The sequence below is a fragment of the Lissotriton helveticus genome, chromosome 1_2, assembly GCF_964261635.1.
Source record: "Lissotriton helveticus chromosome 1_2, aLisHel1.1, whole genome shotgun sequence".
NCBI lineage: Eukaryota > Metazoa > Chordata > Amphibia > Caudata > Salamandridae > Lissotriton > Lissotriton helveticus.
The window spans coordinates 265,033,515-265,321,872 of NC_136058.1; positions in this window are offsets into that span (position 1 = coordinate 265,033,515).

A 288,358-nucleotide genomic window follows, 5' to 3' on the forward strand; every position below is an offset into this window, starting at 1 on the left:
TTATAAGAGAAACCACTACTCCTAAAAGTGTAACAGCTATACATTTTGCCCTGCGGTTCGGGTTGCCAGCCTCCATGTTCTCAAACAGTGTAGTTCTTGACTTTCTTCCAGCATTCACTTCTTCTCCTTTCTGAGCCAAAAGTCTTTCTTTCTCGCAATGTCTTTCTTTTGAACACTTGGAAGCTTGACAATTTATTCCCACAAAACAGTTCAAAGTCCAGTAGAGAATAGACAACCCTAGCCCTTCTCCATCCACTAAAAGGAATCCCCTATCACTTTTCTTCTTCCACTCGGCGCTAGGTTATCTTGCAACAAGTTTACAATTTCTTTTCAAAAGTCTTATTTTCGTCTGAAGTTATGTATGACTCAAGGAGTGACACTACGTCTTCATAAATGTCCATCCGAAGTATCATTCCCTCAGGTTCTGGGCAGTTCGTACCACAACATGGAAAGTCAACTTTTTCTAGGATTATTCTCCTTATTTCGCTCAAGACAAGTGGACGGACAAAATTGAGAGTTAACGTTTTTTCAATTTCTACTCCTGGTACTATCAGTTCTACATCCACAATTACAAAGGGGTCCGTTCTAATCAAGATCACTTTCTTCACCTTTCCAGTTCTGCGCCCCTTTGAAGACATTCGTAATATGGTATTAATCCACAACAATAAGCGCTCCTAGCATTTCTACTACTCGCTCAAGCATTTCCAAACGAAGAAGAGTTCCCTCCAATATTGGATATCGTGAACAACAAACTGGAAACTCAACTGTTTCTAAAATCAATTTTCTTATTCCACTCAGGAGAGCAGGATGAACGATGTTGAGTGTCAGCAACCTTTCGGTCTCCGCTCCTGGCAGTAGAAACCTTATTTGCACTGTGATGATCGGGTCAGTTCTGATCAGTTCCACTTCCCTGATCCTCCCTGTTCTGTGTCTCCCAGACATCTGCAACGAGGTAGGTCCAGTCGGGAGTAGAGTATCTTCTACTAGGCACTCGCACCCTCCTTGATCTTCTAAGACCCTCCTCGGCTTGATCCTGGATATCTTCTTCTGGATCTGAGTCTTCGGATATAGGAGTAAGCGTTTCTTCCTGGGCCGACCTCAAACTTAGCCTTCTTCTCCTTGTTGGCCAAGTGGCAGCTCCAAGCCTTATTCTCCTATTCCTTGTCCTCTCACTTGGTTCTTGGTCGCTCTGATACGGATCTGAGTCTGAGTCGTATTCACTTCTGCTCTCTCCTTCAGTTGCGTCTTCTGTCTCACTGCCGTCCTGCCTTCGCTCTTCTTCTGAATCCGTTGCGTTCCCAACTTCTTCTGACACCCCCTCAGCTGCCTCAATCCCTTCTTGCAACTCTTCTTCCACTTCCGGGCTTTCGTCTGGGATGGGAGCTGTTCCTTCTAGAGGTGCTGGAACTCTTCGAGTATGGGAAGCATGGATCCAATTTGGCAGCCCCCCGCACTTCACCGCGGTGTTCGTTATCAGGATTACCTGAAAGGGCCCACGCCAGCGAACATCTAGGCAGTTCTTCCGGACGTGTTTTTTAACTAAGACCCAGTCCCCTGGGTTCAGATCATGACACAGGTTCCTCGATGCTGGAACTTCAGCCGCATGCACCTGAAGGGACACAGAATGGATGTCGTCAGACAGTCCTTTACAATAATCCAAGATCAGATCATCTGTAATATTCAATAGGGCAGTAGTTGGAACTGTAGGAAGTCTCATGGCCCTCCCCATCAGGATCTCGTGTGGAGAAAGACCTGTCCTCCTGTCAGGGGTGCTGCGCATGCTCATGAGCACTAAAGGAAGAGCATCTGGCCAACTCAAAGATGTGGATGCCACTACTTTAGCCAATCTATTCTTCAAAGTGCCGTTCACTTGTTCCACAATTCCTGAAGCTTCTGGTCGATAACTACAATGCAGCTTTTGATCGATATTCAATGTGGAGCACAACATCTTCACTATTTCGCTGTTAAAATGTTTTCCTCTGTCAGATTCCAAAGAGGCAGGCACCCCGAAGCGCGGTATCAACTCCCTGAGCAACAATTTAGCCACTGTGAGTGTATCGCACCTACGTGTAGGGTACGCTTCAACCCATCTGGAAAATACGCATACAATCACCAACACATACCTAAGGCGATTGACTCTTGCCATTTCGATGAAATCTAATTGCATTCTATTGAAAGGCCCCCCAGACCTCCCAATATGACTCAGTGTGACTGGTGTTCGTTTGCCTACGTTCAGTTGTTGGCAGGTAACACATCGCTTACATACTGATTCTGCTGCTATCCTAAATTTAGGGCAATACCAGGTCTGCCTAAACACTCTCATCATAGCATCCCTTCCTAGATGTACTGGACCATGTATTTCTCTCGCCATGGGATTTGCTAATTCTTCAGGTAACACAGCTCTCCCATCTGCTGAAACCCAAAAATCCATTTCACTTCGCACACAACCTGCTGTTTCCCATGCCCTTTTCTCAGTTTCTGGTGCATTCTCCTGCATTATTCTTAAATCCTCCCAAGTGTCTACAGTTTCTAACATCATACTTAATTCAGTCTTTTCTTCTGCACCTTCTATTTCCACCTTTGAGAAAGAATAATTTTGTTCCGCACAATAGCGTGCGACTTCATCAGCGTATCTGTTGCCTTGTGACACAAAATCTGTATTCTTAGTATGAGCTACACATTTTACTATTGCGATGTCAACTGGACCTTGTAATGCTTCTAACAACAGCCGCACAAATTCTCCATTTCGAATGGGCGAACCAGAGGAGGTCATGTAACCCCTCTGAGACCACAACTGCCCGAAATCATGAACCACACCGAAACCATATTGGCTGTCCGTGTAGATGGTGACTCTCTTTCCGTTTCCTGCTATGCAGGCACGAGTTAGGGCAATAATTTCTGCTACCTGTGCGGAATGTACTCCTTCCAGGCAAGCGGCTTCCACAACTCCAGTAATGGTACAAACAGCATAAGCTGCTCTCAACCGACCAGTATCGTCTCTTAAACATGAGCCATCAACAAAATAAATTTCATCGGGGTCTGACAATGGCTCATCCACAATATCTGGTCTGGGTTTCGTGCATAGTTCAGTCACATCAAGGCAATCGTGGTCTTCACATCCTTCGCCTTCTATTACAGTAGGTAATGGCATCAAAGTAGCAGGATTCAAGACAGAGCATCTCCTGAGGGTCACGTTCTCCGCGGCAAAAATAACTTGCTCGTAGCGCGTGAGCCTACTATTGGTCAGATGCTGCGTCTTCGTCCTGGTCATTAGCAATTCAACTGAATGTGGTACATACACCACCACTGGATGTCCCATCACAATACTCTCGCTCCTTTCAATGCTGACACCCGTTGCAGCAACGGATTTGAGACATCCGGGCAACGCTGCGGCTACTGGATCTAATGTAGCCGAAAAATATGCAACTGGTCTACGGGCATTTCCGTGGGTCTGTGCCAAGACTGACAAAGCACATCCCTCTCTCTCACAGCAATAGAGTGAAAATGACTTTTCGTAATCTGGCATTCCCAGAGCCGGAGCACGACATAAATCGTCTCTCAGCTGTAAAAACGCCACCAGACATTCTTCATCCCATGGTACCGGATCACTCACCTCCTTGTGCGTCAGTTTCTGTAAGGGCTTTGCTTTCAGTGAGAAGTTAACTATCCACTGTCGGCAGTAACCCACCATTCCTAGGAACATTCTAACTTCTCTCTGTGTTGTAGGCGCATTCATTTTCATTATCGCCTCAATCCTCTCTGGGGACACCTTACGTTTCCCTTTTTCTAACCTGTGCCCTAGATACTGTACTTCTGTCAGACAATACTGCAACTTGCTCGGAGATACCTTATGTCCATTTTCAGCTAAATGGTTCAGTAAGGCAATTGAATCTGCTTTGCAAGCTTCCTCTGTCTCTGACGCAACAAGTAGGTCATCTATGTACTGTACCAGAACCGAGTTCTGCGGCAGTACTAGATTTTCGAGATTCTTCTTCAACAACTGGTTGAAGATGGATGGGCTGTCTGTGAATCCTTGTGGGATTCGACACCATGTTAAAACGCGATCTTCCATTTTAAAAGCAAAAAGATACCTGCTCTCTTCATCCAATGGGATTGAAAAGAAAGCCTGACAAAGATCTATCACTGTGAACCATTCTGCTTGACATGGTATTTGAAACAATATCACTGATGGATTCGGTACCACGGGACAACATGAAACGACTATGTTGTTAATTTTTCGTAAATCCTGAACTATCCTAAACTTCCCGCTAGGTTTCTGCAAACCCATAATCGGGGAGTTACAAGGACTACCCACGATTTCTTTCAGTATTCCCTGCTGTATCATTGACTCGATCACAGGTTTTATTCCCGCAATCGTTTCCTGGGACAATTTGTATTGAGGCGTTCTTGGAAACTCAACATTTGGTTTTACCAATATTTTTACCGGCTCTACCCCCTTAATCAATCCTATTTCTTCTCCTGTGAAATCCCATACCTCTGACGCCACTGCATCTCGTAGGTCTTGGGGAAGATCTTCTATTGTCAGAGTAGGATATAGTTCTACACAAGATTTCGAATTGGCCACCTTAAAAGTAGCATCTTCGTCGGTAGTCTGTACCTCCACTCCTTGCGGGGTGCAGTATATGGTGCAGTTCAATTTGCACAACAAATCCCTTCCTAACAGACATACCGGACTCGAGTCACAAACCACAAACTGATGTTCGTTCATGTGGTTTCCAATCTTCACAGACACTGGTTCTGTCAAAGGACTATTCATTCTTTTATTTGCGACTCCTACCACCTGAATTGTTTCCCCTGACATTGGCAAGTCTGGAACCACCGCTGATCTCAGAGTCGAACGAGTAGCCCCAGTGTCCACTAAGAACGTAGTGGGACACCCTGCCACTTCTGCCTCAACAAATGGCCCTCTCTGATCCACTTCTAGGACTGCCCCAAGGGTACAATCCTCTTCACTGCTCACCCGTTGTCCTGTCAATGGATCAATGTAATAACACTTTTCTTCCTCGATAAACAGAGGCATTTGTTTAAAGACCTTTCCCCCAGCTGCTATCTTCGGTGGCTGTGGGAATTGGGCCCGTGGAGCCGAAGTCCCCCCTTTGGCCACCTTGCCTCCTGGAACTGTCACCTTTTGCACTGGGACTTCTTGGACCTGCTCTTCTACTTCTAGCTCTCCATTTTCAGGGTTAAAGGGACACTCGCGTCGCCAATGCCCCACCTGGTGACACTGATGACACTTTGTCGTTTTCTTTAGAGTGGCAAAGTCTATCCTAGGTCTCTGCCCTTCCTCATTGTCCTTATTCTGACCATTTGGCTTTCGTCCCATCCCCTGTTTCTGCTGGCCACCCTTCCCAGCGGACTGCATTTGCACCACCATCAATTTCTCCTTTAGATTCTTGGCTTTAGAATCTATCTCGTCACTGCAGTACCTCGCATAACGTAAAATCTCATCTAGTGGTTTGTTCTGCCAACATATTAAATGTTGCTGTATCATCAAACAAATATCAGGTCTCAACCCCAAGACAAACTTTGACACAAACTGCCCTATATCTTTGGGATCCATTACATCTAGTCCACTGTATTGCTTGAATGTTTTCAATAACCTTTCATAAAACTCGTGAACTGTCTCCTTGGGTTCCTGCCTTGTTCGGTCTATTTTTACCCAATCTATGTCCTGTGGTGGTACCTTATCTTTCAGCCATGCTATTACCCTTTCATACTTTCGCATGACAATCTCAGACGGTCCATTAGTCCGAGCATCCCTCACTGGTTCAGTATTTGGCCATTCAACACTAGTCTTACAAGGGGTCCACAGATCAGATGGGACCACGATGTCAAACAACGTGTTCAAATCAATCCACAATACCTTCGAAATTTTAACAAACCTTTCTACCTGCTTATACCACTCTACTGGATTGTCCCGCAACTTCGGAAATGAGTTGGTAAATGCAGCTAAATCTCCTCTACTCCAGGGTACATGTACATAATTTCCGTTTGATATTTCTCGCAAAGGGAATGCCTCCATATGCATTACCCTTCCCTCGGGGGTCATCACATTTGCACTTCGTCTAACTGTGCCCTTTTTTGACCACCTTTCTTCCCATTTGTCCAATTCTCTCCACACTCTTATCCCTGATACCAGCTCTCTTATGTGTGTTTTTAATCCAGTAGTTCTCTTCTCATCTAGATCCTGGTCTGCGTACTGTAATCTGTGGTTACTCTGTAATGCCCTTGTCCTAGATAAATCCACAGCATACCTGTCTGCCAAATCAGTCAGTTTCTCATGAAACGCTCTAGCTTTCCTAGTAATATCCTTTGCCATGAACAATAACTCATCCTGTTCATACAATTCTATCCTTTCCAAAGGCAATGTTCCATCTATTATTTCATCAACATCTGATTTTAAACTGGTAACATCAAGCCTTTTTGCCTTAATTTCAGCTTTCAAGACACTCAATTTAGCTCCTCAATCCGCATCTCTCCCATCCCAGCTCCGAGATCTACGTTTAGGTATTGGTGAGTTATAGGGAGTCCTCCCCTGTTCCCATCTCTCTAGGTCCCATGCCTTTCCATCTTCTCGGGGTGGGTGGTGAAACACTCCTTCATGCCTCCTAGCCTCTCTCTCCCCATCCTGGCTAGTTTCACGGGATGCAGGGTAAGATGTTCCATTACTCCCTCTTTCCTCCCTACTTCCCTGTGATTCCTGATTATTCGAGGCGTGGCGGGACCTGTCGCTGTTCTCCTTTCTCCAATGTTGAACGTCTTCCCCGAGTGTATGATGAAGGCACCTAAACCTATTCTGAAAAGCCCGTACCGCCTCATCTCCTCCTTTCCCCCAGAGACGGGACATTTCCTCACATTCTACAATCCTAGTATTTTGTTCCGGCTGTTCTCCCTGATTTGTAGGACATGCATCCCCTCTATTCTCTTGACTTTGGCCTTCCCGGCCCTGACTGCTTTCGCTGGCCCCACAATGAGATACAGTCCCGTTACCCCTGCTTTCCCACTCTGGTTCTGTTCTTGTCCTGTTACTTGGAGATACTATGGACCCGTCCCATTCCCTCAAATCAGCTCTTAACTCTGAAAAAGATCTTGGCCGTGGTCCCCTTAGATCCATTGGTCCTCTCGGACCTCCCTGTTCTGAATTGGGACCGACAGTTGTGTCTAATGGGGTGTTCCATGTTACCGAACCTGGCAATTGTTTCCATGCATTTGTCACATTATTCCTCCTTTCCATCTCAATCCTTTCCCTATCCAATTGCCTTTGTTGTTCCCCTCTATCTCTCTCAGGGTTATAGATCGAAACTATGGGTCCTATGGTAACAGGCACTTGAAGAGCGTCTGGTAATCCCACAGACTCAGCCCTTTCGGTGGTTGGCGTTTTCTGCAGTACAAACCTTCCCACTACACTCTGTACAGTGTTGTTTGGAGGTGTTTCTCCGTCTTTGATAGGTGTCCATTCCGATATAGGGAGTGGTGTATATCCCTCTATGTCATTCCCATCTTCCCTTGCAAGCCCTCTATCTTCAATTTCCTCAACTCTCGGAGGTGGTCTATCCATTAACAATCTGTTTATCAGATTGTCCTCCGACTCGCTTTCCTCGTCTTCTTCCATGAGGTTTCCTCCTCCTGACACCTCCCTCATCGGATACATTTTCTCCACCTCAATAGTCTGTACCCTCCAACGCTTTTCGTCCTCATCCCATTTGGAATCTCGCACTGCCCTTACCGATCGCGTCAGCCTTTGTTGACGCCTGTTCAAATTTCGGTCGTGTGCAGCCTTAATCCATGCATTAAGGGCTTCAAACTGTGTTGGTCTGGGCGAGGGTTTCAATGAGGACATGGTTGCTTTTAGCCGATGTAACACCTCTAATTTAAACGTCCCGTACCTCGGGAACTGCATTTCCTCATTCCCTTCCGTAAGCTTATTCCAAGCCCCAATCCACAATATGGTATGCAGCCCCACATTCGTTGCCATATAATGAGCTGGCGTACCCTCCGGCGGAGCCTCCTCCCCGTAATAATGTTCACTTCGTTTACGTTTAAAAATCCCTTTCAAACACTTAAAACACTTCATGATTTCTCTTTTCTCCGCGTTTATTTACTTCCTGATGACAATCCACCAATCTCAGCGCCGTTCTCACTAACTGGCCTATCCGTACGCGACTTTCCTCCGACGTCACTCTAGCCGCCCAACCAGAGCGCGGCTCTAGCTAACGTCACACCAACCGCTCAATCACAGCGCGGCTCTAGCCGACGTCACCCGTCCCCCTTCGCAGCAGTTCCCCTCCTTTCTCAGCTCGTCTCCTCGGTCATGCACGCGTCCCATTCATACTCCGAAAAATGATTACTTCCGTCCAAGCGATCACCTTTCTTTGACTGTACGCCCACAGTCTTTCTGTAGTTGTCACCTTAACTTGGCGAAATGTCTTTCCGTTTCCAGACAATCGCCTTCTCCGATAGGGTACTCACACACAGTAACTTTCGACCAGCGTCCGTTACTCATACACTCACTCTTACACTCCCCCTATCTTGGATCCACGGCGGTCAATGGTACCTCGTGACCTCCGTACTATGGTCGACAACTACCCTGGATGTTCGATACACCCAAAACCACTTAAGCTCTGGCCTGAACTTAAGATTTCACCAGTTCACCCGTTTACCAGGTTACCAGCTTACCAGGTTGCGCGCGCTCACAACCTTCTCTCATTCACACTACAGGCATTCAACTCCGCAAGACATTACAATACAAATACAACACAAAACACCGCAATCTGTTCACGCATGACCCTTTTTATACTCACTCTCCGATACTGCTGCTTTTCTCGCACCGTCTGCACCTTTCGGCACACGATTCTTCCGCTGCTCGTCTCTCGGCGTCTCGGGCCTTGGGGTAAACTAACCTCTCTAGATTACCTTCCTCAAGAAGATAACCATCCTCTGCTACCAACTGCTAACGCGGGATTACTGGTTACTAATTATCTTACCAAATCCCAAACTATGTCGACTGAATCGTTGGTACCTGTCGTTGAGTAAAAGGTAATCTCGCAATAAGTCAATCAATTTAAGAACTTACACCACTCTAAATGACCACTGACCAAATTTAAGTTTTAAAGATTTAATATAAAGTCAAAGATAACTGAAGATACAAGCTTCTCAAAATGAGATTCAAAAGGTAAATTGGTATCACTATAAACATGAACTTCTTGAATATTCTAAGTCTGAAGAACAAAATAATAAGTACAAGCTCAAAAACCATAAGGGTTGTCAAAATAGATATAAGTTGCAATCTCAAAGTCATTACAGAAAAGAAAATTTAGGTTAGTCTGTCCCTACACTATATTAAGTGTCATCCCTACTTAGCAAGATCTTAACCCTCTAGGTGTCAGCCGTGGTGACTTCCTAAGAAGATCACGCACTTCTCTTTGTCTCTTCTCTGATAATGGGTCTCTCCTGATCAGCCTATCTGCCTACCCATCCGCTTCCTCAGGCTCCCAAAATCATCTGCTCTGCTCTCCTCCCGGGTCTCTTTCCCTAATACCAAATCACATTTTCAATAGAAACGCCCCTTGGGACGCCCCTCACGTGGTACATCTTTGCGCGGCAAACTCCATGATGGTACTCTTGAAGACCCTCGTTATAGTTGACCTTGGTTCCCAGGCTTCTTCTCCAGTGCGCTGATACCCCCTGAAATTCCTGGAAACTCCTACAGGCCTGCGCAAGGCGCCACTGAACAAAGTCCCTTTCATTCGAGCTGATTAGGACCCTCGCACCTGCATACAGCTCGTCCTGCAGTGGGCCTCAAATTCCAGACTCCACCATATCTTAAGTCGTAAAACACTCTCAAAGCTCTGTGCTGGACACCTCGCGACCTCTTCCCTAACGAGCACATGACGATTTAAACGACATGACATTATCTCCTCTGGCCTACTTGATTTACATGCAGCAGGTCCCTGCACTCTTAAAACGTTAACTTGATTTAAACAGCAAACATTCTTAACTAGCATACGTTTCTAAAATAACATATCTATAAAGCATATACTTTTAACCCTAAGTTCAATAGTACATTTGGAAGAACCATGTCAACCTTATCTCACATTAATTTAGCAGCACGTTCAGGTTTGCTGTGAATTGCCCTAAGGCCTACACATAATACTGGATTTTCAAAGTTACATTTAATTCGGACATGATTCTTTTAACATGAGAACATGAGGTTTTCACATATATTCCAACATTTCTACATTAATCTCACACCGTTATAATTATAGTTACTCCACTTAACATTCTATACATTTCACTACTGAATATAAAACACTCTGTATATTTTCACTCCTAGATATAAAACACTCGTGTGCAAAACATGTTTAAACTAACTACGTGCTTGTAAATATGGCGTACTTATAAATTTTTTCCAAACTTGTGCTCTCTCACTTCCCACTGTCTTTTTCTGCCGGTAAGCGGCTCCTTCATGCCTCAGCTTTAGATGTAACCAAACCCACACTTTCACATTTGAAACGCCACTACAACTTTGACATATATGTACAGGAGTTAGCAGGAGGGGGAGGAGAGAGCAGAGAGGGAGGGGGGAAGGGAGAAAAGAGGGGCAATGGGAGGAGGGAGACAAACAAGTATGAGTAAGCAGAATGGAGAGAGAACAAGTGAGGTGAAAAAGTGGTGCGAGGGACACAATGCAAGTAGGGCGTGGAAAGGAGGGAGATAAAAGGAGGAAGAAGAGTGAAATGAAAGCATTTTGAGGTGCTATAATAAGGCACTACTTAGCAGCCCCTGTCGCACCATCTCAGATACAGGATGCATCCGTTGGTGGTCTGGTGATGGTAAACAACAGCATTCCCTTATCAAAACAGAACCGTGGCTGACGTCACAGGGATTATTTGTTTATTTAGTGAGAATATTTATATAGCGCAGACCTACCTAGTTGCAAGGACAATGGAGCGCTTTACAAGTAACACATAACAGATTGCAGTGACACTGTTTCTGGATAGTGAGCAGACACAGCTATTATAATGATGGGCGTAACAGTGGCTTGATGGGTACATTTAATTTGAAAAGGTGAGTTTTTAAGGCCTTCTGAGATGGAAACAGATTAGGGGTCAGTTTTAAGATGATGATGTAAATTGAGGAGAACACAGGAACAGGCACCGGTGTGAGAGCGGCAAAGGCAGGAACCAGATAATGTTGGTGTTGACAGCGTTGAGCATTAGACATTGAAAAACCACCATTGCTGAGTGGTAGGGATGAATGGTTCTCTCGGAGAAAGCTCACAGCCCATGCTCCCTTGGCAGTTTCTTAAACAAGCATTTGCAACAAAACACAATGGTTCAGCACTCCCCACAGTGAATAATAATAAACAAATAAAGATTTGAAGAATCCGTTCAGTAGGGCTTAAAAAATTATTTTATTATTTTTCTTCATACAGAATGTAGCCAACGCGTTTCGTCCAGAGGACTTCTTCAGGGCTACAAAAGTGAATATACAAAGTACATATATTACAAATTACTATTTACAAAATAAAAACAAATATTTTAATACACCAAAACTACAATACGTGATCACTCTGTACAGATTAGAAATCACACTTCCACTATGTACACTGACTTGATACACCGACTAGACAAATTTTCTCACATATTCATCATATTTGCTTGGTCATTTACAATGCCAATAACTCAAACTCTTGTAAATGCAACACCTATTTCACTTCAAAGAAGCGGCCGCCATTGTCCCGGGCTGCTTGGAAAGTGAAAGCGCGAGTGGTGCGTTGAATGTTGCAGGAAAGCATGATGTGCCTGCAGTGGAAGAAGCTATCTAAAGGAAATAGAGCTTACAGACTATATAAGACGTACAGTGTAACAACAGAAGTAAAATGGCCAGTCCTCATGGGAGGTTACTAATGAAGACAAGGCATTTCTAAGGAGCGACTAACAAGCCTAAAAGAAATCAGAAGCAGCATTTAGGAAGGACGATGACACAATCCAATAACAAATATGGGCGGAGAGTGGGCGGAGCTATAAGTCCATACTAGAATACAGCATGCCTCGCAGAGCAACGCATGCACTGCACATGCTCGACCTAAAAAGGAGATATCCCATACACGATCAGTTGCATGTTCAATGTGTTAATTTCTTTGCTATCGTATATACAGAACACAGTGCGGACTCTCCTCACTTGCTGGTGCCAGGAAGTTGGCTCCCAGCATCGGGAATTGAGGAGAGACTGCGCTGCAGGCTCAAGGATAGTTTTGCCACCAAATATTTAATGGTGCAAATTGGTTTGGAGGGAATGTTTCTCCAACCGGTATTTACCTGATAATTACAGTAGGTGTTTAGAGTTGCTACCATTGTAGTTTTTTGTCCTGATGAAGCTCCTGTTGCAATGGCTATTAGAGGTCGAAACATTGACGAATTCCACTGTTGTCTGCCACGAAGTTGTTCTCTTGTACAGTCAAACTCAAGTATATGAGTTCCGTGCCTGCAGAAATGAAATAATTTGTCAACAGTGTTTTATCCTTTGTAAATATTCTTTGCGCACCAATATTCACATGTGGCACAAACCACTAGTACTGCATGTTTTTATTTATAGCATCTATAACGACATTTATGTATGTACGACAGCAAAGAAATCAACTAACTAACCATACAACTGATCATGTATGGTATATCCCTTATGTAAATAAATTTAAGTTGGAGCGTAGGCTCAAAGCTTTTTCAAGGGAGCTGTTTGCTTGTTCTGTTAATGTATTGTCCTGGTTCCGAGGGTTACGGAGTGACTCCTTATTTGTTTATGGTCTACAGAGTGTAAGGAATGGCCTGAAGGTGAGGGGTTAAGCGAAGGAAGGAAATAACAATGTGGGTGTCATTGCAAGAAGTGGTAGTCCAACACAGGCAAGAGATGTAATGTGAACAATACTACAAAACTCCTTTGAGGGCTAATGGCAATCCTCAGCCCAGCTTCTGAGTTCTAAAAACAGACCACAGCTGGCATGTCTTGGCTCTCTGGTTAGCAGTAACAGCAAAAATAAAATGGTGACTGAGTGGTTAGGTAGTATAAATTAGACTCTTTGGGCCCGATTCACAGAATGAACTTAAGACTCAATCCTAAACTTACTACTATTTTGGTATTCACAGAATGCACTTACTACTTTTGGCATTCACAGAATGAACTTACTACTTTTGGTATTCACAGAAGTTAGGATTTTGTCTTAAGTTTGTCTTAAGACAAACTTAAGACAGATTTAAGACAGACTTAAGACAGACTTAAGACAAAATCCGAACTTCTGTGAATACCAAAAGTAGTAAGTTCATTCTGTGAATGCCAAAAGTAGTAAGTGCATTCTGTGAATACCAAAATAGTAGTAAGTTTAGGATTGAGTCTTAAGTTCATTCTGTGAATCGGGCCCTTTATCTCTGCTGGTTGTGTCCCTAAAGCATAAATGTCTAATCTAGACTTAGGCAGGCCAGATCCATGTTAGATTTACAGGAAAACTTTGTAGAATAACATTACATACGGTGGATTTAAATGGAAATTCTTTACTTAGTCACGGATTATCTTGAATATATGGCATGAAATTGGCTATCCTGGAATGCATTAGACATCCTCACTCTAAACGAATGGTTGAGGTGTGTATGTGACATGACATGTGGAATCTGCACTGCTTCTGCCTTCTCTGTGCAACCGGGTTCTAGATAGAGAAAGATGTAAATTATGTTGTACTACCCCATGATATGTTATTTCATATTTTAATATGCCATGTTATACTATGTTATGAAATGTTATGTTCTACAATGCAACGTTATTACTTGCCATGTTACGTTATATCATGTTTTCTTTTGTCAGTTTTGTCAGCCTCAGGGTAATCTTTCCCTGAAGCTTTTTGCCTTCATTCCTCCTATTTTTGCAGAATTTGTTTTGTTGGCTTTAGGATTCTGTGCACTTTACAATTGCTAACTAGTGTTTGTGCTCATTCCCTTAAACATGGTAAAAATGGTTTAGACCTGATTGGCATATTTAACTTACTTATAAGTTCCTAGTAAAGTGGTTTACCAATTACCCATTGCTGCTAAATTAAATGCTACTAGTGGGCCTGCAGCACTTTTTGTGCCACCTATTTAAGTAGTTTCCTAAAATCTGTTCCAGGTCTGCTATTCGACTTGGCAAAATAGCCCTCTTTGCCAAGTCTAAAATTCTCTTTCTATTTCCTATATCACATGTTAGTCACCCCCAAAGGAAGGCCCTTATCAGCCCACAGGTCAGGGTGCATTGTAATTGAAACATTGGGCACATGCTCCTAGGTCACATGACTAGGTGTGAGTGGCAGTTAGCCTTTGTATATTCCTCCCAGAGAGCCATATAATGGAGCAATTAGATGTGCCTGGATGGGCCATCTTAAGCAGGATGAGGGATGAAGCTACGCACAAACCCACTTGCGAGTCAATAGGGTGTGCCTTGGTCTAGTGTGTTGAGGTCATGGCAGGAAGGCAACAAATTCCAAGCAATTTGAAAGGACATCTCCTACAAATGTCTCCTACTTCAAAGGAGGCACCGGGTATTAAAATAGAACCATCAAACCCACTCTTCAGATCACTTCTGGACGAGTAGAAGACTAAACAAAAAGACTGCTCTGCTGCCCAGCTGCTCTGCTAGTCTGCTGGACTGCTACCCTGCTGCCTGAGTATGAAGGACTAGACCTGCAGCTTGAACACAGGACCACCAGAGTGACTCCAAGGACTAGGGGGCTGCCCTCCTGATCAAAACTTCAGAGACATAAAAAGCTCCAACCATCTTGAATCCTGCACATGGACTTTGCCTGCTGTGATTCCTGACCCTACGTTTTACCACCGTAGTCCTGGACCCTAGGATGTGGGACTAAATGTACTCTGCCAGTCCAGCTGTGGTCCTCATCAGAAACAACGCAGTGCGGCATAACCCGATGCAGGACCTCACGTTGTGGCCCTTACAGCCCCTCATAGGAACAAACGAAGAGTGACACAACTTGACACGGACATCGCATTGCAGACCTCCCAGCTCCTCATCTGAACCAACACCAGGCGTGACACAACACCTCAGAACCATCGCTGCCCGGCTCAACGCCCCCATCAAAGTCATAAGGTACAATTCTCCATGGCCCTAACCTGGTCCCTGTGTCCAGTCCAGACTTCATCAAATTTGGCCTGAACTTGTGACTTGTCCCAGCCTGGTGTGACTAATCACAGTTGGTGATCTGTGCTTTTACGTACTACTTTTACCCAAATCTTTAAAATTGCATACCTCTGATTCTACTGATCTGATTCTTTTTTATTTTGGTGTCAAATAATTTATTAAAATGTACTTTATTTTTCTAAATTGGTGTGGGATTTCTCTTGTGTTGTGTTTTCACTTTATTACTTGTGTGCTGCATAAATACGTTACACATTGTCTCTAAGTTAAGCCTGACTGTTTTTGTGCCAAGCTACCAGATGGCATATGTTAATTTAGTGACCTTGGTATTTCTTCTTGATGGGGGACTGTGGCTGTTGCTTGAGAAGGGCTCACATCCTCTTCTTTCAACAACCCAAATTCTCACACATTATATATTATATTAAGCTACGTTATGTTAGGCAATGTTTTGTTTTGCCATGTTATAGTATGCCGCGCCATACAAAAGCATGCTATATCAACCAGCTTTGATAGCAGGCAATGAACTTAGTGCCTCTAAGCCTGCTTCAATTGAGGCCCCAGTTCTCTCTCAACCTAAAAAGTTTTTTACAGAAACTATGGCCCTCATTTACAGAATTTTGGCATATGGAGTGGTCAATGTGGGGGAGATCGTAGGGCCACAACGTGCCCATACTTTTTTAATTTACGAAAAGCCATTCCCCTACTGAAAAGACGAGATCCGAAATGCTTCAACTAAAGAGTACTCTGAATCTGTTGAGTACTCTGAATCTGTTGTTTTTCAAGCAACTTGACATCATTAGATTGAATTAGAACACACTTGTGGATCCTCTTTAAATGTGCTGATCTATTTGTTTGTTTATATGTTTTGATTTTTTAGTGTTGCCCCTGACGAAGGGACTACATCAATGTCCCGAAATGCATTGGGCCATCAACATCTACATTGATTGACGCTAATTAATATATTTTTTGCTTCACAATTCAAATCATGTATTGTATTCATGAATCTTTGTTTTATTTATATTTAAAAACACTTTGAAATTTAATACTTCAAACATTTAACATTGTCAATAATAAATTGATAAGAATGGAATTAGTGATTCAAATATGGTTTAGCTGTTTTTTTAATAATTTGTAAATCAATATTTGTAGTGCGTACCTGAGTCTAGCAGGCAGTTCAGCAAGCTAGCCCATCTTTGTAGTCAACTAAAGTGTAAGGCAGGGAGTCTCCTGTGCTGTGAAAACAAGGTCGAGCAGACAGATGAACAAGCCTTCTTGCCAGGGTGCCTGCTTCACTGAAAGAAATGTAAATGCGTACACCGGGTCAATCTGCAAATGTAAAGGGTGCTTGGAAGCCGGTCCTGGCTTTAATTGATGCTATCACTGGAAACGACCTGATGAGATATATTTATTCTTTTTGAGAGGTGTAGTGAGGGAGCTACTATCTAAGCTGTGAAGTGTGTGCTTTTAAAAGACAGTTATCAAACAGTCTGGGTATTACGAAATCTATATTTTGAAAGCATTTTTTTATCTTAAAACGTATTGCACATTTTGTACCAGCTTATTTTATACTGTTTGTGATCCAAGTTTAAAATAATGACTTACATATTCACAGTGCTATTCTGTCACAGACTGGTACCTCACTGCACTAAACATACACAAGTCACTCTTCTCCACTGAACCAACCAGGATTCAGTTCTATAGCTCTCTGGTGCAGTGCATTAACTAAAAGAAGTTTCATAATGTATGATACTGCATTTCCCATTGATTAACATAACTTGCATTTAATTATCATTTAAGCTCTGTGTTATTTTATTTGTAGTCACCTGAAGGTGAAAGACCGAAAAAAGTTACACTCTTTTGTTCTTTTAGCCATGGCTTTGACCTCGCCCCCTTGCTCAATCCGCCGCCATTGCGCATAGCATCACAGTTCCCATACTTTTCTTAATGCACTTCAACCACTAGAGGTAGGGCAGTGCAGCTAGGCACCTTGCTGCACTGCCCTACGCCAGAGTGAAAGGGCAAGAATGCACTGTATTTATGCAATACAGTGCATTTCTGTTGTTTCTCCCCACACTGGCACCGTTTTGGCAGCCTAGCGCCAACGTAGATACCCTGGTGCCATGGTGCAAGGGTGTCTTGTTGCATGCAGGATTGCTTTTGTGCAGGAAGGGGCCCCTTCCTGCACAGAAACAATTCTAACAGGCGTTTTCCTTATGTTTGCTGCAGAATGCTACACACATGGAAAGAGGAAAAAAACAAGAAGAAATACAGATATTTCTCCTCGTTACACCTCACCTCTGGAGGCATTGGGGTTTGGCGCTTTCCCAGGTTTACATGATTTTGTAAACCTGGGGCTGCATCAAAATCCATGGGTATTGCTTGGAAACACCCACCACTGCATCCATGGAACGCTCCCATGTGCAGAGTAAGGCAATGTAGAGATTAGCGCTGCGTCACCTTATTCAAGATTTATGAGGCCACTCAAAGCCACGCAGGGTGGCTTTGCGTGGCTTCATAAATCTGATTTAAGCAATGTGTCAGGCATGTACCACTTTATGTGGTTCAGAAGTGACGCGGGGCTCTCATAAATAACCCCCTACGTGCGTTAGATTAGAAACAGAATCTATGAGACTGGTTAAGGATGGGTACGATTTTTCTGACCCCTGCATAAAGTTATTTGGGAAGGTGTTGGAATTACAGGTGAATGAAGTTTATTGCATCCAGTGATTACCAGGTGTTCTAAATATCTCACGCCTTGTTAAATATCAGGTCATACCTGCCAAAAGATGACGGGAAAAGACTATGGTATTTACTCTACCACATGGATTTTGCTGCTTACGGTAAGCAAAAAAATCCACATGCTATTCCCCAGAAACTCGTAATAGTTTTCTCTTTATCACACTCAATGAATAACATATCTCAGGGTATCATTGTTTGCCTGGTAAGATAAAGGCAAGTGAATTCCGACAACCTCGATATCAGGGCCTATATATAGTACGAATTTCTGTGTTATGACCTTGTAGATATCCTGAAAATCTGGCATGGATCCGGCCCTGATCCTACGTAGCAGTGCTCCAACAGTGGCACAGTTTTGTGTTTACCAAATAACATGACATTTAGTGAGACCATATCAGAGTAAGGTTCCTACTCGGAAAAGATGTGGTTATTTTTCCAAAACAGTGCTTAAAGTTCATGGTTTGAGCATGTTTGTTAACCCAACATAGACTTGTTATAAGACAAGAAATGGGTCATTATAAAATGCCAAGAAAATAAGTTTTGATTATAATTTATTGAAGTGCCATGTTGTGAATTTATAGCATCTACAAGCAATAAACAAGTTCTTACATATTTATGTGGTATTAGTAAACCATAAGCTTTCTACAGCTGGCAACAGAGTAAAATAGAGATAACAACATTGCTTTGTAGTGATAACGATTCAGAGAAACTTTACAAAAGATTTGCAAAGTAACTACATATATGTCAAATGGACCTATCTCACACGTGATACAGCCAAGCCTTGCTTTTTACATACATGTATGTTGTATTCTGTTACTCTTAGTTTCATTAGGTCTCACCTACAGACATTTTAAGCTTTCTTTAGCCGAAACCCTCTTTTGGACCATACCAAAAACTTACAGTGGGATTAGAGTCCACCCATTGCTTAGCAGGTGGTTGGCATTGTTGTCACTCTCATTTGCTTGCTTCTCATTTGTTGGTCACCTTCTTCTTCTGTTTTTCCATCTTTTGGAACATATCCTCCTTACCGTCCTTTTGAGTGGATGAGGTGAATCCTTCCACTGCTCACAATTAGTGAACTATTTTTTTATTTTTGTTTAAGCACTCCCTGAGTGTTCATCTGTCTTTCAGCTCTCTATCTCTTGTGCGACTTACCCCCACCCATATAGCCACTTCCAGCCCTCTGTATTACTTCTCCTCGCCTCACTTGCTGTCTTATTTAATCCCCCTTATATCCCACCCCCTTTGCTTCCTCCACCCGCTACCCCCACGGCTCCTTCACTGGTCCCTCAACCCTAAAACAAGCATTTACAATGCAATGGTCTCGGCATTATTAAAGGTAGAGCTATTGGCATTGCTCATTACTTTTTTTTTATCATAAATAAATGGCATTGTCATTTTAATTGCCAATAGCTTAATCGTTAAATAAATGGCATTGTCATGTACAATGCCAATAGCTTAATAGCTCGCAAATGCATGACCTATTGCATTTACGCCCACACAGAGCCACACACACAGAGCCACCCACAGTCATTCACACAAAGCCACCTACCCAGAGCCACTCTCACACAGACAGTCACCCACACATAGAGCCACCTACAAAAAAAAGCTATCCACACAGAGCTACACACACACACACAGAGCGCTACGCGCTACACACACACACACACACAGAGCGCTACACACACACAGAGCGCTACACACACACACACAGACAGAGCGCCACACACACAGACAGAGCGCCACACACACACACACACAGAGCGCCACACAGACTACACATACACACAGACCGAGCGCCACACACAGACTATGCTAACACATATCCTGCCTACTGTCCCAACTCCTCCATGCTCTGTAAACCCCTTTAACCACTCTACACTCACCCCAAATCTTCTACACCACGAGAGAAAACCACTTCCAAACAATCACACGTTGGACCGCACTGCTATAATCCTCCTGCATTCAATTAATAAACCTGCTTATCACACAAATAAAAAAATCCTAAACTCTACATTAGCATTTAAAACTCGTCCCACAGCTTGATATATACATGTCTCCCTTCAGCCTCTCTCTAAAATCTAACATCACCCTCCCACTATTATGACCACCCTTGGTGTGAGACTCATAGGTTTCACCCCAAGAACCTACCGCTTACATTCTCAAACCCTACAAGATTCCCACACCCATTGCACGCACTCCAAACACTCAAGCTACATACACACACACACACACACCCCATCTATAACCACATCTACACCTTGATGTATATCATCCACCCACATCACACCTATAGGCTCCACTGAGTCATCTTCGACACCACAGAACCACATCAAATGTCCAAAAAGTAGATTACACAAACACATAAGGGGTTAGAAACGGCGGTGTTGGACCTTAAAGTTGTCAAACAGAAAACGAAAATAGACGAAGACTTTCATTCTTTGAACAGCATATCATTTTTCTACACTTGTTGAGCCCAGATGGATTCTCGGCTATTTCTTTAGAAATGTACCCAACTTCTTCTTGATCATTTTGACAATTTGACTAACCCTCTTCTGATTTAAGGAATATGGTTTCAACGGTTTATTTTCTGAGCGCTAGAGAATGATTAACATTCTGTATAAATGATAAGCATGCAGGCTTAAAGTGTTTTGAAAAATATTCACTTGGGTCAGGAGAGCAGTTACCTAAAGAGAGTACATCAGCTCCTTGACATAACCCTGATCGCCATACTGTTATTAGATTTTGAATTCGCAGGAGGAGCATGGCTGAAAAGACAGCATTATTGGCAGTCCAAGTATGTGTAGTTGGCTAAGGGAATTTTAATGCTCCTACAAGACGTCTCTGTAACTCGGATTCACACCCTCTATCAGCATGCACCCAGCTTCACCCTGCAACCTGATGAATCTGCAAATCAAGGACTGTGGTGCAGAAAGGTCCCATGAGAGATGCCATCCCCATCGAAAATAAAATTAGGGAGGGGGGCTGCTTGAGCCACATTTGAATCAATCATATCATTTATAAAGCACAACAGCGAACAGCTACTCCGAACAGAGTCCCAGCGCTAGGAAAGGCTGCCTAATATACCAACTACAGGATGAATGGCCCTTAAAAATCCAATTTAAAGAGACAGGTTTTAATGATTTTCCTAAATAATATCTCATAGCAAATCTCACGGACATGGTGCGGGGGCTGATTCCGGACACAAGTTGCCAAATAGGTGAAAGACCGCCCCATTCCTTACGGAATAACCAGCAGGTGTTTGATGAACGGGAGATCTACTAGGGTGGTGATCAGGGTCGGATTAGGATCACAATTCGGCCCGGGCACTGACGAAAAAAGTGGCCCACATTCAAGAGGCGTGACCCATATTTGAGGGGCGTGGCCCACATTCAAGGGGCGTGCCCTTTCATGAAACACTATTTGCACAGACAAGGAATGAAAGTGGGAGGATACTGTTCTTGCACAGGACACAGGGCCAAGGTGACAATGGCCTACATGCTGAGCAACTAAAAAAAATAGCAAGGCCCCTTTCTGTCACAAAATTATTCCAGCCCTCAAGCACAGGAGCACCTGAAAAGCCCCTGCTATTACTAACCTACTTAGCCCTCCCCAGACCTTCAGCTCAGGAGCACATGAACAGAGGTAAGGCCCCTGCAATTAGTAAATTAATCAGCCCTCCAGGCCTCGGGAAAATGTCCTGGCAGCGGAGCACAAACACAGCTTTCTGGGTCATCCAAGGTAGCCAGGTAGCCAGGGGAGGCTGAGGTGAAGCAGGAGCATGGGAAGTGCCTTCCCAGTGTGTTCTGGCAGTTTGCGTGTTTACCATTTACTGTAGTATTATCCTTGTACCTGTGTATTGTACCCTTTTGTAACTTGCACACGTCACTTTTCTCTGGTATCACACTGTATGCTACCTCTCACTTTTGTTTGCTTTAGATACTTGCACAATGCCACCATTGCCTACGTAACGTTTGTTCTTGTGTTGGAGTGTCTGCCATTTATTGCAGTATTATACCTCTACTTGTACTTTGTACGCTTTTGTAACCTGCACACATGTCACTTTTTCCTCCTGTAATGTACCGATTGCTAACTCATGTATTTTGGTTGCTCACTATTGTCACTTTTGATTCACGTAACTTAACGTTTGCTTTTGTAATTTGTCCACTTGTAATTTTTCTCCTCATATATTATTGCTGTTCCTAGTGTGAAGCGCTCTGACACCTTCGGGTAAAGTCCGCGCTATATAAAATCGCATAAATAAATAAAATAAAAACATTCCAAACATCACCTGGCCCCCACAGCAAGACCCATTCTTCCTCGCCCACTATGCCCTGAATGTGATGGGCTGTGGGCGAGGTGTTAAGACTAACACCGTTTCTGGGCTGCATGGGCCCCAGGGGGGCCGAGGTGAAAATGGCTCAAAGGCCTGAGAAACACCTGGCCCCCAGGGAGGCCGATTCTTGCAATCACCCCTCCCCAGCCCAGCCCAGCATCAGCTTGATTGCTTGGCAGGGAGGGGGTGAAGGAGAGGCCACACAGCTGACAATCGCTGTCCGGCCGCACAGCGAGGCTGCTTTAATTTTCTCTGTCTGTCTCCGTGCACTCTGTGGGCCGGTTTTTTTCTCCCCTTTTCCTTGTCCACTCTCTGTGGACTGGGACAGGGGCGAAAAAAACGGCCCACAGAGGGCACTGAGGCACCGGCCCTTCGGCCCATGCCCGAATGCCCGCCTTGGCAATCCGCCCCTGGTGATGATGCTGTAGTCTTGCTGTAGTCCTTGGATTTTCGGTGCCATTCGAATGTTTCACAATCGTGTGGCTGCAGTGATGTAACACTGATGGCAGCAGCCCCCTCTGAACGTTGTCCCAGCACCTCTGCACCCCTCGCTGCTTCCTCACCACTGCTCTCGCCTCAGCCAAAGTCTCTGTTTATCTCTCTTTGGCACCTCTGTTTGTTTCTCTGCATTTTTTTTCTCTATTTTCCGCTGCACATTCTTATTTTTTTAGCTTCATTCTCTGTGCTGCTGCTCCACTCTCCGGTCCTCATTGTTCTCCCATTCATTCCAAAATTCTTACGTGGCATCTTCCCAGAACCCCCAGACAATCACTGTATGCCCTCACACTTTATATATATTAATTTATTTTCAAGTTTTACGATGATTGTATTTCCTCCCCTGTTGCTGTTAGTAAACCTCGCTACTACCCCAATTCCGAGGATCATACTTTCTAAGTGTCCCTAATGAACTAGCAGCAAATATTGACTAAATCTGACCCGGGGGCCTGCTCCAGGGCATCCTCGCCGTCTGTCCTTCCATCCTATCTCACTCCGTATGGCCTTGAATGAGCTACAGTTACCTGAGGACTGAAGACCTCTCTGGACAGCTGTCAGTGCAGGGGCCAGGGGCCGCTGCACGGATTTCAATGCACAGAAATGCCGTGACTGGTCTGCCTGCTGGGGAACTGCTTGGATAAGAGTGTTTTTGAGGCATTCTTCACCTCGTCTGTTGGGACAGTGGACACTTCGTTACTGTCCTTAGTCAATAGTCTACCAAAGACAAGTAGTGTATGCGCCTGCGTGCCTTTGAACAGCAAGGACGTGCGAATAAACGCCTTATAGTTACATTTAACAGACCATTTAGAGCACCCCAAAAGCCTCTGGGATTTTTTTGTATGTTTCTGGGCTTCCGTTTCTTTACCTTGCCTGCTGTTGTATCGGCTTTGCCACTCAAACCCAGCATCTGCACCCAGCACATGCCCAAGAGAGAGTGCCCAGCTGCCTCCACGAATCCGCAGCGCCCGCAGCCATCTTCCATCTGTGCCGCAGCCTGTCCACCTCATTGGCCCATCTCTGGCCGCACGCGAGGGCTCTGCTCGCCGTATGCGAGGAATCGAACCTTTGACTATATTACTTTTTTCTTACCTTTGAAAGATTGCAAAAGGTCGTGCCGTAGCACCTCGAATTACTCTAATTGCGTCTTCATCTCCGCTGTGTGTCATGCAACTCCAGCTGCCTCAACGAATCCGCAGCGCCCGCAGCCATCTTCCATCTGTGCCGCAGCCTGTCCACCTCATTGGCCCATCTCTGGCTGCACGCGAGGGCTCTGCTCGCCGTATGCGAGGAATCGAACCTTTGACTATATTACTTTTTTCTTACCTTTGAAAGATTGCAAAAGGTCGTGCCGTAGCACCTCGAATTACTCTAATTGCGTCTTCATCTCCGCTGTGTGTCATGCAACAATAATCTCTTGGGTGGCCTAGCTCTATAATGTGATATCACCACATTACAAATGCAATACCACCGTATCAGAGTACGAAAAAAACATGCTTTTTACCATCAATGTGTTGGCGATAACGCTACACAAATAGATGTTGACTATCTTACTAAAACATTTCACTGTTTACGTCACCATAATCCTAAAAAAAATGGCTTAAAGAAAAGCGCCGCCGTTTTCCGATTCGGGGGCGTGTTTTTTGCGCTCTGAGTGACAGATGACGTCACAGGGCTAAACAACGCAAAAAATCACGCCCCCGAATCCGAAAAAGACGGAGCTTCTTTGGAGGGACGGCTCTCTCCTCCAATGGCTGGCCTCCGTTTAGGAAGCCGGCCAATGGAGGAGAGACAAAAAGAGAGGCGGGCTGAAGCAGCCACTCTAAGAAACATTAATTCTCGGACTTCCGGTCTGGCAGGCAGACCGGATATTACCGAGACCTAAAAACGTATTTATGAAGTGCCTCCCAATAGCTTCAGAGCATCTCCACTTTCACAAATGCAGACATGCCAACCCTCCCGATTCAGGCTTGAGACTACCGATTTCCAGGCTAGTCTCCCGCCTCCCGATTCCTGCAAGCAAAACCCCGATTGGTTTCAGCTGACAGGGCTTGGTATTTATTGTGTAACGTGCAGGGGCTCTAGAAGGGGTGAAAAACCAACAAAGCTCATTAACAAGGGAAAAGACCTGTGAAGTATAGGGGGGGGCGGCTGTGTGTGTGCCTGGGAAGTTGTTTCAGCCCGAGCTGGGAGGGCGGGGGTTCATGCAATGCCAGCAACCTGCCAGGCCAGTGCACAACCCTTGAATCACCCTCTCTCTGTCTGCCATTGCGCTCCATGCTTCTGAAAGGTAAGAAAAAAAACGTGCATTTGCGTTTCAAATGTCCGATCCTGCAGCAACACACTTCCAAAGGCCATACATGTCAGTAACCCGAGTCAAGGCCCCAGTCTCCCGATTTTTTTTTTTTTAATCTCCCACTCTGCTCTTCTGAAATGTTGGCATGCATGCAAATGTGCTTTTACACAAGTGAAAAGGTCTTTTTTTATTTACTGCACCATCTGGCGTCCGCCATCTTGGATTGATAAATAAAATAATAAATAAAATGGTGCCCACATCGTTCAGTAGGCACGTGAATGCGTGGTGCGCATGCATGCAGCTACTGAATGATGTAGCCACAGAACGTGTGCATGTGCCGGGTCGTAATGTCTTTTTTTAAAATCTTTTCGGGGTTGTTTGCTGATGCTTTTCAGCATTGGTAGAAATCATTTTGCTTACTTAAAAAGCATTGGCAAAGCCAATAGGCCACAAAGGCGCGACCCATTGGCTTTGACAATGTTTTCTTTTTTAACTGGACGCATGGACTCGCGCCTCCCAGCATGCAAAGCACTGTTGGCCAAAAAGCCATAACTGACTGACATGACACAGGCCTCCCTTGGCTGCTGCGAGGGAAGCTTTAAGTGGAGGGGGCAGTAGCTACTCCATAGCTCGCTTGAAACAATCCCAAGGCATCCAAGTCGCACAAAACCAAAAAAAAGACGATTTTTCTTCTAACACTGAAAAGCTCTTAGCGCCACCCATGAAGTCCACACACACGTGCCCTGTGACCTCATAAAGTGTTCCAAACCGAGTTTTCCCTTTAAATTGGACATTGACCAGAGGGGTCACCTCAGGCATCAGTGTGACTATAATTCAACTCAAATTAGGAGTGATTTACTTTTAATGAAACTTTTTTCATCCTCCGACCATAGGGTATTGATCTCATGAGCCATTTGGAAATGAAGTAATTGGCCACAGCGACCCTTCGGCAATTCGCCAATTGACCTCAGAGGTCGTTTGGGAATTCGTCACAGTGGGGGACAGAGGGAGGGACGGAGGGCAGGAGAGACAGAGAGAGCGAGAGAAAGAGGGGGAGGGAAGAAGAAAGAGAGGTGAGAGAAAGAGAGGGAGACACTATGGGGCATATTATCAAGAAAGGCGATAAAATGATCGCGGCTTTATCGGCAGAAAACTGCCGCTAAAGCGGCGATAATGGCCTTGATAATATGTCCTGGTGAATTCCCATAGCAGCCCAGGTTCTGGTGTTAACCTGGGCTTCTATGGGAATTCACAAGGGCACATTATCAAGGCCCTTATCGCCGCTTTAGCGGCAGTTTCCTGCCGCTAAAGCGGCGATAATTTTATCGCCTTTCTTGATATGCCCCTATGTTTCTTCTGCTCTTTAAGGCCACCCTGTCTCCTTGGAAGTTTATTGCAGTACGTTAGTGCGCTCAATAAAAAGGGTCCTTATTAGTCTTGTAAATCTAGCCCTTCGTATATGTCCTTAAAAAGTCCCCATAAATTCTGCCTTAAAAAACTCTCTCGTAGACTCGAGCGACGGGCCTTTAACTCGGTACCAGTCGTGCTCTGCAGCCTCCAGAGTCCTGCATGAAGAAATACCAACACGAGCAGAAACAAAACAAAAATACCAGCATCAACTGCAATGGAAGAGAAGAGCCAACATTTCTAAATAATCGGAACTTTTCCTGTTTACCTTAATGCATTTTCAGGATAATTATATCATGGAGAGATCAGGCAACGAGTGCTTCCCAATGTGGGCTTCTGAACAATTTGCTTCAGAGTCTGTGGTCACTGTTTCTTTGGAAGAGCATAATCACAGTTTCTGTCCTTATCACCCTCCCTGAGAATGACGCTGGATTGGCATCTCCAAGAAAGAGTTTGCAGAAGAGAAGGTTGCTGTTTACATCCCTTTATCAAGTGCAGCTGAACAGCTGACACATGTTTTGCTCTGGCTCATAATATGCCCAAGAGTTTTCTCAATGGAAAGGCGGTAGGGTAAATGTTAGGTGTGTAAGAGCCTGGGCTCCTTATCATGCCTGAAGTGGCTGATAGTGGTCCATGGCGTCTGATCTTTCTGTTTCCGGTCCTTTGATATCCTTATTTGGGATACACAGCCATTGCTTTGCACCCCACTGTTAGCATGTGATGCTCACTCAACATGAAAGTCATAAGGGGGTTCCATTATGGCTGCATTTCTGTGACCACTTTATCTTTTGAGAAAGCAGGTGCATTGGGATGTATGTTAGTACAACGCGATCTAAAAGATCGCGGTACTTGACAACGCGGGCATTACAATGCAAGTCGTTACAACGACTTGCGTAGGAGGGCACGGATTTTGGAATCTTATAATTTTATATTCCAACACCAGTCCACGTAACAGTAGGGAAGGTGTTGGAATATAAAATTACAACATTCCTTGCCCAACAGCGCCATCCAGCACAAGTCGTAGTAACGACTTGCGTTGTAATGGCAGCGTTATAAAGGCACTGCGGTGTAAACACCGTGTTCTAAACGATGTTTCCCGGTGCATTGTGCTTCAGGAATATAGGGGCCATATTATCAAGAACGGGCGATACATTATCGCCGCTTTTATCAGCAGGAAACTGCCGCTAATGCGGCGATAATGGGTTTGATAATATGCCCTTGTGAATTTCCATAGAAGCCCAGGTTCTGGCATATTATCAAGCCTATTATCGCCACTTTAGCGGTAGTTTCCTGCCGATAAAAGCGGCGATAATGTATCGCCCTTTATTGATAATATAGCCCATAGTTGCTTTTAATTTCTTGCTGCATGTACCTGGTGACTAAAACAGACAAAATTCACTGAAAGACTGCCAATTAACCGCATGCGTGCGGGCGGAATTCCGCCCGTACGCTGGGTTTTGCGGAATCGCACTTTACGTGACGAGCTGGGCTCGTCATGAGCGTGCGAGGAGGCTACGCCATGACGAGCCCAGCTCGTCATGAGCGTCGAAGGGGTTAAGGAGACAATAAAAAACAACAAATCGTGAAACGGAAATATGATAGTGTAACGCAGTCATAGCAACGCTGGCTCGATTCCGAAGGGGGAGTATGTTTTGTAATACATTAGTGCCTAGAAAAATATATATATATATTGCAGCAGTTGCACAAGGTAAATAGTATATTTTGCACTTGTGCAAATCCTGCATGCATGAAGCACTGTTAACCTTACCGTTTGCGTTTGTAAACTTAGCGTGCCCAAGCACGGGCAATACAGTTGTGTGCAAAAAACCTAAAAGGACACCACATCCACAGAAAGTTTGTTGTTTCAAAAATTTAGAGCAAAGGAATTTATCCAATTTTCCCACGTTGTAGCCATGGTCCAATCACAATCTTGACACTAGTACAACATAAAATATACTGAGGTAATAGTTTCACTATTATTTTCTCCAGTATGATTGGAACCATTGAAAGTGGTTGCTGGTTTGTTATTTGTTAGATATTTTGAGATTCTGTCAGGGTTGAGTTACTAAAGCATATTTGTTACAAATGAACTGTAATTTCAAGACAAGAGAAAAGGAGAACATTATTTGAAATAAACTGCAACTAAGAATAAATGTGGGAGGGATTTTTATTGCTTAACACTGCTGTTTTTATATGTATACATTTATTATACACATCAGTAGCTACTTTCTCGACAATTGATAAATCTCTTTAGGCCTCACAAGGGGCATGCCAAGTGTGATATAAACACCAAAACAATACTGCTAGGGCAGCTTGACAATTCTAAAGGAAACAGTTTGCTAGCACAAAAAAGATTAAGTCAAATAAGGTCACAGGCAGTAAAGAATTAACAATTACATGATCAATCCCATTAAAACATATACTGTAAGCAATTAAAACACGTACTGCTTACTGTTACTATACTGGCACCTTTTATGCAGAACACAGCTGGAGCATGTCAATAATAGGTCATTATATAGAGTACAGGCACAGTTTTATTGCAATGAAACCATCAAAATGAACCCTACAAGGGCAGAATGTAACGAATGGGTGGAACATGTATATTAAAACTAAATTAGATATGGATTGTGATAATGACACACATTCAACTACTAAAGAATATACAGATTAAAAGGCATAATTACAAAACTGTCTCCAGCTGAAGGAACCACTGGTAATAAAACAAAATTCTGAATAGAGAAGTGAGAGGCTTGCAGAAAGAACTGCACTCTTTATACAAAGACAGGTCACTTGATACAACTAAAGAAAGTATTGAAGGGAGATCTAGGCATAATACACATTAACAACGTGATGCACAATGTACACGGTATTAAGAGTGCAACACAATTTTAAGGACCGTGGGCAGGCAGCTGAGAAGATGCAAACATTTGAGGTAAATAAAAGTGAAATATGCTAAACTTACAAAGGCGAATCCAAAGATTGCAAGCACATGTTCTGATTGTTGCCTACGCTGAGATTTGCTTGGAAGATTTATGCCTGGGCAGCCTGTCCAAGAGTTAATCCTTGGACAGGCATTAAAAACACAAAAGTCTATAAATTGTCACATCCTTTGGAAGTGAAGAAGGGTGGAAAGAACTTCACAGAGAACCAGGAAATAAAAAATATGCATCGCATGGAGTAGCAGGAAAGGAGCCAACTGCAGTATTGCAAAACTAAAACCGAAGTTTGGTTAAGTGAGGTGAGGCAGTAAGTATCAGTAGAGAAAAACCCATTAACAAGTATTGGCAAAACCAATAGGACTGGCCTTCGGAAGCTTGCAATTTTGTAATTATTTTGTTATTGCAAAACTAGACAATAGGCATTACAGGTTTAAACATACATGTGCTCCCACCTAAAGATGAGATCTGCTTTACAGAAAACGGACTGCATTTAAAAAAAGTTTACGATATTGATCATATGATCGCAGCCCTGGTAGGCTGCTGATCCCAGCAGGCCACCATCCCTGTGATGGCATCAGTCGCGGCTGCTGACAATTTCCAGTGGGGGACGGAAGGACAACAGCAGCGGGGGAGGGTTGAATACGAAAATAAAATAAAAACTTTCCAGATTCTGCGGCCGCCTGGTGCTTTGGTGCTCCTTCTCGTCTGCTGCTCCCGACAGTCCCTGGGACAGACTCCCCAACCAATCCAGACTCTGCTCCCATACTATGAGAGAAGCTCGGGATTGGCCTGAGCGGGCTGCTTTGATGCTTCGCTCAGGCATAAGGAGTCTGTCCTGTTTCTCCTCCGGGCTATAAAGCCGGGGTAGAGAAACCTAACTGTGCATGTCTGTTTGACCGGCTGGCCAAACAGACATGTGCACCTAGAAGTGTAAAGCCACTCCTTCCTGTGACCCCTAGCTCTGCCCCGCCCTACACACGCTGGCTCGGCCATCAACTAAAAAATAAAACTAAATTAAAATATTGTTTTATTGTTCAGCTGCTGGCTGGCGGGGCAACACTCTTACGCCATTGCAGAGGAGCAGCAGCTAGATGGCATCCAACCATAGAGCTTTGCAATTTGCAACCTGCCTCATTATTATTCATGAAATAGGTCGGATTCCAGCTAACATTCGGATACTTAAGAACAAAGGAGTATTAGTACATAGGTTGGTTCTTAAGAATACTGATTGCTGTTTGTAACTGGCATTTTGCAACCAGATATTCATACCTCTGGCCCAGGGAGATTTGAGAATATGCACTGAGTATTACTCTACTAATGACACCAGGATGTATCCGCTAAGCTTAATCAATTTGCTACTGGTTTAGACAGAACATTGTCAGTTGTCCATGGATCCACACAGTCTGCACTGTGTCGGGTTTAGAAAGTAGACAATCAGAATATGTCTTTCTACCTGATGCATCTCATGACAGCTTCATTTGATACGATACATTTCATACTAGGGAGTGGGGACGGCTGACATGTAATAACATGCTGTATTTTCCTCCTGGTGTGTTATGCTGTGCAGTGCTATACATAAGATATTTGTATCTTGGGTATGCTTTGGAAGGCCTCATCACGCAATCAAAGTCACTACATTCAATGAGTAACACTGAAATTTGTGCGTATCCTACAGCCAGTTTCAGTCTTTCGGCACTGCTTGAGCGCCTCATCCTACTTACGCTTAACTTGCGTAAATGTGAGGTTTGCTATTTACTGTTCTACAATATGGAAAAAGTGTGATTGCAAGCGGTATACAGCGACACCCCATTTTGGCTTTATTATTATTAGTATTAGCAATATGAGTATAGGAGAGAGATACCTTGTTTGCGCCTGTGAGGAATGTAACATGTTGCCATGTTGCAAAGGCACATACAGGAGGAAAGAATGCCTTGAGACATTAGGTGGGAGGTTTATGGGTGCTAGTAACTAGTCTGGTGTGGTGGGTCGCATTGGCTGCAGACAGTTTGTTGACGTCCGTTGTTAATTTGTTTGTTTCGTATAGTGTTTTTATTAACTCGTGGTGCAACACTCTATAAGATGTCCTGCTCATAGAGCACTTGGGGCTACATATACAAAGCATTTTTGATGTTGCAAACTACCTGATTCACAGAATTGGGCTGCTTGCGACCACAAAAATGCTTTTTGGGATGTACAAAGGCCAAATTGTCATTCAGTAACTTATTACTGAATGACAATTTGGGTTTTAAGATTCAGTACTAGGAAGGGGCGTGTTGAGGAACCACTGCCTGCTCTTAAAAAATGAAACTTCAAAGTTGATGTGATGGCTGCGATTCCTAATGGGTCGCAAATTGGGACCTACCTCATTAATATTCATGAGGGAGGTCTATTTGCGACTCACTATGAATCGCTAATGAAAATAAAAAGAGTTTCCTACATTAAAATAGTGATTTCTTAATTGCGATTTGCAGGAAATCACAATTAGGAAATTGCTATTCACGACTTTTGTTCATCTAGCCCTTGGTCTCTAGCCCCTGTGAAGCAAATACCCTCCCTGGTTATGTGAGATACTTATTCCTGTTGGATTCTTATTCTGGGATTACTGGAGTGAGGGTGAGGGTGAAGGTCAGTGGCTCTAATTTGCATTTTGTTGCCTTACTCTCATTGTTACGATGGGCAGAAAATTGAATGAACCTTTGAGAATTGGCTTCCACCTGACCACCTGGACTTGCTTCAGAACGGTCGCTCCCTCACGCTCCTCCTCATCTGCAGCTGAAACGCTCCGTGATAACGCATCCCTGGTATCGTTTCTTGTGATTAGTACAGCACTGTTTGTTTACCGAGCTCCATAGCATTATAGCGCTTTTTCACGCATAGCGCCGCTGTTAGTATTTGGCTGAAACGCTCCGTGATAACGCATCCCTGGTATCGTTTCTTGTGATTACTACAGCACTGTTTGTTTACCGAGCTCCATAGCATTATAGCGCTTCTTCACGCATAGCGCCGCTGTTAGTCTTTGGCATAATTAGCGCGACCTCGCTCAAGCTGTTGTGCTCATTTTTCTTGTGTCTGTGCATTTGTTTTGATTGTACTGCTCACTCGACGCATTTGTAATTGCTGCCCCTGTCTGCCTTTCCCTTTGACCCTCCATTTTGTTGTTGGTATCCCCTGGCCCGCCCCTCATCCACACTACCGCCTCCCTGCTGCCCCTCCCACGCTCCGCCCCCTCCACTCTCCATTTATGGCAGATGGTCCCACGCGCAGCGTCCACGCGCTACGGCCACGCCGAAGGTGCGCCAAAGGTAAGCCCGTCTACGCCCGTCCGCGCCGAGACCGCGCCTAGCGCCAGACCCCCTGGTTCCCGCAATGCCCAGCACACTCGCATCACTTACGATGCCACCACCCGCCTAGCTCTTAACCCCGGCCGCTCTCCCAACTGCGCCCAAGCCGCTCCTGGACACACCCATGGACCCTTCTCTTGCAACTCCTGCAAGTTCGACGGCACCAAAACCAACTCCTCATCCACCAACACCAAACAGAGACCTGACACCATCCACCTAAAATGCATCCTGCTCAACACCCGCTCGGTCCACAGACACGCCATCGACCTCTGGAATCTACTAGACACCATCTCTCCGGACGTCGCCTTCCTAACAGAAACATGGATGAATGCCTCATCAGCTCCAGACATCACCATTGCCATCCCGGAAGGATACAAGATCATCCGTAAGGACCGCATCAAGCAAACAGGAGGAGGCATCGCTATCGTCCAGAAGAACTCCATCCGCATCTCAACCAGATCAGACGTCAACCTTGTCAGCGCCGAACACCTCCACTTCCAGATCCACACCGACCCCAAGACCACACTCAGAGGCACCCTCCTCTACCGGCCCCCAGGACCTCGTACACAATTCAGTGACGACATCATTGACTTTATCACCCCACACGCCCTCCCCTCCGAGGACTACATTCTATTGGGAGACCTCAATTTTCACCTGGAAAAGAGCAATGACAGCAGCGCCACCACCCTTTTGGACAATCTCGCCGACCTCGGACTCAAACAACTTGTCACTACCCCCACCCACATTGCAGGTCACACACTCGACCCTATCTTCACCTCCAGCAAACATGTCTCATTCAGTCACACCACAGCTCTTCATTGGACGGACCACAGCTGCGTTCACTTTATCTACAATAAGACCACAATCCACAACCATCCTCAACCCACCCTGCGAAGAAATTGGAACAAAATCACCATCGACCAGATTTCCTCATCGCTTCTTCTAAACCCCCCCGCCCACTCCTCTAACCCCGACCAAGCAGCCATTAACCTCACCCAATGGCTATCCAACAGCGCCGACATCCTAGCACCGTTGAAAAAAACGTCAAATCAAACTAGGCAGCAAAAACGCCTCCTGGTTCAACGATGATCTTAAGAAATCGAAGAAACTCTGTCGCTCCCTTGAGAAGACCTGGAAAAAAGACCCAAACACCAGCACCAGGGACGCCTTTAAAAACGCCACCCGCATACACCACCAACTAATCCGGTCTGCCAAGAAAGCCGCTTTCAAAGACCGACTAGACAACAACGCCCACAACAGCAAGGAATTATTCAACATCGTCAAAGAATTTACCAACCTATCAGCCAACTCCAACGACATCACCCCCTCCCAAGCCCTCTGCGACTCCCTAGCTTCCTTCTTCCACAACAAAATCGCAGACATCCACAACAGCTTCGACAACCGACCCGGAGACCAACCCACCCAACCTTCTGCAGGACCTTCACCCCCCTTGAACATCCTTAAAGACTGGAACACAATCTCCACTGAGGACACCATCCGCCTGATCAACTCCATCCACTCAGGATCCCCAACTGACCCATGCCCTCACCACATCTTCAACAAAGCCGACTCCATCATAGCACCACACCTCCGAGATGTCATCAACTGCTCCCTCAACTCCGCCACCTTCCCGGAAAGCTGGAAACATGCAGAACTCAGCGCCCTTCTGAAAAAACCCACAGCTGACCCCACCGAACTCAAAAACTACCGCCCCATCTCGCTTCTTCCATTCCCGGCCAAAGTCATCGAGAAAGCTGTCAACAACCAGCTCGCCGCCTTCCTCGAAACCAACAAATCCCTCGACTCCTCACAATCCGGATTCCGAGCCAAACACAGCCTGAGACCGCACTCATCGCTGCAACTGACGACATTCGAACTCTACTGGACAACGGAGACACAGCCGCCCTCATCCTCCTCGACCTCTCCGCTGCCTTCGACACAGTCTGTCATAGCACCCTTCTACAACGCCTCAGAAACGTCGGAATCCAAGGAAAAGCACTGGAATGGATCACCTCGTTCCTCACCGGAAGAACCCAGAGAGTCCGCCTCCCACCATTCAAGTCAGAGGCCACTGGAGTCATCTGTGGCGTGCCACAAGGATCTTCTCTCAGCCCCACTCTCTTCAACGTATACATGAGCCCCCTTGCGTCCATCGCTCGCCAACACAACCTCAACATCATCTCCTACGCTGACGACACTCAACTGATCCTCTCACTCACCAAAGACCCTAACACCGCCAAAACCAACTTACATGAAGGAATGAAAGAAGTAGCCGAGTGGATGAAGCACAGCCGTCTGAAACTGAACTCAGACAAAACAGAAGTCCTCATCTTAGGCACCTCCCCCTCCGCCTGGGATGACTCTAGGTGGCCAGAGGCCCTTGGAAAAGCACCCACCCCGACAGACCACGCACGGAACCTGGGCGTCATCCTGGACTCCTCACTCTCGATGAACAGACAAGTCAACGCCGTTTCATCATCTTGCTTCAACATTCTTCGCATGCTCAAAAAAACATTTCGCTGGATCCCCACCGAAACTCGTAAAACGGTCACCCACGCACTGGTCACGAGCCGCCTGGACTACGGAAACACCCTATACGCCGGTACCACCGCAAAACTCCAGAAAAAACTCCAACGCATCCAGAACGCTTCAGCCAGACTCATACTAGACATCCCGCGTAAAGAACACATCTCTGGTCACCTGAAAAACCTCCACTGGCTCCCCGTAAATAAGAGGATTACTTTCCGCCTCCTAACCCACGCACACAAAGCACTTTACGAACTCGGACCCGAATGCCTCAACACACGACTGTCCTTCTACACCCCCTCCCGTCAGCTACGATCCTCCAACCAAGCCCTTGCCACTGTACCTCGCATCAACAAAACCACCATGGGTGGTAGATCCTTCTCCTACCTGGCAGCTAAAACTTGGAACTCTCTTCCCACTCACCTTCGCCTTACTCAGAACCACCTAGCATTCAGAAAGCAACTTAAAACTTGGATATTCGACAAGTAATTCTCCACCCTTCCTCAAGCGCCTTGAGACCCTATGGGTATGTAGCGCGCTATATAAATCTCCTGACTTGACTTGACTTGACTTCCAAAGGTTCTTTGAATAACAGTTAGAGAACACGTAGTCAAGGGAAGCATATTTCTTGTGGGACTGCATTCAAACTGTATCAGTCTGAGCACTGACTATCTAGATGAGGTCCTCAGAGCTTTGTGAACTTCGCCCTTGCATGAAGATACTCCAAGGTCATACTGCTCTACTCTACTGTAGATACTGCAAATGAGTATATCAACTTAGAAGTATAAATGCATTGAACACATGAAGTAATAGTCATCAATCAAGCCAATAGCACCTCTATGTTGAATTTATGTGTACTCATGATTTTATGAATCATGCCCACATTGTGATCCTTCCATGTGTCCAGTTAATTATCCTCAGGCGAGAATTGTGAAGATACAAAAAGATGGTATAATCATGACCATCAGAGTGTGACGAATATACCCGTAAATCCCGCATTCTTTTACCCTGCAGGGAAATCACAAAACGGTCTTTACAACAACCGCATTGTGATTCCGCATACCATTACTCCGCAAGTTGGAACAACGACTTGCGGAGGGGGGCGCTGGAAGTTGGAATAGTATAATTGACTATTCCAACCCCAGTCAGTGCGGACACTAGGGAAGGTGTTGGACTTTAAACCCAACACCTCCCCCCTCCGCAAGTCGATGTTCCGACTTGCGGAGTAATGGTATTCGGAATCACAACGCGGTCGTTGTAACGACCGCGTTGTGATTCCCTGCGGGGTAAAAGATTAGTTGTAAACGCTGTTTTCCGGGTTTGACAAATGCCAGTCCATCCAGTAGGCATTGGTTATCTAGCATTCTTGATTTGGTTTATTGAGCTTTGCATGAGACACACTCGGGGCCCTATTCATGATTCACATCTTAGCCTCTTTGCTTAGGTGTACTTTTAGGCCTTTTACTATTTACAAATGTTCCCAAAAGTATGCTTTTTAAGCTGTACTACTGGATGATATGTGACATCTCGCTCGGGGTTCCTGGTGGAGCATTCTCCATAGTGTACAATTACATTCAGCGGGGGTGGAACCCTCTGAGCAAAATATTTTTTTTTTTTTTCTCAGCAGGGAACGGAACACATTTTCATTACTCTTGCCATCCGTCAAGAAGAGTTTCTATAGCTCTTGACTGGAGGAATCGTATGACAATTCCCATGGTGGGAAAGGGCTGGATCAGAATATGGAAATGCCCACAAACATACAAGGCAGCGTTCCCCTCTCCCCATGAGATGGATTTACCACTGCGGGTTTCTCTGCACTTATGATGCAGAAATCTAGGGGCATATCAGCAAGGGCTTTATCTCTGCTTTTTTGGCTTTAAAAGTCAGAAAAGCGGAGATAAAACCATCGCCCTAGAGGGTGCTAACATGCATATTCGCATGTTAGCACCCTTTTGCACTACGCCTACCTTTGCATCTCTAATGAGATGCAAAGTGGGCGTTCCTGACATACACTACATGTCAGGACATCAATAGCGCGGCTTCGCACTCTCAGCAAGGATGCCCTAGCATTTTAGCTGATGTTAGTTTTCAGAGAAAACGGCTGTTTTCTCCAAAAACTAACGTCTGCTAAATTCTTGACTTAGCCACCCCTAACATAGGGGGTGGATTCTGCTGATACGACCACAGGGTCGTATCAGCAAGGTTATCGCCGTTTTGCAGGGAACATCACTGGAAAACCAGCGATGTTCCCTGCAAAACGGCGATTTCCACGCTATTGCAGGAATTTTTATCGCCTTAGAGATACTCGTTGGTTATAACGCTATATCTCCACGATAAAAACCTGCGAAAGCGGGCTTTAGGGAAAGGAGCGCTAAGCACGCTTTGCGATAGTTATCGCAAAGCATTGCTGATATGCCCCCTGGTGTTATAAAGCCCTTACGCCAGCTAGGAATCTTTTTGTGAATTCTAAACAGGCTTTAATGGAGGTATTTTTGGCCATAAAGATACATTTAGGGCCAAGCATTCCTTTGTGAGTAGAGTCCTTTGTGTTTAATTTAGAAAAATATGTAAGCATGGGGTCCCTAAGCTTTCCTTTAGAGCCCATCGCCAATGATGGCAAAGGCCAGGGTTCCTGAATACCCATGCTCTTTTAAGTGACTCCTTGTTAGCCTCTGGATTGCTCGAGGGCCCAAATATTCATAGGTAAGGGTGAATCTTTTTACAATATACAAGGGCACAGATACACCAGGAAAATGTATTCACCTTTTTGTGAACCTGTTTTGTTATTGACAAGCTTCATGCAGATTCATCCTACCAGGGCAATGACATAAGCTATCCAAATATGCTTTTTCTGTTATTGCATGTAGTACCAATATGTACCAGTGCCAACTGCTGCTGGGAATAAAGGGCACAGCAGCAGAGTGCATTTAGCTTAAGTGCAGGATAAAGGGCCAGATGTACGACCATTTTTTGCAGTCACAAAGGGGTTTTAGGCCTGTTTGCAACCGCAAAAAACATGTGGCCCATGTACAACCCTATTTTGTGAGTCACAAACAATTTGCTACTAGCAAAATAGGGTTTAGGGACTGGCGTTACCGTCCTAATAATGACTACGAAGCCATGTAAGAATCTTTTGCGACCGCAATTGCGGTTGCAAAACACACGCAGTTTACCACCCTTCTCAAAAGGGTGGTAAAGCACTTGCAAACAGGAAGGGGTCCCCAATGGACCCCTTCCCTTTGGAAATGCATGCGCAAACATTTTATAAGGGCAGGCAGTGGTCCCAGGGACCACTGCCTGCCCTTAAAAAATAAAAAATTAAAGTTACATTTTTATTTTTTAAATGCATCCCGTTTTCCTTTAAGGAACACGGGCTGTATTTTTTTTAAAAACTGTTTTATTTAAAAGCAATCCCAGACATGGAGGTCTGCTGACCCCAGCAGGCCACCATCCCTGGGAGTGCTAGCCATTCCCAATGTGGAGCAAATTGCGACAACCCGCTTCATATTCATGAGGCATGCAATTTGCGACCCCATTGGGAATCACTAACAGTGTCTCAAACACTGTTGTACATAGCATACCTTCCAACTGCAGATGGCCAACCACACTGGGAATGAAAGAACCTGGAGAGTGCACGGGCATGGGTGGCATTGGTGGACCTGTTCAAACACCCGACTGACGATGCTGCAGATGACCTGGGGGGGGGGGGGGGGGGGAGGAGGTACACCTTTTAGCAGGAGAATGATCCCGGGACTGCCCTGTTGCTCCGCGAGTGCCTCTAAGTAAGGCTGACATGATCAGCATCATCCTAGCTGTTCCCTGTCCCTAGCTAGAAACATTGAACTGAACGATGTTCAAATATAGATGATTTGAAGTATCAGTGACATGCCTGGGGGTTGGGGAGGGAGGTGGTTTGGAGGGAGTTGGGGGGGCGGGAGGGGGTTTATTAGATGTACCTCGAGCAAGTCCCCCAGGTGGGCAGTGGGGCTCATGGAGTGTATGAATGTCCACTACAGGATCCCGAGCTGAGGGCGGCACGGGCCTGAAATGTGCATTCCTGTATTTCCCCAACAGGTGGACTGGCAATCGATTCTGAGGGGTCATTCTGTACTTTTATGTCCCACTGGGCTGAATCCTGAGATGGACATTGTGTTTTCCACAATGCCCTGCGGGCTGTTTTCACTGTCATGTTGCAAATTAATAAAATTTGTTTTAAAAAACGTTGTACAAAGGATTTTGCGACTTGCAAATTGTGACTCGCAATGTGTGAGTCGCAAAATGCTATGGTCGTACATCTGACCCTAAATGTACAAAGTGCGTACTAGTGACACAGTTGTGCCCCCCACTGTCAAGGCCATGCTAAGTGCATGGCCACTGATACACAGTTAACCACATCGCAACGCTGCAAACATAGACAAGTGATGTACTGCATCAGAGGTCAAATTGATACAGGTCCCTTTCTATGTCCAGAGTCCCCAATACCTTTATGTCCGACATGTTTCGGTTCGTATAGAAGATTGGTGTCAAGTAGCTACATCACTCTGCTTTTAGAACTTTTCTCCAAAAGGACAGAACAAAATTCAAGGCCAGTGTGTCCCAAACTCGGGGCCTCAACCCACTGGTGGTTCGTGAAATGGTTTTTGGTGAGTTATGAAAGCCCAATAGAAAGGATGCCTTTAAATTCTGAATTCATCTGGTGATATTTGCTGCGCTTTAAAGACAGAGGTCAAATGTCAGTCTATGTCTTCTGAGTAAATGCTGTTTGTTTTTATAAAATAGGGCTTAGGTTTTTTACAAGCTTGACTCACTTAGCACTCAGAGAAAGAAAAGTAAAGTGAATTATGTGAAAAGTAAAGTGAATTATGTGTCAATCTCGCTGGGATACAGAGAGTGTGAAAGGAAAGGCTGTAGGATGTAATTTTTTTGTAACTAACACCAAAATGTAAATACCTGTAAATGAACTGTACACATTCAGCAGTTCGAAAACCACAAATGAAGCGCATTTCTTTGTAATTCTGAAGTTTGATGGAAGCAAAGATTTTAAAAGGATCAACACAAATGAAGACACTTTACTTGGTGATACACAAATGATAAAAATTCCTTGAAACCCGATTTCCACACATCATTTGTTCACATTATAGTTTTATCTGTAAAACTGTATGGGCCTGATTCACAAAGATACATTTACACTTTTGTGTAAGTTTACGATTGTTTGCTATTCACAAAGGTATTTCAATAGTAGTATCTTTACAACTGCAGAGCCTCCACACATACAATGTAAGGAGATTCCACAGTAATGAGGATACTATTAGTAAAATTCCTATGTAAACAGCAACCAATCATAAACGTGCTCAAAAGTATAAGTTTACCATAGTGAATTAGGCTCTGTGTCTGTGCAAATTTAATGGCCATTCATTGGAAAATGTGTTTTCTGTAAATAACAGTGTTCTGCCACACAATGCTTTAGTTACATTAAAAAATAGTCCACCTCATGTACAATAAAGCTAGGTGGGTTGTGAAATGTTGTCATTCAAACAAGTGGGTTGGTGGTGCTAAAAGGTTTGGGAAGCACTGCTCTATGTTATTATGGCAACAACAATTATCAGTCGAATACACAAAGGCAATATGGTTTTATTGTTAGAACTGTGTGACAAAGAAGTGAGGATAGCAGGCCTCAAACTCACATATTTCAAAATCCTAATCAACTGATATTGGGTCCCATTCATTACACAAAGCTAGAATATTAGACAATGGCCTTTGTCAGAGATGCTAAGTGCCATCCTGTGACTTAATGTGGGCGCTATGTTCCTGCCATTGTTTATTGTACTATTGACATGAAGTGTGGGGTGCAGCGACTGCTTCTTACATCCATCAGCCAAATTAGCTATTCTGCACAATACTTCGGACTTAGAGGATACCAAATCTCAAAAGCCAATTGAGCGGCTTCCATACTGTCAGTGACTAAGAGATACATACTTAGGCACTAGAGAATAACTGTACTGCCCTCTTAGGACAAATTAATTTCAGAGTTCTTCTGCTTAGCAGAACACTAGATATTTGGAGACCTCAGACCAGGGGCTGTATTACATATGCTACGCACTTTGACCGTTGGCACTACGGCACACCTTTAAATAGGTACGGCATGCGCAAACATGGAAAGTGCTCCATATTACAGTGAATGTGCTGCCTCCGGGGCAGCTGCGAACTTGTACTGTCCTGGGGCAATGCATTCAAGTGAAATATAGATTCTGCTGCTCCAAAATCTTCTCTGTATTTCAATGTGCAGGCGGCAATATGCAGGCCGCAACATGCCTGCACTTTTAAGAGGGAAGAAAGATCCTCTTGCAGATGGGTACAATGAGTGACTGCACTGGCCTACAAGGGGATGCGTGGGGGGTCCGCGGAACACCCTTTCTCCCCTCCAGACAGTTGCGGCTTCTGGCATTCGTTAGTGGTGCGGAGGTGGGGGGAATACAAAGAAATGGAACATAGTTAAAATAAATTAAAGTGCACTTACCTGCCCCCCCAATGGATGCTGCGTCTCTCTTGTCTGACGATCGCTGACTCCAGCTGCATACTACGCAGCCTCCAAGAAGCCAATCCCAGCGCTTCTCTCAAGCTGGGAATACTATTCTCAGTATGAGAGAAGTGCTGGGGTTGGTCTGAGCGGCCTGGTTTGCCACTCAGGCAGTAACTGGGAGTCTGTGGCATTTCTCCAACACAGCTGTGCAACACAGCCAGATTGGAGAAACCTAAGTGCGCATGACAATTTGGCCAGCTAAGACGGCCATCCAAAATATAATGCACGCATAAAAGTGCTCACCAACAACCCCCCTGCCATGCCTGTCACAGGAGAATGCCTGGCCCCGTCCACTGAAGACTCATGTCTGCGGAGATCAGGCAGTCAAAAATAAAATGCTAATAAAATGCTTTTATTATCATTTTATTTTTCATTTTTAGCAGGGGTGGAGCTCCTATGTCATTTCAGAGGAGCCGCCCTTGCCTCTAGAGTGCTGCTTTTAGGAGGCGCACTAAGAATGCGCCATCTTTTTGTGGCACACTTTCAGTGCACGTCCTAAAGGCATGCTTGTGCTTGCCTCTGTGCCCACGTCCATAAATCGGCACGAGCGCAGGGGCAAAGATATTCCCTCTCCATGCAAATGACTGAATGCCCTCTTGCGATAGCCCTGGTGCTACATATGCGCCAGGGATATCTGTATTACAGAAGGAGCTGCACAAGCGTCTGGGGGCGCACAAAGAGTGTGCAAATGCCTGTTGCGTCCCCTTGGCACTTTCTATAATACGTCCCCAGATTGTATTATTTGAAAACATTTGGAGACCTTTTATAGGGCATTGAACAGCACACAAAATGTAAGTGGTGGATATGTCCTCACGGCTCCCTCACCCTAAATCCTCACCTCATCCATCTCCACAAATGTACTGCGTATCTTGATGTATCCAAACACACACAATTAGTCATACAGTGAACATCTACATGAGGCTCACCCTTCAGGCCAGGACAATGTGTCTCTCACAGTCATATATATATATATATATATATATATATATATATATATATATATATATATATATATATATATATATATATATATATATATATAAAAGAATATATATGTTTTATCCTCTATATTCTGGGAAACACCGTAATATATTTCCACACATAGTGATAGACAAACCCTTCCTTTCCTTCAGACGCAGTACAACGCACATGGACTGTACTTTATGTTTGTTGTCAATCGTTTTATTTTTGATCGTCTTTTGGATAGTTGGGTGTACAGGATAGGAATGCCCTTTTTTCATTCTTTTTATGACTTGATGCTGTTTGTCAACACTGTACAATATTTTCCTAAAATGATTCACCCACACTGATTCTATCCTGGGGGCTACTTGAATATATGTTAAGGGGGGCAAAAGTTGTAGGGAGTCTTACAGGCAGAACCGTATGTTAATCTTGGGTGTTTGGAAAAAAAGCCAAATTGTAGGGATCACACATAATTTATTGAGCCTCTATCTTAGATTTGCCCTGTCTATCCATCAGAAATGCAAAAATAAAGGGATTTGCTTGGACAAAGGAGTGTTTTTCATTGTTCCACGGTGGCTTTGCAGAACCACGGAGATCTGTTCCCAGGGATGTCTGCTTTAGTTGGGGATCTGTGCATCAGCGGCTGTGGACAAAGTTTCCCAGCCGTCGCCAATGTGTAGTTAGTATTCAAGCCCACAGCCTTGGCTGTTTGTCTGGGCTGTTTGTTAGCGTGCAGGCTGGAAAACAATGATGCCCATGAAAGAAGAGTTATGGCAGGGCCAGGCCAGGAGGCAGGAGTGGTGGCAGAGGTGAGGCCTAGGTCATGTCCTCAGCCTGCTGCATGGGGGGTGGGTAACGCCATTACAGCAGGGGGACTTTTCATGAGAGGGAGGAGGAAGGTGGCCCACATGCTGGGGACTCTTGGATTCTATGGGAGTTGCCACAAAAGGCAACTAATGTTGTCCCTCTACTATTAAATTGTGTGAGGCTTTTGACATTTAAAGGAAGCATTGTCATGATTTAGTGTACCTTAATGGAGTAACGAACCAGAGTTGTCGACTTTGGAACTGGGGAACCAGGTTTGAGTCTCAGCATCTGCTCAATATCCTGTGATTCTGGGCAAATCATGTAATCTCTCCGCGCCTACCAAAAATGTATGTGTCATTGTGCAGTGTAACTGGTGCTTATGTCCATGACCTTCAAGTCAAGTTCATGCTATGCTGCAAAAAAATAATATACCAGTGCATGGTAAAACATTTTATGAAGTGGAATAATACAGGAAAATGCTACTATCTTGAGGTGAGAGAGAAATGCTCTTCTGGGAGGTGCCCAAGCTGACTGTAGGCATTTTTAGGCTGAAAAGGAGGTGGGGACATTAATTCTCACAGGCGTATTGTATCGGCGCTAAACAATATAGCGTGATCAGTATAGAATTCACAAAGTAGACACGGTGAAGTAGGTGGGAGAAATATCCCTTAAACCCCCAGAGCGGAACCCGGAGGTCCGAAACAATGCAAAACAAACAAATCCTATGCACACGCAACAAAGTATAAGAAGTGGTAAGACACTATTCTTGTAGTTTACAAATGAGAAACGAGTTCTTGGACCGTTGTAGTTCGTTTTTAATACGGTGTTCTTGAGCAAAACCAGCCAACACATGTTTCGTCAGTGGGTGGCAAAACCCTTGACTTCTTCAGGGCTTGGGAGCAACACAGAAAGTAAAGTATGCCACCAATTGTATAAGACAACAATGGATTTACAGAAAAAAGACACGTTTTTACACACCTGTATTAAAGTTCCAGTTCCAAGGTGTGCTTTGAAATCCAGGATGTCAAATAGAGTTGGTCCAAATTGCTCATTAAAATCGAAAATCAAAACAGAATTGTAAATCAGACATGTGTTACTTAGGATTAGAGATCACACATTCTCTTATGGATAGACTGTATTGATATAAACGATGAAGAAAGGAAAAAGTAAGAAGTCTATCATGTACAAAGTGCACCCGGAACCAACGCTAGACCTAGAGACAATCAGGCGAGTTAACTGCATCCTGGGGCAAGTAACAGACGTGCACCACCGGTCACCTAGGTGCCAAACGTGATCAGACTACTATGCTTAGCCCAAAACAAGACTTGTTACAAAAGTAGAAACATGTTACAAAAGACCTTGGGGCATATTAGCAAGGAACCTTGTTGAAATTATCGGCAGGAAACTGCAGATGAAACGGCGATAATGGGCTTGCTAATACGCGTTATAGAATTCCTATAGAATCCCAGGTTAGATGTGCAGGACATCTAACCTGGGATTCTATAGGAATTCTATAACGCATATTAGCAAGCCCATTATTGCCGTTTTATCTGCAGTTTCCTGCCGATAAAACGGCGATGATTTTAACGAGGTTCCTTGCGAATATGCCCCCTTGTTGCCAAGAAAGGCCCAATAATCTCGTCACCCCGGTGTCGGTGACAGTCAAAGAGTGCTAAAAAGGAAAATTCTGTGATAACTTGCCCCTATTATGTGATAAAACAGCGTATCTTTCTGCAATAATAACCAATGTTTCCAAACTGAACAAAACCATAAAACACGTTCCAGTAAGGGAGAGGTAATCCAGAAAGTACGTGCCATATAAAATATATGCCTTTTACAACTAAATTCAGCCACAGTTTTTAGGACGCTCACCTCTCCACCGGTGATAATTCCGACCCTGTTGGTCATGTAACGAGCTATGTTGTCGGGTATTTAAAAATGATTCCAAATCTGAAAAATACGAAAGGAAAGGGAAAGGCACGCCCTGTCACAAATCTGTTTCGAGGGGGTAACCCTAGATAGTTAAGCTATTCACTGTATTGTTTAAAACAGATACTGTTCAAACGTCACTTCTGTCCAAATAATGGTTGTACAGCAAGTGAAGTCCTGTTTCCATCGCAATTGGTATCTTACCTCCGATCCAGATAATGTCTGTTCCGAGCCCTTTAACAGGTACGTTTTGTCCCCTGCTGTGGTGCTTTCAATGTGAGTGCCAAATGGACAAGATCACTTTCTCTTGCTGTCTCTATTTGACACCCTGGATTTCAATGCATACCTGGATCTGGAACTTTAATACAGGGGAGTAAAAACGTGTCTTTTTTCTGTAAATCCATTGTCTTATACAATTGGTGACATGTTTTACTTTCTGTGTTGCTCCCCAGCCCTGAAGAAGTCAAGGGGTTTACAACCTACTGACGAAACACGTGTTGGCTGGTTTTGCTCAAGAACACAGTATTGAACAAGAACTACCACGGTCCAAGAACTTGTTTCTTGTTTGTGAACTACAAGAAATGTGTCTTATCACTTCTTATACTTTGTTGCATGTGCATAGGATTTGTTTGTTTTGTAGGCATTTTTGAACAATAGGTAAGAATTGGGTCAGTGCTTAATTTGTAAATGAATAAGTGACGAGACCCAACGTTTTGATCAGAAGTCTACAGCTTGTGCCATTGAATATTGGGGTGCTGAATATCAAGGCTGCCTAGGTTTGATTTCACCTTGTGCCTCTTTAATCCACCACCAGACATTCCCTCCCGTTATATCATCACTCTTGCATATTTCTGTTTCTCCCTTTGTCACTATTTTTCCATCTTTCTTTTCCTCCTTCTTTCTCCCTTGTGTGTTTTCTATCCATACTTAAAAATAGCAACCATCACTCTTGAGGATGCCATCTTTAAACGTTAAGTCTAGTAAGCTCTCCTTTGCAGCGACTCTAGACAAGGATGACCCCTGTCTCCGCTTATTTTTTCCCTTACGATGGAGCCGCTGTCCACGGCCTCGAAAACAAGCCTCTTGGATCCGAGGGCTTGAGATGGGCGGAGAAATCTAAAAATTAGCACTGTTTGCAGAATTGTGCTTTATTATGTACCTGGATACGACTCTCCCATTGTTGTTGGACGAATAAAAACAATTTGAAGCTACTTCAAGCTACTGCATTAACTACATGAGGTCTACGAGCATTGAGATCTTGAACCCCACTCACAGCACCCGATCCTTTCTCTTGCCTTTTAGCCACGCGTGGGAGGCCATTTCTTTGCGCTATCTAGAGATCTCTTTGACTAGTTACACCCACACACTCATGGCTGGGTCGCATTAATGCAGTGAAAATGATCTATCTGCCCAGGTTACTTTGCGTGGCACACACTTTACCCCTGTGGATCCCTTGCGATATCGTTCAGCACACCCAAAAACAGTTGTTACAATTTGTGTGGTATAATTCCACTCGCCGAATACATTGAATAAGAGAAACTCAGACGGATGACTTGGGTTTCCTGATTTAGAACACTACATTCATGCCTTTCAATTATAGTCTGCTCTCAACTGGTATCACCTCTCCATACCGAACCTTGGGTGCTCCTACAACAGGGATGCTCCATCATCCCTCTATATCTTATTCTGTTAATGATTTTTGGCTTTCAGAGTCACCTGTAAGCAACCGCAACTCTTCTTCGAAATTGGGATAAAATTAACAGCCACCAGCCTGCTACTTCATATCCTTTCCCTCTCTCTCCTATTATCCAACAACCCGGGGTTTGTGCTGGGCACAGTGGGTGCGTGTTTTGCAGACTTGCGGGGAATGAATACCCCCACTTTTGGGGGAGTTGTACCAAGAAGGAGTTACATTGTATAGGCAGGCATGTAGACCGCACTTCCATCTGTCCACTGCAGATGTCTTCCGTCTTAACCAACTTCTGCTCTAGGTGAACATACCTTTCATGACAGATAACAGCAGTAGGGCCAAAAGGCTTCTGGATCAAATCTTCGCATAGGGGTCGCCTAGGAAAGGCATCACTCACCTTTGTGCAGCCTTGGGTAGAATTTTCCAACCGCAGTGACATCCTTATCAGTCGCAATGGGAGCAGGATCTAGGGATAACCATTGCTGATGACACTTGGCAGCAGCTCTGGACACACACGGCCAGGACCTCTGTCTCCACTATGGTGGTATAAGATATGGCATATACACGCCATGGAAAGCTTGACTGTGATAGTTACAGACAGGATGTACAAGTTTGAATGAATCTGGCTGCCTTACAAGACATATATTAAGACCGATAGGGTGGGAGTGAACCCATATACCACCATGCTCGACATCTTACAACGAGCCCGACTGGGATGACCTTTGTCATCAGATAGTGAGTCTGGAGGGGTGAAGATTAGTCTCTGTGATGAGTTTCTGATCAGGAGACCCTATATAATGATGATCTGCCTGCCTGATATTCACATGCTTATTCTTATGACTTTTCATTAGATGTTGTACGCTCCTCTGGTTGCTGCTGTGATACTGATGGAGCAAGGATTCGCACGTAACGCGACTTGCTTGTAATCAGTCCTCTCGACATAACGTTAATGTACTAATCAACATGTTTGTTTTATTAATATTGCATTTCACAAAATCATTGGGTATCTAGAAGAAGCTTGCATATGTGCTTTTACTAATGTTAATCCGCTTGCAATAATATGGCCGCTGCTACGCGGGATTTCTTACTGCACATGCGTCTGTCACACTCACGTGACATGACGTTTCTTTCACTTGGAGGGACACTTTTGCTTCTGCGCACTAGAACTAAAATGGCTGCTCTGTGTTACAGCTTGCATGAAGCTTGCACTGCTGCTTTTGCTAAGCTGTTTGTTCTGCTTAACTTTAACGTAATAGTTAAAAAAAAGTAATGAGAATAGAGTAGAGATAAGTGGTATACAGTGCATTCATTTATTCTGTGTTCTCAAACTGTTTCTTTTTTATTCTTACATGTAAAACAATTTGGGCCTGACGCTTACTGCTGAACTCTATCTTGGAGAAAATTGCGACTGCGCACGAATCACAAAGTCCATGAAGCAGAGTGACCTTTGAAACGCTGCCAAAGAGCCAACTTGCTAGAAGATGCTTGTGGGAACCTTACCTCTTGACCCTACAGAGGAAGTTAAAGTTCTCAAATGGACTAAAATGTAACAAATATTGGAACATTCATTGTCGGGTGGAATAAAATATACATGGGAAAATAAAAATTGATGGTCGGGAACGGTAATAGAATATTCAACAGTAAAGTGTCATTTTGGTATGGTGTGATGACCTCTCCTCATCTCTTACACTTGCAGCATTGGGGGGTGGCACACTGACCTGAAAATAGTATAACTAGGGTAGGCTTAGCTAGGTAATTTGTCCGACTTGTCCGAATAGCTGACCTGTCAATGACCCAACGCACTCAATAGGTAATCGGGAGCAGAGGTGCTGGCGGAGCACTCTGTCAGATGGTTCGAAACCCATATCAGGGTTTGCAAACTGAAGTGCTGGCGCAGCACTTTGTCGGAGAAATCGATAACTCTTTCCGGGTTCTGGCTGTTAGCTACAGAGAGAGAGTAACGCAATGTTGCAACTTTAACTGCGGGTGCTGGTCTTAGCCCTTGGTGGTCCTGTCCTGATCCAATTTGGCTTTACCCGTCCTGAATACTGATCTGCACCTGCCTGCCTTTATGGTGCCTGCACTTTCGGGGTTCTGTCCTTTAAACTCACCCATGACCAGGGTTAGTTCTTCACAACATTCTAGGTAAATATACTATGTGGGTATGTCATTGATCTGATTCCTTCTCTCTCCCCACCCTAATGGTAAATGATAATAGTTTTACATTTTGTCGTATATCATTGTTCTGATTCCTTCTCTCTCCCCACCCTTTTTTTTTACAAATGCGTAAGGACTGCTTTATGAGAACTCTGCACGTTTTCATTCTAATCATTATTTTCCTAATTGGGAATTTTCTATTATTCAATACTTGGATTAAGACAATTTAAAGATTTTAGATAACGAGTTTAAACCTTTCCCCAGTTTGTGGTTATTATAATGTTATTTTCCTATTATTCTAACACCCTTGATCCCTTAGGACTTTAGGTACCGACTACAAGGATTGGTAAGTCAATGGTATAGGTCCTAAAATGAAATTCATAAATCACTGATTAGAGGAAGGCGTACAGGTTAACTGATTAAACTCACATACTAGTATAAGTTGTGTTGTTTTATAGGCCCAGGTGAGTATGGTAAACTGAGTCGGGTGACCTTCGCGCTCTATCAATACAGTGATTCTTTTCTATGCCCTCCCTTCCTTTAGAGTATCTTTCTTGTACTGGGATCACCCTGGAACTTCCTTTAATTTATAAAAACTCAATCAATACATGTTTAAAAAACACATTAAAAAATTGGTAAGTTAGTTTAATTTTTTTGGGTACTTTGCAAATTTGCAAACTCCTATAAACATTGTGTCTGTCTCCAAACTCACTGTTCTAATAACATTTGCAGACCACTAAACCTATTGTGTCACAAGAACTACTCACTGATGTTAAAGAACCACTATACATAGTTTTCTGTTTGCTATTCGGATGTCTGCACTTTCATATTTATTGCAAGTGCGCAATCGTGCAATCTTTGATGATGACCTCTTCAGTTTAAGGTGTACATCATATCCACACACAGAATCAGTTTAGGCACTGTTGCCCTTCAATTCAAGCTCATTTTCACACTCTTGGATTAACTAACACATATGCAGAACAAGCAGGTTAGGCGGCAGTGTCTGGAACAGTCAACCTGATTTTCCGTGCCCACCATTATGAGTTAAATGCCACACCCTTTGCTCGGACCTCTCTGGGCTGGACTGGTGTTTGTGTTTCCATCCAGGCTCCTATTCCCGCCCTTGGCTCTGGGAGGGCGGAGGGATTTCCTGCCCCGCAGTGCATTTGATCTCTGCTGGCTTCACAAGCACCCGAGCACGAGGCAGCCTCGTTCTGGCGAGGTGTGACGCGGCTCTCTGCTGCCTGAAACAACACGCGCCTCACAGAGCCAGGCCCCAAAGCCGGCCTGCCCTGCTAAGGTAAACAGACTAAAAAGAGAAAAAAGAAAATAATTAAAATCTTTCATGGCACGCACTTCCGTACTCCTAAGCTAGGTGTGCTCTGTCGGCCTTGCTGACAGCGACAGATCCCAAAATAGAGCCTTAATGAGTAAGCCAGCCATGTGTGCCCAAGCAGTGTGCCCTAGCAGCAGTCTGAGTTTTGTTTAAAAGTTGGAGGACTAAAGAATCATCACCCGGCAAGGTGGACTTGGGAGTACTTTGGAGAGTGGACTGTAAACAAGCGGTACATAAAGGCCTCCCCAAACACAGCAACACCACCTGACGTACACTTAAAACCCCTGTTTCCGAACACCCCAAGCTTGGTCCACATCAAGAATGGTGCAAACCCCCATACATCACTGGACTGCAGAAACTCACAACACCCATTTGCAGTCTTCCCATACCCTTAATTCATTCATCGGCTGAGCTAAACTCTCTAATACATGTTTTGGCCTAATGAGAATGCTAAGAAAGATCCTTCCTCTGCTCCCTTTCCAGGCAAGGCGGATTATGGTGCAAGACCTCATACTGTACCGCCTGGATTACGGGAATGCGTTGTACCTGGGCGCCCCTCAGTCCACAATCCAGAAATTACAAGTGATCCAGAATTGTGCGGCTCGCCAACTTCTCTAGATTCCTCGGAGACAATCAGCAAAACCTGCACTGAGGAATCTTCTCTGGCTCCCAATTCGGGCTAGGATACATTTCAAGGCCATGTGCCTGGCCCATAGAGCTATGTGGAAATCAGGTCCAGCCATCATCCAGTCCCTGGTCACCCCCTATAAACCCCCCAGGTAGGAGTCTTTGTTCTAGCTCCGCTTTCTCGTTTCCCCAAGGAAAGTACGAAGATCCAGCTGGGTTGGACGCTCTTTCTCCCTGAATGCCTCCAATCTTTGGAATTCTCTCCCCCCTACCCTCCGAGGGGAACCAAACATACCGACTTTCCGTAAACTTCTCAAAACCCATCTTTTCAGAACTTCACATTAGCGTGACATGCCTATCTGTCTGTTCGCTCCACAAGCGCTAGGAGGCCTCAGGGTAGCTTCGCACTATAGAAATCTAATTTCATTCATTCAATTAATAAAAGTATTGAGAAATATGATCCTGCAAGTTTGCTACCTCTCATGGTGTCAGGTTTGCAAATTTGCAAATTTCCCAAAGGCTTCCTCAGAGTATGTCTGGAAATTGAGACTTGCGACTTTGCCATGTTTCCTGTTGTGTCTCTGAACATTTCTTTTGCATTTGTACTTGTGAAGAGGAGGAGGCAGTGCAGAAACTCTTCATGACAGCATAAACAATTTAGCAATTTCTCAAAGCTCATTCCCACCTTGGGAAGAGATTTACTCTTGCTTGTGTCAGGAGTAAATCTCCAACCATTTGCATTGTTGGGAAAGAACAGAAATGCACACATTCAAATTGATGGCAGTTGCCAAACTTTTCGTGGCAACCCCTTCCCAAGAGTCTTACGGCCACATGCATCATTGCACCCGTTTGCGATTCCTAAATTGCGAAAATTAAGAAATCGCAATTTAGAAATCGCAAACTGCAATGCATGAAAAATTTGCATTTTTTTGCGATTCGGTATTTTTCCTTAATTGCGATTCACAATTTGCGAATTGCAATTAAGGAAAACCCTTCCCATTGATTCCTATGGGCCAAAAGGCCCATAGGAATGAATGGGAAGGCATTCACATTTTGCGAATTTCAAATTGCGATTCGCAAAATGTGAATGCAATTTCAAGGGTGCAGGGGGGGGTCCAAAGAACCCCTCCCTGCACCCCTGAAATGTAACTTCAAATGCAATTTACACACACACATGCCCCAAGGGCATGTGTGTGTGTAAATTAATACTTTAAAAAATGCAATTTGTGCATATTTGAACGTTTTCGGTAAATTAGCATGAAGGTCAACTTCATGCTATTTTACCACTTCCAAATTTCGAATTCGCAATTAAAAAATGATCATGCATTTCATTTCAGAAATCTGAAATTGCGATTTCTTAAATGCAATCGCAATTTTAGAAATCGCAACATGGTTGCCATTGCCTAAAATTGCAAAATGCATTATCCATTCCAAATTAGTCAATTGCATTCGCAAACGGACGAAAATTGCGATTCGCACCGTTTGCGAATGCAATTGACTTTGATGCATGTGGGCATTACCGTCTTACGCCCTCCCTAGGTTTCTCTGCCCCAGTTGAAAGATTTATTAATGCGCAATATTATTTAATTTTGGGTGAATATTATGCATAAGTAAATAGATTGGTTTCATCTTCATGGAACAGGCACGAATTAAATGCAGCAAATTCAGGATTAGTTGTCTGTACTTTGGGATGTGGCTTGGAGACCCATGATGGCTAAAACATCTGTATTTTGTTGTTTTGTAGACTTTAAAGCAGCTTTTGATTTTGTTGATCACACCAAATTGTGGTCCAAACTAGAAAAATGGAAGATCCTATCAGGGCCTTTATCGATATTATGATTTTTATAATCTGATAACCGGGTAGAGCAGTGGTATCGATTAATGGTAGAATAATGGAACAAATACTCAACAGAAATTTCTTAAAGTACGGTTGATGTTGGCCCCAACATTGAGGTGCCTTTTCTTGGCTGTTCTGTACCCAATAGCAACATCTCCTTCTTCATCCCCTAAAGTTGGGAGTTTTCATGAATGGAATTCTCCTGTGTGCCAATGTTTAACCTTACTGGACCAAACTACAAAAGCCATTCAGAGGAAACTTAGGGGCATATAAGCAACGGACGGCGACAAATAACGCAATGTGCGGTTAGCGCTTTTGAATTTATCGCCGTCTGTCACTGGAATTTATCGCCCTGTTAGCGCGTTATTAAGAACGCGTTTCTCCAGGGCGATGTAAATTCCAGCGATATCGGGGAAATCGCCGTTTTGCAGGGAACATCGCTGGCTTTCCAACGATGTTACCTGAAAAACGGCGATATGCTTGATGATACGACCCTGTGGTTGTAACACAAGAATCCACCCCCCATGATAAACATACATGAGTCCGGATTTTAGCAGACGTTAGTTTTTGGCGATAACAGCGGTTTTCGCCCAAAACTAATGTCTGATAAAATGCGTGGGCCACCTTGTAAATATTGCAATGTGCACATCAGCGATATTTTACAGGTTGTACTGCCCAGTGATGCCCACTGTGCATCTCATTAGACATGCAAAGCGAGGCGTCGGGAAAAAGGGTGCTAACATGCACTACTGCATGTTAGCATCCCCTTGTAGATAGGGCGCTAATATTAGCTCTGCTTTTTGGGCTTTTAAAGCGAAAAAAGCGGAGATAAGGTCCTTGTAAATATGCCCCTTAATGCTTTAAACTCCTTATTGTGATACCAGCAGATTGAGAATAAATATTGACCAAGCAAAACCTTTGTGTTTGGCACAAACATATTGCATGATCATGTTTGTTAGGTGGAACAAATCTAGAGGTGGATAAGGAATACCTTTTTTGGGGTTGATATTCACTCCTAATTCATCCTGGAATTGTCATCGAAGGAAAACAAATGCAAAAGTATCCAACATGTTGGCAACCTTGGTTTCTTTTACCAATATGTATGGGGCTGTTCAATCAGGCCACTCTTAAAAGCTGGTTCAGATATAGTTATGTGAATGCTGCTACAGGGCTCAGAAATTGTAATGTTGGAGAGTCAATTAAAGTATTTGGTGTAGGCATAGTAATATAAAAAGCTGATAGTCTGCTGGGCTCAGAATGTGGCAGGAGTAAATCTCCAACCATTTCAATGGTTGAAGGGGTCAGAAAAATATATGTGAATGCACACAAACTCAAATTTGTGGCAATTCCCAAACCTTCCACAGCAACCTCTCCTTCACAGTCCCGCCAACCGCCCTCCCCTCAGGAATAATTTACGCGTACACATTATTATGCCATATATGGGTTCATATTACACATGAGTAAATAGGTTAGTGAGTGCAAGCTCACCTTGTGTAAATTCAGTCCACTCCTTAATCAGACTATTTTTGCACAGGTTGAACTCTCATGTACAAGTAGCTTTGAGAATTGAGCCCAGTAGGTCTTTTAGGGTCCAGTGGTTACTGGGGTGCATGCATGGTATGACGCCTGTTCCATGGGTTACACACACCTGGATGGTCCAGTGCTTTTGGAGCCATTGGCTTGATAGTCTGTTTTGAGGAGAATAGTACAGGTGAATTATTGAACTCAATAACTGTAAAAGTCCATCAGATGCCTTAGAACATTCTCGTAAACGGAGTATAGAATTTTCATTTACATATTGATCGGATTGCAAACACAAACTCATAGATGACGTATAAAAAGTTCTATAGCACCATTCCTGCCAGGCATGTAATAGCAGTTACAATATTGTGTGGCACATTGTGGCACCGTGTGAGTTTGTAAAGGTCTTCCAGACCGAAAGACGACACAGAAGCCGGAGTTTGGAAGTTGTTGCTAGGTGCGAGATAGGTCATTTCAGTTCAGGTGCTCAGATCATAACTGGACTTGATTCCCAGCATGGCCTGCTACTTACATCCTGCTTTAGTGTGGTATTTTACTCTGTCGTTGTGCGACGCACTTGCAGGGCAGATACTTGATGAAATGGCCACTGTGAGCACGGAATGTATGTTTGATACCAGGGCTTCAAGTGTGCCAGGTCCTCCCGGTGCTCAGCACCATTAATTCCAAAAGGCCTATCGGGCTCTCTATTTTTAGGTTTCGCCTGAGACAGCGCATGCGCTGTCTCTTCGAGACGTTTAGTAAGTGGCTTTTAAAAGTGCCACCAGAGGCTTTTGCCGGCCTCCAGCTTGCGTTCACGTGCTCGTGCACGTGCACAGCTGCCATCTGTGTTTTTATTGCTGTAATCAGGCTCCTCTGCTTGCACTACCCCCTCCCTTTTCCCCCTCCCTCCTGGTCAGCTTCATTTGTGTCTTCTATCACTGTGAATCATGCTTCCTGCTCCCACTCCCCTCTCCCTTCTCCCCCTCCCACTTCGTCATTTTCATTTGTGTCTTCTATGCTGTGAATGCTCCTCTGCTTGCACTCCCCCCTCCCTTCTCCCCCTCCCCTCCCTCTTCGTCAGTTTCATTTGTGTCTTCTAGCTGTGAATGCTCCTGCTTCCACCAGGCCCACACACCACCAGCTGTCAGTGCATGCTCCCACCAGGCACACACACCACCAGCCGTCAGTGCACGCTTCCACCAGGCACACACACCACCAGCCGTCAGTGCACGTTTCCACCAGGCACACACACCACCAGCCATCTGTGCACGCTTCCACCAGGCACACACACCACCAACCATCAGTGCACACTTCCACCAGGCACTCACCACCAGCCATCAGTGCACGCTTTCACCAGGCACACACTACCAGGCGTCCACCAGGCACACACACTACCAGTCGTCAGTGCACACTTCCTCCAGTCACACACACTACCAGCCGTCGGTGCACGCTTTCACCAGGCACACACCACCAGCCGTCAGTGCACGCTTTCACCAAGCACACACACACCACCAGCCGTCGGTGCACGCTTTCACCAGGCACACACACCACCAGCCGTCAGTGCACACTTTCACCAGGCACACACACCACCAGCCGTCAGTACACGCTTCCACCAGGCACACACACCACCAGCTGTCAGTGCACGCTTCAACCAGGCACACACACAACCAGCCGTCAGTGCACGCTTTCACCGGGCGCACACACCACCAGCCGTCAGTGCACGTTTTCACCAGGCACACACACCACCAGCCATCAGTGCACGCTTTCACCAGGCACACACACCACCAGCGGTCAGTGCAGCAGGCAGGCTCTTCTCAGAGTTTTTTGGTAAATATGTGTTCGATACCTGGGAGGGAGTGGGTCGAGTTTCCTTAAACCGTGCTGAGTAGGCAGGTGCAGTGCATGAACTCCTGTGTGAGTGAGTAATGCTGCCTGGGGCTCACTCACTCCACACTTGTAAATTGCGCCTGCACCAGGGTTTTTCTCATTTGCAAAGTTCGGCGCATGGGCACAGCTAGGCAGGCACCACACCCCCAGGAATGACTGCTTCCTACAACCAGAATGGAAACAACATTCAGAGCAATGAAAACAAGTTCATTTGATGCAAACAACTGTTAACAAAAACCATGCTATTGTAGATCTGGCAACTTAAACAAAACAGCAACAAAAACAAACAAGAATTGGCATCGCCAATAGGTCTCGCTTTTTGGAACCTATAAGTATTTAGATATGCAGCAGAATATCCTTGGTGCAACAACACCAACTATTGCATGGCTAAACACTTATAAGGTTCCAAATGCGAGACCTATTGGCTATGCCAATGCTTGTTTGCCCTTCTCCTCAGGCTGGAAAAAAATCTTATCTCTGCAGCAGTACCACCCTTCACTGGCTTTGATGTAACTTCAAAGAGACTCGTTATAGTTCTTTCACAGTCTCGTAATTTCAGAACTAAAGCTTTTTCAATATTATATACAATGAAACCTAAGTTGCTGCTTATTTATTGTACACAACTAACAAGCATTGACAAAGCCAATAGTCCTGGCATCTTCTAAGTGGAATGTTTCTTGTTTTATTATTTTTCTGGGTGCAATGACAGAAGCAGCAAATTTACCTGTCGGGAGGCACTCTATGCTAAGCACAGATTTGTTAGCTTACGCGTTTTCAAGCCGCCTCCTTAATTACATAGGTCACGCCCCTCTGAGAGAACCCCCATTTTTTCATCCCACTTAAAGCCCCGCTTGCGTCACATTTTCCTATAATATTTGGCTATAGAAGTTAGACTTCAGCTGGTTGTTTAATATGCCACTCACTTGACAAGCTTGTTCAAACTACACCTAAAACGGTTATACTCTGTTCAGAGCCCTCTTAGCACAAACCACATTCACACATCTCAGACCATTTACAGGATGGGAATGGGTTAGATAGAAATGTGTGAGTACCCACGAACTCCTGAGTTTGCAGTTTTCACAAACACTCCATGGCATCCCTGTCCTGCAGCACCTCCTCCCACCCAGATCTGTCTATGCTATAGGTTTTAAGCATACATATAGGTGTAGATTGACAGCTTTAGTAAACACCTCAAACCACCATACGTTGCAGTCTGAAAGTTGTAGTTTCGATTTTCCATGATAAGTATTAGCCTACCAGTTCAAGCCTACCAAGTGCTGTTTTTCTAAAAAGCAAGTAAAACCTTAATTTGTCACATAGTTTGCAGCAATAACTGGGAGATAAAAATGTATTTTAAACATATAGGGGCATATTAGCAAGAACCTCGTTAAAATTATCGCCGTTTTAGCAGCAGGAAACTGTTGCTGAAACGGCGATAATGGGCTTGATAATATGCGTTATAGAATTCCAATAGAAGCCCAGGTTAGATGTTCTGCACATCTAACCTGGGCTTTCTATTGGAATTCTATAACGCATATTAGCAAGCCCATTATCGCTGTTTTAGCGGCCGTTTCCTGCCGTTAAAACTGCGATAATTTTAACAAGGTTCTTGCTAATATACCCCTAAATCCGCTGCCCGTGGAATGATTGGCAGTGGGCCTGCATTTAATAGAAATGCAAATGAATCATGGATCTAATGCGAGGAAAATACTTCTGACAGTCTTGTACTCAGTCTCGCAGATAGAAGCTTAATTGGGCCTGGGATACACACTATCCTGAGTTTTTTCTTTAGCACCATGCTGATTCTCACAGCTCTCAGAATCTACGAGTGGCAGCACAGACAAAAGATTACTTGAAACTACGGAAATAGACATTTGCTTGTACCACAATCAAAGACTTACTGAAGCTATTTTGTCTAGGGAATGATGCTGTAACTATAGAACTGCTGGTATACCCCACTCAACAGAAAATGTAAGAGCAACTCGAATCGGTTCTCTAGTGGGGCCTAGCCTTAAGCTACAAGGTTATGTGTTTTTTGTTATTTGATGGTGTCTAAAACCAAAGATATAAGATGTTTTCCAATGCATTTAGAGTTAGCAGTTCACACACTTGCAGGCTGTTTCCAGTCTACTTTTGAGATTATGGTTTGTAAAATAATAGCATTGAGGCTCACAAGAACAAGGTCGAATTCCTAAAAACAAATAATGAACAACATTTAAGACATGCAAAATGATATAAATACTGTGCTCTGGGGGAAAACAGAGGTAAACGTAGTATTTTTAAAGTGAAAGTGTAATGTAAGAAATGGCTTAAAGAAACCAGTGCTTCATTGGAGTGGTGGACACGTCGCATCAACTTCAAGACCCCAATACCCTTTGCGCCTGGAGGCGCAAGAAGCTGGGGAGAGGTGGAGCCCAGCACCCCGACAGCACTTATTATGCCATCACTACTCCTGCTGTAAGGGAGGCGCACAGGCCGTGTCACGGCAAAGCCCTGGAAAAGGACAGGCCCATCCATGCCCATCAGAGCCCGGAGAAGGCTGGGCTGGGCACCCCCCATGGTTGTCATTTTCAAGATTCTGAGGTACTGTTGCTTTATTGTTTTGTTACCTCGTCTATTTTTGTGAGGGTACATCGCACAGCTCCTGTACCTATTAAGTCTAACTCTTATGCCCTGAATGGGTACATTAAACGTGTAGTGGGCGCCTTAAGTGGGGAAATAGAACACGCAGAGCGTTGCCCATCTGTCACCACGGCCGCAGGTCCTGGGCCACCTGTACCTGCAGAGACAGGTTTCCAGGCTATATGTGGGACTGTCCAAGTGCCTGCCCAGGAGCAAGTGTCTGGGTCGTACCCTCTCAGTGTAACCCTCCTCGCTGACCCTGGAAAAAGCACTAGTCTGGCCTTAACTTCCCCCCACAATAATGGCCCTCCATCCAAATGGATATGACGCCATGGGGTAAGGAAATCACCCCCCTCCTTATACTCTTAATCCAGCGTTCTCTATTCCAGCTCAGCAAGTTTTATTGTGCCTAGTACTGTGGACTTGGACCTTTTCCAAAGGAAATTACTGGACAGCGTGAGGCGGGTGGTCAAAAGTTTGCTGGAGAAGCGTGGCTCAATGGTTAGAGCGGCAGACCCTGATGCAGAGGTCTGGCCCGGGACCAGGCTTCAATTCCCACCTCGGCAGCTCTTGGACTCAATTTCCCCGGACTTGATAATTCTCGCCTCGGTGCCTAGTCTAATGGGTCCCACTCTGTGACTCTGGGAAATAGCTTGCTTAATCTCCACAACGGCCCCAGCAGTGCTTGGATGCCTGGCTTCACCTTGGGGGTGCCCAGGAGTGGACATTTCACAGGAAAGTCAGGATGGGTTCCACAGCGGTATGAATACAGCGCTACGAGGCCTCCGGGTAGAAGTGCGCTATATAAATGCAATACATTTACATTTACATTTGCTTGCTCCTATCTGCACCAGGTTGGAGGGTATTGAAGACCTTTTATGTAGTATTAAGGCAAGTCACCCCACCTCCTCTGCTAATCCAGTAGCCCAGTTCACTCACACAAAGGTGCCTGGGGCTTCGCATTTGCACCCCAAGTTGCCTCCAAATGATTATAACCTCCCCTCCAAGTGCCATCATGATGGATGGGTGTCCCTCTCTCTATCCTGCATCATCCTCCTCCACAACACTGCCAATCCCAAGTTGTTTCTGGGTCTTCCATTATGGGAGTACTCTATATTTCAGTGGGCGATCCAAGTCTTGCTAGGTCTTCCGGCCCTATGGTTGCCTTGCAACCCGCTCTGCCCCAAATGTCCCGTGTTAATAACCCATCTAGGATTATCGACAATTTAATGGCTCCAGAAGCCTTCTTGGGAGTTTACCCAAGGATATGATGTACATGAGGGCACAAACAAAGAGGATGGGTGTTCCAACAAGGTAACTATCTATTTACCACCCACCTACTGCCCTTCTGTTGCGATAATGATAAATGTTGCCCCTCTGCCCCAGGGCATTACTGAGTCGCCAGTCCAGTTAACCCCTTCGACGCTCATGACGAGCTCAGCTCGTCATGGAGTTTCCATTGATTTCAATGGAAATTGTTAATAAATCTTTCCAGGGCCTTAGCATCCAAGTGGTTAAGGAATAAAGTTGTTGTAGGAAACTAGTGAAGAACCGGGTCTTATTCAGAACCGGCGGTCCCAGGGACACACCCAAGGTCTTCGGATTCACCTGTCTTGGCAAACAGAGACACGGAATACTTCTAGGTGGCGTCAGAGATCAAATTTATTAGCTGCAGCTAGTAACAGTGAACCAAGCAATACAACACGGTGTATAACTCAGGAACCTGCTCAATTTAGTAGAGCAAGACACCTTCTTTTATAGATAGTTTCAACCCATTACAAATGAACACCCATTGCGGCAAATTCTGACCAATAGAAACACATTTCTATACATTATCACATTCCAAAGAGTTCACTTTGTAATTTGTAATTTGTAACTGGGTTTTGTATCGCGCCAACTCACCGACAGGTCTCAAAGCGCTACTAACCAAGTGCAGCAACAAGAAACAAGATGAATATATGAGAGATTCTGGAGCTAATAACCAAATACTAGGAAGTAAATGCGTCTTTGAAGAGTAGAGTCTTCAAGGACTTCCTGAAGTGGAGAAGGTTGGACTCTCTGCGAAGCGCCTCCGGTAGCTTATTCCAGATGATCGGAGCCTGAACTGAAAAGGATCTGCCTCCTTTAGTTGCCAGCTTAAAGCGTGGGCAGGACAGCAGGAAAGAACCGGATGATCGCAGGGCGCGCTTAGGTTCGTATATTTCAAGTCTCTCTTTTATATAAGCTGGCGCCTGTCCGTGGATTGCTTTGTGGCAGATGCACATGCTCTTAAATTCAACTCTTTGCACTATAGGCAACCAATGAAGCCTATAGAGCAAAGGGGAAGCATGAGTCCGCCTTGGCACTCCAAATATCAGGCGCGCTGCGTCATTCAGAGTGACCTGAAGACGGTTGGATAGGTTTTTTGGGAGGCCAAGGTATAGCGCATTGCCATAATCGATTCTAGACACTATTGTGGCTGAGACAATGGTTCGAAGCATATTCCGTGAGAGTAAGGGAACAAGCTTCCGCAGTTTCCTGATTAGATTGGTACAAGAACCAACTACAGCGGACACTTGGTTAGCCATCGAGAGTTCCTGATCGATTTTCATGCCGAGGCTCTTAACGCTAGGACACGGTTTTGGAGTGGGTCCGAGTTCTTGTGGCCAAAACAAATCATTCCAGGGGGAGGTCAAGGTTGAAACTACGAGAACCTCCGTTTTATCTGGGTTGATTTTCAATAAATTGGACGACATCCAGTTTACTGTAAATCGTAATATGTCTTGGGCCATGGACTGAGCCGATGGTGTATTGTCGATACTCAGCAGCAGCTGAGTATCATCGGCATAGTTAAAAACTTTACAGTTCATATTTGCCAGGGACTCTATCAATGGCTGTAAATACAAGTTGACCAACCCACAAGTTAATTATTAGGACTGTCCCAAATTCGATTACCAAAAGCCGGACAAACCCATAATTGAAAGCACTACCCATGTAATGAAAAGACATAAAGAAAAGAGCAATATAGTGTAGGATAAGATATGTGCAAGAAACTAGAGGGCTAACGATATCCTGAACAATGATTGGATTTCCAGATTACTATCAGCTAACGAAACTAGTTTCGTAGAAGGGTCAGCTACAGGTGAAGGGGTCAGCATCTTGCAGTTCACTCGCAAGTCGAAAAGGCCCACGTTAAATTGTACATGAACAATGAGGCCCATGCAACTTCGTTCGTTCGTTTACTACCACGGCCTACGTGAGGGCAACACAAAATGGCGTCTCAAACAACATAAAACAAAATGGAGTCCGGTCCCGAAAACCACAGAACCTCAGCCCCTCCTTTTGCCATTACGTAGGCAATAACATAAACTCATGTCAATCTGAATCCAGGTCTATATCTATTCTCATCAGATCATCAAGGTGTTGCTGTAACATCATCTTATTCTCTCTCGCTTCTCTCGTAATGGGTCTCCTCACACAGATCGTAGCACAAAGGCCACAAATGGCAGGACCACACTGGATGCATAAGCAACACGCGAAAAGGATCGCTAAAACCATACCAAGAAACGTTAGAATCTTCCATCCTCATTTGGACAGAAATTCCCAAAACCATCCCATCAACGCCCAGTTACCTTCGTCCACATGTATAGACTCAGCAGACTTACGCAACCTCTGGATAGCTTGGTACACCGTCGGGGCATTATCTGGTATGAAAACGCAACAACTAGATCCGATCAATTTGCATACCCCACCTCTATCTGCCAGTGTAATATCTAGAGCAAAGCGGTTCTGTAATGTCATAAGGCAATCCGCTTGAAGCTCAGCAGTAATATTACTAAGGGCACCTGCAGTCTCATTTATAGTGGCCTCAACCACTCTCGTAAGCTGACTAATATTCCTACTATTAGCCATAGGACCCCAAAAGGGCAGGAAACCCTTAAAGAAATCTCCAACTTCTTGTGCAGCAGTGTCTTCCACATCAATAACACCTCTACCATATCTTGTCTTATGGTAGTCAATAGCAGCTGTGTATGTAGGGGGGAGCAAAAACGCCACATAACATGTGCCCGAAAAATCAGGAGGCAACCATGTATAGGCTCTGTCATAACAGACAAAATACGTGCCTTTAGATGGCACGAACGGAGGAGACTTCTGGGACGTATAAACGTATGTGTGAACACACACACTCTTACCAAGATGGCCACGATGGGGTACAATCCAAATCAGAGGAGACCTTTTCTGTCTCTCTTTCTCAGTCAAACTAACACTATATGTCGTCTTATTCCAACCGACATATGCTCGTATCTCATCTTTGGGAATAGCATTATACGCGTCAATATCTCTAATCATATCGACTATTCCCCGTATCAAAGCATTCTTACTCACGTTATCCTTAACAGAACGCACTGGAGAGGCTTCATTCGCATAGATAAACATCGATTAGAGTGCCCAAACTGACCCATTAGGTGAAAAAGGCAAAACCAAATATGGCATTCCCTTATCTGTCGTATGTGGCATAAGACCACACACCCAACAATTCGTAGTATTTATGACTAGCTGATGCTGATGCAATATTTGTATAAACGAATTGTTCACAAATTCTGATCTTCGTGTCTGTTCATGTTCAGGCAACGTATGAAACTCATGTGGAGAAACAGTAGGGAAAGAAAGAGTAGGTTGGGAGGTAGATGTAAGCGGCTGTTGTGTGGCATAGAAAACCAAACCCACACAAGCTAACGCAATATTCAAAAGCATTAGAAAACACATTATTAAAAAACATTTGCTACAAACCAATATACATATTCGGACTTTAGAATCCACTTTCCTAACACTTTGGTCAGACTAAAAAAACTCCATCCTCTATCGTGCTGCTCACGGTCGTTACCTTCTTCACTTAAGTGTGCGCCAAGATCGTATTAACGACCCTGGACCACGGACCTTGTGTCACTGCGCGGTTCACCCCTTAAGAACTTCCTACCGTGTTCCTGCAGCGGAGTCCGGATGATGACTCGAAAAAGGAAAAAGCAAAAAAGTTTCTTGATCTGACAAGGTGTAAATTTAGCTATTTAAAAAATTCCAGATTCATATATTTATTTGTCCATATGTACAAGCTTTCTCGATCTGAAATCGTAGCGTTCTTTATCAGGCACAGTAGGATCCTTAAACAAAAGTTCCGGATTGGTGGTGTCAATCTTCAGATGAGAAGGCACAGCAGCTTGCAGAACATCATCATCCTCGCGTTCTGACCGAGTCCATGTCAAATGAGCATCACTAAATGGAACAAATCTGGGGACTCGTTCACACTCGGAATCAGCTATACCATCCCTCACCCACTGATCATATTGTAAAGGCAAAGGAACTTTTTTACAATGGGTGGCATGCACCCAGTTCTTTTTGCCAGCTACTCTAACAGCAGTTCTAGTGACCAAAAGAACTAAGTAGGGACCAGTCCATCTCGGTTCCAGATTCTTGGTGCGCTGGAAATTCTTCACCAAAACGTAGTGACCAGATTCAATGGAATGTCCGGGATCTGTAGTAGCTGTCGGCAGACTATCATAGACCTGTTGGTGGAGAACACGTAATTTAGCAGTCAAGTCATGTAAGTAATCCACCAACATAGGGTATTCAATACTGCTGTATTCTTTCGGACGAGGCACACCCCAAACATTCGCTGGACGACCAAACAAAATTTCATATGGACTAAGTCCCACTCGAGAATGCACAGTCGTCCTTGTTGACAAAAGAGCCAACGGCAAAGCATCCGGCCATGTAAGACCAGTGCTCACTTGTACCTTAGCTAATTTCAGCTTCAAGGTACCATTGTAACATTCAACAAGTCCAGCAGACTGGGGGTGATTCGCTGCATGAAACTTTTGATTGATTCCCAAACCAGCACACACTTTCTTCATGATTTGGCCCACAAATTCACTCCCATTGTCCGACCATACAATGTAAAGGATACACGATGATTCTGCAGGAGCGTCAGGAATCCGAAGTATAATCCACAGCCTTCCCCTGCAGCCTTCCGACTCTATCAAGCACTAGAGCACAGGAGGCAAGCCAGGGGAAAACAGGGAGACAAAACAAGGAAAGGTTGGGGGTAACAATTGGGTGTTGAGGGTCTTCAGACTGGTCGTCTCAACCTTCTTGTGGGCTTGGCAATCAAGAGAGACTGTAATGCAAAGAGTTATATTCTTAAATCTGAAGAGGACAATCACATTCCCAATTACACAACATAACCTTTCATACCTAGCTGGTTGTATGTTGATGTCCCTGAATGGATATGGGAAAACCTCTGGAAAGGGATATAACTGGAGCTGCAGTGAAGAAGACAATACCCTCATAAGTCTAATGACCCAATGTATACTTGTGTATTGAGTGACTAACAATATATCCTGCTCACTCTGATCGTCTGTCTTAACTGCCACGAAGCACACCCCAAAGGATTATTTGAATACAAGAATTCGGTTGCCAATATCCTTGATAGTGGGAACAACATCTACAATAAACAAAACAGGGAATCAAACACTTCAATACAGTATTACTGATACCAATTACAATGTGCAGCGCAAGAATGCGCTGTTACCGTGTTTCTGGAACATGTAGCTGTAGCCCAATCCTCACTGGTCCACGCAAGATATCAAGTCCAAAGAGGTGAAGTAATCACCAGAGCTGAATAACCCCAAGGAAATGGTGTAAGAAGGGATAAGGAAAGGCCCTAACTAACTAAGGTCAGAGCACCGGTAACAACCCGGCCGCCAGCGGAGCAGAACCCGGCTGGCAGCGGAGCAACCCGGTGTGGTAGGAAAAAAGGAAGGATGAAGGTTTGCCCGGCCCGTCAGCGGAGCAAAACCCGGCTGACAAGCGGAGCGGAAATGAGGCCAACAGTAGAGGGAGGATGCCCGGCTCGTCAGCGGAGCACAAGCCCGGCTGACCAACGGAGCAGTACTGAGGCAAAGGGTAGGGAGAGGAAATCCCGCCGGATGGCGGAGTCAAACCCGGCCGCCGGGCGGGACACCAGAACACTGCAAGGCAGCTAAATCGGGAAACGACACGGAACGTGTCAAATTGCACAAGCGCGGTGGAGAGGCACTTTGCAAACGAGAGGGACGGGCTGCAGAGGCTCACAAACGAACCAACAGAGCCGAAGACACTCTCAATTCGGAAGAACGCCAGGACGTAGAAAAACCGGAAGTCAGGCACAGGAAGTCAGGCACAGAAACGAACCCAACGGAGCTAGACGCTAGAACGTGAAGCGTCGCTCCCTGGGTCAAGGAAACCTATATAGTGCACAATTAAAGGGCTAGCGCACTGGGAGGGGGCTTGAGGCATGACAGTACACTCCCCCCACAACAACCCCCACCTGGTTTTGGCTTGTCAGGGTATCTTTTATGGAACGCCCTTAACAACCTGGGAGCATGGACATTGGAAAAGGGTTCCCATGTACGCTCTTCCACACCGTATCCCTTCCAATGAACCAAATACTGGACCGTACCCCTCACTCTACGGGAATCTAGGATAGTCTCGACCTCGTATTCCTCCGAGTCCTGCAGAGTTAACGGAGTAGGTTTTGCTGGCAGTGTAGTCCCTGGCTCAACCGGCTTTATTAGGGAAACATGGAATACCGGATGAATCCTGAATGAAGGCGGAAGCTGCAATCTTATGGCAACAGGATTGATTATTTTTTCCACCTTATAGGGACCTATGTATTTGGGATTGAACTTGCGTGGACCCCCAAGAGTAATGTATTTGGTGGAAAGCCAAACCTCATCTCCTGGTGTGTATATGGGTTCTAATCTTCTGTGTAGATTTGCCCCCTCTGTGTATCTCACCTTGGCCATCTCAAGACTCTCCAATGCCTTCCTCTGTATTTCAAGTAACATCTCTACTCTATCTGCAGCAGCAGGGGTTGGACAATCTAAGGAACAACCAGAGGGCAGCAACTTAGGGTGATAACCATACAAGCAAAAGAATGGAGAGACCTTGATAGAGGAGTGTGTGCTGTTGTTATATGAGATTTCTGCTACCCAAACCAATTCATCCCAGTCCACTGGAGACTGCAACACCTGATTCCTTATGTATTGCTCAAAACACTGATTGACTCTCTCCGTCTGTCCATCTGACTGTGGATGGTGACTTGAGGACAGACGGACGTCTATCTGGAGCAAAGAACACAAACTCTTCCAGAACCTTGACACAAATTGGGCTCCTCTGTCGGAGACCAAAGCAGAAGGGAAACCATGAAGTCGCACTATGTGTTGCATATATATGGAGGCTAATTCAACTGCTGTGGGTAGACGTTGTAACGGTACAAAATGAGCCATTTTGGTGAACATATCCACCACCACCAGCAACGTATTGTTCTTTGCCTTGGTGAGCGGTAGTTCCACTATAAAATCAAGGGACACCGTATGCCAGGGACCGGGAGGGGAAGGTAATGGCATGAGAAGGCCTACAGGGTTGAGGCGAGAAACCTTAGTTTGTGCACACACATAGCATGTCTTAACAAAGTGTTCTATGTCTGCCAACATAGTAGGCCACCAGTAACGGTCACGCACAGTGCTAATGGCTTTCTTAATCCCTGGATGACCCGCTATGGGATGTGTATGATACCACTGCATGACTTGTTCCTGGAGGTTCTTTGTCGGTATAACCACTCCCCCTTGTACACACACAAGGTCTCCCTTCTTGGACGTGTCTTGTGAACCCACTATAGCCTGCATGTCTGCTGACGCTTGACTACACTTGACCTGTGCCAGGAATTCATCCTCTGACCTAGTTCCTCCTACAATATTCATTCTAGGGATAATCGGTGTAGGCTCAATGGGATCTATAGGAGTATCGAATCCCAACCGTGAAAGTGCATCTGCCTTCCCATTACGTCTGCCTGGTCTGTACTGGACAGTGAAGTCGAACTCACTAAAGAACTGAGCCCAACGCAGTTGCCTCATGGAAAGTGCCTTTGCCGACTTGAGATATTGGAGGTTGCGATGATCGGTGTATACCACCGCGGGATGTCTAGCACCTAGGAGATACTGCCGCCACTCTTCGAATGCCTTCTTGATAGCCAGAAGTTCCTTGTCCCCTACCGCATAATTGTATTCAGCAGGGGAGAGTTTGTGAGAGTAATAGGCCACTGGATGACACTCACCGGACACTGCATCCGCCTGAGATAGAACACCTCCCACTGCCACTTGCGAGGCGTCTACCTCCACCACAAAGGGCAGAGCAGGGTCGGGATGATGTAGCACTGGGGCACTGGTGAAAGCATTCTTTAGCATCTGGAATGAACGCTCTGCCTCACCGGACCAGACGAAAGGAACCCCCTTTTTCAACAATGATGTAATGGGCGATACCAAGTCCGAGAAATTGCGAATGAATCTCCTATAGAAGTTGGCCAGCCCTATAAAACTCTGGACTTCTTTGATTGTACGCAGAGCCGGCCATGCCAAAACAGCCTCCACCTTGGAGGGATCCATGCGCAGGCCTCTAGGGGAAACGATGTATCCCAAGAAAGGAACCTCCTGCGTGTGAAAAGTACATTTTTCCAACTTGCAATACAATCGATTGTTAAGTAAACGTTCCAACACGTTACGGACATGCTGTTGGTGTATCTCCAAAGTAGAGGAAAATATCAGCAGGTCATCAATGTAGGCAATTACATAATCATCAAGAATGTCTTTCAAAACTTCATTTATGAAGAATTGAAATGCCGCCGGGGCATTACAGAGCCCAAAGGGCATTACAAGGTACTCGAAGAGACCATACTTGGTGCAGAACGCCGTCTTCCACTCGTCTCCCTCCTTGACTCGTACCAGATGATAAGCGCCCCGCAAGTCCAACTTGGTGAAGTATTGGGCATTGCGAATTCTGTCAAGGAGGGAGGCTATGAGAGGAAGAGGATAACGGTTCTTGATAGTCACTTCATTGAGCTTCCTGTAATCGATACAACATCGCAGGCCCCCCTCCCGTTTAGGAATAAAAAACAATGACGAAGAGGCTGGGGATCGCGATGGTCTGATGAATCCCTTCTCAAGCATAGAGTCGAGATATTCCCGTAAATATACATTCTCCTTTTCAGTGAGTGCATACACTCTACTACAGGGTATTCTGGCTCCTGCCTCAAGATCAATACGGCAGTCGTAGACGCGGTGTGGCGGAAGAACCTCCGCTTCCTGTACATCAAAGACTGCTTGCAATTCGTGGTAGCAGGGTGGTAGAACAGGACAGACCTCCGTACATTCCGCGGCTGTGTGTGCCTCTCTCTTAGTAACCCCTACCACAGGCCCCAGAACCACCGGAGGAAAGGATATAGTGGATGTTTCCCAATTGATGACAGGATTTTGCGTTCTTAACCATGGGATACCCAGAAGCACCGGGAACTGTGGAGAACTAATTAAATCAAACGTTAAGTCTTCATGATGATCAGGTGCTATAACCATGTGCATCGGGTTGGTGTGATGTGTAACTGGACCAGAAAGAAGGGGACTGCCATCGATGGTAGTGACATTACTGGCAATCTCCTTTTCAGTGTCGGTTATCATATTCTCCCTAGCCCATTCTCTGTCCATGTAGTTTCCAGAAGCCCCAGAGTCCACCATTATCAAAACGTGTAAACCAAGAGTGCCTTGTGTGAGATATGCTGATATGTACAAATGGTTAGTAGGAGCGTATGTATAATCGGAAGAAGAGACTGTTAGTCCAGACCTACCTGAGTTCCTCGTCTCACAAGAACTCAGGCTGATTAGTTTCCTGACACCTTGGACTGAGCGGGTTTAACTGGGCATTCTCTTAGGAAATGACCCGCTTTCCCACAATACAAACATAATCGAAGAGTTCTTCTTCTCTGTCTTTCCTCAGAAGTCAGAGGGCCTCGGACTATGCCTATCTGCATGGGTTCACTGTCTTCCGTGGCTTTTTCTGGGGCACTCTTTTTCTCCTTCAGAGCAACATACCGATACTCATGCTTCCCTTTCTCTTTCTTTCGTTCATGCAATCGATGGTCTATCTTCACTACCAGATCTATGAGAGCATTACAGGAGGTAGGAAGATCGACTATCTGGGACAAGGCGTCTTTCAGTTCCTCCCGCAACCCCCTGTAGAACACGGTACTTCGTTTTTCTTCCGGCCAGTCAGACTCAATCACCAACCGGCGGAATTTGGTAATATAGGCCACCAGATCCTGAGTACCCTGTCTCAATTCTAACAATTCTGTATCGGCAGAATGTGTATACATGTGTCGATCGAAGAGTTTACGGAATTCTCGTCGAAATGCTGCATAATTATGTAGCAGGGGGTCATCTCTGTCTACTAAGGGAATAGCCCAATCAGCCGCAGAACCACTGAGGTAAGATATTACAAAAGCAACCTTAGCCTGATCAGAGGGAAAACATTGAGCCTTGCAAGAGAAGTGTAGTTGGCATTGACTAAGGAAAGCCGCGCATCGCGCTGTTTCTCCTGCAAAACGCTCAGGGGGTGCCAGAGGTATCGAATGTGGAGTGGTCACCTGCACAACCGATGTCCCTCCTCCTGTAGCACCAGAAGCTTGTTGTCTCTGCAGGGTGTCCATTCTGGCCATCAATGTCTGAGTCTCAACCTGCAGATTACCTAACATACCTGCCACATCCGCCAGTGTGACCGCTTCGAGATCCATGACGCTCAGGCAGAACTAACCTCTTGGGCTTCACGTTCTGTAAAGGATACACGATGATTCTGCAGGAGCGTCAGGAATCCGAAGTATAATCCACAGCCTTCCCCTGCAGCCTTCCGACTCTATCAAGCACTAGAGCACAGGAGGCAAGCCAGGGGAAAACAGGGAGACAAAACAAGGAAAGGTTGGGGGTAACAATTGGGTGTTGAGGGTCTTCAGACTGGTCGTCTCAACCTTCTTGTGGGCTTGGCAATCAAGAGAGACTGTAATGCAAAGAGTTATATTCTTAAATCTGAAGAGGACAATCACATTCCCAATTACACAACATAACCTTTCATACCTAGCTGGTTGTATGTTGATGTCCCTGAATGGATATGGGAGAACCTCTGGAAAGGGATATAACTGGAGCTGCAGTGAAGAAGACAATACCCTCATAAGTCTAATGACCCAATGTATACTTGTGTATTGAGTGACTAACAATATATCCTGCTCACTCTGATCTTCTGTCTTAACTGCCACGAAGCACACCCCAAAGGATTATTTGAATACAAGAATTCGGTTGCCAATATCCTTGATAGTGGGAACAACATCTACAATAAACAAAACAGGGAATCAAACACTTCAATACAGTATTACTGATACCAATTACAATGTGCAGCGCAAGAATGCGCTGTTACCGTGTTTCTGGAACATGTAGCTGTAGCCCAATCCTCACTGGTCCACGCAAGATATCAAGTCCAAAGAGGTGAAGTAATCACCAGAGCTGAATAACCCCAAGGAAATGGTGTAAGAAGGGATAAGGAAAGGCCCTAACTAACTAAGGTCAGAGCACCGGTAACAACCCGGCCGCCAGCGGAGCAGAACCCGGCTGGCAGCGGAGCAACCCGGTGTGGTAGGAAAAAAGGAAGGGTGAAGGTTTGCCCGGCCCGTCAGCGGAGCAAAACCCGGCTGACAAGCGGAGCGGAAATGAGGCCAACAGTAGAGGGAGGATGCCCGGCTCGTCAGCGGAGCACAAGCCCGGCTGACCAACGGAGCAGTACTGAGGCAAAGGGTAGGGAGAGGAAATCCCGCCGGATGGCGGAGTCAAACCCGGCCGCCGGGCGGGACACCAGAACACTGCAAGGCAGCTAAATCGGGAAACGACACGGAACGTGTCAAATTGCACAAGCGCGGTGGAGAGGCACTTTGCAAACGAGAGGGACGGGCTGCAGAGGCTCACAAACGAACCAACAGAGCCGAAGACACTCTCAATTCGGAAGAACGCCAGGACGTAGAAAAACCGGAAGTCAGGCACAGGAAGTCAGGCACAGAAACGAACCCAACGGAGCTAGACGCTAGAACGTGAAGCGTCGCTCCCTGGGTCAAGGAAACCTATATAGTGCACAATTAAAGGGCTAGCGCACTGGGAGGGGGCTTGAGGCATGACATACAATTCTCGGCAATCCATACCTAGGGAAGTACTCTCTCAACAAAACCTTGGCTGTAGACAAGGCAGTATTATCTTTTAGGGGGTAAGCCTCTATCCATCTAGAAAAGGCGCAAACAACCACAAGAACGTATTTCAGATTGTTGCATCTCTCCATGTGAATATAGTCTAGCTGTATCACCTCAAACGGATACGTCGGAGGAGCAAAATTACCAGCTGGAGTTGGAGTTCCCTATCATGCAATGCTTCACAACATTCTCTGCACATTTTGGAATTCCAGCATTCTGCCATACTGGAACCAACAACTTACATATTCCCTTCGAACTGATATGAGCCATTCCATGCGCCATCGTAACCACTGGGAGCACATATGCATCTGGCAACAACCATCGCTGGTGCTCCGACAACTCAATCCAACAACCTGTAGAATCCAACATACCCGTACTTTCTCTCCACGTACTCACTTCTTTCTCTGTAGCTTCAGCCTGAATCATCTTCACACTTTCTATTGTGTCTTCACACATTCCACCAGCCATAACCCGATTAGCAGGGCCTGCAACATACATACGGCTCATCATGTCTTTCGGCGTTTCCTTCGCAACTTCATCCGCAAACGCATTCCCTCGACCAACATCGTCCACAACTTTCTTATTGGCACTACACTTCACAATTGCAATCTGCTTTGGGAGAGTGAGAGATTCCAAAAGTTAATTCACTAACTGCCCATGCTGAATTTTCGTACCATGGGAAGTAAGGAACCCTCGTTCTCTCCACAAACGCCCAAAACTGTGAGCAACACCAAACGCATACTGGCTATCGGTATAAACATTCACTCGTTTTCCTTCTGACAACCCCCACGCTCGTGTCAATGCAATCAACTCTGCTGCTTGCGCAGAATTCTGTGGTATGCGTGCTGTCTCAACAACTGTATGTAAAGTTGTGATAGCATATGCTGCAGTCGTCTCACCATTCGGAAGCTTGAAACACGAACCATCAACCCACAGCGTACCATCAACATCCGTAAGAGGAGTATCCTCAAGATCGATCCTAGCTTTCATTTCTTCCTCTGTACGAAGAAAACAATCATGCTGTTCTTGAGCATCCGTCTCTGTAGAGATCGGCAACAACGTAGCTGGATTCAATACATTGCATCTTTTGATGTGAACATGGCTAGCCAACAGTGTCAACTCGTAACCTGAAAGACGTGCACTAGTAAGGTGCTGTGTCTTAGTCCTGTTTAATAAAGTATCCACTGCATGCGGAACCATCACAATCAACGTATTATCCAATACCAAACCAGCAGACTGTCGGATAGAAACCACAGCTGCCGCTGTAGCTCTCAGACAACTTGGTAATGCTTTAGCAACTGGGTCTAACGTCGCTGAAAAATACGCACATGGACGCTGCTTGTCTCCAAAACACTGTGTCAACACCGACAACGCACAACCTTCTCTCTCGTGCACATACAATGTGAAAGGCTTGCTATAGTCTGGAGTACCCAACACAGGAGCCGAACACAATGCATCACGTAATTCAGAAAAACTCTTCTGACACTCATCAGACCAAGGGAGAGGATACGGAGTATCTTTCACCGTCAATGCTAACAGAGGTTTCGCCAACAGGGAAAAATTGGGGATCCACGGTCTACAATACGACGTGATACCCAAAAATGCACGAACTACTCTCTGTGTGGATGGCACACTCATTTGCGCAATCGCTTGAATTCGTTCTGGGGTCAATCGCCTTCCCTCCTTCAACAAGAGATGACCTAAGTAGGTTACTTCTTGTCGGCAATACTGTAACTTCGAAGGTGACACTTTATGGTGAAGGTCAGACAAATACTGTAACAATGAAAAAGTAGCCTCTTTACAAGTCTTTTCGTCATCAGCAATAATCAACAAATCATCGACGTACTGAATAAGAGTCGCACCAACAGGTAACACAAAACCATCAAGCTGAGTTTTCAACGCTTGACTATAGATTGAGGGACTTTCACAATAACCTTGGGGAGCTCTCTTAAACCGGAAGCTTCGTCCTCCTAAAGAGAATCCAAAAATATCTCTACTCTCCTCAGCAATCGGAATGCTAAAGAAAGCATTCTTTAGGTCAATGACAGAAAACCAAGCTGCCGAAGCAGGAATCAGAGTCAACAAAGCAGTGATATCAGGGACAACAGGAAACTGTGGCACAACAATCTTGTTGACCTCTCGAAGGTCAATCACAAACCTATACACAGGTGGCTTAGAAGCATCAGTACGCTTAACGACAGGCAAAACCGGGCTATTACACACGTTTCCTCTCGTTTCCTCAACCACACCCTTCTCAACCAAATCATAGACAATCGCTAAAAGAGCTCTCTCACCATCGCTCGAGATCCTATATTGTGGAATATGAGGCAGTCTAGCATTCGATTTGAGCGTAACAACATACGGTGGAATCTGCAAAAGGCCAACATCATTTGGACCCGTAGCCCAAAGCGTATCAGGAAGCGAACGCAATTCCAGTGGCAAGCAATCCTTAGACAAACACATAGGAGAAATCACTTTCTTACCAAGGGTAAGCTGTACTCCCGAAGGAGAACAATGAAATGTCGCATACAATCTTTTCAGCAAGTCCAAACCCAACATATTCTCACCACAACCAGTCGTTAGAATAAGTGGAGCTTCCAATTCACAAGGGCCAATGGAAAGGGACAAAGGACTAGAAACCGGATTACGAACTGGGGCGCCTGAAAATCCTACAGAAACATTGGTCAAGCCAGACAAAGGTGCGCCAGGGAGTTTAGAATGCATAATGGAACTCTTTGTTGCACCAGTATCCAAAAGAAAAGGTTCTGTCACACCTGATGTAGTCACTTCAACAGAAGGTCCACTCTGATCTACTGGAACTGACACTACTCCCTTACTTTGTCCATGGCTGTCCTAGCTATCATTATAACCAACACACTCACCTTCAACACGGTAATCCTCAACATAATACTGTGTAGACTGACCACTCGGAACATTCTGTCTGTCAAAATAATTCGCGGAATTCTGAAGAGAAGAAGAACGCTCATTCTGTGGAATCACACCACGTCCTCTACCTCTAGGAGCTTGCTGAAAACCACCACGACCTCTCTGACCAGACACACCATTCGCACGCTGTAACAAAGTCGGGCAACTATTCTTGAAATGACCTTCCTCTCTACAATAAGCACACTGTTTAGGGCAAGGAAAGAATAGCTGAGCATAGGGCTCAGGCTTTTGTAGCAATCTCTGAAACTGTGGAGGTTGCTGAAACTGAGGCTGATTCTGATGAGGCGGATAAGCTTGCTGCAAAAGAACTTTCGTCTTTAAATCTTTCATTTTCTTCTCCGCTTTATCCTTCTCATCTTTATCCCTATTCTCATAATATTGGGCAGTAGCCAATATCTGGGCCGACGAAGAAACAGCCCATGAACTCTCAGAGTCCTTCAACTTATTCGATAATTCGGGAAGCAAATTAAAGACAAATTTGTCCACAAATAATCTTTGCCCACCTTCCGTACTCATGTCCTGACCACTATGATCGATAAACGTTTCTTCAAACCTCGTGAAGAAATCAGACACACTCTCATCTTTCTTTTGCTTGCATGCTGCTAACTTTTCCCAATTCACTCGTAAAGCAGGCATCATCGTCTTCATTAAATTAATAATTCTACCTGGCAAGTCCGTAACCAAAGGTTCAGGTTTAGCACCTCCCTCTTGTCTACCGTCTGCAGCAATAATATTCGCCCAAGTATCTCCTAACTCTTGCGCATGATTCTCATGACGGATCTTCGCCCACAAAGGTTGTGGAACTACATTACCCATCAACATATCGATGTCGGCTAAATTCATAATACACGCATCTACTGTCTGAGACAATTCTTTGTAATAACCAGCAGGATTCTTACGAGGATCAGGTAAGGTCTGCTTAAGAGCCAAGACCTCTGCTCACTTCCATGGAACAGGTACCCATATTCGCTGAAAATGAGCCAGAGCGGCAACAATACCCTGATTTACATTAGCCTGAACTGCTTCCTTCCATACAGGAGGAACTTCTCTCATGGGATACTGTCTCGCTTTTCTTCTAACAGAGGAATCAGGTTCATACAATGTCTGAGGCGGAAGTCTAGATCTAAAAGCCAGTATCGTCTCTACGGCATCTGTAATATCAGATTCCACTATCATCCCTTTAGCAAAATCCAACTGAACATCAAGTAGTTCCTGCGGGATCAAACCCAAATCATTATCTTCCCATTCCTGATGCAGAAACATACACATCACATTAAAAACATACCTTTGCTTAGGCGGTTCCCACTGAAAGAAAACATCCATAAACGCTGGCAAACTATACCTTGAGGCATTTATAATCCATTTACGAGCCAACAAATCCAACACAGCCCGTTCCTCGGAACTAGGAAGCTGACTACGACTCTGCTTACGTTCGAAACAGGGGTCATATTTAGTGACCCAAACAATGGAGACATCAAATTAGAAACAGTCTCTGTCATTCGTTTTCGAACAGAAGGAGAAGAAGCAGACATAAGAACAGGAGAATAAGTATTTTGAGGCAAAGAAGGTGTAGGAATAAGAACAGTAGGAGTCTCAGATGTAGAAGTAGAAGGCAAAGGAGTTTGAGGCAAAGCTGGTAGCGAAGCTGGCGACCCTAGAGCGGGTTGCACAGGAGGAGGAAAAACCATCTGTGGGGTACCAGGTGGCTGAACAACAGCAGGAGGTTGAACAACAAAGGCTGGAACAACCGGGGGTAATGGAGGTGCAGTAGCACCCTGCACATAAGGAGGTGGCAATCTCAGTAAATGAGACATCAAAGGATAGTTTTCAAGGTTTTCCGTCACTTGCGGAAGAGGAGACGGCAAGGCCGGATAACATTTATCTATGGCCATACAATGCTGTCTATCTGACACTTCACTCACTCGATCTTCCTCGTCTGCTTTAAACTGCCTAGCAGCTTGTAGTACTGACATATTCTTATCTTTCCTATCTCTTTTTGCTTGCTTAATTTCTCTCTGTTTGGCTTCCTTTCGCCAAAGGCGGAAAGAGTCAAACATTGCCGGCCGGGCTTTCTTCTTAAATAGCGCAACTTCCAGATTGTCTAAAATATTTAATTCAAAGCTACCATGTTGGGGCCATCGTAAGACACCATCCTTTTTAGTATAGCGGACCCATACTTCATTATAAGTAATAGAACCCACTCCGTGTTTAGAATAGAGCTCATAAGTCGGAGTTCCAACCGGAGGTATCGGACACGAGTCCTCTAGTCGGGAATCCTTGTTGCAACCACAACGAAACCATTTTCTAAGTTTGCTAAGACCAGGCATCTTATAGCTCACTAATCTAGCTTCCAACTTCAAGGGGTAATCAACTACCGATACTCTCGCAAATATACGAGCCCCTCGGCTTTGGTTACTGCAGCGACCAAATCAAACCCTATACCAAGAACCAAACAAAGAACCAAACAATTTCGTGGGAGCGACCCACTTATACTTAACCAAGGTATCTGTCACGCCACCAGAAGACCGTCTATCGTCTCGCTCTACAAAGCATCTATCGAGGGTCCAAGACAGGGCGACAGTCAGGGCAGCAGTCCTTCGTAGCCGTCGGAAAGCGGGAAGCCTCGCAGAAAACACCTTCGGTCCACGTCGACATGCAGGGGTCGATGAAGTGGCGGCCTTCCTCCAGAATTTCCTCACGTGGCTCCTCACGATCCTTGGGCTTGGACCGGTACCGCTTGATGTCGCCCGACATTGGGCGCCAACTGAAGAACCGGGTCTTATTCAGAACCGGCAGTGCCAGGGACACACCCGATGTCTTCGGATTCACCTGTCTTGGCAAACAGAGACACGGAATACTTCTAGGTGGCGTCAGAGATCAACTTTATTAGCTGCAGCTAGTAACAGTGAACCAAGCAATACAACACGGTGTATAGCTTAGGAACCTGCTCAATTTAGTAGAGCAAGACACCTTCTTTTATGAATAGTTTCAACCCATTACAAATGCACACCCATTGCGGCAAATTCTGACCAATAGAAACACATTTCTATACATTATCACATTCCAAAAAGCTCACTTTACATTGTACCAACCCACAAGTTAATTATTAGGACTGTCCCAAATTCGATTACCAAAAGCCAGACAAACCCATAATTGAAAGCACTACCCATGTAATGAAAAGACATAAAGAAAAGAGCTATTCAGATATAGTGTAGGATAAGATATGTGCAAGAAACTAGAGGGCTAACGATATCCTGAACAATGATTGGATTTCCAGATTACTATCAGCTAACGAAACTAGTTTCGTAGAAGGGTCAGCTACAGGTGAAGGGGTCAGCATCTTGCAGTTCACTCGCAAGTCAAAAAGGCCCACGTTAAATTGTACATGAACAACGAGGCCCATGCAACTTCGTTCGTTCGTTTACTACCACGGCCTACGTGAGGGCAACACAAAATGGCGTCTCAAACAACGTAAAACAAAATGGAGTCCGGTCCCAAAAACCACGGAACCTCACTAGGGGGCATATTACCAAGGGCCTTATCGCCGCTTTAGCAGGAATTTTTCCCACTAAAGCGGCGATAATTTTATCTCCCTGTTACCTAGCTGTTGCTAACACCAGTTAGCGACAGCTAGTAGGAGATAGCGATCATCTTGGGGCCCACTTTGCATGTCAGCGATATTTATCGCTAATGACATGCAAAGTGGGCGTGCCAAGATGTTAGTGACTGTAAACAGTCGCTAACATCGCTATCTCCTATTACCTACAAAGGCGTACTTTTGGAAATATTCGCGCTAAGCGCGAATATCTCCAAAAGCTAACGCCTGCCCAGAGCAGTTCTTAGCCATGCTATCCAATAGTGGGTGGATAACATGGCTAAGAGCATTAGCTCGGTAATACATGAATATCGTTGACTTTTCAGCGATATTCATGCATTACGGCCGATTTTTATCGCTTTTGAGATAAACCTTGATAATAGCAAGGTTTATCTGCGATAAAAATCGGCAGAGCTCGGCGATAATAATTTAGCCGCTAACCGTGTTAAGCGATAAATATCGCTTAATCTTGGTAATATACCCCAAGGTCTTTATCTCCGCTGTTTTGGCTTTAAAAGCCAAAGAAGCAGAGATAAAAATATCGCCCTTCCAACAACGGAGTGCTAACATGTAAAATCGCATGTTAGCATGTTAGCACCCTTTTTCACTACGCTTTCCTTTTCATCTCTAATGAGATGCAAAGTGGGCGTTCCAGAGCAAAATATTAGGAGAAATGTTGCTAAGCGACATTTCTCCTATTATCAAGCTTCACGCTAACCATGTTAGAGATTTTAAAAAAAGCAGTGCTAACCACAGTTAACTCTGCTTTTTTACGTCTGCTAATTGCCTGATTTAGCCATGTAATCCAATGGGAGGTGGATTACATGGCTAAGTCCACCATGGGCTATTAACAAAGATATCCCTATCCTTGTAGTTTTATCGCTGCATTACCAGCGATAACCTCCCAAAATGACGCTATCGCTGGATTTTTTATCGCCTAGGCGGTTAGCGTTGTTAATAACGCGATAACCAGGCAATATTATCCAGCGATAGCTGGCGTTAAAAAAATTAACGCTAAGCGCCCTTAGCGTTAATTTTCCCTGTTCCTTGTTAATATGCCCCTAGGTTTTTGTTGCAGTAATTCCTCCACTTTGTGTCAGGTATTTGATGCAACTTTGGCTGAAGTGCACTGTGTTCCTGCTAACCAGGTCACCAGTGCTAGTGCTTTTCCCCCCAAAAAAGATAACTGGTCGCTTGATCCCCAAATGACCAGGCCTTTAGCACCTCTGTAAGTCCCTAGTAAGTGGTACCTCATGAACCTAGGGCATAGGTACTAAAGGGGGCCCCTAAAAGCCGAAGCATATCTTGTGCCACTCTAAGGGACCCAGCACCAAATTCATGCAGACTACCACTGCAGGCTGTATGACAAGCTGCTCCAAAAAGAGGAAAAACCACATTACACACACTTGTGTGCCATGCCCCCTAAACACAGCATGTAATATTTGTAAGCCACGCCCTCAGCAGGCCTTACAGCCCTAAGGCAGTGTGCACATTATATTACTTGCATGAGAAGATATGCCCATGTGCTGCCCAGTTACATTACTGACAGTACAAGTGACCAATATAGCCATCTTAACGTATGTATTGGGCACTGGTCAACATGAGTTCCCCAGCTAAATAATGGCTTCACTGAAACATATAGTGTTTGGTGTCAAACACCTTGTATTAATAAATCCACACAAATTCCAGTCGTGGATTTATTAATACATACATCCACAGGTTACCTTAAAGGTGCCCCCTGAAAACCTACCAACCAGTGGTGATGGCCTTTGCTCTCAGGAGTTCAGGAACAAAAGCCTGCTGTTTACACCCCCTCCCACAACATAACCTGAGAATGAGCATTCAAAGGCAGAGAGCTTAAAAGAGCCCACCACCTTGGTATTCAAATCTGGATTCCCTAAGAGGTGAGGGGATGATAACCTCTCCATCCAGGGCCCATTTCACACCCGGATACGCAGGATAATTAGATATGCAGGAGGAGTGTTGCACTGCCAGACTGGGGACACAACTAGGGTGACTAAGGCTGAAGTGAACACCAAATGTAGGATTCCGCCATCTTGTGTGTAGTGGAATTAGGAATTCTGGGACAGAGTGATGCCCATTCCCCAAAGGAAGTGGTCATCTGGGGGGTGCAGTGACCCAAAGGATAAGTAGCCCATTGGCTATAACCTCTCACTCCCCACACTCCCCCTAACATCCCTATATTGACCATTTAGGGAGCCCCTGATACCAGGATGGCAGATTTCAACAGACACAAACGGAGAAGTTGACTGAGTAGACTGCTGACTCGAGCAACGAGGAGCATGACTGACTGGGCGCCAACCCTGCCAACCTGCCTGATGCACCTGACCCTCGTGGAGCAACCGACTCGTCCTGCCACCGTGCGGACTACAAGAAACCTGGAGGGCTGCCAGTGCTAGGCAATTGCCAAAGAACTCCCTTGGAGTAGAGGGGCTATTCCCCTGCAGCCACAGGCACCAAAGCAGCAAGACCCGGTAAACAGACCTGCTGCCTACAGCATCTACCAATGCAGCAGGCACCCAGGAAGAGGTAGCCATGCTCCCACAAGTTAGATCCATCCTCCCTCCATGTGTGGGGATACCAGGACTGATCGGAGCTGTACAACACCAATACCTAGGGGTACTGGACCCCTTGCAGCAGCCAAGGCTAGAGGAAAACTGACCTGCACATTGAGGTCCCGTGCAGAGTGGTTCTGGGGCTAGTCTGGATCTGGAAGTGGAGAACCTCTGTGTTGGAGAGGGGGTCGCTCGTGCCTGAGGTGGAGAGTCAGAGGGGGCTCTTGTGTGCAATGGCAAGTCCTCCTCCTGGGTGGTGGGGGTGGTCATTTCTTTGGATTTTGTATCCGTCGGGGATGGCGGTGGCGATGTCGGGGGCAGAGGTGGCATTGGTCCATGTTTCCGTGAAAAAGGCGACATCTGGCGAGAGGGTGTGGACCAGGTCCCAGATTTCCGTGGCATGTCTGTGTAGCGAGCACACATTGAGAAGGATGCACATCAGGGCTTTGGTGGCGCGGGCGTCCGGCGTGGGTTCAGCGGTCTTGGGGGGGCTGTTAGCATGTTTGGAGTGAGCATTAGGGATGTCTTTTGTGCCTCTGTAATTCTTTTGGGGTTTGCGTAGACTCTTTACACAGTGTACCACTTTTTGGTCCACTATATAAAGAACCAGCTCCATACAGTCTTCCACTGGTTGCAGGCCAAATCCATTTTTTGGCTTCCAAAGCTGACCAGATTTTGTTGGCATGTAGGGTTGGGTGGATTGGCCCATCTAAAAAAACCTTTGAGGGGGACTGTGTAATTATTAACTTGAAGCATCTCGGATTTGCTTGTGTGACTTTGCACAGGTCTTCATTTCACTTTCCCCATTCTGGAAATATTGTGCTCCTCCCCCCAGACTTTTTCTATCCCCATCCGATTCAAGCACACTATAGGTCTGATCGTCCATCTTTTGATTAGTTCATTTGTGTTAATCGTCGTATTTTTGTCTTCCCCTTTCAAATAGGTTTGAGGCACTGAGAGGCATGCAGGTGGTTGATTGACACTCTGATTTTGAGGGCATTCTTCAACCAGCTTGTTTGGACTGCCCTATTGGCCATAGCCTTAATTGTGATCTAGTGATAATCAATTTTTAAAATAATGTGTTTGACTCCTCCCGCAGTGATGTCGTATTTGCCCCTTGATGTGGACCTAGATACATGGTTGGACAAGAATGTGCGCCATGTTTTGGGCCAGTGATTTTAATACACATAAATGTTCCCTCCCGGCAAGATGTGTGTGTGGCATTACTAACTCAGCGGAAGTGGGTGTTTCACATTTCCCACACAACGCACATGGAAAGGCTCTAAATTATAAACACAATTTCTTGCTGTTGGAGAATTGTAATATTTTGAATAATGAGCAGATCTATTTATTTATTGGTAGAGGTGCAAGCACTACAATTGATCACATTTTAATTGCTTCTTCTGTTAGTCACCTCATTTATAATTTCAGGGTAATACAAACCACAGTGAGCGAACAAATCCAATCGTTTTATCTGTGTCTTTTTGTGCTGATAGCCCTACAGTCATAATTCGTGTAGTAAACGTTGATCCTGTAAGTCCAAACGGGGTCTGCATTAGAAGGTATTGGGTTGATCCTATGTGTGTAAAAAGGAGGCTGTTATCGACGAATGCAATGGAGTTCAACTATTGTTGTGGCATGAGGTGGACCATGGATTGATTTGCACTTTTGAAACAATCTCTAGGGCATTTAATAGCTTATTGGCACGTTACTTTAGAACAAGGGGGCATATTAGCAACAAATAACAATAATTATCGCTAAATGTGCTTAGCGCATTTTTTTTATCGCCGCCTATCACCGGATATTATCGCAGAGATAATGTGCTATTAGCAACGTTTATCTCTAAAGCGATAAAATATCCGGCGATAGTGGCTCAATGCGTGAATATCGCTGGAAATCCAGCGATATTCAGGCATTAACGCTAATGGGGACATAACCTGAAAATCCACCTCCCATTGGATATACAGGTTAAGTCATGGTCTGAGCAGGCGTTAGGTTCTAGCAATAATCGCGCTTAGCGCAATTTTTTTTATCGCTTCGCCTGCCTTGCCAATAGGAGATAGCTGTGTTAGCAACTGCTTTCAGTCGCTAACAGGTTGGGTATGCCCACTTTGCATGTCATTAGCGATAAATATCGCTGACATGCAAAGCGGGCCCCAAACCTGTAGCTATCGCCTACAAGCTGTCACTAACTGCTGTCAGCGACAGCTTGCTAATAGGGTGATAAAAATATCTTCGCTTTAGCGGGAAAAAGTCCCGCTAAAGTGGCGATATCCCCTTGCTAATATGCCCTTTGGTCTTCCAAGAGACACGGTTGGTTCGACCATTCATACACACAGGCATAGAAGATGCTGCGGATTACCTTGTGTAGCTCTCCAAGAGCCTATCCTGCTATTAACCAAATGAGGAGATAATATAATGAGGCACTAGCCTCCAGGAAAAAGGTGCTTTTGGAAGAGGCTTTGTTGAATTTGGCTCATGCAGCAGAGACCAATGATGTTATTTTGTTTTGGAGATTGGTTAATGCCTCTTTTCTCAAAAATGATTGTGCTCTGGAAAGTAGTGCTTGAGGCAAAGCTCCCGGGCCTGATGGTGTGCTGTTGATATTTATAGTGTATCAAAAGGAGTGGGAAAACCCAATGTACCCTTGGAGGCTTGGGCGATAAAGCTTGAAATAAGTAAAAAGTTGCCTACAAGGGATTTTATTTGTAAACGTAATTCGAAGATATTATTTCATAAGATTTATTGCTGTTCAATCCTGGTTAATATTATTTGTTTATATATTAAATATATGTTTTTCTGAAGAAAAGTCTGCCCCATGTGATACAATTCGTGGTTTTAAGACAGATGTCTGTTTGTAAAAATCCCTTTTCTCCTCTTTCAATGTTTGATTGATCATTAGTTCGCCACTAACCAGGGTTGAACAGCAATACATCTTTTGAGATAATATCTTCGAAATACGTTTACAAATAAAATCCCTTGTAGGAAACTTTTTACTTGTTGATATATAGAGCTGTGGACGAGTTATGGGGCCTTTTTTGACCCGAGTGTGTAATGCAGCAGCTGAAGGTATAATACCTCCCACCTGGGATGATATTCCATCCTTGTGCCCATTTTCAAGAAGGAATAGATCTCACCTGAAGTGCTACCACCTTCTCTCCCTTCTGGATTCCTCTGCGAATTTGTTAGGCAGGGTTCTTCTGCAGAGATTAGAGCAGTGGACCACTGACAGCTCTATTCTTTCGGAGGCCCAGTATGGGTTTAGGAGCGGGCTGGGGACAGTGGAGCAGTGTGTAAATCGGGGCAAAACATCAGACATTTTACAATGTTGCCTTGCGCTTCTTGTGTACTTTGGAGGCCACTACGTTATGGTTTTGCACTGCCTCTTACATCTGGGCCCTGCCTCCTGAACTAACTGAATTATTACCAACTATGGTTCAGTGCTGAAACATGTACATGCATCACAGTGGATGCTGAGACTACTAAAAATAAACACTAGCCTCCTTCACAACCCAAACTCCAACACTCCTCTGCAATGCTCTCAAATTGACATCTCCTGGACTGTACTCCTGCCTTTGGTCACCTTGACTGGTGTTCTTGAAAGATTTCGAAATGTTGTAATGTCATGTAATTTTTATTAATATTAATATTTATTTCATTCACAAATATAAACAAGCATTGGAAATGCAACAGGTCTCGCAGCATTAGAGTTAGTGCTTTTAGAATTGTTTATGGGTTTTTTTGTAAATCTTTAGCATTTTTGTTTCCTGTAGCCAATGCTAAAGAATAAAAAAAAAAAGCCATAAACATTTCTAAAAGCTCTAACTCAAATGCTCCGAGACCTATTGCACTGTGTGAGGGTGAGGGGTTGAGGGTGAGTGAGGGTGAGGGTGGGTGAGGGTGAGTGAGGGTGAGTGAGGGGTTGAGGGTGAGTGAGGGTGAGGGGTTGAGGGTGAGTGAGAGTGAGGGAGGGTGAGAGTGAGGGTGAGTGAGGGTGAGGGTGAGTGAGGGTGAGGGTGAGTGAGGGTGAGGGTGAGTGAGGGTGAGTGAGGGTGAGTAAGGGTGAGGGTGAGTGAGGGTGAGGGTGAGTGAGGGTGAGGTATTGAGGGTGAGTGAGGGTAGAGGGTGAGAGAGGGTGAGGGTGAGTGAGTGTGAGGTGTTGAGGGTGAGTGAGGGTGAGGCGTTGAGGGTGAGTGAGGGTGAGTGTGGGTGAGGGTGAGTGAGGGTGAGGTGTTGAAGGTGAGGGACGGACCCATATCATATTGTTTAGTACCTTGTGTATTTCCGGAAGCCATTCATATGCCCTATGTGTTTATTGAATGATCTGAAAAACCCACTGATGTCTTATGCATTCTTTCTTGTCAGTGAGTATCGTGCACCTAAATAGTGGTGTTAGGTTATCTTAAGAGGAAGTTGATTCCTAGGACACAGTAATATAACATAGCTTAACTCAATGGCACACATAAATGTTTGTATTGTCAATGAATTAGAGGCTTTTCACATTAATAAGCGCAATGGGAATCCATCTTTCTCTGTTCTTCCGTGCAGCTGTTCTACCCCATCCTATGAGTATTAAATAATGCGCCATTTTGTAACAATGGCTCACAGGAGGTTCAGTTTCTCTCTTAAATTGAAGCACATGGCACTTTGAGCCAACGAAAATCAGAACGTTCGGGGACTCGTGATTGCTTTGAACTTGAAACACCTGTTGAGTTTGTCATCACGTATGTTTGAATAAAAACAATTTCACAGCTTAGATAGCAAATAAACATCTTTGTATATTAGTTGCTCTTGTCATCATCACTACATACTTGTAAGTAGCGGATGCTGTACGCAGAGGTTAGCGAGTTTGGGAACTTCACGAGGACAGAGCTGTGCAACCTGCAAGAGCGCGCGGATGAAGGAAGAGAGAAAGAACAAAAGACGCAAGGCGTCGGAGCATTAATCATGCTCAGCTGCGAGAGCTCGAGTATGCACCGGCATGCATATATCATAATTAAAGCGAGGCTTCCCCTGTACACCAATAAATAGAGTCAGCCCGGTAGCACACTTTAGATGAAGCTTCCTTCTGAGAATAGCGAAGAAATATTGCCGGGTGGCATGCGCGAGGCAGGAGGTCAAGCAGAGCTCCCTGTTCCCCGCAGTGAATCCTATATCAAAAGTAAACTCGACCTACTTGCAGCGTCCCTGTTTATTTTTAAATGAGGTCGCAGTATTGATCCGGCAGCAGACGGAGAGCAATGGATGTGTGCCGGGCTCGCGGGGCGATCGGCATTCGTTTAGTGCTTTTGTCTCTAAGGTTGTCTTTTTAGGCAGTGGCGTTTTGACAAGCCTCCCTTTTGCATTACTGTCTTACACTTAGGAGGCGGAGGCACCGTGCCAGCTAGGTACTCATCCGGGAGACTAAATCATCTTGAAAGTGTTCTGTATGTGTGTGCTCGCGCCACGGTTGGGTCTGTCGTTGTTAAACTGTTGTTTCCTGCTGCGCGTGTGATGAACGGAGGGAAGAGAGGGGAGGGGGGAGGAGAAATGCGACACGGCGGGAAGGGGAGGGGGCGGAGCGGGTAAAATAAACAAACAAGACGGAGGGAAGAGAGGGGAGGGGGGAGGAGAAATGCGACACGGCGGGAAGGGGAGGGGGCGGAGCGGGTAAAATAAACAAACAAGACGGAGGGAAGAGAGGGGAGGGGGGAGGAGAAATGCGACACGGCGGGAAGGGGAGGGGGCGGAGCGGGTAAAACAAGACGGACGTGCACGCGCTTTTAAGCTCAATGCGCATGCGCATTGAGCTTAAAAGTCACGGGCACTGCAAGGAATCGCCACGATTCCTTGCAGTGGATAAAGAGTGGATAAGCCCCCATATTCTCGCTTGCTCGATGCGCATGCGCATCGACAGGCGAGACCTAAAAAATGTACATTAAAATTTTAAAGGGAAGGTTGGATCTTTTCTAAATTAAATTAAGCCCCCCCAGTATCCATACTACATTTTGTTTGATGCATTTGCACTGCTCCCACAAATGAATCTGAGCATCACAACTTCTGTTTTAAAATTTTAAATCGGGGGCTAAAAATGAAGGGGCAGATTTATGAGTTCTGGCGCATCTCTGCAAATCAGCACGGATGCGCCAGAACTGATGCGTCACGCAATTCCCTCCTTGCGGCACCACAGATGCGCCGCATTTACAATGCGGCGCACAATGGTGCAAGGAAGGGCAGATGCGTGACGCATCTTGTGGTGTACGGGCGGCGCATTGCTGGAGTAGCGTCGCAAGTGCGACGCAACTCCTGCAATGTACAGAGGCCACCCATACATAACGTGGTGCGTCACTCCTTACGCCTGCTTCAAGCAGGCGTAAGGATTTGACGAAGCAGCGTCGTAAGACTGACTCAGTGAAATCTTGTAGATTTCACTGCGTCAGTTTTACGAGGCTTTCCTACGAGGGAACGCCCACCCTGCGACAGAACGCCCACATGAAACCTGACGCAGGTTTCATGTGGCGCAGGGCTTTACAACGTGACGCATCTGCCTAGATGCGTCACGTTGTAAATAGGTCGCAGGGATGCGCCACGTTTCCGGGCTGTTGCGTCACGCAACGGCGGCGTAAACATGGCGCAAGTCCAACATAAATCTGCCCCGAAGGTTTTAAAATGTTCAATTTTAAATGTTGCTTCTTTTATACACTTTATCAATCTGTTCATATTATTTCATTTTCTAAGCAGTCATGGAGCACCTGAGTAAGCCTCGCAGACCCCCAGCGGTCCCCAGACCAGAGGTCAAGACCGCTCTTTCATGCATATCAGTTGCTGCTTGGGAGCGAAACTTCAGATTTTTACCTCTTAGGCAAAAAAATGTATACCTAGGTACAGCACATCAACTAATTTCAGAAACAAAAAGATTCCCCTATGACCCACAAGGTTATTGGTTCTTCTTCGTGCACCGCAGCCAATGAGCAGGCGGGGAGGTCAGCCAGCCGGTGATGACGCTGCAGCATCGACCATCAGCGTGTGTGTAGGAGGGGGGGGTGGGAGGCAAGAGAGATGGCAGCATAAAATATTTTATCGAAGGGATCAAATGCAGCACCTAATGGAACCGGATAGATTTTCCAGCCGCTAATTAGGGTATGCAGAGATAATATGACATCTCTGGTGATTAAGTTTGGGTTGAAGAGGTCAGTGTAAAGGGGGGATGATAAATTCGCTTGCTCGGCCCGTTTAAATGATAGGCCAGCTCAGCTCGTGACCGCCACAGGCCTGGCGCGAGAGGCTCCTGTTCACTGAAGGGGTCACCCTGCTTGACGTAGACATGCCAGAAGCCGGCGCGCGCCCTGCAATCAGGGGCCAAGCTGCAGAAACCCTTGCAATAAGTAGCAAGGGGCATATAGGGGCGTGGCTAACATTTGTGCGGCAGGTGCAGCAGCACCCGGACCCAGTTCCCTAAGGGGTCCAATAAACTCTGATAAATGTACTTTACTACCACCACAGCAGTCAAAGGGGTCGTTGTCCTTGCTTGCACCAGGGCTTGTGGCATTCTTGCTACAATACTGGGGGCCTCATTTATGAGGCCTTGCGTCACTTTTACGCCGCCGGTGCGTCACTTTTTGTGACGCACCAGTGGCGTAAACAATGCGCCTTGTTGCGCCATATTTACAAAGTGACGCATCTAGGTAGATGCGTCACTTTGTAAACCCCTGCGCCACATTATACCTGCGCCAGGTATAATGTATGCTAGGGGGGCGTTTTGACGCAAGGAGGGTCGTAGAAGTGACGCAGTGAAATCTATGAGATTTCACTGCGTCACTTTTAGGACGCCGTTGCGTCAAAATATTGCCCCTGCCTCACAGCAGGCGTAAGACTGACGCAGGCCCTTTCACATGGGGCTTGCCCCATGTGAAAGGACGCATTGCTGGAGTTGCGTCACTTTTGTGACACACTCCAGCAATGCGTCACTTTTGCGCTTACAGATACGTCAGAAATACTGACGTATCTGTAACTCCTTGCGACATACATTAAATATGACGCATCAGGAATGTCGCAAGGAGTGTGCACTGAGAAGTGACGCATCGCTGCTTTCACGCACCGATGCGTCATTTCTCATAAATGAGGCCCCTGGGAGTTCAACGGCACATGTTACATGTATTAGACCAGTATGTGCAAGGAACGGTGCTTAATTTGTAAAAACATAAGTGCCAGGGCCCTCCTCAGGAGGCCACTGCAGGATGCGCCACACATTGCTCCTACCAGCGCTGCCAATGGTAGTATCAACACAATTACTAATCATCACACTCCTACAAGTGTGACAATTGAGCCTACCCTAGTCCCACAAAGCTATAAGAATGGCTTGGGAGGCAGTCAATAGTTACTTTTTTTACAGCACCACCATGTGGCAGACTAGTAAAAGCACCGGTGTTGACAAGTAAGTGCCGGTGCTGAGAACCGGAAACCACTGGCTCAAATTAAGCACTCGCAAGGAAACAATGCACCAGAACACACACAAAGGAGACCTCAAAACAAAGGGGCATATTAACAAGGCGGCGCTTTAAAATTATTGCCACTTTTGCAGCCGTTTTCGGATGAAAAGCGGCGATAATTTTATCGCCTTATCAGGAAAGACAAGCTATCGCTTGTTTTGCTGAATTAGCGCCCGTTTCCAGCACGCCTAACTTCGCATCGCTAATGAGATGCAAAGTAGGCGTGGCTGTGAAACCAACCAGGGAAAATATTTAACAAGGAAGGGTAGCTATTATTTAAATTGTGTTAAGTATGCCTTAACGCAGGAATTTAACGTCTGTTAAATTCCTGACTAAGGCATACGTAACATGGGGGTGGATTCTGTGGCTAAGACCACAGGCCCTATCACCTGGGATATCGCCGTTTTCCATCATGGAAAACGGCGATATCCACACAATCTCTGGAATTTTTATTGCCTTGGCGATGCGCGTTGTTGATATCGCGCTAACCAGGCGATAAATTCCAGAGATAGCCGGGGATAAATATGCAAGTGCTAAGCGCGCTTTGCGATATTTATCGCTGGCCCTTGTTAATATGCCCCAAAGTTTGTTAGAAATGACTAGGCATCCCACCCTTTCCAGACGACATGATCCTGAAGAATAAGAAGGATTTTTTGGGGCTTTAGGCACAACCATAGTTTGCTCCCCCAATTCAAGACAGTTATGTTATGTTATGTTATGTTACTGGCATATCTTCTGCGCTCCATGGCACCTTCTTAAACTTGGCACCTTTTCATGCAGACTTAGGAGTGGCAGCATATAATTGTGAATGTTATTCAGTGGGTGAAGTAAGCAAAAAGTTTGTTCAGTGTTTAGTTTAGATGTGGGTAGAGTAAATTAGTGCGGAAGTAAAATTGGCTGGATCTAGGCATAATGTAGGTCAGTTGTCCACTGTTTGGCTGGTGAAATGGTTCTCTACGTATGCATCGCCATCCAGGTATTTAATTCTGAAGCGAGCGATGTTGGGCGCTTGAGGGTGTGATATGTTTGGACTAGTTTTATCTGAGAGATTCGAGGGTGTATGTTGGCGTTGTACTTGACTGTAGTGATAGTCATTTGGTCAACATCTGCCAAACATGTGGATTGAAGCACATGAGGGTGAAAGATTTCTCTCTGGTGAGTGCTGTTTGAGAATGACCATTTGTAGGTGGGACATGAACGATGGTGCTCATATTGAATGGAAAGTACTGTTGTGTGTGCAATGAAGGTCAAATATATGAGATATTGGAAGAGTATGGATGAGTTCGGTAAAAAATTTATAAAATGTGTTGATTGATGTATTGAGTTTGGGTGATGTGTACAATCTTAGATAAAATTGATATTCTCTAATGACGCTTCACAAGGTATGTGTGATGTGAGGGTGAGGATCAGGGCTGGATTGGAGTCAAAAATAGGCCTGGACACCCTTAAAAAGTGGCCCTCCATTCACCGCTCGCATCCTTTCGCAAAACATTTGTTGGTCAGTGTCACAGAGTTAATTGTTGGAGATATTTAGGGTAAATGGATACCTGCCAAACCCCAGTTAGATCAAGTGATGAACGCTCATCTCACTGAGCTATCTCTTGGGCCTACTGAAAGATAGCTTGATAGCTAATGAGTGTGCAGCATGATAGAGCCCAAAATCGTAATTAAACCAGGATTTGCAATTGAACTACTGCTTTAAGTGGGATGAAAAATATGGATGGGGTCTCTACAATGGTTGTGCCCAAATAAATGTAGCTAGGAATCTTCTATAAGAGACGCATTCGTGTAACTGTGGATGAGGCCAAAAACGTAAGCTCAGATCCTGTGCTTTCGAGGCATGCCACCTAATCAGTATTTGAAGGCCTCTGCTTTTACTGAGTCCAAATACATCACAGAAGGAACACATGAAACAAGTCAGACCATTTGACTTTACTAGTGCTTATTAGCACCGGTTTTTATTCAACATCATATAAATTAGTATGGAAAGACCTCACATCTCTTTCCACTGCAGGCTGTGTTAGCTGTTCTCAGGACACCCCCGCGCCGCACGGCCACCAGCTGTGTGTGTGCCCCTACTCGCCGCTGCCCGCAGCCTCGTTGTGCCTGCCTCCCTGCTCCCTGCCCCTCTGCTGCAGTTAGCGTGTATGTGTGATTGTTTATACTGTGCTTAACCTATTTTTTTCCTTTCCTAATTGTTTTTGCCTTTCTGTTCATTGTAACTGCTGTCCCCTGCACGTCACTGTGTAGGCTTCGTTGATCGTTTCTTTCCCCCTGTGCCCGCCCCGCTCCCCGCCGCCGTCCAAGCGGCCACGCCCCGTTTTCGTTCTGTGCCCTCCCCGCTCCCGCCTCCCAGCTGCTCCTCCCTCCCTCCCACTTGGCCATAAATGGCGACCGCGCGGCGCAGGTGAGTGTGACCTGTTCTCAGGACACCCCCGCGCCGCACGTCCACCATCTGAGTGTGTGCCCCTCCTCGCTGCTGCCCGCAGCCTCGTTGTGCCTGCCTCCCTGCTCCCTGCCCCTCCGCCGTATTTAGCGTGTATGTGTGATTGTTTATACTGTGCTTAACCTATTTTTTTCCTTTCCTAATTGTTTTTGCCTTTCTGTTCTTTGTAACTGCTGTCCCCTGCACGTCACTGTGTAGGCTTCGTTGATCGTTTCTTTCCCCCTGTGCCCGCCCCGCTCCCCGCTTCCCGCCGCCGTCCAAGCGGCCACGCCCCCTTTTCGTTCTGTGCCCTCCCCGCTCCCACCTCCCAGCTGCTCCTCCCTCCCTCCCACTTCGCCACAAATGGCGAACGTGCACACGCGCAGCGGTCACGCGCAGCGGGCGCGCCAAAGGTAAGCCCGTCTGCGCCTGGACCGCGCCCAGCGCCAGGACCCCTGCCCCCACCGATGCAAGACGACCCAACAGACCTACGACGCCGCCGCCCTCAACGCACTCAATGCCGGCCGGAACCCCACCTGCTGCCGGGCCGCCCCGAAACGCTTCCACGGACCCTTCACCTGCACAACCTGCAAGTTCACCTGCCTCCGAACATGCACCGCGCCCGCCAAGCCAAACCCCAGCAGCGACCTCAAGTGCATCCTGCTCAACACCCGCTCCGTCCACAGACACGCCGTCGAACTCTGGAACCTGCTCGACACTACATCACCAGACGTCGCGTTCCTCACGGAAACATGGATGAACGCCTCCTCAGCCCCCGACATCGCCATCGCCATCACGAATGGATACAAGATCATCAGGAGGGACCGCGTCAACCAGACTGGGGGAGGCATCGCCATCGTCCACAAGAACACCATCCGCATCACGACCGACGCCGACGACACCTTCACCACCGCCGAACACCTCCACTTACAGATTCACACAGACCCAAAGACGACCCTCAGAGGCACCTTCATCTACAGACCCCCGGGACCACGCACACAATTCAGCGAATACATCACGGACTTCATCAGCCCACACGCCCTCCCCTCCGCCGACTACATCCTCCTAGGGGACCTCAACTTCCACCTAGAGAACATCAAGGACCGCAACACCGCCGCCCTGCTGGACAACCTCGCCAACCTCGGACTCAAGCAACTGGTCAACACCCCCACCCACTACGCCGGCCACACGCTTGACCCCATCTTCTCAGCCAGCAAGCACATCACCTTCAGCCACTCCACCGGACTTCACTGGACCGACCACAGCTGCGTCCACTTCAGCTTCAGAAAAACCACTACCCACCACCACCCGCAACAGGTTCCTCACAGAAGCTGGAGCAAGATCACCGCCGACCAGCTCACCACCTCCCTCAGCCAGAACCCACCTGCCAGCACACCGGACCCCAACGAAGCAGCCCGCAACTTCACACAGTGGCTGACCGCCTGCGCCGACGACCTTGTACCACTGAAGAACCCTCCCAGCAAACCCAGAAGCAAGAAGGCCCCCTGGTTCACCGACGAACTCAAGGACTCCAAAAAGACCTGCCGCACCCTGGAGAAAGCCTGGCTCCTCGACCGGACCACTAACAACATGACCGCCCTCAAACACGTGACCCGCAAGCACCACCAGCTCATCCGCACCACCAAGAAGAAATCACTGAAGGATCGACTTGACAACAACGCCCACGACAGCAAGGAACTCTTCAGCATCGTCAAGGAGTTCTCCAACCCCAGCACCGGCAACAACGACATCACCCCGTCGCAAGATCTCTGCGACTCCCTCGCCTCATTCTTCCACCGCAAGATCGCCGACATCCACAACAGCTTCGGCGCACCTTCCTCGCACCCAACCGTCGAACCAACGCACCCCACCGCCACCCTCCGCACCTGGACCGCAGTGACCACCGAAGACACAGCCCGCACGATGAACACCATCCACTCCGGATCTCCGACTGACCACTGCCCCCACCACGTCTTCAACAAGGCCGACTCCACCATCGCACCCCAACTCCGAGACGTCATCAACACATCCTTCGACACCGCCACCTTCCCGGAGAGCTGGAAGCATGCCGAGCTCAGCGCCCTACTGAAGAAACCAACAGCGGACCCCACCGACCTCAAAAACTTCCGCCCCATCTCCCTCCTCCCTTTTCCTGCCAAAGTCATCGAGAAGATCGCCAACAGACAGCTTGCCGCCTTCCTCGAGACGAATGGATCCCTCGACCCCTCGCAGTCTGGCTTCAGAGCCAACCACAGCACCGAGACCGCCCTCATCGCAGCCACCGACGACATCCGAGCCCTTCTCGACAACAGGGAAACAGCGGCACTCATCCTCCTGGACCTCTCCGCCGTGTTTGACACGGTCTGCCACCGCACCCTAGTCCAACTCCTCAGCAACACCGGCATCCAAGAGAAGGCATTGAAGTGGATCACCTCGTTCCTCGCTGGAAGAACACAGAGAGTCCGCCTACCCCCGTTTCGCTCCGAGGCCACAGAAGTCATCTGCGGCGTCCCGCAAGGATCATCACTCAGCCCCACCCTCTTCAACGTCTACATGAGACCTCTTGCAGCCATCGCACGCCAACACAACCTCAACAAGAAGTGGTGCAGCGAAATCTCATAGATTTCGCTGCGCCACTTCTACGACCCTTTCTTGCGGGGGTACGCCCACCCTGCATACATTATACCTGGCACAGGTATAATGTAACGCAGTGGTTTACGAAGTGATGCATCTACCTAGATGTGTCACTTCGTAAATATGGAGCAAAATGGCGCATTTTTTACGCCACTGGTGCGTCACAAAAAGTGATGCACCGGTGGCGCATAAGTGACGCACGGGCTCATAAATTAGCCCCTCACAATTTACCGCCTACTTCAAGAAGGTGGTAAACGACTCGCAAATGACCATGACCTGCCTTTAAAAAATGAAAAGAAAATTTTTCATTTTTTAAAAATGCTTTGCGTTTGCCTTTAAGGAAAAAAAAAGTTACTTTATTGACAAATCAAACACAGACATGGGGGTCTACTGTCCCCAGCAGGCCACCATCCCTATGTTTGCAGGCCATCCCCAATGGGTCGTAAATTGAGACCTGAATCATGAATATTAATGAGGTAGGTCCTTTGCAACCCATTTGAGAATTGCAAGCAGTGTCTCAGACACCGTTGTACATTCTATATTACGAGTCGCAAATTGCGAGTCAGAAAATGTCACAATTTGCGACTCGCAAAATGAAATGGTCGTACATCTGGCTGTAAATCTTCAATCCTGTTCGTGCTTTTAACCACAGAGTGTGGAAGAAACAAACGCAAAATAAGGTATGACCTCTTTTCCGTGTGGGCTCATGTATTCCCTGGTCCAGTGGTCTGACAAGAAAAAAGAAGGAACAAGACAAAGTCTGGCCACACCACCTGGCTAGGCCACTAATGAACAGGACTAGCAGGGAGGAGAGGTGACAAAGACCCACCTGGCCTCTGCTTTTGGTGTCTCGCAAGGATGCTCAGCCATCCTCATCCCAAACCCAACCTGTGCTCAGTGTGTCCACCTGCAGGGTAGGGTAAGGACAGAGACCACGAGCAGTTCTATTTTCCCTCAGGAGGATCCACGAACCCCCTGCCCGAATCAGCAACCAGCCCTCCACACATTCCCTTTAGTGCACATCTCTAGATAAGCCCTATATTCCATCGGATATAAGGCCACCAGACGGATCTTTGGTGAAGGTGCAAAGTGTGAAACTGCACAAACATTAGTCACCACAACCTACGCAGAACTGACCGACAATTTGACCCTCATGCACAAACCCATCACCTGGTGCCCGACTGCCAGCCTTCCCAGTCCGAGGCTGGTGAGTATTTGGCCTGTAGGAGAGCAGCAAGTTAGACAAACAAGGCAGTAAGATGCAAGTGTAGATTTAGACTCACAGAGTATTTCAAATTTCACAGACATAGAAGACAGACTGGCAAGTCATTCACATACATAGATGAAAGACTAGAATGGCTGATATTTATAGATTGTGATTACATCTAATAATGTCAGCAACATGTGAGTATTTTGAACGTTTTGCTCACTGTATATTTAATAAACAAACAGAATATTCTAATCAATTTTCAGGTAGATTTGTTTATGGTTATTTGGGAAGTGCACAGAATAGTATAATTGCTTGACAGTTCAACAGCAGGCTAAGCATCTTGGTTACAGTAGTGACTTAGATTTCCCTTGAAAGATTTACCGTGTTTCAGTTTGTAAATACAAATAAATCATGTATATTGTGTATATGATTGAATAGGCTTGATTTGCGATGGCCGAGGTAATTGGGGGTTGAAATTCAGGCCTCCATTCAGAACGTCCTCAGTGCAAGTTACAATAGCAGCCTGCAGAGCACCATTCTCCACTTCTGACCTCTCTTTAAATGATTTTACAATTAGTTTGGTTTAGATCCAGGCTCTGACTTGAGAGAGAAAAGCTATCATCCAGGTTATACAAATTAAACAGAGGTACCATTTAAACAGAAGAGATATCTCTCAAATTGAACAGAGCTTAATAAGACTCAAGCTTCATACAGGAAAGCTACTCCTTCGGTGGAGCATAACTTACAGGCTCAAACAGTTCAATTCAATAATTTTTATTTGATTCAGACCTCAGATGAGGTCAACAAATACAATTACATAAAAATATAACCTATTATATTATATTTTTGAAAGCGATTTAAAAAACTCTTTATAAGATTAAACAGGTTAAAGCAGTTTGTGGTCCGCAAGAACAACATACATTAGTTAAAATTGTTAGATTTGTGCACTTTAAAAAAAATATTTTAAACCATATACAAGTTATAGCAAACAAATTCGTTAGGGGGAGACTTACACACCGTAAATAGATCTTGAACTAAAATAGCATTGTGTCTTAAGCGGATTGACTTTATGAATCGTCACCGAGCCTCTACCAAAATAGGGTTAGAACAAATTAGTAACACGTGAGAGAGATCTTGTGGTCTGCCATTACACAAGTCACATTTACCTGGAGAGTTTTCGAGGGAGATCCATCTGGAGGAATATGCTTTTAGAGGGAGAATTCCTAATCACAGAAGAAGGATACAGCACCTTATTCTGTGCTCTAATCGGAACTGTAGATAGTGCTCGGGAGTTTTGTATACAATGTTTGCCACAATTTTTTTATAATACTTTAATTGGATACAATATTCTTCATCTAATTCATCGCTTATTCATGGCGTTATATGTTTTTAGAAAAGCTTGAGATGTACTGTGGACCAGGCCTGCACAAGTGCTACAGGCTCTAACAACAATTCTGCATGTTACTGGAATCATAGTTGACTCAGGTCTCAGCGTTCTCCTCAGGTTATAGAGATTGGACAGTCTCAGACTTAGTCAGCAGAGCTTTCAAAAGTTGTGCACATTCCTCAGACTTTAAACAGCAAATCTATCTCTTTTAAAAGAGATTCTCCTGGCTCGAGGATCTGAAAAAACAGCTTTCAAAGATGTGTGCTCTTCAAGCTTCATCAGTAAATGTATCCTTCATGTTCCAATATACTAGAAGGTATGACAAGCGGTTTGCGTGTCAAAAAGAGTTGCACAGCCTTATTCACATTTGTGTTCAAGTAATCCACGTAATCAATAGTGCTTTGTAGTTCATCCATTTTATTCCCATTATATATCCATCCTTTGTTATCACGTCAAAGATACATAGTTCCATAATTTCATGCGTTTTGAATGCTCCAGAATTGCCCATCCGGGCCTATTCATAGGCTTGTACTGAAACTAGATTCCTCCATCACGATAAAATCCACCCAATGCATTTCGGTCCTCCTCGACCTTCGTCAGGGGTATCTACGGTAATTTAAAAATATGCATCAACTACATGTCATGAAAATATGAAACAATAACACTAACATAAATAATGACCCCTTGATTAAAACAAATCTGTGCCCCCTTGAACTCAACCCCATTAATAGCGATCTCTACTCCAAAAACAGATATGTGTCACCCTCGTATGAGTCCTGCGTAAACAAAGCTCTAACCCCTTATTTTAGTCCCACTTTCCAATAACCATGTTTGCTCCCTTCTTCATACCTGTGTTTAACTTGCTGCACTTCTTTAACAGCGTAACTGCCTCACTACTGCTCCAAGATCAATCTGATCTGAATTTCCCCGCGCTACTGCTTTTAACTACGCGTTCACTTCCCCACCTGTAAACCTTTGAAAACACGTGACCTTTAACCCCACCCTCCTGACTGTTCGTGCACCTCCCTGATCCTTCCCAGTGCTTCTCCCCCCCTAATCTAACTCTCCGTGATGCACTTATACAACAAAAATCAATTCAAAATCGAACAGAATATACTAGCATGTAATTCATCCATATTTTAACAGTGACAGTTCATGGAAAACTTTGACGTGATCATATCACTTTTTAAAGTTCCTGTATTCCGATATACGGGGTGCTGAACAGGGTTGGAACGGCCAAGTTAAATTAACACACTGTAATAGACCTGAAGCACACCCTTCTTTTAAACTCAGTCATTTTTTTGTCCATGTTTTTCATATTTGGCGTGCAGTCACTCGAAATGCGCTCCGTCCCAATTGCGCTTATGTAGAAATATACTAGAAGGTATGACAAGAGGTTTGCGTGTCAAAAAGAGTTGCACAGCCTTATTCACATTTGTGTTCAAGTAATCCACGTAATCAATAGTGCTTTGTAGTTCATCCATTTTATTCCCATTATATATCCATCCTTTGTTATCACGTCAAAGATACATAGTTCCATAATTTCATGCGTTTTAAATGCTCCAGAATTGCCCATCCGGGCCTATTCATAGGCTTGTACTGAAACTAGATTCCTCCATCACGATAAAATCAACCCAATGCATTTCGGTCCTCCTCGACCTTCGTCAGGGGTATCTACGGTAATTTAAAAATATGCATCAACTACATGTCATGAAAATATGAAACAATAACACTAACATAAATAATGACCCCTTGATTAAAACAAATCAGTGCCCCCTTGAACTCAACCCCATTAATAGTGATCTCTACTCCAAAAACAGATATGTGTCACCCTCATATCTGTTTTTGGAGTAGAGATTGCTATATATGACATGTAGTTGATGCATATTTTTAAATTACCGTAGATACCCCTGACGAAGGTCGAGGAGGACCGAAATGCATTGGGTGGATTTTATCGTGATGGAGGAACCTAGTTTCAATACAAGCCTATGAATAGGCCCGGATGGGCAATTCTGGAGCATTTAAAATGCATGAAATTATGGAACTATGTATCTTTGACGTGATAACAAAGGATGGACATATAATGGGAATAAAATGGATGAACTACAAAGCACTATTGATTACGTGGATTACTTGAACACAAATGTGAATAAGGCTGTGCAACTCTTTTTGACACGCAAACCGCTTGTCATACCTTCTAGTATATTTCTACATAAGCGCAATTGGGACGGAGCGCATTTCGAGTGACTGCACGCCAAATATGAAAAACATGGACAAAAAAGTGACTGAGTTTAAAAGAAGGGTGTGCTTCAGGTCTATTACAGTGTGTTAATTTAACTTGGCCGTTCCAACCCTGTTCAGCACCCCGTATATCGGAATACAGGAACTTTAAAAAGTGATATGATCACGTCAAAGTTTTCCATGAACTGTCACTGTTAAAATATGGATGAATTACATGCTAGTATATTCTGTTCGATTTTGAATTGATTTTTGTTGTATAAGTGCATCACGGAGAGTTAGATTAGCGGGGGAGAAGCACTGGGAAGGATCAGGGAGGTGCACGAACAGTCAGGAGGGTGGGGTTAAAGGTCACGTGTTTTCAAAGGTTTACAGGTGGGGAAGTGAACGCGTAGTTAAAAGCAGTAGCGCGGGGAAATTCAGATCAGATTGATCTTGGAGCAGTAGTGAGGCAGTTACGCTGTTAAAGAAGTGCAGCAAGTTAAACACAGGTATGAAGAAGGGAGCAAACATGGTTATTGGAAAGTGGGACTAAAATAAGGGGTTAGAGCTTTGTTTACGCAGGACTCATACGAGGGTGACACATATCTGTTTTTGGAGTAGAGATCGCTATTAATGGGGTTGAGTTCAAGGGGGCACAGATTTGTTTTAATCAAGGGGTCATTATTTATGTTAGTGTTATTGTTTCATATTTTCATGACATGTAGTTGATGCATATTTTTAAATTACCGTAGATACCCCTGACGAAGGTCGAGGAGGACCGAAATGCATTGGGTGGATTTTATCGTGATGGAGGAATCTAGTTTCAGTACAAGCCTATGAATAGGCCCGGATGGGCAATTCTGGAGCATTTAAAACGCATGAAATTATGGAAATATGTATCTTTGACGTGATAACAAAGGATGGATATATAATGGGAATAAAATGGATGAACTACAAAGCACTATTGATTACGTGGATTACTTGAACACAAATGTGAATAAGGCTGTGCAACTCTTTTTGACACGCAAACCGCTTGTCATACCTTCTAGTATATTTCTACATAAGCGCAATTGGGACGGAGTGCATTTCGAGTGACTGCACGCCAAATATGAAAAACATGGACAAAAAAGTGACTGAGTTTAAAAGAAGGGTGTGCTTCAGGTCTATTACAGTGTGTTAATTCCTTCATGTTCCAGACATCTTACAGGCCAAGGTCTCAAAAAGAAGAAATGGATCAGCCATCACTTTTCCCCGGTCTTATAGGCTTAGCATAACAGATCTGCACAGTTTACATACATCTTGCAGGCATATGCATCTGGTTTTATTTACAGAGATCATATAGACCCAGTTCTTACAGCTGCCTCCAGGGTCCTGACAATGTTCATGCCTAAACTTCAGAACTTTCTTGTTTCAGAAAGATCTCTAATGCTTTAAACAGCAGACCTAACCCTCAAGTTACAAAGAAAGTATGAGCTGAATTGTCACCATCATTAATTATCTTTTAGGTTGCAAAGGTTTCACATTTTGGACAGTAAAGCTTTCCCATAGGTCCACATATCCCACAGGTTCAGTAATCTAAGTGCAAAATGATGAATCAGATCTTACACACCTAGGGCTATGACAGCAGCTCTACGCATCTCGTAACAAAGCTCTTAAAGGCTAAAGCACCCGACAGCGAAGATATTGTTCACATTAGTTAGATCTTAGGTTCGGACCTTGGCCAGCAGCAAACAAACCTTTGGGTAGGCAGAGACCTTGCAAGCTAGATTTGAAGCAGAAGAGCTATCTGCTTACAGAAGTTGTACTGAACTTGGCTACTGACAGCAGAGCTATCCTTTAGGGCACACATATATTACAGGATCTAACAGTGAACATGTTCTCAGATTACAGAGATGATAAAAAGGTCTTTTAGGCAGAGCTATCCCTCAAATTACTAAACTTAATAAATAACCCCTTAAAAAGAAAGCTTGTAACAGAATTATGTAGGGCAAGCTTTCATATTTAGCAAAAACCTGTCCGAATGGATCCACTCCCAAAGCACACCACACCATAACTGGAAAAACATAACGGGGTATCCAGCTCATTTTTAGGGCGGGGTCTGCTCCTGGTGACTCTATCACTTCCCCCAGATTCTTGAGGTTAATTGCAGCAGCACAGGGAGGCTTCAAGAGAGACAGCGAAAGAGAGAGAGGGGAAGGGGGAAGGCAGAGAGAAAGCAATAGAGCGTGAGAAGAGAAGAGAGAAGGAGAGACAGAATGGATGGATGAAAATAGAGATATTGCGCGGGGGACATTATTGTAATGTGCGGCGTTTGATCATTTTTGCCAGGGCTGCTTTGGTTCCCCATTCCGGCCCTGCCTCCATCCCTTTCCAAGAGTTTCCCTTTGTGTGAAAGCTCCTATTCTTATGAGCAGCACATTTTGTTAGTCCTCCCCCCTCCTCCCACTGTTCAGTCGGGTTTCTTTTTTTTTTTTATATATATTTTTTTATTTAACAGTAAGACAAGAGGAGGGGATACAATAATCAGGTGTCAGACAGTAAAAATGCGGAGCAGGGACAGGCGGGGGAGCAGCGCATATAATACAACAAAAGAAGGGGTACATAGCGCAGAGAATTACGGATATTGGAAATCGGGGAACAGGCAATCAATCGTACGATCCAGAACATCCCACCCGCGAGACCCTGTCCTAAGTAAAACAGGATAAGTAAGAGCAGTGCAGACACCCGAACAGTAAAGGATCCGTACATACTAAACAGTCCACCTCTCGTTAAAGGAAAAGGAGAAAGCAAAGGGGCCATAGAAAATAACAAAGGCAAAATAAAAAACCCTCCCCTAACCCCCCACCCTGCACCCCTGCAATGGCTATGGCCTAACCCCACTAGCAGCGTGCCAGTCGCCCGAGAACTACCCCAAGGAAAGGGGAAAAGATAGAGTGGAGGAGGAGAAAGCAAATACATTCCCGGTCTCCCGTACCCCCCCGTCAGCAGCGACCACCCCGAGACGTAGTGAAGCCAATATGCAATAGAATATACAAACCAACTGGGGGAGGACCGTCAAAAAACCACCCGATTCCCGTCACTATATAGGCACAACCCCAGCCTTGCATGAAACCATTATATCAAGCCCAAGCGATCGAATTCAGCCCTGGCCAGTACGGTCCCACATAAGAGTCTTTCCCACTCGAGCCGCCATCTTGATGGAAAAGGCAAAGCGTCCATAAAAGTTCAAGTCGGTGCTGAAGGATTGAAGACAGGATAAAAGTTCACAAAGTCCACCAATCGAACGAGGAAAGGTGTCCAGGAACAGCGAGTATCTCCAACAGTCACTGAGGAACTTTGCATCATAGAAAGGACGGTCTATATACGTACTAGGCGCCTGCGGAATCGGGCAGGAGGTGCTGGCGATAAACACAGGCTGGCCTGTCGATGATCGGAAACCGCCAAGGCTCCGTAAATCCGGGATCTGCACAGGGACCTCGATCTCAAACGTGCAATGCACCGCTGGTACCGTTGCTCGCTGGGGACTGAACAAAGAAACGTCCTCCGGTCCCAGGATACCGTCCACTTTCACAATCAGTGTCCGGAACACAGCGAAAGTGTGCGAGTGGAGCGCCCCAATGGCGGCCATAACGGCCTGCAGCGATGGCGTGCCTTCTGTCCGCCCCATCCCCTCTCAGTAGGCGACAGAGCCGGACTTGAACCCCGGAGGCCGGCTACTCCGGGGAAACAGGCTACGCAAATCAGATGGTGAACAGCGGGCGCTCCCCGTCTACCAGAAAACACCGTCGCCACCAGCGAGGGCCCCAGCCCGTCGACCCCCGGAGGACAGCAAGGTCTCCGGGCACCAGACCCCCACCACGGCAACCGGTGAAAAACGCTGGTGTGTCCTCGTTGTAGGTCATCCACAGGATCGTCACCGGAAACACCAATTCACGGCACTCTCCGGGAGACCGGGCTCAGTCCAGGTCTCATGGCCGATGTTATTCAATTCCAACCCGGATAGGCTAAAAATCGAGGTCCCGGCGTCCACACGGCGTTAGGCCGAAAAAGCTCAGATACTCTGTCCATCACCACCCCCTTTTTGAAATTATTTTGGCCACCATAAGTGTGGAAGGGTATGCTCAGATGTGAGTCCCTTGCTCACTGCACCATCAGGATTCAAGCAAGCCGGGCCGAAGACGGCTGTAATGCCAGAAACCGGTCCCCGGAAGCTTGTTTCCTTTCCAGTAAAGAATTGGCTTGGTAGTTTGGTCTGCCCTGTTCCCATGATGCACTGGGCCAGGGACAGACTAATTTGCATGTAGCCAGGTTCTGAACTGGGATGGTGCAGTGAGCTAAAAAACGGTGATGGATCAAGCCCTGATCTGTTGACTGGGTAGGAGTGTTCTGATTAACTCAGATACTCTGTCCATCACCACCCCCTTTTTGAAATTATTTTGGCCACCATAAGTGTGGAAGGGTATGCTCAGATGTGAGTCCCTTGTCACTGCACCATCAGGATTCAAGCAAGCCGGGCCGAAGACGGCTGTAATGCCAGAAACCGGTCCCCGGAAGCTTGTTTCCTTTCCAGTAAAGAATTGGCTTGGTAGTTTGGTCTGCCCTGTTCCCATGATGCACTGGGCCAGGGACAGACTAATTTGCATGTAGCCAGGTTCTGAACTGGGATGGTGCAGTGAGCTAAAAAACGGTGATGGATCAAGCCCTGATCTGTTGACTGGGTAGGAGTGTTCTGATTAACTCAGATACTCTGTCCATCACCACCCCCTTTTTGAAATTATTTTGGCCACCATAAGTGTGGAAGGGTATGCTCAGATGTGAGTCCCTTGCTCACTGCACCATCAGGATTCAAGCAAGCCGGGCCGAAGACGGCTGTAATGCCAGTAACCGGTCCCCGGAAGCTTGTTTCCTTTCCAGTAAAGAATTGGCTTGGTAGTTTGGTCTGCCCTGTTCCCATGATGCACTGGGCCAGGGACAGACTAATTTGCATGTAGCCAGGTTCTGAACTGAGATGGTGCAGTGAGCTAAAAAACGGTGATGGATCAAGCCCTGATCTGTTGACTGGGTAGGAGTGTTCTGATTAACTCAGATACTCTGTCCATCACCACCCCCTTTTTGAAATGAAAAAGGAGACACGGCGTATCTTCGTCAACCGATGGGGTAGAGAACTCAGGATTGCACCTTTAGCGTCAGCAAAACTTCACGAACAAGGGAATCAGGAGTGAAGTCAGGATAAAAGACAGGATATTCGAGCTGCTGGCGGAGGTCGGCGGAGCCGGGAGCTCACGCGGCCATCTTGGTTGCTAGCGTAGCTCCTCCTCAGTCGGGTTTCTTGATTGCTTCGGTCAAATATCAACATTAACCAATGTTTAGACATCAGAAATTCAGCAAAAAGAAAACTTATAACTGAGCCATCTCAGGTATCGCCCCAAGAATTTAGAACTCCCTGCCCCCAGAAATAGGACTGAACCCCTCAACGAGATCGTTCAAAAATGAAGTGAAAGTGCTATTGATGAACATATTTCTGTCCCAAAACCTATCCTCCCTAGGCCCGATGCGACATGTCATCTTCAACCTGGTCTATTATTCTACTGTTACAACTGTATTTTGATCGTTTTTTTTATTTCTTACATCCTGTACCTTTTTGCGTACACTTTGTTGTTTGCTCTATATCCCTCTTCCTTCCTAACCAGTTGTAAAGTGCCCTGATACCCCTGGTGTCATGTTTGCGCTATCTAAAATCTTTTTTTAACTCTTTTTATTAAACAGTAACTCAGGACATGTTTTGCACATACGGTACAAAAGACAGACATACTTCAATACTGTAATTCCTTACTTCTCAGGTATATCCCCAGCTCAAGCAGCTCACAGAGCTCAGGACCACCCTTGGCTACAGTTACGTATAATCCTTTTCTTCCCTCATCCTCCCCCTCCCCTCAATATCCCGTGTATGTCTTCAAAGGACCCCACATTTTTTCTCAATTTTTGCGGACATCCTCTGGTTTTATAAACTACCTTCTCTACCCTTGAACACCGGTATAAGTCAGTTTCACATTCCCGCAAGTCTGGTATCCGGCTTACTCCCCACTTTTTGGCTATGTTTTTTTCGCCCCCGGTGCTGTCAATTTCAACCATATTAATGTATACTTGGGACATTTTTCCTCTCCTGTCACACATAGTAGCAGCCATCTTGGCTCTGCTGGAATTTCCAGCTTGGTGACTTCAGTCATAACTCTTGAGACCTCCTTCTAAAAGTCTTGAATGTATTTACATTCCCATATATTGTGAAAGAAGGAGCCAACTTCACCACACACCCTCGCACAATACCTGGACACATCACGCTCCATGCAGTGTAGTAGTGTTCTGGAAGTATACGACCTTTGCAGGATACGTAATTGGGCTTCTCGTGGGCTCTGTACTGCCTCCTCCCAGTCATCATCCTCCAGAAGTCCTATTTCTACCTCCTAGGTCGCCCTCAGGGGGCCAGAGGGTCAGGTGATATTTACATAATTGTTTTGTATGCTAACCAAGTGGCCTGCGTGACCATCAGGTCCATCAATAATCTGTCTTCCAATGGTGAGTAATCATGGAGAGTCTCCCCTTCTCTGAGATATTGGCGTATGGCATGACTTAGTTGCATATGTCGGTATCCTTCTGTGTCCAACATTTCCTCAAAAGAAAGCTGTTTCTGTCCATATGTCTCCTAGGGCTAGATGTAGGTAAATTAGATTTACCAATTCATAAATACCGAATTTTACCGATTCGATATTCATGAATCGGTAAATCTAATGTAGGTAATTATTCGGTAAAAAATACAGAATCGGTAGGATTCGGTATTTACCGATTCGGTAATCACCGAATCGGTATTTGTCATTGATTCCTATGGGCCTTGAAGCCCATAGGAATCAATGACAAATACCGATTCGGTAATTACCGAATCGGTAAAATTACCGAATTGCCATGGGGGAAAGGGTGTCACTTTGACACCCTGTTGCACCCCTGTTTCTGGCTTGTGTGCCATGTGGCCTAGGGCATGTATGTGTGCCACATGGCACAGGTGTAAATGCACAGATGCGCATGTACATTGGAATTCGTTATTTACCATGCAATAGTATTACATGGTAAATAACAAATCGGTAATGGCCTGTGGCACTGTTTAAAGTGCCACCTACATCTGTATTTACCGATTCGGTAAATTTACCGATTCGGTATTTTACAGAAACGGTATTTGCCGTCCTACATCTGGCCCCTAGTCTTTCAATTCCCAGAATTTCCCATTTAAAAAAAAAAAAAAAAAACCTTTAGAGTTCCCACTTCCGAAAACTGGTCACTGTCCCACAGCTGAGTTCTTCCTGTCAATCTTCCGTTCAAGCCTATGTGCTTTAACGCCTCCCTCCAAACTCACACTACTGTCTGGGTGTGTGGAGGAAGCTGTTTTCCCTACTTCTGTTGTATAGTGCTGCTGGATATTCCCTTCCACCCATTGCCCAGTGATCGTCCCTGAAGGCCGGGTCTTCACGTTCAGTGAATGCCCAGTCATTTATTACTATCAACTGTGTGAGGCCCAGTACTATTTTCACAAATCTGGAACTGCAAGCCCTCCCTCATATACTCCCCTCTAGAGTTTACCGAGAGTTATTCTAAAGCTTCTGCCATCCCATATGAGTTTTCGCAATTCCCCATTTATATCTCGGAACACTTTCTTGGGTATTTTATACGGGGTGTTCTGCAGAACGTATAGTAACCTAGGCAGTGACATCATTTTAAAAATGACCGCCCTACCCATCAAGGACACTAGTAGTTTCCTCCAATGTTCCACATCATTCCCCACTAGTCACTCTATTTGAGGACTAGCTAAAACTTTAAAAAATAAAAATAAATAAATAAAAAATCAAGATGAAGAAAAATCGTATCAATCAATCAATCAAGCATTTGTATAGCGCGCTACTCACCCGGAGGGTCTCAAGGCGCTTGGGGGTGGGGGGGTCCGCTACTGCTCGAACAGCCAGGTCTTGAGTTGCTTCCTGAAGGAGAGGTGGTCTTGGGTCAGGCGTAGGTGGATGGGGGGAGTTCCACGTCTTGGCCGCCAGGTAGGAGAAGGATCTTCCTCCCGTTGTGGCTCTTCGGATGCGGGGAATGGCGGCGAGGGCGTGGCTGGTCGATCGTAGCTGGCGGGTGGGAGTGTAGAAGGTCAGGCGGTCGTTGAGGTATCTGGGGCCTTGGTTGTGGAGAGCTTTGTGTGCGTGGGTGAGGAGTTGGAACGTGATTCTCTTGCTGACGGGGAGCCAGTGCAGGTCTCTCAGGTGTCCGGAGATGTGGCTGTGTCAGGGATGTCCAGGATGAGTCGTGCTGAGGCGTTCTGAATGCGCTAGAGTCTTTTCTGAAGTTTGGCTGTGGTCCCGGCGTAGAGGGAGTTACCGTAGTCCAGTCGGCTGGTGACGAGCGCCTGGGTGACCGTCTTCCTGGTTTCGGTGGGGACCGACCGGAAGATCTTCCGAGGCATGCGTAGGATGTTGAAGCATGATGAGGAGACGGCGTTAACTTGTCTGGTCATCGAGAGGGAGGAGTCCAGGATGAAGCCCAGGTTGCGTGCGTGGTCCGTTGGTTTGTGTGCGCTGCCCAGGGCAGGTGGTCACCAGGACTCGTCCCAGGCGGAGGGTGATGATCCCAGGATGAGGACTTCCGTCTTATCTGAGTTCAGTTTCAGGCGGCTGTTCATCATCCACTCGGCTACGTCTTTCATCCCTTCGTGTAGGTTGGTTCTGGCGGTTGCGGGGTCGTTGGTGAGGGAGAGGATCAGCTGGGTGTCGTCGGCGTAGGAGATGATGTTGAGGTTGTGTTGGCATGCGATGGCCGCGAGGGGGCTCATGTAGATGTTGAACAGAGTGGGGCTGAGCGATGATCCTTGTGGTACGCCGCAGATGACTTCGGTGGCCTCTGATCTGAACGGGGGAGGCGGACTCTCTGGGTTCTTCCGGCGAGGAAGGAGATGATCCACTCCAGTGCCTTCTCCTGGATTCCGATGTTGCTGAGGCGCTGCACTAGGGTGCGGTGGCAGACCGTGTCGAACGCTGCGGAGAGGTCCAGGAGGATGAGTGCCGCTGTTTCCCCGTTGTCGAGCAGGGCTCGGATGTCGTCGGTGGCTGCGATGAGGGCGGTCTCGGTGCTGTGGTTGGCTCTGAAACCAGACTGCGAGTGGTCGAGGGATCCATTCGTCTCGAGGAAGGCGGCCAGCTGTCTGTTGACGGTCTTCTCGATGACTTTGGCAGGAAAAGGAAGGAGCGAGGTGGGGCGGTAGTTTTTGAGGTCGGTGGGGTCCGCTGATGGTTTCTTCAGTAGGGCACTGAGTTCGGCGGGCTTCCAGCTCTCTGGGAAGGTGGCGGTGTCGAAGGAGGCGTTGATGATGTCCCGGAGATGGGGTGCGATGATGGAGTCTGCCTTGTTGAAGACGTGGTGAGGGCAGGGGTCGGTTGGTGATCCGGAGTGGATGGAGTTCATCGTGCGGATGGTGTCTTCGGTGTTGATCGGGGTCCAGGCGTACAATAAATCCCTGTTATCATAACTGCTCTTTTCATATTTACTTTGAACTCATCCACCTCTTATTGGGTCCCTGTTATAGTGTCTTTCGTATGTAGCCCCAGAATTGGCCGATATCTCTTTGGGAAATATCTCTCTGAATAGAAGCTAAAGGCTGGATTTATCAAAAAGTCACGCAACGCAATGCAGAATGACAACTTGCAGTGCTGCATGACAGGGAAAGAGCAGGAACGCACCATGTCTACTAAGATATGATGCATTCCTGCTCTCTCCCTAAGCTGGTGCACTGAGTGCTACCTAGCGCCAATGCAAATTGACTGGCACCATGGTGCAAGGGTGCCTGAGTTACATGCACGGTTGTTGCTGTGCTGGAAGGGATGTTTTGACATAACATTCCTTAGAGGCATTTCCCTATTTCTACGTGTGCTGCAGAGGAAATCTGTCGGAAAGGCGTGCCATTCTGGTGTAATCCCAGATCTGCTACCCTTAGTACTTCTGGGATTGCATCAGAATCCATGGGTGGATGCAAGGGAACGCCCATGCTCCACTAACGGTACGCCTTCCGAACCTAGAGTAACGCAAGGCAGCGATTTGCGATACTGAGAGAGCGCAAACTGACTTAAATGTATGAGTACATCACACTTATCAGTAGTAAGCACAAATCATGAGGAGAAATGCCATGAGTGCTAATAGTATCTGCAATTATATTCTAAATGTATAGCTAATGTAGAGATTTAAGTAGAAGTGGAACTAATACAGAAATGTGTGACATTATATGATTTTAGTAGATGTGATTATTTCTGAATCCATGTCGTGTAGCTGTTAAAACCTAAGATGGTATGTGGTTAAACGCAGAATGTGGTAGGCCTCAGGGCCAGAGCTAAAGGGAAGGTGTTTCTTTTCACGACACAGATTGTATTAATGTTTTGGTCATTGCATTAAATAGACCATGATTTATAGAGATGTTTACTAAATAATAGAATAAGAATATTAACATGCTTTAATTAATGAAGAAGTTGAATGCTATAGTCATAATGAGAAATATTGTAGGCCTGAAATGTTTTAGCATTGATTTATACGTACATGTCTGGGCTGAGAAATGTTGCAAGCTTTTTCTTTTTAGAAGTCTATGAGAGTTGGGTTCTTGGCTGCAGATATCTGTCTGCAAAGGATAAGGGGGGATCCAATTATAAATGAATGAATAGAGGTCTGTTCAGTGGGCGGCCTAGACATGGAGGAGGGTTCCGGAATGTTTGAGGGGTATCAGCGGGCCGGAGAAGAAACTGTGAAGCAAGGTCAACTCTAACGTACGAGGCCCAATACAAAGCATCATGGAAAAAGCCAGAAGCTACACCACGTGAGAGGCGTCTCGTAAGGGGCGTCTCAAATGTTGTTGACTGTTTTGTATTAGGGACAGCACCCCTGGGTGGAGTTAGAGCAGATACCTGAGGACTCTTTAGAGAGCGGATGGGTAGGCAGAGAGGGGTCGTGACTGGAGAACTATAGGTTTTCACCAAGAGACTTAGAGTGGGTGACTTCCCTTGGGGGTCATTCACTGCTGACACCTTTGTTAGGTTGGGATTTGGTTAAGTAGGGATACCATCTAGAGCAGGGTAGGGACAGCCTAACCTTTGCGTTTTCCTCCAACCTAAATGAAGGAGAGATATGCGTCTATGCTGATAGCTTTATTATTCTTAGAACTCGTGTTAGTGATTTCTGTTGCTCGTCTGAGGGCTTTCCGAGAGCACATGTATGTAATTGGACCTGTGTATCTCGTTAATCTCATTCTGAGATGCTTGTATTTGCAGCTTATCATATCTTTACAATAAACTTTTGAAAGCTAGAAGTTGTCTGTGATCTTTGGGAGCAGAGTCCTTTATTGGGTAGACTAACTTGGAAATAGGTGCACTTTCTTTCCTCACAGACAGGCAACAAAGGTTCAGTCGACCAGATCGAGGTTTGGATCAATAGATATAAGGTATCGATCAAAATCTCGCCCTTTCAGTTGGTAGCTATAGAGGATGGTTGCCTTCTTGAGGACGGTGACCTAGGCCAGGTTAGCTTACCCCAAGGCCCCTAGAGATCGATGATCGGAAGAACAGCCCGCTGAAGAAGATCCGGATGACGTGAGACAGAAAAAGCAGCAGTATCGGTTGAGAGTGAGTATAAAGGGTTATGCGTGTTAGATTGCGGTGTTTTGTATTGTATCTATGTTGTAATGTCTGGCGGAGTTGAATGTCTGTAGAGTGACTGTGGAACAGGTTGTGAGCGCGCGCAACCGGTGGAAATCTTAAGTTCAAGGAGAGCTTAAGTGGTTCGGGTGTATCGGACACCCAGAGTAATTGTCAACTAGTGTGAAGGGGGTCATGAGGTACCATTGATCACCCGAAAAGACCGAGATAGGGGGACCGTAAGAGTGAGTGCGTGAGTAACGGACGCTGGTCGGAAGTTACTGTGTGTGTAAGCAACCTATCAGAGAGACGATAGACATTTCGTCAGTTTTGTTGACAATTACAGATAGACTGTGGACGTACAGTCGAGAGAAGTGACCGCTTGGTCGGAAGTAGTCATTTTTCGGTGTATGAATGGGACGCATGCATAACCGGGAGACGAGTTGAGAAAGGAGGGGTGCTGCTGCGAAGAGGAGAAAAGTGACGTCAGAAAGTGTCGCGCAGTGATTGGCCGACCGGAGAAAGACCGCGCTGTGATAGGCCAGCTAGCGAAGACGTCAGACAGGGTCGCGACGTGATTGGCCGACTGGAGAAAGACCGCGCTGCGATAGGCCAAGCTAGCAAAGCCGCGACAGGATTGGTGGATTGTCATCAGGAAGTAAACAGAGTAGCGAGGCTGGATATTTTGCGCATAATTATGAAGTGTTTTAAATGGCTGAAAGCGGTGTTTAAAAAAGAGAAGCGGGGATCGTATGAAGGGGAAGAAGCCCCGCCGGAGGGTACGCCAGCTCGTTATATGGCAGTGAATGTTGGGCTGCATACGATCCTTTGGATATCAGAGTGGAGTAAGATTACTGAAGGAAATGAGGAACTGACGTTCCCGAAGTACGGGACGTTCAGATTAGAGGTGTTACATCGATTAAAATCAGTCATGACCTCACTGAGACCCTTGCCTAGACCGACCCAGTTTGAAGCTCTTGAAGCATGGATTAGGGCAGCGCATGAAAAGAATATGAACAGACGGCAAGAAAGGGTGAAGCGATCGGTAAGGGCAGTGCAGGATGCCAGGTGGGATGCGGATGCTAAAAGATGGAGAGTGCATAACATGGAAATAAATAAACTGTACCCAGTGTTAGAGGTGCCCGTAAATAAAAGCCCCCTAGAAGAAGATGATGAGAGCGAAACAGAGGACAGCCTGATAAACAGATTATTGACAGACAGGCCACCCCCGTATAATAGAGCAGGGGGAGAGGTCGAGAATAGTGAAGGAGAGAAGGGGAGCAATGCAGGAGAGCATAGACCGCTTCCCAGTTCAGAGTGGGATCCTGAGGCAAAGAAAGAGCTGTCCCAGCCTAGTCAGGTGCAACAGGTAGTCGGGAGGTTTGTGGTACAAAGAGCGCCGGAAACGGAAAGCGCCACATCCTACCCATTACCAGATGCACTACAGGTACCTGTTACCATAGGTCCTATAATATCGATATATGACCAAGAGAGAGCAAGAGGGGAAGAACGGGTACGGAAGGACAGAGAAAGAGCAGAGAAGGCAAGGAGGAACGATACGATCAATTCCCCAAGTCAGATGCCGATTACCCAGAGAGTGGAGCACCCCGATGCACACAGCAGGGGACCCAGGAGGAGATCCTGGGGGCCCTAGATGGCCAATGGATCTGAGGGGATCTGGACGAAAATCCTTTCAAGAGCTAAATGAGTACATGAAGCAGTGGGATGAGGCAGTGAAGGCTCAAAAGAGCATCAATGCTGCGGAAGCTGAAAGAGAAAGTCAGGACAGCAGAGCACGGACTCACTGCGGGGCTGGGGAGAGTAGCCCGGAGTGGGACTGTAGAGGGAGTAGGGGAGTCACCCATTGGGCCCGGAGAGGAGATGGAACAGACCTGGAAAACAGGGGCCCCGGGAGTGAAGGGGTGGCGCGCCCAATACTCAGTGAAGGGGAGAGGAGAGCGCAAGAGTACAGAAACAGCTTTAAGTGTCCACACTGTGTGCCCGGCACCAGAGAACTGAATGGGAGTTGTGAGAGGTCGCACCATAGTCCCTGTGAGGACGGAAATGAGCGTAGCCCAGGGAATATGGGGAACCAGGAAGGATCGTATCGGATACTAAGCGATACTAGGCAAAGGGAGAGTAGAGAGCAGAGGGAAGATAACAGAGAGGTGTGCGGTGAGAGGAGAGAAGAAGAAGAGAGTGGGCAGAGCAAGAGTAGGGGTAACAGGCCCGTGTTCCATCACCTTCCAAGATCGGATGGCCGAGCATGGGACCTGGAGAGATGGGAGCAAGGGAGACCACCCATTAACTCTCCCGAGACCAAACGTAGAGCTCGAAGTTGGGATGGTAGGGAGACCAGTGAGCCCCCTTCGAAAGACATATTGCGAGCTGAGATAAAAGCCAAGAGACTCGATGTCACCAGTTTAAGGTCAGACCTGGATGACATGGTAGATGGTACCCTGCCTTTGGAAAGAATGGAAATGTATGAACAGGATGAAATACTGTATATGGCAAAGGACATTACTCGAAAAGCGAGAGCAGTCCATGAGAAGTTAGTCGAACTAGCAGGCAAATATATGGTGGACTTGTCAAGAACCAAAGCATTACAGGGTAACCACAGGCTACATTATACAGATCGAGATCTAGATGAGAGGAGAACGATTGGGTTGAAAACGCACATAAGGGAACTGATTGCTGGAATAAGGACATGGAGGGCACTAGATAAGTGGGAAGAGAGGTGGTCCAAGAAAGGGACCGGCAGGAGAAGCACGCTTGGTATGACACCAGGACAGCAGGGAATAGAAGCTTACCCTTTGCGTGAAGTTGCAAATGGGAACTATGTCCATGTCCCTTGGAGTAGGGGAGATTTAGCTGCTTTTACCACCTCCTTCCCCAAATTACGTGAAAACCCAGTGGAGTGGTACAAGCAAGTGGAGAGATTTGTAAAAATCTCAAAGGTCCTATGGATAGATCTGAACACGCTGTTTGACATTGTAGTACCAGGAGATCTGTGGACCGCATGCAAGGTTAGCGCTGAGTGGCCCACAACGGAGCCAGAGAGAGATGCCAAGACTAATGGGCCGTCCGAGATTGTGATGGCAAAATTCGAGAGAGTGATGACTTGGCTGAAAGAGAAAGTGCCAATGCAAGACATAGATTGGGTCAGAATAGACCGAACAAGACAGGAACCCAAAGAGACAGTTCACGAATATTACGAGAGATTGCTGAAGGCGTTTAAACAGTATAGCGGCTTGGATGTAATGGATCCAAAAGACATAGGGCAATTTGTGTCCAAGTTCGTCTTGGGACTGAGACCGGATATTAGTTTAATGATTCAGCAACACTCGATTTGTTGGCAAACTAAACCCCTAGACGAAATACTGAGATATGCTAGGTACTGCTGTGATGAGATAGACTCTAAGGCTAAGAAACTAAAAGAAAAGTTGATGGTGGTACAGATGCAGGCAGCAGGAAAGGGGGGACAACAGCAACAGCAGCAAGGGACAGGTACAGGAGGAAAGAAGCAGTACAGCCAGAACAAGGGCAATGAGGAGAGTTCCACCTTTAGACCCAGAATAGATATAGCTGCCTTGAAGAAAACGACAAGGTGCCACCAGTGTAACGAGGTGGGGCATTGGAAACGCGAGTGCCCCTACAATGTAGAGATAGGAGAGCAAGAGGAAGAGGAGGAAGAGGTCCAGAGAGCGCCTACAAGAGGGGTAACGCCATACCAAGGAAAGGTGCTCAAAGGGGGGGGGGCTCCTCCCCGAGCCCAGTTCCCGCAACCTCCTCGAGTAGGGAGTATGGGTAAGACCTATAGACAAATGCCCCTGTTTGTGGAAGGGGAAGAGTGCTATTATGTGGACCCATTAACCGGACAGAGAGTGGAAAGAGAAGACTGCACCCTCGGGGCAGCCTTGGAGGTAGACCAAAGGGGACCCTATGTGGAAGCAGAAGTAGCAGGGTGCCCTACGACATTTCTGGTGGACACAGGAGCCACTAGATCCACGATCAGATCAGCTGCAGTTCCAGACCTGCCCATGTCTGGAGAGACCATACAGGTGGTAGGGGTCGCAAACAGGAGAATAACCAGCCAATTGACAGAACCGGTACAGGTGAAAATAGGGAAGTACAGCGATGAGCACCAGTTTGTAGTTTGCGATTCAAGTCCTGTGTGTCTGCTAGGGAGAGACCTGTTATGTAAATTGAATTGTACTATATACTGTACACCTCAGGGAGTGGAGGTGTTGACCAATGATGATGATGCAGATTTCAAAGTTGCAAACTCAAGAATATGCGTGGAGCTGTACCCTACTTTAACAGTAGATGAGCTCCCCTGGGACTTGAGAGAGACAGTGGCACCAGAAGTATGGGATTTCACTGGGGAAGAGATTGGATTGGTCAAAGGGGTGGACCCAGTGAAAATTGTAGTGAAACCGCATGCTGAGTTCCCAAGAACACCCCAATATAAATTGACTCCTGAAACGATTGCAGGCATAAAACCCGTGATCGAGTCCATGATTAAACAGGGAATACTGAAAGAAATCGTGGGTAGTCCATGCAACTCCCCGATTATGGGTCTGCAGAAACCAAATGGGAAATTTCGGATAGTGCAGGACCTTCGAAAGATTAATAACATAGTCGTTTCGTGTTGTCCAGTGGTACCGAATCCATCCGTGATACTGTTTCAGATTCCATTCCAAGCTGAGTGGTTCACAGTGATCGATCTTTGTCAGGCCTTCTTTTCGATCCCTCTGGACGAAGAGAGCCATTTTCTTTTCGCATTTAAGCTGGAAAATCGCGTCCTAACATGGTGTCGTATCCCTCAGGGGTATACAGAGAGCCCATCGATCTTTAACCAGCTTTTAAAGAAAAATCTTGAAAGTCTAGTGCTGCCCCAGAAGTCAGTTCTGGTCCAGTACATAGACGACCTCCTTGTGGCGTCAGAAACAGAAGAAGCTTGCAGGGAAGACTCCATTGCTTTGTTAAATCACCTAGCTGCCAATGGGCACAAGGTGTCCCCGGGAAAATTGCAGTACTGCCTGACAGAAGTGCAGTATTTGGGACACAGAATAGAGAAAGGCAAACGAAAAGTGTCACCAGACAGGATAGAGGCGATCATGAAAATGAATGCGCCTAAAACACAGAGAGAGGTCAGGATGTTCCTAGGGATGGTGGGTTATTGCCGACAGTGGATCGTGAACTTTTCACTGAAAGCAAAGCCCTTGCAAAAACTGACGCACAAAGAGGTGAGTGATCCGGTACCATGGGACAAAGACTGTTTGATGGCGTTCCTACAGCTGCGAGAGGACCTGTGTCGTGCTCCGGCATTGGGAATGCCTGATTACAATAAACAATTTTTTCTTTACTGTTGTGAGAGAGAAGGTTGCGCGTTGTCTGTGTTGGTCCAAATCCATGGGAATGCCCGTAGACCAGTTGCTTATTTCTCGGCTACTTTAGACCCAGTAGCCGCAGCGTTGCCCGGATGTCTCAAATCCGTTGCTGCAACGGGTGTCAGCATTGAGAGATGTGAAAATATCGTCATGGGGCACCCGTTAGAGGTGTGCGTGCCACATTCTGTTGAACTGTTGATGACCAGGACCAAAACACAGCATCTGACCAACAGCAGGCTCACGCGCTATGAGCAAGTTATTCTTGCTGCAGAGAATGTGACCCTCAAGAGATGCTCTGTTTTGAACCCTGCTACCTTGATGCCACTTCCTAATGATATCGAGGATGATGATGAATATACAGACCATGACTGTCTTGATGTGACTGAACTATGCACCAAACCCAGACCCGACATCGTAGATGAGCCACTGACTGACCCAGATGAAATTTTCTTTGTCGATGGCTCATGTGTAAGAGACGAGGTTGGGCAGTTGAGAGCAGCTTATGCTGTTTGTACAATTACTGGAGTTGTGGAAGCTGGGTGCCTGGAAGGAGTACACTCCGCTCAGGTAGCCGAGATTATTGCCCTGACACGTGCTTGCTTAGCAAGCAATCAAATTCGAGTCACCATATACACCGACAGCCAGTATGGGTATGGGGTAGTTCATGATTACGGGCAGTTATGGTCTCAAAGAGGGTTCATGACCTCTTCAGGCTCTCCCATTCGCAATGGAGAGTTTGTGCGCCTGTTGTTAGAGGCATTGCAATGCCCAGCAAGTATCGCAGTTGTAAAGTGCACCGCACATACCAGAAATGAGGACTTTGTTTCGAAAGGCAATAGATATGCTGATGAAGTTGCGCGGTATTGCGCGGAACAAGGTTACTCTTTCACAGAGGTGGAAGTGGGTGGAATAAATGTAAGAACTGAATTAGCCATGATACTGGAAACTGTTGATACTTGGGATGAACTGTCAACCATGCAAGAAAATGCTCCTGATTCTGAAAAAGAAACATGGGAAAAGGCAGGATGTGTAATGGGTGAGACCCATTTTTGGGTCTCAGCAGACGGCAGAGCAGTGTTGCCCAATGAGATGGTGAGTCCAATGGCTAGACTCATACATGGTCCCGTACACTTAGGGAGAGATGCTATGCTGAGAGTGTTTAGACAAACTTGGTACAATCCTAAGTTTAGAATAGCAGCAGAAGCGGTGTGCCAGCGTTGTGTGACCTGCCAGCAGCTGAACGTAGGGAAAAGAACACCAGTTGCACTAAGTCACATAGGAAGGTCTGGAGGTCCATTCAATCGAATGCAGATAGATTTCATTGAAATGCCAAGGTGCAACCGCCTCCGCTATGTCCTGGTGATTGTTTGTGTGTTCTCCAGATGGGTTGAGGCATACCCTACACGTAGGTGCGACACCCTCACAGTGGCCAAGTTACTGCTCAGGGAACTCATTCCTCGCTTCGGGGTGCCGGCCTTTTTGGAATCAGATAGGGGAACACATTTTAACAGCGAGCTTGTGAAGATGGTTTGTGTAGCGCTAAATATTGATCAAAAGTTGCATTGCAGTTACCGACCAGAAGCCTCAGGAATTGTGGAGCAGATCAATGGCACTATCAAGGCCAGAATAGCAAAAGTTTGTTCCTCAACGACCCTGAGTTGGCCTGATGCCCTGCCATTGGTTCTCATGAGCCTTCGTAGTACCCCAGACAGAAGGACAGGGTTGTCACCACATGAGGTGTTAATGGGGAGAGCAATGAGGCTGCCATCTGTCCCAGCTACTGCACTGTTAAATATCACAGATGATATGATCCTGGACTATTGTAAGGGGCTGTCTGACGCCATGCGTTCTGTGTCCCTTCAGGTGCAGGCTGCCGAGGTTCCAGCGTGCCAGGGCCCGTGCCATGACCTGTACCCTGGGGACTGGGTCCTGGTGAAAAAACATGTGAGAAGAAGCTGCTTGGATATTCGTTGGCGTGGGCCCTTCCAGGTCATCCTGATCACGAACACAGCTGTGAAGGTGGGAGGCCTGCCCAATTGGATCCACGCGTCACATACGCGAAGGGTTCCAGCACCTCGGGAAGAAACAGCTCCTCTCTCGGATAGACGTCCAGCAGAGGACCGAGAAGCCATAGAGGGGGCTAGCCAAGCTGTAGAGGTGCCAGCGGAAGCAGGGAACGAGTCTGACCAAGCTGAGGACGGTCAGTACAACAGCGAAACAGAAGACGCTACAGAAGGAGAAAGTAGCTGGGAGTACGAGTCAGACCCTGACAGGTCTGAGAGAGAGCGAGAACAGACAAGAAGGAGAAGGAGTAGAAGGGCACGCGGAGAAGCTAATTGGCCGCAAAGAAGGAGCTCTAGCCTGAGGTCAACTCCAGAGTTAACCCTTCCTCCGATATCAGAAGACTCAGACCCAGAAGAAGGTGCTCAGGGCGCTGAAGCACCGGACCGAAGAAGGTCAAGAAGAGTGCGTGTGCCTAACAGAAGATACTCCACACCTGAGTGGACATATCTGGCGACAAATGTCTGTGAAACCGGAGACAGGGAGGATCCGAGCGGTGGTGGTGTCCAGTTCTGAGCCCATTATCACCGTGGAAATAAGACTGTTGGTACCCGGTGTCGAACAAGAAGGGTCACTAACATTCATGCTCCCCAGACCTCCCCGCCTCAGCAAGTTAAAACACATGTTCCTTACAGAATTGCAATTCCCCGACTTTGGTACAACGATAACAGCACATGAAGAGCACAATCTTCGTTTGGAAATATTGAACTATGCTATTGAAGCTGCAACCACAAACCTGATAGTAGACTGTTAAAGAACTTTGTAAATAAAGCAAGCAGAAAAAGAAGATTACCTAGCGCCCAGGAAGCAGAGAATTCTAGGGAACTTCCCTTGAGTTGATGGAGAAGGGCTAGGGTTGTCTTTATTGAACTGTTAAAGGACTTTTGCGAAGAAGGTTGTCAGCCTCCAGTTGTGTGGATTCTAAAGACAAAAGGATTGAAAAGAGACTGTAAAGGAACGAGAGGAAAAGAACTTTTGCTAAAGATAAGAGAGAGCCATATTGTCTGACGAAATGGAGGCCGGCACCCCGAACCGCAGAGCTAAATGTATAATAGGTACACTAATAGTAGGAGTGATAATATTAATAGCTTTAGTGGTAACAATTTCTTATGTAAAGGGATATGAAGAAGAGGTAAGGGTAACAGATGTGAATTCTGTAGAAACGCTTACACCTACTGTTGCTGGTGAGAAAAGGGAAAACACTCAAGAGAAAGCGTTATTGGCTGCAGAAGCCCGCAGGTTACACGTAGACGAGTCCCAAGGAGACTTTAGGTCAAATGCTTATGCTAAACTTTTATATGAATACGTGGATGCCATGGAGGTTAAGGATTGTTATGTCTGCATGCAATTGCCGGCATCTGTAGATGAGGGTATTAGATACCATCACCTCCCTCTGACATATGGCATTACATGTAGCTTATTGCTTAGTATATTTTATGAGAGAGATAGTTTTGAATACTATTTCTCCAATTATGATTCAGTGTTGCCAGAAGTCCCAAATTATAAGCAGATGAACAAATGGGACTACTGGAAGAGTGAAGACAGATTGGCCAAGTTCTTCATTCCTTGGATTACCTTAGATACTTCACATGCCCGTAGAAATAACCTGACATGCAAGGTGTCAGAAGTCGAGAAGAAGTTCATAGGGCAGGTGGATGATCGTTACAGGAGACAAAAGATTTTGAAAAAATCAGGACAATGGAAAACAGATTGGACCGAGGAAGAGAAGGCACACAAGAGAAAGGGTAGTAGTGGTCCAATAGCTTTAGATAAAACGCAGAGAGGAAAGCTATGTCTTCACCGAGCCAAAACGTATTATGAAAATGTATACGTGGGTGAAGTTGACTGTGAGCATGCTTTTAATTTAGAGTACTACACTAAGGATTTCCTGAAGGGAATGCAAGTGATTCCAAATGTGTATTTTGTATGTGGAAGAAATGCTTACGTGAGACTACCTGACAACTGGTATGGATCATGTTACTTGGCAATTGTCTTCCCCAAAATATATCATGCACAAGACTTAGTGATCATTGAGGGCAAGGCATCTTCGAGGGGAAGGAGAGATGTAGGCGATGCAGAAATGGTTGGAGATGTCTTTGGAGCTATGTTCCCTCTTTTGGGAGTAATCCTTAATGATGTTAAAATTAGACGACTGGCAACAGTTGTCGACAGGTTGTCTGCCAGCACAGCTCAGTCCTTAATGCTGGTAGAAGGAGAGATGCAATCGATAAGGGCTATGGTTCTTCAAAACCGTCTTGCATTGGATGTCCTACTAGCAAAAGAGGGCGGAGTCTGTAAGGCTTTGAAGGTCCAGGAATGCTGCACTTACATTCCAGACAATTCGAAGCCCCTTGAGAAAGTTATTAAGAACATAACTAATATTCACAAGGAGATCGAAGACTTGAGTAGAGAAAATGTCTGGGAAAAAGTGGGCCACGGAATGAGTACAGTTGGAGGGTGGTTTTCCACCTTAGGCAAAAGCTTTGTTTGGTATATCCTAAAGCCTATCATCATAATATTGATCTGTGGGATTATATTGTGGGGATTGGTGAGGGTATTCAAATGGTACAGAGCAAGAAGGTCAGAAAGGGCCCAAAGAGAACAGCTGCAGAGATTGGCTGCCATACAAGATAATCAGTACAGGAGCCTGAGGGCTCTGGAAGCGCAGAGAATGCCAGCAATAACTGCAGTCTAAATGTTAGTGATGACCCCGAGAGGTCATCAAAGGGGGGAACTGAGAGAGCGCAAACTGACTTAAATGTATGAGTACATCACACTTATCAGTAGTAAGCACAAATCATGAGGAGAAATGCCATGAGTGCTAATAGTATCTGCAATTATATTCTAAATGTATAGCTAATGTAGAGATTTAAGTAGAAGTGGAACTAATACAGAAATGTGTGACATTATATGATTTTAGTAGATGTGATTATTTCTGAATCCATGTCGTGTAGCTGTTAAAACCTAAGATGGTATGTGGTTAAACGCAGAATGTGGTAGGCCTCAGGGCCAGAGCTAAAGGGAAGGTGTTTCTTTTCACGACACAGATTGTATTAATGTTTTGGTCATTGCATTAAATAGACCATGATTTATAGAGATGTTTACTAAATAATAGAATAAGAATATTAACATGCTTTAATTAATGAAGAAGTTGAATGCTATAGTCATAATGAGAAATATTGTAGGCCTGAAATGTTTTAGCATTGATTTATACGTACATGTCTGGGCTGAGAAATGTTGCAAGCTTTTTCTTTTTAGAAGTCTATGAGAGTTGGGTTCTTGGCTGCAGATATCTGTCTGCAAAGGATAAGGGGGGATCCAATTATAAATGAATGAATAGAGGTCTGTTCAGTGGGCGGCCTAGACATGGAGGAGGGTTCCGGAATGTTTGAGGGGTATCAGCGGGCCGGAGAAGAAACTGTGAAGCAAGGTCAACTCTAACGTACGAGGCCCAATACAAAGCATCATGGAAAAAGCCAGAAGCTACACCACGTGAGAGGCGTCTCGTAAGGGGCGTCTCAAATGTTGTTGACTGTTTTGTATTAGGGACAGCACCCCTGGGTGGAGTTAGAGCAGATACCTGAGGACCCTTTAGAGAGCGGATGGGTAGGCAGAGAGGGGTCGTGACTGGAGAACTATAGGTTTTCACCAAGAGACTTAGAGTGGGTGACTTCCCTTGGGGGTCATTCACTGCTGACACCTTTGTTAGGTTGGGATTTGGTTAAGTAGGGATACCATCTAGAGCAGGGTAGGGACAGCCTAACCTTTGCGTTTTCCTCCAACCTAAATGAAGGAGAGATATGCGTCTATGCTGATAGCTTTATTATTCTTAGAACTCGTGTTAGTGATTTCTGTTGCTCGTCTGAGGGCTTTCCGAGAGCACATGTATGTAATTGGACCTGTGTATCTCGTTAATCTCATTCTGAGATGCTTGTATTTGCAGCTTATCATATCTTTACAATAAACTTTTGAAAGCTAGAAGTTGTCTGTGATCTTTGGGAGCAGAGTCCTTTATTGGGTAGACTAACTTGGAAATAGGTGCACTTTCTTTCCTCACAGACAGGCAACAAAGGTTCAGTCGACCAGATCGAGGTTTGGATCAATAGATATAAGGTATCGATCAAAATCTCGCCCTTTCAATACCTTGCTTCACTCTGGATTCACTAAGCCACACAAGATAGTTTAGTGTGGCTTAGCAAATCTCACTGAATCCCTTGCTTTGCTTGCTTCACCTTGCATGACACAAGGGCAATGCAAGGGCTTCGTACATCTGGCCCTCAGTCTGTGAGCGCTCCATCATCCCCCCCTTGGGATGAATAGAAACATACAAAGTGATGAATGTAGGAGGACCAGGCATCAGTGGAAATAGGGCGTTATGTTCACGAGAACTTGTGGGCCAAGTATGAGTGAAACTAGGAGCTTAAGGAGCTAGACTGGTCTGCAGTAGTGCTGGAACCCAAGCATGCCTGAGGTTAGGCACGAGAGCTGGTGGGATCCCCATGTCAATGGCCACAAGTCAGCATCGGTCAAGCTCATAATGTTTGTGTCGGGCCACGCCCTCCAGAGCTACCTCTATCGGTGCGACAATCTCCATATGTGCCGTATGTACTAGTGTAGCCACTACCTCACAGACAAGATTGTCAGCGTTGTATGTTTGGGGGCGAGATCGGCTTCTTCCCCTGGTGAAGGGCAGGCTGTTGCCTGGTCTGCACACATATGCTGAATAAACACACCATGTACACATGCAAGTAACTGGAATAAAATAACTGAACACTCAATAAATATTGTGCATTGTGATGTAGCTTTGAATGGATGACAACTGGTGCTATTATTACCGCCATTATGGTAACATAATTTAGTTAAAATGCTTCCTAGTGGAGTGCACCTCATCTATTGAGGTTTAGGGGAAGGGCGCAAACCCACATCTAATCTCACCATTTCCAGGGGCATTTGCCTGCCTGGGAATTACCTTGGATATTTACCCCATAGCTGACACTGTACACCCCCTGTTTACTGATTCAGTTGGTACAATCCAAGAACAGTAGGTTCTTTCCCCCTGCCTGCCCCTGTCACTGATTGCAGCAAAAGGACATGCTCATCAATACCTCACTGTAAGAGTGGTGAGAGACTGACATCATTGGGATCTGCCATTTACCCCTTCCAGCCTTCTTAGGTGAGTGTAAGGAGGTGAGGGTCCAGATATAATGGTGAACCGCGGCGGTGAACGCCAATGACGTCATTACACTGCTGATGTCGGCTTGGCTCTTCAAAAGATGGGAAGGTCCAATCTTCCACGATGAATGATCATCATGGCCATCAGAATCTCCCGTGGTTGAATATCATAATCCGGGTATGTGGTGGGAAAAGAAAATTGAACAGCTTCGGCCTTTCCTCCCCATGGCTGAGGAATAAGTATGTGGCATTGCCTCATCTTCCCCTAGTGAATAACTCAGAGACAGAGATGTCTGAACTAGAAGTCTATCAATTCCCTACGTGTTGGCTTGGCTTTAAGTGCACCAGTGATTGTATTAGAAACAATAAGGGAATGGAAAATATTTGGGGGAAACCAGCTAGTAAAAATCGATCTGGTCACCTGGGATGGTGGTGGATTACATAGCGCCTGAAATCAAAGGGCCTTATTTATGAAGGTCTTGCGCCACCGATGCGTCGCTTTTAAAATGGGAAAAAGTGACGTACCAGTGGCGCAAGGCCTTCATAAGTGAGGCCCAATGTTTCTAACACCCTAGTCTGGCGGAGGATGTGCCCACCCTATGCCTAGTTGCCAATTTTGGGAGATTTGTAGGTATTCATCAACTGCCTAGCAGGGGTGTAACCCAGGCCGCTGCAGGCCCTGCAGCGTAGGGGGGGCCCCAACCCCTCAGAGAGCCCTAAGCCCTTCAGAGTGGCCACATTCCACCCGAGATATGAGATACTCAGGGTCCCCTCTTCACATTCTGCGGGGAGGGGAGGGGTCAACATTTTAGGATACGCCCCTGCTGCTTAGGCAGACCTCACCTTGCTTGTTCCAGCCCCCACTCCTGCTTTGGGTCGGGTTTACTGATGCATAAATCTAGGCATGCACACATTACACTGCATCAAAACAGTTTTGCTTGACAGTAATCCTTTTGTGGATAGCTGTCAGGCGTAAATCGAACCATTCACAGCTATAAACACACGTGTATTGCCGTAAATGGCTTTGTGAATCAGGTTCTCTGTACCCTCTGAGGACTTTGCCTGGGCCACTTACTTTGTGGCAAAGGGGAGAGAAGGTATTGGCTTTTTCTAACTAAGATTCAGACTTCCTGCTGTGCCATCTGCATAGCTGGACAATCTTGGTACCCGCCTCATACTTATGGTGTCCAGTGCCCCCTACCTCAGGGCCAACTTGTTTTTCCCAGGAATTCAGGGGCATATTACCAATGAAGGCTTAGCAACAAATTTTTTATTGCTAAGCATCGCTGGAAATTATCGCTGAGATAACGTGGTATTAGCAACGTTTATCTCCAAAGCGATAAATTTTCCGGCGATAGCCTGAATATCGCTGAGAATACAGCGATATTCACGCATTGGCGACAAAATGCTCTTAGCCATGTTATTCACCTCCCATTGGATAACATGTCTAAGAACTGGTCAGGGCAGGCGTTAATTTTTGGCGATAGCGGGAATATTTCCATCGCTACGCCTGCCTTGCTAATAGGCGATAGCGACATTAGTGACTGCTTTCAGTCGCTAACAGGTTGGGTACGCCCACTTTGCATATCATTAGCGATAATTATCGCTGACATGCAGCGGGACCCAAACCGCTCGCTATCGCCTAAAGCTGTCGCTAACTGCAGTTAGCGACAGCTTGCTAATAGAGCGATAGAATTATCGCCGCTTAGCAGGCGATAATTGCCCATCACCCTGCTTGGTAATATGCCCCATAGTGTTTTGTAAGTTATTAACTAAAAGGAGTTATGCATTTGTCCATCTGCAATGCCAACTGGCTTAAATCCTTCAACCCGAAATGCAATAAATTGTCGCCAGTCTCAACTTCTACTTCTAAAGTTTGATCATCAGGAGAGCAGGGGATGTCTGCTGGCTGTTGTCAGACAGCTGGCCAGAGGGTTGCTCCACATGTGTGCTATGGTGGACCAGGGTCAGACTCCAGAATGATGCTCCTACCCCAGATATCATCCTCCACCACAACATTGAAAGAGTCCATTGATGGGCACTCTCATTTCACTACGCCACATCCACCTGGCCACTTCAGAATGGAATAACTCTTGGCCAGGCTGTCTCCAAATCCTGTTATGCCACCTGCATTCACTGAGAGCTCCAGGGAGAAGACTCATGCATTCGAGGTTATTTCATGTGGGGCATTTAAATACCATTTAATGCTAATCTAAGCCACATTCAATTGTTGAGGGAGAACAAAGAGATCAGGATAAAGGAAAGAGGTGGACAAGAAAGAGAATAAGAGAAAGGAGCATTGTGAACAGACTTCACCACCATGCTAGATCTCATGGAAATGAGCGATAGAATGTTGTGGGTATCTGGCCTTCGGTGTACTGTCAGCAGTTGCAGAGGGAGTGGGCAGGATGGATAAGGGTCAGGAAGCGTGAGAGTTAAGAGGGCCTGAGAGCGTTGGGGAGAGTATGTGGCCTTACAACTAAAGCAGTCGACATCGATGTTGGAGAACCGGGTTCGAGTCTCGGAAACGACGCTCAACATCCTGTGATTATGGGCAAATCGCTTAATCTCCTGTGCCTAACAAAAATGAATGTGTCCATCTGTAATGAAACTGGTGCTCATGTAAAGATGCCTGATATTTTCGGGTCTAGTTCGCGCTATATATAACTAAAAAATAAAATTAAAAAAAGCTAGGTCTGAGGCCTTTTCTTTTTCTTTGTAGTTTTATATATCACAGACTTGGCCTAAAGGGTCCAGAACGTGTTACATATGCACCAGATTGCATTACACAAGGTCACATCTTTTTTATTTTGAGGTACAGGAAGCTAAAGTGATTTGCCCAGAATCACAGGATGTTAAGTTGATGCTGCAACTCGAACCGTGTTCCCCTGTTCAAAATTCGGCAGCTCTGGCCATTAGGTCACATCTCCTCCCATGATTTACTTGAACAAGTAAGGGCTACAGAACCTGGAAGCAGGAGGCTGCCTTGTGCTGCTGCCACACAATGCCTACTGTAAGACTTATCATTCAGCTTTCCTTTCCATTTAAATTAGCCTGTGGGCTCACAGCTGGAGAGAATAATGAGTTGGAAGAAGGGAGGTGGGGTTACGCATAATCCTGCTTTCTCCTGCTTCTGGGAGGAAAGAGGCATCAGAGACTGTAGAGCAGCCTTCAACCCCACTCTGAAAACTTGGCCACAGCTCTCACTTAGTTGGTTGTAGCCTCAGCTTCCAGGGCTCAAAGCCGCTCCCACGGTTGGCCAACCTGCTGCCCCAACGGGGCACCTGTAAACTTGGCCCATCGACGGTTGAAGCCAAACTATGGCTTGTGCTTGCATTTGGAACATGTTCTAGACGCATGGCAGTCAAAGGATGCAAAACCTTATCCATTTTACCCCTGGAGTTCTGAGGATCCACCAAGAAGAGAGATCTGAAATACCTGGGCCCAGGTCCAATGAGCTCCTATCGCAATAGAGCAGGGGTTCTTAACCTGTGGTCCTAGGACCCCTGGATTCTGTGGCATTTATTCTGAGGGTCCGGGGCCCATATGACCTCTTATTACTACTTTGTCATTAAACATACGCATTTTGAACTAAATAACTATATCAAGGTGAGTCAGTCAGTCAGTCAGTCAAAAAACAACTTTATTTGGTTTATCATAACCATAAAGCATGAAGTACAGGGAAAATATATATGTATAAATAGCACCACATAAAAACGTCATATTTCAGTAAAACTTCTAAAAACATTACCAAATCTAAAAATCCCAAAGCGGGATCCACGTACATTTACTCCATATCTGCTTTTGATAACAGGGTTTCCACTTTAATCATAAATTTTACACCACGACAAATTAAAATATTGGACATGCCACTCATCCAGCTTATTACCGCCTGTCTGCAGGTACGAATTTGTAAGCCCTTGAAGTGTGCCAGTAGCAGCTTCCTTCGTTCCATTTTTAAATGATCACAAACACACATTAAATGGCATAATGATTCCTTACAATAACCACACAGCCTGCAATTTTTTGATAGTTCTTTTCTCTTCCATGTGGGGACTAAAGCCAAGAAAGCGGAGATAAAATTATCTCCCTATTACCTAGCTGTCGCTAACACCAGTTAGCGACAGCTAGTAGGAGATAGCGACCATCTTGGACCCCACTTTGCATGTCAGTGATATTTATCACTAATGACATGCAAAGTGGGCGTGCCAAGATGTTAGCGACTGGAAACAGTCGCTAACATCGCTATCTCCTATTACCAACTTTTGGAGATATTCGCGCTAAGCGCGAATACCTCCAAAAGCTAACACCTGCTCTGAGCAGTTCTTAGCCATGTTATCCAATGGGAGGTGGATAACATGGCTAAGAGCATTAGCTCGCTAATGCATGAATATCGCGGACTTTTCAGCGATATTCATGCATTGCGGCCGTTTTTTATCACATTTGCGATAAACCTTGGTAATACCAAGGTTTATCTGCGATAAAAATCGCCGCAGCTCTGCGGTAAATTTTTGTCTCTAACCAAGCAATAGCGATAATTATCGCTATTGCTTGGTAATATGCCCCTAAGTCCTTTGTATTGTGGTCACCCAATCTGTATTCCGTAAACTTCTTTTTTAAAAATAGCCGAAAATGCACCATTAAATAGGGTTGTGGTTTTAATGAGGTATACAAATGTATTACTGCCCATGCATGGTGTCGTTTGAACAATCTTTTTTTATCTTCCAGGAAAGACAGTTTTTTAGCCATGGCATTACATGCTTTATTAAATGTGGCTCTCTCCATCTTTTGATTCCAGACTTCTTCCATGTCTAGTACCGCCAGAGCAGTTCGCAGGGAATCGCCCCATGTGTTTGTTATTCTTTTAATGTATTGGCTTTGTATTTCCATCCAACATAAATAGTTCAGCGACCCAGTTTCAGAAGCTCTAAGTTTCCAGCACAGTTTTACGAATGTTGCCTTTCTTCCTGGTCCTGGAGGCCGAATTCTAGGCGCACTTGTGCTGGAGATGCTCCCTTTGGGAGATTAAAAACAGCTTTAAATGTTTTTCTCTGCAGCTCATTTAATATGATAATTTCTTGGCCGTGCCAGATTTCCAGGCCGTAGGACAATGTCGGAAGCAATTGTGCTGCCATTATTTTAAAAAGGTGTCCATGTGAAGGGCATTGCAATTTCTTGCGAAGTTGTTTATAGGCAAAAATCAATGACTGGGCTTTCGCTTTTATGTCCATTTTTTGTTTCATAAAAGACATTCTTTGGCCCAATTTGATGCCTAGATATTTGTATGTTTTTGTTTCCTCAATTTGCGTCTCCTTGGCATACCATTTATATTTTGACCCTGCTTTTGGTCCTGCTAAGCGAACCACGTTGGTTTTTTTCTTGTTTATCTCCAAGCCTGCCAGATCCAAGTATTCAATCAATGTATTTATGGATCTTTGTAGACCTATCGGTGTTTGGGTCATAACCACAATGCTGTCCGCGTACTGCAGATACCAAATTGGCTCGTTTGCTATATTGGGTGGGTGTCCGTTTGTCGATTGCAGATAGTTGTTTAAATCTGCTAAATATAGTTTAAATAGACATGGTGATAAAACACAGCCTTGTTTTAAGCCATTGCTTATTTTTATATTTGCCGATAGTCTACTTCCATCTCCTAACTTCACCCTTGCCCATGTTTCACTGTATACTGCCATTATCGTATTTAACACATCCTGCGGTAATCCCCATTCTTTTAATTTCCGCCAAAGCCAGTCTCGTGGCACTCTATCAAACGCCGATTTCAAATCGATGTAACATGCGAGTAAACTTGATTTTTTCCTTATGGCTTTTTCAATAAGTATCGCCATTGTTGTCAGATTTGTGATGGTGCCCATACCCTTCCTGAAACCGGTTTGAAATTTTGGGAATATACTTTTTTCCTCCATCCACTCTTGTACATGTTGTAAAATGCAGGATGAGAACAATTTTGCCTCGACGTCTATTAAGGCAATGAGCCTATAGTTCCTGGGTTCCATACTACTTCCATTTTTGTAAATTGGGTGGCGCAAACTTTCTCTCCAGGAGGCAGGTAGCGTGTTTACGGAGTGCAATTGGTTAAAAGGGGGGGGGGGGGGTAAGATAATTAGCCCAAAACTCCGGATCTTTCTTGAAGAGGTCATTCGGAAGACCGTTTGGCCCGGCTGCACCAGAGTGCTTCAGCTTTTTTATCAGCACCCTTATGTTTTTTGTTGTTGTTAACGTTATTTGATCTTGTATGACTGTGGGCCCTTCTTTCAGAATCGGATCACCAGTGGAAGTTGGTTTCTGATATCAAAGTGAGTCCTTCCATGAGGATAATAGTTTTATCACATTAGAATAACACTCACTTAAAGCCTACAGTGTATCTGACTTATATAGGTTAAACCTACCAAATTTTAACAGGGGACATTTACGGTAGTTGCCGTACCATATGGATTTTGGTGCATTAAACACCTAAATGTGCATGTTATTCCTCACAAACTTGTGATAGGTGTTATATATCACACACAATAAATAACATACCCTGTGGTATCTGTATTTATCGCGTGCAATAAATAACACTTAAACTCATAATCGGGGCCTGAATCTGTACTATGCGACTTTGAAGTGTGGCTAGTTTAAACCTTGCGCAAAACCAATATTTCCATCAAGCAATACAACAGTATCTTTGAATGGAGACGGCCACCTACGTGCCAAAAATCCTGTGTTACTGCAAGTAAACAAAAGATAGACACAAAACCAAATATCATTCCCGAGCAAAAGACAAGCAAACAATTAAAATCAAAAGAACATTAGTTCAATAAGGTGTCAGTCCAAAATATTCTCAATTATTCTTCCTCTTTATTTTCTTATTTCTTTCATCCTGTACATAACCATGAATGTATTACGCATAGGTTCATAATAACAGATTCGTATGGATGGTGTAACCAAGAAGTAGCCAGTAGCAACACGTGTTTCATCTTGGGTAAATCGCCCGGCAACTTCCTCAGGGCTTACGTAAATTCTCAGAACCGATTTACCACACCCCAGGTAAAACCTGTATGTGGTCCCATACCATATGCTTCTCAATATAACTCTATCCTTCACGGGTAACGTGTGTAAGTATGAGAATATCTAGTCTCAGCATGTGTAGGAAAAATATAATTTATCGAAGAGTGCTCCCGTCGCCATCATGCATCCTTCAATGAGAGAAAGCTGAATCTGTACTAGTCTGAACTTTTTACTCCTAAAATTGCACATGGCACCACTTGACAAGTGCCTTCAGCACTACTAAGTCTTATCTGATAATGATACAGGAAAAACTGGTCTGAGGACCATCACAATTATCTCTGGCCAATGCCACTCCCAACCTCTCTGCCCTACTTGCAAAGTATCCTTTCTTGACCAATGTTTTACAGAAGCAGTTGCCCTATGTGCTGCCTGACTTAACCTGAGAGACTCTAACGTTTAACCTGTGACATCCTTATCATACCTGAAGCATCCTCAGACCTGAATGTAGTTGTTTTGCTCTGTCCTCTTTGAAACTGTACTGTGCTTCCATCTGCCACAGATTCTGAAAGGCCACAACGTTTAGCTGATGATGCCTTTTTGCTCCTAACACATCTATTGTGCTTTTGTGTAGTGCTTGTACACAGAACACTTTAAGGAACCTTTTACAAGTTCTGCTGCTGAATTTGTTAATCTGCTCGGAGATGGTTTCCTATTCCCCTCCCTGTTTAAAGTGTGCTGTACATATAAAAGCTAATGGTGCTATAAATATGATGCAAGTTCTAGTTTTGTTTTGAAGAAGATCCATATTTGCATTATAATTGGGACTGAAAAATTGACTTTTGAGGAGTGTAGTCTGTCATGTTGGATCTTTTTTTTTTACCCCAGTACCAATGATTCTGTATAACACCCCTTCCATGTCACAAGCACTTTTCGACAGTCAAACTTGAGTCTTTTTATGATTTTTGTTTGCACAAGAACTGTTTTGTATACACTTATTTGCTGTACATGTGGAACATTTTAATCTCTACACCCTTCATACTTCTTATGTGGCACCTTTCTTTTCTGTAAAAAGGGATTTAACATATACATACATTTTAAGTTCCTCTGTTGCGGTCCTATAAAATTTATATTTATTAAAAGGTAATATGTTTCATCTTCTTTTGACCAGGTACGAACTGCTGAGCCTGCAACTGCTGAACTGATTATGCTAATTGCTAGGTTTAGACTGCTGTATTCCGATGATGCTTTCAGTCAGTAAACAAAAAGCAATCCATTTAAGGAATGAAACCTGATAGGGTCTCCCGCTTACATCTCCTCTACAAGAATGGCCTCAAATGCTGGAACTCTATATTTTGTGGTGCATCCCACAGGTAACATTTCTCATGTTCAAATTGCATATTTACCGAAACTACCAACAGAGGTTAGCTTTTGGGATGCAGTGGTAAGAACTTTATTGTTGATCCTATGCCTGCCTTGTCCGAGAGTGTCTTGCAAACTTTGCTGATGCGCCCACTTCTCTGTGTTGTTAAATGCAAAGCTTGTCATTGCCTACACTACTAGTACATTCTTGCAGGGCAGTAGCCTTGTCAAATTGGTTTCCAGCTGGTGCCGAAATGCTCAGTCTGACAGGTTGTAGGTGTAGCTGACAGAAGGAGCCCCCTTAATCAAGTGATGATTGACAATTGACAAGTGCTCCTCTGGGAAGGATATGTGGGCAGCGAAAACTGTACTTAACTGTAACTACGGGTTTTCATCTAATCTTTCTTGGATTCACAGGCTTTTAACTATTCCGTGTTGTCAGGCTTTGAATAAATCAAGTTAAAATATTCGCACATTTTACAAAATGTTCCAAACTAAAACTCTATAAAACTTTGGTTGGCACCATAGCTTGCTGATAGATGAAGCCTGCAACTGTTATCAGGTGAATAAATATTATTCAGGAATTTAACCAGCAAAAAAGGACATTTGTGTGGCGAATACAGTGTGTAGCACGGAGAACGGCTAAAGCGTTGCCTGGAATCTGAAAATGTGCACAGTTCTGCCAATAGAATGAACATGATGAATACATCGTATTTGTACCACAGCACTGGACAACAATTTCATGCATCAGACCCCTAGGGTTGCATTACATACTAAGCATTGGCACAGCCAATTCCTGGCCGTGGCAAAACTGCAAGTTTGTGTATGTTTTAATTTTTTGTGCAACTATGTGTAAACGGCAATATAGGTTTATAGCAATAAAAAGAAAGAATTGTGTTATCTAAACGTGGCGTGGGTATATCTGTAATAAAATAAGTAAAAAGCAACCCGTCATAAAAAAAAGTGTTGTGAAAGGAGAAATGGAAACAGAAATTGGCTCACTAATTCTGACACGGAAGTGGACTGTTTTAGGCAGATGCATATTATTGCGAAACCCAACTACTGTCACTTATAATAACAAGCATTTACAATGCAATAGGTCTCGCATTATTAAAGTTTGAGCTATTGGCATTGTAAATGACAATGCCTTTTCTTCATTTGCATCGTTGCATAAACAAGCACTTTGCACGTATAGTCCATGCTTATGAGAATCAAGGCTGTAAGTCTCTTTTACTGCCAGCTTTGCTCATTGTAAGCAAGGAATATACGTTCAAAGTGCGTGTTTATGCACCGATTGCAGGTTTTAAAAACAATGAATAAAAGACATTGTCATTTACAATGCCAATTGCTCCAACTTTAATAATGCGAGACCATAACAAAACCGTCACCCACCGCCGCAAATCCAGCCCCCATCCTCCAAGCCTCCCGTGAAAACGCCTGATGCACAGTATGGCCAGTCTAGCCACTTTTACATGGAACTACTACACTATGAAACCTCATGGTTAGCCACAGGGCTCGAGTCAGGGTACCATGCGAGTGGACGGCGTCCCCCCCACTTATTTAACCGGGAGCTCAATAACTGGAGCAAATGGAGCCACACATTCACTCCTTGGCCTCTCTGGGGCAGAGGCCAAAGAGTGAATGTGTGGCTCCATTTGCTAAGGGGTGAGCTAGGGGAGGCCATGAGTCTGATGGAGCAAGATACCTTTCGTGACGTCACTTCCTGTCGTGACGTCAGCGTCCCCCCACTTGTTTTTTAGGACTAGTGCCCTGGTTAGTCAACAGATAAAGAAGTGGTTAACTAAACAGTAGTATGCGCCTGAGGTTTTAAATGCGTGTAATGACTGGCAACAACTGAAGAATGACCATGCTAGTGTGGTCCTCACTTGTACAAGGTGCCAGTGAGAGGCCACGAGCCAGCCGTCCGGCACAGGCCAGTCACAAGACAGTGTGAGCTCCGCCCGAGCATAGCCACAGGCCCTCAGCTCGGTTGTACAAACATCCCCACAGAATCTTCTTTGGGACCTGACCCCGGCCGTGACCCGCAGATGGTATTTGAGCCACTTAAATACTTCCGGAAGGATGCTGACTGGAGCCTGTTTAAAACTTTTCGTTTCTATGCTGGAGTTGTTACTCAAGCCTGGATTGTAACTAAAGTGACGCAAAGGCCTTGCTATCCAAATTTAGGATGGAGACGGGGATTGGGGGGGTAGCGCGCATGAGGTGAATAAATATCAGCGCTTCCCGCAGCTCGGGTAAAACTGAGAGACAAAGCGCACCACATGTCTTAGTGGGGGAAAATCAACATCGCGTTAATCGCTGTGTACCTTGGCTTTCACTCACCTTTTAACTGGCTGCAAAAGGGCTGGGACCGGGAGGGAGGCACAGCTGACTGCAGGGCAAGCTGGCTGCTAGTCGAAGCTCGAAGGCCGAGTAGCACGAGACGCGGCGGCAACAGAAGGCCTTAATCCAGGGGGTCGGTGGGTCAGTGGTCCGTAGTCGAAGGCTCGAGTCCCAGCAGACACGAAGTTCAAAAGAAGGAAGTGTGGCGGGAGCCCCAAAAGATAAAGGGCAACAGGTATCGGGGCGGGCGGTAATGCACCTGACACGCCCACTATTGACAAACTGATCTGACCCAGGATTGGGTCAAATGAACTCAAAGGCAGGTCAGCACAATATTGGGGGCAGGTCAGAGGTCACTGCAGGTCTTGCAGGACCCTAATTGGACAAAGCTTCCCGCCCTGGCCCTTGAGGTGTTACTTGTTGTAAATGACAGCCATTTGGATAAATACGCATGTTATTGAGGAGAGAAAAAGACACTTTAGCGCTTCTATTTTTCTTCTACTTTCTCTACGTTGTCAAACAACAAACTCGGCTGAGCACCATGTTCAGGGCAGGGACACAATTGAAATGCCTGATAAATGGGGAAACTGCCATACAATTCCAGACATTGCCCTTGTGAGAAAGCACACAAGGCAAATTAAAAACGATACAGTCGTAATGTTTAGTGAAGCAATGGAACTCTTCTAGGAAAGTCAGCGACCTTCTCAGCTTAGGTCAAGATACCGCAGGGCAGACACACCTAAAATTAGGAAAGGGGTGTGGCAGGGCATTGAGAGGGCAACCATGGGCTGCAGCGCGGCAGCGCCGCACAAATCCTTGAAACCGCCGCACACAGGTTGGATTCGAGCCCAAATTTCGGCAGCCCGCCCGGCACGATTTTTTCCCGCACGATTGGGCAAAATGAAGCCCAATTGTGCGAGATATAGCCCAATATGGCAACACTGTGCAGCACAGCAGCAATGATTAGCTGCTACCGAAATAATGAAAGGACTACTGACGCAAAAGTACACCGAAGCAAAAGTACATTTCAAACGGTATGTTTTGTATTAAATTGTTTAACTTCTATTTAGCAAGTTTGTGTAAATACAACACGTCCTCAATTATTAAAAGAAGTACAATAAAAACTCACCGCCGCAGCCCGGCTTGTACAGGAAGCCAGGCAACCTGTGTTGGGACGGGGGCGGGGCCGCAAAAAGACAGGAAGCAGACGGGAGCCTACCCCGCGCTCCTGTGCCCGTCAGCCGGAAGATTGCCGGAAGATTTGCGTGTCAGCTAGCGGGGCTCCTGTGCTCGTGGAGAGCCCCGCCTGCTGCTGAGGATGACCCGCTGCCTGCCGCTGCCTGCCGAAGTAGAGAGGGAAGGAGAGAGGGACACACGAAAAGAACTCGGTGAGTGGGGTGTGAGGGGGGGGGAGGGGACATGTGCGCGCGCGCGCGTGTGTGTCTGTGTGTGTGCCTGTGTGTGCGTGTGTGCCTGTGCGTGCGCGTGTGTCTGTGTGTGTGTATGTATGCATGCATGCGTGCGTGTGTAAAAAAATCTGATGACTGGTGGGGGGTTGCAAAGTGAAAGTAAGCAGCGCGCGTGTGGTGGCTGGCTGTGTGCGCAGGAGGCGACGTGCGTGTTCGCGCACACCAATCCAGCCTGGAGTGCGCTCGTGCACCTTCTCGTCCGTCCTTCCCTCCAGACAGCTGACTATACGTCTCCAACCCTGGAAGCATCCTTTGGATGCTAATTCCAGGGCGAGACCTAAAAAGAGTCCTTGACTTAATTGGAATGATCCATTATTCTACATAGTATGCTGTGATCGGCAGAAGCTAAAAGTGAATGTGAATTACAAACCAATTGCTGAAGAGGGCTGACCAATATCCACTAAATGTATATGTATATATATTTTTATTATGATTTTTGGGGAAAACATGACACTGGTGAACCAGTTGCCTCTAGGCCAGTCCCAAAAAGTGTACCCTGTCAATACGTTTACAGGCCACCTTCCTTCCAATCTACATTATCCAGGCCCCTTGCGCCTCTTTTACGCCGCCGTTGCGTCACTTTTGTGACGCAGCGGCGGCGCAAAAGATGTGCCATGGTGCGGGGTATTTACAACGTGACGCATCTGGGAGATGCGTAACGTTGTTAAGCCCTGCGCCATAAGGAGGCATTCCTGCGCAGGGGGGGCGAGGGGGCGTTCCTGCGCAGGAACGCCTCCTAAAAGTGGCTGAGTGAAATCTACAAGATTTCACTCGGTCAGTTTTAGGCCAATGCTGCGTCATAACCCTACGCCTGCTTGAAGCAGGCGTAAGGCTTGACGCAGCATTGGACAGATAGGGCAGCCCCGAGCCTTGCTGGAGCTGCCTGGGGATGGGGGCAGATTTACAATAACTGCCGCATATTGTGCGCCGCAGCTCCGCCACCCATGGTGCGCCACATTTACAATGCGGCGCACCATGGGGCAAAAACGGCACAGATGCGTGACGCCTCTTTGCCGTAAAGGCGGCGCATTGCAGGAGTTGCGTCGCAAACGCGACGCAGCTCCAGCAAGGCTCGGGGGTGCCCTATCTGTCCAATGCTGCGTCAAGCCTTACGCCTGCTTCAAGAAGGCGCAGGGTTTTGACGCAGCATGGCCCTAAAAGTGACTGAGTGAAATCTTGTAGATTTCACTCAGCCACTTTTAGGAGGCGTTCCTGCGCAGGAACGCCCCCCCTGCGCCGGAACGCCTCCTTATGGCGCAGAGCTTTACAACATGACACATCTCCCAGATGCGTCACGTTGTAAATACCCCGCACTATGGCGCATCTTTTGCGCCGCCGCTGCGTCACTTGCATAAAAGAGGCGCAAGGGGCTTGTAAATCTGCCCCTAAGTCTTTTGTATGATGCTGCAAAATTGATTTTCTTTGATTTTCTCATGGAGGCTCGCGCTGCCATGTCGATATTTTGCCCCTTTGATGAAAGGAGAGACCTGATTGGGAGCGCCCACTGGGGTTTAATAATGAAAAAAGGAGGTGACGCACAGAACAGAGGGTGAGGAATGCGCAGAGCTGGCATTTAATCAAATTCCCCTGGGGTGGCAAGAAGCGGGAGCGGTAATTATGCCGTTAATGTGCCCCCGAGAATAGCAGGACCTTTGCTTTATGAGCGGGGGTAATTGGGGGAGCTGTGACGCCCTCGTGCAGGAAGAGCCTGGACTGTGAATCATTCCAGGGAGGTGCGCGCACTGAGCACGGGGTGAGCCCTGGAGAGGGGGCAGCGCGGTGGGGGGGGGGCGGGGGGCGTTATTAAGAATTAATGGCCGCATAGGACAACTCCCACGCAGGTCAGTGGCCTGATGCCGACGGCCACAGGAAATGGAAAGAAAATCAATGTCACCCTCGGTAAAGCGCCTCCGTCAGATGTGAGAGCAGGAAGTGAGGCCACCTGTAGTCTAGTTCCATTGGGCCCTATGGTCACCGGAAGTACTCTCTCCTCCATTAAACAAGGGAGGAGAGGAGCAAGACCTCCCTTAAATGAAATATGTCATTTGGAGGTCAGAGGGAACAGCAGTGCTCCCCTTTCTGCTCCTAACCACAGCGTTTGAGACAATCAGACTATTGTATTAAATTCAGTGCTCGAAGTGGGAAAACAAAAGTAGGGGAACTGTGGGTGGAGAATCAGGGGGCGGGAATAACTGAAGATTGAATCAGTGGGCGGAGTCAGGGGTGTGGCTAGAAATAGCAAAACATACCAATTTTTAGTACGTTTAGCATTTCACTGACCAGTTACAGCTTATAACATTATTTAATTAAAAGAATGGATATGTTTATTTGAGGTTTAATTCAGGAAAAAGCAAACACGCATAGGGAATACAGGTTTATGTAAAGCATGTGAAATATAAGCAGGAACAACATGTTACCTTAATGCTTTTACTCTCATTGTTCAGAAATCCATGATTATTTTTTGTCTCAAACATTGAGGTCATGAATACAGGGCTCCTTATGTACATAAGTGCAAGGCTCAGAGGAGAAAGGGTCTCTTCAGGAGAATATAGACTCAAGGAAACCCACAAAGGCTCCTTCATATTCATGTCAGCCAGCTAGCTGCTCAATCATAATATAGCAAAAAGAACAACTGGTGGACAGAATCCAGAACAATATCATACATTCACCCCAGTACAGAGATCTGGGCCTAAATCCATTGTTTCTTTGCTCACCATGCCATTCCAGTTTGGACCCAGCCATATGCAAATCAGTCTTGATACTGCACCCAATGAGAACAGTCCAGCCCGAACTGCCAGGCCAGGTCCTCCCTGGACCGGAATCAAGCATCCTAGGACCGGTTTCGGACTTTCAGCCCTCATCAACCAGGATAGCTTGATTCCAGTGGCATGGAGAGCACGGGACTATTATCTGAGCATACCTGTCCCACTCAGGGTGACAAATGCAAAAAGAACAATTGATGGACAGAAGGCAGAACAATGTCATACATTCACCCCAGTTCAGAGATCTGGGCTTAAATCCATCGTTTTTTGCTCACCATGCCATTCCAGTTTGGACCGAGCCATATGCAAATCAGTCTTGATCCTGCGCCCAATGTGAACAGTCCAGCCCGAACTGCCAGGCCATATGTATTCAAGTGTCCTTTCATTCGGGAAGTGAACACAAAGCAGTACCCACTGAACTATGCACATAACATATTGCTTTTTGATATGCATGGTACATGTTCTTTGCAGCAGGCATATTACCACTCTGCACTACCTTAGATGAGTAAAACAGCCACTAGACAAAACATGCTCCCATCTCTCTCCAGCAGGTACATTGATCACCAAAGTTATCTTGGCACTTGTATTGTTGACCGAAACCTGCTGAATATACAAAGAACTTTGCAGTGTTTTTAAAACTCCTGCACTTGTACAAAACCGGTCCCCCCAAACTAAACTGGCCCCTTACCCTTCCAGTCACCCTGGGAAACGCCTGCTCCTGCCCTTTCACTGCTCCAGTCCAGTCAGTACTCCTGCTCATGCTCGATCAACACTCCTGCTTCGTCAATTCCCCTGCCCCCTCCCTTCTCCTGGCCCCTTCCTTCTCCTGGCCCGTCACTTCTCCTGGCCCGTCACTTCTCCTGGCTTGTCACTTCTACTGGCCTGTTCCCTGCTCCTGCCCTTTTCCCTTCTCCTGCCCTGTTCCCTTCTCCTGCCCAGTTCACCGCTCCTGCCCTGTTCACCGCTCCTGCCCTGTTCACCGCTCCTGCCCTGTTCACCGCTCCTGCCCTGTTCACCGCTTCTGTCCTGCTCCCTGTCAATTCTCCTGCCCCGTCACCTCCCCTGCACCGTCACCTCTCCTGCCCCATCACCTCTCCTGCCCCGTCACCTCTCCTGCCCCGTCACCTCTCCTGCCCCGTCACCTCTCTTGCCCCGTCACCTATCATGCCCCGTCACCTCCCCTGCCCCGTCACCTCCCCTGCCCCGTCACCTCTCCTGCCTTGTCAATACTCCTGCCCCATCACCTCCCCTGCACCGTCACCTCTCCTGCCCCGTCACCTCTCCTGCCCCGTCACCTCCCCTGCCCCGTTACCTCCCCTGCCCCGTCACCTCCCCTGCCCCGTCACCTCCCCTGCCCCGTCACCTCTCCTGCCCCGTCACCTCTCCTGCCCCGTCACCTCTCCTGCCCTAGTACCTCTCCTTTCCTGTCGCCTCTTCTGTCCGGTCACTGTGGTCACTGCTCCTGCCCAGTTCACTTCACTCTGTGTACAACATTGACAAAGGTGTCAAGTTCCCCACAGTACTCTGCTTGGGGAAAGCTCCTCTCTAATCACCAACACCGATCTCAGGGGCACTTGATATGTTAAAGGGAGAGGGCGGGCGCATTGTCATTCTAAAGGGGCTAATGTGCCTCAATCGGAATGACAATGGCCTGCCCTCGGTCTGTGCGAGCTCAGGGGGGAGGGGGGCGGGGGCTGCTGCAGCCTCTGGAGTACAACAGAGAAGTGCGAGCAGCCCCTGGAAGCGGAAAGAAAAAAGTTATCATTTTAAAGTTGGACTATTCTTGGAGTCGGGACGCTTTTCTGAAAGCAAGAAGTAGGGGAACGGACTGAACAATTTTTTAGAAGTAGGGGCACGCCGTGCCCTCCTGTCCCCGCCCACTTCTATCACTGATTAAATTACAGTATTTGTATTGCGCTTGCTACTCCTTTGTTGGCGATGAAGTGCTTGTCCTCTGAGGTAGCACACTACACTGTGTGGGTGTTGTCACGTCCTTCGAACGAAGAATTCACCAAACAGGGCTTGCAGAGGTAAAGAGGATTCTTTATTACAATTATTTTTACACTTTTCAGACTGGATCCCCGTGCATTACTTGGTCCGTCCTTTCTTCCCTTTTTTGCATCTACCTCCTGCCTCCCAGTCCCTAGCTCCTCCTCTTCCCGTTCCTGCCAGCCCCTTTCCTATTTCAAATTTTGCTCTGGGCTACAGAGTCCTAGTACTCCCCTAATCACGAGGTACTCAAACATTACATCTCCCCCTCTTTGCAAATGTTCAGTCAACAGCCAATCTTACAGTTCTTCAATGAGCAGAGTGGGTCGCCAAGTGGGTCGCCAAGTGAGTCGCTGAGTGTTTTGCTGTGACCGGTAGACCCTGTCTGGTTCCGTCAGCTCCCTCAGATCTGAAGGGATGTCAACTCTTTCATTGCTCAGTGATTCTTGACTAGATTCATCCACATCATGTTCTGACTCTGCCACCAGGGCTTCAACTGTAAGATCCCATTTCTTGAAATGAGGCACAATTCTTGTAATTCCTTTATTGGCAGAGGTAGATGTGACCATGGTCCCTTTGTGGCTGATTACTTGCAAAAGTTTGCCATAGTACCAGCTGTCTGTCTTCATCTTTTGTTCTTGTTGGACTAGCACCTAGTTCCCTTTACTGAAAGTTAGATGGTCTTGCTTTCCGCCGAGCGCCCGGGTAGTCTTTCATCAAAGCTTTCTTGGTCCTGTCTACTTCGGCTAATGTTGCATGATCACATTGCTGAGGACCTGCATGTCTCGTAGGGTCCATCATGGGGATGTTTGTACGCAGTGTCCTACCCAACATCAGAGTGGCTGGACACTTTTCGGTAGTGCTATGAGGCGTGGTTCTATATGCCCTTAGTTCTTCATTCAGAGCCAGCTGAACATCTCATCTGTTTTTTTTAGTGTGGCCAGGACCTCTCTACCATCCCATTGGCTTGAGGCCATATGGGAGTGATTTTCCTGTGTTTGAAGTTGAAATGATTGGCAAATTTGCCAAAGTCATGTCCATTGAATGGAGGGCCATTGTCTGTTTTAATGACTTTGGGGATGCCCCAAGCTGCAAAAGACTCATCCAGAACTGGTATGATGATGGGTGCTCTTGTTGACGATACTTGTTGTGTAATGGGGAATCTTGAGTACTCGTCTATTATGACAATTATGTATTTGCCAGAATTTAAAGGGCCAAAGAAATAAATGGCTGCATGTTGCCACACGCTGTCTGGCAAATCAGACATCTGCGGGGGGCATGGCTCTTCTCGCCCCACTACTAGTTGGCATTGGGGGCAGTCTCGAAGTGTGGCTTCAATCATTTGATCAAGAGAGGGAAACCAGACTTCTGGTAGCGCCCTTTTGGTGGCCACTATGCCCCTGTGTCCTTTATGCGCCAGACTAATAATGCCTTGCAGTGTGACAATCCGCTTGTCTCGTCATGATTGTACATTGTCAGTGGCTGTTAGTTCTTCTTTAAAATGTTGAAAGGAGGCCAGGTCATAAGAGTTTACTCCTTTATTGCCACGTGGGTCATTGAGGTGTTTTCATGAATTTGTTTGAGACACGCATTACGTCTTTTGCCGTGGCTTCCATGATTGCTTCCAGATGAACAGCAATTGGTCATGCTTGATCAACGACGAAGTGAATGTATTCCTCAGCCACTGAGTGTCTTGTCTTTGATGATGTCCTAGAGTGTCTTAACATGTAGTCAGCTGGGTTTGCTGCCTTTCCTGGCTTGTGGATGATGGTATACATGTATTCTTGAAGTCGAATGCCGCAACGTTCGAACCTAGGAGGCATTTTTGCTCAAGGGTTGCCAAATACGGTGGAGAGGGCTTTGTGATCCGTTGTGAGGGTAAAATGTTTTCCATGGATGAAAACGTGGAAATGCTCACAGGCCCAAACAAATGCCATGTTTTCTTTTTCTGGCTGTGAGTATGCCCTCTTGGTGTTTGTCAGACTATGGCTGGCATTTGCTACAATGTGTCTTGGTCACTATGTTTTAGTATTGGGCTAATATGGCTCCGAGTCCTACTGGACTGGCGTCTACAGTGATTTCAGTCTTCCTGCGAGGGCCGAAGTATGCTAGGTTAATAGCAGATCCTACAGCTGTTTTGATCTTGTTGATCGCATGTTTACAGCTCGCAGACCATCAAAAAGGTTGACCATGCTTTGTGCGTTCTCGCAAAGGATAGCTAATGGTGGCATAATCTTTTTATGTAATGGGCACAATAGCTGGCCGTTCCCAGGAACGACCTGACATCACTGGCTTTTTCAGAGTCAGGCCCCATCCCTTCGATGGAGAAGATATGACCAAAGAATCTCAATGTGGATTTGTGAAACTCACGTTTGTCTTGGTTGAGAGTTTGGTTAGCTTCCAAGGGAGAATGACACACTTGATCTAGGGCTTTGTGGTGTTCCTTGACGGGGTCACCAAACACAAGTATGTCATCTCTGAAGTTGAAGGAGTTGAGGATGTGGTGGATGGCTCCCCTCACTGCTTCTTGAAAGATTTCTGTGTCAGTTAAAATGCCAAAATTGAGACGTTTGCATTGAAAGAGGCCCTGATGGGTTGAAAATGTGGTGATGTAACAGGACTTCTCATTGAACTCGAGCTGATGGTAACCCTTGTTCAAGTCCAATTTGGAAATAAAACTTTGCCCCAATCAGACAAGTAATTTTATCACTTTGGTGAGGTCCTGGGAACCTTTCTTTTTCAATCGCTGTGTTTGGTGCCCTCATTTCAACACAGAGACGCATCTTGTTATTTGATCCTCGTTTGGGGACTACTAACACTGGTGACACCCAGAGGGTTGGGCCTGTCAATCTCTCAATGATGTCAGATCTTAGTTGGTTTTGTAACTCCTAGTCAACAGAGTTTTGAAAGTGGAATGGCACTTTCTGATGATGTTAAGCTGTCGTGTATTTCCTAGGAATCCCCAGGAACTGCGCTTTTTGGATGACCTAAACTGAGGGCTTGGTGTCCCGACCGCTTCCGGACACCCCCACAGAATATGTCAGCTGTTAGACCAGCTAGCTCTACAGTGCCACTACCACCCCCCTGTATCTTACAGTGGTGTAGGTAGTTTCTGGCAACCACTGAACATGACAACCCTGATTCCTCAGGGATCGTGAAAAACAGTACAGAACGTTTCGCTCAGACACTCATGCTTGCTTACTCTCAGAAAATACACAGGATGTCGATTAGGACGTTTCGATAAGTATTTATTGGTCCAGCATCAGTCTTGTGTAAAACATATTTGCTACGACAATCAGGAGACAGAAGCATACGAAAGAGATTGCTAGTGAGGAGGAGCTTAGCGCGCACACAAGATGGTCGCGTGAGCTTAGAGCTCCCGGACCTTCGCCACCTCCACCGATTATCCTGCACCCTATCCTGATTTAGATGACGGGTTTTTATTGGCGTGACCCTGCTGATCATTTATCCGTTCTCGGATTTCGATTTGGACTCCGGGAGCCGAAGATATGGACTCTTGAACATTTTCGGCCTGCTCCATGGTACTGCCCCGGGCTTGATTTCTCTGCCAGCCGGGTAGTAATTGAATAACAACAGCTCATGCGAGTCTCCCTTGCCCGGTCTTCTACTTTCAGTTTCGATTTTCATGCCTCGACCTCTTTGACTTTGCCTTGGTCGCCCTGGTTTATTGCTTCTTTCTAACCACGCATCATCGCTTGGCGATCCGGACTTTCATTGCTCCTTGCCTGGTGGCTGGCCCTCAACCTATTCTCCAAGTTGCTACGGGCGCGTCGAGTGTAGCCATTTTTACTAGGTCTCAGAATACCCTCCGGGGCGCACAACCTAAAATGGCCACCAAGCCCGAGGGAGAAAAACGCAAGACCAGACCGGCAGCTCGAGGTGGTTCCGTGCAGTCTAACGTCATGGATAGATATACCTTCGCTAAGGGCTCTCCGGGCGGACTGAATAAACCCCTGGCCAATTTTGGAGACGAATCCCCGATGGGTGAAGATCTGTCGTTGAGGGACGTCATGGGCGCCATTGCTGGGATGAAGGCCACACTGGGACAACAGTATGAGGCCCTGACCCACAAGTTGGACACAGTCGCAATAGATGTTACCCTGATCAGGGCGGATCTTGCGAAGACTAATGAGAAGGTCAAATCCCTCGACCTGAAGACATCTAGTCTTGTTACCGACGTCTCCGATTTACAGGCAGAGGTCGGTAACCTGCGGTCCGCCCGTGACTACCTCTCTCGACGCCTGGACAATTTGGAGGGCCGTGCTCGGCGTACCGGAGACGATGGAATCGTCATCGGTGGATCTACTGGTAGAGGACCTAGTCCTGAATCATTTAGCGCCCAAGGGCCTCAGTAAGTTTTTTGCAGTAGAACGTGCACACAGGATCCCGGGTGGCTCGCCTAAGCTGGGAGCTCCCCCGCGACCCATCATTGCTCGGATCTTTAACTTTCGGGACAGAGATGCGATCCTGCAAGCTTCCCGCATGTCGGGCCCTACGGCATATGAGAACGCCACGGTCAGCTTCTACTCGGACTTCACCCAGCAGGTTCAGAAGCAGCGACTTGGATTCCAGGGGGTGAAGAAGAGACTGAGGGACAGAGACATGAAATATGCCATGCTTTTCCCGGCCCGACTGCGTGTGGTCCACAATGACAGAACATTTTTCTTTGAGCATCCTGGAGTTGCTAGTGACTGGTTGGACACACTGCCCCCGGGACGGGAGCAATCTGATCATTCCGAACACTCCGGTGGAGCGGAGGGCGGCCCGACGGAGCAGGAATACGGAGCGAAATCGGCTCCCGGACCAACGTATTGACTTTCGGCAGTGGTTTGATGCTATGCTACTATTGCTCGCTACTGTATTGTCTGAATGGGGTGTGGGTGGGGGTTGGGTGAGTCTTCCTCCTCTGGGGTTCTTTTCGTAGAATAGTTGTATGTTAGGGCGACAGGCACACTGCAAGTTGGGGTGGCTTTTGAGTCTTTCGCAGGGGTGCGGGGTGGGGGGGTATGATGTTTTGGGGGGCTGGGGGATTGCGGTTTGCGTTTCTTTGTTTTAATCAAGGCTTAGTATCGATGATCTTCTGTTTTACAGTGTCGCGTCTGGCGTGGGGGGGGACTTGGGGTGGCCTCTGGGATGGGGGATAGGGGACTACGAATACTGTGTTGGAACGTTAATGGGTTGGGAGACAGAATTAAGCTTGGGGTAGTTTTGCAGCTGCTGCGAGGTCTGACCCCTGATGTGGTTTTGCTTCAGGAGACGCATTTGCTTGGTAATACGTGCCATGCAATGAATAGGTGTGGCTATCGTCTCATTGCGCACTCAGGTTTCACTTCTGGCTCCAGGGGGGTGGGTATTCAGGTTCGGAACTCCCTCCCTCTTGCCATTGATGACATTATACTGGATGATAAGGGACGATACGCCGCCATTGTTGGGCGCTGGGAGGGGAGAGTGATCACTCTGCTCTCGGTCTATATACCGCCAGGCCTCCAAACTACTACCTATGCCGACCTGGGAAGAGTGGTCCTGGGTGTCCCCGAAGGTCTGCTTGTAGTGGGTGGGGATTTCAACTCGGTAGTGTCTGGGGTGTTTGATCGTTACCCTCCCCGTGTCATCGCGAAGTCTCAATCCCGGTTGGGGGACTTCTTGGAGGCGCTGGGGTTAGCCGATTGCTGGCGCCTGCATCACCCTGGGCAAATGCAATATACTTTCCACTCTGGGGCCCATGGCAGTCTTTCGAGACTGGACTACGTGTTGATGCCCTCCTCCCAGGCATCCCTCATAAGGGAGGTGAAACATCTTGCCAGGGGTATTTCGGATCATTCCCCACTGTGGTTGGTTGTGGACGCACACCTGGGATCGGAGGGTAGGGTGGCCCCGATCAACCCATGGTACCTCCGTGATCCCAAGGTCAGGACGGAATTACTTAAAGCGATCGATCAATACTTCGTTGAAAATGTGGGTACTGTGTCCTCTTCTGTCTCATTGTGGGAAGCATACAAAACTGTAATTCGGGGCCAGGCCCTCTCATCGATAGGCAATGTTAAGAGATGTAAGCGGGAGGAGGTTGTCCGTCTTGAAAATGAAATCTCCGTTCTTGAGGGGGAGTTGGGATCTGAGGTCTCCCCGGAGAGGCTGCACCTTTTGGGTCTGAAACAACTTGAATATAGAGCGCTGGTGACTGACGCTGCGAAAGAGATGGGTCGGGAACAGCGGGGACGTTTGTATGATGTGGGAGACAAGGCTGGGAAATTGCTTGCTTGGTTGGATAGGAGGGAATGTGCGAGTCGGTAGTCCCTATAATAATCGATGTGAATGGTGTGAGTATCACTGACCCTGCTGGGATCGTTGCGCGTTTCGCGGATTATTTTTGGATTGTGTACTCCCCTGTGTCCGACAGACCGGAGCAAGACTCCCACTTGCTTCTACGCCATATCTCGCTGCCATGCTTGTCCGACCCTGAGAGGGATCTGCTACGGTTGATGAAATTGCGACCGCTATCCGCTCGATTCGCTCGGGGAAGGCCTCGGGCCCTAATGGGCTCCCCATTGAGCTTTACAAGCTCCGTCCGGATGTGCTGGCGCCGTATCTACGGTCGATGTTTTTAGAATCACTAGAGGCGGGCTCTCTTCCTCCTGACCAGAGATTGGCCTCCATAGTGGTGATCCATAAGGAAGGTAAGCCACGTGACCGTTGCGACTCCTTCAGGCCTATTTCTCTGATAAATGCTGAACCGAAGATCCTGGCCAAAGTGCTCGCTAATCGTCTAGTATCTGTCATAAGCGATCTGGTTCACCCGGACCAATCCGGATTTATACCACACCGCAATACGGCACTTAACCTTCGGCGCCTGCATGGAGTCCTTGCGCGAGCGGAAACTTTGCGAGAACCGGCCATCTTGGCGTCTTTAGACGCCACCATGGCGTTTGATACGCTTGAGTGGCCTTATCTTTGGGCGGTTCTCTCTAAATTCGGTTTCGGGCCCACTTTTATTAGTTGGGTGAAATTGCTCTACACTGACCCTTTAGCCCAGGTAGTGGTGAATGGGCGTGTCTCGACCTCCTTTGCTCTTGGTAGGGGAACGCGCCAGGGCTGCCCTTTGTCCCCACTCTTGTTTGCCCTTGCTTTGGAGCCGCTGGCGGCTTGGTTGAGATGGGAGCCATCTTTGAAGGGCATTAGATGGTCTCCGGAGTTTGAGGATCGTGTATCTCTGTACGCAGACGATATACTCTTGTGCCTTACGTCGCCTCGGAAGTCGTTGATCGTCCTTTTCGACGTTTTGACTTCTTTCCGTAAAAACTCCGGTCTTGTCATCAACTGGTCGAAGTCTTGCATCTATGTCCTCTCCGGCGATCCTCCTCTCCTGCCACGCGGCTGTCCTATCTCGGTGGCGCTGGAGGGATTCAAGTACCTGGGAATCTTTATCACCTTGGACCCTGTGCTTCGATATGAGCGCAATTTGCTGCCCCCTCTCCAGCGCCTCCGTGCTGACGTTGGAGCGTGGGGTAGGCTCCCTCTCTCTCCTCTGGGACGAGCGGCGTTGTTTAAGATGATGTCGCTCCCCTGATTTCTCTATGCGCTTCAAAACACGCTTGACGTGGTACCAGCCGGTTACTTTCGGGAGATTGAAAGTCTACAGCGAAAATTGTTATGGGGAGGCCGTTCTCGTATTGCCCTTTCGAAGCTGACGCTCCCTTGGTACGATGGGGGCATCGCGCTCCCGGACATCCGTCGCTACTATTGGGCCTCTCAGCTGGGGGCCATCAACCACGGCACCTACGCTCACTCGCCGAACCCGGCCTTTGAGATGGATAAATGGCTGCTACCCGGTGGAGACTACAACAGGGCTCTATACGCGAAATCTGCCGGCGGGTCTCTTACGGGCCCCACTAAAACAGCAGTACAGGTGTGGTATCGAGCTACAGCGGCCACGGGATGGGCCGACAAGCCAACCCGTGCTACTCCGCTTTATGCGTCGGATAAGCTTGGCTCCCTTTGGCAGTCGAAGGGCTTTGATAGGTGGGACATGATTGGAATCAGCAGGGTCGATGATGTGTGGGTCAAGGGTAGAGTCAAGACGTTTGAGGAACTGAAAGTTGAGTACGACCTGAATGATAGGGAATCCTTTTGGTATGCGCAAATCCGGCATGCGGTCCTGTCTGTTTTTCCCCTGGGCTCGCACATTCCGGAGGCGTCCCCGCTTGAAGATCGGATACTGGATGGGCATGTCCCTAATAGCACGATCTCGCTCATTTATTAAAAGTTAATTAATACCAGGATTGACCTACTGGATAACCTTCGAGAGTTATGGACTAGTGATGGTCTAGAACTCGATGACGAAGACTGGCAGACTGCGATCTCTTCCCCGAAGGAGGTGGCTATCCCGGCGCGCCTCCGGTTTGTCCAGCTCAAAATTCTGCATAGGGTGTATGTGACTGGTCCACGTCTGGTACGCATGAGGTACGCGGCGGATGGATTGTGCAGGCGTGGCTGTGGTATGGTGGGCAAGTTTCTCCATATTATTTGGGAATGTCCTGCTGTGCTACGCTACTGAACTTGCGTGAATGATGTTATGAGTGAGGTCACGGGTGTGCAGTTAATGCCTGAAGCGCGGAGATGTTTGTTGAATGTCTGGGAGCCGAATGACTATAACCAGGCGCAGCTTCGATGGGTGACCTTGGGTAACATGATTGCCAAGAGAGACATTGCCCAGCTATGGGGCGCTCAGAGACCACCGACAGTTCTGGTATGGCAACAAAACATGGACTGGTGCATGTTTAGGGAAAAAACTGTTTATGTTTCCCGTGGCAGGCCCCGCAAATGGGGGAAAATTTGGACTCAATGGAACACATATCGTGGCGATATATGTACTCCCCCCTTCCCGGAACTTAATACTGACCTGTCTTCCTCCCAACCTGATGTTTCCTCCGCAGGAATTTAGATATTGTGTTTGCTTCTGGTCGCCTTCCCACCCCCCCCAATTTCATTGTATGCTCTGCTGTTTGATTTTCGTCTGTACCCCCCCCCCCCCCCCCAGGCACCGTGGTGGCACATTTGTATTGTAATGCCTTGTTTTTGTTTTGTTTCTCTGTTTTCTTGTTCTTTAAATTCAATAAAAAGATTTAAAAAAGAAAAAAAGAGATTGCTAGTACCAATGTAGTAAATAGTAGATACATTTCTACCATAGTGCTAATATGATGAACATAAGCAGTGCAGATAACAACAGTAGCACTTGGATATTCCTAAAATGTGCGCCCTAAGTAATTTACCTAATTGTACCCAGCCTAGATCTGTGTGTGTAGCATGTACATATGGATATGTATGTATGTAGCCAAGAAACCCCTAGGGAAGAACCAGCCCCTTCACCTCATGGTTGAGAATGAAGGACCCCATCTCTGCTTTGAGGATGAAACCCCGCAAGGGATTTCAGACGACTGCACGTCGAAGATTCAGCATGCAGGACCCCGTGTCAGCTTGGAAGGAATTCTCCTCTAATTTACAGGAGGAATAAGGGTATTTTATGCTAGAGCTGTCACTCCAGGGATTGTTCTAGAATCAACACATTTTCAAAACAGACACAACTATTTTGAAAACAATCATGTGTTTTTCCAAACAAATGCGATCATGCACAGCTGGTTGTTGGCCAAGGATGAAAAAAGTGTGGACCCATATATAGAACAATTATACCGTGCCAGAGGACGTGTTTATGTACGTCAGGTACAGGGATTATGATAGAGTACTGAGAGCTTGGTGTCGAAGAGACAGGAGCAAGCTACTAGGTAAAGGGTCGCCTGTTTCAGATTCGTTATTGTCGTGTGGATAGGACAATGTATGTCAAAAGGGGTATTATGACAGGACTAGCCTAAAGGACATGACAAAGCCACCAGTCTAAACTGTTAGTTGATATGTAGCCAGACTTTAAAGTTGTCTAATTTGCAGAGACCCATTAATAACTTGGGAAATTTACTTGTGATATCTAGTTCATCATCCACTCTGTATAGAATCTCCACAAGATTCAGGCATTCTGCAGTGGGTAAACTGAGAAGGCAGTCGGCTGCTTCAGGCCCGTTGATTACATGAATTTGCGCTTGCACCATTCTGTCCTTGTTTGTGAAAGATGTGTGAAATTGTCCTAGACATGGTAGTGGCTCTTTGGACATCCAGGTGTATACTTGCACCGCAGCCTTTTATAGCCTGGGTTTGGGGTGCATTTTTCTGTATTCAGAAAATTACTTGGCGATGCAGTCTGTAGATCTTTGGTGATGTGTAGGAGCAGGGATTTCCCAGGTGTAAGGTTACTTTAGTTTTGGGTACAAGCACTTTTATTTTGGTGCATGCAAATGCCCTTGAATGCAGGCTCAGGTTGCTGAGAATGTAGGCGCCTTGCTCTAAGATGGCCACCAGGGTAGGAGCAAGGTGCCTGGAGGGGATGCCTGACTCCAAAATAGCCACTCTGGAGGAACTTGGTTCCTTGAGGTAGCAGGAGTGCAAAGGGGTGGCCAATAGATGAAGGGCAGCCTGCTTACCCCCTTAGCAGCCGGTACTCAGCCAGGCCAGTGGCACCGCTCTTCGGCAGGGCGGTCTCCCTATGATGGGCACAGCGGTAGGACTGTGAAATTTAAGGCAGAGGTGCTCCCATGGCCGCAGACATCAATCTTTGAGGAACAGGGTGAACTCCTGCTGTGGCAATTTGGTGTGAAGCTGGGTGGGCTCCTGCTGTGTCACAAAGCAGTCTTGTGCCGGTTTGGCGATCTGATGGCACTGTTTTACCATCACTTACTGCAAACAACTGCACAACGGTTGTGGTGAGCTTGGGACTATTGACCACCGTCGTCGCCAGTTGTCACGTCCTTTGAATGAAGAATTCACTGTACACAGCTTGCAGAGGTAAAGAGGATTCTTCATTACAAATATTTTACACTTTTGAGACTGGATCCCCGTGCATTACTTGCTCCGTCCTTTCTTCCCTTTTTGCATCTACCGCCTGCCTCCCTTGCTCCTCTTCTTCCCGTTCCTGCTAGCCCCTTTCCCATTTCTAATGTTGCTCTGGGCTGCATGGTCCTAGTACTCCATTAATCATTAGGGGGCAGATGTATGAAACTTTTTTTGTCGCAAATGCTGAAATTGGCAAAATAGCAGCGTTTGCGACAAAAAAAATGGAAAATGCGATGTATCATTGAAATGGCATCGCAAACTTAAGGAATCGCAAATTTTGCGATTCCCTAATTTTGCGTCAGCATTTAAGAAATCGCAAATTAGGATTCCTTAAATGCTATGTATGAAGCATTCAGGTTTTGCGAATTTACACTAAGAAATCGCAAATTACCACCAACTTGTAGTTGGTGGTAATTTGCGATTTCTTTTACAAATGCACTTTTTGGCATTTGTAAAGGTGACATGTGGCGCTCATACATGCCCTGTGCACCATATGCGCACACATGTAATTTTCAGGGGTGCAGCAGGGTGTCCTTAAGACACCCTTGCACCCTTGAAATTGTTCTCGATTTGCGATTAGCAAATTGCGAATCGCAAATTGAGAATAACTTCACATTCATTCCTATGGGCCTCCTGGCCCATAGAAATGAATGGGAAATGATTCCTTATTTGCGAATTCGCAATTTGCTATTCGCAAATAAGGAATTTTAGGCAATCGCTAAAAACTTGTGATTTTGTAGATATCAATACCATTTTGCAATTCTCAATAGCGATTCTCAAAAAATCGCTATTTGAGAATCGCAAAAAGGTATTTTGATACATCTGCCCCTAGGTACGTAAACATTAGAGGTGTGTGTTTGGAAGAGTGTTCTGTTTGCTTTGGGCCCGCTTCACAGAACAAACTTAAGTCAAAATCCTAAACTTACTACCATTTTTGCATTCACAAAGACACTTACTCATTTTGGTATTCACAGAAGACACTTACTCATTTCGGTACTCACAGAAGTTAGGAGTCCTAACTTTAGGACTCCTAAATGCCTTCTGTGAATACCGAAAGTCTTAAAGTTAGGATTTTTCTCAGTTTAGTAGTAGTAAAGTTAGGACTCCTAACGTTAGGACTCCTAAATATCTTGTGTGAATACCAAAAGTCTTAAAATTAGGATTTTTCTCAATTTAGAAGTAGTAAAGTTAGGACTCCTAACTTTAGGACTCCTAAATGCCTTCTGTGAATACCGAAAGTCTTAAAATTAGGATTTTTCTCAGTTTAGTAGTAGTAAAGTTGAGAAAAGTTCTTATTTTAAGACTTTCGGTATTCACAGAAGGCATTTAGGAGTCCTAAAGTTAGGAGTCCTAACTTTACTACTACTAAATTGAGAAAAATCCTAATTTTAAGACTTTCGGTATTCACAGAAGGCATTTAGGAGTCCTAAAGTTAGGACTACTAACTTCTGCGAATACTGAAATGAGTAAGTGCCTTCTGTGAATACCAAAATGAGTAAGTGCCTTCTGTGAATACCAAAATGATAGTAAGTTTAGGATTTTGTCTTAAGTTAGTTCTGTGAATCAGGCCCTGTGAGTCTATGTGGGAAGCATGTCCATGTAGGCGTGACGATCACGGGCGTGCGGTTGTTGGGACGAAGTGCTGATGTTTTTAAAGTAAATTACGATTTTTTATTGTGTCTGTTATAAATCTCTGCCTATTAAAATGCTGCATAGTCCCATTTTGGTTAAACAAAAAGACAACATTACGTGAATAGTTATGTTGAAATATTGACAACAGAAATGCTGTGCTCCCAAATATTGTAGGCAAAATATCCAAAAGGTAACTCAATAGACAGTGGTATAGATTTACTATGCAAGTTTCTCGCATTTGGCCTGGGTATGGCCTGCAGTGGCTGACTCTGGACACAAGTCTATGACTGCATTGACAAAGAAATGGACATTAACACCCAGTGCGGGCCATTAGTGTTACAGATGTACCAGTTGGTGTACGTAATCTTACTGCTATGATGTTGCTACTGGCTGAGAGCAGGGTGGCAATGATCTGGGGTTGTAGAATGTCACTGCTAGTGAAATGTCGGCTACAAGGTGTTGCATACTCCCAGGAACAATCTGTTGAATATTGATCATGAATCCCAATGAGATCCCGCCCACAGGGTATTTGGGGGCAGTGCTTAATTTGTAAAAAAAAAAAATATGTGCCAGGGCTCTCGTCAGGAGGCTACTACAGCTTGCATCACAGATTGCTTCTACCCGCGCTGCCAGTGGCAGTACCTACTTCCTACACAACTACTAACCATCACACACATAAAAGTGTGACAATCAGACTATTGAACGACCCAAAGCTATATGAATGCCTTGGGCGGCAGGTATTACTCGTTTTTAATGTAGATTGAATTAGTAAATAACAGATGAAGCGCTCATCTCTAAATTAGTGAAACAGCACCACCATGTGGCAGGCTGTCATAAGTGCCAGTTTTGACAATTAAGTACCAGTGCTGAGTATCAGAATCCACCGGCTCAAATTAAGCACTGTTTGGGAGCTTTTCAGTGCTTTCCTGGCCTAACATACTAAGAGAGATCATGAGTTGAGCGGAGTGGTAGTAAATGGGATCATGGATTGCGACATGTTTCACTGACCTGTTGCCCGACGATATACACTCAGTCTGACTCATGATATGAGCTGAAGCACTGCTGCAACATCAGTGTTTCCTTGTTTGTGCCAGTCCTGTATGCTATGCCTTGCAATGCTAGAACACCCTGCAAGATCAGAATTGTCGCTTTGACTGCTGCCAGTGACATGAGTCAAAGTGCTTTTGGTTATACCATTGCATGAATATTCAATATATTATGCTGCTGCTGCTGGAACTCCTGGGACTTTTGTTGCTGTGTTTGCTTTCATTACAACAGCTTAATAAACAAATAAAAAATGTGTACATTTATTATTCTTTTTCTCTTCAAGATCCTTATAGGCACATATATATGTGGAGTTAAGTAAATTCAATCTATACTTACCTATGTGCATTTACCTGGTCGATATTTTGATCTTCGATACTTTGTTCATGATATTCTGGTAGCACGCTATGCTGGTGTTAATATTAGGTAGAATAACCATACTCTTGGTCAATGGTTTTGGGATGCCACTTCCATGATGCCATCTTCTGAGGTGATTTATAATATGTAGAATACCCTGCAGAGGACAACACCTTTATTGGGTAGGCGCAATAAGGAATCATTGTTGCCTTTGAAACCTGCCCTGATAACCCTCTCACAACCCTCCTAACAAAAAGGCCAATAATGCTTTAACCTACCAATTACAGTACTGATTCTATGGGCAGTTATTGGAATTAAATATCAGGAGGATGCATTTATATTTATTTGTTTTTGAAAGTACTTAAAAGCGCTTGTTCACCAAAACGTCTTGACTCTATCAGAAAAAGGATTCGAGCAGTTATGATTAAAAAGTACATCGTTCAATATGAAAAAAGATACGCCTTAAAAAAATCTGCAAACAGGAAAAGTATAAAAATAGAGTGTAACTCACAAAGAAGTTTGTTCCATTCTGCAGCTGTCGCTATGAAAAAAACGTTGTCACAAACAGTAACTGGGCCCGATTCACAAAGGTAAACTTATATCTGAAGTCTAAAATTAGACTTGAGGTCTAAAGTTAGCTTTCAGGTCTAAACTTCGACATCAGGTCTAAATATAGACTTCATGTTTAATGTTAGACTTTAGCTCTAAACTTAGACTTCCGGTCTAAACTTACAGGTCTAAGTTTACCTTTGTGAATCGGTCCCACTGTCTGAGTTGTGGGGACAACTGGGAGAGCGAGAAGGGACGTAGCGATGGAGTTTATCAGCTTTAAATTAGGGTGCAATGCTGTGAACTACCACATGCAAAACTGTTAAAAACCTTCAACAAAACCCTCTTCTTTATAGGTAACAAGTCGAGGTGCTTAAGGACAGAATGAAATATGTTCTTGGTGAGAAGTGCCTTAGATCATTCCTCGAGGGGAGGGGCATTTTGTACCAACAGGAGGCCCTTGGTGAGTTCATCTGAATGTACGGATTTACAACGTGTGCTTTTACACCGCGTGCCGTTACAACATGGTTTTTTCAATGCACGTCGTTACCACGACTTGCGTTGGAGGGGTGCGGACTTAGGAATTTTTTAATTTACTATTCTAACACCAGCCTACGTACAGTAGGGAAGGTGTTGGATAGTAAATTAAAAAATTCCTTGTCCTGCAGCGCCCTCCAGCGCAAGTCGTGGTAACGACTTGCGTTGAAGAAACCGCGTTGTAGCGGCACGGCGGTGTAACAGCCGCGTCGTAAAGGCTGTAAACCGTTCATCTGGAAGACCCAAATAGCCAGGAGGGATTGAATTAAATCTAGGACTAATGAGGTGTGACTGGACTGTCAATGTATGGAGAGGTTTTCCTCAAAAGTTTGAGGTACCTTAAACATCTTGCACTGGCCACCTTATACTTAGGGGCAGATTTACTTAGTATTCACACGACGCAGTGCAGCAAAGAAAGTTACTGCGTTGCGTGAATGAGAGAGAGCTGAAAAGCACCATATCTACTAAGATATGGCGCTCTGCAGCTCTCTCTTTGACCTGCCGCACTTGAGGCTGCCTAGTTCCAACTCAGGCATCCTTGCACCATGGTGCAAAGGTGACTGTGTTACGGGCAGGTTTGTTTTTTGTGAAGGAAGGGACACATTCCTTCTAAAAACAATCCTTAGGGGCATATTCCTCTTTCTGTGTGTGCTGCAGAATGCAGCACCCATAGAAAGAGGAAGTAACAAAGCGAAATAAACATATTTCTCCTTGTTACACCTCACTGGGAAAGGTGTGGCATATTTGGATCAAGCCCAGGATTACTATGTTTAGTAAATCTGGAAATGTGTCAGAATCCAAGCTATGGGTAAATAAACATCACATTAATTTATATTCCATAAATACCTGTATCTGCACCAGGCCCATTAGAGCTCACTCTTCTGGGGCCTGGTTAGCCTCTACTTTTGTCCCAATATCTCACTTCAGTTTCTCTGCAAATCAGAAGGAGAAGAAGGTACTCCTCCTCCAGGTATCAGCTTCGACATCCTCTGTAATCCTCAATATACTATTCATCCTTGCGGAACCCATCAGGGATTCTATTTCCATTCTGGAAGAAACTCCTGTGCAAGGAATTTTGTCAAATTATCACCCATTCCCCATTGCAAGAATGACATTATTCAAGACTTTTTTGCAACCGGTGTACATTTGTGGTGATTCCTGCAATGGCCTTAATTTGTCACTGGCCCTGAGTTATGGATATGAAACATGGTTTTGCATGACTACTTTGCAGGGAGTTACTTTCCAATTCGATTTTGATGTTCTCAATGATCTTTTATCATGCGATAATTAACAAACTTGATATAAGATGCTTCAACGAGACGCTTACATCCCTGACTGCACTTAACTTGTCCTGCAAGCTCTTAGAGTTTGTCCTTTCCATATATCATAACTCACCGTTATTACAACTCTATAGTACTTTAACACCTTAGTTCCTCCTTGACCATGAGAAGGACTGTTCTCATATTTTTATTTCTAGTAAGTTATTTACCTAGTTACTTATTGCCAAAATGCTGGCTCACCGACTGTTACGGTCAGACAGAGAGAATTGTGTCTCAACCAGCACAGAGGGGTTTTCATTTATTTTCAGAACATGAAATAGAAAAGTTTCCCAACTGCACGCTTTCATGGGAAGACTATTTGAGAGAGAAGTACAAAGAACTCTAAAAGATCTTCTTGCAAGGCAATCTCGACAGTATCCAGAATCTGAAGAAGCATCAAAGGACTCTATCCAAGTGAGCTGGGTGGAGAATGGTACATCAATAACAAAGAAATCTACTTTAGGCTGGTATTGTGGATAGCCCGATGCATCAGGCGAAGGACCTTAAACTGAATCCACTGTTTCACCCTGAGCCAGGGGAAAGCAAGATAATCTTCTGAGAACAGATAACATTTACAATAGCCCAGTACCGAGGCAAACCACAATGCTTTGAGTATGCTGCAAATTAGCAATCAGATATTTTGGCAAGCAAAAGGAATGGGCGTTCCCTTATATCTAGGTCAGAAAGTAGAATTGATAACCTTAGCCCAGTTGTCTCATGGAAGAACTGAAGGATTTTCTTCAGGGTTCTCAAAAGTAAAACACAACGAGGCCCAGATTTTTTGTATTTGGGTGTCCCATGAGAGGTCTTGTTCGAGTAAGGAAAAGGAATGTTACCTTAATAGAAGGGGCAAAAGGCATCCTTCCATGTCTTTGGATTGCCTCCAAAGATCAAACCTTCCATCTTATCTCCATTAAGTTCCAGCAAGTTAGCTGCCACCCCTCTCTGGACTGGCCATAGACAATTCTGAAGGGGCATCAGAGAGTCCGCATCCACGTGATCAGACCTAAGGGGAATCTTGGTGTTGTTGGCACGGGACAACACCTTGAAATCAAAGCTACAAATGAAGTCTACCGGTGGTTGAACACAAATTTTAAAGACAACTAAAGAGAGAGTGAACCCTTGAGGGACTCCACACTTACTTTAGGGTCAATTAGTTGGAGTGATATTGAGGCAGGCGAGCATCGGTCTAATCATTCCCAACAGGAACCTCTCTCGCATGCATAACGAGGCAGAGCATTGTAGTTAAAAGTTCAATCCTCACCCAGCCTTCTCACTGCAGGGATTTCATGAGTAAACTCTGATCACAATAGTCCACCAACATTTGAGAATATCTAAGAGGAAGATCTGGAGGGAAATAAATCGAGTGATATACTTTCCTCAGTAACTTGATTTGGAGTGGAGGAGTCGTGGTTTTTATATATTTTTTTTGCCCCCCAAAAATGTTCAGTTTTACGGAACAGTAAACTGGGCACTGTTGGCCTAACGACCAGAACTGCCAACTTTGGAACTGGGGAATCGGGTGCCAGTCCCGGTGTCGGCTCAACATCCTGAGATTCTGGCCAAATCACTTAGGGGCATATTACCAACAAGTAGCGATAATTATCGCTAAATAGGCTTAGCGACAAATTTTTTATCGCTGCCTATCGCTGGATATGTTAGCGGAGAAAACATGCTATTAGCAACGTTTTTCTCCATTGTGCTAAAATATCCAGCGATAGCGGCGAAATGCGTGAATATCACTGAGAATACAGCGATATTCACGCATTAGCGACGAAATGCTCTTAGCCATGTTATCCATGGCTAAGAGCACTGGAAATGGATAACATGGCTGAGAACTGGTCTGAGCAGCTGTCAGTTTTTGGCGATAGCGGGAATATTTCCATCGCTACGCCTGCCTTGCTAATAGGCGATAGCGACGTTAGCGACTGCTTTTAGTCGCTAACAGGTTGGGTACGCCCACTTTGCATGTCATTAGCGATAAATAGCGCTGACATGCAAAGCTGGCCCCAAACCGCTCGCTATCGCCTAAAAGCTGTCATAAGTAGCTAATAGAGCGATAGAATTATCGCCGCCTAGCGGCCAAAACCGGTGATAATTGCCTATCGCCACCCTTAGTAATATGCCCCTAAATTTCCCCGTGTCTAAAACAATAAAATAATGGAGCTTGTGTAAAGTAATCTGATGCTCAGGTAAATGCTCTAATGCCTTTGGGCCAAGTCATGCTCTATAAAACTGCAAATAAAAACAGCAAATAAGGTACATATGGCAAAAGGATCACAATACCAATACAATTTATAGAACATCCATTACGTTTTGGCCTAACTCAGAAAATAACATAAACCTGTGGGAGGGAAAGGGAGTAGCGTATATTGATACTATTCACTTAATGATACCTACAACTGATCAGCATGATTATTTATTTATTTAAAGTTTTGTATAGCACGAGCATGACCCAGGTGGGTATCAGAGCGCTTTACATGACGGTTGGGAAGACATAACCGAAAGCTTTGGGAGAGATATAAGTCAGTATACATCAGTAACAACAGTGACATAGTGGACTGGACCTTGTCATTGGCCAGTTAGCAATTGCGACAAGATAAATAAGGAATAACAGTGGTATGGTGGCAGGCGACAATGAGCCGTAGCAGAGGCCAGGTGGTAACAAAGACAGTTAAAAACAGGCAGGGCGACAAAAGGAGCATAGCTTCTAGTGCAGGTTAATGTTCATCAGTAGAGCTTTCACTTCCCTTTTGAAGGCAAGAGTTGAGGGAATTAGTCTTGTTTCCACAGGTAGGGCATTCCATAGTCTTGGTGCAATGCCAGAGAAAGTACATTTGTATGTTTTCTATTTTTTTTATTTCTTTGGCTTGAGGAGCAGAGTGCTAGTGCTCCTTGAGGGCCTGGACCTACCAGATAGCTCAAGCTTATATAAGGGTACTGAAGTGTAGTGCTCCGTGGGTCATACACGCAATTTTTTAACTGGATCCTTACCTAAAATGGGAGCCACTTGAGTGTTTTAAGGTCAGGAGAGATGTAATTGCATTTCCTGGAACCAGTGACAAGTCTAGTCGCAGCATTGAGAGATGGTCTGAGTGGGGCAAAACTGAATTTCGGGAGACCGCATAAAGTAGCACTGCCATATTCAAGTCTTGAGATGACTAGTGTTTGCACCGGTGATTTGAAGTCATCTTGTGTGAGGTACGGTTTAAGTTTTCTAAGGATGCTTTATTGGAAGTTCGCTTCTTTAGTAGATGCTCTGATGTGATCTTGCATGTTTAGGTTCTCGTCTAGTACAACTCCCAGTGATTTGTTGAAGTCAATGATGTGTGGTGTGCAGTTGAGAGTGGTGAGGTTTGTTAGGAATTGCCCCACAGTGGGGGATTGCCTAGTCGGTGAAATGAGGAGGAATGCAGTTTTAAGGGCATTTAGTTTAAGGTGGTTGGAGGTTAGCCAGTTTAAGGTTTTGTGCAAGGTTTCGTTGAGTGACTGGATGTCTTCAGGTGAAGATAATTTCGGTGCACAGTCTAAATATCTATTCTGAAATATCGACATACAGAAATATCGAGTTGGAAATATCGAAGGTACAGAATATCGAGGTCAAGAATATTGTTGTGTGTAGATATATTTGTAATTTATAATATTTTGTAATAATGTATAAGTTATTAAAATAATTATTAAAACGTATTATTAAGTAAGTATATATTATATATTGTATGTATATTTTCAATTAATGTTTTATTATTATATATGTATTATTTATTAATTTTAAACATTATTAAATATTTTTAACTATGTTTATTTTATTTATAATTTTAATAGCAAAAAACGATATTTTTAATTACGATATTTTTAACTTCGATATTTTTGTACCTATCATGTTGTAGATAGGATGTCGATATTCTTGCCTTCGATATTCCTGCATCGATATTTCTGTAGGTTGATATTTTGTATGTCGATATTCTGTCAGTGATTCGATAATTTCATGTACAGTTGGGTATCATCCGCATACATGTGATGTTGGATGTTGGAAGCTATGAGGATTACAGTCAGTGGTTCAATGAAAAGGTTGAAGAGGGTGGGGGAGAGTGAGGACCCTTGAGGGACACCAAGAGTGCAGGGACTGGAGATTGATAGAGTTTGATTGGTGTTTACTCTTTACGTTCTGTTGTTGAGAAAAGAGGCAAATCATTTTAGAACAGTGCCTGGAAGCCCCATCCTACATTCCAAGATGTTAAGTAGGTTGTCATGTTTGACCGTATCAAATGCAGACGAGAGATTGAGTAGGATCAATGGCAAGCTTCATTCTGATCTGAGAGGGCATCGTCCACTATATGCGTGATGGCCGTCTCAGTGCTGTGTCCTGCGCAAAGCCTGATTGGAATTGGTTGAGGAGTTGAATTGCTCAATGTGTTTGCGCAGTAGTTCATGTACACATTTCGCGAGGAGTTTTGCCAGGGTAGGAATGTTAGTGATTGGTTATTCAGGTCTTCAGGGTCAGCCGTGGTTCTATTTAGAATAGGTTGGACTAGGCCAGCCTTCAAGCACTCTCAGATCTCCCCTTGGAGAAGCGAAGCGTTGATGATCTTGGACCAGAGCGGGGTTAGGGTTCCTACCATTTCTTTAAAGAGGTTGGTGGGAGGGGGTCATTGAAGTTATTGGAGGGTTTCAGGGTGGATAGTATGCTGAGGATGGCAGCGTTGTTGACGGTTGTGAATTGGCTCAAAGAGACATTGTTTTTGGGGGGAGGGAAAGCACAACGTAGGAGGGGGCAGGTAATGAGGATTCAGGCGAGGATGAAAGATTGATTAGAGCGGACTTGAGGTCCGAATCGATCTTATTCGCCTTTTCGAGGAAGAAGTCAACGACAACATCACAGCTCGGCTGAGGGCCGGAGATGTGAGGTGATTGGCTGGAAGTGTTATTAGATGATTAGTCTAACCTTGGCATAAATCTATATCTTGATCATCTCCAGACAACAGGGACATTTCTGTAATTTGGTCATCTATTGTAACAATGAGAGAGATTCCCCCTTTTCTCAAAATCTATTTATTAGCTACAGCCACAGCACAGTCAGTATTTAATGTGTGCCAGTGTTTGCAGGTGGGGCCCACCGGCACTCGTTTTTGGGAACCTGCACGTATCAGACTTTCATCCAGAGCAAGAGGAAAAAAAATACAAATGGGTAGAAAGAGAAATGAAGAGAAAGATGGAAAAACAGTGACTAAGGGAGAAGACAGGGATGAAAAACAAAATACAAGAGTGAAATAAAGGGCAGGTAGTGTCTGGTGGTGTGTGAAAGAGGCATTAGATGGAATCAACACAATACAGCCTTGGTATTCAGCAAGAAATCTCATGTTCGTAGAGCTGGCCACAGGCTTCTGAGCAAAACTTTGGGCCCCAGCACGTATTATTTTACAAACCAAACACGGAGCACAAACAATGTGATTTTTGATTTCAATAATTTAGGTTCAAATATCTAGATATGTATGCAATGAGTGTATTAATATAGGGATTAAGAGGACACTAATCACCAACTGCAATTTGTTAAAATAAAGTTTTGGGTCGGGGACAATCGATATTTGCCCGGCGGTATTGCCTCTGTGACCCTCGAATTATTTAATAAATGAAGAGGCAGGCGCTGGAGACTGGAAAGCAGGAAACAAGGTTTTTATTCTCTCCGGAGGAGAACACAGCAAAACGGACAGCAGGTATCGTTCTGAGGTGCTCTAACTACATTTCGGAGGCCTGGCCTCTTATACACTGTTTTATGACTTTATTACAGATTACATATTCATGACAAAGCTTTGATGTACGGAAAGACATTCTCGGAATCCCCCCTTTGGGCCCGTTCCCACACACATTTACAGTTGAAGTCCCCACCCTAGTCACAACAGGTGATGAGTATCGCGCAGCTGGATATTCCGTCAATTCATAGAATGTGGGGGTCGATCGGATCTCATGGGGTGGGGGCTTTGATCAACCCGGAGATCCTTTGATGGGGGAAGCTTTCTATTGTATGGGGAGGGGCAAGGAATGGTATCGGCAGAGCTGGGTGTCGGCCTGGGAACGGGGAAGACAAACGGGCACACGGGGAAAAAGGGGGTTTGCATCAAAGGGCCGGGGATCATGAAGGGGAAGAAGGGAGGTGTCGCGCTGGGAACAGGATGGGGTTCTGAGTCGGGGCTGCGCTGAAGAGGGGTTTATGACTCAAAGCACGTGCGTGCGGGGGGGGGTGGGTCAGCGTGCAGGCTTGGTGAGGGCGAAGGGCTATGCTGGGGGGCCAGTGGCATGCAGAAAGGGCTGTTCTGTTCAAGGCACCTAAAATGGCGGGGCGCGCAAGACAAAAAGTGTGGCATCAGGGGAAAAGGCAAGATGGCGCAGATAATGTTCACCAAACCGTACTAATTTTCAACAGTCCTCCCTTTAACATATTCAAGACATCTTGCTGGTTCATTTTCAATTCGGGTCTATTATGGTGGGCAGAGGGAAAGAAAACAGTAGGAACCCTAGATGAAAGAGTTGTAAACAATACATTTTAAGATTTCTAGTTTTAGGAGGTGGACCTATTGATAAATTTTGATAAACTTGTTTAGCAGGAAAGTCATAGAAATGTAATACAAAAACGATTCCGTAGCGAGAGCAGTGAGTACATTTCATAACTGATAGGTTATTACATATATCATATTCGGATTGGAGCATAATCAATACAATGGCGGCTGGGAGAGAAATGAGGCGCAGCAGAAACGGTGATTTGAGGATGTCAAAAAGTTCGCAGTTAACGAGTTCTCAGTATTCTTTGTCGTCTTTCGTTGGCGCTGTGGAGCACCGGCGGTGGAGCTACGGGTCCAGCTCTATTCTAGGTCTCGCGTTGCAGGGCACGACCTTTCCCTCGCATTCCTGGTCGGAAAGATCCTTTTCGCCCTGTGTCCTTTGAGGTGATTGTCAAAAAGTTCAGATGGAAGAAGGGTGCATGTGAGCAGTCCTTTCGGGTAGGTCGGAGGAAAAAGGGGGGATGGAGCAGGGCCAGATCGGGTACAGACTAGGGGGACGGAGAATTTCAGATAGGCAGGCTCATGACCGAATTCAGAGAGCGGGGACGTGTCGGCAAACACTGGACATCGAGCAGGGGCATCAGGTCGGCCCTTCCTTCTCATTTTGTCGAAAACAGTGCCTCGTCCTGCAGCTCTTTTTCTGTCGTGGTCTCGCCTTGGCCAATGTCGCAGGTGTTCCATAGTCTGCAGTCAGGCCTCGTGCTCCCACATCCGGTCCTTCTTTCTCCCGACAGCCGTACCCTTAAACGAGTTTGAAAAGACAGTCTTTAGAGAATTTGCAGAGGAAGGTAATCACAAAAGTCTATTTCTCTCCCAGCTCCAGGCAGAAATGAAAACGTCCGTTATACTAGGGTTCACAACTAACATATAAATGACCGATGACGGGCCTGTTGGGTTTACTATGACTTTCCTGCACAATCATTTATTACAGTTACGACAGTTTATCGGATGGAGACCCACCTTCGTAAGACGAGCCTGACAAAGATATGCCGTTCTCTAGGGTTTCATATTTACCAAGGGTACTGAGTGCTATCGGCATGGTACTAAACAGGTATTTTGCTGAGGGACGAACATAGGCTAAACATTTCCTTTTTATCAATGCGTCCTGCTTTTCAACTAAACATTTTTCACTTTTCGACAGGGTTCATTTCAACGATTTCTTCACTTTGGTCTAGTCTGTTAACCTTGTAAAACATCGTTCTGGTTCCTACGTAGCCTCCTACGGCCTGATTACTTAATTAGAAAGGACAGGAGTTTTATGGGAAACAACTAGGGACATAGAAAACTTGTGGTAAGGGCGTAAATCGACCCATCTCTCACAACCGGGAATGAGGGACAGTTTCATAACTTCCGTCCGGAGCAGCTGATATGGGGACAGGGGCGTTCATGGAACGTGAGGATGTTTTGATCATTTTTACTGTTTGGGTATTGCGACAATTCGGGGCGGGGAAGGTCGCGTATTCTGAGGTCCTTTATTATAACACAGGAGCAGCCGCTAACATGTGGTTTCCTTAGTTCGGGTCAGATTAGGGAACCTCAGTCGTCTCACTTGTCCTTTCCCTTATGGCCAATTCTCGGTTTTATCAAAATAATTTTCGGAAAGGAGAGGTGGTGACGCAGCATTAGGGTGGTTTTATTAAAGACAAGTTTTGAGCAAATACCGGCGGTATTTGAAGCCAATTGGGTGGTGTGCTAGGGGTGGCAGTCTGCCAATTTCGGGGCTAATTGCTCGGAAGAGTGGGAGTGTGAAAGAGAGAGAGAGAGAGAGAGAGAGAGAGAGAGAGAGAGAGAGAGAGAGAGAGAGGGAGAGAGAGAGAGAGAGAGAGAGAGAGAGAGAGAGGGTGCAACAGCAGACTAAATAGTACACGTGCGACAGAGAGTGGCAGTGTATTTACGAAAGGCTATTTAGTGCATTACACAGAAAAGGACATTCACGGGTCTGCGTTAGTATCTTGATATCATGCAGTCCGAGCATTAGACAGGGCAGAGGGGACATGCTTCGAGAAAAAGGAAAAAGAAAAGAGAGGTACCATTTGGTCGCACTTCCTTGCATTCTCGGTCCTTCGACCAGTTGAGTCAATGCCTCAGTCACACACACACATTCTCTCATAGTTTCGCATCGTACGTGACATGGGTTCATTCGTGCGGTCTGGTTTAAGGGTGATCACTTTTTATCAGGTCATGCTAATTTTTCGGGTTTGTTTGAGGCCTGTTTAGGCAACACCTTGCAGCGCTAGTCTGCTTCGTGTATTAGACATGGCAAGGCTTCAGATCTTCGCCACACCTCGGCTGTAATCTCTGATGTGACCTGCAGAGGGAGGAAAAAAGAGGGGAGGGGAGGGGAACAGCATTCGCGCATATTCAAATACATGGATTCAAGAGTCCTTTACTTACCTCTTACTCGGCTTTCCTCCTCGGGGCAGAGTCCCCGGGGATATGGTTTCTGGAGTCGGGGGGGTGTGCCCATATAGGTCGTGTGCGGGGAAACGTAAAAAGGAAACCAGAGGTGCCTAGAGCGAGGTATCTAGTCGAAAGATGTATCTCACTATCGGGATCCTTAAACCTCCTTCAACGCTGTGACGTTTCTAAGGTTCTTCGGTTCTTGGGTCAGCTCCGTTCCCTAATACCTTAGAACGTCGTACTTTATAACATTTACATCATTTTATTTCACCCTTCTTTTACATTCCCTCATTTACACCGTTCGTTTTTACCCATCCTTGGAAGTCGAGGTCTTCCTCCATGCGAGAGTTCATGAGTCAGTCGCGTACTTTGAAGGCAGAGCGTCGTGTTGTCGATCCGATCCGTCCTCCAGGGCTGGGCAACCATCTTCTTTCAACCTTAAAGAGAGAGCAGAGTAGGGTGCACAGAAAAGAACTCTCCCACCGATCCCACATTTTTAAAATAAAGCATGCAATACCCGTCCAGAGTTTCGAAAACCTTTATTTTGCAAAATCATTTCAGCACGTGGATTATGAGGGTGCGGTCGTATTTGGCCGGACGTGGCAATGGCTAAAGTGCGTACAGTGGGGGTGTCGTTTTTGCATTAATAAAAACATTGGAAAGTTTTATTCATTCATTTGTAAGAAACTAAAACGTCTATTAATTGGCTGGGGGTTCGGGGGCATTTATTTCATAATTTAGAAGCATAGTCAGAATAGTTGCAATCAGATTTCCTATATGCATACCGTATGTGTGCGTCATAAATGGGGTTATACATCAGCTATAAAAATATAATACACCGTACATTTGTAATCAACATTTTTAACGGGATCCTTTCACAATGTTCGTCGAGTGAGCTCTCCTTGTCTTTTCTAGCCAAGTGTACAAAGGATCATAAAAAGTCTCAGAACATCAATTTTGTATTAGCACGAAGGAACACCACGAGGTGTTCGCAAGTTCCTATTGATACCAGCGCCATTTTGGGCGGGGCCGGCTCAGTCCGGAAGTAGCATCAGGGGGGAAATGTTTCCCATAACTGGCAGTTGGACCAGAGTCCTTTTCGGCAGTTCAAGAATTCATGCTAACAGAAGGAGTGGCAATGTCATGCTTGTTTCGTTAGTGATCAAGGCAGCCGTCCCTTACCGGAAGCCTGCAGAGGCCGAGGGCTCCTCCGGGGACTCTTGTAGAATCTTCAAGGCTGCGGAGATGCTGTCGGAGGTGGGGGCTCGTGCCCCAGTGGGCAAGTGTCCGAGTTACATTGCTGATCAAAGTTACTCTAGCGGCCGAGGCCCGCCTTCCAGCGGACCCAGACGCCATTTTGAGGCCCTACAGGGGCCACTCTCGTCGAGTTTGCAAGAGTGGAAGAGATCCTTCGGAGTGAAAGGAAAAGGGCCCTGTTTTGTGAAGGCGGGACGTTCGGCTGGGGTGCAGCTGTGATGCCCCCACCTGGGGGGGCGAGGGAGACTCGTTCGCGCCGTCTCCTTCTCCCGGTGCACTCCAGGCTGCTCTTTTTCATCGGCCCGCATGAAGGTCTCTCCACGCCCGGTGTTTCCCAAGTCTTGTGCTCAGTGCTGTGGGGGTATGGCCATCTGTGGCGCACACTCGGTGCTGCGCAAGTATCGGTGCAGTCGTTGCATATTCGGTGCTCCGAAAATATGGGCACCATTGCACGTTCGGTGCTGCGCAAGTATTGGGGTACCATCGCCTGGCTGGGGTGTTTGGCGTTGGGCCGGGGGCTGGGAGACCTCCTATCCGTGGAGGTGGGAGAGGCTCGCCCGCGTCGCCTCTCCCTCCCAGCCCAACTTGGACAAATTGTTGTGGAGGTACGTGCAGGACACCCCGCCGTCCAGAGCTGCTGCGGCTGTTACGGAAGGGAAAAGAAAGAGGTGCCTCGTTCTTCTCTGGACTTGTGGCGGGACTACTTAACACTATCCAAGCCTGTTGCGGCTGGCCGAGGAGGCATGTGGCGGGATTACCGGCAACTACCTAGGGCCGTTGCGGCTGGACTCCACTGGCCCCTGCCTCTCCTCCGGCTCCCCCATACGTTAAGATTTCCTGACCAAGTGTTGGCAGCAGGGCCCGCCTTATATGGGTTGCCGCCGGTTGGACGTAGCCGTAACCCTACCCCACTTTGGAAGGTTCCAGAAGGTGGGGGGGGGGGCGAATGTTCCATTGACTTTCATGTTCTACAGTTTTACCGTTCTTGTTTTTCTAGCGTTTATTGTGTTTTTCCTTGCTTGTTATGTTAAAATAAAAGTTCGTGTTTATCAGTGGCTTACTGATTTCGTTTCCCATTTCTTTCTTTCCAGGTTGTTTCATGCTAGAATTTCTATTAACATAGTTTATGTAACATGGAAGCACGTGCAGGGGGATGACGCAGATTCATATATTACGTACACACAAACTCAGACGGGGGGTAGTAGAAAAGTATGACGCACAAGATCCAAAGACAAACATAAAACAGTGATTATTTGGCCAAAATTATCTTTTTCCGTCTGTTAATTTAGAGCTAGGCTGGGTTCCCGTTTTTATATTGTCCGACCTAGGAAAACTCGAACATGTCGCTGAAATCGTTCTGGCGGAACCTGTGCCATCGGGCATAATCAAACGTGGTGGTTCTATCTGGTCTGTCCGTGCGGGTCGGATTTTTCTTTGTCTCGCGCTTTTTCTCATTCTGCTGGCCTGTCATTCCTGTCGGCCCTTTGCCCTTACTCACGCTCAGTAGAGTCGGGCATTGGGCTTTCCAGTGTCCGACATATCTACAAAAAGCGCATTGGTCTGGCCCTAAGTCTGGCCGTCTTTTGCGTAGTGTCGGGGGATAACTTTTGAGTAGTGGTGCCCCGGGGTTGTCCTGTCGGTATATTTCTCTACCTGGTTTGTCCTCGTCTTTTCTCTGTCGTTGCATAGCCTCTCTGCGCCACATACCGAGACTGTCGAGCATAATAGGCGTTGTCTTATTATTGAGAAGGGCTATTTCCAACGTTTCTATTTTGTCAAGGTCAAAGGATCCTGCCAGTGGCCACTGTTTGTCTTGACTTTCTTTGGTATACCTGTGCCACAATTTATTATAGGCTATGGTAACTAATCCATAGTTTATGAACATGTCCTTATTAGGGGTGCCTTCTAGTGGAGCTATATGGTCCACCTCTAATACACGGTCCGGGCTGAACCAATTATCAATCAGTGGGGAGAAGACAGACATGACGGCTCGTAACGAGGGACTAAAAAGTCAGCACTGCCTATCTTATCACTAGGTGCAAAGACTAGACAGAATATTCCTATTCTACGTTGTTTGCAGGCAGTGAATACCTCATGAACAAAAATAAAAAAGAGTAACTAATAACGAGGAACAATCAAACAATCAATAAATAAATAAGATAGAGTAAGGTCAATGGGGAGAGTAAGTAGGGCGCAAAAGTCTGCGTCCTCTACCCTTTCACTATCCGCAAAGAGGAATCTGTTGTTTCCGGTTTGCAGACAGAGAATCTCCAGAAGACAATCTGCGAACAGTAGTTCGGGGTCAAAGAACCCAGTTAATCAGTGAGGGAGAGTGAGCCTCCCAAAAACCGTTAAGAAATAATAGAGTCAGTGGAGGAGAAAAATAGGCGCGACGGTTGCGTTACCTATCCTTCACTGTTTGCAGAAGGGAAAGAGCCTACTGTTTCTCCGCGTGCAGACAGTGAATCTCCAAATAAGTTAACAAAGAGTAATACTAGTATATATTGTAAAACAATCAAGCAATCAAGCAATCATTTTGCAACTTGTCGTGTTTACACGACCTTACCCGGACCGTATGGGCGGTTTCTTGTCTTCCGAATCCAGCGCCCGTTCGTCCTCTTTTTCTCGTATTTCTCACGGCACTCCTAATGGTCCCCAGTCAGGACCGTAGATCACTCGAGAGAGGTCTGTTCGGAACAAGTGAAGTTCGGATGATCGGCTGCCAGACGAGGGTCTATTGGGCAAGAGCTCTCCCGATCGTTGCAGTCGTTCACTCTGTCGTCGGGACCTCTCCCACTGGATCCACGAGTCGCTGATGGGCCCCACGCTTGGGACGCCAATTGTTAAAATAAAGTTTTGGGTCGGGGACAATCGATATTTGCCCGGCGGTATTGCCTCTGTGACCCTCGAATTATTTAATAAATGAAGAGGCAGGCGCTGGAGACTGGAAAGCAGGAAACAAGGTTTTTATTCTCTCCGGACAGCAGGTATCGTTCTGAGGTGCTCTAACTACATTTCGGAGGCCTGGCCTCTTATACACTGTTTTATGACTTTATTGCAGATTACATATTCATGACAAAGCTTTGATGTACGGAAAGACATTCTCGGAATCCCCCCTTTGGGCCCGTTCCCACACACATTTACAGTTGAAGTCCCCACCCTAGTCACAACAGGTGATGAGTATCGCGCAGCTGGATATTCCGTCAATTCATAGAATGTGGGGGTCGATCGGATCTCATGGGGTGGGGGCTTTGATCAACCCGGAGATCCTTTGATGGGGGAAGCTTTCTATTGTACGGGGAGGGGCAAGGAATGGTATCGGCAGAGCTGGGTGTCGGCCTGGGAACGGGGAAGACAAACGGGCACACGGGGAAAAAGGGGGTTTGCATCAAAGGGCCGGGGATCATGAAGGGGAAGAAGGGAGGTGTCGCGCTGGGAACAGGATGGGGTTCTGAGTCGGGGCTGCGCTGAAGAGGGGTTTATGACTCAAAGCACGTGCGTGCGGGGGGGGGTGGGTCAGTGTGCAGGCTTGGTGAGGGCGAAGGGCTATGCTGGGGGGCCAGTGGCATGCAGAAAGGGCTGTTCTGTTCAAGGCACCTAAAATGGCGGGGCGCGCAAGACAAAAAGTGTGGCATCAGGGGAAAAGGCAAGATGGCGCAGATAATGTTCACCAAACCGTACTAATTTTCAACAAATTATCACAAACTTCTGCTCAGAAGAATAAGACTCTGTATGTGGAGGGATATTTTAGCAAGAGAAAGGTAACAGAATGCCATTTTAGCGTAAAAATTGTGGGTCTTCGGCCTAAACGGTAATGTAAACACAACAATGATGGACAGAATGTGGATCAATGTCACACATTCACCCCAGTCCAAAGATCTGGGCCCAAATCCATCGTTTTTCCACTCCACACCACCCTGGGTTAGACAATGGCGATATGCAAATCGGCGCTGACCCTGTGCCCCATGGGAACAGTCCAGTCCGAACTACAAAAGCCATGTCCTTCCCAGAACGGAATCAAGCATCCGAGGACCGGCCCGGTTTCGAGGTAACACCTCTCATCAGCCCGGCTAGCTTGACTCCAGTGGTGTGGAGTGCCTGGGACTCACGTCTGAGCATCCCCAGTACACTTATAGCGGTAATTGCAAACACAACAATGATGGACAGAATGTGGATCAATGTCACACATTCACCCCAGTCCAAAGATCTGGGCCCAAATCCATCGTTTTTCCACTCCACACCACCCTGGGTTAGACAATGGCGATATGCAAATCAGCGCTGACCCTGTGCCCCATGGGAACAGTCCAGTCCGAACTACAAAAGCCATGTCCTTCCCAGAACGGAATCAAGCATCCGAGGACCGGCCCGGTTTCGAGGTAACACCTCTCATCAGCCCGGCTAGCTTGACTCCAGTGGTGTGGAGTGCCTGGGACTCACGTCTGAGCATTCCCAGTACACTTATAGCGGTAATTGCAAACACAACAATGAGGGACAGAATGTGGATCAATGTCACACATTCACCCCAGTCCAAAGATCTGGGCCCAAATCCATCGTTTTTCCACTCCACACCACCCTGGGTTAGACAATGGCGATATGCAAATCAGCGCTGACCCTGTGCCCCATGGGAACAGTCCAGTCCGAACTACAAAAGCCATGTCCTTCCCAGAACGGAATCAAGCATCCGAGGACCGGCCCGGTTTCGAGGTAACACCTCTCATCAGCCCGGCTAGCTTGACTCCAGTGGTGTGGAGTGCCTGGGACTCACGTCTGAGCATCCCCAGTACACTTATAGCGGTAATTGCAAACACAACAATGATGGACAGAATGTGGATCAATGTCACACATTCACCCCAGTCCAAAGATCTGGGCCCAAATCCATCGTTTTTCCACTCCACACCACCCTGGGTTAGACAATGGCGATATGCAAATCAGCGCTGACCCTGTGCCCCATGGGAACAGTCCAGTCCAAACTACAAAAGCCATGTCCTTCCCAGAACGGAATCAAGCATCCGAGGACCGGCCCGGTTTCGAGGTAACACCTCTCATCAGCCCGGCTAGCTTGACTCCAGTGGTGTGGAGTGCCTGGGACTCACGTCTGAGCATCCCCAGTACACTTATAGCGGTAATTGCAAACACAACAATGATGGACAGAATGTGGATCAATGTCACACATTCACCCCAGTCCAAAGATCTGGGCCCAAATCCATCGTTTTTCCACTCCACACCACCCTGGGTTAGACAATGGCGATATGCAAATCAGCGCTGACCCTGTGCCCCATGGGGACAGTCCAGTCCGAACTACAAAAGCCATGTCCTTCCCAGAACGGAATCAAGCATCCGAGGACCGGCCAGGTTTCGAGGTAACACCTCTCATCAGCCCGGCTAGCTTGACTCCAGTGGTGTGGAGTGCCTGGGACTCACGTCTGAGCATCCCCAGTACACTTATAGCGGTAATTGCAAACACAACAATGATGGACAGAATGTGGATCAATGTCACACATTCACCCCAGTCCAAAGATCTGGGCCCAAATCCATCGTTTTTCCACTCCACACCACCCTGGGTTAGACAATGGCGATATGCAAATCAGCGCTGACCCTGTGCCCCATGGGAACAGTCCAGTCCGAACTACAAAAGCCATGTCCTTCCCAGAACGGAATCAAGCATCCGAGGACCGGCCCGGTTTCGAGGTAACACCTCTCATCAGCCCGGCTAGCTTGACTCCAGTTGTGTGGAGTGCCTGGGACTCACGTCTGAGCATCCCCAGTACACTTATAGCGGTAATTGCAAACACAACAATGATGGACAGAATGTGGATCAATGTCACACATTCACCCCAGTCCAAAGATCTGGGCCCAAATCCATCGTTTTTCCACTCCACACCACCCTGGGTTAGACAATGGCGATATGCAAATCAGCGCTGACCCTGTGCCCCATGGGAACAGTCCAGTCCGAACTACAAAAGCCATGTCCTTCCCAGAACGGAATCAAGGATCCGAGGACCGGCCCGGTTTCGAGGTAACACCTCTCATCAGCCCGGCTAGCTTGACTCCAGTGGTGTGGAGTGCCTGGGACTCACGTCTGAGCATCGCCAGTACACTTATAGCGGTAATTGCAAACACAACAATGATGGACAGAATGTGGAATAATGTCACACATTCACCCCAGTCCAAAGATCTGGGCCCAAATCCATCGTTTTTCCACTCCACACCACCCTGGGTTAGACAATGGCGATATGCAAATCAGCGCTGACCCTGTGCCCCATGGGAACAGTCCAGTCCGAACTACAAAAGCCACGTCCTTCCCAGAACGGAATCAAGCATCCGAGGACCGGCCCGGTTTCGAGGTAACACCTCTCATCAGCCCGGCTAGCTTGACTCCAGTGGTGTGGAGTGCCTGGGACTCACGTCTGAGCATCCCCAGTACACTTATAGCGGTAATTGCAAACACAACAATGATGGACAGAATGTGGATCAATGTCACACATTCACCCCAGTACAAAGATCTGGGCCCAAATCCATCGTTTTTCCACTCCACACCACCGTGGGTTAGACAATGGCGATATGCAAATCAGCGCTGACCCTGTGCCCCATGGGAACAGTCCAGTCCGAACTACAAAAGCCATGTCCTTCCCAGAACGGAATCAAGCATCCGAGGACCGGCCCGGTTTCGAGGTAACACCTCTCATCAGCCCGGCTAGCTTGACTCCAGTGGTGTGGAGTGCCTGGGACTCACGTCTGAGCATCCCCAGTACACTTATAGCGGTAATTGCAAACACAACAATGATGGACAGAATGTGGATCAATGTCACACATTCACCCCAGTCCAAAGATCTGGGCCCAAATCCATCGTTTTTCCACTCCACACCACCCTGGGTTAGACAATGGCGATATGCAAATCAGCGCTGACCCTGTGCCCCATGGGAACAGTCCAGTCCGAACTACAAAAGCCATGTCCTTCCCAGAACGGAATCAAGCATCCGAGGACCGGCCCGGTTTCGAGGTAACACCTCTCATCAGCCCGGCTAGCTTGACTCCAGTGGTGTGGAGTGCCTGGGACTCACGTCTGAGCATCCCCAGTACACTTATAGCGGTAATTGCAAACACAACAATGATGGACAGAATGTGGATCAATGTCACACATTCACCCCAGTCCAAAGATCTGGGCCCAAGTCCATCGTTTTTCCACTCCACACCACCCTGGGTTAGACAATGGCGATATGCAAATCAGCGCTGACCCTGTGCCCCATGGGAACAGTCCAGTCCGAACTACAAAAGCCATAAGAGGACACTAATCACCAACTGCAAAATATCACAAACTTCTGCTCAGAAGAATAAGACTCTGTATGTGGAGGGATATTTTAGCAAGAGAAAGGTAACAGAATGCCATTTTAGCGTAAAAATTGTGGGTCTTCGGCCTAAACGGTAATGTAGCCAGGTGCAAGTCAGAAAACACATGAACCATTCTCAAAACCCCACAAGTGGCCTCACCTTTCCTGCACCAATGGGTACTTCTACCCAGGGCCCAAACAGAAGCACTGCCGGAGACTACCTGAAGCAGTGTTACCACAGACTCTGGATCCAGTGCAGCCTGATGAAGACTTGGCAGCCACCTAGCCTCCAAGTGTGGAAACTTGTTCTTACTATTATGATGAGTCACAGAGGAGAATCCTACACTGGCTTAGCTTTAGAAAAGTTCTACCCACGGGGCATCTCGTCTGTGCTCAGTCTTTAGTACTCTGGTCCTGACATTGACATGCCACTCCCTGCAGCTGGATTTCTTAACTATCTTTCCTCAAAAACGTGTATAAGCACTGTTTCTTTCTAGGAGCTCACACGTAGCTCCCAAACACAGCTCTTTGGAGAATTGTCTTGCAGCTTCCAACTTGCTTGGCCAGAGGGTCCATAGAATAGATGGGCTTTGTTTTTTTTTTAGGTCGTGTGTGTGGCACTGAATTCCAGACCCAATATAAGCCAGGCTTGCAGTCCTAGACACTGTGCAGGGCAGAAAGATCATTGCTGTGGTAAATAGTATTGGTTTAGTTCTGGTGGTAGATGGACACTGCATGCTGCATGGTGATTGTATGCTTCAGGTTGAATAAGAGAAGGATCCCACATATCTGGCAGAGGTTTCACTTCATTTTTAGGGGCAGATTTACAAGCCCGTTGCGATATCTTTACGACGACTACACCGCTGCGTCACTTCTGTGACGCAGCGACGTCGTAAACAATGCGCCACTGTGCAACATATTTACAATGTGATGCATCTAGGGAGATGTGTCACGTTGTAAAGCCCTGTGCTACATTATACCTGCGTCAGATATAATGTATGTAGGGTGGGTGTTCTGTCGCAAGGAAGCCTTGTAAAAGTGACACTGTGAAATCTACAAAATTTCACTGAGTCACTTTTACGACCCAGCTGTGGCAAAACCTTACTCCTGCTTGTAGCAGGGATAAGGAGTGACGCAGCACAGAAGGTATAGGCTGCCCCTGAGCAGTGCTGGAGTTGCAACACGACTCCAGCACTGCGTCACCTTTACGCCGACAGATGCGTCACACATCTGTCTATGCTTGCCCCACAGTGCGACACATTGTAAATGCGGCTCATCCATGGTGGCGCAAGGTTTTTTTTACGTGTCGCATATTAACTGGCGCATCCCTGCTAATATGCAGGGAGGCGCCAGTTCTTGTAAATCCGCCCCTTAGTGTCCATCGTAAACTGGGAGCGAAGAAAGGGATGCTGGTTGACCAGCTCCCTTGGTTAATACGCACTCAGCATCACTGTTGGGCCTGGCCTGAATAAGTTTGACTAAATAAAAGCAAGAAGTGAAGGCTCCCCAGTGCCCATGAGTAAAATCTCACATTTGGAATAATTAAGGCAGACCCAGCTGAGTTTCAAAGCAAACAGTTCTGGACTTCTCAGTTTGCCACTTAGGGCCTCATTACAAGTTTGCCGAAATTTGGTGTGGTGATACTAGAGGGTCCGAACCTCTGAATTCTGGCTGGCATTCCTGCGCCAAAATCTGGGAATGACAGGTTATTTCACCTACAATCAGTAATATCAGATGGAACCAGGAGCTCCTGAACTAATTCCATATGATATAAATATTGGCCCAAAGCTGCATTTGAGTATTAACTGATGTGTGGAGTGGGCTTTTTGCTAGTCTTTTGTTTGTAGGTGGGAGAAAGCCTCAGAAGGTGATGGTGAACATTTGCTATTGCCCTCATGCTGCTTATAAAACAAGGGTAGGGGCTAAGTGCAGTAGCTGCAGTGCTTAATATGTAAAAAAAAAAAAAAGTGCTAGGGCCCTCCTTAGGAGGCCACTGCAGGGTACAGTGTCCATTGCCCCTGCCAGCCCTGCAAATGACGCAGTACAAAAGGTGGCGCTGATGGACGGGGTTTAATCCATCACGTTCTTTAGCCCACTCTGCCACCCCAGTTCATACATGGCCATATGCAAATCAGTCTGACCCTGTGCCTCGTGGGAACAGTCCAGCCCGAACTGCCAATCCATGCCTTCCCTGGACCGGAAACAAGCTTCCTAGGACCGGTTTCTGGGATTTCAGCAGTCTTCCGCCAGGCTTGCTTGAATCCAGTGGCAAAGTGAGCAAGGGACTCACGTCTGAGCATACCCTGCCACCTTATGGTGAACAAAGAGGTACAAAAGGGGGTGGTGATGGACGGAGCATCTGAACCATTCAAACACTCACACCCAGTCAACAGATCTGGGTTTAATCCATCACCGTTCTTTAGCCCACTCTGCCACCTCAGTTCAGACATGGCCATATGCAAATCAGTCTGACCATGTGCCTCATGGGAACAGTCCAGCCCGAACTCCCAAGCCATGCCTTCCCTGAACCGGAAACAAGCTTCCTAGTACCGGTTTCTGGTATTTCAGCCGTCTTCAGCCATGCTTGCTTGAATCTAGTGGCAAAGTGAGCAAGGGACTCACGTCGGAGCATACCCTGCCAACCTATGGCGAACAAAGCGGTACAAAAGGGGGTGGTGATGGACGGAGCATCTGAACCAATTAAACACTCACATCCTTCAACAGATCTGGGTTCAATCCATCACCGTTCTTTAGCCCACTCTGCCACCCCAGTTCAGACATGGCCATATGCAAATCAGTCTGACCCTGTGCCTCATGGGAACAGTCCAGCCCAAACTGCCAAGCCATGCCTTCCCTGGACCGGAAACAAGCTTCCTAGGACCGGTGTCTGGCATTTCAGCCATCTTCAGCCAGGCTTGCTTGAATCCAGTGGCAAAGTGAGCAAGGGACTCACGTCTGAGCATACCCTGCCAACTTATGGCGAACAAAGCGGTACAAAAGGGGGTAGTGATGGACGGAGCATGCGAACCAATCAAACACTCACTCCCAGTCAACAGATCTGGGTTTAATCCATCACCGTTCTTTAGCCCACTCTGCCACCCCAGTTCAGACATGGCCATATGCAAATCAGTCTGACCCTGTGCCTCATGGTAACAGTCCAGCCAGAACTGCCAAGCCATGCCTTTCCTGGACCAGAAAAAAACATGCTTCCTTGGACCTGTTTCTGGCATTTCAGCCGTCTTCAGCCACGGTTGCTTGAATCCAGTGGCAAAGTGAGCAAGGGACTCACGTCTGAGCATACCCTGCCAACCTATGGCGAACAAAGCGGTACAAAAGGGGGTGGTGATGGACGGAGCATCTGAACCAATCAAACACTCACACTCCTTCAACAAATCTGGGTTTAATCCATCACCGTTCTTTAGCAGACTCTGCCACCCCAGTTCAGACATGGCCATATGCAAATCAGTCTGACCCAGTGCCTCATGGGAACAGTCCAGCCCAAACTGCCAAGCCATGCCTTCCCTGGACTGGAAACAAGCTTCCTAGGACCAGTTTCTGGCATTTCAGCCGTCTTCAGCCAGGCTTGCTTGAATCCAGTGGCAAAGTGAGCAAGGGACTCGCGTCTGAGCATACCCTGCCAATTTATGGCGAATAAAGCGGTACAAAAGGGGGTGGTGATGGACGGAGCATCTGAACCAATCAAACACTCACACCCAGTCAACAGATCTGGGTTTAATCCATCACCGTTCTTTAGCCCACTCTGCCACTGCAGTTCAGACATGGCCATATGCAAATCAGTCTGACCCTGTGCCTCATGGTAACAGTCCAGCCCGAACTGCCAAGCCATGCCTTTCCTGGACCAGAAAAAAACATGCTTCCTTGGACCGGTTTCTGGCATTTCAGCCGTCTTCAGCCACGGTTGCTTGAATCCAGTGGCAAAGTGAGCAAGGGACTCACGTCTGAGCATACCCTGCCAACCTATGGCGAACAAAGCGGTACAAAAGGGGGTGGTGATGGACGGAGCATCTGAACCAATCAAACACTCACACTCCTTCAACAAATCTGGGTTTAATCAATCACCGTTCTTTAGCAGACTCTGCCACCCCAGTTCAGACATGGCCATATTCAAATCAGTCTGACCCTGTGCCTCATGGGAACAGTCCAGCCCAAACTCCCAAGCCATGCCTTCCCTGGACCGGAAACAAGCTTCCTAGGACCAGTTTCTGGCATTTCAGCCATCTTCAGTCAGGCTTGCTTGAATCCAGTGGCAAAGTGAGCAAGGGACTCGTGTCTGAGCATACCCTGCCAATTTATAGCGAACAAAGCGGTACAAAAGGGGGTGGTGATGGACGGAGCATCAGAACCAATAAAACACTCACACCCAGTCAACAGATCTGGGTTTAATCCATCACCGTTCTTTAGTCCACTCTGCCACCCCAGTTCAGACATGGCCATATGCAAATCAGTCTGACCCTGTGCCTCATGGGAACAGTCCAGCCCGAACTGCCAAGCGATGCCTTCCCTGGACTGGAAACAAGCTTCCTAGGACCATTTTCTGGCATTTCAGCCGTCTTCAGCCAGGCTTGCTTGAATCCAGTGGCAAAGTGAGCAAGGAACTCACATCTGAGCATACCCTGCCAACTTATGGCGAACAAAGCGGTACAAAAGGGGGTGGTGATGGACGGAGCATCTGAACCAATCAAACACTCACACTCCTTCAACAGATCTGGGTTTAATCCATCACCATTCTTTAGCCCACTCTGCCACCCCAGTTCAGACATGGCCATATGCAAATCAGTCTGACCCTGTGCCTCATGGGAACAGTCCAGCCCGAACTGCCAAGCCATGCCTTCCCTGGACCGGAAACAAGCTTCCTAGGACCATTTTCTGGCATTTCAGCCGTCTTCAGCCAGGCTTGCTTGAATCCAGTGGCAAAGTGAGCAAGGAATGCACGTCTGAGGATACCCTGCCAACTTATGGCGAACAAAGCGGTACAAAAGGGGGTGGTGATGGACGGAGCATCTGAACCAATCAAACACTCACACTCCTTCAACAGATCTGGGTTTAATCCATCACCATTCTTTAGCCCACTCTGCCACCCCAGTTCAGACTTGGCCATATGCAAATCAGTCTCACCCTGTGCCTCATGGGAACAGTGCAGTCCGAACTGCCAAGCCATGCCTTCCCTGGACAGGAAACAAGCTTCCTAGGACCGGTTTCTGGCATTTCAGCCGTCTTCAGCAAGTCTTGCTTGAATCCAGTGGCAAAGTGAGCAAGGGACTAACGTCTGAGCATACCCTGCGAACTTATGGCAAACAAAGCGGTACAAAAGGGGGTGGTGATGGACGGAGCATCAGAACCAATCAAACACTCAAACCCATTCAACAGAACTGGCTTTAATCCATCACCGTTCTTTAGGCCACTCTGCCACCCCAGTTCAGACATGGCCATATGCAAATCAGCCTGACCATGTGCCTCATGGGAACATTCCAGCCCGAACTGCCAATCCATGCCTTCCCTGGACCGGAAACAAGCTTCCTAGGACTGGTTTCTGGCATTTCAGCCGTCTTTAGCCAGGCTTGCTTGAATCCAGTGGCAAAGTGAGCAAGGGACTCACGTCTGAGCATACCCTGCCACCTTATGGCGAACAAAGAGGTACAAAAGGGGGTGGTGATGGACGGAGCATCTGAACCATTCAAACACTCACACCCAGTCAACAGATCTGGGTTTAATCCATCACCGTTCTTTAGCCCACTCTGCCACCCCAGTTCAGACATGGCCATATGCAAATCAGTCTGACCATGTGCCTCATGGGAACAGTCCAGGCCGAACTGCCAAGCCATGCCTTCCCTGGACCAGAAACAAGCTTCCTAGGACCGGTTTCTCGCATTTCAGCCGTCTTCAGCCATGCTTGCTTGAATCCTGTGGCAAAGTGAGCAAGGGACTCACGTCTGAGCTTACCCTGCCAACTTATGGCGAACAAAGCGGTACAAAAGGGGTAGTGATGAACGGAGCATCTGAACCAATCAAACACTCAAACCCATTCAACAGATCTAGGTTTAATCCTTCCCCATTCTTTAGCCCACTCTGCCACCCCAGTTCAGACATGGCCATATGCAAATCAATCTGACCCTGTGCCTCATGGGAACAGTCCAGCCCAAACTGCCAAGCCATGCCTTCCCTGGACTGGAAACAAGCTTCCTAGGACCGGTTTCTGGCATTTCAGCCATCTTCAGCCAGGCTTGCTTGAATCCAGTGGCAAAGTGAGCAAGGGACTCACGTCTGAGCATACCCTGCCAACTTATGGCGAACAAAGCGGTACAAAAGGGGGTGGTGATGGACGGAGCATCCGAACCAATCAAACACTCACTCCCAGTCGACAGATCTGGGTTTAATCCATCGCCGTTCTTTAGCCCACTCTGCCACCCCAGTTCAGACATGGCCATATGCAAATCAGTCTGACCCTGTGCCTCATGGTAACAGTCCAGGCCGAACTGCCAAGCCATGCCTTTCCTGGACCAGAAAAAATCATGCTTCCTTGGACCCGTTTCTGGCATTTCAGCCGTCTTCAGCCACGGTTGCTTGAATCCAGTGGCAAAGTGAGCAAGGGACTCACGTCTGAGCATACCCTGCCAACCTATGGCGAACAAAGCGGTACAAAAGGGGGTGGTGATGGACGGAGCATCTGAACCAATCAAACACTCACACCCAGTCAACACATCTGGGTTTAATCCATCACCGGTCTTTAGCCCACTCTGCCATTGCAGTTCAGACATGGCCATATGCAAATCAGTCTGACCCTGTGCCTCATGTGAACAGTCCCGCCTGGAGTGCCAAGCCATGCCTTCCCTGGACCGGAAACAAGCTTCCTAGGACCGGTTTCTGGCATTTCAGCCGTCTTCAGCGAGGCTTTCTTGAATCCAGTGGCAAAGTGAGCAAGGGACTCACGTCTGAGCATACCCTGCCAACTTATGGCGAACAAAGCGGTACAAAAGGGGGTGGTGATGGACGGAGCATCCGAACCAATCAAACACTCACACCCAGTCAACACATCTGGGTTTAATCCATCACCGTTCTTTAGCCCACTCTGCCACTGCAGTTCAGACATGGCCATATGCAAATCAGTCTGACCCTGTGCCTCATGGGAACAGTCCCGCCTGGAGTGCCAAGCCATACCTTCCCTGGACCGGAAACAAGCTTCCTAGGACCGGTTTCTGGCATTTCAGCCGTCTTCAGCGAGGCTTTCTTGAATCCAGTGGCAAAGTGAGCAAGGGACTCACGTCTGAGCATACCCTGCCAACTTATGGCCAACAAAGCGGTACAAAAGGGGGTGGTGATGGACGGAGCATCCGAACCAATCAAACACTCACTCCCAGTCAACAGATCTGGGTTTAATCCATCACCGTTCTTTAGCCCACTCTGCCACCCCAGTTCAGACATGGCCATATGCAAATCAGTCTGACCCTGTGCCTCATGGTAACAGTCCAGCCCGAACTGCCAAGCCATGCCTTTCCTGGACCGGGGAAACAAGCTTCCTAGGACCAGTTTCTGGCATTTCAGCCATCTTCAGTCAGGCTTGCTTGAATCCAGTGGCAAAGTGAGCAAGGGACTTGTGTCTGAGCATACCCTGCCAATTTATAGCGAACAAAGCGGTACAAAAGGGGGTGGTGATGGACGGAGCATCAGAACCAATAAAACACTCACACCCAGTCAACAGATCTGGTTTAATCCATCACCGTTCTTTAGTCCACTCTGCCACCCCAGTTCAGACATGGCCATATGCAAATCAGTCTGACCCTGTGCCTCCTGGGAACAGTCCAGCCCGAACTGCCAAGCCATGCCTTCCCTGGACCGGAAACAAGCTTCCTAGGACCATTTTCTGGCATTTCAGCCGTCTTCAGCCAGGCTTGCTTGAATCCAGTGGCAAAGTGAGCAAGGAACTCACGTCTGAGCATACCCTGCCAACTTATGGCGAACAAAGCGGTACAAAAGGGGGTGGTGATGGACGGAGCATCTGAACCAATCAAACACTCACACTCCTTCAACAGATCTGGGTTTAATCCATCACCATTCTTTAGCCCACTCTGCCACCCCAGTTCAGACATGGCCATATGCAAATCATTCTGACCCTGTGCCTCATGGGAACAGTCCAGCCCAAACTGCCAAGCCATGCCTTCCCTGGACTGGAAACAAGCTTCCTAGGACCAGTTTCTGGCATTTCAGCCGTCTTCAGCCAGGCTTGCTTGAATCCAGTGGCAAAGTGAGCAAGGAACGCACGTCTGAGCATACCCTGCCAACTTATGGCGAACAAAGCGGTACAAAAGGGGGTGGTGATGGACGGAGCATCTGTACCAATCAAACACTCACACTCCTTCAACAGATCTGGGTTTAATCCATCACCATTCTTTAGCCCACTCTGCCACCCCAGTTCAGACATGGCCATATGCAAATCAGTCTCACCCTGTGCCTCATGGGAACAGTCCATCCCGAACTGCCAAGCCATGCCTTCCCTGGACCGGAAACAAGCTTCCTAGAAACAGTTTCTGGCATTTCAGCCGTCTTCAGCCAGGCTTGCTTGAATCCAGTGGCAAAGTGAGCAAGGAACGCACGTCTGAGCATACCCTGCCAACTTATGGCGAACAAAGCGGTACAAAAGGGGGTTTGAATGGACGGAGCATCTGAACCAATCAAACACTCACACTCCTTCAACAGATCTGGGTTTAATCCATCACCATTCTTTAGCCCACTCTGCCACCCCAGTTCAGACATGGCCATATGCAAATCAGTCTCACCCTGTGCCTCATGGGAACAGTCCAGTCCGAACTGCCAAGCCATGCCTTCCCTGGACCGGAAACAAGCTTCCTTGGACCGGTTTCTGGCATTTCAGCCGTCTTCAGCCACGGTTGCTTGAATCCAGTGGCAAAGTGAGTAAGGGACTCACGTCTGGCCATACCCTGCTAACCTATGGCGATCAAAGCGGTACAAAAGGGGGTGGTGATGGACGGAGCATCTGAACCAATCAAACACTCAAACCCATTCAAAAGATCTGGGTTTAATCCATCACCGTTCTTTAGCCCACTCTGCCACCCCAGTTCAGACATGGCCATAAGCAAATCAGCCTGACCCTGTGCCTCATGGGAACAGTCCAGCCCAAACTGCCACGCCATGCCTTCCCTGGACCGGAAACAAGCTTCCTAGAAACAGTTTCTGGCATTTCAGCCATCTTCAGCCAGGCTTGCTTGAATCCAGTGGCAAAGTGAGCAAGGGACTCGCGTCTGAGCATACCCTACCAACTTATGGCGAACAAAGCGGTACAAAAGGGGGTGGTGATGGACGGAGCATCTGAACCAATCAAACACTCACACCCAGTCAACAGATCTGGGTTTAATCCATCGCCGTTCTTTAGCCCACTCTGCCACCCCAGTTCAGACATGGCCATATGCAAATCAGTCTGACCCTGTGCCTCATGGGAACAGTCCAGCCCAAACTGCCAAGCCATGCCTTCCCTGGACTGGAAACAAGCTTCCTAGGACCGGTTTCTGGCATTTCAGCCATCTTCAGCCAGGCTTGCTTGAATCCAGTGGCAAAGTGAGCAAGGGACTCACGTCTGAGCATACCCTGCCAACTTATGGCGAACAAAGCGGTACAAAAGGGGGTGGTGATGGACGGAGCATCCGAACCAATCAAACACTCACTCCCAGTCAACAGATCTGGGTTTAATCCATCGCCGTTCTTTAGCCCACTCTGCCACCCCAGTTCAGACATGGCCATATGCAAATCAGTCTGACCCTGTGCCTCATGGTAACAGTCCAGGCCGAACTGCCAAGCCATGCCTTTTACTGGACCAGAAAAAATCATGCTTCCTTGGACCTGTTTCTGGCATTTCAGCCGTCTTCAGCCACGGTTGCTTGAATCCAGTGGCAAAGTGAGCAAGGGACTCACGTCTGAGCATACCCTGCCAACCTATGGCGAACAAAGCGGTACAAAAGGGGGTGGTGATGGACGGAGCATCTGAACCAATCAAACACTCACACCCAGTCAACACATCTGGGTTTAATCCATCACCGTTCTTTAGCCCACTCTGCCATTGCAGTTCAGACATGGCCATATGCAAATCAGTCTGACCCTGTGCCTCATGTGAACAGTCCCGCCTGGAGTGCCAAGCCATGCCTTCCCTGGACCGGAAACAAGCTTCCTAGGACCGGTTTCTGGCATTTCAGCCGTCTTCAGCGAGGCTTTCTTGAATCCAGTGGCAAAGTGAGCAAGGGACTCACGTCTGAGCATACCCTGCCAACTTATGGCGAACAAAGCGGTACAAAAGGGGGTGGTGATGGACGGAGCATCCGAACCAATCAAACACTCACACCCAGTCAACACATCTGGGTTTAATCCATCACCGTTCTTTAGCCCACTCTGCCACTGCAGTTCAGACATGGCCATATGCAAATCAGTCTGACCCTGTGCCTCATGGGAACAGTCCCGCCTGGAGTGCCAAGCCATACCTTCCCTGGACCGGAAACAAGCTTCCTAGGACCGGTTTCTGGCATTTCAGCCGTCTTCAGCGAGGCTTTCTTGAATCCAGTGGCAAAGTGAGCAAGGGACTCACGTCTGAGCATACCCTGCCAACTTATGGCCAACAAAGCGGTACAAAAGGGGGTGGTGATGGACGGAGCATCCGAACCAATCAAACACTCACTCCCAGTCAACAGATCTGGGTTTAATCCATCACCGTTCTTTAGCCCACTCTGCCACCCCAGTTCAGACATGGCCATATGCAAATCAGTCTGACCCTGTGCCTCATGGTAACAGTCCAGCCCGAACTGCCAAGCCATGCCTTTCCTGGACCGGGGAAACAAGCTTCCTAGGACCAGTTTCTGGCATTTCAGCCATCTTCAGTCAGGCTTGCTTGAATCCAGTGGCAAAGTGAGCAAGGGACTCGTGTCTGAGCATACCCTGCCAATTTATAGCGAACAAAGCGGTACAAAAGGGGGTGGTGATGGACGGAGCATCAGAACCAATAAAACACTCACACCCAGTCAACAGATCTGGTTTAATCCATCACCGTTCTTTAGTCCACTCTGCCACCCCAGTTCAGACATGGCCATATGCAAATCAGTCTGACCCTGTGCCTCCTGGGAACAGTCCAGCCCGAACTGCCAAGCCATGCCTTCCTGGACCGGAAACCAGCTTCCTAGGACCATTTTCTGGCATTTCAGCCGTCTTCAGCCAGGCTTGCTTGAATCCAGTGGCAAAGTGAGCAAGGAACTCACGTCTGAGCATACCCTGCCAACTTATGGCGAACAAAGCGGTACAAAAGGGGGTGGTGATGGACGGAGCATCTGAACCAATCAAACACTCACACTCCTTCAACAGATCTGGGTTTAATCCATCACCATTCTTTAGCCCACTCTGCCACCCCAGTTCAGACATGGCCATATGCAAATCATTCTGACCCTGTGCCTCATGGGAACAGTCCAGCCCAAACTGCCAAGCCATGCCTTCCCTGGACTGGAAACAAGCTTCCTAGGACCAGTTTCTGGCATTTCAGCCGTCTTCAGCCAGGATTGCTTGAATCCAGTGGCAAAGTGAGCAAGGAACGCACGTCTGAGCATACCCTGCCAACTTATGGCGAACAAAGCGGTACAAAAGGGGGTGGTGATGGACGGAGCATCTATACCAATCAAACACTCACACTCCTTCAACAGATCTGGGTTTAATCCATCACCATTCTTTAGCCCACTCTGCCACCCCAGTTCAAACATGGCCATATGCAAATCAGTCTCACCCTGTGCCTCATGGGAACAGTCCATCCCGAACTGCCAAGCCATGCCTTCCCTGGACCGGAAAAAAACTTCCTAGGACCATTTTCTGGCATTTCAGCCGTCTTCAGCCAGGCTTGCTTGAATCCAGTGGCAAAGTGAGCAAGGAACGCACGTCTGAGCATACCCTGCCAACTTATGGCGAACAAAGCGGTACAAAAGGGGGTTTGAATGGACGGAGCATCTGAACCAATCAAACACTCACACTCCTTCAACAGATCTGGGTTTAATCCATCACCATTCTTTAGCGCACTCTGCCACCCCAGTTCAGACATGGCCGTATGCAAATCAGTCTCACCCTGTGCCTCATGGGAACAGTCCAGTCCGAACTGCCAAGCCATGCCTTCCCTGGACCGGAAACAAGCTTCCTTGGACCGGTTTCTGGCATTTCAGCCGTCTTCAGCCACGGTTGCTTGAATCCAGTGGCAAAGTGAGTAAGGGACTCACGTCTGGCCATACCCTGCTAACCTATGGCGATCAAAGCGGTACAAAAGGGGGTGGTGATGGACGGAGCATCTGAACCAATCAAACACTCAAACCCATTCAAAAGATCTGGGTTTAATCCATCACCGTTCTTTAGCCCACTCTGCCACCCCAGTTCAGACATGGCCATAAGCAAATCAGCCTGACCCCGTGCCTCATGGGAACAGTCCAGCCCAAACTGCCACGCCATGCCTTCCCTGGACCGGAAACAAGCTTCCTAGGAACAGTTTCTGGCATTTCAGCCATCTTCAGCCAGGCTTGCTTGAATCCAGTGGCAAAGTGAGCAAGGGACTCGCGTCTGAGCATACCCTACCAACTTATGGCGAACAAAGCGGTACAAAAGGGGGTGGTGATGGACGGAGCATCTGAACCAATCACACACTCACACCCAGTCAACAGATCTGGGTTTAATCCATCACCGTTCTTTAGCCCACTCTGCCACTGCAGTTCAGACATGGCCATATGCAAATCAGTCTGACCCTGTGCCTCATGGGAACAGTCCAGCCTGGACTGCCAAGTGTAGCGCTTACAGCCAGCAAAAGTAGGTACAGGGCGATATGGGGTCGAAACCGCTGCCGCGCTACAACTCCCAGAATGCCCTGGTCCTGGCGAACCGGAACTCGCCTCCGGTGCAGCAATAAAAGCACCTCCCTGACGTTGCCGGTTGCTTGTCAATCCTTCCTGTAGTCTTGACGGAGCTCGTAGAGTTAATTCCCTTGAGAACTGGTTGCCGCGGACGCTTTCCTTCCCGCTTGGAGGACGCCGAGGAAGCCGAGGACTGGTTACCGCGGGCGCTTTCCTTCCCGCTTGGGGGACGCCGAGGAAGCCGAGGACTGGTTACCGCGGACTCTTTCCTTCCCGCTTGGACGCCGAGAGCTGGGTTCGCGGACGCTTTCCTTCCCGCTTGGAGGACGCCGAGGAAGCCGAGGACTGGTTACCGCGGACGCTTTTCTTCCCGCGTTGAGGAGGTAGGGCATAGTACTTTAGCACGGCCGTGCTAGTTTATCTGTCTACTGCCTCATGACTCCTATTCCTTGAACCTGTTGTTGCGTATATCGCATTTTCATTTCTTTTGAACTTCGTTCTTTGCTCGCCAGTAGTGACAGTAACTAACTGGTTTATTGAGACGCCTACCTATCCTGCCTTCCCTTTGTTTTGGGCTGTAGTGGAACAGCTTCAGAACGCTTTCGGAGTTTACGCACAAAAGGAACAGCAGAGACTGTCAGGCTCTCTCAGAGTGGGCTATCCGTGAGTGTTCCCCTTACTACTTTATCACAGACAGAAGAGGTGCTCTCACAAGCCATTCTAATCAGTTGTCCTTGTGTTTTATAGTGATGTTGTGCATCGAAGAACTCCTTGCCTATTGACCAGACCAAGAGGGGTGTCTACACAACAACTACAATCTTTTTGTTGTCCCCTTCCCTTTTCCCGGAGTCCAACCTGTCCCTTGTGTGTTAGTCTCACACGGGGAGAGTAGGTGCTATTGGGAACTGGGAAGACTCTCATCGCGCTGTGGTCCCCGCTGGCTAGATACCTCAGGTTAGTGGCTTGTGTGTTATCTTCTTGGGTTACCTCTCCGCTGCTAACCGCAACACCAAGCCATGCCTTCCCTGGACCGGAAACAAGCTTCCTCGGACCGGTTTCTGGCATTTCAGTCGTCTTCAGCGAGGCTTTCTTGAATCCAGTGGCAAAGTGAGCAAGGGACTCACGTCTGAGCATACCCTGCCAACCTATGGCGAACAAAGCGGTACAAAAGGGGGTGGTGATGGACGGAGCATCTGAACCAATCAAACACTCACACTCCTTCAACAAACCTGGGTTTAATCCATCACCGTTCTTTAGCAGACTCTGCCACCCCCGTTCAGACATGGCCATATGCAAATCAGTCTGAGCCTGTGCCTCATGGGAACAGTCCAGCCCAAACTGCCAAGCCATGCCTTCCCTGGACCGTAAACAAGCTTCCTAGGACCAGTTGCTGGCATTTCAGCCGTCTTCAGCCAGGCTTGCTTGAATCCAGTGGCAAAGTGAGCAAGGGACTCGTGTCTGAGCATACCCTGCCAATTTATAGCGAACAAAGCGGTACAAAAGGGGGTGGTTATGGACGGAGCATCAGAACCAATAAAACACTCACACCCAGTCAACAGATCTGGGTTTAATCCATCACCATTCATTAGCCCACTCTGCCACCCCAGTTCAGACATGGCCATATGCAAACCAGTCTGACCCTGTGCCTCATTGGAACAGTCCAGCCCGAACTGCCAAGCCATGCCTTCCGTGGACCGGAAACAAGCTTCCTAGGACCGGTTTCTGGCATTTCAGCCGTCTTCAGCCAGGCTTGCTTGAATACAGTGGCAAAGTGAGCAAGGGACTCACGTCTGAGCATACCCTACCAACCTTTGGCGAACAAAGCGGTACAAAAGGGGTGGTGATGGACGGAGCATCTGAACCAATCAAACACTCAAACCCATTCAACAGATCTGGGTTTAATCCATCACCGTTCTTTAGTCCACTCTGCCACCCCAGTTCAGACATGGCCATATGCAAATCAGTCTGACCCTGTGCCTCATGGGAACAGTCCAGTCCGAACTGCCAAGCCTTGCCTTCCCTGGACCGGAAACAAGCTTCCTAGGACCATTTTCTGGCATATCAGCCGTCTTCAGCCAGGCTTGCTTGAATCCAGTGGCAAAGTGAGCAAGGAACTCATGTCTGAGCATACCCTGCCAATTTATAGCGAACAAAGCGGTACAAAAGGGGGTGGTGATGGACGGAGCATCAGAACCAATAAAACACTCACACCCATTCAAGAGATCTGGGTTTAATCCATCACCGTTCTTTAGTCCACTCTGCCACCCCAGTTTAGACATGGCCATATGCAAATCAGTCTGACCCTGTGCCTCATGGGAACAGTCCAGTCCGAACTGCCAAGCCATTCCTTCCCTGGACCGGAAACAAGCTTCCTAGGACCATTTTCTGGCATTTCAGCCGTCTTCAGCCAGGCTTGCTTGAATCCAGTGGCAAAGTGAGCAAGGAACGCACGTCTGAGCATACCCTGCCAACTTATGGCGAACAAAGCGGTACAAAAGGGGGTTTGAATGGACGGAGCATCTGAACCAATCAAACACTCACACTCCTTCAACAGATCTGGGTTTAATCCATCACCATTCTTTAGCCCACTCTGCCACCCCAGTTCAGACATGGCCATATGCAAATCAGTCTCACCCTGTGCCTCATGGGAACAGTCCAGTCCGAACTGCCAAGCCATGCCTTCCCTGGACCGGAAACAAGCTTCCTTGGACCGGTTTCTGGCATTTCAGCCGTCTTCAGCCACGGTTGCTTGAATCCAGTGGCAAAGTGAGTAAGGGACTCACGTCTGGCCATACCCTGCTAACCTATGGCGATCAAAGCGGTACAAAAGGGGGTGGTGATGGACGGAGCATCTGAACCAATCAAACACTCACATCCATTCAACATATCTGGGTTTAATCCATCACCGTTCTTTAGCCCACTCTGCCATCCCAGTTCAGACATGGCCATATGCAAATCAGTCTGACCCTGTGCCTCATGGGAACAGTCCAGCCCGAACTGCCAAGCCATGCCTTCCCTGGACCGGAAACAAGCTTCCTAGGACCGGTTCTGGCATTTCAGCCATCTTCAGCCACGCTTGCTTGAATCCAATGGCAAAGTGAGCAAGGGACTCACGTCTGAGCATACCCTGCCAACTTATGGCGAACAAAGCGGTACAAAAGGGGGTGGTGATGGACAGAGCATCTGAACCAATCAAATACTCACACCCAGTCAACAGATCTGGGTTTAATCCATCACCGTTCTTTAGCCCACTCTGCCACCCCAGTTCAGACATCGCCATATGCAAATCAGTCTGACCCTGTGCCTCATGGGAGCAGTCCAGCCCGAACTGCCAAGCCATGCCTTCCCTGGACCGGAAACAAGCTTCCTAGGACCGGTTTCTGGCATTTCAGCCGTCGTCAGCCAGGCTTGCTTGAATCCAGTGGCAAAGTGATCAAGGGACTCACGTCTGAGTATTCCCTGCCAACTTATGGCGAACAAAGCCGTACAAAAGGGGTGGTGATGGAGGGAGCATCTGAACCAATCATACACTCACACCCAGTCAACAGATCTGGGTTTAATCCATCACCGTTCTTTAGCCCACTCTGCCACCCCAGTTCAGATATGGCCATATGCAAATCAGTCTGACCCTGTGCCTCTTGGGAACAGTCAAGACCGAACTGCCAAGCCATGCCTTCCCTGGACCGGAAACAAACTTCCTAGGACCGGTTTCTGGCATTTCAGCCGTCTTCAGCCAGGCTTGCTTGAATCCAGTGGCAAAGTGAGGAAGGGACTCACGTCTGAGCATTCTCTGCCAACGTATGGCGAACAAAGCTGTACAAAAGGGGGTGGTGATGGACGGAGCATCGGAACCAATCAAACACTCACACCCAGTCAACAGATCTGGGTTTAATCCATTACCGTTCTTTAGCACCAAATGACAGCACCAACAAAACTACATTCTATCTCTGCTTCTACAATTGTGACAATTCAGACTATTTCAGCCCTTAGAGCTATAAGAATGGCTTTGGCGACAGGTATTAGACATTGTGTGCAAAAAATATGTGTATGGGTCTGCTTCTGTTCAGCATATCTTCTGTGTGTTGCTAACACACTTCCCCGTCACACTTCCCCGTCGTCCGTGCTTGTTTACAGGGTAGGCACCTTTCATCTGCCATTATTTATCTCTGTACAGGAAACATGATAGTTGAATTCAATTCCTGGAGTCTTTTAGTTTTTGTTTTTAAATTGCCCAATGGACTCCTTGATCATAGGTTTAAAGCGTAAGTGTTTTAGCCTTCGCACGCATTTCCTAATCATATAATAATAATGAAAAAGAAGTCACAATGCTCATTTATTCTATATTAAAATAAAACTCTCTCAATGGATTTTGTCCTCACACTTAGACCTGTCTTGCAGTAAGTTCCGCATGTTAAACCTTGCTCATACACTGGTGCAAGAGAAACATATAAACAATAACGTGTAAACAAATAAAATGACCAATAAACACTCAACTTACATTTACCAATCAATGCCACTTTTCTCCTGCAATCAAGAGCTGCATAACATTGGCACTCCAGGAAGTAGTTTACAGAAGATGCTTCTGTATTGAAGGTGTCTTGTAATTTTGGTGCATTTTCGAGGCTTCACTTTTACTCTATGGGGCCAAAAATACTGGGGACCGATTCACAGAACTAACTTAAGACAAAATCCTAAACTTACTACCATTTTGGTATTCACAGAAGGCACTTACTCATTTTGGTATTCACAGAAGACACTAACTCATTTCGGTATTCACAGAAGTTAGGAGTCCTAACTTTAGGACTCCTAAATGCCTTCTGTGAATACCTAAATGAGTAAGTGCCTTCTGTGAATACCAAAATGGTAGTAAGTTTAGGATTTTGTCTTAAGTTAGTTCTGTGAATCGGGCCCCTGATGCTGACCAGAAAGCAGCCAATAGCTGCAAGGAGAGGCTAGGAACTACTGGGGATTGGAGATTGAAAACTGGGTCAAGAGGAGCGGTTCACCCCTGCACACCATAAAGAAATGCGACCCTCTTACTTCACCAGAGACCTCTGCCCAGATTATAATTAAAGGTGGGTGCAGCATGCATTTCTGTACTTCAGTGTGCCCAAGCAATAAACCCAACCTGGCAACTTCTGAAATTTTAGATGACAGTGTTAAGAGAAACCCAATTTCATAAGACAGTCTCGAAACTTGAATATTCTTGGAAGAAATTAGCAAATTCTGTTAAAATGAACCCTGCTCTCATGGATACATAGAAGTGGAGTACTGAGAATTAGGCTCAGCGCCACCGTTTCACACATTTTTTTTCTGAGAGATCAAATCTTAGTACTGGGTATTGTTATGCAATTTCTCTATATAATCACATCTGCGGTAACCAGAAAGCTCGGTAATGCCAGCTGCTGTGTGTTGGTTCCGATTTGTAAAACAATGCACATGAATTATGCCACACAGTGCTGCCGACAACTGTTGACTGTGCGCTGCCCGCTGCATTGATCGACTCCTTTTAGGACTCTTGGGGACTTCCGTTCTGGGCTTGCGCATTCAGTTCACCATCCCCGGAATAAATACACACTCAGGAGTACATCACAAAAGCATGTGTTAACGCACACCAAACACACATGCACAGGCAGTCCGATGACATCTAATCGCACACTTGCACTGCTACATCACACAACCACATGTGTATAAACACACACAAACATGAACACATAACACACACCACAGGCACTCCCTCAAAAGTAACAACGCACACATTTGAAAACAGACACACATGACACATCCGCATGCTCACAAAAAGACGGCTAAAAACATTCACTTCGGGCCCGATTCACAGAATGAACTTAAGACTCAATCCTAAACTTACTACTATTTTGGTATTCACAGAATGCACTTACTACTTTTGGCATTGACAGAATGAACTTACTACTTTTGGCATTCACAGAATGAACTTACTACTTTTGTTATTCACAGAAGTTAGGATTTTGTCTTAAAACAAACTTAAGACAGACTTAAGACAGACTTAAGACAAAATCCTAACCTAAGTCTGTCTTGAAAACTGGGTCAAGAGTAGCGGTTCACCCCTGCACACCATAAAGAAATGCGACCCTCTTACTTCACCAGAGACCTCTGCCCAGATTGTAATTAAAGGTGGGTGCAGCATGCATTTCTGTACTTCAGTGCCCAAGCAATGAACCCAACCTGGCAACTTCTGAAATTTTAGATGACAGTGTTAAGAGAAAGCCAATTTCATAAGACAGTCTCGAAACTTGAATATTCTTGGAAGAAATGTTTGTCATTTCAGCTCCCGAAAAGCACACAATTCAAAGGCACACCGCCTCAAAGGGATGACGCTCCACAAAATCAGAGCTGCAGGGGCGACTCCCCCACAATGCAGCACACACACATAGCAATCACAGAACATCAGCAATGACGGCAATGTGGTACAAAGTGCAACAACTACACAACAGGACAGAGGACACAACAGGTTCCGCCTGTGCGTAGTAACTGGCCACTCACATCTGGCATTTCCTGATATTGTGTGATGATAATGTACAGGTACTACCACACATCCGTCATGTAGTCGCAAATCCCACTGCCTGCCATCAAATAGCCAGCTCCACCAAAACAGTCACAATGTGCATTGTCATGCAGTCTGTATGTAAACCTCTGCAAAGCGGCAACATACATGGGAAACTCTGTTAACCTGCATCTTCCCTTAACATTGCAGAGGGACAAACACTTTGGGGCAGATTTATGTCGGACTTGCGCCACGTTTATGCCGCCGTTGCGTCACACAATGGTGCGGAAACGTGGCGCATCCCTGCGACCTATTTACAACGTGACGCATCTAGGCAGATGCGTCACGTTGTAAAGCCCTGCGCCACATGAAACCTGCGTCAGGTTTCATGGGGGCGTTCTGTCGCAGGGTGGGCGTTCCCTCGTAGGAAAGCCACGTAAAACTGACGCAGTGAAATCTACAAGATTTCACTGAGTCAGTTTTACGACGCTGCTGGGTCAAATCCTTACGCCTGCTTGAAGCAGGCGTAAGGAGTGACGCACCACGTTATGTATGGGTGGCCTCTGTACATTGCAGGAGTTGCGTCGCACTTGCGAAGCTACTCCAGCAATGCGCCGCCGTACACCACAAGATGCGTCACGCATCTGCCCTTCCTTGCACCATGGTGCGCCGCATTGTAAATGCGGCGCATCTGTGGTGCCGCAAGGAGGGAATTGCGTGACGCATCAGTTCTGGCGCATCCCTGCTGATTTGCAGAGATGCGCCAGAACTTATAAATCTGCCCCTTACTGCAGAGCAGACCACAATTCCCATCAGTGGTGATGAAGAGGACAATCTGCACATATGTACAGACACCCTCCAACGGATAATGGACAGCCTCCACACCCCGCCCCCAGGAGCAGGACAGCCCAGCTGCCTCGAGGTGACCCCACCACCTGCAAAAACCACACAGCAAGAAACACACACCACCACAGCTGTCTCCCAGGACCCCCATGAATAACACATGGAATTTCAATGCCGTGTGTTGGGTTGCCAGGTGGAGTTGGCTGATCAGCTGCGGGTGGGTTTCGAGCTCGTGGCAGCCAAACGCGATGCCATGCGTGGGTGTCTGAGTCCCATCAGGGACCAATTACAGTCCCTAACGGACACCCACTGTCCGCACCATGCTCCACAACAATCCTTGGCTGACATCGCTGGGGCCATTACTTGGATACAAGAACTGTCTAGTCAGACAGGCACCAGCGATGACAGCTCAGAGTTGGCACAGATGCGCAGGACAATTGAGACCATGGAGCAGATGCAGGCTGCAAATATGGTTGCCGTGGCTGAACACCAGCGAAATGTAGCTGGTATCTTCCATGCCTTGCAGTTCCTCATCTTGCCATTGCTGCCACTGAGCCGGTCCCAGATAAATGTTGAGGGAACTTCGACACACACATCTCTGTCCCCTGATGTGTCAGTGGCACACAGTGATGCAGCACTATCACCTTCACACCCTGATGTGTCAGTGGCACACAGTGATGCAGCCATCACCCCGCCACACACCGGACACACCGGACACAGAAGAAGTATCAGAGGACTAAGATGTGGATGGTAATAACTGTGTGAGGAAGGAGGTAGTAGCATTCATCACCGCCATATGACCTGTCCCTGCCTGGTTCTGCCCTATGCATCATGCCCTGGGACAACACTTCCACTGACCCCGGAACACGCTGCGACATTCACCTGGACCCCGACATGGACTGCCAGATCGTCACTGGTTGACAATTACACAGCAATCCTGCTTGGGACTGCACTCTCCCCTTCCAAATCACTTTTCAATCCCCAAAGGACTCTGGTTGGCCCACCACTGGGCTTCCATGTAATGTGTGCTTGGCATGGCCATGTACAGCTCCAGCTCTGGCAATCTCCAGAATGTGAATAAAACATTCGAAATGACACAGATGCGTCATGATTATGTTCACTCAAGTATGAAAGTATGGATGGATGATGGATGTAGGCACAATGATTGCACAAGAAGGTACACCCTGGTAAATGACATCAATGCGCATGTTTAACCCTGAGCCACATGGCCAGTTGGATGACTGTGAAGGTGAGTATTAGCTGTGGCCTCATTGCTCATTAACGACAATCTTGCAAACCACCAACATAGGCACATGTCCATGTATTGAATAGGGCTGTGTGTAGGAATGACCAGATTGGTAGCAGGCCAGAACTTCACTTCGCATACCTACTCACACACATCTGTGTGGACACATTCTGTTTAGATTTATAGCTCCACATGGTCAGAGGTTGGACACTAAGGATGGGCGTAGTTGACAGAGTACTACTACGCAGAACTTCACGAAGTTGAACAAAAACTCTGTGAATTCCACAACGTCAACAGAGACCTCATATATTTTTGGTAAAATAACAAGCATCTCTGTCTTTACATGCTAAAATGCATATAGCCATTTTACAATAGGGAGAATTTAGGAGCAAATTATCAAGAACAACGTTAAAAAAATGTGGCGGTTTATCGGAACAAAACTGCCGCCAAACGAGCAATAATGGGCTTGATAATATGCCTTTGAGAATTCCAATTGAAGTAGATGTTCTGGTGTGAACATGGGCTTCTATTGGAATTCTCAAGGGTATGTTATCAATCCCATTATCACCGCTTTAGCGGCAGTTTTCTGCCGCTAAACCGGCAATAATTTTGTGCCGTTCTTGATAGTAATTCCGTTAGCAAGCAGTGAGAGAGGTGATGATTTTGGGATCCTCCCTAACCTAGGGAGAGAACCAAGCAGATGCCTTGTAAACAAAGAGCACATCTTGCTGAACGATTCAGGTATGGTCCCATCATCTTAGGACCACCCGAAGCGCAGTTATTATGGGCAAAAATACAATCCCAATCAAAGGCCCTGCAAAGCATTATGGGACAATATTAACAGTGGGCAGTGAATATTATAGTATCCAATATTAAAATAATTCTACAAAGAGCTGCAGTTCAACTCGTCGTTGCTAGGTGTCCCTCACAAGTCAAATGCAAAAGCATTGAATCAAGCTGCAGTTCCACTAGTCGTTACTAGATGTCCCTAAAAAGTCAAATGCAAAAGCATTGACACCCTGAGCTGAGAGCTAATACTATAAATTCTACAAGGAGCTGAACTGCAGCTTCATGACTGTCCAAGACATTTCCCCAATCCACAACACAGCCCAATAGGGGAGTATCTCGATGTGGTCACTGCACACAAGGAATTGTGCAATCTCCCATGCACAACTGCCAGCACATACGCCAAAGATCAGTGCATCCCATGCATGGCTATCCCGGTGACACTCCTGTTAGTGGGCCAAGAGGGGGCTCACTGTCAGGTCATAATCCAATTCAGCTACCGTTGCGTTGGATAGGCAGACCTCCATGGGCCACTCGAATGTGCATGATTGACAGTGGAACCAGGGCTGGATGCAGATTAACAAAGCCAGGAAACATGTTAAGAAAACTGATCTACATTCCACAGAGACCATCGCATGGGCTGTATCTATACAAACAATCTGCATTTTGACATGCATGGAATTTATAGAAATGATGGAGTGCACTTTACAGATGAAGGCAACACGTTGTTTCTAAGTAACCAGAAACTCTGCATCCGGTCTTATGTATAGCTGTCATATACACACAATCAACACAAAGGCTCTCGTCAGAGTCACCCTACTACCCGAAATATTTGTTCATTTTCTTTATAAAGATCCTTTTTCTCAGTTTTAAGAAATCTTTGCGACGGTCGCGAATAGGTCGCAAGCTTGCAAAACAAAAGCAGACATACAACCGCCACCAGCACATCCATAAATATTAACTAAAATCATTGCGCTATACATATAACTATATACATGCCTCTTTAAAAACATGTTTAAACGCTTGTTTTTGTACTGTTATTTAAAATCCATCTTTCAAACCTAGTTTCCGTTTCCGATGTTATTCAGGGAGTCACGACAATGCCATTAACTGCGACAATCGCGCCTTTTCCATAAAGTGAAAAACACATATTTGCACACATATTACAGTATTTGATACACTAGTGGTTTATTACTGTACACTTCAAACACATTTTTCTAGTGTATTTCTAGAACAACCATCTCTAAAACATATTTTCCGTTTTCGCGGTGTGGCCGGAGATCGCAATGACGCAGGTAATTGCGATGCTGCGCTGGCGATTGCTCCATTGCCGCGAATATCGCCCGTGATTTAAAAAATCTAATTTTGGTCACATAACTTGTGTCACTAACACTTACATTTCTCAAACATGGTATAAGGCATAATTTTTATTGTCAAGTTAATTAAAACTCACAATTTAAAATACATTGTTTATAAAAGAAAGTATATCAAGGATAAAAAGTTGGTTATCAAAAAGTTAAATGTTGTAGTTCATATAATTGGTTGGTCAATCGATGTACCTCGTGGGGTCGCCAACCCAAAAGTGCTCAGTATCACTGTCTGGCTATTACACTGTTACATCTTTTTGTGATCCTCATTGCCACTGCGTCAAGGAATTTTGTGGTTCTGCAGTTTAGTTGAGTCTCTTGCGGGTTGAAACACAGTTTTACTGCCTGTCGATAGGATCTAATCCCCTTCTGATTCCAAATTACGCGTAGTAGTGTTCTCCTTATGTCAATTAAACCTGGGCAAATACATATTATGCGGGTTAGATCTTCAGAGCCTGCTCCGCAGAGACGGCAAGTTTGATCTTCCTTGTTCCTTTCCCATGGGTCCAAGCGAGGGCGAATTGGTAATATGCCTAGGCGCAGCTTTAAGAATTTCTCCTTGGTCTTCTGTTTGAACCTATGGTCTAGGTACGCTTGGGGCTTTGAAGTTTTGTAGTCGTTTAAGACTAACCATCCATGGGCCCTTTTTGCCAGAGTTTCTTTGTCTTCCAGTAGCGATGTTATTTTCGTTGCTTTTGTTACTAGCTTTTTAAAGCTCTTGTGGTCTACTGTGCTGTTCCAGAGGCCAGTCAGTTTGAGACTTTCTAAAGATTCTGTCAGATACTCTCTGCCGTGCGATCGTTCTCGTCTTTGCAGTTCGGTCCAAAGGTGGGTATTTAGGGTGCCTGGCTCTGCATTTCTAATCTTGTGCCAGCATTTTATAAAGCTACCCCTTCTTTCCACTGTTTGTTTTTGTACCCCGAACTCCAGACGAATTTGTGCAGGAGATGTGTAGCTGGGTAGCTGAAAGATTGACCTATAGGTTTTGGCGATCACCTTGTCGAGTGTCAATGCATCTCTTCCGAAAGTGGATTCGCTCCCATATGTTAGTGTCGGTTGGAGACGGGCTCTTAGTACCTGTAAAAAAGGATCAAGCGTGTGGTCTGGCAGAATCTTCTTCAAGGGTTTCATCGCGAGGTGGCTCATGATTCCATTTCGGTATAGCGACTCTAATTGGGGTTTGAACGACCCTCTGTTGTCCACCAGAACACCCAGGTACTTGTAGCACATCGCTTGGTCCAGTTTGTGTCCGTCCAGAAACCAATTGTTCTTCCTGATCTTCTTATAGTTCACTGCCATGATTCTTGTTTTTTTCAGGTTGATGGTTAGGCCGTTGCGGTGTGAGAATGAGCTAGTAGTGTTTAGAAGATGTTGGAGGCCTGTTGGCGTGAGGCTTATTAAAACAAGATCGTCGGCATAGAGGAGATTGGTCAGCGTAATGTCCCCCAACCGTGGGGCGTGCGATTTGGTGTTGTCCAATTCCTCTGGTAGGTCTGCCAGATATAGGTTGAACAAGCTCGGGGCTAGGACGCACCCTTGTTTCAGGCTGTTGGAGGTGTTAATTCGCCTTGAAAGGTGCGTCCCGTCACCCAGCTTGATCCTGACCCAAGTATTGGTGTGGAGTAGGATGAGTTGGTTCAAGAGGGGGTATGGTATCCCCCATTTTTCGAGCTTTTGCCATAGTTTACCCCGGTCCACATGGTCAAAGGCTGAGCTGTAATCTATGAAGCTCAAGAACAGTGGGTTCTTTCCCAATTTTGCCGCATCTGTCAGTAACGACAGAGCCATAATGTTGGTGGAAGTTCCCTGTCCTCTACAGAATCCTGTTTGAGTTGGTGGAATTATGTGATTTGTCTCTGCCCATGATGTCAGTTCTTCTAGTAGTATGCCCGCGTAATACTTTGCCTCTATATCTAATAGGGCAATCAGCCGATAGTTACCAGGATTACTCCTGTCTCCTTGCTTGTAGATTGGGCTTATGATAGATCCTTTCCAGGATTCCGGACATGTTTCTAGTCCCAGAGTGCTCGTAAAAAGTGGCACTAATGTGTTGCTCCAGAATTCTGAGTCATGCTTGAATATTGCCGGTGGAATCCCATTTGGGCCCGGGGCTCCTTCCATTTTCCCCTTCTTGATTTGAGTTTTAATCTGGTTTGCGGTTATTTTAATGTCATTTTCGATGTTGAGTGTTGATGTGCTGTTATTCTTTGCCCCCCTGCCTTCTCTTGATTATATTGTGCTCTTGTACTTTCTACTGCAGTTCTAAGCCCTTTTTCAAACTTTCTTGTTTCGCTATTCTCCTTATTAGGCTCTTTTTCTTGTGTTGTCGGGCCTGAGGGGTTGTTTTCGTTGGGTTGGTTGAAGTGTTTGTGCAAATAGTCTGCCCAGGCTGGCTCTGATATATGTGAGCTTATCCCGTGATGCCCTGGTCGCTGCAAACTGTGAACCGTTTTCCAAAAGTTGGCGCTATTTTTTAGTTTGGAATCATACTTTATTTTTGCCCAGAGTTCGTCGTTCGCCTGCCTCTTGTTTTCCCAAATTTCCTTTTTTAGGCTTACTTTTAGACCTCGTAGGGTGTGTTGTAAGTGTTCTTTAGTGGGCTGTATGCGTAGTTGTTTCAAAGTTTGCTTGATGTCCTTTTTGAGGATTTTTATCTCCGGTGTACTTATCTTTCTCATTGTACTCTTCGAGGATTTGCCTTTAGACGTTCTTGGTTTTGTTGCATATTTGGTCCCAAGGGCCTTTGAGAACCCTTCCCAGACCTCTATTTGATTTGCAGCCGAGTTGCCTTGCTGTATTAGCTTGTTTGCGTCGGTGGAGAGTGCTTTAATGTTGTCTTGTTTAAATCTGATGCGTTTGAAGTCTGTTGTGTATTCAGAGCCGATGGTAGCCCTGACTTCCTTGGAATTTCCACTAAGGGTATTTAGGCCAATTTCTTGCGGCAGATGGTCGCTTTGATCGCTGTCGCCCAGTTGAAATGATCTAATGGCGTCAAATAGAGGGAGGGTTACAAATGTGTAGTCTAGGTAAGAGGAAGATGTGGCGGAGTGGTAGGTTGCTGCTGGGGGGGTGTCTTCTTTAAACTGGCCATTCAGTGCTCTTAAGTTTAGTTGCTCTAGGTCTTTTAGCAATTGTGTGGAGTATTTTGTTGGTTTTGTTGCCGGCACTTGAGCTTGCACTGGTATTCCCCAGGCTCTGTTGAGTTCTTGTGCTAGTTCGTCGTCCGCTGCGGTGCCAAAGAGAGAGAGATTAAAGACTCCTGCCAGGATTAAGTCCTCAACTTCCCCCTCAGTCAAGATTCTTGCTTTTTCCTTGTGCTTCGGGTGTATGTAGGAGTTAATTATTACAGGAGGGTGATCCGGCTTCCTTATGTTGAGTGTAATGACTGCCGCCTGTATCACATTAGGAGCTATGGTTTTAGTTTTTATTTCCCTCATTGATCCAATTGTGAGTATTGAGGCAAGGATCATTAATCCTCCTGAACTGTGGCCAAAGGATGAGGTCCTGGTTGCAGGGAAGGTTTGCATCATATATCCCTCCAGGGCTATCTCTTCTACTTCCCAGGTTTCTTGTAGTAATATTAGGTCAAATGACCTTAGGTATTTTAATGTTTCCTGGTCATCCAGTTTATCAGTCAGACCGTTGATGTTCCAGATGCATATTCTGAGGGCAGATGAATTTGCAGGTGCCGGGGGCTCTGCTGGGTGTTCCTGTCAATGCCCACCTCTGTTGGTTATTGTTCGCATAATTGTGTCAGGGTTCGTTGTTGGAGGTTTTGTTGTTACCGCTTGAATATGGGATGACCTACCTTGGTAGCCTGGTGACTGGCTAAGTGCTCCTTTTAATATTGATGTGGCTTTGGGGCGATGTTCTCTTTCGCTTTCTTTTAAGAATGGCGTTGGGTAGAGTAACCTTCTGCCTGGTTCAAGTTTTATTCCCCACTGTGCGAATTCGTTGTACTTATCTAGAATGCGATCGACCTGGTCATTTGTAGACCATGTCTTCTTAGTTATTTCTGAGTTATTCTGTACAGTTGCAGGTTGAAATTCGATTTCAAGTAGGTCGATTGAAGAAATTCCCTCCAGGCCCTCAATTGAGTTAATCAGTTTTATAATGTTCCCTCTATCAAGACGTCCACTCTGCCTCTGGATTTGTACTCTGGGACAAATGTTAATATGTCTGTCTTGTTGGACGAAGTAGCGCGTGTTGGTTGGACTGCAGTTTGGACGGGGTCGTTAACCCTGTTGAAAGGTTGGCTGCGGTTGAAATCTGTTGTGGCTATGGTTTCCCTTGGTTCAGGGTATTCGTAATCCTGCTCCAGAGCCGGTTGGCTCTCGTTTTGTGGCGGGGAGGTGTGACTGCTAGTTGTGTTACATTCGTTAGTCGCTCGCTCGGGACTTTTCAGCTGTTGTATGGTTTGTGTATTTATCTCCTCCTTGTGCCCAGATTGATCGATTGTTGTTGTAGATACTTCTGTTGTGTTTGGTTTTTAGGTCTCGCGTCAGCGAAAGACCTTATGTCGCCCGTTTTCGGGAATGTGGACAGGAGAGGGTGCATGCGCGCAGAGCTGCTCAGTTTTGACCTCGTGAGCGCGCACGGCGCCGTGCCCCTCTCCTGTCCACATTCCCTTGCGCAAACACTCACTCACGCATGCGCACATACACACACTGCATACACACACACACGCGCACATGCGCACACGCACTTACACTTACACAGACACGCAGGCACCCAGACAGGCAACCCCCTCCTCCTCCCCCACAGTCACACACGCATACACACAGACTCCAAGACACACGCACGCTCACACACATACACAGCCCGCCGCCACGCGCGTGCCCACACATGCCCCCCCACCCGCCCTCGCAGGCCAGCCACAAAGCGAAGCCCCACTCACCGGCAGCAGGACTCTTCCTCCATTCTTCGGCACCGGGGCGCAGGGTAGGCTCCTGCCTGCTCCGGTGCTGCAACCAATCGCGGCTCTTCCATGGGAGGCGGGGTAGGCTCCCGCCCTCCTACTGCCTGTTTCCGGTTGTCGCGCCGGCCTGCCTGACTTCCTGGTCGCAGGCCGGCAGAGTGACGGCGGTGATTTGCGGTATTTATTTATTTCGTTATTTATGCATTTTTATATAGCGCGGACTTTACCCGAAGGCGGTATTTATTTATTTATGTATTTATGCATTTTTATATAGCGCGGACTTTACCCGAAGGCGGTATTTATTTATTGTTATTGTGTGTGTGTGGGGAGGGGGTAACCAGATGCAGTGAACTGTTAAAATAAAGGCATCTTTGTGTACATTTTAACACGTACTATTGTACCTGAAAAATGTGTGCTAACTCCCCAAAAAGAGATAGGCACATTGTTTTTTTTAAATCTATAAGGCTAGCTTGTGATATGTTCGATTGAATGATAAATGCAGGGTCGATAGTTAAAGATTTCTGTTTCTGTATTCTAATGGAAAGTGGGTGCGGTCTCTAAGAGAGACTTTTAGTCCATGTGTTTTTTCCAACTTTGCATTGCAGATATGTATATATGAACCAAATAAAGCCATAATTTGAAATGATCTGGTTGTCATTTACGGAATGATATGACACATCTACACATGCTGTTTGTGCTTTTCTTAAAAGGGAAAATAATTTTGCAGTACGTATGAACACATGCAGTGTGTGTGGTAACCTGATAGCTCTGTCTTTTCCCCTGAAATGGGGCACTTTTCTCTCTTTTATGCACAATCTGACGAGGCTTTATAACCAGCGTTCTTTCTGTTTAATACGTTTTATATTTTCTTTCATACTTCTTAGCTCTGTGTTTGTTTAATTCAAGAGGTCTTAATACCAGCAATCCGCATTTTAACAAAAGCTGCAACTCGATGTCAACTACCGTGGTTTTATTGCATACCATCACGTGCAGCCCAATATTTCTGCATGAGTCCGATATCCCTTCATTTGCCTGTTCGCTGTGCACGCACCTGTGCCATTTCTTGCATGTAATTTTATTGTGCCACTATAGCTCTACTGTGTCACCATTGCAAACATTCCAACTTATAGATAGATAAAATGATAGAGACAAAAAGAAAGCTGTGTTTTATGTTTTGACCCTGTACTTATATGTGCATACGTTTGTGTAGTCCATTTCTTCTTGGACTGTGTTGGTGGTATCGGAGTGAATCTTAAACCACCACACACTGAGTGATGCACCCGTCACTGTTTACTATTTCACTTCAACAACTTGAAAACAGGAGACAGCACCAGTGTGTTGCTGCTAGCTTTGTAGTCATTTGGTCCTGTTTGGGGTTTCCGTGGCATGAGTTGAACCTTGCGGCATTGGCAGCATGGTGTTTGGCGATGCACAAGGATGCAAACGATCAGACAGGTACGATGAGTGCAGTTCGTTAACGTTATTTCGTAGCATGCCGACTATGCATTTTATGACATTTGCTTCATTCTATCACAGACTGCCTTAGTTCGAAGTAAGGCAGTGAATGGGTGAACACACCATTTGGCAGCTTGTGAGCCTCTCTCCGCACTCATGCTGGTTTGCTTGCAACCGGTATCAGACTTCAAAGTAATCCGTTCCCCCGTCCCCCGTTGCTCGCTGAAGGCTGTCATGCCCAAGATCACACCGACTGTCACTCAGACCTGGCTTCTCCCACTTTGGCTAGGTGAAAAACAATGTTTATATTGGGCGTCCTGGTTTGTACATTCCCAAAATAGTCGAGCGTTGTTGCAGTAAACATTCAAAAAAAGGTTCAGTTTGGGCTCTTTAATAACAACGCCCACTCTTTACTACATTTCCAGCACACCTGTGTGGTTTCTGTGAAAGTTTTAAATAAAATGTGTTGATCATATCACGGGTACAGCTGTGCTCCTTGCATTCCCTCCTCCCTTTTAGCCCATCCCTTTCAGCAGCAGCTGGCAGGCACCGTAAGGGGCAGAGCAGCGCACACATTTAAACTATGTTTATTCACTCTCTCTTACCTAACACAGCATAGCACATAACACCCAAGTCTGACACCACATCACACACAGCAGAGCACATCACACTCAGGCCTGACACCACATCACACACAGCAGAGCACATCACACTCATGCCTGACACCATATCACACACAGCAGAGCACATCACACTCATGCCTGACATCCCATCACACACAGCAGAGCACATCACACTCAGGTCTGACACCACATCATACAAAGCAGAGCACATCACACTCAGGTCTGATATGACATCACACCACACACAACCAACACCACACACACACACACCACTACAAACACAACCCCACACACACAACCACCCACACAACCCCACACATCACCACACACACACCCACACAACCACACAGACCCACCCACACAACCACACACACAAAACCACACCCAACCACACACACACAACCACACCCAACCACACACTCAACAACACCCTCACTCTATCTATCTTTCGCCCTCACTCTATCGCCCTCACTCTATCTATCACCCTCACTCTATCTCCCTCACTCTATTTGTCTATCTAACGCACTCACTCTATCTATCGCCATCACTCTATCTATTGATCGCCCTCACTGTCTATCGCCCTTCCTCTATCTATCGCCCTCCCTCTATCTATCGCCCTCCCACTATCTATCCATCGCACTCACTCTATCCATCGCACTCACTCTATCCATCGCACTCACTCTATCCCTCGCACTCACTCTATCCATCTCACTCACTCTATCCATCGCACTCACTCTATCCATCGCATCACCACAGCATCACTCAGCCCCACCACAACATCACTCAGTGCCACCAAAGCATCAATCTGTGCAACAATTCAACAAAAACAGGTTCAAATATGTTCTCTCAATATTTCAAGCTTTATTACAAATGTCATAAAAAGATGTTAATATTTCACTTCTCTTCTTGGATTTTCATCACAATAAAACACACTGAACATAATCTTCACAAAAGTGATTTACAAAAGTTTAAGCTATTGCCATTATAAATTACAATAACTTTTATGTAAGTATTAATTATTAAAACAAATAAAAGCCATTGTTATTTGTAATATCAATACATCTAAGTCATGTAAATACAACACATATTGCATTACAAATGCTATAGGTGTCACATTTGCGAAAGTTAAAACTATTGGCATTGTAAATGACAAAGCTATTAATTTAGCGATTTTCAAAACCAACCCATTAATACAACAATTGTCATTTACCATACCAATAGCTCAAACTTTCCTAATGCGAGACCTATTGCATTGCAAATGCTTGTTTAGTTTGTCGCAGGTTCTTGCGGGAATCAGTTTTTTCCCTGGGGTCAGTTTTTTGCCTGCGAGCGGAATCCGCTTGGCCCCATTGTAGGTAGATGCGGTCTCATCTTGTTCCTCCTGGTAAACAGGCTCCTTTTGTTGCCTTTCCTGCTCTTGGATGATAACTATCATTTTTCTGTTCCTGCCTTTCCTTTTTTGTTTCCGGCGGGTACGTGAGTTAGTTGGCACTGCTGTGCCCCTTACTTCGGGAGACAGGAGGGGTGAAAGTAAATTTTTTTTTGCGATTGGGTGGCATTGGGAGAGCAAGTCTTCTCTTTTTGGTGTAACTTATTCTCTGTTTTTCGTGGTTTTCCATTTGGTTGTAGGTCCCTGATCTCATTTCCCTCAGTGGCTGGGTCTGTTGGAACCGGTGCCATAATTGGTTTCAGGTCGTCCAGAAGGCTCTCTATCATTGTTGGTAGCGTTGCTAGCTTATTTATTATTGGGAGGCAGTCTCATTCTGTTTTTCCTAGAGCAATTTCTAAATTTAAAAAACATCTATTTCCTAACTATAACATCCTTGTAACCTTTGCTTTTTAAGTGAATTTCTAAGGTTTTTATATTTTATTTCCTAATTGTAACCACTAATCTATGACGGTGAGTGTGTGAGCGTGTGAGCGAGTGAGTGAGTGCATGAGTGTCTCAGTAGGTCTGTGAGTGGGTGTGAGAGTGTGAGAGCGGGTCTGTCAATGGGTGTGTGAGTGTCTGAGTGGATCTGGGTGTGGTTGTCATAAGTGTCTCACTGGGTGTCTTACTGGGTGAGAGAATGAGTGTGTGATTGTCTGAGTGGGTCTGTGAGTGGGTGTGTGAGTGGCCGAGTGTCTGAGTGAGAGTGTTTCCGAGTGTTTGCGAGTGCCTCCATAAATGTGTGAATCAGTCATGAGTGTCTGATTGGATCTGTAAGTGGGTGTGTGAGTCTCTAATTAAGCCTGTGAGTAGGTGTGTGAGTCTCTGAGTTGGTCTGTGAGTGAGTGCATGAGTCTGAGTGGGCCTGTGAGTGAGTGCATGAGTCTCTGAGTGGGTCAGTGAGTGCATGAGTCTCTGAGTGGGTCTGTGGTCTGTGAGTGAGGGTGTGAGTCTTTGAGTGGGTGTATGAGCAGGTGTATGAGTCTGAAAGTGGGTCTGTAAGTCGGTGCGTGAGTGTCTAAGTGGGTGAGTCAGAGTGGGTCTGTGAGTGGGTTGCATGAGTCTCAGAGTGGGTCTGTGAGTGGGTGCATGAGTGTCTAAGTGGGTCTGTGAGTGGGAGTATGAGCCTCTGAGTGGGTTTGTGATTGGCTGTATGAATGTCTCAGTGGGTCAGTGAGTAGGTGCGTTAGTCTCCGTTTTTTTTTTTTTATATATTTTATTGGCAAATTCAAACTTAATACAGATTCAAGAGAAAAACAGGATATAAGTATGGCAATTGATTTCGTAACTTAATTAACAAAACATAGTATATATAAAAAAAAAACTTATACTGTATCAGGTGGCATAGTTACAACATACTGAGGAAAGAATATAAACAAATAAAAAGATCTAGAATCTGAAAATGATGTAATTAATCATTGGCAGAGTCTAAATGGCGCATCTCATTTGTATACCATCTAGAAATGGGGTCCCAAATCTGTGCTCCTACTGCTCTCATTTTTCTACCTCTAGTAGCATATATTGCAATTTCTTGTTTATAGATTGAAAGAAATCGGCTTAGCCACATACGAAAAGTAGGGGGTTCCGGGTCTTTCCAGCGAGCTGCCAAAATGATACAAAAGACGGCATACCCCAGAAAAACTACAGCTTGTTCCTCATTATTATGGCCCAGTGAGTCATCATGGCCTAATATATACAGAGTTAATGAATCTCTTATCTGATGTCCAAAGACCTGGGCCCAAAACTCCAGTATCATGGTCTTTAACCTTGTCAGCTCAGAGCATTCTGAGAACATATATAGTATATTGGCAAGTGGTTGTTTGCATCTTGGGCAGTTATCGTCGGCCCGAAGACCCCAAGCAAATAATTTTGCCGGTGTATAGTATAGATTGTATATTACTCTATAATATTGTGCTTTTAAATTGGAGGCTATAAAGTATTTTGCCGAAAGAGCAAATGAGAGATCGATATCGACATTAGGGTTTGCTAATTTTACAGCCCAAGATTGTTCAGTTCGTTCAATATCATCAGGGGTTTTATCCATTAACATCTGATAAAGAGCCCCTATTCTTGTAGTTTTCTTACCTATAGCTTCCAGGAATGGGAATTTATCTGGTACTATTATTGGTATAACGTTGCGGATACTCGACAGTATTTGAAAGTATTTAAGAAAGTCATGAGTAGGAACAGAGTATTTTTCTTGAAAACATTCAAAAGATATGGGGATATTATGTCCTAGTATGTCACCAACTGTACTGATACCTAGATGGTCCCACCTCTGCGAGGTAGTATCATTAAGAGATGAGGGGATGATCTTACTATGCCACAAAGGGGTATATTTTGTAAAAGTGGGAATAGATAGGTATTTAGAGATTGCTTTCCACACAGCCCATGCATCTAAAACTGTCTTCAGTTTAATTTTTTTATAGTACGAAGGCTCTACCTGCCTTAAGAATAACCCCTTGCACTTATCACCAAGGCTAAGTTCATAAATCGAAGGAATGTATAAATCTGAGGGCAAAGAGGTATTAATTTTTTTATCAGTAAGCAAGGGATCCATAGATTGTATCAATGTTGCCCATAAATATAATTTTAAATTAGGGATAGCTAGTCCTCCTCTATCCTGTGGAAGCGACATTAAGCGGAGGGATCTTCTTATCTTTCCGTAGCTCCATATAAATTTAGATATAGCAGAATCGATGGTCTTAATGAAGTTAGCTCCCGCTAACAACGGGATCGCTCTAAAAAGGTAGAGAACCCGTGGAAAAATATTCATTTTAATATAATTTGCCCTTCCAATTATAGATAAATGTAGGTTGTCTATTCTTTTAAGGTCTTTTTTAATTTTATCAATGAGGGGGGTATAGTTCAGATGGTTAATTTTATCCACTTCAGTAGTGAGGCATACTCCTAAGTATGTAGCCTCTTTAACTTTAAGAACGCTTTCATATTAAATATTTTCAGTAGCTAACACCATAGTTTTCTCCTTATTTAAAGAATATCCTGAGTATGTGCCAAAGGCCTGAGTAATTGACTCGATTTCCTGAATTGCATCGGTAGGGTTGGTAGTTATAACGGCAACGTCATCAGCGTATGCCATGACTTTAGTGAAATATGAGCCTACTTTGACTGGTTGGATTAAGGGTGTCGAAAGGAGTTTCTGAATGAGGGGGTCTATGTATAAGGCAAATAAAATCGGGGAGCATGGGCACCCCTGTCTTGTACCTCTTTGCACCTCAATAAACTCTGACTCAATGCCGCATATAGAGATTTTTGCCCTAGGGTTGATATATATGGCTTTAATGGCTCTAATGAAGTTGGTTCCAAAGTTCTTTCGTTCCAAGATGTTCCATAGAAACTGCCATGATACTCGATCGAAAGCCTTTTCGGCATCGAGGAGAATCATCGCCATCTCGCCCCCCGTGGTGCCCATGATATCAAAAAGGGTAATGGCTCTCCGGGTATGATCTGTAGTGCCCTTTCCGGGAATAAAGCCATGTTGCCAGGGGGATACGAGATGTTTGATGACCCCACTCAACCGGTTGGCTAGTATTTTGGCATACAGCTTTGAGTCAGAGTTTATCAGGGATATCGGTCTATATGATGAGGGAAGATGAGATGGTTTTCCTTTTTTGTGGAAAATTATTATATTCGTTTGTTTCCAGGAGTCAGGTGGAACTGAGTGGTACTGCACTCCGAGAAACAAATCTAATAAAAAGGGTATTATTTGATTACCTAGAATTTTATATAAGTCTAGGGGGATTTTATCGGGGCCTGCCGCTTTACCGTTGGAGAGTTCGGATAAGGCGATCTCTACCTCAGTATACGTGATTTCTCTATCCAGAATTATTTTGATCCTATCATCAATCCTAGTGCTTAAGTCTTGATCTGGGAGCCAGTTATTCAGAAATGTTGTAATATCCGCGTCAGAATATGACATATCACTGTGATAGAGTTTCTGATAATATTTTTGAAATATGTTTAAAATATCCTGCTTGGATGTGTATTCCTTGGCTTCATATTCAATCATCTTTATACTACTTTGTGATTGTTTTTGGCGTGTTCGTAATGCTAGGTGCCTACCAACATTTCCCCCCGATTCGTATAACTTGGTTTTGTTTGCTTGATAGGTCTCGGCTGCTTTCTGGATTAAAGAGTTATTAATTTCGTTCTTTAAAATCAGTATTTTTTTAAAGGTTTCTGAAGTTGAGTCACCCTGACCTATCTGAGTGGCATGATGGGTCTCGAGATCAGAAAGTTCTTGCATGAGCTGTGCATTAATATTATCCTCACTCTTCTTTTTATTGGCTACAGATGAGATAGTTTCTCCCCTTATTGCGGCTTTAAAGCAGTCCCAAACCATTATTCGTGATGCACTAAACCGATTACAATCGAAAAAGCCTTGAGCCCAATTTTTCATATGACTTATATATTCCTGATTGACCAAGAGTCTTCTGTCAAAGGTCCAGTTAGTCTTTGGTTTTACCAATTTGGCAATATCGAAAATAAAGGTAAGCGCATTATGGTCCGAAATCGTTTTAGTGGACTTGATTGTATCAATTATTACCAGACCCTCTAAAGATGACATAACATAGTCGATTCGAAAATATTTATTGTGGGGGTAAGAAAAAAATGTGTAACCATCAGTATTTTTACCTGACAAATCCCACATATCAAGTAGGTTATGACTTTCCATCAGCTGCCTTAGTGCGTTAAATACTTTTGGTTTGCGTCCTTTATAGTTCAAAGATAGACGGTTATCGACGAGTACTCCTACATCAATGTTAAAATCTCCGCAAAAAATTAGCGAACCTGTCCAGGAGGCCAGTTCAATTTCTAACTCTTGGAAAATAGTAGGATCATCCATGTTTGAACCATATGTTGCACATATCGTAAGACCACATTTTAGTTGAGCTATGGCCCATCTACCATTTTTATCCGCCAATCTACGAGTCGGGAGACCTAATATAGGTTTAGCTAAAATAGCTACTCCTCTGGTTTTAGATGATTGGGTTGTGGCTACCATAAGGTTATATCCCGGTAATATAAGTAATTCTCTTTCAGCAGCTATGATGTGTGTTTCTTGCAGGCAAAGTATGTCTACCGGGTTCTGACGTGTTAATTGAAATAGTTGAGCCCTTTTACTTCTATCGTTGAGGCCAGCCACATTCCATGTACATAGACTCACTCTTCCCATTTAACATGATATAAGTTCAACCCGGTTTTAATATATTGATCAAATGAGTAGCAGCTAACGTTATATTTTATATTAATTCTTTGTTTTCTGCCATATTGGTTACAATCCACATACAATCTTTGCATATATTTTACTTTTCGAATGAATTTGCACATTTTTTTGCATTTCCCCCCCCCTCCCCCTCTCCCCCCTTTCCTGCCCTCCCCCTATCCCCGCCCCCCAGCCCCCCCCCCCCACAATCCACCCAATGAGGCATTTAGACTCTAACAAGAGTCTGTTGCGATGGAGAGACATCCCTACCCAGTGCCACACATATAAAGCTTATGTCTTATAATAACCCTTTACTGGGCTAATAGGAAAAAGAAAAAAAAAAAGGGGGGAAAATATAAGGTGAGAAAAAAAAAACCAGTGAGAAGATAGAAGAAAACAAATTAACGAAAAGTGTGACCCATTATAGGTCCTTATATAGAATACTAAAGACCCTATCGAAAAAGATCAGTATAAATCAATACTGTACGAGTATTGGTTATCTTTGAGTTAGGAAGGCTAGATAGCCCTAGAGCCAGTTAGCTAGAAATATCAATTAATTGAAGTTTTTAAGGATATTTAGCAGCTATTTCCCGAATCGATATGTTTTCAGAACCTTAACTAGGCTTGTATGTAGGTTCCATTTAATTCCACCTCGTTTTAAGCGATAGGACCCAATGTCATAGAGAAAGGTTGAATATGTCTCTAACTCAAACTGTCTAGGAAGTCCTTTGCTTTAATTTCCGAGGTGAAAAACTTAGCTTGGCCCTTATAGATGACTTTAAGTGTGGCAGGGTTATTCAGGTAAACCTGAGTCTTTTTCTCTAGGAAAGGCTTAATCAGTTGTCGAAGCCGCCACCTCCGCTCCACCGTGGTGTGGCAAAAATCGGGCCTTACAAAGTATGAAATTTCACCTCTTGTTCGATGAGCATCTGGTCTTGCTTTCTCCGCAATAGCTTGACGGAGAAGGAAATTTCCAAAGTATACTAAGATAGCCCTTGGATATTTACCCTGCGACTTTGCGGCCCTTATTGTAAATGGGGTTCTGTGGACGCGTTGAACCTCTAGCTCCCAGTTCCAAGTGGACAGTTCGGGGAGCGTATCCTTGAAGAGCTGGATCACGAATGTACGTACATTGTCACCCTCAATTTTTTCCGGAATACCTAGTATTCTGAGGTTATTGCGTCGCATACGGTTCTCCATTTCCTCCAGTTTCCACCTGACGTCCTTTAATTCTGCATCATGAGCGTCTACTTGTTCTTTTACAGCAGTGGCTTCAGCTTCATTTACTACTATGCGGTCCTCCATATCGATCATTCTTACATTCGATGCGGCAACTGATTTAGAAAGTTTACGCACTACACCTTGAACTTTGTGTAGTGCTTGTTGTGCCCTACGCCCATCCTTTGAAGTCTGTTCCCTATGGGAGGCTATCGCCTGAAGCACCGTGTCCATAACAGATGTTAAGGTGGCGTTTTGTTGTTCAAAAAAGGGGGTACTATCGAGATGGGCTCTGGTGGAGGGGTCCTGCGTGCTAGTTGCTGGAGATTGGTCCCAAGGCTGACCATCAGCGCCGCGGTGGCCTTTTTTCTTTCTTAGCACTGTGTGCCTCCTATCTCTGGGTTCGCCCATGGCTGCGTCGGGATCACTTTCTCGTGAGCTCACATTAGAGCCCGTATGGATATCTGAGTCAGAATAGGAATAAGAATAAGAGTCTGAGTCAATGTCTTGGTCTTGAGGTAGTATGAGATCCTCAGCACCTTCAGAGATGGTGAAAAACTCTGATGGTTCCTTGTCTGTGTCCGACGCTATGCCCGTCCCCACTTTGAAATCACTTGTAGGGGCTTCTAGACCCTGCTCATCGCTTAGATGCTGCCAAGCGCTGGCATCCTCGTTAGTCAAGCTGGGAGAGACAGTCTCGGGGGGCAGGGTATTTGCCTGGGGGTGCACTGGGATCGGTTCTGTAGTGCTGGAGCTCACGGAAGATATAACATTATGGAGGGTGTGTGTGGCCTGTACTAATTATAATACAGGTGCAGGTGCAGGCCTAACCTCCTTTTGGATCAGTTCCAAACCTCCCTGCACTGGTCCCAGCACCGATGATGCTGTTTGCGTTGTTGTTTGCGTTGTTGGCTTTGCGGGTACTGCTTCTGTGCCAGGCACCCCTAGCAGGCCCACTGGTCCCCCGTCCGCTTGGATATGTGAAGTAGCCTGAAGCTGTAGCTGTGCGGTGGGGTCAGCAGCTTCTGTAGCTTCTGGAACTTCTGTAGGAGCCGCCGCTCCGGAGGCCAAGGCTGACTCTACCGAAGGAGTAGACAGCGAATCAGTACTGGCGAGAACCGTGGGAGCCGCTGCAATCATCTCTCCGCTTGTTGCGTGGTGAGCGAAGGAGGAGGAAACAGCCGCTCCGGGAATGGAGCCGGCAGGCGTTTTTCGCAGTAAATCTACCACCGAGGGGCCCGGTCCCGGTGTGGTAGGAGTTTTTGCCAGCTTCGGGTGTCCTCGATGTCTCTGGTGTGTCTGCAAGTCAGGGCCGGTACCTTCCTCCGACACGGATCCCCCAGCGCCAGAGCGTCTTGCGGCTAGTTTCTGATCACGAAGGGCTTGTTTGGCCGCTCGGGTTTTCGAGGCGGCTGCAACCGATGCTGCATTTTTCGGGGCCATCTGCTCAGACAGACGAGCAACGTCCGTCTCCACCTCAATGGAAAGTTGCCTCTGTGCCCTACCGCCTTCGCTCAGAGCGCTCGGAGCATTCAGGAGGTGATGCCAGGAAAGAAGTCTCAGCACCGCATATCCGAGAACCGAGGCCACCAGATGAAGAGATGAGCGGGACCGCTCTGTTGAGGATGGTGGATCAGCTGCCGGGTAAGCTCCATGCATATTATTTCATCTCACGTGTAAGAAATCTTAGACTTATAGTTTCTTATTTTCCACACGGATAGGTACCATTCTCTAAGAAACAGCTCTTAGCCCTTAGATTTTTCGAGACACTGGTCAAAGGATGTCTCACAGCGGTCTAGAAGGCCGCCGCCATCTTGCCCATCGGTGCGTTAGTCTCCGAGTGGGTCTGTGAATGAGTGTGTGATTTAGTGCTTTCTGTTTTGCCCTCTTCTGCTCTGATTTGCCTTTTCTGCTTGTTTTTCTGCCCTCTAGTTTGCCTTTGCTGCTCATTTTCCTGCCCTCTGTTTTGCCCTCTTCTATTCTATTTTGCCTTTCCTGCTCGTTTTCTACCTCTGGTTTGCCTATTTCTGCTTGTTTTTCTGCCCTCTATTGTACCTTTCTTGCTTGTTTTTCTGTCCTACGTTTTGCTATTTTCTGCTTGATTTTCTGCTGTCTGTTTTGCCTTTTCTGCTTGTTTTTCTGCCATTTGTTATGCCTTTTCAGCTTGTTTTTCTGCCCTTTGTTTTGCCTTTTTTTGCTTGTTTTCCCCCTCTAAAATGGGTGAGGGGGTCTGACGAAATTTCAATGGGGAGGGGGCTGCGTATCACCCCTCCTCGGGCAGATTTCAGCCTGGGGGATCCCATCCATAATACAATGTGGGAGGGGGAACATGCAGCCCCAACTCCCTGGGCCAATTTCAGCCCTGGGGATCCCATCCCCCGGGGCCCGGCCATATTTCCCTGGGTGCCCTGGCCCAACCCAGGGTCCCGGCTGGCACCCCGCCTACAGCGGGAGCCGGCATTACTGTCAAATGTAGGGAGCTGCTATAAAAGAAGCTCCCTGCATGCAAGAGCAGTATTTTCATCTCTTTACCTGCCCGCATGTCTGCGGGCATGGTAAAAAATGAAAACTCAGCTTCCAGCAAGCGGGAGCGGTTTGACAGTTCTCGGTTGCTGGAAGCGGAGGGTTTGCTTTTGCTAGGTGGGAGTGCATCAGTTCCCACAAAGCAAAAGTAAACAGCTATGCCCCGAGACATAGCATGAGCCGGCCCTGGGTGGTAGCGGTCCCCAGGGCAATATATGGCTCCATGAGGGGGGTGCGTGGCTCCCCTCCTTTGTTGTGCACAGGCTGGCCCCAGGGAGGTGGTAGTTCCCGGGGCCCGGAGGGATCCACGTGGCCCCCCCATCTATTTATTTAATTATAGGCCTGGGGAGGTGGTGGTCCCGAGGCCCCAGGCAGGTCTGTTTTCTCCCCATCTATTTAGTTATAGCCCCGGGGAGGTAGTGGTCCTTTGGGCCTGGGGGTCTATGAGACCCCCCTGTATATTTCCAAAATGTAGCCCCAGAGACCGGGGCCCGAAGGTCTGTGAGGCCCCCCGATTATTATATCAAAAAAGGAATGCACAGTTCCCCTGAATCCCAAAAACTTGGATGAGATAGTTGACAACCAAAAAGTGAGTGAAGGCACACCGGCGGGGGATCCTCCTTTTCGGACCTAAAGGCCTCACACACCCAGCAAGCTAGGTGTCATGCTTCATCATATGGCCTTGCCCCTCGTCGGGTCGGCGGTGCAATACCCTACGTGCACCCATAAAGGGGCTCTTTGACTGGGATCTTTTATTCCTGCCGTATGGTGCTGTGGGGGTGAGGGCCCTAGGGGGTGGAAGTGAGTGGTGTAGATGTGTTAAAGTGATATTAAAAAAGGTTGGGTAGTCCACAAAAACCTTCAATGAAGTAGTAACCCACCTTAATTAAAAACAAAAGAGAGAGTGGTTGCTTAGTCAGGCTCTAAGGTCCGTGGAAGCAAGAACCTACTCTAACTATATGGTCGACATGTTTCATGCTTTATTAGTTTCAAAACGATACTCAGCAATTCCTCAGGACCAAAATGGGGAAAACTATCTATACTACTAGATATTCATATGTTCATCTAGTCTAATGTGTGCCTGGTTCCGCCATGTAGAAACCCGCCTATTTATGGAGCGAGTGCTGTTACGATTGCCCTCGGCGCTAAGACACCACGTTGTTGATGTCCTCTCCGTTCAAGGAGCCGCGTCAACCTCCGAGAAGACGCTCCCGATGGGGAATCGGTGCCCCCCGATTATTAACATAAGCCGTGGGAAGGTGGTGGTCCCCGGGGCCAAGTAAGCTCTTCATCCACCCTCAATTTTTCTATAAATTGCTGCAAGCCCCAGTGTACTGGCCTACCGGGGACCCATTTCAAAATAAGCGCAGGAGCCTGCACTTGGTTTTTTTATGATTTTTGCAGCAAATTCACTAACTTAGCATCAAAAATAAAGCAAAATGCATTTTTTGCCATGCTGGGCTCACACTTGGACCCCATGGCCAAGGCTACAGGGTTAGGGTATTCATACCCTGCCCCTTTTTCTTTTCTTTGTGTTTCCTTTTGGACTTTGATTGCCAATATTTCCTTATTAAAGTGCTGGCAGCCAATCAGAGCTCTGCAGATCTCAGCACAAACTCGTTACTATTTGCGAAGGCTTCGCGGCCACATATATATAAATTTAAATTACGCTTGATGGATCGTCCTGAAACTTTCCACGCACAACAAGAATCACACGGCCACTTTTTAAACGAAATTTATTGAAGAATCGTCAAACTGTGCCAAAGTTACAGGCAAGTCAAAAAACGCTTTTCCTATGGAAACATGGTCCGAACTATAATTACCTACTAGCGGTATATATGTTGGAGTTTCACTTACCTTATATATACTTACCTTGCATTGTAAAGGCATGTGTGGTAAGGGTATATGCATGGTAAAGGCTTGCTTGGTAAAGGCATGCATTGTAAACGCATGCATGGTATTGTCATCCAACCCTATAGGTGCCATTTGATGGTGGTTCCAAGTTACTACAAAAGAGCAGCAACTGGCCTTAATAGTGTATGCAAAACACATCAGGAGGAAAAATGCTGTTCTCACTGAAGCATCACTCTGCAGAAATAGTGAACCCCAGGTGCTTCCTGTGGCTCAAGACTGTTTCTGGATAATTATTTCACATGAAAGGACCTACAAACGCAGGCACGGGGCTTCCTCTCTTACGTCACAAGATCTTCCAGATCTCAGAGGCCTCGGTAGACACATAAATGTAAATGTAAATGTAGTTGAGCTTATATAGCGCACAGCTACCCGCAGTGGGTTTCCCGGCGCTTGCTTAGGGAACCCGTCCTGGTATTCCCCTGTGAGATATCAGGGTATCCACAAGGTGAAAGTCAGGCATCCCGCCGCAAGGGGCCGTTGTGGAGATTAAGCAAGCTATTGCCCAGAGTCGCAGAGTGTGAACCCGAGAGTCGAGGAGGCACGGGGCGAGAATTATCGAGTCCGTGGAATTTTTAGCCCAAGACCCGCCGAGGCGGGGAATTGAACCCTGGTCCAGGACCGATCTCCGCTTCCGGGTCTGCTGCCTCTAACCACTGAGCCACACTTTTGTTGAAGCCCTCAGACTTCAACTGCACTGTCCAAGCACTCAAAAGACACTTCAGCCCATAGTCCTTACTTGAAGTGCTCAATTTCGTCTGGGGCCAACTCTGGCAATAACCTGCTAACATGAAGGTCACCGCCAACTCGCTAGGTCTGCCTCATCACAAACCCTGACAAGGACATATGCATCCCACCTACACGGATGTAACCTATGCCCCCCGAGAATGTACCTCCAAAGCATCCTCGATGCCGCTCGGTTACAGGAGAGTGCATATAAAAAAACCACAGCCACAGTGATCCTGTGCAGTAGGATACATTCAACTCTTCAGGTATGACCAGAAACACCCACATTTCAAGCCTCCACTACAACTCCAACAATGTGACAAACCACCAGAATCCAACTATAGACATTAGTATAATTACCAGCTGTGGTTCACCCCACACAATAGAAATATTGCCAAGCTAAACCACTTTGCTGTGCTCTGTCAGACAGCACAATGTTCACACACCAACTGGCACACACTTAGATGCGCTTTTATACATGCCTACCTCAATTCAACCCATCAAGTGTTGCAGTGTCTCTGGCGGTGCAAAGGGCGAGGCCACCCCCGGCACCTCCAGCCCCTGTGGTCCAACCCGTGCTCTCTAGTCTCGAGGCTGCGAATGAGATTTCTAGAAATCCTCGGAGGCGCGCGCCGGAGCCGCGGAGCCCCGTGGATGGCGCAGCTGCTACACCTCGTAATTGGTGAAATTCCTGCCGAGGCAGCTTCCATAGGAGCTGCGAAACCGCAGCAGAAATTTGTTCGAGATCAGCTCCTCCCGCGCCCGCGTGAACTCTGGAAATGCCAGGCACAGCCCGGCTAAGAGCAGTTATTCTAAAAAGACGTGTTGAGCAGATGGCTTGAATAACTTCCATGTTCTCTGTGACTCCCGCGGCATTTCACTTGGATTCCGTTTCTTTGCAGAGTTTTGGGTCTGCAGTAGGCCCCCCAGGTGCACTCCTACGCCACGTGCCCAGGTAGGCTCGTGAACCAAGAGACAAAAGGCCAAGGCGCTGCTAGTAAAAGTCGCCAGAGGCCCTGGTAAGGGTCACTGGACCACCACAAGGCCATTCCGGGAGATAAGAGGGTGCCACCAAGTTAGGGATTCTGTGTATAAGGGGGTGCTGCCAAATTTGGGAGCCAAATGGCCACAACGAGGGGAAAAGTAAGATTTCACAAAATAAATCAAGGTTATTGCCAATCAGATTATTGGCATATCTACCCATCATTTTTAGATGGCACAACTTTTTGTTACCGGTGGCTTTTCATTTTGATCAAACAAGAAGTGGGGAGGGATAGAATGCACCCTACCTACATAGAATTTTGGCAGGCTATGCATGTAATGTGTGGTAGAGCAATGTTAAGGTGTATACACGGCAGCATGACCGCTGGAAAGTCTCATTTCAAGGATCGAAGATATGCATGCCTGAGGGACATGTGCATATGCGCTAAATCCCACCCTAACATAACATCAAATTCCACAACATGCATATGGGTAACGTTGATGGGTCTTGTGGTCAGTCCTGTGCTTTCCATTGGAGAGTGCTGCCCAGTTCTTTGCTGCTAATGATGGTCCACTTCTTGCTATCCCTGGGTTAGATCACCCACAGCCTCTTCCGCTCCAGTGCCCAACATCTTGTCTTCCTGTGGTTCATTGTCACTGTGAAGTAGTGGATGGGTGTTTTTTGGCAGATACAGCCAGTGCAGTGTTCTTTCTCCTCTTCTGTGTTTAGCCCTCTCCAGGAGCAAAGCCCATGTACTTGTGTCCTTCCACTCCTCGCCTTTTTCTTTATGAGCTACTTTTTCATTTGGTTGAACCATTCCAAGAGAATAAATGTGTTTGCAAGACATTCTCCTCATGTGCTTCATCTCCCTCCCTGCATTGCTCTCTGTTACACATGTGCTTTCATCTCCCTCCCCACTCTCGTGTGTTGCCGGGACCCCCACTTCGCTGTCTCACCTGTGTGCTTCTGGTCCCCAACATTGCTTATGTTGCCATTTCTCACCCATATGCTACCAGACCCGGTTACAAAAAATAAAAAAGCAAAGTGCAGTAACTCAGCCTCTGGGCTGTGTCATTTGTAGGCACACATACATGTTTAAAGAATGCATGCATCTACGAATGACACAACCCAGAGGCAATGTCATTGTACTTTTAGCCTTTTTTAATAAAAACTTTCTTTCATGCTAGAACATCATCTGATTTGATTCTGTAGAGCATGAACAAAACACATTTGCAGAGCAAACAGGTGTTTGAGGAGACACCTATTGCCTTTGCCATGCTTGATTTTGAATATATTTGCAATTATTTATTGACAAAGCCAGTAGCTGTCTTGTAGATGAGACTCATTGGCTTTGCCAATGCTTGTTTTGAAAGTTATCACTCAGACTGCTGGACTGTGCTGAGTCTAAAATGTATTGCTTGGGCCAGGTACTTCTTTTTTTGGCCTCATTTGAGGGAGACATTTTTACTCCTAAACTGCATTTGGGCCAACTGTGTCCCCTCTTCTGGGCCTTCGTGGGCCATGTATCTGGGCCCCTGTTTGGGCCGCTTCGTTCTCATTTGCATACCCTTACTTTAAACTGCTTCGACCTCTTTTTTAGATAATTTCTTTCTCATTTATAGGCTACTTCTGTAAGGCATGGTCAGGCAGCTTCTTGGTGCTGCTGCTGGACGCTTCTTCCGGGATGCTTCTCATGCTGGCGCTGTCCCTTTTTTTTCTTAACACTTTTTATCGAGCTATAAAGGATCCACATGATATAGTACACTACTGTTGAAATATGGAGACTGGGCCTTATTCACGAAAGCATTTATGAGTAGGGAAGTAGTGCCACAGGAGGACTCTTTTATGTACGCTTACACGCCTTTGTGAATCGGCTCTGAGATCGCCAACTACCTATTACTAGTAGTGCAAAGAGGACACAGTTCTTCAAAATTTTACTTTTTATGAATATTTGCTGAATGTTCACATTTTATTTCCATTTTAGATGTTTTGAGGCCAATTTACAAAAACATGGAGGAGTATGTGAAAGAGTACCACTGGAGTACTGCTTACATATTCCAAAATGCCTTTGTAAGAAGACCCCAGTATTTTTAGGATAGGTATCTGAAAACAGTATTAAGAAGCCACTGCAAGTAACGCCAAGGTATAGAAAAAAAAATATATATATATTCAAATACAGATAAATGATCAAAGTTGCCAACGTCTGAGCATAGAACAAAGAGCAATAACACTAATAAAGATGGGGCAGTATATGTGGCTACATCTAGACATAGAGTATAGCCATCCCCTTTGTATCTAGTCCTGTAACTCCATGATTCGTTAAAACCCAAAGTGAAGTGAATTAAATAAAGGTGGTGGGAGGCAGAGGGGGAATTTGTTAGCTTTTGTTTTACTGGAATTCCTACAAAAACATTTAAATATATATATATATATATATATATATATATATATATATATATATATATATATATATATATATATATATATATATATATATATATATATTTATTTATTGATGGGAGTTAGATGTATTATTGTAATTCCAATCCAATTAAATTGGAGAAAATGAATGAATAAAAGGTTGGCGTTTTTGTATTCAACCTCCAATCTAACTAAATCTAGGAAGAGTGCACAAATGAACAGTGTGACATATATCATTCATACTCCAGCACTGTTGGAAGATAATGGATTAACAAAGGTGTTAATGCAGCCACCCTCCTTAGTATTTTCTAAGCCGAATTTATCCAACGGCCCGGTAACAAGGGTTCTATCTTGGAACATTGCGGGTATAAATAATAAGTTAGATGAACCCGATTGGGTATCTTTTACTAGTCAATATGAGATCTGTATGTTTCAGGAAACGTGGGCAAGAGGAGAGGCCCCTAAAACAGGTTATGCCTCTTTCAGCATCCCCGCAACATCGGGGGGAATAGGGAGACCATCTGGGGGCCTTACTACATGGGTAGGCCCATACCTGGGTTGCACGGCTGAGCAAATTGACACAGGCTCTATTGATATTTTATGTGTCTTATTGCAGTTTCCTTCCAAGTCTCCTGTTGCCCTAATAAATGTATATTCGAGACCTACCTCTAAGGGCAAAGAGTCCACTACGGTGGAGGAATTAACTACATTTTTATGTTCCACTGCTGCAAAACAAATGGTGATAATAGGAGGGGATTTTAACTGCCAGTTCGAGGCACTTGAGGGTTTGTTTCTTGACAGTTTATACGATGAGGATCACTTCCTGGAAATTCCAGAGTCCAGATGCCCAAAAGTTAAAAAATGGTCTCCACTGGTGATCCAGATGAATTGCCTCGTCCTGAAACATTCACTTAGAGCGTGCAATGGGAGATCCCTGTCTGATACATCTAATGGTTTTACGTTTCATAGTAAAGACCGTGGGTTTTTATTAGACTATATTTTAATCGATTCCATATCCTGGGATAGGATGTCTGATTTTAAAATTACCCACGTCTAGATAGCGATCACTATGCGCTAGTAGTAGAACTAAAAGCACTAAATTCTGGGAGCGTGCAGTCCCCGGATAACCTTATTGACCCCAGGTTGACTGTCTTGAACTGTAGTCGGAGAGTACGATGGACAGATTTCAGTCAATCGCAGGACAATTTGGGTAGTCTATATGATGCCTTACTCCCTGTACTTGTAGAGGTGTCCATCTTAAATAACCTAAACAGGGACGGATTAGACCTAGAGTTGGTTGAGTCGAATCATGTTAAATTAGGAGAAGTTACATTAAACTTCTTCTACCCCAACAAATCTAACAGGCCGGGCAGGCCCCCAACCCACCCCTGGTATAATGCTCTTTGCCGTAAGGCTAAAAGGGCACTAATAGCATCTATTAAAGCCAATGACCGCCCACAAATTAAAATTGCAAGAAAGGCTTACAAAGCAGTCATCTTAGAAGCTAAACAAGGGTGGGAAATGGAAAATTGGGACACATTGAAAACCGCATTAGGGGATAGAGACATGAGAACTTTCTGGGGTGTTGTAAATACTGGTTTCTCTACCCCCAAATCAGTGGTTGAACCGAATCAAGATGAAGAGGTTTGGCGGGAGCATTTCGAATCCCTCTATGCAAAGGAAAAGACGCCCAAAGATGTGCTGTCTGATGGGTGTCACCTGAAGGTGGATTTTCCCCCAAACCAAGGAGATTTAAACCTTCATCTTGATGGTAGTGGGAGCCCAGGTATAAGTTTAAATGAAATCAAGGGCGCACTGGCAAAAATAGTCCCGGGTAAAGCACCAGGTCTGGACAAGATTCCTGGGGATCTTTTTAGGAGCAAGCCATTTATCTGGGCCCTGTACTTCTGGGTGCTTTTTAATGCCATACTGCAGGGCATGAAGATCCCTTCTAGTTGGCTCGGTGCGGAAATAATTCTGATTTTTAAAAAAGGCTCTCCGCTCCTACCAACCAATTACAGACCAATCAGTTTAACAGATATTTCCCCAAAAATATTTGCAAGTATTTTGCTCCTCAGGCTACAATCTTGGATGGAAGAAAAGGGGGTACTGTCCTGCCTACAGGCGGGGTTCAGGGAAAAACTGTCAACCCTGGACCAAGTACTAAGATTACAATTGTTGTACTGGAAGACCGCCTGCCTGGAGGGGGGCAGTCTCTATTTAATATTTGTAGACCTGAGGTCGGCTTTTGTTTTGGTCCCTAGGGAAAAACTGTGGTCAGTCCTTTGTGAGATGGGGGTTCCTGTTCATTTAATTCAACTCATTAAATGACTCCACAAGGACAATTATGCGCAAATTCGGTATGGTAAGGATGGAAAACTGACTGCACCCATATCTATTAAACGTGGCGTACGCCAGGGTTGTGTGCTTGCACCAACTTTATTTAGCCTATACATCAATGGCTTGATTGATTCCTTGCTAGCAGAAAAATGCCCCTAAGTTAGCCTCCCGTAAAATTACAGCAATGATGTTTGGTAACAATACTCTTTTGGTAGCTAAATCACCCATGGGGATACAAAGGGTCCTCAATAAATGTGAGGTATTCTGTAGGGAAAGAGGTTTAGAAATAAATATACAGAAAACCAAATTTATGGCGTTTAATAGTCCAAAAAGTACACGCCCAAACCCTTCATTAAATGGTAAACCCCTTGAAAGAGTTTCTTCCTACATTTATCTAGGCATTACCATCACAGAAACCATGGACTGAGGGGCTCATATTACAAAATCAACATTAAAGTTAGCGCAATCGACAGGTGGCATCATGAAGGTTTTCAGTAAGTCCAGCAAGAGAGCAGTCAGCCCACCAATAGAAATCTACAAGGCTCAAGCTCGAGGTGGCAAGCTATACGGCGCAGAGTTAAGGGGGTCACTTCAAGCTTGAGACCCTATCACAGGTGGAGAATCAATACCTCAGACAGCTGTTTAGACGACCACGTGGTACCCAGTTAATCCCGCTCCGATTAGATACGGGGCTAATGGCGATTGCAGAAGTGTCTAGCCTTAAACCCTTAATGTACTGGCGCCGCCTTTGGACTACTCCCAAACTTTTATCTTATAGGGAGGAATTGTCTGAAGTAATGATAGCACGGGGTGCTGCCAAACTGCCTTGGCTTGCTCATATTAAATACTTGTTTACTAGTATGGGCTTGGGGGATTGCTGGGTCGAACCTGAGTTTGCCTGTTCAATAATATCAAGGAAACAAAAGAAGGTCCATTACGAAGAGTACAGAATGGCCCAACTTCTTTCTAGCTCCCAAACAGGCAAATTAACCATAGCTTTCTTAGAAATAAAAGATAGTTTCCGCTTTGAGATGGTCTTAGATCTCATTAAACCAGCAGCAGCAAGAAAGCTTTATTTACAGTTTAGGCATGGGGTTCTTTCGCTCTGCTGTTTTACATCCAAATGGAGAGATCTGCAAGCGGTGCATTGCCCGGCATGTGATCACCCTGAAGAATCAGTACTCCACGTTTTCTTCAGCTGCCCTGGCTACTATAAAGCAAGGAAACGTTGGCTGGTGCAGATTTGTAGGGACCTTGGAAGTAGGCATTGTTCTGAAGTGTTCAGGATACTGAAGTATGACCTCAATATCCCGATTGTCTTCTCAGTTGCAGGATTCCTATTCTCTATGTGGTGTACCAGAAGGGTCTTCCTGAAATCAACTAATGACGCACTGGATTCTTCCTAGGGGAACCAAAAATGATAGCATCATAACCTGGTATAATTTCCCTCCGTGGCTTACTTTACTGTTTTATATTTAAGGGTTATCCTTTTTATGAACCTCTTTTTATCTAATTTATTTATTTATTTGCACTATGCACTTTCCGAAATCAAAACTCTGTCCCCCGCCTAGTAACAATCCCCAAGACTGTTGTTTTAAAAAAATTAATGTATGGAGGTACTTATGTATGCTAATTGTGTTTATAATGATTTTTCTACAGCGCTTTAAATTTGCTGTTTGTATGCCTTGATGTAATTTTATAAATGATTGGATGTATGAGTTTGGACTTTCTAGGTCATATTGACCGAAATAAAGTTTTCTTGACTTGACTTGATTATTGTAATTCCAATCCAATTAAATTGGAGTAAAAGAATGAATAAAAAGTTGGAGTTTTTGTATTCAACCTCCAATCTAAATAAATCTAGGAAGAGTGCACAAATGAACAGTGTGAGATATATCATTCATACTCCAGCAATGCAGAGATGTCACTATTTCAACTGCAATCCAAGTAAAAATGTGGAAAATGCGTATGTGAAAGGGAGTGGGATTTATTTTACTAACTCTAAACTCACAAGCAGTGGGGTCGGTGCATTAATCGAAGGGGCGAGATTTACTAGTCTAACTTACATCCAATTAAAATTAGGGAAAATGGAATAAATAAAAGTAGTGTGATTTACTATTCTAACTCAAATTAAAATAAAAATTGGAAATGTACATAAATGAAAGGAGTGAGATTTACTATGCTAACTCCAATCGAACAAACATGGAGGAAAGTTTAAATGGATGGGTGAAATTGATTTTCCATTCTAATTCAAACAAATTCACAATTGGGGAAGACGTTGACATGAAAGGAGTGAGCTTTGCTATTATGACGCCAGTCATAAAACCATTTTTAAAAGTGTAAAAATCGGGGGACAGGTTTGAGATTTACAATTCCAACTCCAAGTAAAATTAGGAAAAGTGCATACATGAAAGGGAATCAGATGTACTATTAAGGTCAAGTACAGGCTGGGAAAAGCTGGAAAGCAAATGCAAATCAGCTGCAGGAAAGTGTCCTTTCCTTAATATTTATTAAAAATCCGACTTCACAATTGAATTGGATGTTTAATAACGATTAAAGTTAATTGTTTAATTATTTTTCTATCTAGGGCCATTGACGAGTTGCTGTATTGGGATTTTAATCTGTATTCTGGTTTTCAACAAAGGACAGCGAGTCCTGCCACAGTGAAACATGGCTTTTGGGAGCTGGTCAACAAAAGGACATCAATCAATCAATCAGTCAACTTGTAATCAATCAATCAATCATAGCATTTGTAAAGCGCACTACATACCCGTGAGGGTCTCAAGGCGCTGGGGGGGGGGGGAATGCTGCTACTGTTCGAAGAGCCAGGTCTTGATGAGTCTCCTGAAGGTTAGGAGGTCTTCGGTCTGCCGTAGGCGGATGGGGAGGGTGTTCCATGTCTTGGCGGTGAGGTGGGAGAATGATTTGCCTCCGGCGGTCACTCTTCGGATGCGGGGTATGGCGGCGAGGGCGCGGTCTGCAGAGCGGAGCTGGCGGGATGGGGTGTAGAGGCTGAGTCGGCTGTTGAGGTAAGCTGGTCCGGTATCGTGGAGTGCCTTTTGTGCGTGGGTGAGAAGCTTGAAGGTTATCCTCTTGTTGTTGGGGAGCCAGTGCAGGTCTCAGGTGGGGTGTGATGTGGCTGCGGAGCGGGATGTCGAGGATCAGGCAAGCGGAGGCGTTCTGGATGCGTTGGAGCCGTTTCAGGAGTTTGGCTGGGACTCCTGTGTAGAGTGCATTGCCGTAGTCCAGTCTACTGCTGACGAGGTCCTGAGTGACCGTCCTTCTAGTTGTGGTGGGGATCCACTTGAAGATCCTGCGGAGGGTGTTGAAGCAGGAGGAGGAGACGGCGTTGACCTGCTTTGTCATGGAGAGTGTGGTGTCGAGGAGGACCCCCAGGTTTTGTGCGTAGTCGGTGGGTGTAGGGGGTGCTCCTAGTGCCGTTGGCCACTAGGAGTCGTCCCAGGCTGAAGGGGTGGAACCGAGGATGAGGACCTCCATCTTGTCCAAGTTCAGCTTCAGACGGCTGTTCCTCATCCAGTCGGCGACGGCATTCATTCCTTCGTGGAGGTTGATTTTGGCGGTGTGGGGGTCCTTGGTGAGCGAGATGATCAACTGGGTGTCGTCAGCGTAGGAGATGATGTTTAGGTCGTGTCGTCGGGCGACGTGGGCGAGTGGTGCCATGTATACGTTGAACAACGTTGTAGAGTGTGACTTGTCTCCCATGAGGGTATCCAGGCGCTGGCAGGGTCCAGGATCTCAGTCTAACAGCCAGGTCTCCAGTGCCCTTTGGAACTTCTGAAGAGTGGGGAAAGTACTGAGGTGCAAGGGGAGGTGTGCCTAATACGGGGGTTAATGGCCAGCGCGAGGGAGGTAGAGTGGATCTGTCTGGAGGGTGTGTGAAATCTCAGGCAGTGGTTGATGTAGGTTCATGCAGGGCTATGAACGTGTGGGTGAGGAGCTTGAACTGGTATCTTTTCTTGACCAGGAGCCAGTGGAGTTTCCTGAGGTGTGGGGATGTGTAGGTGCAACGAGGGAGATACAGGACAAGTCTAGCTGCGTACCTCTGGATGCCTGTAATCTTTGAACGATGAGGGCCTTTCCGTAATCCACTCGACTGGTGATGAGAACTTGGGTGATGGTGTGTCTTGCACTGTGGGAGAGCCGCTTGAAAATCATGCATAGAATATGCAGGATGAAGAAGCAGGAAGATGACACTGCGTTGACTTCGGACCTCATGGTGAATTTGCTATCTAGGATGATGCTGAGTTTCCTGAATGCTCAGTAGGGGTTAAAGTGGGGCCTAGTTCAGTGGACTACCAGGAGGCGTCCCGGAGAGGGGGTGGGGAGTTTGTTGCTGCTGAAGATCAGGATTTCCTCCTTGTGCGTGTTAAGATAGAGGCAGTTTTCTTTCATCCAGTTGGCAAAACTGGTCATGCATTGGTGGAAGTTGGTTCTGATGGCCGTGGAGTTTTCAGCGAGGGAAACATTTAATACTAACTTCATGCAGTGGTTAATTTGTCAAATAAAAAGTGCCGGGGCTCTCCTCAGGAGGCAGCGCTAACAGGACAAATGTGCTAGTACAAACTGCCTCCTGACTAGAGACCCAGCACTTATTAAACTGGGGTCCTAATGGGTAGAGCTGCCGATTTCGGAGCTGGGGAACCTGGTTCGATTCTTGGCGGGCTCAACATCCTGTGAGTCTGGGGAAAATCCTGTGCCTTATAAATAAGTGTGTCCTTAACTGGTGCTATAAGCACCGGTGCCGAGGATTAGGTGCCGGTGCTCAGCACCGGAAAGCACCCCCTCAAATTAAGCACTGACTTCATGCATGTTCTACTTTTAACTACCATGCACCCTGACTTATTGGCTGAAAGGCCTACAAAGGGGTGACATAAATACTTAAAAGGACAGTTTTGTCCTGTCAAAAGGATTTATTTTTATAGGATAAATTGCAGTTTTACAGTGCTATGGCCAGGCCACAATGGTAGGCCTAAAGTCATGTTTGTAAAGCAACTGTAGTGGGTGACTGCAATCCACTAGTGGCAGTTAACTTCCAAGACCTGAGTACATTTTGTACTATATTAAACTTCGAGGCCTATTTAATTTCCTAATTAAGAGTATGCCTAAAACCAGCAGAAATATAGGGTCAAACAAGAGGGGAAAATATGGGGTTACTACGCATAAAATGCAGATTTTCTACAGTGAGAAGTACTAGGATCAGCTACCTTTGACATTGCTGGAGAAAAATTGAGGGATGTATGACGGTACGACGCGTACCGTCACAACACGTGCTTTAACAACGCGTCCCTTACAACGCAAGTTGTTACCACGACTTGCGTTGGGGGCCCGGATTGAGAATAGTATAATTTACTATTCTAACACCAGTCCCCGTGGACACTAGGGAAGGTGTTGGAATAGTAAATATACTATTCTTAATCCTGTAGTGCCCTCCAGTGCAATTCGTGGTTACGACTTGCGTTGTAATGGACGTGTTGTTAAAGCCTTGCGGATTAAAATCCGCGCCGTAAAGGATGTTTCCCAAAACTGAGGGGTGTGTTGAAGGATATATTGTTTGTTCATTGTAGAAACATCATTTCATTCCAGCTAGTCCTCTAATGCCCTCTTAAATCTACTGTTGTCCTTCCGCTCCTTGACATACAATCCCTAAATGGTCCTCCAAGAAGACGTACATCTTTATTTGCCCTCTTGTCTATATCAGGGCACTTGGCATCATCCAGGGAGACAGGATAAGCAGGATATTCTCACCATAGGGCAAATGTTATTTGCCTGAGGTTCAGAACATCAATTGTGGACTTGTCCACTTCTCCAGCCTAGTCAGCTCTGTCTCTTATTTTTTATTCTTGTTTTCCTGATGCTTGGGTCTGGGCCCCAGGGATGTACTTTGTTACAACGCAGGTTGTAACAACGCATACCTTTACCACGCGGCCGCTACAACGCAAGTCGTTACCACGACTTGCGTTGGAGGGCGCGGATTTAGGATTTTTATAATTTTATATTCCAACACCAGTCCCCGTGGATACTAGGGAAGGTGTTGGAATATAAATTTATAAAATTCCTTATCCCACAGCGCCCTCCAGCGCAAGTCGTGGTAACGACTTGCGTTGTAACGGCCACGTGGTAAAGGTACTGCGTAGTAACAAATAGGTGCTCTGTATGCGACTTTACTAATGGGTCTTTTCTATCTCTTTCCTCCAATTTCCTTATTCTCTCTTTCCTCCTCAATACGATGGAGTGACAGCAAAATGTGTTCTGTTGGTAATGTTTTGGGTATAGAACAGATTTTTCCCATATTATGCCTGTTACGGTACTACATCAGTCCAGATGTCCCTCTACGATTAAGTCATACCACGAGGACTTCGCTCAGTGTTATGTCAGATCTCTGATGTTCTGAAATGTCTTCTTTTGGGCTCGCTGTGGCCTCACTGAGGCTTCAGTAGGCAGAGATATATGCAGGGAGAGAGCCTTTGAAGTGGCTACCCTTCTACCAAGATTTTGATTTAAGTTTGACATATCTTCTTGGCTCGCTCATAGATCCTTGATACGTTCTGGTGCTCAGCAGGAACGCATACATTTATAAAGCATTGTAGACTTCACATTAGAGGCAACTGAGAAATTACTTTTGGTCTTAATGTTGTGCAAGCTCCTCATAAGGGTAATTTTGGTATGTTGTAATTATATTATGTGTTTCACAGCAGTTTTGGTCTGGAGCGTCCATTTTTGTCTAAGTCTAGAGCTGCATCCAGATGTGGCCTTGGTACGCCGCATGAAAAGAGATCAGGGCTGAGGAAGAGGGGCAGTGGGAATGGGTGAGGGGAAATGCCATGGCTGCTTTTCAGTGCTTGTCATTACTCAAGATTGTCTCTTACTTTTCTCTGTTCTTACATCCAGCCCTCTCTCACAGGTGATGGGGGGTTCAACCTAGAGTAGCATGGATTATTGAAATCCTGTCTGCATGTGGCCCCCTACTTTGCTTATTATGACATTTTCTTCTGCCCTAGATTAGAAGTCCACCTCATGGAGTAGTTTTCAGATCTAGGAAAAATCAGGCACAGTGTAATAAGGATCAGCGGTAAGTAATCACCACATTACAGGAAATCTAATGTTGTCGGCCGAACTTTCAAGGACGGTTCTTTCTGTGGTGTAGGACCAACCAGCGCAGAATAAACAGATGCATGAATGATTCCAGCTGCAGCAGTGGAGATCCACTGGCTCTCATCCCATGTGACATTCTTCTCAGGCAATTATGACATTTCTAGGAGCTTATTGATCCTACTTGGAAATATTTCCCTCTTTTTCTTCATCTATCACTCTACAAATTCAGATCACCTTAGGGAACTCATGGGTTGTTTTGTTGGTCCGATTGTAACAATGCTGTTCAGCTTGTGATTATCATGTGTGTTTTAATTAAAATCACGCACTTAGAAGCCTTCTTCTACACATGAAGTGCAAAAGTTCATTTCTCTTTAGATCTCCAGGAACACTCACTCTTTGCAGTCGCAGCCGGCATGGCTCATGGGTGGGGGGGCACGCGTGGGGTCGCACAGGGTGGGGGGGACGGTGTGTGTGGGCACAAGGGAAGGGGGTGTCGTGCGGGGAGGAGGGTTTAAATAATTTAACAAACCTTACCTTTCTTGGGTCCACCGTTTTTTCAGCTCCAGCTCCAGCTTTCCTGCCTCTGCAGGCAGCCTCCTTTCCCTCCCCTAAACCAATCACAATGCTGCAATGGCAGCATTGTGATTGGTTGGGACGCCAACCACACAGGCATCTATGGGGAGGCCATTTTCTAAAGGGAGAGGGCGCATGACTGGTTTGGTCAGCCCTAGAGTGCCGACCAAACAGTCAGGGCTCGCAGCATTGGGCAAGCCACTCCTCCTCTGCCCTCAAGCCGATACCCCCCAACCAAACACATCTGCTTTCTCGCAGTGCGAGAAGCAGAAACATAAAATAGTATTTATAATACCCTTTTATGTTTCTGCTTCTCACACTGCGAGAAACCAGTTGGGCGATGCTCCTGCGCCCACATGGAGGAGCCGCCCCTGACTCTTTGGTGGGAAGCACACACCATTGAAGGTAGCCTCATCGCCAAACAACTATCTGGCCACTGTAAACTTTAATCTAAGTCTCATACACGAGAATCATGTCTTTTCTGTTCAAATGCCACTCTTTGACCTACATTTTACAACCTGCACGCACAACTTTGTAAAACTTTCTGAAAGTTGTGCTTTCATTGCAGTTCTTGGTTTTCAAAGTCTGCACAGATGGAGTAAAGTGGGGAGAATCTGAAGATCTCAAAATTATATTTTTTGTAACCTTCTCCAACTGCGGTGGCTTAAAAACACCTCAAAATGTGTTTTAGAGAATAACTGTAATATTGCATATTTCTGGTCTTTGATTAACCTCCTGATGAATTAACTTTTACGTTTTATACAACTCTAAAGTGAGATATCACCTTTGACCCACAAATCTCAAAACTCCCACCGAGGACAACTTACACCTTTATAAATGATACTAGTTGGTGAAACAGCAACACTTACTGCAAAATGTGTTTGCCGACTAAGTCGAAGCTTTTAATCCTGGCAGATTTGTGCTATAAATAGTAATAAATAAATGTTCTCTCTGACAACTCTAGTATGCCACAGTTTTTAGGTCTCGCGCCTAGCGTTGCAATGCACAGCACTGCTCGTGCAGCGCAAGACTTCATGTGGGGGCTTCTGAAAGCTGACCACACCCTCGTGCGTGTGGTTTTGTTATTGTTGCAGGCTATTGGGCATTGCGAGCGTCTTTCTAACAAAGACAGCACACAATTGGGCAAATGCGGGCGCATGTCCCGCATTTGCCCCGCCCATGGCCTATTGGTGTCTGTTACCCGCACGGCCGACATCTGTTTTGCATTATCGTGCCCGATAGTGCAAAACAGATGTCTCGCTGTGTGTGCGCGCGCGCACCACTTGCGTGCTTGTTTTGTGAGTCGGGCCGCCGTCAAGCAGGACCCCGAGTGTCGCTCTGTATTTTTGGTAGGTGACGTTGATCACTTTTAAGAGTTCCAGGGGATCTGCGTTACGATTGACATGCTATATCTGTCCTGTTATGATCCATTATTGCAGAACTGGGGAGGGCATCACTCAAGCCCGTTGTGAGTAAAAAAACACTGTCCTCTTCACTAAGCCGCCGACATTGAAAGTTTTCCCTTCGCTGCCCCCTCTGTCCTGTTCTCTTCTGTTCACCGCACCGTCACGCAATGACCACTCACCGGGCACACATTCACTTTATTCGTCTGGTGCGAGGTCATTACATCGAGGCTGACATTATATTGAGGCTTTCTTGCTTGCTGCAGGCCCTTCTATGTCGGTTTTGGTTCCCGGTGTGAGGCAAGCTTATTCCTCACGGGCTTCCACTTGAGTGCTGGCGTTTCCAGCAGGATTATGTGCGTCGCCCGCTTGAGTGAAGAATTACTTCCTTTCATTGCAATTTGTGATGGCGCCTTTACTGCCGGCACTGTGCCCCGCCTACTCTTGGATATCGGTTTAGTCCTCCACCGTGGCTTCCGGCTTGTGCACGTCCTCGGGCTCACTTTGATTTCATTCTGCTCCGCCTGGAAAACACAACGCCGCACTGTGGAGGTGAGTCCCAGTCGATCAGACACTCACAACGCCTTGTGTGCACCGCACCGTCGGATTATAGTCTGGATATCGGTGGGTTTATGGGCTCAGCCTTCAGGAGCTTCTGCTAGCCTTTTGTTGCTGGCGAACCCCCCGACCCACGCCCGGCTGCTAACCGATTGAATTTGTTCCCCTTCTGACAGCATCTGAGGGTGCTGTCAGTCAAGAACAAGCATTTGCAATGCAATAGGTCTCGCATTTACGCAAGTTTAAGCTATTGGCATTGTAAATGACAATGCCTTGATTTGCATTTTAAATACAAAAACATAAATAAAAGTAATTGTCATTTACAATGCCAATAGCTAAAACTTGCGTAAATGCGAGACCTATTGCATTGCAAATGCTTGTTTATTGTGTGACAATATCAATAAGGGTCTTTCGAAAAACATAAGCCATTAGGAATGATTTGCAAAATAGCCTTCATGTTAAAAGCACAGCAATTTGAAACATTTATGTTACAAAGGGGTGAGAAGACGCAAGGCAGGAAAAAATTATCTAATCAATGATCTAAGTTGAAACGTTCAGGTGGCGCAATACCCTGCACCATATTTACAAGCGCTGTTAAGCCACTTGCATATACATTGTATATATGGTACCCTTTCACCCAGGTATCTGCGTGAAAGGGGAGTGCAATAGGTGTTGCTGTGGGTGTCCCATCGAAACACCCATTGCTTTTTGACAATGCCCCAGATTTACAAGGATCTGTAAATCTAAACCAGTGCCAAAAACTAACGCCATGCAAAAGCAGGCATTAGAGTGGTGCAACAAAGAGAAATACTTTGATTTCTCATTTTTTGTTTGTTTTATGTGTGCTGCATTTTGCAGCACACATAAAAGGAGCAAACCTCCTTTAATGATTGCTTATGTGCTGGAAGGCTCTCACCATAAGACGTTTAATATCCTGGGCTAGTATTTAAATTGTTTATTGTCGCCTGAAAAAGAAATCCTGCTAGCCAGTTTCTAGTGACGCACACCATTGACTCTGTACTTGTTAAACACATGTTCCTACTGTGCACTCAAATATGTGTGTTTTTCTTACAGCAGACTATAATGGTTTTACCTATTTCATTCCTGCATATACTGACTGTAAAACCTAGAATTTTCTTACCCAATATACCGTAAAAATGCATAATGTTTTTGCAAAGCTAACTCGGGAAACCCCACAGCTCCTAAAAACATAGGGGCTTATTTATGAGAGCCCTGCATCACCTTTGCACGTAAAGTGGTACATGCATGACGCAGGGCTCTCAATCCAATTTATGAAGCCACACAAAGCCACCCTGAGTGTCTTTGAGTGGCCTCATCAATCTTGCATACGGCAACGAAGTGTCGCCTTACCCTGCGCCCGGGATGCGTTCCTTGGGTTTTGCGGTGGGTTTTCCCATGCAACACCCATGGCTTTTGACGCTGTTCCAGATATTGAGGTGTAACAATGAGAAATCTGTTTATTTCTCTTCCTTTTTTCCTCTTTCTATGTGTGCTGCATTCTTCAGCATTCATAGAAACAGGAAAATGCCTCTTAGGATTGTTTTTATGGTATCTCTTCCAGCACAAAAACAATTGTGCATGCAACGACAGCACTCTTGCACCATTTGAATCTTTGAGAAAAGAGGACTTGCGCTGACACGGGCTGCTCCTCCAGGCACCTTTCAGGTCAGTATTCAGCTGGACACAATCTTTATCCCTATCGAAGTGCTGTGGAATACCCCAACTCGGAAAGGAATCCAGGGAGCTTCTGTCCGGCACGTGCAGTGGTCCAGAGGAGCTGGGATCGACCCATCCGATCCATACTCAACCGGCACTAAAAGAAGAGAAAGGGGTTAACCTGGAGTGGACAGACTGGTAGTAGGATGCGTGTCAGGCCAATTCAGTGAATTAGAAAAATGATGGTAGAGCACTGGAGAATCATTTTTGGGAGTAATAATAATGGCAGACACACAATTGCATTGGTATGCTTTCAGAGGGAAATATGATTTGCTGGTAAATCTTGTACCTTTTTTTAATTGAATACATGCCTCACGTAAAAAAGGAGTCTTGCAAGGTATTTGGAGGTTATTGGTCAGAGAAGAAAATTACTCTTAAGAGGACATTTTCCATGCAAACCACCCTCCCGCTGCTATATTTTTCTGCACAGTACATGCATGCTTAAAAAAAGTTACGCGAAATTGATAACGCGAGATTTCAAGAAATGTAATGAATTTCACATAGTGTAATGCTCGGGAATTTCACATAATTTAAATTTTGCCCAGGCCTTAGCCCCCTTCTGCATTATGCCCAACTCTCATTTATCATAGGAAAGTTGAGAACATTTTATAATTATGTGATTGTTCCTTGTTTTTTGTTTTTGTTTTTTGTATTCTTACTCAATGTCGTCATTGCTCTTATGTCCTTCCTTCCATCATTTTTGTAAAGTGCTCTGATATCCTTCGGGATCTTGTTCGCGCTATATAAAACTTTATAAATAAATAAATAAAATGGTGCAAGGGTGCCTTCATTGGCACTAGGCTTCTGAAACTGTGCCAGCGCAGGGAGAAAGGACAGGAATGCACTGTATTTCATAAATGTGGTACATTCCTGCCCGTTCCTGCGTTGGTGCAGTGCAGCAAGATGATGTGCTGCCCTACGCCAAAATCCCATAAATGAGGGCCATGGAGTTGGCTTATGCTGCACTAACACTCGGTCACTTGGAAGGTAGTTTACAACGTCTGTGATTGTGGTGAAGTGACTACTGCGTCCACAAAGCAATGAGTTTTGAGATGGTGCTGCTGCAAACCAGTGTCATTATTGTGATTCCTATTATGGCTTATATTCATTAGAAGTATGAGTAATAATAGTTGAAGAGTGTCTTCTTCTTCTTGCATTATTATTTGTAATAGCTGCTCATCTTTCAGAGGGTACTGCATAGGTTTGCATGGTTTGAGCTGCAGACCATGGCCTCCCATGTGTGTAAACTTTCACCCCCCCCATCTGCCCCTCCCCCCGCCCCCTCAGCTCCATCCTAGTCCTCGCGCCCTCAGGATGTCCTCATTAGGCCTCTGCCACTCTCCTTCATTTTCCCTCACGGCTGACGGACCCCCCGCTCCCTGAAGCCACCTCTGATTACTTCTGGGTGCAGAGGTGGCGGGAGGTCGCCTGTCAGAAGTTGTGATGATGACCTTCCGGGGTCAGGCGGCGCAGGGACATGCGCCTGAAATGAATGCGGCCTTTGTTGTTCGAGGCAGCGCCGGCCCAATGACAGTGAGTGACAAATGGAGCCCTCTCACCTCATCTCTCCGAGGCTGACGTGTGGCTTTCCACTTACCTGGAGGAGAGGGCACATGTTCTTCACGTGAGATGGGTCTGTTGTGAGGGGAAGGGAGCTTTTAATATTAGAAGGTCCGAATAGCCACACAGGCTGGAGGGAAGCTGGTTTTTTCCTCATTACAGGCAGCTGGTTTCTAACTACTAAGCTCTTTTTTTTAAAAACTTGTTTTTATTAATCTGCCCCCACCTTATCAAAAACAATGCCATGCATGTCTTTCTGGGGCAAGCCCCATGAATTTCGAAGCTCGAGTATCGAGGTATAAAAATATCGAATTCAAAATATCAAAAGGTAAATAAGTATAGATTAATATCTCCACATATATGTCACTTGATGATATATATATATTTTCACACATATGTATGTGTACAGATATATATCTGTGGCGGAGTTAGGAATAGTAAATCTATCCTTCCTCTTTATACACTTACCTTTCGAATATTTAGTCTTTGATGTTTTTTACATGATATTCTTGTATCTTCATATTCTTGTCCTCAATATTCAGTAGTATAATCCTTTCTGGTGATTTTAGAAACCATATTTACCTCATCAAATGTAAAATGCCAACGCAGTGCACACACACTGTGCATTCACTACCATACATTGGGAGACGCATATTCATGTACGCACACTTGGGGGCATATTATCAAAAATGGCGTTAAAATTATCGCCGGTTTAGCAGCAGAAAACTGCCACTAAAGCGGCGATAATAGGCTTGATAATAGGCCCTGGAGAATTCCAATAGAAGCCCATGTTCACACCAGAACATGGATTTCTATTGGAATTCTCCAAGGCATATTATCAAGCCCATTATCGCCATTTTATCAGCAGTTTTCTGTCGCTAAACCGGCGATAATTTTAACACCGTTCTTGATAATATGCCCCTTGGACATTTTCTGTATGCTCACAAATATGAGAGTGACCGAAGGCAGCACCTGCAACCATCATCCGTTTGAGGCAAGACTCAAGAGGCGTGGGTGAACACAGAGGATTTAATCGTGGGTGCTGTGTGCCAGCACAAACAAGGACAGTGCAACCAGAATAAGAAGTCCCAGAATCCACAATAAGACAGCAACTAGACACAGTAGAAATCATGTGTAACTGGATAATTAAAAGTTTCACCTTGAAACAAGGTTGTTGAAGTCCGTCCCAGTCAGTAAACCGCAGGGTAGCCTGATGAAAATGAAATGGTTAAATGCCTTAAAGCACTAGTGAGGCTCATAGACAAACAGGAAGTGGTTAAGATGTGTGAGCAGGATTTGGGGCTTGGTTTCCCATTGAGTTGCAAGAAGCCCAGACTATGATGATGGACAGAGATTTTAAGGTCCTCAAAAGATATGCTAGCTGTAGGCTATAGAAGGTCATGCCCCTTGGTGAATGGCCTTTAAAAGATTTGATAGTTTTTCTGTTTGGAAGGATTAAGAAAAAAGCAGAAGGTGAGTACATCACCTGTCGTGGTTGGGGGCAGTCAGTGAATGATTAGGAGCATTACTCGGTATGCAATGCATGTATCTACAAGTTGGGGATTTAGGTGAACAGGTACTGCAAGAAATCCACCTTTGGTGTGTCGTCACTCCAGATTTTTGAACTTTTGCTGGTCTCTATGGGCCTGATTTACAAGGCCCCAGCGCCGCTGGAATGTCACTTTTAATGACGCTCTGGAGGCACATATTGCAGTGCCATATCTAAAACGCCACATCAAGCCACCCTGCATGGCCTTTAATTGCTTTGTTGACCTGTGTGAGGCAACGCTGCTCAAGTCACTGCGTTGCCTCACACTGCAATGGGGAAGCGTGCCATGGGCGTTATGGTGGGTGTTCCCAGTTAACACCCATGGCATTTGACACATTCCCAGAATTACAACGTTCTGTAAATCTGGGAATGTGTCAAAAGCCTCCGCAGGGGAGGCATAGGGGAAGTGCAATTAGGAGAAATAACTATATTTCTTTTCTTTCTATGTGTGTTGCATTCAGCAGCACACATAGAAAGAGGAAGTCACATACATTCACTGTTTTTTTGTGCAGGAAGGTGTCTTTACAATGCAGACACCCTTGCATCATGCAGCAAGGGTGCTTGTGTCGGCGCAAGGCAGCAAATTGACCACCAGAGCAGGCAAAGAGGACAGGAATGTTCCATATCTGATAGATACTGAGCACAAACAGGATCTGCCTGTAATTTTTTTAACCCTCTTCTCTTTGGAATCAAGGACAAGAACATTGATTCATCTTGGCCCGTGAATTCAATCACATATCTTTCATTGACATTTCAACATTTATGGTAGATTTTCAAAATATCATAGGGTAGCGCAGCAGGAAGACTTGTGGCACTGCCCTACAGCAAAATATTGTAAATGAGCATATATATTTCTTCTATTTTAAGAACTTGCACATTTTACCCCACTAGCAAAGTGCTTGTGTATCCTGTTTTGACCTGTCTTTTAACATGGTTGAATTGGAATACTCCTAATAGGCATATTTTCTTGCTTACAACTTCCTAGTATATTGTACAAAGTGCACTCAGGACATAGATATTAAATGCCACTAGTGGATTACAGCACCTATTGTGCCATCCTTTACAGTAGCAGTGCAAACATGGCTTCTGGCCTCTCATTGTAGCCTGACTGTACCAGTGTTAAAACTGCAATTTGACCAGTCGCAATAAACCATTGCAACAGGTAAAGAGCTCTGTTTTAAAAATGAATGTTACCCCTATGTAGGACATATAGCCAAAAAGGCAGAGTTCATGGTATATAAAAGGTAAAGCACCTTCACCCCGCATCCGTGACCCCGCATACTGTCACAACACAGTCGTTACAACGACCGCGTTGTGACAACGCATACCATTACACCGCAAGTCGTTACAATGACTTGCGGAGGGGGGGAGAAGGTGTTGGAATTAAAATCCAACACCTTGTCTAGTGTCCGCACAGACTGGAGTTGGAATAGTAAATGTTACTATTCCAACATCCAGCGTCCCCCCTCCGCAAGTCGTTGTAACGGCTTGCGGAGTAATGGTATGCGTTGTAACAGCATGCGAAATAATGACATGCAGAGAGAAGAGGCATATTCATATAAAAGCAGGATGTAGAAATGTAATTTTAACATGTCCTTACAGTGAATAGCACCAAAAGCTATTTGCTGAAGACCTAGCTGTTCTAGGTAGAAAATCAGACTACATATTAGAATACTAATACTATATATTGGGAATGGAACCAGATAGAAAAATAAACAACTATTTTTAGTCATTATTCAAAATCCAATTCATTGGTGGCCAGATTGATTTTAACAAATACTAAGGAAAAGTAACTTTTAAAAGTTACCTTTTCCTGTCCTGAAGTTCCTGGAGACTAATTTGAATTGACTCTCTAGCTTCTGTTAGCCAGTAAGTCACCTTGCATAGGTGTGAAATGCCCCCTAGAAGCAAATATTAGGCTGACCTGAATAGGTAGAAATGACTTTCTGAACAGGCAGGGTGGGGCCTCTGACATCCTCTTTGATACTAGTGTCAAATGCTGCTAGAGTATCAAATCTTGATTGGCAGATCTGTTAGATTCACTTATAACAATTGGGGCACACTTGAAAGAAGAGGGAACAGGATGCCCAGGCATTTGTTGTGGATCCACTATCTGGTTGCTGAAGGACTCTGGTTTTGTTCTACCAGATGTATGTCTCTGGGTGTGGTGTGGGTACAGTGATCGGACTTTTTTATTCGATATGAGCGGACACTGGGAATACCATAGTACACTCCTCACACACAGCCCCAGTCACAAAGAGGCCAAAGTTAGTGTGGTCAAAGACTTTTGCCATCTGGAAAATGCCTAAAGCAGGAAGGGTTGGTCCCATGAACTTTGAACCTTAGGGTCAGACTGGCCTACATGGCAATCAGGCAGCACCCGAAGACCTGGACTGACAGGTTAGTGTATGGGCCCATTACTGGCTGTTTGTGGGCCTGTTTTATGGTCTGTTGGACCAGTGATTACTGTTGGTTTTCCAAGAAATGTAAACATACCTTGCCTGCAGCAAGCTCACATCAATGAAGTCCTCCATACCCTGTAAAACTCCTAAACAGTGTATCTAGTCTTTAAATGTTCAAAACTGCCCCCATTTGCAAACATAGACCTCTTTTTAGCTTTCAAATTCCATAAGGAGGACAGCTTTTATTTTGGTGTCCTGGCTTATTTTCTTTTCCAGTCTGACCCTGTTTGCCCTATTGGTTAGGGTGTGCCCAGGAGTCATTCTCACCCACTAGGCAGTGTCAGTCATAAATGTGGCACCTCCAGGCACCACTTCAGAACATTTTCTTGGACCTGTGGAAGATAAGAGGAGGTCTGGACCTGCTGTCTGTGGCCTGAGACTAGCCCTGGGGTACTAGACTTGCTCCTAGCAAAAGACACACATGATGGATGGAATGCAGAACAAATCAAAACATTCACCCCCAGTCAAGAGATCTGGGTTAAATCCATCATTCTTTTGCTCACCATGCCACCCCAGTTTAAACCTGGCCATATGCAAATCAGTCTTGACCCAGTGCCTCATGGGAACAGTCCGGCCCGAACTGCCAAGCCAGGTCCTCCCTGGACCGGAAAGAAGCATCCTAGGACCGGTTTCGGGGTTTCACCCCTCTTCAGCCAGGATAGCTTGATTCCAGTGGCACAGTGAGCCCAGGACCCACGTTTGGGCATACCTGGCGCACTTAGGGCGAGAAAGCAAAAGACACACAATTGTTGGACGGAATGCAGAACAAATCAAAACATTCACCCCCAGTCAAAAGATCTGGGTTAAATCCATCATTCTTTTTCTCACCATGCCACCCCAGGTTAGACCTGGCCATATGCAAATCAGTCTTGACCCTGTGCCTCATGGGAACAGTCCAGCCCGAACTGTCAAGCCAGGTCTTCCCTGGACCGGAAACAAGCATCCTAGGACCAGTTTCGGTGTTTAACTCCTCTTCAGCCAGAATAGCTTGATACCAGTGGTACAGTGAGCCCAGGATCCACGTCTGGGCATACCTGGCGCACTTAGGGTGAGAAAGCAAAAGACACACAATTGATGGACGGAATGCAGAACAAATCAAAACATTCACCCCCAGTCAAGAGATCTGGGTTAAATCCATCATTCTTTTACTCACCATGCCACCCCAGTTTAGACCTGACTATATGCAAATCAGTCTTGACCCTGAGCCTCATGGGAACAGTCCAGCCCGAACTGCCAAGACAGGGTCAAGACTGATTTGCATATGACTGGGTTCAAACTGGAATGGAATGGTGAGCAAAAAAAGATGGATGTAGGCCCAGATTCCTGTACTGGGGTGAATGTATGACATTGTTCTGCATTCTGTCCATCAACTGTTGTTTTTGCATTTTTCACCCCGAGTGGTACAGGTATGCCCAGACGTGGATCCCATGCTCTCCATGCCTCTGGAATCAAGCTATTCTGGCTGAAGAGGGGTAAAACTCTGAAACTGGTCCTAGGATTTTTGTTTCCAGTCCAGGGAGGAACTGGCTTGGCAGTTCGGCTGGGCTGTTCCCTTGAGGCACAGGGTCAAGACTGATTTGCACATGGCTGGGTTCAAACTGGACTGACATGGTGAGCAAAAAAAGATGGATTTAGCCCTAGATCTCTGTACTGGGGTGAATGTATGACATTGTTCTGAATTCTGTCCATCAACTGTTATTTTTGCATTTGTCACCCTGAGTGGTACTGGTATGCCCAGACGTGGGTCCTGTGCCCTCCATGCCACTGGAATCAAGCTATCCTGGCTGAAAAGGGGGTGAAACCAGAAACTGGTCCTAGGATGCTTGTTTCCAGTCCAGGGAGGACCTGGCTTGGCAGTTCGGGCTGGCCTGTTCCCATGAGGCATAGGGTCAAGACTGATTTGCATATTGCTGAGTTCAAACTGGAATGGCATGTCCCAGATCTCTGTACTGGGGTGAATGTATGCCACTGGAATCAAGCTATCCTGGCTGAAGAGGGGTGAAACCCGAAACTGTTGGATCCTGTGCTCTCCATGCCACTGAAATCAAGCTATCCTGGCTGAAGAGGGGTGAAACCCCGAAACCGGTCTATTTCTACTTAAAACATTAAAAAATCATATACCTGGTCCCCCTTATTAGATATGTGTTATTTTCGTGTAATTGTGTTTAGCAAATTGGATTTATTTTTCTAATTCAGTTTGGGATTTTCATTGTTTCAACTTTTGACTTTATTACATTCAAATGCTGCAAAAAGGCTATACACATTGCCCTAAGTAAATCCTGTCTGCTCTTTTTAATTAGTGACTTTGCGGGTTCACCCCTACAAGGTTTATGATTGTTTCTTGAGGTGGGTAGTTACTAACGCCCAAATATTAATCAATTTTCTTACAGGCACTCTATGGGATGGCCAAGTGCAACACAAAGCCCTGGTTCAACCAGCAGACACCTGACTGCATGAATGCAGCGAGAAGGACAGATATTTATGGACAGTGTGAGCATAATGGGGTGTTCAACCGTATGCCTGATTTTGACCAGTTCTGTACCTTTTGAAAAGCATTAGCAACAATGAGGCCTATTTGCAGAGGAACTTTAGAGGCATAAAATACAAACACTGACATGCTTATGTGAATTAGCCCTAAAATAGAAATAAAATGAAAATATTCACTGATTATTCATAGACAATTAGTACAAACAGTCTTAGACATTCCAAGGTTGATTCATTAAGGCTAACGGTGCATAAATGAGTGCTCCTGTAGTACTGCTTCCCGTACTCATAAATACGTTTTGTGAATTTACCCCAATGTCTTCTGAATCAAATCAGGTGATGGACTCGGTGAACTCTGGGTGAGGAGGGAGAATGCTCTAGATTACTATGGACTTTTGAGCAGATGGTGCATAGATAGTGAGTCTCATAAACTACTAAGCAGTAAGTATTCCACAGAGAGTAGGTACCTTCCTGGACACAGAACTGGATTCAACACCATTGGAGCTGTCCATATCTCATGGGTTGGTCATATCTACGGCTGAGCTGCTTCCCGCTGCATGCATGTAAAGGCACACATAAAGGATGTTGAGAATACCCCTCAGGGAGATCAAAGGAGTTATGAAGTGGTCCCTGAGGTATGCGGTGGAATGGAGAGTACCAGATTTTAAAGTCAGTGACAGGAGCAGGCGGTTTTAGGTAATGCTGGCAGTCTAGGTGGTGAGAGGCGCTCTGGTTAGAGGAGTTGAGCGTCAGGCACCATAGCATAACATTTTTGCTTTGCTTTGTGATGGTGGTTTCATTTGTGCTATCAGATTGTGAACTGGCGAACTGGAAGGTATCTTGTTAGATGGCAGTAAGTGGTCTGTGGCATTAGTGAGTAGGCAGGCAGCACTAGATGAGAAGGTGTTGAATCGTTTGAGAGTTTTCATGCTGAAGTGCACGAGACAACATCAATTTAGGGAAAGGCATTTAACAGACTTGATAATAGTGTATGTTTTCTCATTTACAGGAATAAAGGTTTCCTGGGCTGGAACCCAAAGAAGAGGATGAGAAAGAGGATGTGTACAAAGGAGGGTTTGGCTGAGAGACAGGTGGCCGTGTGGCAACCAGGGATTCTAAAAGCAGGATCTTTGCATGCTTCAGCTTTAAACAGTTGTGCGTCTTCTAGTCTTTGGCCACTAAAAGACAGGATGGCAACCTAATGCGGCCAGCAGGGGTGAATTCTAGCCTCTTGAAAAATATCTAAGTCTTATTTGTACAGTTAATGAAACCGATTCTGAAAAAGTGGACCGGTTTCATGAGTGGCACCAAACAGATGATAAATTAAAGCAGTGAAGTGGCAAACTCTTAAGGACCGCTGTATTTTATATGCTATGCAGTGGATTAGAGATGAGGTATGGTGACGACCTGGCTGTTGTGGGACCACAAGTGTAGGAAAGTAGGATCTGCTTTTATGGTTACCCCCACTTTTTGCTGGTGTCATTCTGTTTTCTGACTAGTCTGACTGGGATCCTGCTAATTAGGACCCTAGTCTCTGTGCTTTCTCCCTAAATTGGACCAGGATGAGTATTTTGGTACCTGCCAGATTGGCTACTGGTGTATCCAGATACCCCGGGCATAGGTACACCATGGGTCCCAAATGGGCTCAAGCATGTCTTATGCCATGCCTGGGGGACCACTCAAATTGTGACTACAGGCCTGCCATTTCAGCCTGTGTACGCTGGTTCTAGCACCACTTACAACAGATATTTGTTTTCTTATATCTGAAGTTACTATACTTAAAAACTTTAAATCACCCCTAAGGCAGGCCTTTCAATCCAGAAGGCAGGGTGCTTCTTTATAAGTGTGAGGGTGCCTCTGCATGAGCAGATTACCCTTAATCCCCGGAGTCCATTCTCCAGGCATTGAAAGTGCATCAGCCATTACAATACATAGAGTGGCCATGCGTCATTACATGATGGTTAACTCTAATTGGCTGTAACAAACCCTAGCATGTTTGGTATCAAACATGTTGTAATCATACCCCAACACCATAAACTATGTAGGAGGTATGATTCCATGCACTGTAAAGCTCCTCTGGAAGGCCCTCAGTGCTTCCGGTAGCAGTCTTCGAGAGGCTGACTGCAAGCTATGGCTGCTACCGACCATAGACATGATTCTGCCATCCTGCTGCTGAGCCAAGCTAAATCAAGGACAATATATTTCCTGTCACAGGGAGGTGTGACCCCCTCCCAGACAGGACTTAGTGTATTGGGCTAGGGTGGGGTACTTGCCAGCACCACTACATTTCTTTGAAGGGCACATTTGATTCCCTCCTTGCATACTCCAATTGGAACCAGTTCAGGGAGCCATTGGCTCCAGTTCTGGCATGAAATTTGACAAAGGACATGAGAGTATCCTCCCCACTGTCCAGTCCCTCATCTGGGAGGGACCGCTGAATCGTTCCAAACCTTACCTTAGGGTACTTAAGGAATTATCTGTGGGTGGCACTTCAGATTCATGGTGGGACAAGATTCAGATTCAAAACCAATTCATCTTCAACCGCCTTGGCAATTTGGACTTCGTTGGACTTCACTTTGGGAACCGAGACTGCTTCTGGAAGACTTCTGGTGCTCCTGGTCTCGTTGTCCTGCCAGTCTTCTGCGTCGTCTGTGCCTGTGCACCTTACAGGTTATTCTCCAGGACTGTGGCCATCCAAGACACCCAAAGGAATCTTCCTTGGATTGAAGGAGTCCCTTCCTAGCATCTGCAGGCACTGCAACGAAGCTGATCGGTCTGCTGTTCCTGAGCTCCCACAGACTCTGAAAGGTTCAGCAACACAGGTGGTGGTTCTGCAACTCCCTCGAGGCCTGCACTGTTGTCACATCAAGCCAGTATCTCTCGTTGGAACTGCTGGAGCAGTACCCCTATGCACTGCATCAACTTGCCATTGCCAAGGCTTGTTGACTCTTTTCTCCAGAGATCTTCGGGCTCCAAGAAGTTTCAGTGTCCAGCATCTCTTGCTACCAAGACCTTTGTCCTCACCACATCCTCTGTACCGTGGGCCTGCATCATTGGTGAGCTGCTCGAGGTCCTCTTCCGACTGCTGTGCCTTCGGTGTGTGGGTCCTCTTGAGGGTCTTCTTTGGTTCTAGTGGGCTCCCCTGTTTGCTCGGGCCTACTCTGACTTACCTGCACTTGGTGAGTCCCTTGGACCTTGCTGGTCCCAGCACTGCACCTTTTTTGTCTGCCATGTTTGTTGCCTCCGGTCACCGACTTGACAACCGGTGTGGGACACCTTGTGAATGGCTCCTGGTCTTCCACGGCATCGCCTGGTCTGCACAGCTACAGCTCCCTGGTCATGTCCTGCATCTTCCGACATTGGTGGGCATTCAACTTCTGTGCCTCCTGGTCCACCCTTGGATTCCACCGGACTCTTTCACCTTCTTCGCCAGAAGCATCTTTACTGAAATCCTCCACTGTAGTCTATGGCAGTTTCTGAAGTCACTTTGCATCTATGCACCCGGATTCCCTGGTGTAGGTGTCCTGGTTCCAGGGGTATCCATGGGTGGGGTGACTCTCCAACCTTCCATATTCCACGGCGTTTCTTCAGGGTCCTCAGGGACGGGCCCTTCTTCTTGAAAACTGCAACCGCTACTTCCCCATTGACTTGTATCGAGCATTCGGTTGTGTTTCTATTCTGCACATGGCCTCCGTGGTGTTCCTGTGTACTTACCTCGTGTGGTTCCTTTGGTCTCCAGTTCTTCTAAGTCTTCTGGGTCCAGTCTTGACTTTTGCCATGGGTCGCATTCCACTTGATTAGTATATAGTTTGGTTGCACTCTGGAGACCACTGTGTATTTGTGCTACTTACATGTTCTATTACTGAAGTATTGTGTGTATTGTGATTATATGTCCGGGGAGGAGATATTGCAATATGTTAGTGAGTGTTTATAATAAATACATATTTTTATAACTACAGTGTGTGGTTCTTTAATCCCTTAACTAAACTGCTTCACGCTCCTTCTGGACGAAGCCTAAAGGCTGCTATACGCAGCAGCTACCACTTAGAGAGCTTTCTAAGGTTGTCTAAGACCACTAAAATCACCATAAAGGTTGTCTGGATTAGTGCAGGGTGCTCCACTTAAATAAGTGTACACAATATACCAAGCAAGCCTCCTACAACAAGTGACTGAGTCCAGCTGTTGGGAGGCCGAGAGGCTGCCCTCATAAATTCTAATTAACAGAATAGAGCGGTCAGCCTTGTCAAAAGCAACCAAAGATGGGGCAAAACCAGGGTGTCAACACCTTTGACACTTGATAATACGTGGTTTGGGAAGGTGCAGGCAGGCTGGCCTTCATCGAAGAGTGGACAGGCATAATTGAGTGGTTGGGCACACATTGAGCCGGTAAATTTTGGGAAGTCAAAAAACTACAAGTTGAGGAAGTGAGGAATGACTGGTGGGGTCAAGATCAGGTACTTGCCATAGTGTAACACCACCAATGTGAACGAGCTCTGGAAGAAAGACCGGGCCCATAAGCTGTAGCGGGTTGTGAATTCAAGAGAAGATGCTTGAAAAGATTCCTGGTTTGAGGAAGGGAACAGACCAATATTTCTTGTTACCACTAGAAATAGTGCTTAGATTGCGCTGGTGATAGCAGGTGGTGGGCACGGGCACCCATTTTTAGGAACAGGGAGCTTTTTTTCATCATCAGACTCTGACCAAGAGCAAGAGAGAGAAAGACAGGAAAGGAAGGTGAAGAAGAAAGAGAAAGATAGGAAACCCATTCCAAAGAAAGAAATATGAGATGAGAAAGAATCTGCAGGAGTGAGATTATGAGGCAGAAAGTGTAGGGCGGTGGAGGAAAGAGGCATGGGTTGGAATCAAGAATAGGCAGCCATTGATATTCAGCAGCCCTGGTTCTTAAGGAAAATGATTATCCTCAACTCATTTTTTACAATTTGAAAATAGACTAGAAAGGCACTCAGGGGCAGATCTACAAGAAAGTGCTGCCGCCTGGCACCGTAAGCCCTTTGGCTGCGCCACGCTGCGGCACTTTCAGAGCACAGGAATGCGACGTATCTACAATGATTTGTCACATTCCTGTGCTCTCCCCTGTCCTGGTGCAGAAACAGCTGCCAATCGCCGGCGCAGGCACCCTTGCACCATGGTGCAAGGATGCCTGCGCCATGGGGAGACTGTTTTTGTGAAGGGTGTTGCGTGGGAACACCCACAGCAACATCCATGTCCCGCCCCTAACACGCAAAGTGTTGCTTGAACAGGGTCGATATTTACAAGCATAGGTTAAGTCACGCAGGGTGATGCTTTGGGACTTCAGTTGATCAAGCAACCTTGAACTACAAACTTAAAGTCTTTATGGCATGAGCGTCAACTGTTACTGGTGGGTTGCCCCGTGAGCTAGGTCTCGTTAATACCTCTTGTCGCTGAGGTTTATACTAGTTTTCAGGGGACTACTATATGGCAGGTACTAATAGAGTAGTCTAGATAGGTAAGTCTTCATTCAGTCTTTGTCTGTAGGCACGGAAGATAATTCTACCACCTCGCAGGAGAGAGCTGTTAGACCTGCTCGGCCAGGTAGAAGAGACAACAGTCATTTATGCTGCTCTTTCTCATTGCTGGGACTTTAGGAAGGTCTAAGAGTACAGACCCGCGAAGGTATAAACCAATCAAAGGCAGAAACAGGGGGCTGTAATTATAGATGACACTTTGTGCCACGCAGACTATTATAATGTAGGTACTCCGAGTGATACATCAAGCAACTCATCATTATCATTGCAATTAATATTGTATTTGTTTTGATTACTGCCGAAGCTGCTTTTATTATTTGTATTGCTTTGTTGTTCGCTTCATCACTAGTGTTCAAATTATTACTATTATTATCCTTATTATTGCTATTTTTATTATTGCTTTGTTGTTAGCAATATGTACCACTTTATTGTTAGTTTTCACATTGTTATAATTATCTTTATTATGGTGATTATTATTATTATTATCATCACCATCATCATTATTATGGTTACGATAATTGTTATTATTGTCTTTACATTGTTAACCCTATAAGTGCGTCTGTCGGCCACTGGCCAACACTGGGGAGGTATTTAAAGGCCCCTCTTGTACCGTGCGCCAGGGGGCACATCTCAGCCCCCCCCCCGAGCACTGATCCCTTTGGGAGAGGTATTGTTGGATAGAAGCAAATCTTCCCTTTCCAATGCTACCTCTGCTAAGTGGATCCCTGGTGGAGGATCACCATAAGAGAACGAACCCCAAGTAGGGATCCCCCCACTGCCACCAGGGATGGGGAAACGGCCCCTTAGGAAAGGGCTTATGCTCCCCCCAGCACCTTTAATTCTCACAGTCCTTCTGTTGAAAATTAGTACGTTTTGGTGAACATTATCTGCGCCCTCTTGCCTCTTCCCCTGATGCCACACTTTTGTCGTGCGCGCCCGCCATTTTTTTAAGATGCCCCGATCAGAACGAACCCTTTTGCATGCCGCTGGCCCCTGACATAGCCCTTCGCCTTCACTAAGCCTGCACGCTGACCACCCCCTGCTTGCACCTGCCTTGAGTCATAAACCCCTCTTCGGCGCTGCTCTGCCCCAGGCCCTCATCCTGTCCCCAGCGCGACACCCCCCTGCTTCCCTTTCATGATCTCCGGCCCTTAGATGCGAACCCCCTTCTTCCCCGTGTGCCCGTTTTGTCTTCCCCGTTCCCAGGCCGACACCCAGCTCTGCCGATACCATTCCTTGCCCCTCCCCGTACAATAGAAAGTTTCCCCCATCAAAGGATCCCCGGGTTGATCAAAGCCCCCACTCCATGAGATCCGATCAAACCCCCCACATTCCGTGAATCGGCGGAATATCCAGCTGCGTGATACTCATCACCTGTTGTGACTAGGGTGGGGACTTCAACTGTAAATGTGTGTGGGAACGGGCCCAAAGGGGAGTTCCGGGAATGTCTTTTCCATACATCAAAGCTTTAACATGAATGTGTAATCTACAATAAAGTCGTAAAACAGTGTATAAGAGGCCAGGCCTCAGAAATGTATCCAGAGCACCTCAGAACGATACCTTCTGCCGGTTTTGTTGTGTTCTCCTCCGGAGAGAATAAAAACCTTGTTTCCTGCTTTCCAGTCTCCAGCGCCTGCCTCTTCATTGATTAAATAACTAGAGGGTCACAGAGGCAATACCGCCGGGCAAATATCGATTGTCCCCGACCCGACTCAGGTTTTTTTACAATTGGCGTCCCAAGCGTGGGGCCCATCAGCGACTCGTGGATCCAGTGGGAGAGGTCCCGACGACAGAGTGAACGACTGCAACGATCGGGAGAGCTCTTGCCCAATAGACCCTCGTCTGGCAGCCGATCATCCGAACTTCACTAGTTCCGAACAGACCTCTCTCGAGTGATCTACGGTCCTGACTGGGGACCATCAGGAGTGCCGTGAGAAATACGAGAAAAAGAGGACGATCGGGCGCTGGATTCGGAAGACAAGAAACTGTCCACATGGTCCGGGTAAGGTCGTGTAATCACGACAAGTTGCGAAATAATTGCTTGATTGTTTGATTGTTTAAAAATACTAGTATTGCTCTTTATTTATTTGGAGATTCACTGTCTACAAACGGAGAAACAACGGGCTCTCTCTTTGCAAGCAGTGGAGGATAGGTAGGGCAGCAGCCGTGCTTATTTTTTCTCCCCCACTCAATAATTACTTGAAACTGAACTGTTGTTCGCAAAACTATTGTTTCCTGGAGATTCCCTGTCTGCAAACAGGGAAGAGACCACCCTTTTTGCAGATAGTGAAAAGGGTAGGTAACGCCGTCATGTCTGTCTTCTCCCCACTGATTAATAGCCTGTTTAGCCCGGACCGTGTATTAGAGGTGGACCATATAGCTCCACTAGAAGGCACCCCTAATAAGGACATGTTCATAAACTATGGATTAGTCACCATAGCCTATAATAAATTATGGCACAGGTATACCGAAGAGAGTCAAGACAAACAGTGGCCACTGGCAGGATCCTTTGACCTTGATAAAATAGAAACGTTAGAAATAACCCTTCGAAATAATAAGACAACGCCAATTATGCTCGACAGTCTCGGTATGTGGCGCAGAGAGGCTATGCAACGACAGAGAAAAGACGAGGACAAACCAAGTAGAGAAATATACCGACAGGACAACCCCAGGACACCGCTACCCACAACTTATCCCCCGACACTATGCAAAAGACGACCAGACTTAGGGCCAGACCAATGCGCTTTTTGTAGGTATGTCGGACACTGGAAAGCCCAATGCCCGACTCTACTGAGCGTGAGTAAAGGCAAAGGGCCGACAGGAACGACAGACCGGCAGTACGAGAAAAAGCGCGAGACAAAGAAGAGCCCGACTTACACAGACAGACCAGACAGAACCACCACGTTTGATTATGCCCGATGGCACAGATTTCGCCAGGACAATTTCAGCGGCATGCTCAAGTTCTCCTAGGTCGGGCAACGTCAAGACAGGAACCCAGCCTCGTTTCAAATTCACAGACGGAAAGAGATAATTATGACCAATAACTGTTTTATGTTCGTCTTGGGTCTTTGTATGTCGTACTTGTACTGCCCCCCGTCTGAGTTTGTGTGTATGTAATGTACAAATCTGCGTCATCCCTCTACACGTGTTTCCGTGTTACTCAACCTCTGTTAGCAGAAACTTAGCATAAAAGCAACCTGGAAAGAAAGAAATGGTAAAACAAAATCCGTAGACCATTAATGAACTTGAACTTTTAATTTAGCACAACAAACAAGGAATAATAACGGTAAACTGTAGAAAATGAAAGTCAAACAGAACATTCGCCCCCCCCCCCCATTCTGGAACCTTCCAAAGTAGGGCAGGGTTACGGCTACGCCCAACCAACGGCAACCCATATAAGGCGGGCCCGGCCGCCAACTCTTGGTCAGGAAATCTTAACGTATGGGGGAGCCGGAGGAGAGGCAGGAGCCAGCAGCCCGGGCAGTTGTAGGTAGTCCCGCCACATGTCTCCTCAGCCAGCCGCAACGGGCCTGGATAGACTTAAGTAGTCCCGCCACATGTCCAGAGGAGAACGAGGCACCTCTTCCTTTTCCCTTCCGTAACAGCCGCAGCAGCTCTGGACGGCGGGATGTCCTGCACGTACCTCCACAACAATTTGTCCAAGTTGGGCTGGGAGGGAGAGGCGACGCGGACGAGCCTCTCCCACCTCCACCGATAGGAGGTCTCCCAGCCCCCGGCCCGACGCCGAACACCCCCAGTCAGGCGATGGTGCCAATACTTCCACAGCACCGAACACACCATGGTGGCACCCCAGTACTTGCGCAGCACCGAACGTGCAATGGTGGCCATATTTTCGGAACACCGAACCTGCAATGACTGCACTGATACTCGTGCCGCGCCGAATGCGCGCCACAGGTGGCCATACTCCCACAGCACTGAGCACAGGACTTGGGGAACACCGGATGTGGAGAGACCTTCATGCGGGGCGATGAAAAGGAGCAGCATGGGGTGCACCGGGAGAAGGAGACGATGCGGACGAGTCTCCCTCGCCCCCCCCCCCCAGGTGGGGGCATCACAGCTGCACCCCAGCTGAACGTCCCGCTTTCACACAACAGGGACCTCTTCCGTTCACTCCGAAGGATCTCTCCCACTCTTGCAAACTCGACGAGAGTGGCCCCTGTAGGGCCTCAAAATGGCGTCTGGGTCCGCTGGAAGGCGGGCCCCGGCCACTAGAGTAACTTTGACCAGCAATATAACTCGAACATTTGCCCCCTGGAGCACGAGCCCCCATCTCCGACAGCATCTCCGCAGCCTTGAAGATCCTACAAAGGTCCCCCGGCGGAACCTTCGGCCTTTGCAGGCTTCCGGTAAGGGACGGCTGCCTTGATCGCCAACGAAACAAACATGACATTGCCACTCCTTCTGTTAGCATGAATTCTAGAACTGCCGAAAAGGACTCTGGTCCAAACTGCCAGTAATGGGAAACATTTCCCCCTGATGCTGCTTCCGGACTGAGCCGGCCCCGCCCAAAATGGCGCTGGTATCAATCGGAACTTACGAACACCTCGTGGTGTTCCTTCGCACTAATATAAACTTGATGTTCTGAGATTTTATATGATCCTTTGTACACTTGGCTAGAAAAGACAAGGAGAACTCACTCGACGAACAGTATGAAAGGATCCCCGTTACAAATGTTGATTACAAATGTACAATGTATTATATTTTTATACCTGATGTAAACCTCATTTACGACGCACACGTACGGTATGCATATAGGAAATCTGATTACAACTATTATGATTATGCTTCTAAATTATGAAAATAAATGCCCCCGAACCCCCAGCCAATTAATAGACGTTTTAGTTTCTTACAAATGAATGAGTAAAACTTTCCGATGTTTTTATTGCTGCAAACGACACCCCCCACTGTACGCACTTTAGCCATTGCCACGACCGGCCAAATACGACCGCACCCTCATAATCCACATGCTGAAATGATTTTGCAAAATAAAGTTTTTGAAACTATGGACGGGTATTGCATGCTTTATTTTAAAAATGTGGGATCGGTGGGAAAGTTCTTTTCTGTGCACCCTACTCTGCTCTCTCTTTAAGGTTAAAAGAAGATGGTTGCCCAGCCCTGGAGGACGGATCGGATCGACAACACGACACTCCGCCTTCAACGTACGCGACTGACCCATGAACTCTCGCGTAGAGGAAGACCTTGACTTCCAAGGATGGGTAAAACGAACGGTGTAAATGAGGGAATGTAAAAGGAGGGTGAAATGAAATAATGTAAATGTTATAAAGTACAACGTTCCAAAGTATCAGGGAACGGAGCTGACCCAAGAACCGAAGAACCTTAGAACGCCACAGCGTTGAAAGAGGTTTAAGGATCCCGATAGTGAGATACATCCTTTGACTAGATACCTCGCACTAAGCACCTCTGGTTTCCTTTTTACGTTTCCCCGCACACGACCTATATGGACACACTACCCCCCTCGACTCCAGAAACCATATCCCCGGGGACCCTGCCCCGAGGAGGAAAGACGAGTAAGAGGTAAGTAAAGAACTTATGAATCCATGTATTTGAATATGCGCGAATGCTGTCTCCCCCACCCCCTTTTTTTCCTCCCTCTGCAGGTTACATCAGAGATTACAGCCGAGGTGTGGCGAAGATCTGAAGCCTTGCCATGTCTAATACACGAAGCGGACTAGCGCCGCAAGGTGGTGTCTAAGCACGCCTGCAAACTACTCACGTATCGAACAAACCCGAAAAATTAGCACAACCTGATAAAAAGTGATCACCCTTAAACCAGACCGGACGAATGAACCCATGTCACGTATGATGCGAAACTATGAGGGAATGTGTGTGTGTGACTGAGGCGTTGACCCAACTGGTCGAAGGACCGAGAATGCGAGAAAGTGCGACAAAATGGTACCTCCTTTCTTCTTTCCTTTTTCTCAAGGCACATCCCCTCTACCCTGTCTAATGCTCAAACTGCATGATTACAAGATTCTAACGCAGACCCGTGAATGCCCTTTACTGTGTAATGCACTAAATAGCCTTTCTTGAATACACTGCCACCCTCTCTGTTGCACGTGTGCTATTTAGCCTGCCGTTGCTCTCTCTCTCTCTCTCTCTCTCTCTCTCTTTCTCTCTCTCTCTCTCTCTCTCTCTCTCTCTCTCTCCCTCTATTTTTGCACTCCCACTCTTCCGAGTGATTAGCCCCGAAATTGGCACACTGCCACCCCTAGCACACCACCTAATTGGCTTCAAATACCGTCAGTATTTGCACAAAAACTTGTCTTTAATACAATCACCCTGAGGCCGCGTCATTACCTCTCCTTTTCCGCTAGAAGTCAATGAACCGAGGTTGGGCCGTAAGGGAAAGGACAGGTAAGACGACAGAGGTTCCCTAATCTGACCCGAAATAAGGGAACTACATGTCAACGGCTCCTATGGTATAAAACAAGGACCTCAGAATACGCGACCCTCCCCTCCCCGAATTGTCGCAATACCCAAACCGGAAAAATGATCACCCCTGTTACCTCCCCTGTCAGCCGCCCAAAAACTGGAATTATGAAACTACCCCTCATTTCCGGTTGTGAGAGATGGGTCGATTTATGCCCTTACCACAAGTTTCCTATGTCCCTGGTTGTTTCCCATAAAACCCCTGTCCTTCCTAATTAAGTAATCGGGCTGTAAAAGGTTACGTAGGATCCAGAATGATGTTTTACAAGGTTAACAGACTAGTCCAAGGTAAAGAAATCATCGAAATAAACCCCGTAGTAGTTGAAAAACAGGATGCATCGATAGAAAGGAAATGTTTAGCCATGATCGTCTCTCAGCAAAATACCTGTGTAGTACCATGTTGACGACTCACAGTACCCTCTGTAAATGTAAAACTCTAGAGAACGGCATATCTTTGCCAGGTTCGTCTCACGAAGGTGGGTCACCATCAGATGAACTGTCGTGACTGTAATAAATAATTGTAAAGGAAAGTCATAGTAAATCCAACAGGCCCGTCACCGGTCATTCATATGCCAGTTGTGAACACTAATATAACGGGCATTTTCATTCTTTGCCTGGAGCTGGGAGAGAAATAGACTTTTTGATTATCTTCATCTGCAAATTCTCTAAAGACTGTCTTTTCAAACTTGTTTAAGGGTACTGCTGTTGGAGGAGAGAAGGACCGGATGTGGGAGCACGAGGCCTGACTGCAGACTAAGGAACACCTGCGACATTAGCCAAGGCGAGACCACGACAGAAAAGAGCTGCAGGACGAGGCACTGTTTTCGACAACATGAGAAGAAAGGGTCGACCTGATGCCCCTGCTCGATGTCCAGTGTTTGTCGACAAGTCCCCGCTCTCTGAATTCGGTCACACGCCCGCCTATTTGAAGTCTCTCGTTCCCCTAGTTTGTTCCTAATTTGGCCTTGCTCCATCCCCCTTTTTCCTCTGACCTACCCTATGGACTGTTTTGTACGCTCTTCTTCCATCTGAACTTTCTGACAATCACCTCAAAGGACACAGGGCGAAAAGGACCTTTCCGACCAGAAACGCGAGGAAAGGGTCGTGCCCTGCAACGCAGAACTTAGAACAGAGCTGGACTTGTAGCTCCACCGCCGGTGCTCAACAGCGCCAACGAAAGGCAACAAAGAATGATGAGAACTCGTTAAACTTCGAACATTTGACATCCCCAATCGCCGTTTCTACTAGACCTCATTTCTCTCCCAGCCGCCATTGTATTGATCATGCTCCAATCCGAACCTGATAGATATGTAATAACCTGCCAGTATGAAATATACTTGCTGCTCTCGCTACAGAATCGTTTTTGTATTGCATTCCTATGACTTTCCTGCTAAACAAATTGATCAAAGTTTATCAAATAGGCTCACCTCCTAAAAACTAGAAATGTTAAAATGTATTGTTTACAACTCTTTTCATCTAGGGTTCCTACCGTTTTCTTTCTCATGCCAACCACAATAGAACCGAGTAGAAAATGAGCCAGCAAGATGTCTTGAATATGTTAAAGGGAGGACTGTTGAAAATTAGTACGTTTTGGTGAACATTATCTGCGCCATCTTGCCTCTTCCCCTGATGCCACACTTTTGTCGTGCGCGCCCGCCATTTTTTTAAGATGCCCCGATCAGAACGAACCCTTTTGCATGCCGCTGGCCCCTGACATAGCCCTTCGCCTTCACTAAGCCTGCACGCTGACCACCCCCTGCTTGCACCTGCCTTGAGTCATAAACCCCTCTTCGGCGCTGCTCTGCCCCAGGCCCTCATCCTGTCCCCAGCGCGACACCCCCCTGCTTCCCTTTCATGATCTCCGGCCCTTAGATGCGAACCCCCTTCTTCCCCGTGTGCCCGTTTTGTCTTCCCCGTTCCCAGGCCGACACCCAGCTCTGCCGATACCATTCCTTGCCCCTCCCCGTACAATAGAAAGTTTCCCCCATCAAAGGATCCCCGGGTTGATCAAAGCCCCCACTCCATGAGATCCGATCAAACCCCCCACATTCCGTGAATCGGCGGAATATCCAGCTGCGTGATACTCATCACCTGTTGTGACTAGGGTGGGGACTTCAACTGTAAATGTGTGTGGGAACGGGCCCAAAGGGGAGTTCCGGGAATGTCTTTTCCATACATCAAAGCTTTAACATGAATGTGTAATCTACAATAAAGTCGTAAAACAGTGTATAAGAGGCCAGGCCTCAGAAATGTATCCAGAGCACCTCAGAACGATACCTTCTGCCGGTTTTGTTGTGTTCTCCTCCGGAGAGAATAAAAACCTTGTTTCCTGCTTTCCAGTCTCCAGCGCCTGCCTCTTCATTGATTAAATAACTAGAGGGTCACAGAGGCAATACCGCCGGGCAAATATCGATTGTCCCCGACCCGACTCAGGTTTTTTTACACTTCTGCCCAGCTGGGAGCAGATGGGGTAATTACCCCTGATCTGCCCCTCCCCCAAGGTGGGCAAAAAGCCAACTAAACACCGGGAAAATATTTTTTTCATATATTGGTGGAGGATGCCCACCTTGGGCATGACCATGCTCCCATCCATGTCCCTATCCCAACAAAATGGGGCATCAGTCTTTCTGCTCCCCCTGGAGGGCAGATGGGGATGATTACCACCAATCTGCCCCACCCAGAGGGCAGAGAGCCCGCTAGACACCAGGAAAAGTTTCTTTTGAAAATATAGGGGTGAGAGCTGCCTACCATGGCCGTGCCCCAACTCCAACTTAATGGGGCAGCAGTCTTTCTGCAGATTGGGGAAAATACTCCTAATCCACTCCCCAATGGGGAATGTAAGGCCACTAGACACCAGGGAAAGCATTTTTTAAGAACAATATAGGGGTGGGGCTACCCTTGATTGGTATGACCATGCCTCCACCCCCAGAACACAGCAGACAATCGTTTTGCCCTACTAGGGATCCGGATGGGGGGATTACCCCCAATCTGCACCCCCCAGGGGGGCAAAAAAAAAAAACACTAAACCCCAGGGATTTTTTTTACTGAAATACAGGGGTGGGGGCTGCCCACCATGGGCATGCCCCCAAACCAGAGCAGACAGTCATTTTGCCCCTATGAGTAGTGCATGGGAGTGATTTCTCCCAATCTGCCTCTCAGAGGGGTAGAAAGCCCACTAGACACTAAGGACTGCATTCCGGCAATAAAAGTTCTGCACCTCCTGAGAGGTGGATAGGATATTCGCCCCTGATCTGCGCCTCCCCTTTCCCCCTCACCCTAAGGGGCAGAAAGCCCACTAGACACCAGGGATTTCAAAATGGCACCAAAACAAACAAAAGGATGCAGCGGCTTACCCTTATTGACTTTTGATCGGTTCCTGTTGTGGGCACTAGACCCGGCCTTACCCGTAGCACAGTGTTTTATTGGCACAAGTGGAGCAACGCTGAGTGGAAGGAATTTTGTGGATTCCTGCGGATCCTGGAAGTTTCCATCACAAAAATGTAAGGAAATTGGGTGACTTCAGGCAACGTTTGAGGTTTGCAGGGCATTGTGGGTAGAAAACCCTCCTGGGATAAATGCAAGGACCACCACCCTGAAATCCCCTGATAGTCCAGTTTTAAAAAATGTCTGTGGTTCTTAGGTGATGTCACAGCACGGCCCCAAATACTCCAGCTACATCTATTGCTTATATATCAGCGTAGCACTGTATTGCCTTTTGCGCCATGGTCTCGTGTTCCACCCACACAATTGGCGTACCGTTCTTATCAAGGGACATCAGGGAACTCAGGGTTGTAGAAAGTGTGTGACTCCCAGCAGATTCCAGAACTTTCTGTCACAGAAATGTGAGTAAATGTGTGTGTTCTACTAAAGTTTGACGTTTGCAAGGTCTTCTTTGTAAAATGACTTGGTGAAAGCTATGCGAGTCATGCACACCTGGCCTCCCCTAGTTGTCTAGTTTTAAAAAATTTACAGTTTCGCTAGGTTTCCCTAAGTGTCGGCAGAGCTAGGGACCAGAATTCACAGCTACCCACTTTGCAAAAATAGGTTCAATTATGAATGGAAAAATGTGATGTATCCATGTTATGTTTTAGGACATTTCCTGTAAGATACCATTTTTATCAGGAAACTTGTGGGAATGCTGGGTGGAAAGAAGTTTGTGGCTTCCCACAGATGCCATAACTTTCCATGACAGAAATGTGAGGAACATGTGTTTTTTTTAGTCAAGGTTTGAGGTTTGCAATAGATTCTGGGTAAAACAACCTGGTGAGAGCTATGCAACTACCCCACCCTCGATTCCCCCTGGTGCCTTGTTTTAACCCCTTTGGCGCCGATGACGAGCTCAGCTCGTCATCAGTTGCACCGCTCGCATGCTGATGACGAGCTGAGCTCGTCATCTAACGCGGCTTTTTTTAAAAAGCCGCGTAGCGCGAAAATCGCCGCAGCGCGCATGCGGTTAAAAAATGTGCAGGTGTGCTAGAGTTCCCTAGGTGCCGGCAGGGCTAGGGCCCAAAATTGCCAGCTACCCACTTTGGATAATCAGGGTCAGTTTTGAGTGGGAAAATGTGATATATCCATATTGCATTTTGGGGTGTTTCCTGTTGCATGCACCAGTCCTACCCACACAAATGTGGTACAATTTTTATCAGAAGACATGAGGGGACATAGCATAGTGCAACATTTGTTCTTACCCATTGGATTTCACTGCTTTTGTGCCTTCCAAATGTAAGCCAATGTTGTAGGAAAGAAGACGTTTTCAAAAATACCTTCTAAATCGTATGCTAGTACAGGTACCCACAAAGCTTCCCTGGATCCCCCATGAGTTTCACACTTGTAACCACCACAAACTACAAGCGGGTTGAGAGCACAAAAAATAGCAACAATGGGCAGCCTCTTTGAAAAATGCCAAACATTTGGTAAAAAAATAGATTTTTTTATTCAGGCCTTTATGTTCCTGGAATCTGGGAAGATGTTGACTTTAGTAGAGCTAACGTTCGTTGATGCCATTTTGAGATAAAAAAAACAGACACTTTTATTTGGAGACATGTTTCCCCAAAACCTCAAAATGTAGCTATATTTTGCTCATGTTCTCGGTCCCCTCGAGGGGAATTCACAAACACTGGGCCCCTTCAGAATCCCCAGGATGTTGGAAAAAAAAGACGCAATTTTGGCATGCATACCTTTTATGGAAAATAAGTTATGGAGACCAAAGCGCAAACTACCCCAAATAGCCAAAAAAAGGGCTCAGCCCTGGGGGAAGGAGGGGAGGGGAACGCCCAGCAGTTAAGGGGTCAATAGTATGATTATTATGGTCAGTGTTAGGATCAAAATTGGGTTCAGGGCAGTGAAGACATACCCAGTGCACATGACACTCCACCGCATCCAGGAGCCTTAGCAGCTCACACCACTCACTTACTACTAAGTCCTCGGGCTAGTTTTTTTTCGTCAGAGGGAATCTTTAGTTGCTTACGTGGATTTTGGAGGGTTCAGTCACGTAGCCCACGCCATCAAGTGCAATGTGACCAGCCTGAAGGGCTTTTCCTCGTTGCTGTCGGGTGTCAGTCTTAAGAGGTTTTCCAAGGCCAATAAGGTATTTAAGAAATCAGTACAGTTACGTCGATCTCTCACCAGACACGTATATGTTTCCTCCTCAGAGGAAGCAGTGGACTAGAGGTAAATGCAGCCTCCTCTCTGAGGTCAGTCATTTGAAGGTTGTCTGAGGTCTATTTCCTGAAGGGACTCAGGGTTTCTGCAGAAATACGTGACAGCCCTGTATAGCCCAAAGACCTGTTCTGTAGATAGGGGATAACCCTTTAACTGGATTCACCTGGTAATCCCTCCACGTGCGGGCAGGGTATTTCTGGAGTCTGCTGCAGAAATAACTCCAACTTGAAGTGAACAGGGGTGTAGCTTCAGGAGGAGGTATGTTTGGGTGTGATTCCCTCCAAATAAATGCATTCTTGGCTTGGTAGTTAGGTCTGGGGACCTTGAGACGAGTTTGTTATCTCTGTGTTGGTTTTTCTCCTGTTGTACCAATGACAAAACAATGACCTTTGAGGTAAACCGGAGCGAGAGGGAGGGATACCCATCTGGTGGCTGAATTTCTTTAAATTAAATCCAATAACCTGGAATCAATACCACTTCCCGGCTTCTCCAAATTGTGTGATCCTAGGCAAATTCTTTCTTTAACAGAGATTCCTATTTCTTTATTTTCACATATTGTATTGTATTGTAAATGCAGGAGCCCACTTTTAAATATTTGCGTGCAGGATGTGTGATGTACAAGCATCTCTTATATTTTCTTTAATAGACTGTAATGTTGCTCCAACTATAATAAGAATCTAGGCCACATTTAAACTACTGACTTGCCTCTTAGTTCACTAGGCATTGTTGTTGAGGGGGATCCATGAATAATTTAAAAAAATGACAACTTGCTGTACATATCTATATGCGCAGTGATATTATCTGATGCACTAGGGTGAAATGCTTCCACACGTGAAACAAATACACTTTTTTGAATTTTGGAGAGATAGTATCGTTTTTTTTTGCATTATGTGTGTTGCACGATTTACATAGCAAACATTTTCAAGGCTCGGCCTGTGCATGGACTCTTAGAGCCCAGCCTGACCCATGGCTCATCTCTGGCTCCGCTCACCCTATCAATTTGTCTGCGTGCTCTGTCTATTTGAGACTCGGCCTAGTACATTGGGCCATCAGTCATTTGATAAAATGATTTATAAAAGGCAAGGATCGGAATAAGGAGCCTACCCACATGCATGGATTTGATGGCTTCTTGTAGCAGAGACAAAGAAGACTGTGTGCAGTGAAAATACATTTGAAATAAGTGATTCAAGGCAGGAAGTAGATGTTGTTGTGACCATCTTCATGAGTTCGGAGGGAGAACTACCAGGCCTAGGTGGGACCGACAGAGGTGTAGCTTCAGCGTGGTGTGTTTGGGGTGTGAAACCCCTTAAATGCATTTTTTGTTTGGAAGTTGGGTCTGGGGCCCTTAGTCGAGTCTGTGCCCGTTTTTCTTGTTGTCCTCATTTCACTAAAAGTTTTTAACTTGTTCATTTTTTTGGATTGGGATCTTTTGTATATATATTGACCAGTTTACCAAACAAGCATTTACAATGCAATGGTTTTGCCTTTGTTAAAGTTAGAGCTATTGGCATTGCTCTTGACATTATTATTATTATTTTTTTTAACATAAATGAATGGCATTGTCATTTACAATAGCAGGGCAGGGCACAGGGAAGGGGGGCAAGGAGAGACGAAGGAGAGCTGCGGGCTCTTGTTGTAATGCTTGCATGGATGAGTTGGTGGATGCATGCATGGGTGCATGCATGGATGGGTGTATGGTCACCACTGAGGGTCACAGGGCACAGGTGTCAGAGCTGAGGGCACAGGTGAGGGCAGAGGGGTGTGAGCTGAGGGCAGAGGGGTGTGAGCTGAGGGCAGAGAGCTGTGAGCTGAGGGCAGAGGGGTGTGAGTTGAGGGCAGAAGGGTGAGAGCTGAGGGCAGAGGGGTGAGAGCTGAGGGCAGAGGGGTGAGAGCTGAGGGCAGAGGGGTGAGAGCTGAGGGGTGAGAGCTGAGGGCAGAGGAGTGAGAGCTGAGGGCAGAGGAGTGAGAGCTGAGGGCAGAGGGGTGAGAGCTGAGGGCAGAGGGCTGAGAGCTGAGGGCACAGGGTTGAGAGCTGAGGGACAGGGTTGAGAGCTGAGGGCACAGGGTTGAGAGCTGAGTGCACAGGGTTGAGAGCTGAGTGCACAGGGTTGGGAGCTGAGGGCACAGGGGTGGGAGCTGAAGGCACAGGGGTAAAGAGCTGTATTTAGGGTGAAATTTGCATTTATCTACACTTGGCGCAAGGACACGTTTCGTGCCCAAAAAAAAACTGCAATGATAAAAAAACACAGTGAACAACATCTGCTTGTGCTCGGTCACTCACAATATTTCTGTGCGTTTCCTGTCAATGTTTACCACAAACAGCAGTTAAATACGCAATGCGGCATAAAATAGTGTTGTGTGTGGTTTTGAATTCATGCAGTGCTTTGAATGGATAGCTAGTGTCCGTTAGGGAGTACCAGCACTTTATTTTGAAAGGGAGAGTACCGGCACTTCTCGAGAATGGCGTAATACTTTGAATTAAGGAGTACCGGCACTTCTCAGAAACCAGCAAACTTCTATTTTTCCATTTCAAGCACTGGGCGTAATAGAGCGATTTTGGGAATTTCGCCTTAACAAGAGTGATACAAAATGGCTATAATTCTGCCAATTACGCTGTCATATTGCAAATTCCCCCTTCAAAGTTATGTGCTGAATAAAGAATTTTACCCGTACAGCTGCCATGAGACCTCTTTCTCCTGCCCTTCTCCCTCGAGTGAAACAGCTAAGCTGTCGGTCTCTTGATTTCGTCCTTTCTTTGTTTATATCAAGGGATGACCAGGCGTACCTGGCATACAGAAATGGCGGCACTTGGGCCCAGACCAAGGGGACAGTAAAACTCACAATTGCACGTGGACCTTCGAAGTGCTCTAGTCTGGACTGAGTGCATCTTCCTGTGGGTTGTTTTCGCCTGCTTGCATCCCAGGAGCGGCACAGTTACCCCGGTTGCCTGTGATGGGGAGGTGTCTGCGCCCACCGGGTTGGGTACCAGACCCATAAACTCTCCAGCCAGCCAGAGGCCTGGCCTGGGCACCGGAAGCGCTGCTTTGGCAAACATCCCGCCTCCTTTGTAAAAGTGGTTTGTTCCAGCCACAGACTCACCTGTGTAAACTCATCTGGTCCAGGGAAGAGACGCCGAGGGATCTTTTTACTTCATTTAAGGTGCGTGAATCCAAAACCACACGCCCCACTTGACTTACAAGGGATGATGCAGAGAGGTCGACTCAGGACGGGAAAAGGCCAGCTCTGCCAGAATTATGAAATGCGGAGCAGGACAGAAAGCGGCTGCTACACCAATGACCCTTCTCATTAAAGCAAGAATGTATTTATGGGCAGGGGTGCAACGCAGGCCCCTGCAGCGCAGGTGAGGGGGTCTGGGGGGGGGGAGAGTACATTTTTTAGGGGAGGGCCCCCATTCAGCTCGAGGGCAGTGAATATCTGTGAGCTATGGGGGGGCTTAGTCGTCCCTCATCACATTCTGCGGAGGGGGCATCATTTATTTGCGTTACGCCACCGCTTACGGGGTATGGATGAGATTGGATGGGAAGTGGAAACTTTGTTGGCGTGTGTTTATTTACTGCTCGTTCCCACCTTGGAGTTGGTTACTTCTCTCCGGCGCCCCCGCGCCCCCCTGCAGGAGCGGGCGGAGAGAGTCCACAGTCAGAACGGGCACACTGGGAGGGGGGCAGAACGGACACATGGGGAGGGGGGCGGAACAGACACGGACATGGGGAGGGGGGGCGGGAAACAGAGCTCACAAGCCAACAAACACACGACACGGCGGAACCGACAAATTAAACAAAAAAAAGAAATTATATAAAAAAAAATGCTCCTTACCTGATCGCCTCGTGGGAACTCGAATCTTGCAGCCAACTCCAACAACAAACACTTGTAAAAAGACGAAAACGGGCCGACTGAAAAAAAAAAAAAATAACACGCACCCACCGCCGCGATGACGATCCGAAGTGGGTGGAGAGGGAAAAAATGTCGGGAACGCCCCCGAATCTGGTCCGGCCTTGACGGACAGATCCGGCTCCCAATGGCTAGCCTCCATTTATGGAGCTAGCCAATGGGAGGAGGGGGCGAGGAGGGGGCGGATACCCGACCCCACAGAGAAACATAAGGATTTTGCTAGCGCATGCGTACTTCGTACGCATTGCCAAGCAAATCCTAAAAAGGAGTAAATCTGCACCCGCAATAGAACTTGAATAGGCACAAATTTGCTACTTTTTAGAATTCACAATCATTGGCAGTAGTAGGCTAGGAAAGCTGTACTAACCTCATGTTTCCAGGCATACTACTGGCCGCCAAACACCCAAAAGGTGATGGGACGAATGATTGCAAATAGTCTAACCAGTGGCAATCACTCAGATAACTTTCCAAATGATCATTTCTTGCCCACTGTGCCACTCTATACAGTGGCACACCGAATGCAAATCAATTCTGACTCTGTTCCTCATGGAAACAGTCCATCCCGAACTTTGACCGTTTCACCCCTCCATCCTGCAACTTGCTGTTATTTTAGTTGGGGAAATTTGGGATTACCCCACCCCCCTCCCTGAAACTTACCGACTAAGCTATTCCCCTGGAAGTGAACTAGGAGCATTGTAACATGCGCAACACTGTTAGTACAACAGCTGTAGATCCTTTGTAGTGAGACAGACTTTGGGGTGTAGAGGAGAGGAGACATAAGGCCCTTTTGAAGCTTACGGAGCTCCTCTGTCCTCTCCAGCTACATTGTTTACTGGAAAGGGCTCCTGCTCAGGCTAACAGGTAGTTAAACTGTGGTATAGTCTGTCTCTCTAATGTGTCCTTCTTTTGGGTCCTCCCCAACAGAAGACTCCCAATTCTAACCCTCTTTCTTTCTGATATCTGAAAACAAAAACAATGGATCACTGCTTAATTTGAGCCAGTGGTTTCCGTGCTCGGAACTGGCGCTTAATTGTCAACACTGGCACTTATAAGAGCCTGCCACATGGTGGTGCTGTCTGTCTGATGTTTATTAATTCAATAACCACTAAAAAGCAGCAGCCCAAGCCATTCTTATATAGAATAGTCTGAATTCTCTCACTTGTGTGATGGTTAGTAGTTGTGTTGATACTATCAATGACAGCGCTGCCAGGGCAATATGCGGTGCAAGCTGCAGTGGCCGCCTGACAAGGGCCATGGCACTTATTTTTTTCAAATGGAGCACTGTTATGGAAGGAGTGTGTGGACTGAATCAGTTGAATGTATTTATTGTATCAATTAATTAAAATTGTTACAAAAGAAACTGGACCCACACTTTCTTCAATCGTAGATAAAACACGATCATTTCATTTAATAAAACTATTAATCGTGGCTAAAACATAATCATTGTATTAAACAACTCTAATAGTCACGACCCTTGACCATGAGCAACAAGTAAAAGGTTTAAACGCTAGTTTGAAGCTGTAATCTGCCTCTAGTCCTTGACCGAGTCTTTACTTAATAGTTCTTTCACCTGATGTGCAAATTTCGCTAATCTAGCCAGTTCCATTGGAATCTCCAAATTAAAAAGAAGTTTCCTGTTCAAGTATGTTTGCTATATATTAGAAACAGTGGTGTGAGTAAAGTGCGACGTACGTAATTCAAACGGTGGCATATGCAAACCAAGTGAATCATGGATTCCTCATGCTGGTGGCACAGTCTGCAAGTGGTAACTGCCTCTAGTGCAGGGCTCGAGTCGGGGTACCACGCGGGTGGACGGCGTCTCCCCACTTATTTTACCGGGTGGACGCAGTCACCACTTCCCAAAAGCTGGACTTTCAGTGATGGCCTTACTTACCGGCACGACCGCTCTTATGATGTCCGTGCGTTTCTTTCACTCAGCGCCGGCTGAACACCCATACCTGCAGCAGTGCTGTAACTGCTGCTGGAGATGAACGCACAGCAAAGAGTTAACGTTTTACTAGCAATAGGAAGGCACATTGCACTTACTTATGACTTCCAGTATCTTCGCTTTCTGAGAATAAACAACTATCCGGATTTTATACGTTTTTTTCTATCGTGCGAGATCTGATTTACTTTAAAAACGAGGACTCCGACGTGATTTGTGGTCGACCTTTCGTGACGTCACTTTCTGTTGTGACGTCACTTCCTGTCTTTAAGCGTCCTCCCACTTCTTTTTTTAGGACTTGTGCCCTGCTCTAGTGTAACCCTGGGCGTAGTAGCGCTACACATAGTACAGTAGGGAAATGCTGTCTGCAATTATTGCACAGTGCGGGATGCTTGTCCGCACTGTGCAATCATTGCAAACGGCATTTTGCACAGTGCAAGCAATTGTTTTCTGCCGCTCGAGTAGATTTTTACTCGAGCTGCAGCTTACTCAACGTGGACTGCTAGTTTCTCATCGCGACCACTCGCAATGAGAAACCTGGCCTCCCCGCGTTGAGAATCTCGCCGGGAGGTTTATTTTCCACGCTTACGATCGGCAACTTGATGTTGCTGATCGCGAACGAGGAAAAAGTCTCGCTGGGATGTCATTTTGCTCGCTCGCGGTCGCCAACTTGATGTTGAGGACTGCGAGCAAGCAAAAAATATTGGCTACGCTACACTACGCGTTTTTGCACGGTGCTACGTGCACTTCACGTAGCGCGTAGTTGCGCAAACTACGCGAGCGTAGCGTAGTTTTCCACCCATGCCTATTTTCCAGCAAGTCTTGATATCTTTTATTGGCAGTATCATGAGTCCCACTGCCAAGATTTGCTTTAAAATCGTCTTGTTCAAGGGGGCGTCAAGGTACGTGCGGACTGGAATAAGCATTGGCACCTCCATTCAGACAGCATGGGAGGAGTCCACAAGGAAGGTGAGAAGGAGGGTTTGTCTGAGAGGAGGTTATGTGGCAAACTGGAGCCTGAAAGCAGCCTCTCTGGGCCCAATTCACAGAACAAACTTAAGACAAAATCCTAAACTTACTACCATTTTCGAGTCCTAACTTTACTACTACTAAATTGAGAAAAATCCTAATTTTAAGACTTTTGGTATTCACAGAAGGCATTTAGGAGTCCTAAAGTTAGGACTACTAACTTCTGTGAATACCAAAATAATAGTAAGTTTAGGATTTTGTCTTAAATTAGTTCTGTGAATCAGGCCCTCTGTCCTTGCAGCTTTTGTTTTAAGGAGATGTGGCTTCTCTAGAGTTTAACGACTAGAAGACAGAAAGGCAACCCAACCCGCCCAGCAGGGATGGAATGTAGCCTCTTGGGAAAATAACTCATTTGCATACTTAAAGAAATTGAGCCAGAAAAAGTGGATCCATTTCATGAGTGGCACCAAGCATGATAAAAGAAAATGACGAAAGGGTAAAGCCCTGAGGCACCCCCTTTTAATTTGCTATGCAGAGGATCAGGGGCGAGGCAGGATGACGACGTGGGAGCTGTGAGTCAGCGAGCGACTGATTCGGGGTAGACCTCATAAAGTCTAATTAACAGAATAATGATGAATTAATGCATGGATTCTTGATTCTATTCACAGAATAGTGTGCTCAGCTGTGTGAAAAGCCAGATACGGTGCAGAATCAGGGCGCCATGACCTCTGACACCTGGTAATATGCGGCTGGGGGTGGTGCAGGCAGGCTGGCCTTCGTCTCAGAGGTCAGTTATTTGCAGGCTGTCTGTGGCCTGTTCCCTGATGGGACCCGGGTGTTCTGCAGCAGTACGTGACGTTGAGCCTGGAGACGTGTTCTGGTACCAGGGGATAACCCTTTAACTGGATTCACCTGGTAATCCCTCCCTGGTGCGGGCAGGGTATTTCTAGAGGCTGCTGTCAGGAAATGACCTCGACTTAAAGTGAACTAACTGCTGACAAATATCTGCCGGGCGGGCAGCAGGGCCCCAAAATGAGGCAGGGGCATGCCACCCACCCAGCCACACTGCTGCCAAGCAGCTGCAGCCCACATGGGGGTAGGAGCATGCCTGCCACCCAGAAATCATTTGCAGTGGTTTAGACTTTTGGGTGTGGAGGAGTAGGGGCAGAGGGCCCTTTAAGGAGGGGAGAGGGTGTGGCGTAATGGCCTGAGCTGCCAGCTTAGGAGCCGGTGGGAACCAGGTTCAAGTCTCGGCGTCCACATCTTGTGATTCTGGGCAAATCACTTGTGCCTGCAAATCAGCGCCTTGAGACCCTCGCGGGTGATTTGCTGTGCTTTACAAATCCTGGATTCATACAGAGCGCCCCTGCTCTCTCCTGCTAATTTTTTCCATGGAAAGGGCTGTCCTCGGACTAACAGGTAGTTAAGGTGGACATATTTTCTCTATTTTGTGCCCATCTGTTTTTGGGTCTTCCCTAACAGAAAACACCCAGTTCCAACCCACTTTCTTGCTGACATCTGAAAACAAAGACAGTGTTTGCACTGGCCACAGTAAAATAAGCAAAATACATGAACTGCCTCAGGGCCAGTCTCAGAGCTGACTGTTCGACTATACAAAGGTTTTCTGCATCTTTAGTATTAAGATGTGACAGAAAATTCCAGCCACTGCACCAAGCTTTCTCAATCGGAATCTGGGATTTATTTATTTTAGTTTTATATAGCGCTGGCTAGACCCGGAGGTATCAGAGCGCTTTACATAAGGTTCCACAAAGTAACAAAATTACATCAGTTACCAGTTACATCAGTTACTAGAACAACATTTCAAGAGCGTAAAGACGAGATAAAAGAAGCTTAGAAGGGAGAGGGGGTAGGGTAAAGGGGTAGGAGTGAAATAGGATGGAGAGACAAGGGAGAGTCTGCCCAAAGTCCGGCCGGGTAGGTGACGGCCGAAGGGGAAGTCCACAGCCCATCTCCTCTATAGCTATCAGGTAGCTCCAACGGGCCGACAGGTTCTGTGCTCCAGAGATATGTAGCGATGACCAACAGACCTTGTCAGGTTTAATACTAGACACCTGGAGAGATGTATTACCCTGCCTGTTTCAAGGGAGAGAGAGTTGACCACCCGGTCCTGAGGGATGGGAATGGAGGTGCCCGTGCACGAAGACAATACTGCTGCAAAGAAGGGCAGCGAAAGGGAAAAATGAAGCCCTACAGTGCAAATGCAAGCATGTACTGCATCTCTGTGCCGAGGGTGAGGCCTGGAAGAGCTGGAGTGACCCCACAGCAAGGCCTATGGCCCAATGTCCACGGAACTTGAATGTGCAACAGAACTTGACCCTATGGGGCATATTTCCAAGGGAAGTAGCACAGTGAGGCGTTAGCCTTCCTGGCTTAACGCTTCACTCCGCCACTTTAGAAACGCAGGGCTGCACCATATTTACAAGAATATGGTGCAGTCCTGTGTTTCCCCCTGTGCTGGCGCTACACTTAGCAGCATAGCGCTAACGCAGGCACCCTTGCACCATAGTGCAAGGTTGTCTGCGTGCAGGACAAGACGGTTTATGTGAAGGAAGGGGGACCTTCCTGCACAAAAACAATCTTGAAATGTGTTTTGTAACTTCTATGTGTGCTGCTTAATGAAGCACAAATAGAAGTTGCAAAACGTAATTTCTAAAAAAATATTTGATTATGTGCAGGAAGGGTGACCTTCCTATACATAAACAATCATTGGCCTTTTGCTGTTTTCAAACAGCAAAAACGAGGTGAAATGAAACATTTCTCCTCGTTGCGAATGGGTAAGACTAGGTTTTTCCTGGTCTTCATTTTGGCGCTGCCTCCTATTTATGCCACCCTAGTAAATAGGGGGCAGCATCAGAACCAATGGGTGTTGCAATGGAACACCCACTGCAACACCCACTGCCCACCCCATTCCTTCTAAGAATAGCGTCAAAGGGAGCCTTAATTACAAGGCAGCATTAAGCCACGTTAAGTGGCCTAACGCTGCCTTGTAAATAAGGTAAAGCCCCTAGCGCCACAGGAAATTCGTGAAAAGTGACGTTCCCATGGAGATAGAGGCTTGTACATATGCCCCTATGTGAGTTCCTCAATCAAGTGCTGAGGAGCATCAGAGCAAAAGAGAATCTTGGTCACCGCCTTCGTTTTTTCAGCAGTAGAACCAGCGTGCTGGAGGAGGTGCAACACTGATGAAGGGGAATTTTAACCAGACCAAGGTGCTCACTATTGTGCTCTGGGGTGGGCACCTACCTTGTTTGGTTGATGGGTTTTGTGACTTGGCCTGAGGAAGAACCCAAGCAGTGAGATCTATTTTAGTGTGAGCACCTTGACCCTGTTGCAACCTCCTTTTCAACGTGTTCTGGGGCTGCTTCCATCAACCAGCAGAGATCAGCCTCGACGCAGACTATGACCACGAAGGGTGGGCCGGGGACACACTCTACCATCCCCGTTCAGCAGGCCATGCCAAGAGCACCCCCATTTGGAGAAAAGCTGCTAGCACCGACTCAAAGAGATCGCTGTTTCTACCTGTGCTGACAAAACTAAACAGGCTTATAGGTACCATGCACAGGGATGGATACCTAAGCAGGGGAGACGGACGCCACGCTACTGTGCTGAATGACCGATACGCAGGAACCTTTCGTGGAATAAAACGGAGGATGGCTGTGACTTACTGACCACCTACCAAACAAAGCAGTCTAGTACATAGTGAGGAATGCAATAAACGTACTTCAATCGAAGAGATACTCTTATTACATGAGATCCTGAAAAGGGACACACTACTATCAAATTTGCATTACAGGCCGCAAGTAATTGTGTTTTTTGCCCTGAAGAAGTCAGAGAAGGACGAAACGCGTTGGCTACGGTCTTTTAATCAAGTTGAAAAAGAAGTTAAGAATAAAGAATTTGATGGAAACAACCCTGCTGAATTGCCATTATTTGAAGGAACTGTATTATTTATAGTGAATACTAATTTGTATTAGGAGTGCTGGACCACTGTGTGCTGTTTGTGACAAAAATGCCTTAACAACTGCTAGTACACCATGTGGACATAAATTTACATAGCCATCTATACAAGTGATAATGTACAGTCTATTAATCAATTGCAATTTAGTTTTCAAACCTGCTTGAAGCTCACTAAAACCATAGCGTAAATGCATATTTGTATTTTTTGCACATTTTAGCTCAGCCGTCCTAGTAAGCAGAGTCTCATTCGGAAGCTGGCAAAGCAAAGCGAGTATTGCAGGAAGCAAAGGAGCCAGCCTTTTAGTCCAGAAACTTATAACAACCTTCCAAGGTCTTCTCGCTTTCTTCCAAGCCAGCAGTTACTATTTACTACCTTCCTGTACGTTTAGGTTCGTCATGTGTCTCTACTTCCATTCATTGAGAAAAACTTCAGAAATGTGGCACCAAAATGTATAGATTTTAAGATGGAATTCTCCAACTGACCAGTGGGTGAAGCTCTAGTCCATTGGTTTGGTATTTGGCCTTTGCTTATTTTGATGCTTGCTGGCAATTTTAGCATTCAACATGTTTTAGACTTCTATGCACTAGCCCAAGTGTCTGTTTACTTTTGCAGGAGAAACCTATCCTTATGGGGAGGGAGTATTTAGCAGCATTAGAAAATGTTCTGTCAACCTCCTTAATGATGCCAACATCATAGAGCCCCTGAGCAAGCTCCTGCAACTGGTCAGTCACTGCACTAAGGGTACCATTGACAACTGTCCAGGAGGAACAGCCCAGGGTGAGTGAATAGTAAAGAATCTCCCTTTTATGACAAAAAATAGACTGGACATTGAGGGACATATTATTAACAACTAGCGATATTTATCGCTAAATAAGGTTAGCGAAATTATTTTTATCGCCGCGCATCGCCGGATTTTATCGCAGAGATAACATTCTATTAGCAACGTTTATCTCCAATGGGATAAAATTTCCGGCGATGGCAGCAAAATGCGTGAATATTGCTGGAAATCCAGCGATATTCAGGCATTATCGCTAATAGGGTCTTAACCTGAATATCCACCTCTCATTGGATATGCAGGCTAAGAAGTGGTCTGTGCAGGCGTTAGGTTTTTGCGATAGTCGCATTTTTTCATCGCTACGCCTGTGTTGATAATAGGCGATAGCGATGTTAGTGACTGCTTTCAGTCGCTAACAGGTTGGGTACGCCCACTTTGCATGTCATTAGCGATAAATATCGCTAACATGCAAAGCGGACCCCAAAGCGCTCGCTATCGCCTACAAGCTGTCGCTAACTGCTGTTAGCAACAGCTTGGTAATAGGGCGATAAAATTATCTCCGCTTTGCTGCCGAAAAAGGCCGCTAGAGCGGCGATAATCTCATATCGCCCGCCTTGATAATATGCCCCAGAGTTAAATGATGCCTTGAGTTCTATGTCTCTAAACACACACCACCTCCCTGAGTAAGCCTTGGACTGCTCATGTTTGCTACCTTGATGTTAAAGCGCTAAAGGGGTGCACTCTGTGCTCAGTTCTGGGCTCAATAGTGGGGAAGGTTAAGCCCCATGACACAAGTGGTAAAAGGCCAGTAACCCTTGATTGTCCGGGGACTCATCAATAAGTTCCCACACGCCCTCAATTGTTCAGGGCTGGATGTTTACCTGTAATCCAGATCTGGGTCTTCCGCTGTCCAGGCTAAGGGCAACTGTTTACGGAAGCCGAAATGTAACCACACATTGGGATATTTGGTAGGCAATTGCCCCCAAGAAGCTGCAACCTTCTCAGGAGGAAAAGGCCAAAAGCGTAAAAAACTTCCCTACAGATTGTATTGTATTGTATTGTAATTGCATTTATATAGCGCTTACTACCCCTGACGAGGCGTCGAAGCGCTTTTTCGGCGAGTAGCACGCTACTCCGGGACCCATAGAGGATTAGTGTTGAATTAGTATAGTGAAACATGCAAGTACATTTTAAGTGGTGGATAGGTTAGTCGGTTATTTGGATTTGGAATGATAGCAGAAGGATAGAGGAGGACAAAGGTTTGTATTTATATAGCGCTTGTTGACGCACGCTATTCAGGAACCCTATAAAGGATTAGTGGTGAATTAATAAGGTGAAATATGAAGTAATTTCAGTGGTGCATATTAGTCAGTTACTTGGGGTGAGAAGGATAGTGGAGGGATAAAAGGGGAAGAAAGATTTGCATTCATATAGCACTTGTTACCCCTGATGGGTGTTGAAGCGCTTTTCTGGCGAGTAGCACGCCACTCCGGAACCCATAAAGGATTAGTCTTGAAAATTAATATAGTATAAATACGAAGTAATTTGAGTAGTAGATATGTTATTCAGTTATTTGGGTAGTATTAGTATAGTTGAATATGGAATTTGAGAAGTGAACATGTTAGCCTGTTAATTTTGATTGAAAAGGATAGTGGAGGGATAAAAGAGAGAAGGGTTTTTTTTTAGGTCTTAGCAGTAGGAGGAGGCTTTTGGATGAATAACAAGCATTGGCATAGCCAATAGACCTCACACCTGGGACCCCAGAAGTATTCAGCCATGCAACAGTTGGTGTTGTTGCACTAAGGATATTGTGCTGCATAACTAAATACTTATAAGGTCCCAAAAGCGAGGCCCACTGGCCATGCCAATGCCCGTTGTTCTTATTTCTAATGTAATATAAAGTTAGTAAAATAGCTCTGTGGGCTAATCTATGCATTATAGAAATCAGTTTACAAACTGAAGATTCAAATCTCGACTGGTCCCCTCAAAATTGTATCTCCCCACAACTTTCCGAAATCAATAAAATGAGTACTATTTAGCTGGGTGATATTGGAATCTGCTGTTTTTTCTACCACAAACAAACCACAGAGGTTTACAGGTGTTTTTTCAAGATACACCATCAACTGGCCAGCCTCACGAAGTGTGAGAAACGTTATTTCTTAGCATCTCCACTCCGATACAATGATCTCCCTTCTTCAGAATGAATCAATTTATACAAAAGCAGCATCTATTTTGAAGCATGCTGTCATTGCAGATTTCTGGAGATCTCCGGTGGACGATCATTTCAAAAATAGAACATGACCCACGTGGAGGAAATATGGACTTAAGATTGGCACAACGGGAGGCATTTCTCATAATGAAATTCAACACTGCCACTACGGGATTAAATGAAATTTCAGAAATTTTCAAAGGAAACACGTGATTGAAAAGTCTGTAGTTGCGCTCTTTACAAATGCCATCTAATAGTGTTTGATCCTTCATGACCATAGCGACTGCCATACACCCAGAACAAACTGGGAGTTATGGGAAGATGAATCCCAGGTTAAATCATCAACTTAGTTATGTAGAGGTATAACTCGAGACCACTGCTACCAGAATGCACCAGCCACACGACAACATCGCTATTCATGTCAACCGATGTCCATTTATAATCTTTTCTGTAATGGACATAAAGAATTAGAGACAGCGAGTGCAAAAGGAAAAAAAAGAAAAAGAACCCCACGTATCAGTCATCGAAACATCAGTCTATTCGTGTCCGTCTCTCCGATGTATGTATAAAGTTTTCCACACTGCGAATGAGATTCTTCCCCTTTAAGAACTGACAAGGTCACATGACCAAGCAAAAATCGAACGGAAGGAATCGACCGGCAACGCCGTCTATGCGCTACACTGACGGCGTTTTACAAGTAAGATCTCGGTGTGAGAGAAGGGTTTCACATTGAATTGGCAAGACGTTATTACCGTGTTTAGGACTTAGAAGGACGTGACGGAATAAGACGCTTTTAATTAAACCCGCTGTCTTCTGCAGGATTTAACGCATTGGATGCAGCTTCTGAATGATACGGCGGCATATTGAAACACAAGCCACGCCTCAAAGCGAACCCGGTGAAGCGATTTTCACGCCTACACCGGGTAAGTGGCACAGGATGCATATTTCACACATGAATGTGTATCTGACCTTTGTTGTAGATAAATCCAACAATATATTTTCATATTTTCATTTCCCCCACAGGCACTCCAAGCAAAATATTAAACTTGCGAGGTGAATGTAAACCCTCGCACCTGGCCCCGGTTTTTAAGATTTTCTAACTATAGGAATAGCCTGTTATATGTGTCTTTATTTTCTTTTTTGTTCACAGTGTTTATATAACACCCACACCAGTCCCAAGAGAGACCTTACATAGGAGTCTTAAGGTATGGTGTTTTAAGCCGGCAGGTGGCTGTTCTAGAAAGTGATTATGCTCTGGATAAATCAGGGGGTCTAATTTGGTTTGTTTATTCTTTCTTTTGTAGAAATCGTTTTTGATCCTGAGGAGAACACCGCAATTAGGGTGTTCGAAACGCGTCGATCTTTTGTGGTCAATGGTCAACAATATAAATAGTTTAGAAAGACTGGATTAGGACATAACATAATTAGAACTGCTCAGACTGGTTGAATGAGAAATTTAGGATATATCATAATTTTCCTAACTTTATGTAAAATAAGCCTTTTTTGTTGACACTGACCTATACCTCAGAGGTATTGTCTTGTTTATGTGTATGAATGTTATTTGTATGTCTGTAGCGAGAAAGGCTTGGTATGGATGTGTTGTTGAGGAATTATAAGACTGTTTTGTAAATTTTGTATAAATTTGTACATATTGTTGTATAGTTGTATATGCACAAGAAATGTTTTTGAGAAAAAAGTGAAAAAAAACTTCTTTGACATAAAAAATGACTATAATAAACGAGTGACGATAGTGAGACTAGACTGCCATGTTTTATTCTTAGCAGATCCTTGTTAAAAGAAAAAATTAAGTTAATTCAGTATTGGCAGTTGTGTTGCTTTTCTAGTTTAAATAGGCTTAGCCTTGCTGTTAAGGAGCCAAGACCCTGTTTTGTTCCTATGATCTAGTGCGGGCACTAGCTCGCGAGGTCGATTGAGGTAGAAATATACCTTATATTGTTCACTACACTAAGTGTTGTCCTTTGTTGGGGTGCATATTGTTTGAGTCTTGTCATTTGTCATTGTTACGTGTTTTTTGTATAGAGTATGGCTGAAAAAGATACCCTGTCATACAGTGAAGAACATATCCAAAATCTTATTAGAGCACCGCCGGTTTTCGCCTCCGCCACCTTAAGCTTAACAGCAAAAACCCAAAATGAGTCGGACAAATTAATAAGATTGCGTAAGAAACAAATAAGGACCGATTTGCATGGCCATTTTTTTGTTCAACATCTGCAAGCAGGGACAATTCCCTCGGGTCTACAAATTAGGAATACCCCTATGGTCTTTACTGATGATCCGGATTACAAAAAAGGATTTAGTGGGATAGAAACCAAGTGCAGTAGGGACTTGATGGTCCTTACTGTTGAAACAGCGCATAGGATCTCACTCAAACAACTTCAAGAGATCTCGGACCTTGAAACAGAAATACAAAACAATCAACTGATCACAGATGCGAAAGGTCTGTTAGAAAAAATTGAAAAGGAAATCCAGGATTTGAAAGATTACACCGTAATCCAGAAAGGCAATAAGTTTGAACTAGACAAAAAGAACTTTTCCTTAGAAGTAGTCTATCCTTATTTGCAACCGGATTTTTACACCAGACCAATACAAAGAAGGTTTTTTCAAGACAATCAGGGAAGATCCAGGAATAAGTTTATAACTTTTTCCGATACATCCTCTTCATCTGGTGGTGAGACTGATACAGGGGATTCAAGGAATAATCCAGCCTCTAGGAATAACCAACAGAGCCAGCAACAGAATCCTGAGCCTTTTTTAGCGAGAGGCCAACAGCGGGGAAGAGGAAGGTCGCGCACTGCAAACCAACCATGGGAAATGAGGACCAGACGCCAGTATTACAGGAATTAGCGACAGTGTCATCTCTCTTCAATTTAACAGATCGGGAGTTGTCCGCCTCCGAAATAACTGTACTTGAGAAAGGACTTTCCTTCGTCCCAGTACGACCTACGGACTTTGTCAAAATGAAATTGGAAGCAATAGAATTTTGTAGGAAATTACGTCTTAAAACATTCTTTAAGGATACACCGAAGCTAACTAACACAAAAACCACTGGCTTGCGATTAAAATCTTCATTTTGCCCACCTGTCCATATAATCCCAAAGGAGGTATAAACATTTGAAAGGGTTATTCTGTCAGGCATTACAGCCCTGGAGAAAAGAAAGCAATTCGTTAACTTCAATTTGAATAAAAACGAAAAGGATGCCATCTTCTCATTAAAACATGACAAATCGCTTATAATAAAACAAGCAGATAAGGGAGGTGCAGTAGTCCTTTGGGATATTAACAGATACAAGAAGGAGGTCAGACGTCAACTAGACGACCCAACTTGTTACAGGAAGATCAACCACAACCCGGTTAAGGAATTACAAAATGAGCTTTTTAATATTCTTCAAGAAGGACATGAACTAGGTATCCGTGGACCAAAAGAACTAGCGTTTCTCCAAAACAAGAACCCCAGAATACCTGTGTTTTACGTCTTGCCAAAGATACATAAAGACCCTAAAGAGCCCCCTGGACGTCCAATAATTTCAGGATGTGAGTCGCTGACTGAACCAGTGTCAAAGTATATTGACTACTTTTTGAAACATCTTGTTATTAATGTCCAAGCACACCTTAAGGACACAACAGCCTATATCAATCAATTAACATCCATAGAATTTGATGCAAATAAACAACTAATGGTGACCATGGATGTCGTGTCTTTATACACGCAGATACCGCAAGAACAGGCATTGGAAACCTTAGAATTCTTTTTGGACCAAAGAGAACAACCCTGTCGAGTGCTGACAGATTACATCATGCGACTGGCCAAATTCTCGCTGCAAAAAAACTATTTTGAATTTGACACGGAATTTTTTTATCAGATCAAGGGGGTAGCCATGGGCTGCCCCTTTGCACCGGAGCTAGCTATCTTATTCATGGGGCTATATAAAAACCTTTTCATTTATAACAACAACCCGTACGCAGCGTACATCACGAAATATATGCGATACATTGACGACGCTTTTTTTATTTGGTCGGAATCACAGGAAAAACTAAATACATTTGTGACATGGCTCAATATGAGAACAGAGGATATCAAATTCAGCCATATTGCTTCCAATAAAAGCATACATTTTCTAGATGTCAAAGTATACGCAAGTGATGGAACGCTGGGGACAACTTTATTCCGAAAACCAACGGATAGGAAAAAAGCATTGTATTATTCAAGTCACCACCCAAGAAGCCTTAAACAGAACCTGCCCTTCGGTCAGTTTTTGAGAATACGGAGGAATTGCTCCAACAAAGAGGAATACTTTTTACATGCAAGTGCACTTATGGACCGGTTGCTTGAAAGAGGTTACCCCAAAAAACTTTTAAAACATTCATTAAGAAGAGCCTGGTGGGTTCCAAGGGAAACATTGTTGCAAAAGAAAGCACGTCAAGATCAAAAAAGGATTGTCTGTGTCACCACCTTCAGTCCAAATACGCGTCAATTGCGCAAGATAGTTATGCAAAATTGGCATTTAGTTAAAGATCTACATTGTGAATTCCATGAACTCCCCCTTTTTGCATACAAAAAGGAGAAAAGTGTGGCAAACCACATTGTAAGGGCAGCCCTGCCCCGCGAACCCAAATTGACACTAAGAGGTATGATGGGACTACCTCCAGTAGTTGGACACCACAAATGTGGAAATTGTACCTGCTGTTCTTCAACAGAGGAAGGGTCTCTGTTCAGTTTCGACAGAATACATTGGAAACATCTAACTTTCACTAATTGCCTGACGAAGAACATAATATATGGAATTTGGTGCCCATGCCCTAAGTTGTATATCGGCAAAACTACGCAGGAAGCAAGACATCGAATAACTCAACACAAATCTAGAATAAGACGCCAGGTTCCCAATGCACCATTGGTTCAACATTGGTCCTCACATGAACACAAAGAAGATGATCTCCGGTGGACGATCATTTCAAAAATAGAACATGACCCACGTGGAGGAAATATGGACTTAAGATTGGCACAACGGGAGGCATTTCTTATAATGAAATTCAACACTGCCACTACGGGATTAAATGAAATTTCTGAAATTTTCAAAGGAAACACATGATTGAAAAGTCTGTAGTTGCGCTCTTTACAAATGCCATCTAATAGTGTTTGATCCTTCATGACCATAGCGACTGCCATACACCCAGAACAAACTGGGAGTTATGGGAAGATAAATCCCAGGTTAAATCATCAACTTAGTTATGTAGAGGTATAACTCGAGACCACTGCTACCAGAATGCACCAGCCACACGACAACATCGCTATTCATGTCAACCGATGTCCATTTATAATCTTTTCTGTAATGGACATAAAGAATTAGAGACAGCGAGTGCAAAAGGAAAAAAAAGAAAAAGAACCCTCACGTATCAGTCATCGAAACATCAGTCTATTCGTGTCTGTCTCTCCGATGTATGTATAAAGTTTTCCACACTGCGAATGAGATTCTTCCCCTTTAAGAACTGACAAGGTCACATGACCAAGCAAAAATCGAACGGAAGGAATCGACCGGCAACGCCGTCTATGCGCTACACTGACGGCGTTTTACAAGTAAGATCTCGGTGTGAGAGAAGGGTTTCACATTGAATTGGCAAGACGTTATTACCGTGTTTAGGACTTAGAAGGACGTGACGGAATAAGACGCTTTTAATTAAACCCGCTGTCTTCTGCAGGATTTAACGCATTGGATGCAGCTTCTGAATGATACGGCGGCATATTGAAACACACGCCACGCCTCAAAGCGAGCCTGGTGAAGCGATTTTCACGCCTACACCGGGTAAGTGGCACAGGGTGCATATTTCACACGTGAATGTGTATCTGACCTTTGTTGTAGACAAATCCAAAAATATATTTTCATATTTTCATTTCCCCCACAGGGACTCCAAGCAAAATATTAAACTTGCGAGGTGAGTTTAAACCCTCGCACCTGGCCCCGGTTTTTGAGATTTTCTAACTATAGGAATAGCCTGTCATATGTGTCTTTATTTTCTTTTTTGTTCACAGTGTTTATAACAACACCCACACCAGTCCCAAGAGAGACCTTACATAGGAGTCTTAAGGTATGGTGGTTTAAGCCGGCAGGTGGCTGTTCTAGAAAGTGATTATGCTCTGGATAAATCAGGGGGTCTAATTTGGTTTGTTTATTCTTTCTTTTGTAGAAATCGTTTTTGATCCTGAGGAGAACACCGCAATTAGGGTGTTCGAAACGCGTCGATCTTTTGTGGTCAATGGTCAACAATATAAATAGTTTAGAAAGACTGGATTAGGACATAACATAATTAGAACTGCTCAGACTGGTTGAATGAGAAATTAAGGATACATCCTAATTTTCCTAACTGTATGTAAAATAAGTCTTTTTTGTTGACACTGACCTATACCTCAGAGGTATTGTCTTGTTTATGTGTATGAATGTTATTTGTATGTCTGTAGCGAGAAAGGCTTGGTATGGATGTGTTGTTGAGGAATTATAAGACTGTTTTTGTAAATTTTGTATAAATTTGTACATATTGTTGTATAGTTGTATATGCACAAGAAATGTTTTTGAAAAAAAAGTGAAAAAATACTTCTTTGACATAAAAAAATGACTATAATAAACGAGTGACGATAGTGAGACTAGACTGCCATGTTTTATTCATAGCAGATCCTTGTTAAAAGAAAAAATTAAGTTAATTCAGTATTGGCAGTTGTGTTGCTTTTCTAGTCATTGCAGATTTCAGCACAGTGCTACATTAATTACAATTACCGGGCATCTTTCAGTTGCGCAGCAATCAATTGCTAAAATGTGACCTTGTTACCAAATTAGGTTTCGGCGTCTTGGTAAGTACTGTGGTCTACATTGCAAGTGTGTTGGAATAGGGTGGGCTATTTACTAAAAGTGAAAAATTCCATTATCTCAGGGTGAGGTATTTACCAGAGGTGGTTCATGCCTCCTATTCCAAATTTACAGAAAAGTGAGGCAGAGACTTTCCAGAGTTGGAGAAAACCAGGAGTCAGGGGTCCCGGTGAGGAAGAACCTAGAGTGAAGAGTTAGCATCAGCTGCACCCTCCAGCCAGACTGAGGCCTAAATAGTCAAAGAAAAGCAAATGACATTGAAAAACATTTAACAGGAAACAATGGGTTGGATAAGTCAAGAAGAAATCAAGGGCGGAACAGCCACAGTGTATAGCAAAAAGAAACCAAGATCTGAAGAGGGCAGCTGCGAAGTTGCTTTAAAAGGCAGCTGCAAACCCTGAGGCATGTGATTGCAAAGTTTGGAGTTGAAGAGAGAAGGCGCAGCAGCCAGGAGCCCAGGAGCATGAGAGGATACAGGCCAAGGCCAAAGACTCTCTTAGCATACAGCTGTGGGCTTCATACTGTGAGGCAGATTTACAAACCCCTTGCAGCACTTTTAAGCCGCCGTTGCATCACTTTTGTGATGCAGCGGCGGTGTAAACAATGCGCCACTATGCAACATATTTACAACATGACGCATCTAGTGAGATGCGTCACGTTGTAAAGCACTGCACTACATTATTCCTGCGTCAGGTATAAAGTAAGCAGGGTGGGCATTCCGTCGCAAGGAAGCCCCGTTAAAGTGACGCAAGTCACTTTTACATCCTCGCTGCATCATAACCTTACGCCTGCTTGTAGAAGACATAAGGAGTGACGCAGCACAGCAAGTATAGGGCACCACTGAGCAGTGCTGGAGTTGCGTCGGAGTTGCGTTGTGACACAATTCTAGCACTGCATCACCTTTACGCCATGAGATGGTTCATGCATCTCTTGATCCTTGCGCCATAGTGCACCATATTGTAAATGCGGCGCATCCATGGTGGCTCAAGGGGTTTCAACCGTCACACAAGATAACTGGCGCATCCCTGCTGATATGCAGGGATGCGCCAGTTATTGTAAATCTGCCCCTATGTCTTCTGAGCTCAGGGAAGTTAAGGACTCCACAAAGTACCGCAGTTCTGGGGAACGCAGATGAATTGCCTAGGTTCCCAGATACGGCATTTCCTTCTAGAGAGCTGCAGCACATCTGCATCTGGATTTTACAATCAGAGATTGAAGTCGAACATATATTATGGCATCAGTCTGGGGAGAAGAGGAGATGAGGTCATTCTCCCCAGGTCTGTGCCGTGGCTATTCACAATGACAGAAAGTCCTATAGCTTTAAGTGTGTAGAGTATGCGTTTGTGAGGACTGGACAGATCTGGTAATTGCTGAGAGTAAAGAGGGGTAGCTAGATATGGTCATTGGTCTAAAGTAGTGTGTTAGGGTAAGGTTCAGGTGTGGTAAGTTTTGTTATAGTGTTGGGTGGTATGGGATGGGCTGTGGGAGATGGACTTTGGTGGTGTGAGGATGTGGAGCCGTCCTTCTGTGTTGCGGTGAGCCTCTGGTTTTGAGATGTTTGCTGGGGAATGGATTCATTTTGACTTTTGAGGATCTTGGGAGTCCAGGATAGAGTAAAGCATTGGTGGTGATGGTGGTGGGGATTAGTGTGATAATGTATTGTGAATTGGTATTGTTGAAGAGTTCTAGCTGTGTGCATGGCATGCTTTAGATAGTGGAGCTTGTTCTGGCTAGTTGCAGAGTGGAAGATAGTGGTGTGGTATCAACCAGGAGGTCGAAGTGTTGTGATGTTACTTTTAGTTTTGTAATGTTGAATTGGGTGCAGAGCAGAGATGGCATGGTGTATTGTGATGTGGAATGATGTGCAGCGAAAGGAGGGCATTGGTTAAGTATGTATCAGAATAGTACGGTGTGACAGTGTACAGTGTCAGGTGGTCAGTGGTTTGTGGCTTGTCATGTGGACAGGTGGAGGAATGATATGGAATGTGGAGTTTGCAGCCATTGTCTTCTTTCTCGCCATTAGACTAATGCACAACATAAAGGCTGATTAGCAGTCAAGCATACATTTAAAGAATGAAGGAATGAGCAATCACCAGACAAAATGGGCACCTTCCTCGGCTGAGGATAAAGCAGCACAAACTTTTGTCACTCTGCTCTTGTATTTGTACAAAATGATATATTGATCAGTGCTGTAGATGCACGGCTCCAAGCTGGAGGTTTTTCTAGCCCTTTCCCTGATCTATGAAGATGTAGGGACTGATAGCAGTCTCAAAGGCAAGGTTGCAAGCTTTACCTACTGAACAGGATCCTGACAACTGGGTCTGAGGTGAAAAGTTTCCAAATGCTTCAAGACTCTCCAGGTAGCTTGATCTGACAGTTAAAGCTTAGGATTGATATACCAAGAAACTTAGGGTTGAGCCATACATAATATAATACAATTGTGACAAGCATAGTTGTTGTATGCTTACTATTGGTTGCTTCCATTGTACCCCTCTTTGTGCCCCCCCTACCCTCTTAACTTGGAGGCTTCCATTGAAGCTCAATGAGAATGTTGGTGAACTCCTGCCAGATATCCCGTTAGGCAAGGCGGGAGACACACATGGTTCCACTTATTCAATAAACTATAGACTTACCTCATTAGGTGCCATTTTATTTCACTGCCAAAGAAAATGGGATGCTGTTCAGGGGGCAGCTGGGTGTCTTCAATCCTGTGATGTTCATTCTTGCTTCTGGTTCACAGAGTCCTTGATCAGGCCTCTCTAGCCTGTTTGCGGCTGGAGCCCCCCAACTTTGAAGGTATTGGGTTCAGCATAAAATTGCATTGAAGTGGTGCAGGTGTAAACCCTGCTAGCTAGATTGATAGTCGAGTACCAGTGCATATCAATGGTGGGGCACTGCACTGGTTGTTTCATCCCATCATCAGGCTCACTCTTTGTTGTCGACTTGTTTTCCTCTATCGTGCTAAGCTTGTTATTTCTGCAATCAGGCTTCTACGTTTGTGTAGCCACTAAGGTGGTGCTGAGAAAATCTACACTGCCCTTAGGCCAGCATGCTGCTGGCATACGACATCTGCATGCCTACTGATCTTTGATGTGCATCAATCCTGTCAGGATCTTGGTGTGGGAGTGAGGAGCAGTGCAGTTTCAAGCTGTTCCCTGTTCTGGTGTCGAAGGTGGAAGGAGGAGCTGTCGATGTTGACTTACTCCTCCTGGAGTGCTCCGTCGAGTGCGGTGTAGGCCTACCCTTGTTGGAGTGCTGTGCGAGAACGTTTGGCACCTTCTGGTCTGCGCTCTCTTCGGCTGTCTGTAGCATCTTTCTGGTGGCCTGAAGGGATCCTTGGAACTGTGGTGGGTGGGGGGCCTCACCAGGAAGACTGTCTGTTGCCGAAGCGTCCCACCGTATTATTATCGGCATGCAATGGCAAATGTCATGCTTCCAGTTTTGGGAGGACCGTAGTGGGTGTTTCCAGCTCCCCTGAGATCTCCCAGGAAAGGAGCAGAAGTGTGAGGGTAGCTGCCCACATAGAGCCTCCTACAACTCTGCATCAGTGAAATTTTGCACCATATATGTGTCTGTCTATCTATCTATCTATATATATATATATTCACTGAAAAAACCATAGGTTACACACCAGTTATAGTTAGGTGGAAATTTTACTCGCATAAAACCATTGAAATTCCCACGTTATAGTTAGTTGGACTCACTATAACTTGCGCGTGCAATGCACTGCTGATGACGTCACATATTACATCACTCATGACATGGTCAGTGACATCACTCATGACATCACTGATGACATCTCAAATGACATCACTGATGACAACATCCTTGTGACAAAGTGGCAGACCTCCTATCAGCATAAAATAACCTTTGACACACACATTCAAAAATAGAAACTAACATTTTCTTAAAAAAGGAGAAACCAATACCAATTACAACAACTTATTAGATAATTCCAACATCTACATACACATCCACTCATTCACCAACAGTTCTAAATAGTCAATCATGCATGTACTTACTCATCATATGTACTCATACACCTATACATCCTGTTACACACTAATACTCATCCATATAGTTACTCACACACAAATTCACACATGCAAATAAACTATCAAAAAAACATTTACTTGATTATACTGCTATATACACACCACTACACATACTTCTACAGAAACGGAAACATATTTACTCTCTTAAACAATCAATTATAAAAACACATACTCACTAACCCACCCACACACACAATCATCCACCTATACAGTCTTGCACACATGCTGTCTTCAAAATACATACAAATAGTGAGTCACTCATTCATGCATCTGTGCTCTAAGTAATATCCCCCACCGAACCATACAGACACTGATACTGATACTCAAAAAAACAACTAATAACCCATATACACAGTCATGTAGCTACTCACCAACCCATACAGTCACTTATACACAAAGTGAGACACAGACACAGATATTTAAATATTTAAACATTACTCTCTAATATATGTATTCACTAAGATACATTTAATAAGTCAGTTAACCAATCAATTTTACACAAAAAAAACATCCATTTTGACATTTATTTACCCATTTATTCTTCCATCAACCTTTAGATATACATATATAAAAAATATTTATTTTTCAGAAAGATACACATTCACTGGATGATGTCATCAGTGATGTCATTTGAGATGTCATCAGTGATGTCATGAGTGATGTCACTGACCATGTCATGAGTGATGTAATATGTGACGTCATCAGCAGTGCATTGCACGCGCAAGTTATAGTGAGTCCAACTAACTATAACGTGGGAATTTCAATGGTTTTATGCGAGTAAAATTTCCACCTAACTATAATTGGTGTGAAACCTATGGTTTTTTCAGTGAATATATATATATATATATATATATATATATATATATATATATATATATATATATATATATATATATATATGAATGGCAAAGGTCAGTTCAAATTCCTCCCAGCTGTTCAGCTGTTTAAACATAGACCAATGAGTCCCAAAGTTTTGGGCAAAGGGGTTTATTCCTGCAAACTCAGCAGCGCAGTAGATGACGCGTTTCTATGGCAAAATGAAACCCCTCATTTTGTTACTTTTCAAATTAAATGTATTAAGTGTTACCACTTTATTCCAATCAAGATGACTTCAGGTGTGCCATACTTTTGTCTAAGTAAGACTGTTAGCGTTCTAGTTGTTCTTTAGAACACTCTGGGACATTCTGTCATTGGGCTATAGTTGGGCTACATCTGGCTGATATTTGGGCTACATTTGGGCTCTTTTGTCTCTGGTGGCCATCTTGGCAGACTGCATATCAGAATTTTTTAAATGAAATTTAAGAGGATTTGAGAAGTCATTATATGCGGACGACGCTGTTCTTTTATCCCGCACCCAGATTGGGCTACAGCGATTAATTGACAGTTTTATGTTATTTATTCAAAACAGGAAGCTCTGTGTGAACATATCCAAGACTTATGTAATGTTGTGTGGGCAGTTTGACAACAAATCGAAGCATAGTTTTTTCTTGGATAGTGATAAAATGACAAACGTTAAATCATTTTGTTACTTGGGAATTACTTTTACTAATGACGGATCGTGGACATCTGAGTTTGACAACATCAGACTGAAAATGTTGCGGACTACCAGTAGTATATTTCGATTTGCTTCCAAACTTGGATTGAGAAGTATCCCAGATATGACCAACATATATAACATCCGTTGTGTTTCTTCCGCATTGTATGGGGCGGGTGTATGGGGCCATACTGAAGGCACCTTGCTCCAAAAAGATGAAAACAAATTTTTAAAGAGAATGTTATGTGTTCCCCCTTCTGCCTCTGTACAATTAATTCATGACGAGGTAGGGATCGAGTTTATCTCCGACTTAGCAGCCGTTCGGCCACTCTTATTGTGGCGTTCGATTTGGGCTAAGTCAGAGACTCGATTCACTCAAGAGATTATTCTTGATTGTATAGGTCTGGATCACTCTTTACGTATACAGTGGTTGAAATACATTCATTCCAGGTACAACATTTTATTTGATATTGATGTTCTCCAGGACCCTGAATTGGCAGTTGCAATACCCAAAAAAGAAATTAAATATACATTTTTAAATTTTAAAAAGAATGAGCGAGATAAGGTGCATGGCAAGTTAGCCACCGTGAAGTTTTATAAGGAATTGAA